The following is a 241,468-nucleotide window of genomic DNA, read 5'->3' on the forward strand; positions in this document are numbered from 1 at the left end:
TGGTACGACACATGGATGGTGAGGATACAGCTGATGTGTCCCAGCTGCCCAGTAGATCACAATCACTCAAAAGCTGTCTGAAAAAGAGCAGCCTTGCATGTGGTACCTAGGGAGGTCCTGCAAGGCATAGATACCACAATTTCATTTATATCTGATATATATTTTGACTAATTGATATCTGTAAAACTATTATCTAGGTATTACCAACTGGCTCATATGCAAGTACTTTTGTATCATTGCAATCTTGTCATAGGATCATGAATTATAATGCTAGGATCTTTTGTTGGGTCACTGTCCTTTCTTAGAATACATTACTAATGCTTTCTCAAAGTAACTGGTCACCAACCTTTCTCTGCTGGATGCTTGCAACTCTGGAATTCTTGGAGTGTGCTTTATGAGAATCTATCTAATAGTCAAGTGTTCATTGATCTGTTGATATTTAAATCCGTTGATCAGGGCCACACATACAAGTAAGGGTTTTCAACAGACATGAGGGATCCCAAGATTGGAAGGAAAATGTGAAAACCGGGGGGGGGGGTAGATTGAGTGTGTATGCAAATAATTGTTGAAGGTTTTATTCTGGTGTTTTTTTTAGGGTTGCTAGCCAGGTTTTATTGATTTTCAGACTCTCTTCTGTTGAAACTGAATCTGTGTGAATTTCAATGGCTTTCCTGTATAGTCTAACATATACATTTTGTATATGAATTTTGGTGTGGTCTGGTATTTAAATCTATTCATGTGCGGAAGGAAAGGCAGGGGGGATGTGATGTCCACTCCCTGCAAGTTCCTTTTGGGCCCCCAAGTGTATTCCTATAATTCTAACTACCTGCTGCCACAGTTGTATCCTGTCTCTAGCCTGGACAGAGTGGGCACTTTGTAAATGAGCATGCTAGCAGCCCATTATGTATGCTAGCAGCCTAGGGGGAGGGCATTGTGGGAAACCGCCCAGAGCTGCAAAGAATGGGCGGTATAATAATCCAAATAAGCAAACAAACAAACAAATAAATAAGGGTGTGCCAGCTGCCTTCCAATTCAGAAACATTTATCCCATGCGCATTTCCTTGGGAGTGTGGTCCACTGCATATCATGTATCTGGGTGGGTCTGACTTGGGTAGCCCCATATGTACACCCTGTTCTCTTTGGATGTGGGAGTCAGCAGGCTAGGGCAGCTGGATTCCTGCTCACCTGTCACTGCATGGTCAGTCTATCAGTCTGAGAATCTGAAGATGGTAGTACCTGTTAGGGTTCTTAAATGAGACATGTCAGCCACATGACATGGATTTTGATCTCCTTCTTGGGTGTTAGCACTAAGTTCTCATGCAGTGCTACTAGGCACCTTCTCTGTGCCTCTCCTGCCTCCAAAGTGCAACACTGTGCTATAAGTGTCACTGCATAGACACCCTGCCTACTTAACCATGGGGCATCCTGGCTGTGATTTATGTGGTGTAGGTGTGGGGAGGGCTGTAGTTAGTTGTAGGGGAGGAAGTTTGGCCATTGCTGGGGAAGGGGAGTAATGGATTGGAGCTGTGGTCAGCATTCTGTGTTCTACTGGGGCTTTTGGCCAGGGCTGCACCTATGGAGGGGTACGTGTGACTTGACCTTTTCCATTGTATATAGGCAGTTAGGAGCTAATTTTTTTAAAAAATGGTATAACTTTCTGCTGTTCTGGAGGGTATAGTCTTAGGCTGGGCCAGTTTCAGGAGCTAATTAACTCCTGCTACACCCCTGGGCCAGTCACAAACTCCAGTGAACCTGTCGATCACCCAGGGTGGACTGAGGCTATTTGTGGAGGTGAGTGCATACAGTCACCCATGACAGAGTCCTTCATGCACAAAAACCCATGATGGATCTTAGTTGTCACAAATCTTGTGGTTGAAGGAGAGATCCTGGGCAGCCAACCTGCTAGATCTGAGCCTCCAGGGCCTCTGAGGGTGTTCATTGGATTCCTGGCAAGGAGCAGGGTTGAATCTGCACTTACTTTGTTTACTCCATTGTCAATACTGCTGAATTCAGATCAATTTGAACTCGGGTCTTCCTCTAGCCGCCCCCCCCCCATTGAAACAGAAAACTGTTCTGCACATGCTTAGGGAGGCTCAGAAGGGGAGGGGGGAGCCAAGCACAGCAGGAGCCTCTTTCTTTTCTTGAAGGGGGGGGGGAGAAAGGAATGGAGACAGCAGAGGAGCCAAACGCAGCAGGAGCCTCTTTCTTTCTTTTCTTGAAGGGGAGGAGAGAGGATTGGAGACAGCAGAGGAGAGAGAGGAAAAAACATGAGGCAAACCTCTACCGACAAAAATTAGGGCTTCTGCAGCTTCTTTTGAGAGAAAATTAGGGTTTCCCCTTTAAGAAAGCTTACAGCCTTGGCCAATCTGGGCTTCTCTAGCATGGACCTCAGCAACAAATGCGAAGCAGGCACTGGCTCTGCATGCTTTCTCAATACGAATCTTCAAATATTGAGGGTTAAAAGCACTCTCAGATATTGCAGGATAAAGGTAGGGCCACTCCGGATCAATCATGCTTGTTGCAGAGGGAACATTTAAATCAGATAAAATCATAATGGAAATCGCATGCAGAGGAGGTGTCAGGGACTGAATCGACCTGGGATTGGAATAAAAACTCTGTGCAGACTCCACACAGGTTTTGCTGACAGATTCTTCTGTGACCTCCACGTCTGGCTTCTATTTAGATACTCTTTGGGTTTCTAGTGTCATGATGTCAGCAGGTGGCTTATTTGCATTCTGGGTACCTGAGGGTCCAAGAACTGCAGGGCTTTCAGGGATATTGATCTGTACAGGGTTAGTTACCTCTTTGTCTTCTGAAGAGGACTCATCAGGCCTAATTACACTGTCAGGCCTAATTACACTGGTTGTAGTGCCCCCAGGATGCTCTTTTGGCTCAGTCATGCTGGCATAGTGCTTAGTCTGCCCCCTGTGTACTTTTGCTCCTTTCTCAGGATTGCACTGTTAGTGTACTAACTGCTTTACAATCTGAGCCACCCAGGAAAGGCCGTATGCAAATATAAAAAAAACAAAAACAAATTATTTCTATATCCTCACAACTCAAGGAAGGTTTGGCTGGCAAGAGGTAGTGATTTCCAGTAGTCCATGTAGTGAGCTCAATGATGGGATGACCAGGATTTTAGGTGGAACACCCACAACCTACTACAACAATCAGAACACACTACCTTGTCCATGAAAAACCCAAGGCTTTGTTATTTACCTTTTAAATTGATTATCATTGTCAGTCAATGGAGCATTTTACCCTTTCATCTGTTTTTTTTTCAAATATGTCCTGAATCACTATACCATTTTTGTCCCTAAGCAGAGCAACTACTATAAGGTGAATCATCTATCTGATGTTTGGATCACTAAAAATGACTACATTAAATAATTTTAAAGTAAGCAAACACATGAATCTGCCTTATACTGAATCAGACCCTTGGTGTGTCAAGGTTGGTATTGCTCAAGACTGGCAGCAGCTTTTCAGAGACTAGGGCAGAGGCCTTTCACATTACCTACTGCCTGGCCCTTTTAACTGGAGATGACAAGGATTGAACCTGGGATGTCTTGCATGCCAAGCAGATGACTTACTCCTGAGGAGCTGAGGACACAACATAAGGGAACTGTTAACACCTCCCCCTGATCACTCACAGGCAGCTACCTTCCTCAGGGCAATCACAAATGTGAAAATTGCTCTGTTTACCAATATATGTTAGAGATTTCAGACTACACACATTCTAATCAATTTAAACTATGGTACAATATACTTTCCAGCAATTCCTAGATATGGCTGTTGTCACTTCTGGGTTTTCCCTGAACGTGATATCATACTGTGACTAGCAGCACCCATATCCTGCTGTCCCACACTCCTACCAGTTGCCAGGCCATGCCCAACAATCTTAGCCTCCTGCTTCTCTGATCTGAAACAACCCAGAGGGCTGATTAGGGAGAATTACTACAGGCTACATGTACATTTCTCCAGTGAGTACAGAGTGTCTTACTGTTTAAGACAGTGTAGTGGAAAAGGCTATTGTATCTGAGGAAGTGTGCATGTACACGAAAGCTGACTGAATAAAACTTTGTTGGTCTTAAAAGCCACTGGACTCTAAATTTGTTATTCTATACACAGTGTACCTTCAAACAGTTACTGAGGGTATAATTTAAAAACACAAACAGTAAGCCAAAGTAAGTTGGACATTTTATAAAATAATGTGGATTATTTAATATGCCACATATATGCATCTTTTAAATGATATTTCCATCCAAGTTGTTTTTTATATATAAAAATTTTATTTAAAGGAATTGTCATCAAGAAAACCTTCCGATTCCAAATGATAGAAGCATATAAATCTCACAGATTTAAGGTATAATGTGCTCGTTATATACGGTCCGCTAGACTATGGGCCATTCCGCACAACCGGCAATGTAGCTAAATCTGAGTGCTATTGAAAAGCAATAAATAGCGGCAGGTCTTGGTAACACACACAGCCGTTTTTCTTGAAAAAAAGGCTCTCCCACTAGCGCTGTTCTCGTAACGCACAAGTTTCCGGTCTTGCCGAAATTGCAACAAAGGAGGCAATATTTTTCCGTGCTTCCTTTCGCCCCTGGCTGTCAATCAAACAGAACAGCCGATTAACTATTGTGTTCGTGCTTCCCTTTAAAAACTGTTTTTTAAAAACCCGAAAACACCTGTAGCAACACATATTTGTTCATTCAATGTATCAGAAAGACCTTTTTCGCTGGCGTGGGAGCTGGCGCTTAATGGTTTACATGCTCATACAGTTAAACCCCTCCCCCATGCAATTTCTGGCCGAAATTAGGGCAGTGTCGAACAGGGGGCTGTATTGTGCTTGGAAACTTTACAGACAATTGCTTGTGGAGGGATTTCAGCCAAAGAAGCATCGCTTATTAGTTGCTTTTGCTGGTTTAAGGGGGGGATATAAATAAATAAATAAAATGGCGATCATGACGCCAGAAGCTCGGGTGCAAGAGCCTAGGCCAAGGACATTCTTGCTACCGATATATTGAGCATGCACATGTCTTTTTCGGATGTGTTGCAGATTGTTCTCAAGAGTCTAGCAGTTTTTAAGGGGGAATCCACTTTTGTGGATTACAATGAAGCGATTTTTGCGGGAGTCTTGCAGATTGTGTATGACGTTGTGCGTAATGTTAAAAAAAATAGCGTTACACAATGGTAAGACTTCAATAACATTAACACTGTGCGGAATGAACCCTAGGTAAAGGTATCCCCTGTGCAAGCACCGAGTCATGTCTGACCCTTGGGTGACGCCCTCTAGCGTTTTCATGGCAGACTCAATACGGGGTGGTTTGCCAGTGCCTTCCCCAGTCATGACCATTTACCCCCCAGCAAGCTGGGTACTCATTTTACCGACCTCGGAAGGATGGAAGGCTGAGTCAACCTTGAGCCGGCTGCTGGGATCGAACTCCCAACCTCATGAGCAAAGCTTTCAGGCGGCTGCCTTACCACTCTGCGCCACAAGAGGCTCATAGGAATGAACCCTACAACTCTCCAAATATTTCCAAGTGCTTTTCCCAAAACGTCTTCCCCCAGTAGATGGCGTGCTAGGACTACGTGTAAACAACTCTATCATAATGCTCTCCTCCCTACGAGGCCAAGGACAGATTTAGACAGGTGGCTTCAGCGCTGCACATGCGCCTAACAGAACGGCTGGTGATCCCGCTTCCCATTGGCTGCCGCCCATAGGTCTAAAAGTAGAGCTCGCGCCGGGCTCTTCTTACTCTGAGTTCCGCAAGCAGGTGGGAATAAATCCACCGACTTCCGGCAATAAGCCCTCCCTCAGACAAGTGCTCATGACGCATGCGCGGCCTCCGCCGTAAGGAGAAGCAGTTTAGTTTTTTCGTTAGCCGATTCGAGCTTGAACGGGACGCTCCCTCCCCCCTCCTTCCCCTCCCCGGCGATGTGGCCTCGCTCGTCGGCGACGGTAGTAGCGGTCGTGGCGCCGGGTCTCGCGTGCGGCTGAGCGGCTAGCACTGGCGCGCACCAAGATGGCGTGTGTGCTGGAGACTCCCCTCCGCATGAGCGTCCTTTCGGTGAGTGGAGGCCCGGGGCGGCGGCGGCGGCAGTGGCGGGTCCTGGCGGAGGAGGAAGTCGGCGGGGCTTCCGTTGGCGGCTTCCTTCTCCCTCGGAGCGGGCACGGGCGGCCTGCCCCCGCGGTGGCCCAGGAGGGACTGCCTCCTGAGGCCGCTTGCAGCGGGTCCCGCCCTCCTCCCGGTCTTTCCCTCCACCACGCTGGGGCCTTTTCTTGCGCTGGCTTCCGTTCCCTTTGGCAGTCGCCTACGACAGAAACCGTGTGGTTGCTGTGAGACTAACCCAGTTCATTCCCGGAACGCCTTCATGAGTTACAGCCCACTCCGTCAAATGCGTGTGGCATAGAAAATCTTCTCAGAGATTTTAGAACCGGAGTCACTTAAGGCGTTGGCCTGTGTGTGGGATCCTGCCTGTCAAAGTAGAGTGGATGACCGCCTAGGGTCGGACTACCTTCAAGCAGTTGAATTCAGTTCTCTTCATTTTGGTGGCTAGCCAGGTGCCACAGGAGTAAGAGGGCGCCAGGCCTTCTTTTAGACAGGGGGCTCGTGTGTTGAGCAGGAGAAACTGATATCCCCGTTTATATGTCTTTTCCTGCCCACTGTGACCATGGTTCTGTTTCTAATCAATTTTTGCCTCACTTGTGCTAAAGAAGTTCCAGCTTTGAAACTGCTGTGCAAGCTTGCATAATTGCTTAGTCTCAAACTATGTTATTCTCGTCCTAATTGGTTTGCATTTCTGATGTTACCCAGGAAGTCCTTATTGTGTGTGCATACGAGCTTGCATTTAATTTGCAATCTGTTGTCTTCTCTGTTATCTTGTTTTGCTATCCTGCCGTGCTGGTTCACAGTAACTGCTTATCTGTTTGTATGTCAGAGTTTTAGTACAAAACAAGATCCTTCAGAGTTTGAGATGAGTTCAGCATCAGGTTCTAATTCCTACCAAAAGACTTCCCTTACTGGCAAAAGGGCAGAATAACTCTTGGGTATTCCCCCCCCCCTTTGTTTTAGTTGTGAGAGATGGGGTGAAGTAAAATATTTCAGCACGGTAAATAATTGTAATTCCAGTGTCATCTGGATGAGATTGATGTGTAAATCCACGTCAGGATTAGACTGATGTGTAAATCTCAGTCCAGTAGTGTGAAACTGGGGCAATCAAGTTGAGCAATCTTTTGTAAAGCTTTTAAATAAAGTGTCTAGCTTATCTGTCTAGCAGAACTTTGGCATAAAAGCATCCTGAACATGAGTCCATGTTTCTCTCCTGCGTTAAGGGTTGAATACTGTGTAAAATGATACTGACACTTCTTGTTTCAAACTCTTACCACTTGTATGTATTCTTTAGTATTCTTACCAGTATTGGCAATCTTGCTACCTCTGTGATGGTTCCAGAAACCTTGATCAACATACAGAATTGATACTATAACATGTAGGATGTAGAAAGAAGTTGCAGATATACAGTATATGCTTTCCTTTGGATAATCTTATATGTACATTTCAGAATTGTAGAGAAGAAAACTTCATTGAGCTGTAGATAATCCAATTAAGATGCTGTCCAGTTTTAGAAGAATCTTTGAATTTAAGATGAATTTTATATTTGTGTTGAGTGTGATTTTTTTTGTTTCTTTATTTCCCATTTTATTTTTACATTTGTTTTCCACTTAATAAACTCTACCATGCAAATGGAGAAACTGCTTTCTGTCTTAAAGATTTGGAGGAAATATCCTTCTTCCTGCAAATATTATTATTAGGGTTTGTTTCTGCATTCCTAGTCTTGCTGACTGTCCAGTTATTTAAATTAGACAGTGACTTCATCTCTAGTGAAGCCGGAATATGGTCACTGTGCTAGTATGCTGTTGTCCAATGGTTTCAAATTATTCTTCAGAACTGTTCACCTGAGACTTATTCACCTGACTACAACCAATCTTCCCCTTGCAATGTATAGTTTCAAACATGTATGATTCTTGTTATACTTCTGGCTTCTGTGGAACAGCATCTTTCCCAGCAGACCTGGACCATAGCTATATGTTTTCCAGAAAAATTAAAACAGAAAAATTCTGATGCCCTAAATTGAGAATGATCTGATTTACTTGGACTTACATTTTTAATAAATAAATCTAATATCCTAATAGCAGAATTCTTGTCATTTGACAGTTAACTCCATATTGGATTGGTGGTTAATGCTTTGTGAGAAGGCATATAAATACCGTATTTGCCGGTGTATAAGACGACTGGGTGTATAAGACGACCCCCCAACATTTCCACTCAAAATATAGAGTTTGTTACATTACATTACAGTACTATGGGCCACTATGGGCAGCTATGTCTATCCCAACTGAAGTGCACCTGGTGTATAAGACGACCCCCCCACTTGGAGGCATATTTTTCAAGGGAAAAAAGTAGTCTTATATGCCAGCAAATACTGTAGATATTTTAGCTCTGGTCTTGATTTTACCTGCTAAATCATCTAGTGAATTCAGAACTAATTTTTATTTAGATCATAGTATGTATTTGTGATTGTGTCCCCTCATCCTCACTATGCAAACTAATAAAATATTAATGTATTTTCACACAAATCATTACAACTTTGAAAGTGCCTGGCTTGTCAGTTGCACCATATTGAGAGTTTGCACCACTTTGTTGTTAATTTTGTGAAACAACAAATGCTTAGAAAACATTTAATAGCCAGAGCTTCACATGAACTGAAGTCAATGTGGAAAAGGTTCCCTGAAAGTAGAAAGTTTGAAAACCAATATTCTTGCCTAAGTGAATACAGAAACTGGTTCAGCAGCAAAGCAGGGAATGATTTATTGCAGTTGTTAATATAATGTGGACGGAAATCTATTTTGGTATATTGATATAATAAGAAAGTGGTGAGCTCCCCCTTATTTGGCAGCCTTTAAGCAATGGCTGGGCAGTTACTTATCATGGATGTTTTAAGCTGATGCTGCATTGAGCAGAGATGGCGTGTATGGTCCCTTCCCAGAGAATGAGGTGGCTGGATGGAGTCACTGAAGCAGTTGGTGCAAACCTAAACTTTGAGGAATGGTAGAGGATAGGAAGGCCTGGAGGATCATTAGCCATGGGGTCATGATGGATCGGAAATGACTTTGCACCTTAACAACAACAACAACATGGTCCCTTCCAACCATGATTCTATGAATATAATCCTTGTCCTGTCCTATCCTAGTCCTAGAATAATATAATTTCAGAAGAAGGAATGAAATTAAAAGTAGAGCATTGGACTAAAACGCTATCTATAGGCAATTTTCTGCATGCTAACACTACAATATTGGAAGAACAGAACAAATATATATATTTTAAACAGGTCCAAAATTATGCTGCAGTGCCTATCTGAATTGCTTGAATAAGCTGTAAACATGAAACATGTTGTGAATATAATGTAATAGGACTAAAATTCAAGTGAAGAAAATCTAGGAACTTGATGATGGGTGGGACCTAAGATCAGTTCTTTACATCCTTACTGTGGAGTAATTACCATTAAAATCCAAGTAAGCATGGTTAGGATCTGACTGAAAGTATACATACATTGGGGGCAAGCTTTTGAAACTAAAGTACAATGAAATCAGTAAAATCAGTGTTGGTGTACAAATATAAAGTTTGGAAATGTTTGTGCTCAAATTGGTTCTTATCCATTACGACATTCAATATAAAGGAGTTTTTAACTGTCCTTTTGGACAACAATAAAATTTTGTTCTTAATTGTATTGGCCTAAGGATGCTGAAAACAGTGTAACAGGACTGCTGTTTCTTGTAGTAATTATGGCTATGTGTTGTACCTGCATATAAGAAAGCCCATTGCAAGCAGAAATGCAATGGGCGCTAGGACCCAGGGGACACCGGGAGGTGCAGATCGCTCTGTGTCTGTCTGTCTGTCTCCCTCTCATTGCCTGTCTCTGCCTCGCAGCAGAAGGCATAGCAGGTAATTAGGGCTGGTTTGTAGCAGGGAAGGAGGGCTGGTGTGCAGCTTGGGGCAGCTCTGTCTGTCTCTTCCTCCATTGCAGCAGGGGCAGCTCCCTCTGTGTCTCTGTCAGCAGCTTGGGACAGCTCTCCCTGTGTCTCTCTCTGCCTTCCTCACAGCAGGAGTGATAGAAGGGAATGAGGGCTCGTGTTCAGTCTGGCAGGGCATTGCTGGCTGCACCCTGATTGGACCTTTTCCAACTTGCACAGCCGGACATGTTCCACCTCCCAGGCTGTTTCACAATGTAGAGGAACCATGGATAAGGATTAGTTTTTCTAATATTCTAATACTATCAAATGGGCCTCCCCCATACACCCCCCCCCTCGGAGAATGTCCTTTGACAGATGGATTGGATACTTGCTGTTAGCACAGAGATGTTGAGATTTTTAAATTCTGGTTATATATTGTTTTAAGACTTGTAACCATTTTTGATGTAAATTGTTGTACATTGCCCTGAGCTGCATGAGAGGGTAGTATATAATATAAATTAAATAATAATTCCAGGAATGCTTTCGTATAGGCATTACAGCAGCCATTTGGTTTTGCTGTCAGAATAGTTTTGCAGTGTTGCAGCCATGAAGCTACATTATTTTTTGCTTCCTTGGATATTTCAAACTATTTCTGCCCAAATGACAAACCATAAGATGTCATTTTTCTACAGGAAGTCACGGCTAGCAGTCGCCATTATGTTGACAGATTATTTGATCCTGATCCCCAGAAAGTCCTACAAGGAGTCATGTAAGTAAGAAACACTTTTCTTTAGAGTTGCTCTTATTATTATTTTGTTTGTTTAGATCTTTTTTTCTAGCTTCTTCAGTGCATATGCCTAGCCTCATGTGTTTCTCACCCTCATCCAGCGAGGTATATTAGGAAATTATCATTTCATATGTATCATATACTTACCCTTAAATAGATACTTTCTGACATTTGCCTGTGTGAATATATAGTATTCACTGTTTTACTTTTGCTTTCCTTGGATATCAGTTCACTCCTGTACTTGGAAGAGAGTCCGTGGATGATAATTCAGTGACTGAGTTATTTCTTAAATTTATACAATTTGTTTACAAAAACATCAGTAACACTAAGTATCTGTTTTAAAGATAACACATTTAAATGTTTTATGGATTAATTAAAATAAATTAAAACATACACTTTAATCTAAGCAGCCCAGTAAGTATTAGCTATTGCTTCTGATCTATTCTGTGCCTTTATCTTACTTTATCTTTGTACATGTCCTGGGAGATTCTGGGTCTAAGCAGCTAAAATTTTGCAGTGCATATAGACCACATGAGTACAGGATTTGAACTACGTTCCTACTTTATACTTGGTCTCTGTCTACTTGCAAACTAGTGTCCATTGTTTGTAGCTACTAGTTACATGCTTGTTTAGACATTAGACAATATAGAAAAAGAGCTTGGAACATGAAAACTTCAGCTTTTGAGACTCCAACTCTTTTGAAGAAAACCATATCTTTCAGCTACAATTCACAATCTCAAAGAAAGAAACTATCACTAGGTTCCAGAACTTCAACACCTGGACAATCAGGATCTCATTTCTCCTCCATGAGTCCCAGAAACACCAAATCTAACTTCACACAATTAAAAAAACTGCTTAGCTTTGAAGAAAATTAAAAAAAAATGATAAAGGGGACCTCAAGAACTTCTTATCTTCTCTTTATAATTTTAATATACCATAACTGAGGCTGTAAAAGTAAAGAATATATGACTTTAACTGTAATGTGTACATAGCCTGATTGTTAGCGAGCATGTAGCCACCTTGGTTGGGATCGGCGGGATAGAAATATAAATAATTAATGCAGATCTAAAATTAAGGTAATTTAAATGATTAAATCAAAAATTCAAATCTGTCCATTTTGGACTGTTGCTGCTTACATTTATTTATAATTTAATTTCTAGACCACTCCTCCCCCCAAGTAGGCTCGGGTCAGTTTATAATAGTTTACGTATTTCAACTGGTTCAATAAAAGCATGATGAAACACTGTAAATATTTTTTCTAAGGCTGGGTGACGCCCTCTAGCGTTTTCATGGCAGACTCAATACGGGGTGGTTTGCCAGTGCCTTCCCCAGTCATTACTGTTTACCCCCCAGCAAGCTGGGTACTCATTTTACCGACCTCGGAAGGATGGAAGGCTGAGTCAACCTTGAGCTAGCTGCTGGGATCGAACTCCTAGCCGCAGTCTTGATGGTAGTTCTCTTTCCATTATGCATCTTTGGATCCAACTTTGTATCCTAAAAAAGTCTTGACTCATAATTTTTAAATTAGCAGAACTCTTCAAGCTTCTCCTGACTCCTTTTCATATCCCTCCCAAACTCTCAATATATTAAACAGCTCAAATAGTACTTATTCTCACACATTGTGTTAGTTTTTTATTGGAGGAAATAAAAACACTGCTGCTCAATAATGGTAGCTCTTTGCTTATTAAAGTTATGCAATATTGGTGACACAACTGCTACAGGAACAACCAACTTTGCATTTGTTGGAAGAACAGATTTTCAGTTCTGTTGTTACCATGACCAAGGAGAAAATAGAGGTCAGCCTTCTAAAATGAGGTAGCTTATAATTACTCCTATCATTAATCCTTTCCTTTTGAGACAAACTAGAATAGCTTGGTAGCTATTGTCATAGCTAGATTGTGTATAAATTTGTGGAACTCCACCTTCATATCATGTTCTAGAAATTAATGTTTTCCTGTAATCAACCTAAAGCTGTTGCTGTAGAGTTTTTCAGTTGTGACCTTTCAATGTTATATGCATCTCAATGAGATATGCATCTCATATTGTGTATGAATGTGAAGTATAGTTTGATAAGTCACCACATTTTGTAGGGATGCAAAATACTTTTGAGTACCGCTATATTGCCTTTACTTAAGTTTAAGCCATTATGATTACCTTGCCCTGACCTGGATGGCCCAAGGTAGCTTGATCTCCTTGAATCTTAGTATCTAAGAATGGTTGGGCCTTGGATTGGGAGACTCAGGATTAGTATGCGGAGGCAGGTTAGGGTATCTTTTGCTCTGAAAAACCATGATGGGGTCTCTGCAAATCAGCTGCAACTTGATGATACTTTCCACTCCCCTCCCCCAAGTGAACTCACTTTCCCCCAACATTTCTCTAGCTTCATGGAGCATTTGAGGGGAGGAGGACTTTCATGCCATGCTTAGGAGATAATGAGTTGTAAGGGCAGCAATAGATGTTCTTGCTGCTTCTGGATAAGTCTGAAGTGAAGCTAGCCACTCTCATCTTTTCTTTATAAACTCAGAAAATGGTGGGGTCCCTCTGTATCAAGAAAGGCTTCCCCAACTCTGAATTCTGTGTGATGCTTAGAGATCTTCATGGGAACCAATATCATACTGTATGCTGGGCAGGGCAATAGCTAAGGACTTGTGAACAGCTGTGCACCTGAATCTCTTTCTAATATAGCACCACTACCCATCTTGCACTTATTAGTTTGTGAAGTCATGTGAACTCAAGCATCTGCTTCTTCTGTGTTTAGCTCATATCTCCACAATATAGTTTCTTCCATTCGTAGATTACTTTTTTGCCAATACACTTATTAAAGATTGTGCAAGTTGTCCAGAAATTAAACATGACTGATAAGAGAGGATGATTTCTGGATTTTGGCATAAAGGTTTTAAAAGCCTGAGTGATAGCATTGTGGTTGCCATCTAAAGCTGCCCAAAATAATCTGGACTGTAAAGCAGTGTTTGTGAACTCAGAAGTTAGAACTAGATGTACTATCCATTATTTTGGGGATGCTTACTTGCAGTGTAAAATAAATACAAAATGTGCACTGAACATTCCTACCAATATTAGTGAGTATTTGCAATCTATATGATGACAGTAATTTCCTATCATATCTGTATTTAAAATTTGTAAATTTATGTTTTAATCTTGAGTGTTCACTGTTTAAAGTCAGGGTATATTTGATTCATGGGCATTTATACCATAGGGTGGAGAGTGAGGCCTTTTCTGGTCATATTTTTCATCATCTTGAATGCTATATTTTAATTAAGGATGCTTCAGGTATTACTTTGCCATAATGGGCTGATAACTCCCTGATTAAATCTTCCACAGCCATGAACTCAAAGGGTGGCCTGTAAGGAAGTATTAAGTCTAAATTTCAGTTATTGTCTGCAATAGTATGGTCTTCTTATAGCATGGTTGCAAGGATTTCCAAAGACAGGGTGAAATATAAATCCCATAATAAATATTAGTGTATATGAGGCACTGCTCTGATACCCTCATTCAAGGGTGGATTGGCCCTTAAATTTACTGGAAAAGTTCCTGGTAAGTTATTGGTTTGGATTTAGAAGCAAGCTGAGTTGAGTAGCCCATGGTGTGCTAGAGATGTGAAAGCCCTGATGGGGGGAAATGGAAATGTTCGGAAATAATACTTTCCCTGCATTTTCCCCTCAGTTTTTGTTCTTAGTTTTTCTGATAGTAAAATTAGACACTTTGTGGAGTACTGGAAAAAACCCTCCTATGAAATATTTTCTGTATTGGACGGTTTGAAAAAGACACGTTCGGCATGCTGTAGACATATACAGCTCTTAAATCCAAGGTGAATTTCTGCACCTAGAAGGATACTAATCTTTATGAGGGAAGCATGCAGAGCGTATATTGCTTTTCAATGTTGTATACCTTCTGCTGTCCTTTTGACCTGACTCTTTCCTTATGGTTGACCTGTTTTCTTCTCCCTCAAAACACATACATACCCACTGATTGGAAGCAAGTAGTTTATTACACTATCTTGCTGGAGGGGGGAAAAGATCAAAATGACATAGGGCAGAAACTGTATCCATGCCTCAGAAAAAAACTATGAACATTTCATTGAGAACTGAACTGTCTAACTGGTAGACAGAAGAAGACATCGTTTAACTTTACCAAAAATTAAGGTACTAATTGCATCAATGTAAAGTTTCCTCTCAAGTGCTGAGTGTACTGGCAATTTATATAAAAATGTCAAATAATTGTAATTTCATATACTTACGTATTTCATATACTATACTTCATATAGTTACGTTGTTTTATGTTAAAGCAGTAAAATTAGTTTAGGTAGGACAGTAAGTATTGCATATATTTTAATTCCCACCCCAAAAAATTTCCCTGGAGAAAAAAGTCCTGGAAAAGAAATTTTTGTGTCTTTAAAATTTCAGAAATTTTACATCTTTACATGTCCAAATTGTGGGGTAATCCAGTATGTTGTCATTTTAGTATGTACACACTGAACTCAAAATTTCTTGGCTTATCATATGTCCTTTTGCTCCATATTTATTGTTAGCAAGATTTTATAACTATAGTAATAAGAGAATCAGTATTTCTGCAAATGGCCAGAACAGTAAAGACCATCATTGGTTCATTTGCTGTCCCCTGATATGTGAGAGGACATATTTGTTGTTTGAATCTGAGTCATAGAGAAATATAGAATAAGTGGACAGTGTTAATGGGAGGTGTTGCTGGTGTCTTTTTCCCTACTGAGATACAGTGTGGCAAGCTATTTTATCTCATTGGAACTAAATTCTGAAGAACTGAGCCCTTAGTACCTCAGTGTAATTTACTAGGGTTTTTCTCTTTCTGGATTTTCAGAGATATGAAAAATGCTGTAATTGGAAACAACAAACAAAAAGCCAACTTGATTGTTTTGGGAGCAGTTCCAAGGTATGTCCTCTGCTACTCTCCTTTTCACTAATTCACACTAGGTCTGAAATTAAAGCTGTTGAAATTCTGGCACTTTGGTTTGATAGTTGACTCTGCCTTGTATTGACTGTATCTGAGACTTAGTATATCTAGCTCTTATAGAAATAATTGTGTAGATAGATGCTTCAAAACTTGGAATTTATTTTGATGTTAAACTCCTGTTTGTATGTCCATGTCTCAGTGCCAAAATATGTATTGTTAGCAAAGCCTCTAAAAAACTTTGTTGTTAGAAGCCACTGTGGGCATTGCTTTGCATTTTGATTGCATAGAAAAATGAGAACTAGAACGAAACAAGGCAAAACAAACAGCAGAAAACAGAAGGAGAAATCAAATTATAAGCTTAATTTTGGATTGCAAAGCTAATGTCTTTTATGGGTGATATTGGGCATCAGGGTTACTTATAACCCTGATTAAAACATTCCAAGGCCTTCTAATTTTAAAATGGATGTAACACAAAGTGAATAACTTGTTTGAAACAGAATGTTCTGTCCTCATGTTGCATATAGTGAAAGAATAAGGAACAAGTGTGCTTTCCCAACATCACTGTTGCACTAACAGTACAATAGACCATAGCATTCCAGTCTATCTGATAGTGGTATACTTATTGTAGCTTTTCTTAATTTTGAGAAACTCTAGAAGTAATGTCAGCAGGCCACACCTCACCAGAATTGACATCACCCAGATATTTTCACCGAATGTAACATTCTCACTGCATGTAACATCATGCTCCATCCCCCTCCCCCATAATGCTACAAATGGTCCATCAGCCTACTCTGCTGGGCTGGGGCAGGCATCTGCTGCTTCGTAGCCCACTGCTACCCCCAAATGCAGTTAAGTTAAACTGAGAGTACATACCTCTCTGATCCCCAGTAGCTTCCATATGTGATGAACCTCGACCAGCAAGGTTTATTATGATTGGGGCCCCTCCTCTTTCCACCCACTTCAGGTCCATCATTGACCAATGGGGGGGCAGGTCGACATAACCATATATGTTCATGTCACTTGATAACTAATTTTTCACACATTATTTTTAAATTTACTTCATAGAATCATAGAATCATAGAGTTGGAAGGGGCCATACAGGCCATCTAGTCCAACCCCCTGCTCAACGCAGGATTAGCCCTAAGCATCCTAAAGCATCCAAGAAAAGTGTGTATCCAACCTTTGCTTGAAGACTTCCAGTGAGGGGGCGCTCACCACCTCCTTAGGCAGCCTATTCCACTGCTGAACTACTCTGACTGTGAAAAACTTTTTCCTGATATCTAGCCTATATCGTTGTACATGAAGTTTACTTCCACCCAATCTGTGAAACTCTTCTGGGGTCGTCGAGAAACCTTAGGGTTTCATGAAACTCCTGTTAAGAAAGCATGACCTATTGTGTATTAGATTAAGCTTCTTTAGTATATCAGCTGTTTATTAGGCATATAAGATTGCTTCTGAAACAACATTTTCATGACAAAGGTACATATGTTTTTTGATGTGAGCATCTATGATGCATTTACAAATGAAGAACAGTATGCATCTTCTTCAGAAAAGATCCATATTTTCTGGATCATTTCCCAGAATCCTTCCAAGTACTGTTGCCAGTGTGTTTCCACCTACAAAACAGACTTCTTGTCTGGGAAAAAAAAGTTTACCATAGCTCTCCCACAACAACAAAAATCTTTGAAAGTAGCTGTTATAAATTATTACAATATTTATTACAGCATTCCTTTAATGTCTACCACTTGCAGAAGTTGTGTTTTATGGATCTACCTAATCCTCACTCAAGAAGTCAGTAAAGTTTTTCAAACAGATTTCAAGTTAATTTACTAACGCCATCTAATATGGTGAATCTACTAATTTAATCTACTAATAAGCTAAAGAATAGTACTGCTTGTGTTCTTGGTCCATAGTAGACCAAGAGAACTTGTACTGTGATGCTGATGGCTTTGTGTTAATGTAATTGTGAGGCAATACGCTGCTGATTCTTCCCAAGGGCTAACATGAATACTAATGGGCCAATTCTGTCTTACAGATGTTAGTAACTAGGCTTCTCTACCTACATTACCTGTATCATTTTCAAGGCCAGAGTCAGGAATGTGATAGCTCTTCTTGGGAACCTTTGACAATCAGGAGTGGGGCATAACCTTAGAGTGATGGCATAACCTTAGAGGATGCCAATGAGAACATATCCTGATTGGATTCTCACCATCACCAAATGCTAGTTGGCTTTTTACTATAACTGGACTAAAAGCCAGAGAGAAAAAAGGCTAATCTGGTGATTCTGGTAGACTGAAGCCTGGCTGTGATATGCTCACATTGCAGTGGGTGGCTGCATAGAGAATATTTAAGCCATGAATGCAAGGTATAAATGTGTTACATAAAAAAATTAGACTTTCTTTTTTTTTTTCTGCTGCAAGAATTTTTACAGTCTTGTGTTACCTAGAAACAAAACCATTTTTGAAAAGTATTAAATGTCATATTTTTACAAGGGATTATTTTCTCATGTATATGTATATTAGCCCTGGGAACCCTTGAACTCCTTGACAGCGTTATTCTTTTCCTGGTAGAGTTGTCAACCTAGAGGAGTGTAAGTTTTATAGCTGCAACCAGAGCTGTGATGCTGGTCATGGATTTGCAGATGCCTAGCTCATGAATATTGCTGGACAGGAATCACTTTGGTATTGTTTTTTATTTAACTTAATGAAGTGATTGTTATGGGAATTATAACCCCTGAAAACAGAATGAAAATGAAATGAAGATGGGCATTCTCAAGAATAGATAAAATGCTATTAAGATAATACAATGTTCATTTATTTTGAGAACTGCAACTCTTGGGTCAGCAATGGAATGACCTGGAAGATTAAAATTTCTTCCATTGGTTATTTAATATTGAGGATTTTTTATGTCAGGTTTATATTTATTTATTATTTATTTATTTTCTGGGATTTTTATACCACCTTCCCAGGACAGTTTACATGCAAATGTTGTGGGATACATAAAATGACATACATTAACAACAGTCACAACAACATATCAGTAATAATTCTAACAATAAATATAAGTTTTAACAGGTTACCATAATTAACTCATTGAACATTTTTAATCGAACAACTTTAACAGAACCCCTAAGGAGGTCATAATCTTTCAGATTATGGAGGGTATGGCTTGAGGGGGACCACTGGATGTTTTTAGGTCAGATTAACCTCATCTGAATGCCTGGTGGAGGAGCTCCCTTTTGCAGGCTCTGTGGAATTCTGGGAGTTTGACCAGGGTCCTGATCTCTTCAAGGAGCTCGTTCCACCAGGTGGAGGCCAGTACAGAGAAGGCTATGGCCCTTGATGAGGTCCAATGTACTTCTTTGGGGCCAGGGATTACTAGCCAGTTGGTGGTGGCAGAGCGTAGTGCTCTTTTGGGAGTATAGGCAGAGAGATGGTCTCTCAGGTACACTGGGCCCAGACCACATATGGCCTTGAAGGTAATTACCAGAACCTTAAGCCTAATCCGGAATTCAGTTGGGACCCAGTTGAGTTGTTGGAGTACAATATCCAAGTGTATACAAATATCCATTTTTATAGGGACTGACCTGTATGTCTGATACAGAGTGTGCAAGAGCATTGCTGGACATAGGTAGATATGTTTATTGATCCATATGTTTCTGATATAAAGTAATTTCATGATTCAATTTTGTACTTGTACAGTGGTGTCTTGAAAGTGTACTTTTTGTGTGGATTGATTCATGGTTGCTGTGGTGGATTGCCAAGCATGCCTGCATACCACATACCAAATGACCTATTACAGCCAGCTTCTATTCTATAGAGCTGCATCAGGAAAACCATCAACAGCTGTCAAGAAACCCCAGGGTTTCATGAAAGCCTGGTCCAGTGTATACCCGAATCCTAGTCTGTTAAAGCACTCCAGTTGAGAAGGAAAAACAAGAAAGAGGTATCTGTGTTGGTCTGCAGTAGACCAGCTAGATTTGAGTTCAGTAGCACGCTAGAGACCAAGAAAATTTTAAGCTTTTGAGAGTTAAAGCATCAGATCTAATGATGGGAGCTTTGAGTCTCAAAAGCTTATAACTTGACAGTCTTGCTAGTGTCTTAAGGTGCTACAAGAAAGATGCTGAACTATAAAAATGCATGGAAAAGTAACAACCAGATTATTTCCACACAGTAACACAATCCTAGTAATGTTGCCCTTGATAATTGGGTGTGAAGAGTAAATAAAGGGTGAAAACAAGCATATGTAGCCTTATCCTGAAGAGAAACGTCCATTGTGCTGAGGTTTGATGCAGAAGGTAGAAAACCTGGTCCAGTTTAGGGAATCCCAGTGTGAGGAGGGAAAAGAATTCGAAACCAGATGAGGATTTAAGTTAGGGCTGCAAATACAGGGCCAAAGATGGGAATTCACTGGTTCACGAAAAGGGTAAATGTCACATAAATAAGCCAGTCCTCTTCAAGCATTCCAGCAGGTAGGCTTACACCAGTATGAGTTCAGAGAACAATACTTTCCTAAGAAAAATGGTGCCTGGTGGCTGACTAAACATCTGTCTATATAGTGGTCCTCCTAGAATTGCTGTTTGATTAAGCCTTCTCAAGTCTTGTACTTCCCTTTCATCTAGATGATAAAGTATTAAGGGACTAGTTCCGTGTTCCTGGATTTTCCCATCTGTGTCACTTCAGGCATGGGTGCTGGTATGTGCAAGGATAGGACAGGACAATGACATGGGTCATGCTCTGTCTGGGCTTCTTATTGGCAGTCTCTAATCTGTCACTGTTGCAGTTGGTTGACAGTTCCTTAACTATAATTTGATCAGAAGGAAGATTATTTCTTTAGTACAAATATGACATTGGTAATTTGCTTCCAAACGATTAAATGACAGTGTTTGAAGATTTAATATAAAGCAGAGTATCTAATGGAAGGGCTGAAGGGACAAGAAGGTTAGTGTGAAAGTGGTCATTAGCTTTAGTTCCCTCAGTTTTAATGACCAGTTAATGTAATAATGGTAACCAAAATCTTACAATGCTACTAGGCCGTTGAAAACAACGGGCGCTAAATTGATGGTTGTGGTGGTGGTGGAAGAACTCTGGATGGTAAGGTTGTGTGCTTTGGCTGCTGAAGCTGCTGTTCAAGCCCAAAGCAGCCAGCAGTGTGGGGGAGGGGTGGTGCCAGCACACCAGTCAGCACCCGCAGACACAGAGTTTTTTGGGCTCGGACGGTTGCTTCGGCAGCTGAAACGCACAACCGTAGGGCATCCCCCTCCCCCCCAGGCCTCTGAGCCTTGGAGGGAAGTGGAGGGAAGAGGGGGTGGTCAGGGGTGGGGAACAGATGGAAGTTGACTGGCTGCTGGACAGATAGGGAAGTCGGTTGGAGGAGGGGGCAGTCGGGCGAGACAGCTGCCCTGAATGTGTGTTAAGCTCTGAGTGGCACTTAAGCCATGAAACACGCTCCTCCTCCAAGGCTCTACCCTATCACTGTGATAAACTCTAATCATGGTGATAAAATGATTACTTGTTTCATTAAGCCTGTCCTGTTAAGCTTGTTCTTTCTATGCTTCAAGGTGTTTAGATGTGCAGGAAGTACCTGAGTTTACTCATAAAAATATTGTCATAAGCTGCTTCCCAATGGCTGAAAAAGGCCTTGGCTTATTTCAGTCAATCACCTCTGATAGTGTGTTTCCCCCGCCCTTAATACCTATCCTGCCTGGAGAAGTTTATCCACTGAAGAACTTTTAACTACTCCCCTGTTCTTGAGAAAGAGGTAAAATCCAATCCAAAGAAACAGCTTCTTTATCTTGAGTGCTAGTGGCCTTGAGTGATACTGGCCTTCAATTAATGGTTAGAAATTGTAACATTTTGTAACCAGTAGATCACAGAAACCAGAAAGGTGTATTCCTTTACAAGAGAATAAAAAGACCCTTCCTGAGCTACAGTTAAAAAAATGTAATACTTCAGCCTTGTTTGTTGCATTGCTCTGCCAATATTGGAGATTGCCTCTTATAGCAAAAAGAGCAAACCTATGATGCAGTTTCTAATATTGCCTCTGGAGAAAATACATCTTAGAAATTCGTCTTAGAAATAGCAAATCCATATTGCTGTAGAAACTGTACAAAATGCTTTTCTGAAATTACTTTTAAAGAGTTACAAAATATTTGAGAATTGGTTGATTATGCAGGAAGTTTTTCACTTTGTTCTGCCCCTCCCCTTGATCTACAAACCTATTAATAATATTCCTGTCAACCCACATAAGGGATAACCGTTGGGAAGGCTGGTCACATGCCCAATCAAGTGACAGGTCTTCTAGAGATCATTAAAGCACTGGATACTGTATCTCTGTAAAAATTAGTTGCCAGTTTATAAACAGAAAGGAAATGTAGTAGCACTTAGCTATCATCTCTTCTGAGAATCAGGTCTGAGATTTGGTGGCACACTACTTGCTCTTACCTGTTGCATTGTATAAATCGTTGTAGTTATTGCAATAGAGATTACTTGGCCTGTTTGATATTCTTCGTTTCTCATTTTATTTTATTTCTGTGCCACCCTCCCAGCGAGCCGGCTCAGGGCGGTGTCTAGAAATTATCCAGAAATAATTCTTACTAGAGGCATATTGTTAAACTGACTAGTTTTTGAAGACATATCATTAGTATAAGTCTTTGTTATCCATTTCGGACTTATTTGATCTGCTTTTCTTATTCTCTGTGAACATGTCTGCCCCCCTGGTTTTGTTTAACCTTTCGTTTCCCTCATAACACCCAAAAAACCAATACAGGGAAATGAAATAATCAAATTAATAGAGTAATTAAATTGGAACATATGAAGTTGTATCAGATCATATTTTTATTAGATTTTTTCATTGTCTTAGTACATATAAGCTGACCTGCATATAAGCCAAGGCACCTAATTTTACCACAAAATCTGGGCAAACTTATTGATCCGCATATAAGCCGAGGGTAGGAAAAGACCCATCCAGCCTTCCCCTCAACAAAAAGCTCCATCCAGCCTTCTCCTCAACAGAAAACTCAAGAGGATGAACAGTTGCTGGTTTTGTACCCTGCTTTTCACCCACAGAAACAAAAATAATAGTTTGGAAGAAGTGATTAAGAAGAGGAAGAAGTGAAGGCAAAAGGAAAAGATCAGAGTCCTTCAGTCAAACCGTTGATGTCCTACAAGCTGCCAGAGCAACGATTGGCTGGCTGGAGCAGGCTTTCATTTCAATTACCGTATATACCCGCATATAAGTGGCGGAAGGCTTTTTCAGTGTGAAAAAGGTGCTGGAAAACTAGGCTTATACGCGAGTATAGAGGGTAACTGCTATGGGATAAATAAGCTATCAGTGAAATTCACATGAGTGGTAATCTATTCTAGTAATCTTGTTTTTAAAATATGATAGCTTTTATAAGCTTTAATATATATATATATATTAATATATATATTAATATACTAGAATGATTAGGAATGGCTAAGACTTATATATTTCTCTGTAGTAATTTCCCCAATATTCCTTTTTGGGGGGTTGGGTGTCTCATGCTTTAGCTGTCTTCTTTGTTTCCTGTTGCTGATGTTATTTAGAATAAATGTTTGTATTGCATATCATGTATTTAGGAAATTGCTCCTCAAATGTCTTCTTTCTGTGCCTTTTCAACATTTGTTTTGTTCTAGTTTTTAAGTAATTCTTTGTGACTTCTTTGACATGGCTGTTTTACCATGCAGGACCTGTTTGTAACCTTTTAGAATGATAGATTTAACTGTTTTCCTTGCTTCTGTTGTAGTACATTCGTCACAGTGATGCACATCTTGGTAAAAGTAGATCAGATGACTAAAATGTGTTCTATGTAGGGCTGCCGTTACAAAGTTAAGAAACTGGTTTGGAGTGCTGCAGCAAGGATGCTTGAATGCTTGCATTTGATCTAAATCCATGTAAGCCTTTCTGACACTGCACTCATCTTCTGATGCCCTGCTTTAGCTGCCCCTACTTTCTGAGTTTAGATATGTGGAAACCTGAGGCCTTCTCACTTACACTACCAAAACTGTGGAATTTTCTCCTCTGAGATATATAAGTGTCCCGTTCTATAACTGTCTTCATCTGGCAGGTGACGACATTTTGTTTAGTATTGGCATTTTCTTGTTGATTCCTCTTTTAAATTGCTGGGTTTTATACATGTTTTGTTTGTAGATTTAACAGATTTTATGTGTTTTGTAATATTCTTTCAATTGCTAGCTACCTGGGTTCGTGACCCTGTTCAGGCCAAAAAGTGGGATATAAATTTTACAAGTAAATAAATAATAGTTTTAAATAACAAGTAAGGATTTCACTTTCCTGACTATATGTAACTTTTAAAGAACATTTCTTTCACATTTATTGTGCTTTTATAGTTTTATCTATCACTGCTTAAGTAGTTATTTCAGTTACATTGTAATGGCTTTTAGCTATAGGCAATAAATTTCTACCTAACAATATTTTTGAGAAATTCTGTCTTCTGAAATGGATTGGTTTTAGTATACCACACCTCCCCACATGCAGGCTCTGGATGGTTCACAACACACGTCACACATACATTCTCTATAAAATTACAGTTAAAAACATTATTAAAAACTTGCAGGGCTCTGTTACATCTGCTTGATTCATCAATCCACTTCTTGGTCCATTTCATGAACAGTATGCTCCTTTAATCAGGTTCTAACTCAGTGGAGTGAAATCCAGAGATGGAGGGAGGGAGACCCATAGATTTTATTGGGTGCTAGTTTGTTTTGGCCTCAAGTCCTGATGGAAGAGCTCTCTTTTGCATGCCCTATGGAACTTAAGAAATTCTATAAGGGCCTGGATCTCAACCAGCAACTCATTCCACCAGGCTGGGATCACAGCCAAAAATGCCCTGGTCCTGGTTGAGGCCAGACACACTTCCTTTGGACTGGGGATCACCAACATGTTGGTATTAGATGATCTTGAAGTTCTTTGGGTGGCACACTGGGAGAGGCGGTCCCTTTGATATAGAGGACTCAGACCATGTAAGGCCTTGAGGGTTAAACTTGATCTGGAATTCAACTGGCAACCAGTGTAGCCATTGAAGGGTAGGTCATTTATGAGCTCTTCACAGTGTCCTAGTGAGAACCCATGCAGCTGCAGCTTGTACCAGCTTCATTTTCTGGGTCCAAGTTAAGGATAGACTCTTGTCGAGTGAGTTAAAGTGATCTAACCTGAAGATGACCATCACATGCATAACTGTGGCTAGGTTTTCTAGGGTCACATAGAGCGTTCACAGCTTCACCTGGCAAAATGCCTGCCACCGTGCCGTTATCCTGCCTCGCCGTTCCCTATGTATGCACAGGGGTGGGGCATGCAAGGCTACCCCGGCATAGTACATGTGTGTTTTGAGCTGGGGCCAGGAGGCCTGGGATGCTGCCGGCCAAGGTAAGTGGCAGCGGCCAGGGGAGAGGTGAGGAGGGGCTGGGGTCACCCCTCCAGCTCCATGGAACCTTCAGGGGCGTGTGGTGTCTCTACAGGGACTGGTCGGGGCTGGGAGGGTCAATTATGCACAGCGCCGGCCTGCCCCAGCCCCTGCTGCCACCTGGCATAACCAGGAAGCTGGTTAAGCTGCAGAAGCTCCCGCGTTTGTTTTATGTGGGCCTTCCGTAGCCCTGGGCCGAGAAACGCCTGCGCTGGCAGCGGTGAGTGTTATCGGGGATTTTCCCCGAAGCCCTGCCGCCGCCAGTGCGGGTGTTCTGGCCCATGCATGGGCCCTTGAGGAGATCAGAGCCCTGCCCGAACTTCCACAATTCTGCAGGGCCTGCAAAAGGGAGCTACTCCACCAGGCATCTGCTTGAGGACGACAGACTCAAACATCTGCTGGTCGCTGGAGAGCACCAAAGGTGAGCTGGTGGCAGGGCAGCCCCCGAGGCAGCAACCGGGGAGGAGGACGAGGAGGAGCCGCGGCCTGGTACCGACTGATCCATGGTCCGGTACCGGTCCCCGGACCGGGGGTTGTGGACCACTGCTGTAGAGCATTCAGGAATCCACCTGGATCCATAAGTCTCTGTGGTCTTATTCCACTAAGTTTCTAATATTCCAGCTTAGTTTTCTTTTAGCTATGTAAAATGGCCTATTTCAATGGTGACAAAAATGTATCATCCCTCTGTCTCCTCCTTGTTTTTCTTGCTTTAATGGTAGTTCTCTTATATCCTGTCTTCGTTTTTAGCGCATAGAACAATCAGTTTATCTAATTCTTTCTACCCCCCCCCCCAGAACTTCCTGGACCATATGTATCTCCGCTTTTGTTATCTTTGCCACATAAGTTGCCTTGTAAGTGGCCTCTATTTAAAAGTGTTGGAGTATTCACAGAAAATGCTCTAGAATGGTTGTTACTTATTTTCCTTCCTGTAAATCCTCTTGTGTCTCCTCCTTTCATGTGTCTCCCTTCTGTCATGAAATAGTCAGAATTTTTTTCCAGTTTGGGTGGTAGAATAACTTCTATGTTTAAACTGTGCTCTGAGATGAAGATATTATTCTGTGTTTCCATGTACAGGTTGTTGTACTTGCTTCAGCAAGAGGCCTCCAGCACAGAGTTGAAAACTGAATGTGCAGTGGTGCTGGGAAGCCTTGCCATGGGTACAGAAAATAATGTTAAATCTCTTCTGGACTGCCATATAATACCAGCCTTACTACAAGGTACCTTTACTTCTGTTACTGTGTTGGCTACTTGTCTGTATATTGTAAAATCTAGAAAAAGTATCTTAACTTGTTTTCACAGGACTACTGTCACCAGATCTTAAATTTATAGAAGCTTGCCTCAGGTGTCTTCGCACCATTTTTACCAGCCCTGTAACTCCTGAAGAACTGTTGTACACGGTAAGTTTGTAGACACCTGATACAACTTTTCTCTCATGCAGTAAGTACTGGTTGCTAACGTATTGTGCAAGTTAGTGTATTGCTGACACATAATTACATTTCTCATATGGCTGTTATTCCGTTTAGTATTATAATGACCATAGCTAAAGGATGGCTGGCTTTTAGAAAAGGAAAACATTCCAAGTGCTCTGAAGCACTTTTTACTTCAAGCGCCATTCATGCGTTTCTAAGATAGAATTTTGTGACCCATTAAGAAGCATGTGGCACAACTGCTGTCCGTTGAGACAGAAACAAGTAAGGCTATCTCTCACCTCCCTGTAAATTATATGAGTAACTTTAGTGTCAACATAATCTCAAAATATTGTAGCTAGAAATTATAGTGCAGGAAACATATTAGTGTAAATAATGGGTTAGAATGGTTTCAACCAAATGGTTGACAATTTTTTTGTTGGTTAAATCTTGGAAGATGTTTGCTGTTAAATAATAGTTTATGGCAGTGGTCCGCAACCTTTTTAAGGCTGTGGACTGCCTGCGGTGGGGAGGGCAATCGCCCGGCCGCGCATGTCGCATATGTGTGGCCGCGAATGCACGTTTGCGGCCGCACATGGCGCAAACGTGCATGCACAGCCCTGCTTCCCTCTCCCCCCCACACACAAAAAAAAGCTTGCCAGGCCGCAAGCTAATCGGACACTTTTGCGGCCGATTTGCTTGCAGCCTGGAAAGTTTCTTACTGCGGGGGGGGGGCGGGGAGAGGGAGCCACGGCCTGGTGCCAGGGCCACGGTCCGGTGGTTGGGGATCACCGGTTTATGGGATTAGGTATTCTTTGTCTAAGAATCAGTTTGATTAAAGGGAAGAATGAGCTTGTTTCCTGTGTCTTTGTTCTGTTTGTGCTTCTTTTTGCCTGGTACAGAGGTGGTCCTCCACTATGAAATACATTTCCTTTGGTGTTAGGCTGACCCTGAGTAGGCTAGACCTCATGTGTTTCAAGGAATCAAAAAGTGTCTAGTTAAAAGTTTTTCTGAAATTTTCGAGGTTTGGTTCTGTTTTGTTCTACTTCTTTTCTATTCCCAGAACAATTTGATGAATTAAAAATACAGTTCAAATACAGATAGTTGTATCAAAATCTATGCAAACCACTGTTCCTCACAACATATTAAAATACATTACTGTTCTGAATTCCAGTATACTATTGAAAAAAAAATCATTCTACTTTGCCACACAATTTCATCTGACTTGAGTACAACCATGTTATTTTAATAATCTGATTTAAATCTTCATCCTATCCTATTTATAATTCCACTTATACTAAGGCTATTGGTCTCTTTGAAAATTTGCTCTCTGCTCTGATTAGCATTTGGAGACCACCAAGGAAGCTTAGAGCTGTTACATATAAATAGGCAATGACAAACCACCTCTGAAAGTCTCCTGTGTTGAAACTCCAAAGCTACAACTTGACAGCATTTTCCACCAACAATCTCTTCTTGGTGGGTTTAAAACTTTAGTATCTGTAATCCTTTTTTTGTCTCATACACTTTGGATTTCTTACAAGAGCTAGGATCCTTCGTTGACTGAAATAGCTGTTTGTCATCATTCATTACTTCTGATATCTCACTGTAAGGCATTTCTATTTTAATGAAACTTCATAGAGTCAATAAACTTCCTAAAATGAACTTCCTAAAAATTTTATCGTAATATACATGTGTTCACTATAAAAAAGGGGGGGATTAATGAGGGTAATTCTGCTCCTGGATCATCTTGTTCAACTAGATGACAGCTTTAATAAAGTCCAGCATCCAATTCTGCACATCTGTATTAATGTTTTTAGGGAAGCTGGGGTTATATATTGATATCAAAATTAAGGAGAACCTTTTCCCAATAATAAATATTAATAATTAGTTAATAATTATTAGTAACCTACCTTGAGCCAGCTAGTCTGGGAATGGTGAGCAATACATTAAATTAATAATAAATATTTAATGTGGCATTAACAAGTATTGGCAATTTGTGTTGTATGACAAATGTATAAGAAAATAGCTAAGAAATTTCATTGTACCTTCTTTTGGTTTCTTAAAGACTTATTATCATCAGTCTTGATAATGGGTGCATTTTTACATCTAGTGGTAGGAATGCAAAGTTGTTGAAAGATACCTCTCATTAACATGCTCAATCACTCCTATCACACAAGGTGTATGTTGTGAGGAGAGGAAAGGAAGTTGAATGTAAACTGCTTTGAGACTCTTTAGGTTAGAGACAAGCAGGGTATAAAAATCAACTATTTTCCTCCTTATCTCAACAAGAGCAGTCCATGCAATTCCTTTATAGTAGTTTTGTCTCTAAGAAAATTTCATTAATCCGTTCACCTATTCATGCACATTTATTCTCTGCAACACACAGAGAATTTAAGCTATTCTTGAAGCATTTGCATGGTAATATTTCTTATCTTTGTGATAAAACAAAATTGTAATTGTCTTCAGTACCACGTCATTCTACCCTCTCTTCTGTGTCTTCAGAGTTAGGAACGAGAAAGGGTCGCCATGTCAAGAGTGATGGAAGACTGAACAAGAATTTTCTCTTTCTTTTAAAAGTTATGACCACCTAAGCCAGATCATTACACTAAACCTTTATTGTATCTTGTTTGGTGTTTGAAAGTCCCCTCTGACTTTGCAATCCTGGGCAGACCACAAAAGCTGTACACTTATCAAGCCTTGATGAGCTGTCATATATAGTTAGTAGGCTGCTTGTTTGGCTTGATGGGTCCTCAGGTGCGGAAGCCCAGAATATTTGTGATTTGTGTTTTTCTCTGTATATTTTGTTCTGCTTCTCAGGAATAATATTTTGCTGAACTTTAAAATTCTTTGGAGAAAGGGGGAAAGACCCAGGGAGGCAGTTTAGTTGGGCTTTGTTTTTGTTTGTTTTTGCTTGTGTTACTTAAATAGTTCTGGCCTTATTAAGACTATTAATTAAGTAGTAAATAGTAGTAATGCTGATACATGAAACTATGAAAAAGGAAGGCAATTAAAGACAATTCTGCTTGGAGACTCTGTTGATTTTTAAGCATTTAGCAAATGCTATAATTTGTTTCCAAACTATGACTTAGAAATACCAATGTCCAAAAGTCTGTAATGAGAAACGATGGTGTTCTCTGTGGTCTGATAATACTACTGTATATTGTGGTATGAGCTAAGCCTTTGTATTGAAAATATGACAGCTGAGTATACTTCTAAAATCTCTCATTAAATGCTCAGATAGAAATAGTCTAAGCCTCTAAATTTAGAGCTTTAAGTTGCTTCCTTGTGGAGAGGCTAGAAAAGGGCATTGCTAGTTTTTATATTTTAGTTTTAATGTTCAGTTTCTTCCTTGATTTTCTAGGATGCTACAGTAATTCCCCACCTTATGGCACTGCTCAGTAGGTCTCGATATACTCAAGAATACGTATGCCAGATCTTCTCACATTGCTGCAAAGTAAGAAAGCATGATTGTTCTCTACAGGGGTTTTCCCTTTTGACTTTCATAATAGTTAAGATAGTTGTTGTTTTTGAGTGGAAATAATAGGCCATTTGCAGTGCAATCTCATTTTTCAGTTGAATGCAGGGTGTCTATGATTTTGCTCATTAAAGAAAATGGGGTGAGGCTAGACATATTAAGATTAGTTTAGCCAGAAATATCACAGCATGGCTGCAGTGAGCTCAATGAAATCGTGGGTTTTAATGAGCTCACTGAAGTTCTCGAATCAGAGCAACATGAATATTGTTTTTTTTGTTAGACCTGAACAGAAAAACACTGAGAGGGGGAAAAGCTGGGGCAAACGGCTGAGATGCAACTCAGTTGGGGCTTTTTAAAGTGCTCCCTTTACATCTGACTGTCCAAAAGAGCTCTCCAAACAGCTGGTCTTGTAGAGTGAACTCTCCCCATAAGCTCTACTGGGCAGCCCATTTAAGACTGGACTACCTAACAGAGTGTGCCCAGGAGCTAATCCCTGCAGGCTCAGCTGCACAGTCCAGTTTAGATTGGAGTGCCCATCTGAGCCCTCCCAGGAGCTGATCCTGCGAGGAGTGTGAGAGGGAGGGAGCCATTTTTGGAAACGCCTGGCTTCACAATATAACTTCTGTGTGTTCTGCTGTTCCGCTTGATCAGAAATAGCTTTGGGAAGTACTTGGTTTCTCAAACACTGGTTTCCAAAGCTCTTGATATAACTATCTGCCTACTTCTTGTTAGGTCAGTGTATTGCTGGTGGTGGGTTGAAACAGAGAAGATAGTTTTGCCTGTGAAGTTCATGGCAGGAATGAGGTTTAAACTCATATTGCTTCATGACTGCCTAACTGTTTCATAATGATTATCCTATGGTATCTCTTGGTCTGACATGTTTCTGTTTAAAATGTATATAGTGCTGTGTTATAGAAAAGTGCATCTGTCTTCTGCATGCTTGCTCAATACACAGTGGCAACTGGTACTACCCATTATATTAAAATATTGGCCATAGGCTAGAGTTCAGTTTCTGAGTTACTCTCATGTTTGGGAAAGCTTATGGGGGAGGGATGGTGGAACTGCAGAGAGACTTGATCAACAAAATAGTGGGGTAAAAAAAGGCAAACTTGAAATTATATTTGACTTTATTTTTTTTAAATATCTTTTAATATCTGTCCTTCAGCTCCGACACTGGCATAGCTGCGGCTTTAAATCTTCGCCTCAGCCACTTCTATGTGCCAACGTAAGTTTTTATATATAATAACAGTATGTCACTTACATTTTAACTAGGTTCATGTATTACTAAGTTAAGCTCTTGTAGCATGACATCAGACTTTTCGCTTGAATTAGTGTATATTTGTGATTTGCTAATAAAGTAATTTTAAAATGTTGCTCTGATTTGGAGCCACTAGCTGAAAACAAGGCAGAAACAATCTTGTGAAGCAATAAATATAATATAGTCAGATGAGCTAGAAGGGTCATAAAATATAAAGGTAGGGGAATCTTGTCAACTTGCAAAATAGGACACAAGGGAGCAAAAGTGAATGGTATGCTTTCCCATCACACTGTAGATGTGTGTGGAAAATTGTTAGTTGATTAATTAAATGGTGGAATTCTCTTGCCTTAAATATGGTATTAGTTTGAAGTTTAGGTATTAGAAATCAGTAGCACCTTAGAGATGAACAAGATTTTAAGAGTATAAGCTTTTATTTCCAGCTATTATTAAATAAGATAATTCATTACTTCCTGAGCATAAAGTGAAACCTTTCTCCATGTTCTGGCATGTATTAACCTTTTGGGCAATATTACATGCTGCTGGTTAGAAACCAATGATGGAAGTAGTCTGAAGAAATTTTCCCCTTTCCTCACCAGTCCCTCCCCCATAAAGTCACTTGTGTGAGTTGGTTTCCCCTTTTGAGTAATGCTTCATTTTTTTAAATTATTATTATTTAATTTTTAGACCACCCTTCTCCAAATAGGTCTCAGGGCGGTTTACAACATAAATAGTTAAAACACAATAAAATCCCCATAAAAACTCCAATTAAAATCAACAAAAGTTACATATAACATATAGCGGCGGTGGTCACAATTCTGATCTTAGTTCAGCCTGGTGGAGAGAATAATTGCTCCCAGTGCAGCGAGCGCCGTGCTGCGGCGGGGAGGCACGGGCGCTGCAAATATGCAGGTGTGGCAGCTCCGCGCCTGTGCGTTTGTGCTTGCCAGTGCACTGGCGCCGGTGCCCGCGCCTCCCTTTCAGGCTCAGTCCACAGCAGTTTTGCAGGGTACACAGGGAAACCCCCCCCCCCCATTTCTGGGAGTTTAGATGCAGCCTATAATTTGTAACTTGCTGGATCTGCTCTTGTCTGATTCTGGCAGCTATCATAGTAAAATAAAGAAGACTTTACATACTACATTCATATGGAACTATTTAAAGGATAAGTGAATGTTCATAATAACTGGGCATTTGATAGAGTGTGTATTTTTCTTCAAGGTTTCTGAAATGAAAAATGTAGAACTTGTATGGCTATAATTTGGGCTAGCTTTAAGTCTATGGTTTGTGTTCTGTTGGTTGGAGAGAGAAGGGAATGGACAATAGAAAGTTAAATTAACTGAATAGTTGACAGTGACAAAAGACTTTTAGATCTTTTAAAAAGAGATGTTGATTGGAAATAGGGCAAACATCCAGGTATCAATTTCAGAAAGAACAACCAAAGAGAAAGAATAACGATAATAGTTTACGAGATATTAAACTCATTTAAAAGTTGTACATTAGCAACAAAAATTAAAACATGATTGGACTTGAGTCTTTCAGTTTCTGATTTTTACAAATATATTTGTTCAAGCAGATTAAATCTAATAGTCAGTGTTTGCTAGATACCACGGTATGCCCCAATAAATATGTACTTTTCCCTTTGCTGCATTAATTCAGATCATCTATTTTCCTTTTCATTGCTATAAGATTCCTAGTCTGTATTTAGGAACATGGATTTATCATTTATTTATTCTATTCATTCAATTTATATACCGCTCCTCATTGTGATGTCTTGGGATAGTGTATATAGAAACAAGGTGCATTGAAATATTTGCAACAATATGAACAAAAAATTAATAGTCATTATATTTCATGCAACATCAATCAAATTTTAGAAATATTGTACATTTGGATAGTTACAGCAGTTTAGAGAAGAAAACAGCAGCAGCTAGGGAGTTGCCTGGCAATGGGACCAGGTTGTAGGGAGTTGCCTTCTTCCTTCACCAATTATTTCTGCTTCCTTCATATCTTTACTTGAGCTTAGTATTAGATAAGTAGCACCCTAGACCTATATTAGTCTAGTAGCACCTTAGATCTGGGTGGACTAGTTGGTCCTGAACTTGTCAGATCACAGAAGCTACCTATGAATGTATCTTGCCTTGAAATCCCCATAGGGGCACCATATGTCAGCTGCAACATGATTGCACTGTCCACTGCCATCACCATAGAGGCCATCAAGATTTTCAGGGTATAAGCTTTTGAGGGTCAAAGCTCCCTTCATAAGCTAAGAATTGGAATGGAGATCTGAAAGAGAAGACAGAGAATGAGGTGGCTGGATGGAATCACTGAAGCAGTTGGTGCCAACTTTAATGGACTCCGGGGAATGGTAGAGGACAGGAAGGCCTGGAGGATCATTGTCCATGGGGTCGCGATGGGTCGGACACGACTTCGCACCTAACAACAACACACTGCATTAACCTACAAGTCTTTGCAGCTGAGTTTATCATCACTGCTTCTGATATTACGGTCCTTGAATTTTTGAAAACATATATAGGAAAGTTGCCAGAAAACAATTCTGGAAGATATTTGTATTTCAAAATGGGAATGCACACATTGCCAACTGGGCAAGATCCTTGCGTAATTTTATAGGTCAGTCAGACCTTCCGAGCATTGCCAAAACAAGTTACTGAAATGTAAGTAGGAAAATGACCAATGAGGTTCTTTCTTCAAATCCGCCTCCCAAGATGTATTCAGGCAGAGAAAATGGGCTGCTAAGAATGTGTATCTGCTACAGGGTACAGCATAACCACACTTTTATCCTCCATCACTATTGCTAGAACTGACCTCTGCCGGTAGGGCAACGCTGAGAGTCTCCTTTCATAGCAATTTCCATATTTTAGTTTTCAAGGCAACTCTGATATGGCAGGAATTGGTAATCCAATGCATGGTAGACATTTGGTTATATTTTTAAACTGAATATGAGTGGAACTTGGGTTGCAAATCATTCATATTGATACATATTTAAAATACACTGCTGAAGGGCAGGTTTAAAAAGATCATTTTGATTTAATGAAACTGAAATGTATTAGGTACCAGACTTTAACCTGAAATAACTAAAATTGCTGGTTTGAGAGGTGTAATGAAAAAAAAAACAGCTCTGGTCTAAATGATAAATAAACATTATCAAATCTTGAAAAGCAATAATACTCTAATTGTGTTTAAAGTACAGCAATATCTATGTTCTCTTTGATATGGCTTATTATTTTTATAGGGTCCTGATCATCAGACAGTCCTATTTAACCATGGAGCAGTACAAAATATTGCTCATCTGTTAACTTCTGCATCTTATAAAGTAAGGCATTAATATAATCACTTAAAGTAAGTTCTTTTGAAATCTCAGTGCAGCAACATCATTCGAGAGAAGATTTAATTATAGGCATGCATGCTCTTCCAGTGGGTGGGGGGAACTTCAGGTATTTCCATTATGTGAGACTTCCAATAAGGAATTTTTTTTGGGTGGGCAGTGAAAGAAAAATGGAAGTGGAATATCATGGAAGAGTGAAGGGAAAGGAACATCATTTCCAGGGCAGCATATTTATCATGGAGTAATATTCATCATTGGCAAACACCTTCAAAATGCGACATGAAATTTGCATCAGAGAATTCAAAATGCAGACAAATTCTTTCAAATACAGTGACAAATTCTGTCAAAGGCAATAATGGATAAAACAACTATATGCTCCAAAACTCTCATACTGAGATGCTCAGTTTCTGTCTTCATTAGGCAGCTGATCTGTACACTAGCTTGAAGTAAAAAAAAAACTGAATTTCTGACCAGCTCTGAGAGAACTGAGATATAATGTTTATGTTTTATTAATCATAATAATAATGCTTAACTTTTTGGGCTAAGCAAATACTCATGGCATATTAAAAGACTGTAGAAATCTTAACTACTTCTGTGTCCTAACATACCATGCAGGATCTCCCATCCCTTTCTAAGTCACTTTTGGTTTCACCATGTAAAAGAAAAACTTGTCATAGGTAGTACATTAGAAACTATGTAATGATTGCTCACTAGATAATTCACTGGATCAAAATGTTCTGCAAGTACAAATATTCCAGTTACATTATTCCATAATGGAGTATGTTCTAGTCGAACTATTGTGGTCCCTATATTTAAATTTTGGCAAACAGAAGCTAAGTGGATGCAACTGGGGTTTCCTGTTGTGGGCTCAGAAAAGTGCATTTTCCCCATGCACTTATTCTTTTACTAAGTGGCAGTGTGGAGCCTCAGGTGCCATTATTTTTGCTTATTAGTCTCTAAATTTAAGCATCTTAGCCCAGGTCTCAAAATTAGAGGTACTGATCCTTCCTTAGTTGTAAGGGGAAATAATTGCCCAAAGATCATCAAGGAAAGAATGTTAATGTTTATTCCTGTCTTGAAGGCAGAGGAAAAAGAGCTGATTAACAAGGCCATCAGCACTGTAGGTGGAAGGAGTTTGTCATATTTATCCCCACATCAAATAGTCAAGTACTAGTCTCTCTGAAGCTGTGCAGACCAGCTGCAAATATGTTTTTATGTTTTGGTTCTACTATACCTTCAGAGAAAATTCTATCCATGTATGTACAAACAAATCTGCCTCCCTCCTGTTAAGGATTGAGCAGCCATCTGAATAACCACAGTTCCTTAAAATGACATGTGAACACGAGTAGTAGTTGGAATTCGGAGCTGGGAGCGGTAGGTTGGTTTGAAAAGGAGAGCTGGCAGTAGATGAAGGAAAGCTGGAGCTAGTGGCAAATGAGGAGCAGGGAATGGGATTATCCTCTCTCATGTAAATCCTTGCAGGCCTCCACTTAAAAATGTTAACAGTTGGCCAAAGGGTTTTTGCTGATTGAGAGGGGAGTAAACAAATGAGCAAACATGTCTTAGAAAAATCAAATTGCACACAATCAAGATTCAGAAGCATAATAGAGAGGGTCATATATGTTCTAGCATTTATCTGTGACTTCCCCCTTCCCTCTTGAGAAGCATGAGTATAGTCTCATTGCTTCTTAAGGATGTTATACTATGGACTTTCTCATGAATGTCTAGCACATTTTAAATGAAAATTGGTATTGTAGCTTTCATGGAGTATGCATACAACACAAATATACATACGTTGTAAATATAAATGCCGTGTATCTACAGGTTCGAATGCAAGCACTGAAATGCTTCTCGGTTCTAGCCTTTGAAAACCCCCAGGTATCAATGACTCTTGTAAATGGTAAGCCGAAAGTTCCACTAATAATATGTAGATCTACAGTGTAGTTACAATTGAATTATTTCCTGAATTGTTTTTTTCTTTCTTTCTGGGTTTGCAGTGTTGGTTGATGGAGAATTATTACCACAGATTTTTGTGAAGATGTTACAAAGAGACAAGCCTATTGAAATGCAGCTCACTTCAGCCAAATGGTAATATTCTTTAGCATCTAGAATGAGAGAGAATCACAGTTGTTTGATAGATTTAATTGTTCATGTTAATATTGAATTGGAGACAGTTACAAGTATGTTACACAAATATGTAGACTCATCCCTGAATGCTAAAACCAAGTTAACTACAATATTCATTTATCAACTTGCACAGTTTTTGCGACAAACTTTTTCTTACTCCCTCCCTTAGTCTGTGGTTGTACAGACATATAATAGAGACACAAGTACAACTGTTCACCTTCACCAATTGAATACACCAATTCCATTTTGGTTCTTCACAAATTGTAGATCTTTTCCCCTTATTTATCTAGAGATCCCCAATCTTATTGAGCTTGTGGGCAGTTTTAGAATTTTGAAAACCTGGAAAGGGCATCACCTGAAATGGCTGCCATGGGGTATAGGGCTAATCCCAAATTGTTAAGAATACGTAAATTAAGCATCATTCTGCCATGAAGTCAGTTGCTTCTGGGTTCTTCTGAAGCAATGAGGTAGAAAAAAAGCCAGGGTTGGCTCTTTGCTTTGGGGAAGGAGGAAATAGGCACCAGGAGAAATACTGTTCTTAAACTCTTTAGTAATCTCATAATAGAAGTGGACACAAGCAGGGCTAATTGACGGTGGTGTGAATCCTCAGTAACACTTTTCAAGGTCACTGCATGGTACAGTTAGTCTTACCGAACCCGTGTGTTTTGTAGAAATGTGTTCAATTATTTGCAGTGAATGGTTGGAAGTGGATTTCTGCCATGCTCTTAAAACACAGTACCATTATTTAGCCAAAAAGCAGAAGACCATGAATCTAATACAGCCCCCCTAAAAAAACAGAAGACTAAAGAAAAAAGGATAACCTTGAATTTAATTACCCCAGTCTCATACATCTTCTGGCATGTGCCATAAGGTGCAGAAGCAGATAGACGAGCATATCCCCTTCCACAGCTGAACTGCTGAAGGAGCCTGGCAAACTATCTCTTGGGGAGGATGCTCTACTCTACCCAATATGTTTTGCAGCCAGCGAGAAAACACAGAAGAAGAGAGTGGCGTGCCATAACTCAGCTGGTGGGGGACATGTAACCCCCCCTTCTGAATGCTCCTTGTGGTCTTACCAGCTAGCTAGTAAAGGCTAGGCATGCTGCTTTCTTTGCCATAGTATCTCCTGGCCAGTGCATGAAGGCTCCAAATGGAAGATGGCTCCATTCTTGCAAAGCCAAAAGAGAAGGGAAGGTTTTCTTCCTTTCCTGTTTTCGTGGTCTTTGCTTCCCCCCACCTTTTGATTTCTTCCACCATTTTTCATAAAATCCTTCCACCTGCAGTGTGGCTGCCCAAAGTCAAACACACAGGGGGATCGTTCAGTAGCATGCCAAGGAGCCAGGCAAGTGAGTCTGGACTTGTACAGATTCTCTCAATTTAAACTAGACTTTATTTCTACTAGGAGCCAACGCAGGGTATTGTAGAAGTTGGGATTTAGGCACACTAAGGAAAATAAAAATTAAAAAAGGTTTTAAATTAAGTATTCACAATCTAGATTGCACTTAATCTGTGTGGATGCAGGTTACCCTCACCCTGGTGTATCAGCATCCCCGTTCTTCACCATTCCCCTCTGTCATGGCAAAGCACATACTCCTCTTGAGTTCCCAAGCAAGAAGGAACCAAGAAGGAAAAACAGAAGGAAGCCCCAAACAAAGGAACAATCCCAAGCAAGAAGGAAAAGCAGAAGGAAGCCCCAAACAAAGGAACAATCCCAAGCAAGAAGGAGCCAAGAAGGAAAAACAGAAAGGAACAATCCTTCTTTTCAGATCTCACCTCCATGTGTGTGTGGGGGGGAGGCTTCAACTAGTGTGGGTGCTATGCTGTGGGCCTCCAGCCTGCCAGACCTGCACCCACCATTCAAGAGGTGTTAATGTATAACAGGGGGTGTATTATCTTTCCCAGCTTGAAAGGTTGCCCTGTTCTTCTCCTTCCTAATCATGAAGATGCCTGGACCTCTTTCCATCGTTATAATTGTCAAGGCATCTCTCCTCCCCCGTTTGCCTCTCATCTCACTAAATGGGGTAAATGTCTGTCTTAGCTGCACCAGTCAAATCTCTGTGGGAAACTTCTAGGAAGAGAAAAAGTGTTCGGTTCAGGTGAAGAGAAGTGACAACATCTAGCAGTGGAGTTCAAAAATATTGGCACTACAGCAAGAAATAGTTTTCTTGGGAGAGGGATAAAATGCATTCTAGAACACACAAGACCCTGCTTTTCGGCCACATGAAGTCGCCTGAAACCTACGGAATTGCAGCTTAAGCATGCTGTTCTTTGTTACTGTGAGGGCTAGAGAGGCTCATATCAAATTCTACACTAAATAAAAATTGCCAGTTTATATGTAGATCTTTTTGTAATGGGAAATGTAGATTATCTGGCTGTTTGACCAATTCTTTGTATTTTATAGCAAAAATCTACTTCTACTTCTTGACTATTGCTTAAATTGTGTGAAGTATTCTCTTTCATTTAATCTATTCTCCTGAGCTTGTTATTATCTGAATACCTGAAAGTTGACAATATTGATGTTTTGTTATAGCCTTACTTACATGTGCAGAGCTGGAGCAATCCGCACTGATGATACCTGTATTGTATTAAAGGTAAGTGGATTAAAGGCAAGTTCTGTGATGGGTTTCTTTGAGGGACTGAGAAGTGACGTCACTTCTGGGGTGTGGCGGGGAAGGCGTGGCTGGCTGACATCCCTTCTGGCCTGGTTCCAGGTTCCCCGAAGCCTGAAAAAATATTTCAGGGGTTCCTCCAAGGTCGAGAGGTTAAAAAAGACTGACATATACGTTACCAAGGTGCACACTGAGTCATGCACTCTGTCACTAAAATCAGTGTTTCTACTCAGGAGTTGAAAAACAGATAATAAAACTGCGTTTCATGGCAGTAATGATTACTGGAAGTGCTGAGTCTGTGTTTATGGGAGCTGCATTCTTTTCAATGTGGATTACCCATTGGCATTTACGCAAAGTCAGCAGTCATATGGTCCATGTGAAAGCTCTTTTAAAATAGAACCTCTAGTTTGTGCACAATGAATGTTCATTGGCTGAGGAAAGTGTTCTCATTAAATGACTAGATTTAATTAACTCTCTTTTCAAATGGTTTTATGAAGTGATTGCCTTGGGTACAAGGTGATCATGGAAATGAGGTGGTCTTGGTCTTATTCCTTTGGAGGATCTGTAGATTTTCTTTTTGCTGTTCAATTAGGAGTGGTGTTCTCTTCCCTTTGGCAAATTAGTCCACTTATGGATGGGTATGCTAATCTGAACAAACTCTTTCTGCTCCTTTGCATTTCTAGGATTCTGACACTGCTTATCTCTAAAGCCATTACATTGGTTGTAAGAACTAAGTGAAGGATTTACACCTGCATTTTTAGAAAGACCATTCTCCTTTTTGTCTTCATTTGATATAACTATCCAGTTTATCTGGGTTAAATAAGAATCTGTTTGATGTGTGTGCGTTGTGTGATCAAGTCACATCTTATAGTGACCCTATGAATTAATGCTCTCCAAAAAATCCCATTGTTAAAAGCCTTGCTCTGGTTTTGCAAACAGGGCTGTGACTTCCTTTATTAAATCAAGGTATCTCAATACTTGCTTTGTATCGGACATCTCGGTCCTGAGATGGATAGCCGAGGTTAACCCGATGTTGGAAGCTAAGCAGGGCTGACCCTGGCTAGTATACGTCCAAGGAATACCTGCGTTGTGATGCAGAGGCAGTTGCAAGCCACCTCTGAACATCTCTTGCCTTGAAAGCCCTATGAGGTTGCTATAAGTCAGCTGTGACTTCACCGGAAAAAATAATAAGACAACTTAGAGCATTAGAACTTACCTAGGCTTTGACTTTGTAAATTGTTGGTTCTGTGTAGATAAGTTTACTGTTTCTTGCATCTAGTGTTTTTTTTTAAAGCCATTGAACAAGGTAGCTTTCTATTCTAGTCTGCCAAATTTTATGATGGTTATTATAAAGAAATTACAAGCCATAACTGTTTTTGTTCAGTGATAACTTTATTCTACAAAGAATGTTAAGTCAGTCTCAAATCTGTTAAGTCAGTCTCAAATCATGAAATTATGCATACTTTGGTTCAAGTAAGGGGTTATTAACATAAATCAGTTCTGTGCAGGATTGTGATTGTATGCCATTTCTTGAAGTTTATATAGACTGTCACAACATCCAAGGAACATTTGTAGCATTGGCTGTTAATAAATATTCACTTGTACAGATGCCTGTGTAGATTTTTGAAAAGCCGTTTGATTAGGAAAAGATTGAACATAATTTAAGGCTTACAGATAGGTGGAAAATAAATTGATAACTTTCATTTTGCACCCTTCAGACATTACCATGTTTGGTACGGATGTGTTGTAAAGAAAGGCTTCTGGAAGAGAGAGTAGACGGAGCAGAAACTCTTGCCTATTTGATTGAAACAGATGTCGAACTACAAAGAATTGCCAGTATTACTGACCACCTTATTGCAATGCTTGCAGACTACTTCAAATATCCCAGTTCAGTGAGTGCCATCACTGATATAAAAAGGGTAAACTTTTCTAATTAAATACAGACCCTTCCAAAAGAACAAGAAAAAATGGCTAAATTATAAAATGTATCCATGTATTTGGAGCTCGAATTATTTTTACTGAATATAAATGTAGCTTCAGATGTGTTCCCTACTGAAGGAAGAGAAATTCACAAGGCTATCTTTTTTGTTATAATTGTTTGTTTTTAGTCCCATGCTAGGTATAACACTGAAGTACTATTCTGGCCCATTGTTGATGAACAAAGCTGAATTATTGTCATGAACAAAGCTTGAATGTATTTGTGAACGGCACAAACATGGTTGGTTCTCAAGTTCATTCCTCCTCTCCCTCTTCTTTCTGCCCACCCCATCTCATGCAGGATATTGAGATTGAAGACTAAAATACTGAATCTCTCTGCTTAGTTATGATGTCCGAATGCAGACAGTTTATCAGACTGATATTAGGTTTTATCCTAGTGGTTGAAAATTCCAGTTAAAAGGGATGATAGAAGTAACCCCCCAAAACATATTGTTTGCAAGTACAGCCTTGTTTTTTCTGTTTGTTTTCACTCTGGTATGAAAAATATCTCTGCATTTGCAAGTTAAGGATAACCTAAATTGCCTTGTTTTCTCATAGCTTGACCATGACTTAAAGCATGCACATGAATTGCGCCAGGCTGCATTCAAGTTGTATGCTGCACTTGGAGCAAATGATGAAGACATACGAAAAAAGGTGAGTATTTAAATGAAATGTCCGGATAATCCTGGAAGTGATAAAGCAATTCTTGCTGTCTTGCTACATAAATAAGTTAAATACTAAAATTTCCTTTTTATCACATAGAATCATAGAATCATAGAGTTGGAAGGGGCCATACAGGCCATCTTGTCCAACCCCTTGCTCAACGCAGGATCAGCCCTAAGCATCCTAAAGCAATCATTTTATTTCCTTATTAAGGTGCAAAATTTTGATTCTTTCTATTCCTGCCCATGTTTGAGTTCATGATCTTCTGAACTTCCTTTCCTTTTTTTGATCAGAAGGAGTCCTAACAGTTAATATTCAGGAACTTGTGCAAGACAAAGCTAGTTTTTCCTAGGTTATAGAGTCTAATGTAGACCTTTCTGTTTTAAGTTTCAGTAGCTTTAGCATGTAAGGTAAAGGTAAAGGTATCCCCTGTGCAAGCACCGAGTCATGTCTGACCCTTGGGGTGACGCCCTCTAGCGTTTTCATGGCAGACTCAATACGGGGTGGTTTGCCAGTGCCTTCCCCAGTCATGACCGTTTACCCCCCAGCAAGCTGGGTACTCATTTTACCGACCTCGGAAGGATGGAAGGCTGAGTCAACCTTGAGCCGGCTGCTGGGATTGAACTCCCAGCCTTATGGGCAAAGCTTTCAGACGGCTGCCTTACCACTCTGCGCCACAAGAGGCTCCTCCCAGCTTTAGTATGTAGACATATACAATAAGGATTATTGTTGTCAACAGCTAATTGGCAGAGATGCTATCATTAAACATTCTAAAGCAATGCTGGATGCTATTGGCAGCAAGTTTGAGTTGGAGCCCCCTTACAGTTGTGATCTGTTCTCTGAAAGCTGCAGTTGCCTGTAAAAAAAATGCAAGGGAGGAAGTAGAAGCTAGACATCTGTGCCAGCCTTGTCCACAGAGAGAGGGTGTGCAGATGGCTCCGGCGGGGGGGGGGGGGGCTGGTTCTGCCCTGAGATCACCTTGAATGGGAGGGTGGGCTTGAGGGACATCCAGCTACATGCTTGCACAGCATGTGGCTCCTGGGCTTCAGCCAGGATGGGAGGGTTGGCCCTGCTCCATAATCACATTGTCTGTCTGCAGAGAGGGGTAGGCCTGGGGGTTGCAACCACCCACAACTGTCCGGGTGGCTCTCAGGTCCTAGGCAGAGTGGGAGGGTTGGCCCTCCTCTGTAATTATGTTGTGTGTCTTTGGAGGGTGGGCGGGCTCAGGGACACACAAGCACCCCCAGCGATATGGGTGGCTTCCTGTCCTTCCCTGCCCTGTACTACAGTGACCTGCTATAAGGCCCCTTCCAGACAGGGCAGAGAAGGTGGGTCCTACTTTTATCCTGTTGTTGGGAGAGGATGGGATCAGCCAGGGACAGATCACAGTAACACTACATGAGCTATCTGAAGAATGTGTGGCATTTTCCCTCTTATAAAAACATAGCACTGAATACTTGATAAAAATTAATATCTCAAATAAAAAATCTAACACAAAGGGAGATGTGTGGTTTGTGTATAACAAATAAGGTATTCTCTTTGGGTCAAAAGTACTAATTAAAATTAACTTTTAAATGTGAATATGGTTAATATAGCAAATAATATGTGCAGTAGGTGTGTTATAATTTGTGCAAACATGTAATATCACATATGGATGCATGTTAGCAGATGCTGGCACTTTTGCCATAGAGTATCTAAGCCTCCATTTAGAGTATAAAAGAAAGTATCCCTAACAGATGGATGAAGTCTTTTTAAGAATGTAAAAATGTTCTGCGTATTTCAATTTCACAGAAGTAATCACACAGATATTGGGGTGGAGAAAAACAGTTTCTATCTTGCAAAGGCATAATTGCATTGCATTCATATTGCTCTGTTATAGCTTTTAGCCAATGAGGTCAATATGGTAGACACCTTTTGAGGTGTTTGAGGGGTTTCATTATTCTTAGGACTAAACCAAAATCTCCCCACGCCCCAATTTTCCTACTGTGCCGAGTCTGAAACAGGGTGAGGGCAGTGTTGCTTGGGTGATTTTAAATGGGAAAGTGAAAGGGAGCAGACTGAACAAAATAAAGAAGTGGGAGGAGGCTTTCTGAATTTCTCCCCCACCCCTGTTTCCTTGGGTTGTGAACTTCAACTCACCTAAATATTCTAAAAAGGCAGCTCTTTCAGGAACTTAAAGCCATGATCTTTTCCCTCAGATCATTGAAACTGAAAATATGATGGATCGGATTGTGAATGGCTTGTCTGAATCTAGCATCAAGGTGCGCTTAGCTGCTGTCAGGTATGAATTGACTTAGTGAATACTATTGTATCCAGTAAGTTTAATTAGACTGTTTTGCACTTTATTTGCTAGGAAATGCAGTAATCTAATCAGAATATTCTAACAGTGACATCCTGAGCACAATTATACCCTTCTAAGACAATCGACTCTGATTGGGATGGCTCTGTAAATATCTGGGCAAAAACAGTGGCTTATAAAGAGAGATGTAATAAGTCCTTAACATTGTCACTTAACTGCATTAAAACTAGTTTTTTAGAAAATACTTAGCAATGTTTAGAGCATCTCATATATTGTTTTTCTTTGCAGATGTTTGCACAGTTTGTCACGATCTGTGCAGCAGCTTCGAACAAGCTTCCAAGATCATGCTGTATGGAAACCCTTAATGAAGGTAAATCACTGTTTCAGCAATTTTACTAGAAGTTGAATCATTATGGTATAAATTGTATTCCTTTTAAGACAAATATGCAAAATTTTAAACTTTTATGTTGCTATATAGTCACATTAGTTGTTGAACAAAGTAATAATTTCTGTCTGTCCTCTACTATCATAGTTAAGAGGTATGATTCAGTTCCTTTCCTCCTGGCTTTCTTCCACACTTGAAAAATGTCCAGAAGGTGATCAGTTGTGTGCGCATTGCTTCTGTGGGGTGTGAGAGCATTCAGATCATTGTCTTATGAAAAACAGTCATCCCTATGGTGGGGCTGGCTTGTCTGCTAAAGCTATTAATTTATGTTCACAAAATGTAATACCAACTGAATACTAGTTTATGAATCATAAACCTTGGTAGGATTACATTCAAGGTGAATTCTAAAGAATGGGTGTGTTGGGGAAGGACTACATGTGGTTTTGTTTTTTTAGTAATATAATCACCTGAATGTTCTGTCATTTGTCTCACAGATGTAAGAACATAATAATCTTCTAGAAAATTTATAAAATCTGAGTTTAGCTAGGAAATGGTAAGATTAGCATCATGCCTTATAGCTGAGATTCTTAATACCAAGTAACCTGTCATTTTTTAGGCTTGTTGTAGATCATGGGTCCCTGATTTTGCTAAGTCTGTACTTCCCTCAAAATTCCAGAAGGTAGTACCACAAGAACCTACTGTGGGTGTTGGGCTAGTGAAAAAATTTGTGATATCATTAGCCATTTTTACTCCCCATACTGAAGACATACACTACTTAAATTTGGGGAAGAGATGCTGTTTGGTTTCAGTTTCCAAAGAGATGTGAGGGCTTGTTCCTTGAGCAATCCCAGAGGGACGTTTGCAAGCTCAAAGAGATAAATAAACCAGGCTGTGCTGTTGACCAAGCTGAAAATGCAAAGCTGTAACATGCCTGACAGAATGAGCTTGGCTAAGCAGTCACTTGGTAAAGAGTGATATGAAGTATCCTAGCTCCCCCACCCGCATTTCAAAATTATTTGGATTTTATTCCCAAAACTCTAGAAGAAATACCGGTGGTTGTGGTTTTTCCAGGCTCTGTGGCTGTTATCTGGTAGTTTTAGTCCCTGACCACTACCAGACCATGGCCTCACAGCCCAGAAAACCAACAACAACCGGTTGGCTCTGGCCTTGAAAGCCTTTGACAGTTCAAGAAGAAACACTATCTTCTGTGGCTAGAGTTGAAGATCATGGATGCAGCAGTGGGATTTTTTAAAATGCCATGTGGTGATGATGGTGAAGGACTCCTTCACTACCACTGTGTATAACTAATACTTTCCTGTAGAGGTATTTTAGGCATGCGTGCCTTTTATGTGTCTTCAGGCTCTTCCTAATAGCAGCATCCCTGCATTGAGTTGTCACCAGTTAGCAGATGAAATCACTTGGAGAAAACAGAAGAAGAATTGTGCTGTCTTGAAAATCAGTCTGTCCATGACCATTAAGAGGAAATGCACTTCAGCTCAATGTCTGGATTGAGGAGTACGAGTTTCCACCTTACTTACGTCCTGACTTCCACCAACACAACAGGCATGATATGATGCTACAACATTTCGAGGGCTTATTTTGTCTTCCCCCACTCCAGCTATCCTAGTACAGCTGAAGAATCCTATTTTGGAGGTGGAAAAAATATGACACCCATGGAATCAACCACATACACAGTCTTGGGGACATTTTTGACTTTCAAGTGGGGGCAAGGTGAGCCGAAATGGAGTATTCAGGTTGTGAACAATGGTAGGCAGCATAGGAAGTTTGGTTAGGCATTTGATATAAACAGGATTGTCCCCTTGTTATATTGATAGTTTGTATTCATTTTTTTCTCCTCTTAGGTTTTACAGAATGCTCCTGATGAAATTCTAGTGGTAGCATCTTCAACTCTATGCAATCTTCTCTTAGAATTTTCTCCAAGCAAAGAGGTTTGTTTTTTATCTGAAAATATACTTGTGACTATCTGCAGGATAAGATTGGAGGCTGTGTTGACTGCTACCTAGGAGTTCTGTCTTGGGTTTGAAATTCTTTTAATGCTTCCCAGCTTTCTGATTTTCATAACTATCAGCAATTTTTTCTTTCAAAATAGTGGTGAACTCAACATAGATCAAAATGTTCTATTGACTAGAAAGTCCATCCCTTGCCTGAAACCTTCAGATCACCATTTAGCTACTGCTGTGACATAAGTTGAGTGTTACTTGTGAACTGTCTGTCTGATGTTTTTCTTCAGTTCCATATAAGTCAGTGGCTGCACTGGGGGTAGAGAATGCAAAAATGTACCAGCACAATCCTGGTATAGTGATTGGAGTCTTGGACTTGGATCTGGGAGATTGAGGAATTGTCATTCTGCCATGGAAGCTTGATGAATGACCTTATGCTAGTCACGAACTCTGTTTTACCAATCTCATAGGGTTGTTGTGAGGAGAGAGGAATGGTTGTAATCCAGGGGTAGTCAACCTGTGGTCCTCCAGAGTTTGCTGGCAGGGGCTCATGGGAATTGTAGTTCATGAACATCTGGAGAACCACAGGTTGACTCCCCCTGGTGTAAGCCACTTTGCATCCTCGCTGTTGGGAAAGGTGGAATATAAATGATATAAATAAATGAAAGAAATTCTTGCCATTTAAGAGTAGCTTGTTCCTTCTCAAGAATAACAAAAGAAGCCATGAAAACTTCCTCTGGAAGCATATTAGCACTCTAGGATGGCTATTGAGAAGACTCTTCTCCTTGTAAAGGCTAGTTATGCCTCTGGGTAGATATCTAGCTAAATTTAAGGGGATTATTTTCTGTGTCACATGTATACACCTGAGCTTTTCATATAAATGTAATGGCCTTAATCAGTTGCATCTTGTAGTCTTTTATTGCATTGTTTACAGCAGGGGTGGCCAAGCTAACTCAGTGTAAGAGACACACAGACCAAACTCCAGATGTTTGAAAGCCCCAAGACACAAGCAGCTATTACACATGTTTTTTATCATCAAATGATAACCTGCAGGATACTCAACTGGATCTGCAAATAGAATCTGCTTTGTTAGCCTTCTAACAAAGAAAGAGTGTACCCACATTTTGCATCTTGAAGGTGCCATTGGACTCAACGTTTTTCTGCTGCTTCAGACCAAAGCAGTAATACACCTGAATCTATCTTCAAAGAAAGTTCTAGGCTCTTAAGAGACATCATAAATGAGGCTTCTGTTTCTAGCTACATAAAGGCCTTAAACACTTGTATCCCAATCTCTTGCAAACTCACCCTATGCTCTTCAAAGAACACCTAGAGCAGGTGCTGAGAATTTCACCCCTTGGGATACAAAAGATTTCTCACATTTCCAGAGGCCTTCTTCCAATTGAATTTTTTAAAAGATGTAGGATATTTAGAAGAGGATGACTGTCCCCATACTCTTTCTGCTCTCTTGCTCTTTCTTGTGGCGGCCACACTATGTTCATGGTCAGGCGCTCACTCTGCAGAAGGAGATCCAAGCAACTGGACAAGGAGCACTACCAGCCTCCCCAGTCACTCACCTCCAACTTTACAGCACTTTCTTGGATCTCATTCCCTCCCCAGTGCTCCTCTCATACACCCTGTGGGCCCTTTTGTGCCTGGGCTTCTGCCGTGCTTGGCCTCATGCTCTGCCTCCCTCTGGCACTCAAGGTATCTAGCTCCAAAGGTGGTGCTTTTAAAATTACACCTCCCACTTCAGGTTGGAGAAGCTCTGCTCCAGGCGCTGGGAAGCCGCCTCACCAACTACTTATCGTAGCCACACATGCTCCCTCCCCTAGCCCAAGCTTGAATAGCCATTTGGCTATGCCCTGAGCTAAATAAAATGGTGCACTAAGGCTAGTGGGCTGGCAGGGGACTGTTTTATGATTAGGGCTATGGCTGTGTCAGGAGTTACAAAGCATGTCTGAAAACATGCAGTTCACAAGCTGTGGTTTAGCCATCCTTGGTTTACAGATTTGCTTTTTCAGTAAGAATGTAGGATACACAGCTTGTATCTGATGAAAGTCCATGAATGATTTCGCCATAATAATCTATTATTCTGTGACTACAAAGGAAAAAAAAACATTTGCACCTTAAAGACCATTGAGGCTACCTGAACTGGCCTTTGAAGTATTATATTCAATATTTCTTACATATGTATTAAATTCCTTTTGCAGGTCGCTTAAGCAAGTTCTAAACCATTATGTATTCTGTGGTCTGAGCACTTATCTAGCTACTCTTCTTGTACATGTGTAAATTTTCCAATTTTCAGTAGAAAACTTTCTTCCTAATTGAGGTTTTTCCTCCCCCAATATAGCCTATTCTAGAATCAGGAGCCATAGAACTCCTCTGTAGTTTAACCCAGAGTGATAATCTTGCCTTGCGAGTTAATGGAGTTTGGGCTTTAATGGTAAGTATGCTTATTCAGTGGATGGTGTTTACATGCATATTGTACCCTGTCTGTAAAACAGTACTACAGCAGTATTGAAAATGAAATGATAAATCTGTATTTATGGAGAGTTTCAAATGCCTTATGCACATACAAGTCCTTGACAGAAATTTCAGTGTAATAAGCTGTATTTTAATGTAGTAATATTGTTAACAGAATTACACCCTCATAAACCAATTTACCTCAATGAAGGGTGTAACTATTTAGTATTGCACTGTAAATTACATATACCATAAGTAATTTTTAAAATGAGGTTAAGTGAAGAAATTTTAAAATGGGCAATCTGTAGAGCTCTGGGAAATGTTCCAGGAGTGTATAGAAACTTGGTGCTAAGAAATGTTCATGACACACTGGAATTGGTTTACATGCTTATATACAACAGATGGTGGCAGCTTGTGTAATGAAACTTGACCTTTTGTGAAAAAATATTGGGATGACAGCAAATACAAGATTAGTTTTCTCTGTCCTTTAGAATATGGCATTTCAAGCAGAACAAAAGATCAAAGCAGATATTTTACGAGGCTTGAGTACGGAGCAGTTATTCCAATTATTGTCAGATACTGATGTAAATGTACTAATGAAGACATTGGGACTACTTAGAAACCTGTTGTCTACTCGTCCAGTAAGTAAAACCATGCTTTCTATGTATGAAACATCCTGATCCTACAATCTTTGTATAATTATTTATAGCAGTTCTCCTTTTTTAGCCTTAAAAGCTGCTGTTCATCTCTCAGAGGTATATGTAGAATACAATTATGTCTCTTTCTCAAATGCTCTTCCATGCCAGTTTGGTGGAGTGGTTAGGAGTGTGGACTTCTAATCTGGCAAGCTGGGTTCGATTCTGCACTCCCCCACATGCAGCCAGCTTGGGTGACCTTGGGCACTGATAAAGCTGTTCTGACTGAGCAGTGATATCAGGGCTCTTTCAGCCTCACCCCCACCTCACAGGGTGTCTGTTGTGGGGAAAGGAAAGAGAAGGCGAATATAAGCTGTTTTGAAAAGCAGCATAGAAGAACCAACTCCCTCTTCCTCCTCTTCTTCCTCTTCCTCCTCTTCTTCTTCTTCCTCTTCTTCTTCTTCTTCCTCTTCTACCACCTCTCAGTTCTAGATACTTCTAGAAACTCATCTGTCATTAATGTAACTTTTACATATGATCACCCATTTAAGTCAGTAGATAACGGCTCCTATTTGTATGCTTTTGGTTTTTGTTGATCAAGAACTAGATGTAAATTTAAGCTAATTTGTTTTGTTATTCTAAAGGAATTGTTCACTGGATTTTTTCTTTTAATATTTTAACCTTTTGAAATAAGTGGTTTACTGATTTTATTTTTATAACTTTTGACAGCATATAGATCAGATCATCAGTACTCATGGCAAACAAATCATGCAAGCAGTGACCCTCATTCTGGAAGGAGAGCACAATGTAGAGGTCAAAGAACAGGTATTGTGTACTGTTGTATTACATAAGTATACATATGCATTAGTAGTACAAGTAGAACTGTAGAAATTTCTATGCTAAATTAAAATACTGAATTCTGTGCCAAAGTAATCAAAATTCTATAGTTAGAAAACCTCAGTTTGGTAGTTTATGTAAAGAAAACATATCAACAAGGGGTCTAAGAGGGGACTGTTCTGTTGCTGCTATGCAGGCACTGTCCCTTCCTGGCCCCTCTTTTTCTGGTCCCTTCCACTGTTTTGTTTCCCCTGCCATTATTCCTGCTACTTCCCTTTCCAGCTTGGTGTAGTGGTTAGCAGTGCAGATTTCTAACCCGGCAAGCCGGGTTTGATTCTTTGCTCCCCCACAAGCAGTCAGCTGGGTGGCCTTGGGCTCGCCACAGCACTGATACATTAATAGAATGTGCTAATATATAACTATGCTGGTCTCTTTTTCCCTTGGGTGACCTTGGGCTCGCCACAGCACTGATAAAGCTGTTCTGACTGAGCAAGTGATATCAGGGCTCTCTCAGCCTCACGGGAAAGAGAGGAAAGAGAAGACAATTGTAAGCTGCTTTGAGACTCCTTTGGGTAGAGAAAAGCAGCATATAAGAACAAACTCTTCTTCTGGGCTTACCCAGCTATGTTGCTTCTGTTGCCCTCTTCACTGCCTGCTGGCCAATCTGCCTGTTGCTTCTTTAAGACCCATTATGCACGGGGGTTTTAGCGCACATTCGGGGTGGAATGGCGGCGACTAAAATCACCGATAACGCACGGAGCCGGCTGCAACCGGCTGCAGCTTCGGTGCATGCCACCGAAAAAGCCGCGTCAGTGAAACGCGGAAGAAAGTGCAGCTTCCGGGTGACCGGGGCGCAACCAGAAGCGGCGCCCGGATCGGCGCGTGCATAATCGGTTACTCTGGGTTTTGCCGCCGTCGCGCCCCGCCCCGTGTATAACCGGTATGCGTCGCGTCTTCCCTCTCCGCGTTTTCCATGTGACCCGAAATCGCCGTTTCGGCGGCCGTGCATAATGGGCCTAATGCCTCCTGCTTCCTCACTGGGCTGTCCAGTTGTTCATCAGCAGCTGGTCAGCCTGCCTGCAGTGCTGCTGCCTTTGCCTGCTGGGTTCACACGGTGGCTCTGATAGCAGTGGCTGCTGCTTCAGTAGTGGTAGTGGTGCTGGCTTATCCTCTACCTCCTTCCCTCCGCCCTTTCCCTCCTCCTATCTTGTAGCATCATCTTCCAGCCACTTGGTGCTCATGACATCGCTCTTGTAACATTTTGTGGTGGGATTTGCTTTATTCAAGTTGTGATGTTTACACAGGCACAAAGTTCTTTTTTTTATTTGGGGGGGCTTACAAGACCTCCAGATTTTCTACTAAATATTTGAGATTTTTACAAACCTTGGATTAATGGATTTAAGGCTCTGCATCCTGAGCTATATTCAGAATTATATATAGTAGTTACTTAAATGATACTACTCATAGATTTTGAGTAATTGGATATATTGATATATAAATGTATATTTATTTGTGACTTCCCATTGTATGGTGTAGCCATAAAAGATACAAATAGAGTAGGGGTTCTTTTCTGTCACTTCCAGAAAAATACAAATAAAAAACCTCTAGAAGCAAACTCTGTTGCAAGTTTCAGATTGTGCCAAACATACTTTCTGTAAGTTGCTAGGAAAACATCAGAGAGGCTTTCAGGTCCAGCCCTCTACTGACTGTGGTTGGAAGTTTGAGCAGGCAAAAAAAAACTAGTAAAAGCTGGAAGGTTGCTTACTCTGTTGCTGTCCTGGAACTCCTCAGGCTTATAAGGAATAGTCTTTTGTAGCCTTAAACAAGGTTGGAAGAACAGCTCAGGATTGGGGGCAGTAAGTGTACTTCCCAGCCTTTGAACGCTTATCTTTTTGAGGCTGGGCAAAGAATGGTATCCTAAAAGCATTCAGGACAGAACTCTCCAGTGTCTGGACCTTTCTCTGAAGGACATGGATTACTGTTCTTCTGTATCCCCCTTCTCTTTTTCAGACATTATGTATACTTGCCAACATAGCAGATGGAACAACAGCAAAAGAATTAATTATGACAAATGATGATACCTTGCAAAAAATTAAGTATTACATGGTAGGCAATTTTACTTTATTGGTATTTCTATTTCTTTTTTTATACATAACACTTGAGAAAGGTGCTGTAGTTCAGTGGGTAAAGCATGTCCTTTGGATGGAGATCTCTGGGTCAATCACTGGCTTCTCAGTTGTAAAAGGATTTCAGGGACCAGCAAGAATCTGCTTGAGATCTGCCAGAGCTAGTGTTTTCTGTGTACCAACCTTGCAGGATGTAACTGGTGGGTATATTGGAGAGGGGCCTGCCCCTGGTTGCCCTCAAGCTAAATTTTACCCTTTCTTGGATAACCTTGAGAGATTATTTAAGCTCTTTACAGGAGGGCTTTCAAAAGGGGCTAAATTAAGCTTTTCTGACACTATATTTTCTATTTTATCAGTGTTGTTTTTACTATGCCTTTTTGTGGCTCCTAGGTTTCAAAGACAGAATCAGAAGTTTTGTGGAAAGGATTTTAACTGTTAATGTTTTATTCATGTCGTTCTCTATTTTAGTTTAGTGGTTTTTACTTATCTACTTTTTCTCTGTTAGTTAACCTCATTGCTTTTTAAATAGAAGGATTCAGTCATTGGGATAGACATACCAGTAACTGTCCCACTCATACATGACAGATGTTGAATAAAAAGATAGATAGATAGCAAATGCTGGCAGGGGCTCCTGTGAATTGTAGTCCATGGACATCTGGAGGGCCGCAGTTTGACTACCCCTGGCCTAGACAGATGGAAGTCACAGCTGATGCGCGAAGTGGGTTTACATATATTAATCCTCCTCTTGTTATGAGAGTAGATATCCTCACTCTCACATCAGCTATAATGGGAAACCATGTTTTATTTTTGCTGTTAGTGTATGAACCAGGATACAGTTCATAGATTATCGTTCTGGTTTACCTTGACAAATGTGGGTTACTTCACCTTAATTGCTGGTTTCTTCCAACTCCCCACAGCTTATACCCTTACTAACATTGTTCAGAGAAAGATCCCAGATGTCCACAAGCCAGGAATTCCACATTTGTATGTCATGCCAAACTGTGGTTAAGTCTAACTGGCTAATCAGTTGGCAACAACTGTTAATAAATCCTGGCTTGATATACAATAGTTAGTGGAGTAGCCTTCATTTACACCATCATACCAATTGTTAATTTAATTAAATCATGGTTTCATGTGACATCTGAACCAAGCTGGAATGAAGCAAAAGCTTTATACTGTAGCATAATATGTACTGAAATTCTGGTTTTATAATGTAATGTGATTCATGTCTTAATTATTTTGGTGTCTCTTATGATGTGGAGCAATGGGCACTTTCTAGTATGCTTCAAGGATGACCCTTTGAGAGAAACAGCCAGATCATTATAATTGTTTAAAAATGTATGTATCTAAATTACTTTCTGTTCCAATTTAGAGTCACTCGAATGCTAAACTGCAACTTGCTGCCATGTTTTGCGTATCTAATCTTATATGGAATGAAGAAGAAGGTAAGATGATGTGATTCTTGGGTGTGCTGTTATGGGATGTTCAGAGGCTAATTTAAGAAAGGAACCTCTGATTGAACCTGTGAATGATGAAATAAAGAACACTGTATAGAACATACTTTCATATTAGGTGGGGAAAATGAAAGATTAAAAGAAAAGAGAGGAGGGGAAAGGGCCATATAATTCTGTTTGCCAGCTCAGGAAGGCATAACTTTGGTGAAAAAGTAGAAAAACATTGGACGAGTGTCCCATTGATACCCACCACTAAGCATTGCAGGCAAAGCGCAGTCTTCTTTTCTTGCTTCATTCAGAACATGGACAAATAGGACTAGAAAACATTTTGGCCAACCATAGAGCCTTCCTGTATCTTTTTAGGAAAGCCAACCTAAGGCTTTGAAACAATAGTTTGGCTCTCAGAGTTTCCTCCTTCTGTAGCAGCAGTCTGTTACTGTGACTAATATTAATGTAACATCTGTAAACTCTAGTCATCTAGGAGGCTCATTGAGTTAGCATTAGTTGTATGGACTTGGGATTTCTGGTGTTTTTTTTTTCTGCAGACCTAACCGATTTTTTAAAAAGTTTTCCCTGCTACTCATACTATAAAAGTTCCATTAATTGAAATATAAGCATAGGAACTTGAAAAACATAGCCTAAAACATAGTCTGTATTTGCTCCTTGAATATTATTTAAGAATTAGTATAGAAAAGTTCTGAAAGAAATACACATTGGAAACTACAGGAAGTAGTCGAGGAGCTAGGAAAACAAATTGCCATTGGCTGACTGAATTAAGTTAGAATCAAGCTGTGAGTTTATGTGGTCCCCTTTCCCCCAAATTTAATATTTGTTGTCCCTTTTCAGTTTCCTTGCCAGTACTAACTGTTAGGGATGGGCATGAACCAGAAAAATATAGTTTGTGGTGGTTCATAGTGAACCAGTTTGTGGCCCTGAAAACCCCATTGAAAAGGGACTGCAGTACCTTTAAACAGGGTTTGCAGAAAGCCTGACAACTGAGTGGTAGGGAACAGCCAACACTCCATTCAGCTGTTTCGGGCTGTCTTGCACAATCCCTTTAAACTTTAAAGGGAGTGCACAAGAAAGCTGCAAAAGCAACTGCATGATGGGAAGTTTCTCCCAGCTGCTCAGCTGTTTCACTTTCTTGTACAGTCTCTTTAAAGAAACTCAGAAAAGCAGCTGATTGGTAGAGAGATGCCTAGTCCCTTTATACCTCTTTTTTCTACTCTTCATGAACTTCAAAGGTTTGTGGAAGTTCATAACAGTAGGGCAAAATTTGTGATGAATTTTGCTTTGTGGTTCGATTCATGCTCACCCCTGCTGACTGTATGCCTATGACATTCTACTCAGTAAACTCTAGTTAGAACTTAAAGTTCAAGACCATGATTCTGTGGTAGCATAAGAATGAGATAAGAACATCTTACTATGGATCGTGAAATATTCAGTTGTAAAGATGTAGTGCTCAAAAATTATAAATGTAATTTATAGCATTATTGAAATATATATAAATAAGCCATTGGATATTCTTCATAACTTGTTTAAAGTATTAGGTAGAAGCAGATGTTATACATTGGTAATGGAAGAAAAGAAGTATTTACAGTAACAGAATGGGTAAAAATGTATATTGCCCGGGCCCCACATAACTGAGGGGCTGCTTGTCTCCTTATGCCACCTGCAGAGCTATTCGCTCTGCGGGTTTTGAATCTGTTGGTTGTCCCCGGCCCCCGGGAGGTATGCCTGGCCTTGACCGGGGCCATGGCCTTTTTGGTCCTGGCCCCAACCTAGTGGAACAAGCTCCTGGAAGAGCTGAAGGCCCTGATGGAGCTCTTACAATTCCACAGGGCGTGCAAAATAGAGCTCTTTTGCCAGGCATTTGGTTGAGAGCAGGCTAGGAAGATTTGGGTCCCTTCCAGTATAGGCCTCCATATGCCAGACATTGTCAGAAGATTTCCCCCCCCCCAGGGAGGGTGTGGTTGTTACTACAGTGCATGGACGGGCGAAAAGGGGGAGGCAAAACCTGAGCCTCCGGGGAGGGCGGTATAGAAATATAATAAATAAATAAACAAACAAACAAACAAATAAATAAGGATTATAGATTGGCTTAAACCACCAATATTGTAGTCCATTATATTGTTATGTATTTTACTAGGGGCAAAGCCCAATTGTAGTCAGGCATACAGAGGCCATTAGGCCACCCCCCACTTGCCATGGACAGGCTGGCCAAGGCCTGAAGATTTGTTGGTGGGCCTGGGGAGGGGGGGGGAAGCACTGGCAGCCACTTGGCTGCTACCTTCAAAAGTGCTGCTGAGGGTTTTAGGGGGGCAGAGTTGGGAAGGAGTTGGTCGCCCCTCCACCACGGTGGAGACCATGGCTGTTCCCCTTGACCCCCACAGGAGGCAGCCAGCGCCACAGGGACCCCCAGGCCACAGGGCCAGCTCCCTGGCAGCTCAGTCACCAGGCACGTGGAAGTTCACTTACGAGGCAGTGGACCTGTGTGCGGCTAGTGAATCGGGCAAAGTCAGATAAGTTCGAGGTGACGGTTTGAGGTTGGCCGCATAGCCTGATTGGCTGGCCACTGGGTAGCCGGCCAGTCAGGCTGCCGGAGGACACAGTCAGGAGCGCTCGTTGGCCTTTAAACGATGGGGCCCAACTCCTTCTAGGACCCCTTACCACATTTATTATAGTGGTTACAGATGTAAGCTTTGAGAGTTTATTGTAAACTGCAACAAATTAGCAGGGTCTGGTGGTTAATAAATACAAATATAAATAACTAAAATAAATAAACACTGCAGAAGAACTGAACAAGATGTTATTGATTACTGGAAATTACTATTTGTAGAAAGGTACACTTTAATCATTACTATTATCAACTGTTTGTATGGAATTTGTAAATAATATTCAAGGAGCAAAACCAGACCCTTAAGAATCTGCAGGGGAGAGGAATTTCTTTCCCCACCGGCTACTATTTTCTGGGAAAAGAGCAAATTAAGTCATCCTTTTCTTTACCAGCCAGCTTTCAGCTTCAAGCTTTCCCAATTTAGCTGACCCAGCTTGGGTTGGGGAGCTTAGAACTGAAAGCACATTACTGTTTCAGCATCCTAGTGTATCCTCGCCCCCCTTTTCTAATTGTTACATTCTTTAAAAACTTTTTGGGAGAACTTCCAAAATACAGGAACCACCACTCAGAAAACTCTTGTTATAGTACTAATTAGCTCTGTCTGAAAAGCTCCGGTCAGCCAAAGAAAGCTCACCTTCTGTTCTTAATTTAGGACTAGTAGGATACACATAAGAGATTATAGTTAAGTCTTTCAAGAACAATGGGACCCCTATTTGAACTATTTAAAAAGATAACAAAAGCTGAACCAGAAGGAGGCTACTTTAATACAATGTTATTACAGTGTGTATAAGTAATATGATGTACCAAGTATACCAACTCTATTTCTTTCTTTTACTTTTTGAAAAATAAAAATCTTAAAAAAAAAGAGATGATAGTTTTTGAGTGTTCACAGCATCTTAAGCTAAGTGACATTCTGATCCAAATGTTTCTATGTATAACTTCATACTACACATCTTGTAACTCTTTAATCTATTTCATAAAATTAACAATGTGCCATGTTATTATGTTAGGTTCCCAAGAGCGGCAGGATAAACTGAGAGATATTGGAATAGTAGACATTCTACATAAATTGAGTCAGTCATCAGATCCAAATCTTTGTGACAAGTAAGTACAAAAAGACTCCATAACCAGATTTGAAAGAGCTTGATCTGTATGAAAATATGTATGTTAATTGCAGTAGCGTACATAGATAAAGTTTGTTGCTGTTTAATTTTCCCCAACCCCCTCAATCGCTCCTCTCATTTCATGAGTGTCTAAAATAATAAGGACATCTGAAATGTGTATGTTGGTTGGTTGGTATCTTGGAATATATTTAGAAAAGGTTTCATTTAATTGTTCGTAGAGATTAGCACTCCATAGGAGTAGGGTTCCCCACTTTTGCTTAGACCAGCCTTTCTCAACTTTTTACCATTGAGAAACCCTGAAACATTCTTCAGGATTTGAGAAACCACTGAAGTGGCACAATCATCCAGAATATGGTGGAGAGGCATAGCTGTGTCCATGCCCGCCTGGGGCCCATCCCCATCCCACCCCCTCCAGGCCCATCAGTGCCCATTTTGGAAGGGAGAATCAGGTCATCATGACCATATGGTCATATACGTGATAAATGTTTAACAAATTTTAAAAATATATAAAAAATTAATTAACTCCTACCTATTTGGGAAACTCTCCCAGGGCCGTGAAGAAACCTCAGGGTTTCATGAATCCATGGTTGAGAAAGCCTGGCTTAAACCAAAGGCATGGCCATGCTAGCAGGTTTCTTGACGTATTGCTTTGGATCTTCCCAACAAACTACAAATTACCATTTACTGCCTAATTTCCTTTATTGGAAGAAGCCATTTCTGATTTGAATAGCTGTATGTCCACATGCCTTTATGTCAGACTGCTGTGTGTTTTCCATGTGTTTTCTCATAAATAAAATCTAAATATTTCTTCTTACAGGGCAAAGACAGCACTCCAGCAGTATCTTGCATGATCAAAGACAAGTTGAACTTTTGTACAACTCTCAAAGCTATATTATAAGGAATAATGGGAAGTAGCCGCACCTAATTCCTTATCTTTTGCACAAGGCACCTTGGGCTGCATTTCTCTCAGGTGCAGGGAGCTGCTTGGCAGGAGCAGTTTAAGTGATCAGGTCTCCAATGCACTTGAGGACTTTACTGAGGTAGTTCCTTTACTCAGAGGACTGTTCTGGGATTCCCCCCCCCCTCGAGCTACCTGGACTCTAATAGAACAATCAACCATCTTTTTTCCCCCTTTGGGCCTACAGTTTTCTGCTTATACTGCAGCCTTGGTACGGCTGTGTCTGGGTGGGTGTGATACCTCAGAGCTTTGTTTTCCTCTCTTTGTGTTTTTTCTACAGATTTTCAAGGATTAACCATTCTTTGCTGTATGAAATCTTTAAAGAATTATATACAATTTGAATTGAAATGTTATTTAAAAAGTTTTGTCCCATGAAGTTTATTTTGAACAGATGAATGTTTTTAAGTAAAATATATGCATTTGTTAACCTCACTTTAATGTACCTATATTTCCTCTTTCAAAGCAAAATGAGGTGAGATCTAGATAACTGGTAGCACATGTAATACGACTAAAAGTTAGCCTCTTACTGCCATGTGTTGCAAGCTCCAGCTCCCTGGACTTGGGACAACAGAATTCGGAGAGCCCAAGGTGGAGCCTTTTCAGTTAAGTACATTGGAAGGTTGAACTCTATGCCAGCAAGAAAAAACATAGTTCCCCGTGCCAGTGCCACTGCTGCCTCAGAAATTACACTTGTTATAAAACTCTGCATCGCTCTTAGATGACTGGAACCACGGGGTATGGATTGTAGTGAAACATCTGTTTGCAGTTTGTTTGGAACCGCATGGTGGTAGAAAAGAAGACTAGGAAGCCCTAGGAATCTATAAATGAGTCCCCGCTTTTGTTTGGTTTTTATAAGATTCCAGACATGCATGATGACGGTGGGTTTTTATTCCGCAAACGACTTGCTGTCTGTCTCTCACCTTCTGGTTCATCAAGTGGGGTTTTTTGTGGTGCGTGCCTACAGGTCTTTGTGTGAAAGGATGGAGAACCCCAGTCAGAGGCAGTGTGTCGCATTTCACTAATGCGCCATAATTATATAATTTTTTATAATTAGGCATTCACATACTTAGTCACTTCTCATCGATTATGTTAAGATGAAAGAATTGGACCCTTGATGAGAAATATTAATGAGCTGCAAAACAAAAAGAGCTTTATATATAAGTTTTTTTATTGTTTTACTCTGAAAGGCAAGTAATAGTGATTCAGGGATAGTAAAAAGTGACATCATTTCTCAGTGTCATTGCTACACGCTTGTTGGGGTTGGACTTCTGTAGGTCTGCACAGTGTGTGCCCACCTGCTAACCTAGTACCTCAGAAATAAAGCCTTATTTAAATCATTTAAAGTGATCGTAGCCTTAATAATACTGAGAAAAATCACTTACTTGTCAGATTTGTCCAAATCCACTCCCCAGTGCAATGGGAAGGGAGAGGGGAGGAGTCCCTCAGCCTGGCTGCTGCTTTTGCACTCTGGATTATTATTACACATGCACTTCTGATGTTGTTGTGATGCCTACATCAGCCATATGCATATCCATTTATTTTAAAATATAGATATGCCTAAAACTGTGTTGAATACAGCTGAGATGTGCAAATTTTCATCTTCACACTTGGAGGTTACTTTTTAATAGTGTGACCCTTAATGTAAAGGAGGATAGAAACTATGCTAAGACAATCTGGGTAATGCTTGGGAAACAGGTTGATGAAATATTAGGATGATAGCTGATTATTGAAGTGGCATTTTGCACTCAGTGAAGCTTTGTGAATACTTTTTGATGTTGCTATAAATATGTACAAATAGAAAACACTGTAAATAAAAAGATGAGCTTTTTCTGGAGAACATATTTAAAATGGCTTGGCCCCATTGATTATTTTTTTGCTTTCATGATGAAAAGGTTCATAATCTGAATATTCTTAACTTAAACCTATGAAAATCCATTCTCTGTACTTTGCTACGTTCTCTTAGTGCATTTGTCATTCAGAGGACACATAAGTTAATCTTCTAATTCCTTCTCCACGTTAGAGTAGATTCAGGTGGATAGCCATGTGACAGTAGTTTTTACTGGATGTATGCTTATACTGTGAGATCTAACTTTCATTTGAAATGTCATTTCCCCAGTTCTTTTTGATCATTGAGAATCTAGGACTATTGTCAGACTTTGGTAAAATAACTGCAATTTGTGTGTAAACTCCAGTTTTTCTGCTTCTTTTACCTCTTCCACCTCTTGGGATGCTGTCAATATGGGCAGTCATTTCCAACAAAGTCCAGATTGTTGGAACCTTTAGAAGTCACAAATAACTGGAGTTTGATAACGCCACAGTTCCTTCTTTGCAGATCATGAACACTTTTATGAGTATTTGTATAAGAAAGTGTTCTTGGTCTGCTTGTACAAATTCACTCCATCCAACAAGCAGTTGAAGAGAACGTTTCATGCAAAGATGGGTATGATAAGGGACCAAAATGGTAGGGACCTCACAGAAGCAGAAGAGATCAAACAAAGGTGGCAAAATTATACAGAAGAACTATACAAGAGCGAGCTTAACATCCCTGATGACCACAATGGGGTAGTTACTGACCTGGAGCCAGACATCCTGGAATGTGAAGTCAAATGGGCCTTAGGAAGTCTGAGCAACAATAAAGCTAGTGGTAGTGACAGCATTCCAGTTGAACTATTCAAAATCTTAAAGGACGATGCAGTAAAAGTGCTACACTCAATATGCCAGCAAATTTGGAAAACTCAACAATGGCCACAGGATTGGAAAAGGTCAGTTTACATTCCAATCCCAAAGAAGGGCAATGCCAAAGAATGTTCAAACTACCGCACCATCGCACTAATTTCTCATGCTAGCAAAGTTATGCTCAAAATCCTACAAGCTAGGCTCCAGCAATATGTGGACCGAGAACTTCCAGAAGTACAGGCAGGATTTCGAAGAGGCAGAGGAACTAGAGATCAAATTGCCAACATACGCTGGATCATGGAGAAAGCTAGGGAGTACCAGAAGAACGTCTACTTCTGCTTCATTGACTATGCTAAAGCCTTTGATTGTGTGGAGCACAACAAATTGTGGCAAGTTCTTAAAGAGATGGGAATACCAGAGCATCTTATTTGTCTCTTGAGAAATTTATATGCAGGTCAAGAAGCAACAGTGAGAACTGAACATGGAATCACTGACTGGTTCAAAATTGAGAAAGGAGTTCGGCAAGGCTGTATACTGTCGCCTTGCCTATTTAACTTGTATGCAGAGCACATCATGAGAAATGCGGGATTAGAGGAGTCACAAATTGGGATCAAGATTGCAGGGAGAAATATCAACAACCTCAGATATGCAGATGATACCACTCTAATGGCAGAAAGTGAAGAGGAACTAAAGAGCCTGTTGATGCGGGTGAAGGAGGAGAGTGCCAAAGTTGGCTTGAAACTCAACATCAAGAAAACAAAGATCATGGCACCTGGCCCTCTCAATTCCTGGCAAATAGATGGGGAAGAAATGGAGATAGTGACAGATTTTATTTTCCTGGGCTCCAAGATCACTGCAGATGGGGACTGCAGCAAAGAAATTAAAAGACGCTTGCTCCTGGGGAGGAAAGCTATGGCAAATCTAGACAGCATCCTAAAAAGCAGAGACATCACCCTGCCAACAAAAGTGCGTTTAGTCAAGGCTATGGTCTTCCCAGTTGCAATGTATGGCTGCGAAAGTTGGACCATAAGGAAGGCCGAGCGTCAAAGAATTGAGGCTTTTGAACTCTGGTGCTGGAGAAGACTCTTGCGAGTCCCTTGGACTGCAAGGCGAACAAACCAGTCAGTCCTAGAGGAGATCAGCCCTGACTGCTCTTTAGAAGGCCAGATCCTGAAGATGAAACTCAAATATTTTGGCCACCTCATGAGAAGGAAGGACTCCCTGGAGAAGAGCCTAATGCTGGGAGAGATCGAGGGCAAAAGAAGAAGGGGACGACAGAGAATGAGGTGGATGGATGGAGTTACTGAAGCAGTAGGTGCAAACTTAAATGGACTCCGGGGAATGGTAGAGGACAGGAAGGCCTGGAGGATCATTGTCCATGGGGTCGCGATGGGTCGGACACGACTTCGCACATAACAACAACAACAAACAAGCAGTTTTCCTTCTCTTAAACTATATTTCTTTAGAAAACAAAGCCATAAGCTTATAGAAATGAATTTTGGAATATAAAAGCTTGTCAAACATAAAACAATATGAATCAATCAGTTTTAGAGGTAAAAAGGGAACAGGATGTCCTATTTAAATAAAAATGCATTAGTTTTGTTTTGGAAAACAATCAGGTGCTGGTTATGTTCTTAAGGCCTCCTGTCAAGGATTTCAAACCTTCTTTACAGAATGAGGTTCTGGATCCATGGAATTGATAACCACTACTTGACCATCTGCTTATACTGTAACGATATTTGATCTCAGTTGTAGGGAAAGAAGGGCTTTAGAGGGGAAGATATTATACTCTTCTGAACCAAAAGTCAATGTGAGTGGCTATTTTCATTATAGTGTATACAAGAGAGAGATGTTTGCCAACATTAATCTAGTCATGAAAATCAATGCTAACAGTTTTGCCTATCAGGAAAACCAGCAGGTAAGGCTAGAAGATTGAGATTCAGCAGGAAAGTGTTTTTATGTGTGCTGTTCATAGATGATGATCTATAGATGAAGATGTGTTTATTTCACATAAAGGAAACAAACTTGGGTGGAGTTATTTAGTACAGAGTCTCTGTGTATCAGGATAGTAAGTATAATAGACTCATTGCATTTAAGTGACTCTTGAGGAAATTCCTTTCATTGCTTTTCTGTATTCAAAGAGAACCTGCAAAATCAAAAGTGAATAAATCTGGCTCAATTTGAATAGCTTAATACTCCTCACTAATCATTGAATCATGGAGTTGGAAGGGGCCATGCAGGCCATTTGGTCCAGCCCCCTGCTCAATGCAGGATCAGCCTAAAACATCCATCAAAAGTATCTGTCCAGCTGCTGCTTAAAGACAACTAGTGAGGGGGAGCTCACCACCTCCTTAGGCAGCTGATTACACTGCTGAACTGCTAATACTTAAAGGCAGCAATCATGTTCCCGCTCAGCCTCCTCTTCTCCAGGGTGAACATTCCCAAGTTCCTCAGTGATTCCTCATAGGGCTTGGTCCTCTGGCCCCAGAACATCCTTGACTTCAGCTGTCCAATTTGATTCAGAACTCTGTAATCCCAAATGCAAGTTTGCTTACTTCTCTGGGTCAGTAATACAGAATTGCTTCTTGCTTGCAAAAATGGAAAATAACTGTTGTAAGAAGAAATGTTTGGACTTCTTGAATAAGGAGGGCAGGGTGCTGAATGGTTGTGTGGAATACATAAATCTGTATGTATAAAGTGATTTGATCTCCCATAGGAATCCAAATGAATAGGTGTGGAGCAAAAACATATTTTGAAGTAATTTCCTTAATAATTGAATAGGTTCAAGACTGTTGAAATAATTTGTTCTTCTTTGGCAGTGTTTTTAGTAGGTAAGGGTCACATCTTCCTTCAGCATTTTCATAACTATTTGTTCCAGTCCTTAAAGGTATGAGTCATCATGATGTAGAACATAACCACTGTCAGCTGGGTTTTGATTTTCTTTCAATTCTCAGTGAGTAGGCTCAAGACTGACACGTCATAGGGTGAAAGTTGCTTATGATGTGCCCGTGACAGTTTTCTTATCAAAGAACAATGGTGTATACATTACACAGGAAATAATGGCTGTATTCAGTTTGTGAATATGACCTTAGTGTTCCTTTGTCAGTCTCTCTTGATAAGAATATAGATTAAGGGTTTCCAAAGTGGGAAGTATGTCTCCTGGGCAGTGAGGAATTTTGGGGCAGTAGTGGGGCAATAGTCTGAATTCCTGCTGCAGCTACGTTTTCCTAGTGAGAGATGTTCCAAGGTGGCTTACCATTGCCTGCCTCTAGGTAGTAGCAACCCTGAACTTCCTTGGTGGTTTCCCATCTGAATGATGATCAGGACCTGCTCTGCGTAGCTTCCTGAAGAAAACAACTTCAGAAGGTGGGCTGGATGGGATCATATTTCTGCTGAGTACCCCCCCCCCCCACACACACACACAAACCCTGTCCTTCTCTGACTCCACCCCAGATATCCAGGGTTGGATTTCTTAATTTCTTAATCCAGGGTTAGCAACCCCTCCCCAAAAGTCTCCATCTTTCGGAGGCTGAAAAAGCCTCTTCCTGCTTGTTCTTGGCCATGGGATTTTCCGTTGCTTGCTTCTCTCAATTTCCCCATCTGACTTTATCCCCAATGAGGACCCAAAGTGGCTTTTATGAATGACTTTCACAAAGAACTTTTATGTGGGCGTGTGTATGCATGCATGCTTTCCAGACTACAATATGGCCACTGCACAACAACCATAAAGAAGTGCAGGGACTATATAATGTTTTGAATTTACAGTAGACCTAACACCAGGAAAGAGATGTGTGTTCGTCTGCATGTGTGTGTGCGGGGGGGGGGGGGGAGATAAGGGGACGGCAGCCTGGAAAAGTTTGGGGACCAGTGATATAGATGAAAACACATTTTGCCTTTCATTGCAATTTCTCTAAAATATGTGAACGATGTGTAAGGTACTGGCCACTTGTTGCCCTACCATCATCAGAGTTCAAATACCTGCTGTATGTTCCATACCCTTTTGTAAAACTTGGTTTGGAGACATTGCTTTACTTCACTCCAGTGATCTTATTGGGTTTACAGGAGGTTATCCAAGGAGCAGGAGGTATCAGAAGCTGCAGTAGGGAAACTTGGCTGATTCTTGTATATTTGGGTATGTATATGACCAAAGGTTTTACACAGAAAGTCTATGAGCCCTGTTTCTTTCCCCATCCAGCTGCTGGTGTTGGCAGAATGATTGCTAGGATGTGGGTAGATGTGCTCAGAGCCTGATTTTACAGAAGCTTGTATTAAATTGCTAGAGTGAACAATATCTAGCTGCTACCCAAGAGCAAAAGAGGTAAAAACAAATCTCAACATCACCATCATGGCTACAGGCAAAAACCCTAATGGGAAAGATTTGAAAGTTTTTTACGAGGACACTTACTTGTGAGCTAGCACATGCTAGATATAGCCAGTGATGGGAAGAAAAAAACAGAGGGAGCAACAGAACAGCAGATGGAGACATGTCAACCTTAATTAAACTTCTGATGGTCAGTTTTGTAACAGTAATCTGCATAGCATAACTTGAATTGAAAACCTAGGTTTGTCACATCAATTGAAGCTGTGGTTATATCACATTTAATGAAAGATTAAAACAGGTCTGTGAAGTAATTTTGAATGATGATGTAGAAAGGACCTTAGATATTTTGAGGGACTTGGATCATTAGTTTTGTTGATTGTTTACTGTAGTTTTTCTATTCTACACAAAAAGCTTTAATACTTAGTGCTGTGAACTGTAATGGAATGGAATAAATGCTTGATGATACAGCAGTACATACACTTGTTGAGGAATGAGGATAGAGAAATGCGGGGGTCTCACAGTTTGCTTTTCAGACAGTGTTGAAGGGCATCTTCCAGGGCATGAAGAACTTTGTCAGCATTGAATTTAGTGCAGTTGTAGCCCATCAGTCCTATTCGAAAAACCTGACAATAAGACAGATATGCAGAAGTGGAATTGTAAATGCTCTGTAAATTATTCCCTTGAGAACCCTCTAGGGGTGTGCACATTGGATCCTTTTGGGGGGAGGGTATGCTTTTTCATTGCCTCAGATGTTAGGGTCTGTTGTTAAAGTTTCTGGATAGTCTTTCATTGTTTCTTTTTCAGTCCCCAAAAATCAAGATTGCTTTAGCAATTGCTTCCTGAGCTCCCCCTCCCAAGAGACAGTAAGAGAGAGTTGGTTTTGCCAAACAATTGTTTGGCCACATCTTCAGTCACCTTAAATTTTAAAGGGTCATTTTGTATGGGCCACCTCTGATCCACTAGGCTTTAATATGCAACAAACCAAAAAGCATGAAGGTAGGTCTCATACAATTTGTTATTTTTGTCTCCTTGATTTAATTACCTTGTCTGCTGATGGACCCAGGCCTCCTGAAACCTCAACCCCATGGTTTCTGATGATGTATTCAGTTATTTCCTTCCAGTCATACCCTTTAGGTACAGAAACTGTGGTGATTGTGGGAAGCCTTGCCTCCTGAAACATGGAAATAATGGGTTAGAACCACCTAGATGCACTTTAGATTTGAGTACTCTCTAGGACTTGTGGTAAATTCTGCTATCCATGTGAAAGGTGTTTCTAGCCATCACAGCAAATCATACAGGTATCTACACCTTCCTCTGTTCATCCTTCCTTGGGTAAAATCTCTCACTTGAGAAATAACTTTCAGCTAATTTGTGACCGAAACTGTTGACCCAAACGTCCATTTGATTGGTCAACATAATGCAATGTATAGCCGGTGACAGGTAACAGTTTTTAATATTTAAAAGTGTGTCAAGAGAGTTGTCACTTACTGTCATGAATATGCACTACCTGTGTCCCTCTGTTGAGTCAACTAGAGTTGCAATTTAAAAAAAATCTCATTACTAGAGCTGAAACTGTGTCACGTGTACAAAGTCAGAACAGTTCTTCCTCTTGCAAATTTTGTTCATGCTCTAGCCAGAATAAACAATGAGAAAGGCACATGGCTCAATGTCAAAGCAGCTGTCTTGGATGCAGAAAGTCACTAGTGCAATATCTTGCTTTTCAAGTTAACCAGTTAGTAGGATGAGATAAAAGGCCTCTGGCTGAGACCTTAGAGAACTGTTGGCGATCAGAAGAGACAATATTTCCAATAAGGCAACTTCATGTGTTGCTATGTGCTTCTGCCTGCCTCAGATACTGATCTCTCTGCCCCATTCCTTCCTCTTAAATGAGTGCGCCTAGAGCCTTAAGTCAATTGACAGGAAGACCTTTGTTATGTCATGCACCCTCCCCAGACCTTACATAAGACACTCTAGATCACTCATACCGGTTCCTTCACAAAGAGTTGGAGACCTAGTTTCTGCAGCCCTTCACACAGATACGAACTTGTCTCCTTGTGATTGTGCCAGGAGTTCTCAAGTCCCTGTGTGGGAAATAAAGGTCTGTCTCAACATATTTAAAATTAAACTGACCAGATCTTCAGAAATGTCAAGGTTTGGAATGAAGATTGTGGCTTTATCAGCTGTTTTACCAGTTAGTAGCTGATAGCTTCCTAGGAAATTAGTAAGATACTTTTCAGTTTTTGTTCACATCATAAAAAATGCTTTCAACAATGCACCTTATTTACCAGCCTTGGTCTGCCTAGAAAGTGAATCAGCCAGCAGCCTTCAAGATTCTTTATTCTGCCTCCAATTGAGGAAATAGCATTTCCCCCTCTTATGAAAACAAAGTACCCTTCAGTCTTTGAGATGTATAGCTAGATTCGGGCCTGTATTGTTTTGTTCTTGATTCAATTTGTAAGGGCTAAGGTGCTTGGTGCTTGACATAGCAAGAGTTTGGAACAGTTACACTGCTGTCAAACTCATATTTCCTGTAGCTAAATTATGAAGGGTGAATGTATATTCTTACACTCCTGAAGGACATCTGTAACTATAGCTTACTATTTATGACTGATGCATGTCCACTATACATTAAACTTGCATCTGCTGATTACACTTTGCTGTGGGCAAGCATCAATATGTTTTTGTTGCAAACATTAGAGTTACGCAATCTCAAATTATTTTTTTAAACACTTGAAGTAAGTGATACTTTTAGAACAAATTATGCCTGAACTCTCCTTGGAAGCTAAAATGACCAAACTGAGACTGTTGTTCTTTAGTCACATCTCAGTCTCTGGTTTAGGGTGTGAGATAAAAGAGGAAAATAAATGAAAAGACAAGACTCACTGGTAATGACAATAATACTTTGAGGAAAAAAGAAAAACCCAGGATGAGAGGGATTTCATCAATAGAAATGGGCACAAACTGGCTCACGAGCCAAAATTCAACATGAATTTGGAGCTCTGGAATGAATATTTGGGAAAGGTGCCTTCTCTGAACATTTACTGGACTTTTGGGCCAGTTCAGCTGCTTAGGGCCAGCCATTTAAACCTAACAGCAGAGCAACTCAGGATCTGCCACTGAACAGTTATGTTTAAATGCCCCCCTTTCGAGCAGTGGGGTGAAAAACCAAATAGTTAAATGGCTGCAAACCATTTAAACCAAACAGTTGAGTGGTGTGGGGTCTACCACTCAGCTTTTAGGTTTAAATGATTGGCAGCCATTTAACCCTTCCCTGGTGGGAGAAAGTGGGAAAGGATGTCTCCCTCCCCCCTCTCCTGGCCCCAGTGAGCTGCAGCTGGGAGAAAGGTGGAAGGGAAATCCTTCCCTGGGCAGTCCCCACCCCCTTCTCCCAGTTGCAGCAAGCCATGTCTAAAAGAAAGGGGAACCCAAACTTGTTAGTCCTGTTCAATTTGGGTGGGACCCAGTTAGGTTGGATCAGGATTTGATTTGTGGGTCACCCTGAACTGCTCTTTTTAGGTTTGTGCCCTTTCCTATTGAACAATCATGGACGTCATGGCCATTTGTGAGACCTGAGCAAGGCTGTCAACGAGGAAATTTTGGAGGTCATTAATTCATAGTGTTACCATAGGTTGGAAGCAAGTTCATGGCACTTAAGAAAGACAGTGTTATTTCAACAGTCTCTTTTGTTTTAACCCACTCCACCCCTTTTCTTTGAAAGCCTGTGGTGACTGACCTGTTCTGTGAGAATTGCCAATCCCTCTCGTAGACCAAAGAATAAGTTGATAGGTGGTGTATGATGGTACCTGTAAAAAAATGCATGCAATGTAAGGGAGAGATGCTCAGCATACATAAGCTGGGATTGTCTAAATATTTTATAACACTGAGCAGGACAACCATGTGAGAGCAGTGTGCTAAGTTTGGGTGGTCTGTTTAAAGCTAGGGCCTCATAGTGAAGTGTGGACTGTTCATTGTTCCTTCTGGATTAGAAATGGAGGAGTCTGAAAGTACAAATGATGCTAAGTTGCATGGTTCTGAAAGTCTCCACCCGCCCACCACAACACTGAATGCAAAGCAACTTTGGATATTCTGCTTGAAACAAGAGTAGTAGACAGGAAGGGCTGCTTAACACATTCTCCTGCTGCCATTTGTTTAAAGTCTGATTCCCTCCACCTGATATGCATTTTCATACATAGAGAGGATTTGTGGCTGTGGCTTTAAGGCTGAAGTGGTGAATGGCAGTATTGCCCTAAGGTTGGTAACAGCATTGCAGCCCTTCCATTTCCAGGGAACCAGGCATCTGCTTTGCAGTTTGGAAAGGAAGTGGATGCTCCAGGATAACCTCTCTTGCCTTGCTAGGTTGTCATCGCAGCCCCAGTATTTAGACAATTCTTCTATATCCATGTAGAAGGAAATGGGTTTTGTCTTCCTGCTATGAATCTTCTTCCTGGCAATGTGAAAAAAAATATTAGACATTTCAGGAAATGCCTTTGTGGCCTTTCTGACAGTACTCCAAGTATAAATTGTAGACATCACACTTTATTTTCACTGTGATGGTATCAGCTTAGTCTACATTATTCTGCATGACAAGGGTCCATTCTCCTCAAAATTGAATTGAGAAGGAAACTGAATTTACAAATTGGCTGTGAATGACCCTCGTTAGATACTGGAATTAGCACACACAGCCGTGACAGGCTCCTTGAGAAAGCTGCTAACCATGGAACCTGTGGGGTCTTGTTGGGGGGTATCTTGCCTTTATCTTAAAATGAACATTTTAATACAAAATGATGGCACATTCCAAAAACTTCTAGCACACTTTGCTTTTCTACTTCAGAACACAGTGTGGTGGAAGCAGAACCATAGACTGAACTGAAAAATCACAGCCATGCTTAACAACTAGTACTCATAACTGACAAAGTTGGGAACTGACAGGTCTAAGTGAACTGGCTATTTGCTTTGGAGAAGAATCAACTGGGCACCAGTAGTGCCACACTGGAGGTCACTGGTCTAAGCAATCCGTTAACAATGTTCTGGCAATTCCTTGGGATATTAAAAGCCATCACTGAATTATTTTTGTTAGAAACAAGCAGCAGACTCTAGATCTCTCCTATGACATGCCCAACTTTGAAATCAGCAAGCAGAGTTGAATTTAGAATTTTTGTAGATGGAGGTACTTAACTAGTACAATAGGAGAAAAATAGACTGCCTACTCAATTCCTTTTACCATTGCTATTTATTCCTCTAAGGAAATTTGAATCCATTCTGCTGAGAATGAGACATCTCATAAATCTAGTCTTACCTGGCTCTTAAGCTGAAAGAGATGGGAGAAGCACCAGGTGGCGCGCTTAAGACTTTCTGGGAACCAGAGTAGAGTATGTCAATTCCTGTGTGTTCAATAAATGAGAAAACTAGTTAGAGTTCCTGAGATTGGAAGAAGTTTACCACTTGACACTAGCCCAAAACTAGCCTGGTTATCTGTCCAGTTCTATTGTATGGTCATTGAATACTGTGCTACTACTTTAGTTGTTTTGTAAGGTAGTAAAACCAGAGACCAGTTTCAGAATTAATTTGGGGAAATTATTTCTGTATTGTCTCCACAATGAGCAGGGCTGATTTAAGACATGCGGAGGCACTAATTTATGTGAAGTTTAAGACATCTCATTAACATCAGTGGTTTGTTAAAGTTAAAAGTTTCTGAAAAAATCTAAAACTTTAAAATTAAAGTTTGGTTGGCATGTCCAAGATTGATATTCAAACTGATTTAACTTTCATTTTTACTTTCAATGAAAACCTAGGAATTGTTCTGAGACAGGGACTAGGAATTTTGAATAGTGCCTCACAAAGTTGAGTCCCAGAATTCTTTTGGGAGGGGATCTGTGTCAGCAAAAATATGTAAGGCAGTGGTCCCCAACCTTTCCGAGGGTGGGGACCGGCAGGGCATCGGGCCGCGCCCGCACGGACCGGCCGTGCCCGCGGGCCATGCCCGCGCATTGTGCCGCGCCCGCGCCCACGCATCGGGCCACGCCCGCACATCAGGCCGTGCCCGCGCATCGGGCCGCGCCCGCACGGGCCACACATGCGCAATGCGCGGCCCGGCCCTGATTCCCTTTCCCCGCCCTCCCGCAGTAAGATGCTTCCCGGGCCGCAAGCTTGCGGCCTGGGAAGTTTTTTACTGCGGGGGAGGCGGGGAGAGGGAGCCGTGGCCCGGCGCCATGGCCTTTGCAGCCCGGCACCGGGCCGCAGCCCGCAGGTTGGGGACCACTGATGTAAGGTACATGTAGGTGGTGTGTAATCACATGGACTAGACCAGTGGTCCCCAACCTTTTTATCACCGGGGACCACTCAACGCTTGACAATTTTACTGAGGCCCGGTGGGGGTGGGTAGTTTACTCCTCTACTCTCAACCACTGCCCTAACGCTCTCTGACTCTGGTCGCGATGGTAATGTTTAAACATCCCTTCAAAATAAGATACAGACACGCCACAACAATGAACATAAGGAACATTTTATTTTCATGGAAATTTTAACTCATGACAATGACAAATCAATGGGAACCCTGAGCATGTTTCTCTGCAACGAGATAGTCCCATCTGGGAGTGATAGGAGACAATGACACCCGAAGTGTGTTGTAAAGGACTGGGGGGGTGAAGTAAAGGGCCGGGGGGAGAAGGCGTCCTTTGCGGCCCACCTCCAATTAGTCAACGGACCACTGGTGGTCCGCAGCCCACAGGTTGGGGATTGCTAGCCTAGACTTTTCTGTTTTCTTAATTGTCCCTATAAGAACCATTCATTTTAAACCAGCCTTATATGATAATATCATAGGCACCAAGTATCTCTTCTAGTTACTGGTGTTACTTTAATGGTTGTTGAACCCAGTCCCAGGCAGAGCTTCAGTCTCCCAATGTGATCCTTTGCTAAGGATGCTTAGACAAGCAAGTATTCTTTGGAATATCAGAAATCAATATGCTCTTATTTTGTATGGGTTTGTACAATAAGACACATTCTTGTTACCATGGCGGATTTCTATGTATTGCCTACCTTGTTGGTCCATGAAAACTGGAGTACCCCCTAGTGATGCTACAGCATCTACCAGCAGCAAGCAGTTATACCTAAAACGAGAGAAGAAAGATCATGTGATACTCTGTGATTCTTTCCTGTATAGTTTTAAAAATAGGAAACCGAGCATGCAGCGGGTGAATAGGAAGCAGCACCTTAAACTGAGCTTGGAGGGCAACCAATGAAGATGTTGCAAAATTGCTGTTCTGTGAAAAGTGACTATTGATCACTTTTGGATTGTGTTCAGTGGCAGTTCCATGTGCAGTTCATTAGTCTGGAAGGTACAATTGGGGGGGTGGGAGGGGGGTAAACAGGTAAGGAAAGTGAAGATAAAGCAGAATAGCCAACAAAAGGCCAAATGGCCAAGGAAGAAAAAAGTAAAAAGGTATCTAGAGAGAAATGCAGTGTGGAGGTGTTTCTGCGCCAGTGTCAAAGAGTCTCTGACCCAAAATGGGAAAGGCAGAATGCTTAGTTTTACAGTGAATCTAACAAAGTTGGTGGAAGAGAAAGTGCCAGTGAGATAACAGTCATCGCTTGGTACAGACTCCATAAGACTGACAGGGAGAGGCCTACTGAAGGACATGTTGCTATATATGTCATAGAAGGCTTAATGTCTAATGAACTAGAGAGCCAGCTTGGTGTAGTGGTTAAGAGTGGTGGCTTCTAATCTGGTGAGCCAGGTTTGTTTTCCCACTCCACATGCAGTCAGTTGTGTGACCTTGGGCTAGTCACAGTCCTGTTAGAGCTGTTTTCATAGAACAGCTCTACCTATTTTACAGGGTATCTGTTGTGGGGAGAGGAAGGGAAAGGTGATTGTAATTCGCCTTGAGGCTCCTTTGGGGTGGTGAAAAGGGGTATACAAAACAACTCTTCTCGCAAACTTAAAAAGGGCCAGTTCCTCCACAGAATTGCAGTGGGTGACAATACTGGACCTCAAAAATAACCAAGTACTGGGGACATGCTATTGGCCCTCTGAGCTAAACGCTCATTGGATGAGTATTAAAGGAGGATAACACAGTTCCTGAGAAGCTAAATGACTTTGTCTCATCTTTCTTCACTGCTGAAGGTATAAGGCAAATAGCTGTTCCTGAATGGATATTTTCAGGAGGGGAGGTTGTGGAGCTTAGGGAAACAATGGCAATAAGGGAGAAAGTTCTAGAACTTATAGACAAATTTCAAACTAACAGATCACCAGAAGCAGAGGGTATCTATTCTAGGGTTCTTGAAGAGAAAAAAAACTCCATTGTGAAATTGCTGGTCTTCTGAAGATAAAGAAAATAAGTGGGCTGCACCTAGTAATGTGTCACAAAACGGAAGGAAAAAATATGCTAGGTGATGAGAAATAATTTGCTGTGGATAGTTACAGCACCAAGTGCATGCTTTGATTCCCCCTGACGAAGGTTATATGGCAAAACACAGACTTTGTATAATGCTGGCCATAATTGGAACAAGAACAGGGAATAAAACTGCCTTCATTATGCATGGCATGGAGAGAGTGGACAGGAAGAAACTTTTCTCCTTCCATAATCAAGAACCTAGTGTCACTCACTGGCCTCCAACGTAGAAGTATTCAAGAGAAGAGTGGACAAATTCATGGAGGACTGGGCTGTCAGTGGCTACTGATCATGACTGATACCCTCCAGTATCAGAAGTGGTATCTACCACAGGGATATCTATGCCCTCTAGTGCCAGAATTTTCTCTGAGTTGTAAAACCAGTTCTGTCTGGTGTAATGGAACTGTTCCCAGGCTTTGCCAGAATTTGGAGCTCCCTCTTGCGAGTCCACCTTCATAACTGTTGAGTTCTGTCTTCCCATCATTTGTTACAGCTTCTTGTGAAGGAGCAGGCTACAGCATACACAGTAAGCTAGTCAGTGTTTATAGAAAGAGTTCACTGCCTGATTCCTGAGATACAAGTTGCAGCTGAAATCTGACCTCCATCTGAAGTCCTACTGACCTGTGACAAAGTTCTCCAAGTCCATTTAAAGGCTGAACCACTCCAGTAGATGATTCACCATGAGTGATGAAAAACAAAATTGGAGTGTGCTGCACCAAACTCTGTAAGAGATAACGGAGGAGAGAAATGTACTTAAAAAAAAAAGGAGTCAAGAGGTATATATTCCTAACCTTTATCTACAGGAGCAGCTTCTGTCAGGGGTGGGGGATGAAATCCTTCTATGTCTCACTTCAGATTAATAGTAAGAAAAAATCTGCTTTAATTTCAATGTGATTTGCCAAAAACTCACCCTCTCTATTTCTTGTAGAGTAAAATACTCTCCAGGGGCTTTTACAAGCTGGTAAACATCTGCACCTACAAGGTGACAAATGACAAATAGTGTTATTTGAATATTACACTGTGAATGAGAAGAGAAAAACTGCTCATAATTGATGGGGAGAATTATTAAATAAAAAAGTCACCAAGAGCTCATTGGATCCCTATCAGGACAGCCATTGCTGGCCACCGCCATGGATGATTCCATTACAGTACCATCCTGCACCTTGGACTTAGGAGGGCACTGTTAATTTGTCTAGTGCCTTGTATTCAAGAAAACAATAGGAACCATAAATGACCCCTTTGAACGGTCTGAAGCAGGTTGAAATAGACAATGCTCATCCAGCATTCAGATACGCATGCAACATTGTGGCTAATAAGGACTTGAAACCATATGTTCCTTGGGAAAACTTACAATTTAAGTGCAGGTTGACTTGCATGCAAAATATATATATCAAAATTAAGCAAGGTAGGCAACTTGTGCTTGTTTCTTCATTTAAATGGGTTTTAACTATGGGATTTTATTGTAAATTATTTTCACTTTGTAAACTGCCATGAGCCCAAAGGAACGGCGGCATATAAGCTAAATAAATAAATATTTTTATCCCACATCCCCACAGCACTTTGCTCGAGGTGGCTTAAAAATGCAGGAATTAAAGCAAATATACAGAAACCATTTAAACATTAACAAACTAAAATTAGTTGCACACCTTTAAGGACTATAGGAATTCATTGATCTTCAGCCCATGAAACATGGTGGGAATCAACCCATAATATAAAAGAGAGAGTCCAATTTCCTGTCCTGGAGGAAGAGTACATGAACACAGATCTCATTCGGATTTTGCAGCAGACCACAACTAGTTCCATTAAGGCCGCAGTATTTTTTTTCTGTTTGAAATGAGTCATGCATTAACTTCAGTACATAGCAGTCTGTCAAAGTCCAGCCAGGTCCCATGGGAACCTGCACAGTTTGCTAAAATGGAATGGGAATGTCACTGCTAATCATTAAATGTATTCTTAAGAATACTGGGTGGGAGGCAAGAACAGGAGTGCTCATGGCTATTTTAGAGGAGAGGTTGGGTTAGCCAATTGCAGCTGAAACAGCGGTAAGTCAGCTGCGTAGAAGTATCTTCAGTTATATATACCCTTCATAAAGATGAAGGAAAATGTAAACATTAAATGCAAGAAACAGCAGTAGCTGAGTTCAAATGTAAATAAAATAAGAACAGGATAAATAAAATAGGTCAAGGGGGGAATCTGTGATAGTAATATTCTGTTCTCTCTGTACTCATATATATAATATCTGTAGGCCTGCCATCGGAAGGTAACCTCATAAATCTTGGGAAGTGATCTGCAGCCCATGGAAACGTTGTTAGGTGCGAAGTCGTGTCTGACCCATCACAACCCCATGGACAATGATCCTCCAGGCCTTCCTGTACCATTCCCCGGAGTCCATTTAAGTTTGCACCTACTGCTTCAGTGACTCCATCCAGCCACCTCATTCTCTGCCGTCCCCTTCTTCTTTTGCCCTCAATCGCTCCCAGCGTTAGGCTCTTCTCCAGGGAGTCCTTCCTTCTCATGAGGTGGCCAAAGTATTTGAGTTTAATCTTCAGGATCTGGCCTTCGAAGGAGCAGTCAGGGCTGATCTCCTCTAGGACTGACCAGTTTGTTCGCCTTGCGGTCCAAGGGATTCGCAAGAGTCTTCCCCAGCACCAGAGTTTAAAAGCCTCAATTCTTTGACGCTCACCCTTCCTTATGGTCCAACTTTCACAGCCATACATTGAAACTGGGAAGACCATAGCCTTGACTAAACGTACTTTTGTTTGCAGGGTGATGTCTCTGCTTTTTAGGATGCTGTCTAGATTTGCCATAGCTTTCCTCCCCAGGAGCAAGCGTCTTTTAATTTCTTTGCTGCAGTCCCCATCTGCAGTGATCTTGGAGCCCAGGAAAATAAAATCTGTCACTATCTCCATTTCTTCCCCATCTATTTGCCAGGAATTGAGAGGGCCGGATGCCATGATCTTTGTTTTCTTGATGTTGAGTTTCAAGCCAACTTTTGCAGTCTCCTCCTTCACCCGCATCAACAGGCTCTTTAGTTCCTCTTTGCTTTCTGACATTAGAGTGGTATCATCTGCATATCTGAGGTTGTTGATATTTCTTCCTGCAATCTTTTATTTCACTCAGAGTCTTTTCTTTTCTTTTTCTTATTGTAGTGTTAAGTCGCAAGAGTATGCCTCTCATGTATGCTTTACTGGCATCCCACACCGTGGCCAATGAAGAGTCTGGGGTGACATTTAATTTGAAGAACTCTTGTAGACTTGCTTCGCAGGTCTGCTGGACCTTTGGGTCCTCCAGAAGATAATTATTCATTTTCCACCTTATTCCGACTCTTTTCACACAAAGCTCTATTTGTAATGGGTTGTGGTCTGCGAAAGTGTTTGGTAGTATCTCTGAAGTTCTCAGTTTGTGTAACATTTGTTTTGACGCCCAGCATTGATCCAGTCTTGAGTAAGCATCATGTCTGTTTGAATAGAAAGTATATTGGCGCGATTTTGGATGGTGTTCTCTCCATACGTCCACTAGAGCCAGGTGCTTAAAATTAGATCTTGCAGAAGGTGGAAATGTTGAACCTGATTTCCTTGAAGATTTATCCCAGTATGAATCTTGGACTGCATTAAAGTCTCCGATTATCATTGCCTCATTTTCCAATGAGTCCGAGTTGGATAGGAAAAAATCCCTATAAAACGTCTCTTTGGCGTTGTTTGGCGCGTAAAGGTTCACCAAGACAAAGTTTTGCCCGTCGGGAAGCTTAATCCTAAGGATAGAAAAGCGTCCATCTGGGTCCTCGAATATAGTCTTCGCATTTATATTGGGGTTTACAATATATGTCACCACCCCTCTTTTCTTTTCCTTTGCTGATGCAATCCATTCTTTTCCTAGGCTTTTGTTTTTTAATAAGTTTTGATGTCTTTTTGCAATATGGGTTTCTTGTAGACATATTATATCACATTTTAGTTTTCGTAGTTGATTGAAAACTTTCGATCTTTTGTTCGGTGAATTTAATCCATTAATATTAACAGAAACTATCTTCAAAAGCTCCATTTTTACTTTCTGGTCCCAGCACCTTTTCTTGCTACTCCCTTGTGTTCTTGCTGGCTTGTCTGTTTTCTCTGTTCTTCTGCCAGGGCGGAGCCTTCGGCTAGGGTATCCGCTAATTCTTGTGCTTGTTGTAGTGTTTTTATGATCCTTCTTCCTGTTGGTAAGATAACTTCCAATGCGAATGGAATTTTCCAGAAGTATCTAATGTTTTGTCCAATCAGAATTTGCCGTAGGAAGTGAAATTGTGCCCTTTTTTGTAATATCTCTGGTGGCAAGTCTTGAAAGATCTTAACTTCTTGCAATCCTGCAATCTTGATCCCAATTTGTGACTCCTCTAGTCCCGCCTTTCTCATGATGTGCTCCGCATACAAGTTAAATAGGCAAGGGGACAGTATACAGCCTTGCCGAACTCCTTTCTCAATTTTGACACAATCAGTGATTCCATGTTTGGTTCTCACTGTTGCTTCTTGACCTCCATATAGGTTTCTCAAGAGACAAATAAGATGCTCTGGTATCCCCATCTCTTTAAGAACTTGCCACAATTTGTTGTGCTCCACACAATTAAAGGCTTTAGCATAGTCAATGAAGCAGAAGTAGATGTTCTTCTGGAACTCCCTATCTTTCTCCATGATCCAGCGTATGTTGGCAATTTGATCTCTAGTTCCTCTGCCTCTTCGAAATCCGGCCTGTACTTCTGGAAGTTCTCAGTCCACATATTGCTGGAGCCTAGCTTGTAGGATTTTGAGCATAACTTTGCTAGCATGAGACATAACTTTGCTAGCATGAGACATAACATGGAAACTTACATGGCAATAAATCTGCTAGTCTTTATGGTGGCTTTAATAGCATGCAGCACAAATTAGGAAAAGTTACACTGGACATTTGTTGTTTTTAATATAATAGACTAATCTAATTACCTCTCTCTATGTTGTTCATGCCACATATACATTTGGGTTCTGCAGATCTACTGCTCCTTAGGTTTCATGGTCTGTTGGCCCTATTGATCAATCTTTTCTCTGTTCCCATATATATATGTATAATTTCACATGCAAATCCATTAATCTGAGCAAGTAGGCTTTTGCTAATGATACAGTAAACTTGTGAGCTCATAAGGTGTCATGAGGCTCCTTGCTGTTTCTAGATATTGCATTTGGAGGTGATCCTCCCTTACAAGGTTTGAATTCTAACCTTGCCCACCCCCTCAATGATCTTTATGTTAAAATCGTCTACAAGTGTTTAAATGGACACTTAGGCCACGGTGGTGAGGAGTTGACCTTTCTCAGTTTTTTCCTTTGGGGTCTGCAGAAACTGGAAAGTGGAATATCTTTCTAAAAGTCCCATGAGTGTTCACTTCTGCAATCCTGAGATTCAAGGGTAACTGGAAAAGCACTCCCATGAATTGCAACATAGAAAGTAGCAAACAGAAAAAGGCTTTCAAAACTAGCTGGTTATACATCAAAATACTTTTAAAATGTTTTTAGACACAAATGGCTAGATTTGGTTTCTTTCTATGTTGTTCTTATTTTTGTTTCTATGTGAGTACAATATCCCTGAGAAACGGTCACCTGATGCTTGCAATCTTTATGGACTTGGAATATTTATTCTACTCTAGGATTTTGCTCCATGTTTTGTGATACCAGACAGAAGAGAATCAACTCCTCTCTAATTGCTATGATTTCTACTCAAGTAAGAGTTTAATCATGCACTAATTTCTGACCTACCATGGCATAGCATGGTTATGACAAAATATGTGTGTTTCACAACTTCCACTCAGAGCAATCTTGGTGCCAACTGTGGGTTAGAGGGAAGCATCCATACGCACCAAGCCTCTTGGCTATTTCAGTTGCTCGTTGGCCCCAAAATCCATTCTCGGCGATCAGCACTTTGTCTCCGGGCTCCACCATGTTCAGGAAGGCAACTTCCATGGCGCAGTGACCACTACCACTGACAGCCAGTGTGAGGGGGTTCTGTGTCTGGAATGCATATTGGATGCCCAGCTTGATTTCATCCCTTATCTGAGGGCAAGAAGCAAAGACACCCAGAGATTAAAAAGCCTTCTCAACGCTAGCAGCTGGACTGTATTTTCATTCATGATTCCTGAAAGTTATATACATTGGAGAAAAAGATAATGGTGTTGCATAACTGCAAATGGTTATGTATTCATTATCATAGACACTAGCCTGAAGAGGCTGACTGAGGGTCAAAGACAGTTTTGAAAGTGCTGCAACTATGTAGTGCCAGCTATATCTGAGGTCCTGCTCTTGAATTTTAAATTTCCTTACAACACAAGACATAGTGGTAGTCTATTTGTACGTAGCTCCCAGCTGGCCAGATGAAAGTCTCTCCTCAAAGCCTGCTTTCTGTGCCTCCACCTGCATGCCATGCCTAAAGTGGGCACCTCACCTGTGGAATGCCCTTCCTCTTGAGGTTGCCTGGCGTCTGCTTTTCTTTCCTTCAGACACCATCCAAAACATTCCTTTCCCTAATTTTTTAAAACCAAGGAGTTCCATCTCTTTCAGCTCTTTTATGTTTACTTCCTAGCTCAAGGATTGTTTTTCTGTTCTGACTTTCTTTTGTTGCCATTTTATATTGACTTATTTTATTTTTACTTAAACTTATATCAACTTATATACTACTACTCTCGGCCCAGCTGGCTCATGGTGGTTCACATTGAAAGATAAAAACTTATAAAACCCATTAGAATCATAGAATCATAGAGTTGGAAGGGGCCATACAGGCCATCTAGTCCAACCCCCTGCTCAACGTAGGATCAGTCCAAAGCATTCTAAAGCATCCAAGAAAAGTTACTATCAATACAAATTATCAAGCAAACAATGGCAGCATAATCAATAACCTGAATTGTTTTATTGATATGTTTTAATGGTATGTTTTGTTTTTATTATCTGTTTAGTTTTATTGTATTGTGAAGCCACATTGAGCACATTTGGATAGGCAGCATACAAAATCTCTAAATGCATTTTCTATTTTACATTCTTTCTAATGCCATTACTTATATTTTTGAACCACTCTTCCTCAAAAGAATTCAGGGAAGTGTATGTGGTTCTCCTTCCTTAATGGGATAACATAGAAACATGTACCATGCTCTTGTCTGAGGGAAAAAGTTCAGTTACCAAGACTCCAGCTTCACATTAAAGTCCTCATTGTTGGTGAAGAACATGAGGACTTTGTGTAACCCATGCAAAGGGAGTTTTGTGCCTCCCAAATGTGCACTGTCCCTTTTTTGTTTATAGTGACAGTATGCAGAGAGGTGGCTTCAGCCTCCCGCTCCCAGTGTTTTCATGTCCCCAAAAAACATTCAATGGAGGGTCTATTGGCTCTATTGTAAGCATCAGATTTCTTGCATGGCTACATAAAAGTTTCATAGTGGAGCCATTAGTGGCTTCATGGGGGAGCTTGCAGAATTGTAAACAGCATGGGAGTGGGGATCTGAAGCTGCTTGTCTTTCTGTGCTATGGTCATAAGCAGAAAAGAGGCCAAGTGTGTCTAGGGGCTATTATGTATGTGCAAGTTTTCACCGACATCAGCATGCTGACCCTTTTAAATTGTCATTGTTTAAAAGGGTTGTGTTTATGCCTGTGCTCTGATACTGTGTTGCTTTTTTCTGCATACAATTATGCATTTGAAAGATTTATGATGGCAAATCCTTAAGTGGGGGGGCTTCCTCTGTTGTGCTAGATGCTGATTTAGCAGGCCATGGTCACCTGACCACCACTTTGGCACATGCTGCTGACAGTGCTTCATGGAAATTGTAGTTCATGGACATGGAAAACCTCAACAAGAAATTTCTGTGGGGGCACTGCGACCTTTCCCCCTCAGAGCTATGCTGGTCTTCATACAGAGTGGATTGAAATGCCTCTGAGGGAATGAATAAATTAATTTCTGCTGTTGTAGTCACATCAGAGGTGGGAGGGTCTGCACTGAGCAAGTTTCCATTGGTAGATAAGGGACTGGGGCTTTTCCTTCACCCATTGGTGTACAATAGCATGGGGAGGAGACAAAAAACATGCTAACGTTTATGCAAGCAAAAACAGGCATCTTTGACACCATCATAAAATAAAAGTCGTTGTAAAGCTAGTTTCAAATACTGTGCAGAAACCCGCAGAAAAGGCCCACTTGCTGCTATGAGGGAGGAGGACAATACATAACCAAAAATACTATAGTGGGTTCTGTGAGATGAAAACGGCTCCACGTGCAGAATTATAAAACACATTTTTTCAAGACTTTTTGTGATGTTTCCTGCCATGCATAACAGTCCCAGGAGGAAGAAAACGGCAATTGTACATGCAATATAAAGACTTTGTGGGATTCCCCAGCAAACATGAAGGCATCATAATATTTAGGTGGAATATCACACAAGTCAGTATGGAGTAAAAGTACCACACTCAAACCCCCACTCTGTCCTCAAGTTTGGTCGGTCACTCAGTCTCTCCTATTTCATATGGGTTTTGTGACAATAAAATTAAGGGAGCATGGTGTATATTGTGCTGAGCTCCCTGGAGAAAAGGTGGATTAACAATGTACTAAATAAATGAACAAAGCCCAAGGAATGTGATAACCATGTTGCTTGATACAATTAGAATTTAACTGATGTGCCCTTTTTTGTTTATTTTTGATTTGATATATTGCTGTGGTCAATATTTTTGTTTTTTTCCAATTTGGCTGCTGTTGTTGATTATTCCTGACCTATTACTTTGTGCCATTTATATGAAATAGATGCAAAATAATGTTGAAAATGTTTTAATTTTAACAGGAAAAATGATTTGATAAATAAGAAACTGATACAATAATACTCACAGGTTCATTTCTCACAAGACAGAAACAAAAGTGATATGGGGATGTTCATGCTGAACACAATTTTTGACAATGTTCAAAAATTTGATCTCCCTAAAAGCAAGCATTTTAAAATATGGGAGAGATCCAAATTCTGTGAGCCTGTACGTATGTTTGTGCTCCCAGCATACAAATTTAAGATGGCGTTCCTACATTCATCTAGATTTGGGGCAAATTAGGTATAAAGGAGAACAGTTCTCACATGCTATTTATATATATGCTGGGATCAGTCTAACCAGCAAATAATGATTATTTTACTGGACTGAAACTGAGCTGAGAATACAATCTTGACTGATGCACAATGAAACAAAAATCACCAGAAATATACAGTAATCAGTTGTAAGATTTTTAAAGAGTTACATATCCGTACAGGATCACGTTCAAATGAACTCATGTTGGTTCCCTTAAATCCATGGTGAAACATCAAGAAAATAGACCTGTGCATAGGGAATATCCAGATACAGATTCCACAATGAACTTTCTGTTATCGATCAATAAATATGAATAGAGAATTGTTGCCATTGAATCTACATTGCATTTCTTAGTCAACTGGATGAATAGAAAATTCATAAAGAAAAAGAACTACAGGCTAAAGTGTAACTAAGCTCTCTTTCTGAGTGATGCCTGAAGGCATGAGAGGGAACAGCTGGAAGAGCAGTACAGAAAAGCTGACACAGGAATATTTCATCAGGAGACTCTGAGAAGTTAAGATTGTAACCTTACCTGGATCATCTCTTTGCTGACATGTCCTATGAGCTGTCGACCACATGCAGACAAGATCCGTGGGGAGCAACTGGTGGGCCCAGGGCCTAACAATAGCCTGTCTGGGACAGACATTGGCTTTAAAAGAGCTGCAGGGGGTGGTATCAGATGTCTTAGAGAAGACATAGTGCGACAAAACTGAGGCAAAAGTAGAGGCAGTCGGACAACACGAGCCAAACTTGCTGCCTGCTGTATTAGGAATGAACTGCTCATCCCTGACCTTAAACAGATAACTCGTAGGGGAAAAAAAACAAACAGATAGTTGATACGATCAAAGGTGAGTCACTTTCCTCTAGTTTCCCTCCTCTTCTAAAAAACAATCTTTCAGTGGATCTTCTAGTGGCTGTTGAACTGGTTCTTGCTCTATCACACACATTCAGGGGCCAGTCAATCACACAACTTCCAGTCTGCTAGGTAGTTTTCACCTGAGAATCCTGCAGCTGTTAGGCGCTGAGATGATCAACATTACACAGTCTTTCTACTAAGGACATTCTTCTTTGTTCCTTGGACAAGACAGACAGAAATCTCATGTTTGTCTAGGCTCTTCAAAAGTCACTTCCTTCACAGACTGGGGAGAAAGAGTAGCATAAAACCATTATGCAGGAGTCCAGTTACATCCTAAACCAGTGAACCCGATTTAGATTCAATAAAATCAACACAAGTTTTATTCTTCATGGCCATCTGTTAAAAAAATTCTTGTTAATAGCTAGCCTGGCAAATCCTATATTAATAGAATGTGCTAATGTATAACCATGCTGGTCTCTTTTTCTCTGCCTGATTATTCCAGAGCCTGAAAAAATTCACTCTTGTCCCCAAAAAAATATTTGAATTTTTTAATACTTCCATTTCCCCTCTTCATTCACATATGTGTGTATGTAAGAAAGAGAGAGAGAGCTTGGTGTAGTGGTTAGGAGTGCTGACTTCTAATCTGGCAAGCTGGGTTCAATTCTACGTTCCCCCACATGCAGCCAGCTGGTGACCTTGGGCTTGCCACAGCACTGGTGAAGCTGTTCTGACCGAGCAGTAATATCAGGGCTCTCTCAGCCTCACCTACCTCACAGGGTGTCTGTTGTGGGGAGATGAAGGGAAGGCGAATATAAGCTGCTTTGAGACTCCTTCAGGTAGAGAAAGGTGGCATATAAGAACCAACTTTGTCTTTATATAGGCTTTGTTGCAAGGTTTTGAGCACCATGTGATTGACATGAGAAATCAATGCTATGATCCAATGTGTCCCACCTGCTCCAGGCATGTTGTTTTTTTTCCCTTTCAAGCCACCATGTGGACATATTTCTGCACCTTCCCCAGTGATCCCTGTGTGGCAGAGTGCCCATTTCCAGAAGGGCAGGAATACCCAATACCTGTCCTCCGCCATTCTCCAGAGCTGTTTCTAAAAGGTGTACCCCAATGTGTTGGCACCGGAGGAAGGAGTGGAGGCCAGGGGGCAGCCCACTCCCCCTCAGCAGGGAGTAGCAGAGGCATATAAGAACCAATTCTTATTGTTGTTGGCAAGATTATTGCTATGAATGGATATCCCTTCTCCCTCATGGAGAATTTTGGCTTTCACCAGCTGCTGCACTACCTGCATTCCTGGTACTCAGTTCTCTTGAGGAGGGACAGTTCACAGCCAACCTCTGGAGTGGCCCGCAGCACAGCTACCATTCCCTCTCTGCCCACTGGTGGCAACTGAAGGGCTTCTCTTTCTGGACTGTTGGGCACAGGCCCCAGGAGGGGATAATCCGGCCACCTGGCTACAAGATGGTTCTGATCCGTGATAGGATGAAGGCCACAGAGTGGCAACTGTCACTGCCATAATATAGGATAGCCTGAGGGAGTGATTGGGCAACAGAAACATCACCTGTATGTGCTAGACAGATGATGCTCTTGAGGTGCACAGCCATCACCACTATCTGCATGTGGGTGCTGGCACCTGTGACTATATGGCCTGGGAGTTACACAGCCTTTCTCAGAAGTTCAAATGGCTTCTGCCATCACTAGACATTGCTGGAACCCACTTCCCCTGTTGCTGTACAGGCCTATTCTCTTTCCCAGTGGTAAATGATTGATTGATTGGCTGACTTCCACATCTTACTTCCACATCCACTCATCTGGTTGGGAATCCCTGCACTAAGCAATCTAGCATAGGCACAAATTAACTAGTTCTCAACTAGGAGCAATGGGTCAAACAGGGCAACGCTAAGGAGAGTTGTAGCCTTCTAAGACCATTTAACTCAATAGGTTTAGGAGGGTGTAATTCTGTTTAGGATTGCACTGTAAATTAGCTTAAGTGCAGGTACTTTGACTTAAGTGGCTGGATCATTTCCCATCCAATTTCCTTTTGAGTTTTGACATTTTTAAAAAGATCTTTGGAAGTCATTTAGTTCCGAGCATCTTTCCTTTTACTGGCAGAATATCTCACTGTGTTCCTCATTTTGCATTTAGTGCTTCTCTGCATGATCCCATGCCAGCTACCAAGCACCACTGTCTAAGACTCTAGATGGTCTGGCATCCTTTCATTTGACAGCATGTCTCTGCAACCAGGGATTTTCAAGTGAAAAGAAACATTCATACAAGAGAATGAAAAATGATTCAGGGTTGCTTGGCTGTCATATAAGGAACTGTTTTATTTATTACAATATTTATTATATTAAAATATGTATAGGCCACATTTATTACTGACCACTACTGACCAGAACCTATTTGCTGCATCTAAGTCTAATTTTGTCTGCAATGTAGTTTACACTTACACTGTCTGAGAAAAGGCTTAACATAAAGACCCCTCACAATACATTAAAAATACCAAAACCTGAGGGTGTATGATTCAAATATATTACTTGAATCCCATTTTGATCAAACACTGATTAAGAGATTAACAGCATATTCCTTGGACGAATGTGTTCTTGTAAGCTTCTGTAACCTGTAGTTTCAGACAACAATAATTAGTGAATATCTTTTATTGACAAGTGATGATTGCACCCTCATGGCTGATTTTTATTCTGCTCACTGGAAGTGCAGGGATTTGCTGGAGATGAAGCAGTAGCAACAACAGGTAAATATTCCACATTTTTTATGGCAGGGTTTTCTGTTGGTCTTGATCACCTTTACTGGAAAGCAAGAAAGGATGAGGTTTGACCAGGTATTGATCCAAGAATGACTCTTTTTCTGTTCCATTATCATATATACCTGGTGTAGATTCATTTATTTGGCAATATCTGAATCCTCTTCAAGTGTCCTCATTGTGGGTTATGAGTGTATTTAAAAAACGTTCTTTGTCATTCTTTGCCACTCCAGTTCCTCCTGGAGCCTGCATTTTAATTTTGTCCTGGGTGCTTCGGTTTGGCCAGTACATTTGTTGCTCTCACTTTTACACCTACTAGTAATAAGGCGAAGCGACTCTTGTTGGCATTTTTCTTTGAGTTACAAGCAGGTCTCCTTGTGGTTTGGGTGCAAATTTCCCATTCAGGTAAGCCAGCTTGCCACGGACAAGTGTTGCAAAGACTTCACCATGAAGCTGGAAACCCAAGTAAGGCATCAACTAGGGATGATAAAGAAGTAAAGGTAATGAGAATGTAAGAGCTGGACTAGGTGTTCATCTGTTTATGATTCCTAACCAAAGATATCAGGTATTATTCTGTACCTTATGCTTGTGATGAATTATTTCTTTATTCACCTAAGGGAGAAAAAGATTTTAAAAATTCTTTGTCAGTTTTTAGATGGAACATTTCCTTAATCTTGATATTCACGGTTTTGTATTGTGTCAAACAGAATTGTAGTCTCTTAATTAGTTTTTACCTTTAATGCCCTAAGCCAGTGATCCCCAACCTTTTTATTACTGGGGACCGGTCAATGCTTGACAATTTTACTGAGGCCCGTGGGAGGGGTAGTCTTTTGCCGAGGAACGTTGCCACCTGAACCCCTGCTCCATTTGCTTTCCCGCCGGCGCCCCTGACTTCCTGCCGCCTGCTGGGGGGCGCTGCCAGCAGCAGCTGGACAGTGTCACGCCAAGGAGGAGCCCCAACCATGGCAGCCGCTAGAGAGCACCAAAGGTGAGCCGGAGGCAGTAGCTGGGGAAGAGGGCAAGGAGGAGCCGTGGCCCGGTACCGACTGATCAACAGACTGGTCCCGGTCTCCAGACCGGGGGTTGGGGACCACTGCCCTAAGCAGTTTGGTTACACGGATCTTGAAGGATCACTTTCTCCCATCTCAACCTGTCCCACATGAGATCAGTGAATGGGACCTGTTTTGTCTGAGGTAAGATTGGCAGCCAGTGATCATGGGAGAACATTTTCTCTGCCCAGATGGTGAACTTTGTACTGTCTTTATAGGTCCTCTGAAGAAACTGAAAATGTTTTATATTCTGCAATGCCTTTCAGTTGACTGACTGACTGTTTTATAATGTTGCCAACTTGCAGGTAGAGCTTGGAACTCTCCTGCAATTATAACTGATGTACGAACTACAAAGATTTTTTTCCTTGAACAAAACAAATAGTTTTTGAGGGTGGACTCTATGGCATTATACCATGCTGAGGGCAATCCCCTCACCCTATCCTCCCCTGGCTTTATATCCAAAATCTCCAGATATTTCCTAGGCTGGAACTGGCAATTCTGTTGCCTTTGCCTTGTTCACTTTCATTTTTGTCTTCTGTAGTTTTACTGTGATGTTTTAAAGTCTAATGCTTTTGCATGTTTTAAATCTGAAATATTTTTATTGCTGATGTAAGCCTCCTTGGGGACCCTAAAATATAGAAAGGTAACAAAGAAATCAAGTAACTAAACAAACAGGTATTTTTTGTGGATCTACCTGGTATTTATTATACCTCACCTTTGTTCTATAATGAAACTCAAAACTGCATACTTAAGTTCCCCACCAAGCATGGACCAGATCCAGATCTGCTTAGCTGTACCTTTCAGTTATACTCTGGGATATGAAATACAGGTTCATGGATCACAACCCTACCCCCCACCCCCAACAAACCCTGACACCTCAATTCAGGTTCTTACAAAGTTTACTTCTACAACCTGCACATAAAGTCCATCAAAATAAGAAGCAAGAATTAGACTCAACAGTATTAAATATACTCCCCAAAGTAACTGACTCTTGGGACTTCTATTCTCTGTCTAGCATCATGAAACTGTTTTGTTTCCCATACAGACAACATACTATGTCTTTTAAAAGCTAACATTACTGATTAATTTTATATCCCACCTTGCATTCTGAACCAGGTCCCCAAAACAACTCTCAAAATAACCATTTGACCCATGTGCATATCTGTTGTTACCTCAAACTCCTTGTCTGGATTCCAGATTACTAAATCTGCATCCATCCCTGGGCCCAGCGACCCTTTGCGGTCTTCCAGTCTGCTCAGAACGGCAGGGTTTTTGCATAGCAGTCGCACTAGATCATGTAAGGAAAACCCTCTGGATTTGGCAGAAGTCCAGAAGAGAGGGAGACCTGTGAGATTTCCAGTAAACATTTGTAGAAGAAAATATTGGTCTGCTTCATTCTCAGAGAAGAAACGCTGCCACTCATAATTCTTCAGTCAGAAGATTTACTAAAACTCTATAAGAATGGGACCAATTGCTATGAGGTGTGTATAGATGTAAGAAAATGAATGAAAACAACTGTTTTGCATTATTTTGATGCATTAGTCATACTGCATTAATCTCACAATTTACTTTAATGATAATCCTACTACCTGACTCTGCATGGGCAAGACACAAAGGATGAGCTGAAGCTCTGCTAAAAATGTATACTATGGAAACCAGGTATCCTGTCAGGGTACATTTGATTCCCAAAGAGCCACACTGATCTGCAGTTTTTAGCTATGTTTAAGACCTCTAAGAACTTCAGAAATTATAAGAAAGGAAATACCTCCCCTAATGTGATACGTGTGTACTTTATCAATAAACAAGTACATTTGGTAAGTTCTTTCACAAAAATATACACACCTAATTGATTAATGTGCTAAGAGTTCTACAATTGGTCAGTAGCCTTAATTTACATAGAAATACATTGAATTTGATGTGACTTATTTCATAGTAACCCTGTTTAAATTTCTGCCTCTGTATTATTGAATCTTCCTTTTAAAAGAATTAGTTCAGTGAGTTTACACAGTTAAAGAACTTGTATATATGTATGTATACGTATATTAAGGAGTAGGAAGCTTTGAACGGGGGCACTGACTAGCAATGGTACAGAAATGAGGGGCAACTGAGCCAGATTTTTTGGGGCTATGAGGACCTTCATATTTTGGCCGCATTTCTTCAACATGGTAGCAGATGCCTATGAATGATGGTGCTCATAAATATCTTACCAAATTGTAGTGAGGCAATCCCTCCTTGGGCCTTGAGGAAATCTCCATTGCTCAAATCTTTCAACTCCGGGGAACACGGAGTGTGGGCTGAGACAACCATGTCTATTTGCCCTTCTTTCAAAGCTGACCATAACTTCTCCTGAAGACATGAGAGAACCAGAGGAGAAAATTAATTCAAAGAAACTTTTTCACCTTTGGATGCAAAATGATGACACAGAGCTATGAGAGAGCCACCAACACAGGGCAAACTGTTATTCCAGCCAACAGAGAGTTAACACAGTAGGTTTGCCTCATGCTAATGAAAAAAGTCAGGGTAGCATTTAAAGAATCTAATAATGACAACAGCAAAGTAGCATTTGATTGCCTTCTCACTTTGGCTTGCCACGGCAAAATTGAACAGGTGTGGAAAGGAAGCTGTTTTATTTGATGCTCTGCATCTACAGGTAGAAAGGAAGAATGTAAACATGTTGATTCTTCTTGTCTACTCACATTTGATGAGCCATCAAATTATTTTGATCTGTTCTAAGAATATGAGTTGCTACTTTGTAGTGATTCCATTCTAACCTGATAAAATGGTCCTGTAAGATAGTACTGGATGGTTTGACTCATCTTCTGGGATCTATCCTGTGAGTGCTGCAACTTTTCATTTTGTCTCCCCAATGCTATTTAATATTATTCATCACTTTAGAGTGCAGTGTCATCAGCATGCAGATTATATCCAGTTCTGTTTTCATTTCTTGTTGACCACAACAAATTCATCTTCAGACACACATCCTCTCACCTTTTAGTTTACATTTTAAGAATGTGTCCTTTGGGCTGATATTCTCTTTTCTACTTCCTGTTCCTCTCATTTCCCATTTATTTAATGGGCATTCCTCACCTGGTTACTCTTCTTCCTGATAGGAGGGCAGCATTTGTAGTATGTGCCTCCTGGAGGAATGCATTCAGATGACAGGCTGAGGTAGTGGTGGGTGGTTTCTACAGTGATTGGTGCTCCATTTTGACGGGCTTTCTTGATAATGGGCAAAGCTTCAGCAGAGGACAGGTGAGTGATGTGGCATGGCACCCTATACGATTGAAAACAGAAGATGATTAAGGTTTCATCAGTACATCTCAGCCTGGCTGATCACTTTAGTCTGTGGTATCTGGGGACAATTTAGAGAGATTCTATAGCAAATATTTTTTCTATATCATTTGTTTTAAAATTTTGAAATTTTCAAATATTTTGTCGGTGTTTTAAAACTAAGTTTGTATGATATTTTTTTGATGGGTAGCCTTGTCGATCTGCACTAGAACACCAAGATTTGAGTCAAGTATCACCTTAAAGACCAAGAAGGTTTCCAGGGTATGAGCTTTCTTTAGATTCATGAGTCATACACAAGTGTGATACCTCCACCCTTCCTTGCAACACTAGTAATACGCATTAGATTCCTTTCATGTTTCTGCATCCCAAATACAGCTGACCATCAGGCACAGTTTTGCCATGGTCCCTACAGCTTGCCACTAGCTTCCTCTGTGGACATTTCACACCATGCTCCAAACCATGCTCCAGGGGAAAAAAGCCAAAAAGTCAAATTGGCAAGAAGGCCATTTTCTCACTTGTATTGGAGACAGAGTTCAGCAATGGTGAGTGTGGCTTCCACTTCCATAGCATCAGGGTGTGAGTCCAAGAATGGGCTGTACTCTGTGGTGTCTGTGTGGGCAGGGGAGGAAAAAAATTAAAGAAACACACTCAAATCACTTTGATGTTATCCCCTATTGTTTTATTTATCTGTTTATTTAAAATAATAATTGTATCCCGCCTTATCTCTGCAAACTTAAGGCAGCTTACAAAATAGCTACAGGATAAGACATCACAAGTGTCCAACAAGCTAAAACCAGGGCAGAATTTAAAACACAGAGCTACAAATCAGTGCAGATTTAACAGAGCTAAAATAGTTTACCCTCCAACAAATGCCCCCTGGAACACTGCACGTTTTTCATATTATCCATCCTATATCGTGAATCTCCTTAGTGGATAAAGATTCCATTTAGAATACTGGGGTGCCAAGGGGCAATCTGGTACATATGCTGAAGAGATAAAAATAGGATCCAAATCTTTTTGTAGATCTCTGATTACCAGCTGACTGGCCACAGTCATGCATTTAGACATTAACATCCAATCTTGACTACTGTAACACACTACGTTGGGTTGCTCCTGAAGGAGGTTCAGCATATTCAGCTAATCCAAAATGTTGCAGCTAGCTAGAGTACATAGGGTGTATTGGAATAATCATATTAAGCCAGTGTTATATCATCCATACTGGCCTCTGATCTGTTTTGAAGATCAACACAAGGTACTGTTTTTGATGTTTAAAATCTAGAATACCTGAAGGACCGCCTCTGGCATATCAACCAATCTGAGATCTGAGGTTGGTTCTGGAAGCCTCCCACTTGGAAGCAGCAGAGGTTTCACTGGTGGGAATCCAGGGAGCATATTTTTGGTTATTGCTCTCCAACTTTGGACTGCATCCCACAAGAGCTCTGCACCTGAATGTTTGTGCTGACTGGCGCACAGGAGCCACCCTTCTCCCCGCAGTGCTGGATGCTTTGGCCTGGAGCGGCAGCTTTGGACTCCGAAGTGCACTACCCTAGTGAGAATGGTAAAGTGGCGCTATGGAATTTTGTGCTTTATTGATTTATCAATCTTTTGAATTGACTTAAAAATATTATATTTCTAGCCTGTCATTGTGCCTTATTTGCTTTAAATTGGTCTTTATTGTATTTAATCTGTTGCAAACTGCTTTGTGAGCTTTGTGTTGAAAGGAGATATATAAAGTAAGAAACTAATTATCTGCTGGTATAAAAAGAAATATGCTTGCCAAGATTATCATCATACATACCATCTAGTACAGGTGTCCACTGGGTCGGCTCCTGTTCAGCATGAAACTGGGAAGAAGAAAATTGATTCCCAATATAATTAATACTAAGCTTTCTGAAGGTGCCTTAGGACAGGTAACAATACAGCAACTCTCCCTGTTGACCATCACCAAATCTAAAGCCAGGTATAAAGTCACTTGAGAGTTAAATAAAACAGGGGAAAGAAGTAGTAAGGAAAAATCTCAAACTGCCCATACCATCAGGTTTCTTTTCTAGGACTTAGACATATTCTAGGAATATAACAGAGAAGCTATTTCCTAGCATCTAAACACTATGGAGGGTAATGCACTTCATAGCAATGTCCTAAGGCTTAGCTGAATTGTGGGTATCAGTTCTTTTTCTCTTCTCTATTGTGGCCTCTCACATCCAAGAGAATACGAATCTTACCATCCAAATTAGAAAATTGTTGGAGCTCTGACTTAGTAGATCCCCTCAAGCAAGGGGGATGGAACAGAAGCCCCGGTTCCTTACCAGGAGCACACACTCTGTGTCTTGCAGTTCATTCATTGCCACATGCAAGTCCTGCAGACATACACGGGAAAAATCCTCCACACCAGTGGCCATCAGGAAGCACTGGAAACCAGGGACACCAGCTTTCAGCATTGGCAGAAGCTCTGCCTAAAACAGAATAGGTACGTACAGTCTCAGGGAGCATGAGGCGAAGATAACAAAATGGAAATGGGGACAGCAAAGGAATGGCCATGGGTTATATCTAAATATTGTTGTAGGCCATCCAGCTACAATTAGAGCAAACTGTTTATAAGTACACAAGTAGCAGAATAGGCTGTGGAATAGGCTTCCTAAGGAGGTGGTGAGCTCCCCCTCACTGGCAGTCTTCAAGCAAAGGTTGGATACACATTTTTCTTGGATGCTTTAGGATGCTTAGGGCTGATCCTGCCTTGAGCAGGGGGTTGGACTAGATGGCCTGTGTGGCCCCTTCCAACTCTATTATTCTGTGATTCTATGAATAATTATCCTTTCACACATTCCTGGAAACACAGCTAAATGGTGGTACTAAAGATGGGCATGAACCTAACCACAAAGAAAAATTTGTGATGAGTTTTGCCCTGTTTGTGGTTTGGAACCGAAGCCCACAATGGGTCTACCATCACAGATTTCCACAACTTTTAAGGCAGTTTGTGGAGTTTGTTCTGGTTCTTCACCAGAGCAGAGAGCTGAAAAAACAACTGAGCAGCTGTTGTCCCTGCCTCTCAGTTGTTTTGGACTTTCTAGGACAGTCCTAGTTTAAACTGCTGCATGCAGCTTAGATTTTTAAAGTTCTTTCTTGCTCAAGAACACCCCTTTAAACAGCTAAAAGTCATGGAGCAAATTGTTCCACGTGGAACAGTTTGTTTTGTGTCTCTTGGCTGCTTAAAGGGTCTTTCTTTGACAGCCAGTCCCTGAGCTCTCTGTCCAAAAAATCCACTTTAAACATCTGAGAGGCAGGGAGAAAACTGCTCCATATGGAACAATTTGCTCTGTGCTGTTTAAAGGGGCTTTTTTGGCAGCTAGTCCCTGGGGCTTGCTGTCCAAGGAAGCCCCTTTAACCAGCCGAACCATAAAAATGTGGTTGGTGCCCATCCTAAGATGTTACCAAATGTAAACCACTTTAAAATAAATGAAATTTATGTTGGAAGTGCAACAGACACCATAAACCCAGATCCTTGGTTGGAATATAATAAATCTTCTTTAGCATAATCCTAAGAACATTTTCCTTTGGGTAAGCTACTGGATTGACTTGAGAAGAATTCTGAGACTTACTTAGGATGGCATTGTGAATCTTGTAATACATTACTGAATTTCCCAGCAATATGCATTCTAGCAGCTTTATAATGGTTTTGTAGCATTAGTGAGTCAGCAAGACACACAATACTTTGTGCTGGAGCCAGTTCACTCTTCTCATCTAAACAATACAGAATTACATATTAAGGTTGACAGCCCAAGGCTGACAACCAGCAGGATACTCACCAAGGCAGTAGATTATATAAATGACATCATCAACAATATGTTGATATCACTTCCCATGTAACTGGAAGTGATTTGTTTTGCTGGGGAAAGTCTAACATTCAGGCAAAACACTATGGTTTATTTTTGCCTGATTGATAGGTGATGCACTGATGTCAATTCTAGTCTCATGTTGGGACTCTGGCTGTCAAATATGTAAACACAGGGGAACTGATACAGTTGTGTTACTAACTAGATACAAACCTGATTTCCAGGAATGATGCCACCCCAAAAGGCAACATCTATATGGCACTGCCCTTTGGCGGACAGCAGCTTGCTATCCAACCCAGTCAAAGTTGTAGTTGGAGGACAGCTATACCTGAATGATGGAGAGAGATAAAAGAGAAGGAGGAGTTACCCAGAAGGCTACTCAGAAGTGTGTCCCATTTTATTTCTGGTCCAGTGTTGTGGCCATAGTCAAATGCAGCTTTTGGTGTTTCTGAACCAACAAATTATTAACTGATATTTCCCAATAAACCAAATCTGACATACGCAGGATGTAGGTTTGCACATAGTATGAAGTAAAGAAAATGTACCCCTCCCATTTTGGCTGAATCCTATCATGACCCCTACTTTCTGACATTTTGTTTATGATGTCAAGGAGTCCACTAATTACAACAAAACTTTCTTATCAACTTTGCAGTAGAGTCAAGGTGTCCTTACCTTTAATTCCTGCTTCAGTTTCCCCAGCAATGTCATTCAATCAGTTCAGCAACATTAAGAGAATTACCTGAACTCTAACTGCTCCACCAAAATCCAAACACATTTTAATACAAACAACACCAAAGGGATCCCCTTTTCATTATCAGTTATCAAAACATGTGACACAAAATGAGACAATGCTTTGCATGTGATTGTGACCGGTAAATGGGAACAACCATATGTTCAAGTTTCCATGTTTCTTTGTACTTCCCCCCTGATTTTCATAATGGTTGTTTACATGTTTAAAAAAGTCATAAAAATGTCTAAAAATCTTTAAATTCTAGACCACAGTTCCTTTTGCATCATAAGGCTTCAAATAACAAAGACCAATTGAGACTAATAGTCATCATTAGTATAAGGACAGCTCCCAAGATAGCTCTATTTCAGAGGGCATTTTGGGGGACATGAACTCTCTGAGCAGATCAGGCTGTATGCCAATAAAGGTATTCTGAATTATGTATTCTATTCTGAGCAGAGCAGGCTGTGTGTTTTTAATCTGTGTATTATTCTTTTTGTTTGTTAATGGACTCAAGTTTTGCTTACTTGAAACTCTTTGTTGCTATGTAAGCCACTTTAAGTCTAAAGAATGACAGCATTCGTAAATAAATAAACAAACAAACCCATCTTTATTTTCTTCTTCCCCTTAGAACACAGTCTTTCAGTTTAATTCCAGCAGAAATCTTCCCTTAATTGTAATTTACAGTTTAATGTGATGACTCCAGAATACAATATTTTCCTTTCCCCAGAATCACTTATTTAAATTGTTTTGCTGATCAGTGTTTTTCACTAGACTATCAGATGCCAAATGTTCATTGACCAATTAAGAGACCATGAATTCCCCTACACATGTGGCCATTTTGTTCCAGAGGATCTATGATGGTATTATTTCGTGATCTACTGGTTTAAAATATTACTATTTTGTTTATTTATTCATTTAATTATATTTATATACCACCCTCCCCGGAGGGCATACCCTTATTTGTTTTTATCTTTTTTGAGCTACCTAACACATTTTTTAAATAACAGAAAAAACAGGACAGAAATTTTCTAAACTAACACTGATGCAATCCACCTGCCATGCAAAAAGCTTAATGGGAAGGGAGTTATTGATGATGTGGGAAAATCATATGCATATTTATGAAGAAGACTCAAAGGGGGGAGGGCGAGTGTATCTTTAAATTAGGGTTCCCAATCTGAAGGTGGTTCCTGGAGCTCTTCCATAATTACAAGTGATTTCCAGATTCCATCTCCAGAAATTTCTCAGTTTGGAATTGGCAGCCTTAATTTTAATATGGAAAATAAATGTGCAACTTCATGGCTACTAGAAGGCGTCAGAAGTTACCTCCCAGTGCTTAAATGTGACCAGCAGAGGGCAGTGCATGACAACACATGGAATTTAGCAGAGCTGTTTTTTTCCCAATGATAAGAGTAGAAGTCTCATTTGGAATTTTCTGAAGCAACTATTGCAGCAATCTGTTAAATGGGCATAGAAAGACAGGCTTCATATGATGAATACACAAAGCAATAGTAATTGGCCAAAATAAAGGGGCTGTGATATTTGGCTTTATCAGCTTCATGAGCTGGGGGGGGGGAGGGGATTTTTCAAGTATGTCGCTATAGCAGGATTTCTCAACAAGAGTTATGTGAAACTCTGGGGGTTTGCAACAGTTTTGGAACGGTTTCACTGATTGGGTGGGAGTTAATTGTGTTTTATTTATTTATTACAAATACAAAATTTATCGGGTGATATGATTATATATGCTCATGTCAACCCCCCTCCCGAAATGGCAAATGGTGGGCAAAGGGGAGGGGCCCTAGCCTTGCTGGCTGAGGCAAGTGGCAGCAACTGGAGTCCAGACAGGTAAGGACTCTCATTTTAACTTAATTGGGGGGAGGGGGCAGAGTCACATAGGCCTGCTCTGGCCTTGCTTTTGCAGGTTCCCACTGGTGAAGAAGAGCAAACTGGTAGTCAAACCATAGTGCAGGGATAGTTCTGTTCCCAAATAATCTCAAAATATTTCTGTGCTGTCACTTTCTATGTGGTGGCAGTGGCCTGGTAATGTTACATCCAGTGGGTGTGTCTGGGTGATGTCACTTCTGGTAACATGTGACTTCTGGGGGCATGGCTGGAAGGTGTGTCCTTCTGATAGCACTTCCAGTGTTTCATGCAGCCTGAAGAATATTTTAGGGGTTTCTCAAAGGTAAAAAGGTTGAGAAAGGCAGCAATACAGGGAGGCATCTTGACAGAAAATAACTGGGTTTCTGTGCTGGCTCTTATGAGGAAAAAAGGAGGGACAATATGGCGAATAAGAATCCCATGCCAACAATCATTGTGTGGACTGCACTGGGCTCACACTTGCCCCTGTCTGCAGCACACCTGAGTCTGGCATTCCCATATTCCTCCCCACCCCCAACCTTCCGATACCATACAATGGCATGTGAACAATGGTGGTAATGCCTCCTGCAGCTGCAGCCTTCGTCACTGATGTGAATCCTTCACAAGCCAAGTGTCCAGGTTCACATATGTGCACATGAGGGTCTATAATCCCTGGCATGACCACAAGGTCGCCAACATCCAGCACCTGAAAGAGAAGGCGTCATCATGAGACCAGGAATTCATATGGCTGTACCATCCTGCATAAGTCAGTGCTGGCTTCTCTGCTGCAGATAGGATGTGCTATTCTACTAATCCAATGCAGATTTTTTGTCGTCCCCCCATGCTTAGGGCAAACTTTTGGCTTAAGGGTGCCTGGCATGTTTATCTGGTCAAATGCTTCTGTTGCCTTGACAAAGCCACTTAAAAAAAAAAAAACTTCACATTTTGCTCTTGGCAGGGAAGGTGGGAAGTCCTTTCATCAATACCACAGGGGGCAGCCAATTGTCATTCTGCACAGCCAACTGCTGTGGGAAACAAGAAGCCCAATTCCTTAGGGAAGTTGCATGCCTGCACCAAAAGGGGACACACGGATGCACTGTGGACTCACCATTCAAATGATTTATTTGCAGCTTTAAAGACCATTACAGAACACGGTAATCTTCCACACTGGAACCATGATTGATTGTATACTGGAAAATACTTGTGTTCTGTACAAGGTCATTAAAATTCTGGATTTTAATTCAAAGCACAGTTTAAGAATGTGACTTTTGAGAGTTGCCATGGAAAGCTTGCAGGAATGATGACACAACATTTTAGAGGACCAGAAACGTGGAAGCCTGTATCAAAATCCAAATGCAATTATCCAGTACACAATAAAGGGAGTCTATCCATGCTATGGCAGATGGTGGCTCACAATGTTATAATTTCTAAACACATTTCATAATTTATTTGATGAGAGTTGCAAGGCTAGATATCTTGATGACAGCAGATGATCAGAAGTCTCAAAAGAAATTGCTTGTATTTCCCAGAACAGCAGGAATGGCTTCCTAGATCTTACACATTTTGTGGAATGGACATCTGGAGGGTCGCAGTTTGACTACCCCTGGGATATAGGCTCTCCAAGATGTTCCATAGAGAACCCTAACAGCTGCATTCTGTACCAGCTAAAGTTTCTGGGTCTGTACCCAGCTAAAGTTTCTGGGTCCATTTACCAGCAAACTATTGTACTGTTAGCCCTAGGAAGTATACACAGAGCTCCAGCAACCCCCCAATAGCTTAAGAGTTATTATTCTTTACTGGTTAGGGTAAGCAATATTTTAAGAGGATTAACATCAAAAACATTTTCCCTTAAAGTTTTGTTTAGAAATGTCTGCATTCCCTGCCCTGTGTACAGTGTCATTAAACCACTTTAAGGCTGGAGTGTAGATATACCCAAAGAGTCCTATGGCAAGTTAACGGCCAACAACATTTATTCTTTTATGACAACTGTAGCTCTGCTCCCTTGGGTGCACTGGGATCATCCATTCATGCACACTCACTGACCAACAGTTAAAACCAAAAGAAAAGAAACAGATGCATTGGAATCAGTATTTGCAGTGTGGTGGGATTTCATTCTAATGCTCTCTGGGCAGACATAAAATCATCACACCTTTTTCAGTGGATGAAGAAGAGAACCACTAGTGGGCGTTCCTATCAATGGAGGCCCAAGTCCCCAGAGTAGTCCCTCTGGCGTTTTCCCACCTATGTCAGGCCCGGCTACTAGTGCCCTGTCTGTCTCAGGACCACCTGGCCAGGTTAGATTGCTGTAACTTGCTCTATGCGGGCCTTCCCTTATCATTCACCCAGAAACTTTAGCTGGTACAGAATGCAGCTGTTAGGGTTTTCTATGGAACATCTTGGAGAGCCTATATCCCAGGGGTAGTCAAACTGCGGCCCTCCAGATGTCCATGGACTACAATTCCCATGAGCCCCAGCCAGCATTTGCTGGCTGGGGCTCATGGGAATTGTAGTCCATGGATATCTGGAGGGCCGCAGTTTGACTACTCCTGCTATATCCAGCCAGTTCTGACACAGCTGCATCAACTGCCAGTTGTTTACTGGATCAAGTTTAAGGTTCTGGTACTAACCTTTAAGGCCATCCACAGTCTGGACCCATGTATCTGCAAGACCACTTGCTCCCTCTGTCACCCACAGGGCTTTGTGCTCTGTGAGTTCACACCACTTGGAAGTCTCTGGCTTGTGCGCAATTCATCTGGCCTCGACCAGGTCCAGGGCCTTTTCAGCCTTGGCCCCTGCCTAGTGGGATGAGCTCTTGGATGAGCTGAGAGCCCTACAGGATCTGGGTCAGTTCCTCAGGGCCTGTAAGATGGAGCTCTTCTAGGCCAAGTAGGGGAGGGGGCTCTCCCTTATTTATTTATCTTTTGGGCTTTCCCCCCTTCCTCTTCCTAGTGGTGTGTCATCATTGGGCACCTGTAATTACTTGTTGGATAAAAGGCTTGGATGGGGGTTTGGGTAGCAGGGGGTGGGCTGTTTAATTGCTGTTTTTTAAACTGATGTACACCGCTGCAATCCATCTGGCCCATGACTGATAATGATGATGATGATGACGATGATGATGATGATAGTGCAAAAAGTCTCTAATAAAATGTTTCATGTTCATTCCTGTCTGGGCCAGGCAGGCTGAGTTTGGGCCTTTAGCTTTTGGAAGAAGGGGAAACTGTGTCTGAGCAAAGTCAGAGAGGGATATTCCGGACACCATTCCATCAGGACTTGCCCAGGCCAGGGCTATTTATGGAGTTGGGTCTGGGAGAAACTGGTATTCCAGAAAGAAGCCGGTGGAGTGGCAGCTTCTTTTCCCTCATGTCTCTGCCATGCCTGCCTGACAGATTCACCAACACCTCTGGCCTGGGCAACACAAGAAGACAGAAGTAGGCTGATCCATTCATCAGCTTTGACTGGCTCTCCATGACACAGTCAGAAGATGGTATAAACATAATGATGAAGAAACGGATACCGTCATGGTGACAATGCACTGACCCTGCAGTGCACAGCTACACAAACAGGACCTTTAGAAACTCTTTGGGAGGTATATAATATCTAATGAACACAGCAGGCAGAAGTACCTTTGTGTATGATGAAAGCTCACTAGATTAATTGTTCCTTCATGCACATCAAGATGATGTAATTTCAGGAACTAGCAGATGTGAATATGAGGGGGGGGGGGAACTATAAGCAGAAATTTCTGGAACATTTCTGGAACCAAAGTAGTATGCCTAAGTAGCAAACAAACAATAATGGAATTAAATTGGTGATAAGGATAATTATCATATAAATAGAAAATTATTTCAGGCTCTGAGCTGTCAGCAGGGGAGAAGATTGAGCCAGAATAAACACTTGCTGGGTGAAAGATCTTAGCTACTAGATTTGTTCATTTTATGGACCCAGTATATGATCTCAGGTACCTCGTAGTTTTCTAGTTTATATCTGATTAATAATTTTGATCTATGCTGACATTTCAATAATTCAATGTCTATGCAGACCTGCATGCTCATATTTTAATATCTCTTCAGTGACTTGTATGGTTGTGTTTTGTACTGATGACTCACATAGATGGGCTGCATTTTGTAGGGAAGAGTACCAGCAGCTTTCCTATTCAAATCTATCCTATGACCTCAGCAGTGAGATAAACTCATGGGCAGCTCATGGACAGCTTGCAAACAGAACAAATCAATCATTACCCAAGCAGGGTGGATGACGCTGTGATCAGCAGAATCCTGTAATAAAGGGTCACTGGCCAGGCAAATAGAAGTTCACCCCACAGCAGAAAATGGGTAAAAATAGAGCACCCCACCCTGGCCTATACAGAGTGCACGAGCTATAAACTGGTTTACTGCCCCTCAACGACATTATGCCCATGGGGCCTCATTCGCCACTCAATCCTGAGAAAAGTCTATGGAGTCATAGCAGCATAAAAACTGTGTAACTGAGTGGATAATCAGCTCCCAGCGAAGTTCGGTGCTGGGCTTAGTTTCCCATCTATAAGCTGCCTATCCAGATACTATGTGCTGGAGTTGCTTTAGCTTTCTCGTTGGCAAATACTTTTCATGCCCAGTTGTAACTTCTTGTGCAAGTGGAATTTACATAGTGTAGGTATAATGTTGTTTTGTAGTAAATGTGGGGTTGGATCCAGCGTTCCATCAGTGGAATTTAGATGCTGGTTTTGGGGGTTTTGTTTTTGTTTTTTGTTTTGTTTTGCATATTCTTCATCCTCCAGCAGCATCCTCCTAGACTTCAAGAAAGTAAATTCCCACGGTCATAGAACTCACATGGAACCTACATGCAGGTTGAGTTGGATACACTGAGAAAGAAAAAAGTGATTTAATTGCTTCTATAGAGCTGCACTTACCAAAGAGGAAGAAAGGGGTAATTCTGTGTCATTGCAAAACATCCTCCATCCCAGATGGCTATTAGTTCACGTTGGTCCTGTCAACCCTCTCCCCAGAATCTACTTGGATCACAGGAACGTATGAAGCTATTTTATACTAGACCAGATCACTGATGTCTTCTGGTTAGAATTGCCTAGTCTACTCTGACTGGTGACAGCTCTCCAGGATCACTGGCAGACATTTTCCATATCATTTACTACAGTGGTCCCCAACCTTTTTTTGGCTGGGGACTGGCAGGGCGACGGCCATGCCCGCACAGGGCGCATGCGTGGCCGGGCCGCGCATGCGCACATGCGCATCATGCAGCCAAAATCGCACATGCGTGGCACTTTCGCGCATGTGCGAAAGTGCTGCGCATGCACAATTTCGGCCGCACAGCGTGCATGTGCGGCATGCGTGGTGCGCGGCGCGGCCCTTATTCCCTCTCCCCCCCTCCCGCAATAAGAAGCTTCCTGGGCTGCAAGCTTGTGGCCTGGGAAGTTTTTTACTGCGGGTGGGCAGGGAGAGGGAACCGCGGCCTGTCGCCCTGGCCTTTGCAGCCCGGTACTGGGCTGCGGACCGCAGGTTGGGGACCACTAATTTACTACATGGTCCTTTTAGGTGGAGGTGCTAGGAATTCAACTCTCTGTAGTCATACCAGATGCTTTTCCAGTGAACCATGGCTCTAATACTAAAGGGAATGATGGAACATGGCAAAGATATATGATCCTTTAAATAATGGATCTCCTTGGGAGATAGCCGAATTTATGCTATTTGGGTCATTAGTTATTTGTTAGGAACTCTATTCTGGAAAGGAATATAAAATGGCACGGGATATTTTCATCAGAATAGGGGGAAAAAAGGATAGCTCTGTTTGTATGAAATTCTGTAAAACATTTTGGAATGTTGCTACTATCTAATGCTGGATTTATGGCATTTTAACAACTCAAAATACCTTGGAAATGCTATATCATTGTACATAGCCCACAAGTTGCATCATCCTAGGGATTTTATTCCCTCTGTCTGTGCACAGAGGGGGATTTCTGCACCCGTTAAAAATAGTGAAATGCTTAACTTTTGTTGTCATTATATTTTGGCCCCTCCATATGACATCGCCAACATGCAGCGTCTGGGCAGTAAATGGCTGGCTACATCCTCCATTTTAGTTGGTGAATCCCAAACAGTGGGAGTATGTAGTGCTATATAATGGAGAGCAACCAGCAGCCCACCAGCCAAAGAAAAGTATGAAGGTGAAGAAGTGCTATCTTCACCCCCAATGTCCTGCCCTCACACCCGCCTCCCTCTCCCTTCTCCCGGGAACTTTTTAAAGTGAACTGCCTGGAGCAATGAATAGGCAGAAAAGTGTGCAGGCAAAGCCAAAAATTATTTTTCCTAAAAGTTATCACACAAAGCATGCCTCTCTAAAGCCCCTTCAAATCAAGAACAAGATTTTTTTTAAATATCAAGACTCGTTGATTCTATAAGGGGTAGCAATAAAGGCACTATGTATCTATGATTAAATGCATAGGCATTTCAATGGAGAAGAATTTAATTTAAAAAATTAGTGGTCATTGCTGTTGAGAAAGGGGATTAGTTGCCTGGCTTGATTGACAGGTGGAAGAGAGTTGCATGTAAACCACGTTGCTCTCTTCCGCCATTTCAAGCAGGCATGTGGAGGGTGAGAAGTGTGAAAAGATGCAGAGAAGAGTGAGACAAGAAAAAGGTGAAGAGGGTCCGGGATGTGTGATTATATTTAGCGTTACGCCATTCAGCTGGCCTAACACTATTTTTATAGATGTGCGAAAATGCCCAGGGAATTGAGAGTTTTGTTTTGTGGCAAACTGTGTAGGATTCCCACATGTCTTAATCTGTTTTCAAATATATAAACTGATACTTGCCTTCTCTCCACTGGGTCGGACCCAACTTCTCTTTGGTAGAATATCAACTATCTTGCCATTATAGATGACAATCTCTGCTGGACCAATGGTATCATTCAGCACCACTTTGTCACTCCTCACAGCCACAACCTCTGACCCCATATCCACTTTGGCTGGCCCTTAATTGAAATTAGTTAAGAGGCATAATTCATTAAAAAATGTTTACATCTCTTCCAAGTTTCACTCTATTGCATGCACATTACACAGCCAATCACACTGCCTGTATAGTATACTTTGTTATTGACATTCCCTTTTATAGAAGAATTTCAGGAAGACTTATTAAACCAGCAGTTTTTCCTTATCACTAACTTACTAAAGGTCCACCTTTGCCAAATATCCTATCATTCCTTTTTAAGTTTTGGACAAAATAAAATCTCCTTTCATTGCTAGAATCCAAATTACAGAAAATAATATATCAAAAATATGTTGTGACTTCCAAAAATAATTACACAAAATAATTACACTCAAATTGTCCCTCCTGATGACAACAAACTCATGACATTTTATGGCGATCTAGAATTTAGCCAGAAGAGTGAAGGGAAATCACAGGGAATACTGTTATATACTAACATAGCTACCTGTCTGGAAACATCTTTCTCCCTCATTATTTCCTATCTTTTTCTTTTTTTCTCCCTACCTATAAATTATTTCCACTGAATTTTAGATTGTGGCAAAATTATCTCAATTTGCTGCTCTATGCATGCTGGTGTCACTATAATAGTAACAATCTGACCACAACACAGAACTCCAATTCTGTAGGCATGTGCTAGGACAGTTCATGCCACTTTTCCCAGGTTAGACTTTTCCTTGCAGTCTTGATTTCTTTGATTATTCTAATAGAACTTTCAGTCCAGAGTCTCTTAACTGGATTATGCTACGTTCTGTCTGCTGAGTAGCCCTTCACTTACCTGTTGGTGTAGCGTTGCTTTTCGTAGACATGTTAGGCTATAGATGAGGATCAAATTTCCCAGGTATTGCAGCTTGCTGCTCACTGATTCAGTTCTCCCTCCATTTCTGGTTTGGTGTGGTCTAGGTTGTAAGGTAGGGCACAAAACGAGTGGACAAAATAAATTAATTTCCTGGATTCAACTCAGAGACCTTGGAGGTTAGTGATTGCGCTGGCAGAGTTAATCGTTAATTGATTGGCCTTTTGTAAATAGAAAGTTACCTTTCTTTAGTAAACAAACAAAAAAAATCAGTGGCAAAGTGTTTTATGATCCCCCCTTCTATTATTATTAGGTCTAAGGTTTCTGCTAAAATTTCATAAGATGGCTGTGCAAAAGAAACCCATTATTTTCTCCCAGGGATAGGCTACAAGATGCTACTTTTACAGGAAGTCGTATTTATTTTTCAAACTTATTCCCATGGGGTCTATTTTGTATGCAGTTGCACAGAGACTTGCTCTAATGTAACTAAAGATGGGTATTTTGAGCATGTCCAGCAAAGCAAAGAACCAGGCTGTGGTTCCCCAGCTGGAAACTGATAACTGGCTTGCCTCATTAGGAGGGGCTGCTGCACTGCCAGCTGCTACCAAGAGCCCCCTCAGTCAGCAACTCTTGAAGCAGTTCAACCAAAAGATCCAGTACCTTTCTCCAGCACAATTCCACAAGATAGGCTGAAGCCAATATCCTCTTCTGTGATGTATTCTCCTAGGTTTCAGTGAGGAACTTTTACGCAAGCATTCCATTGCAATAAACTCTTTAACACAAACATTCTATTTTTTCCTAGTTTAAATTAGTTAAATTTAATCCCCTTCCCATTTTTAATTATTTAAAACCAAACTACATGTGATGTTGGTGCTCCATGACTGGAAACTCTGTAACTTTCAAAACATGATCCCTGATCATGACCTTTATGTTGCTTTCAACATCTGGTAGCTCCAGAATGTGGAAATAAGCTTATTTTCTTGCTGGTACTAATGATTATTTCCATCTGGCAGGAATGTCAACAATCTGACTAGCCAATTCCAGACTAAAGAAATTTGAGGTAAAGCTATACAGAAAAAGGCCCAACCTTATATCCCCTGGAACTAAATCAGGGTATTCCTGATGTGATCAGTGGACCTGACCTGAAACAGTTAATACAAGAGGATGGATCTTTAGAGGTGTTGCCATTAAACAAGTTAAAAGTCCAAGGTGATAAAATACTGCCCCCCATAGGAATATCAGAGAATTTCTGATAAATATTCAAAGTTTTTTTTCTAGCAGAGTAAAAGGAGTGAAGAGTTGGAGGGGAAAAATTGAAATTGTTACTAGATTTGTGAAAGAGTTGCTAGGATGGACACAGGCTTATATTCTTTTATGAGGCGGGAAGAGAAAGATATGTCTGTCATTTTTTTCTTCTGTCAGATAAATTTTTAATGTAGAAAGTGTTATTTGATATTATCCTCTTAATTATCATCACAAGCATGTGTCTGTGCAATGACGGGAAGACATGGATGGCTGGAAGAGAAGAGAAGAGAATCCATGAAGGAGGAAAAGGGGGCAGCTTGGTGGAGACACATCAAAAAAGGCACATTCAGAAAACAGAGACAGCTTGGCAGGAAAGAAATATGAAACGAGAAGGGAAAATTCTCTGCTTGATCATGACTACATGTCCTAGGAATTTGCACTGCATATTTTCATCTAAAAATTTCTATCTATTGCCTCATCCAAAAACCTTCATCCATTGCCTCTGCTGCCTTCCGAAGGAGATCTGATGCCTGTCTGTGCTACACCAACAGATATCAGACTGCCTGCGTTTCCATGTTTGCCTTTTGAGTATTGTAAAAATAACATGCTAACCTTTCAAGAGTTGATTACGGTGTTATTTTTGGGATAGCAATTAACCTCTTCACTCCATTGTCTATTTTATCTCGTGGAAATTTACATAACAGATTGTTTAAACAATCTCAATTTTCATCCTAAATGTGTGTTTTAATATACTACAACTTTATCATGGTGTCTAAACCCTGGGCTCTGAATAGACATCAGAAAAGTCTCCTAGAATGCAAGCAACACTTGCAATATCCAGTCCAGGTCACCTTCAAAACTGCAGGCAGTGGAGTTATTGCCATGTGCGTATCTTTGCAACCCTGACCCCCCACTCACAGCAATTGCATGGTTTGTATCTACAGTGCAGTCATCCAGTGGAAATTGTTGGGCTGTGGTGATAACTGCTGCCAAAATCTACATAGCCAATCAACTCTCTGATGGCCAATCAGAAGTCTTGGGTGACCTACCTCACAGGCCTGTTGTGAGGATATCCCTATGATGAAGAATGGGATAAAGATGTACTAATATAATAAAGAATAATTTTAAAATGCTGGGGTAATGAGTGCTACGTGCTGTGGGTGGGGCAGGGCAACCACCAGCTCCATACCAGCCACAATACCGGTAATAATAGATCAAGGTGGGTGGCCAACCCTGTTAGTCTGTCTGGGGCAGTAGAAAAGAGCAAGGTTCTAATAGGACTTTAAAGACGACCGAAATTGACAGCAAGGTAAGAGCTTTTCAGAGTTACCGCTCACTTCTTCAGATGCAAAACCTGCTTAGGGAAGGAGGAATGCTATTTAGCTTCCCCACTTCAGGCAGGTATCAAAATGTCTCGGCTGGCACCGGATCAATGTGGGGCAGGTGCCGAACTGGGGCTGGGAGGCACTTCTCCGCCCTCCTGCTCGATTCTTTGGGGAGCCACGGCTGGGGCCGGGCGGAGAGGGGTACAGGAGGGTCTTTCCCCCCGACTCTCCCCTGGGGCCAACGCAACGCAGTTCCGCAGTGAGGAGCCGCGGCCGCTGAGCCGGGAGATCACGTGCCCAGCCCTCCTCTTCACTCGCGGCATCAACAGCGGCAGGAGCCTCCGCGCAACGCAAGCCCCGCCTCGTGGGGGCTGCGGTCAACAGGCTGGTGTGGCCCGCCAGCCAATCAGCTGACGGCCAGGGCCGGGGGGCGGGGCGCTCGGTGAACCTGCAGGAATCGAGCATCCCCGGAGGGCGCAGCATCAGCACCACGACGCCAGAGAGGCAGCCAGACGCGTCTCACTTCGTCAGGCTGGCAGGAGCCGCGGCCGCCGGAGCCCCTCCGATGCCCGCGCCAGCCGCTCCCAAGCCAGGCCCGGTGGCAGAGAGCCTTTAAGGCCCACGGAGGTAAGTCGCATCCTCCCATTGTCTTTTGGCGTCTCCCCCCGCATCCCTCGCCCTTGGAGATCAGCATCCTCCGCTGCAGTGCTGGCCCCCTAGTGGCCCGTGTGCCCGCGGGAGAGGCCTCCAGAGTCCCCGAATCCTCGTCGTTCTGCATGGAGTTGCAGCTGGTTGCGCATCCCCCCTCCCCGAGGCTGGCTGGCTGGCTGGCTTTCAAGAGAGGACAATGGACCAGGTTCCAGGCGCGGCTGCTTGGAATTCACTGGGGAAATGGTCCTGGGTGTGGGTGTGTGCCTCTGTCCGATCGTCTGGGCCCCCTTCCTCAGCAGCCCTTCTTCCCACCCCTTCTGCCCAAAGGGCCCTGTGGCAGGGTAGTAAGGAAACAGCAGGGAGGTTTCCCCATTGTGTATTTTTCTCTGGAAGACAGAGCACAGGGTGTGTATGTGAGTGATGTCATGGCCAGTAATGGCAGCGTGAAAAAAAAACAGCATCATGTCAGAACATGGTGAGGAGAGAAGAAATGGAAGCATTTCTTGGGAAAGGACATTATCCGATGGCAGTCGTGTACTATTCAGATTTCAAGGCTGAGCTCCCTTTCTGCTTCCCATCGGAGACACAAAATACCTGCCAGTGTGGCCTTCTGGTGTGTGGCTAATTTCTTGTGGCTTTGTGACTTGCTTATATTTCCCCGATCCATCATAAAGAGGGGAGACACCCTTTCTCTTTCAGTGTAACTGTAGGATCTCTGTTGTTCTGTGGAAAGGAAAAGAGACCCTCCTAGTAGGGTCTGAGAAAGATCAGTTGCACCATGAGCTTTCTGAAAGACGTCCAGCCAGAATATTGCCATGCATTGCTAATCAACATCACCCCACCCCATATATCCCTGCGCCAATGGCTGTTACAGACAGCCCTGGACAGAATGCAGAGTCATGAGGAGTGGGTAAGGGCTGGCCACGCAATCGGTTGAAACCATATTGTCAGGTTGTTTCAGCATCTTGTGATTCATTTTCTTTTTCTTGAACTTAGCCCCAGCTCCTTTTATTGAAAGAGCATTTGAAAGGCAGAAGGTGTGTGTGTGTGTGGGGGGGGGCAGGGAGAATGAATTCAAAATGTCTTCTTCAGCAGATCTATTTCACTCTCTGTTTGCGTGTGCTAGAGGCTCTAGGCATGGCCTTGTTTTCTCTCTGGATGAGCTGGGGGACCTCACAAAATCTTCACAGGAACTTTCAGAGAAACCTGTAGCACAGTATGCAGCCTCAAAAATGCCACCATAAAATGTAGCAGAAAAAGGCTTCAATACCTGAACAAAGTGTGTCCCTTGCCATCTAATGCATTTGAGGTGGAAGAAGAAACCTAATAGGGGAACACGTTCAGCTCCTTTTAAAATGGTCTGGAGGACTTGGCTAGGTATCAGCCATTTTATAAGGTTTGGAACCTGCACTGCTATAATAGCAGTGTTGCTAGCTTATATATACTAGCACAGTAGCATTCCAATGTCCTGGTTGGGAGTTTGTGAATTTGTGGAGCATAAAGTAGAAAGTTTAAATTATGATCACTAGGGCCACGATTCAAGGCCACAACCCATTTGAGCCTAAAAGGACTTTTACCTGATCTCTGATCTCTGTGGGTCTTTGGCATTTTCAGGCAAAGAGAAGCTGTACATATCATTATATGACAGTATCTCTTGGTTAGCTAGAACTTAGAGGTTACAGTGGATGAGCGATAGGGTTGTGAGTGTTCTGCATAGTGCAGGGGGTTGGACCCAGGAGATCCCTTCCAACTCTATGATTCTATGATTCTAATTCTGTGATTCTATGATCTTTCTAAATGATCTTGCAAAGACAGAAGTGCCTGCTGGCGATACGTTGCAGAAGGGATGCTTCTGGGTACATTTTGCATGGCCTGCTTTGAAGTCATTTGAGGCCATTTTAGGAACAGCAGCTTGACTGCTGGCAATCTGACTGAATTCAGTTACTATCTAATAAGGGCCAGAGCAAGAGATAGTCCTTCCAAAGTATGTCCTTGCTATACTATGCTGTGAAAAGAAAACTTGTATTTTACAAGTTGAAATTTTTAGTTGGAAAGGAGATCATTATTCTCCTGTGCTAATCCATGCATTTAATAATGCAAGGCCTTGAGGCAGAAGGAGTCACTATATTCCTTGCAATGCATTTGCTGCATAGGCAGACCTTTTATGATGAAAAATAATCCAGTGCTGCAATAAAAGATAAAATGCAGAATTAGAGCGCAGACAGGTATCTGAATTTTACCCCAGATCCTACCAGATTTGGATATTTATCATTTTGATCACTATTTTTGCTTCAGCCTTTTAAACTTCCTCTGAAATAAAATAGACAAAATCACATGCTTCTGAGCTGTGTTCAGAGACTTTGAATGATGCAAATATATACTTATCCACAGGAGCATGAATTTGAAAAGAGCCGACTATATCTTTACAGGTTTGAGAAATCAGGAACTGCAGCCCTTATATCCTCCCTATTCAATTGAAAAACAGTATATCTCTCCGTTTAGTTCTTGTTTATACCACTGATTCTTGTGACCTACCATTATCACTTCTTTTTGGTCTTAGATTTGTTTACCTGTTTCCTCACGTTCAGATCTCCTGTTATCTGTATATTTGACTATTTAATGTAATCAATAATATTTTTTTGGGGGGGTGAGCTGTAGATAATATATGCTATACTCAGTCAATTGTACTTTGACAAGGACTTTTATAGATCATAGAATTTCCAAACATCATTTCCTTAAATGTTATCATATATTTTCCTATTGTCCTGACTCCACCAGCTATAAATTGTCTTCCCACAGTGTTGTACAGATAATGCTTTTATCAATGCAAACTAAAATGCAAGTATGTCATGTTGTTGACTCATCCCGATGGTGATTCATTTTAACCCACCATACATAATTTGTATTTAACACTCTTAGAGGACTGACATCACAATCCTAAAGAAAGTTACACCTTTCTAACCTTGCTGTTTTCAATGGCCTTAGGGGGATATAATGCTGCCTAGGATAGCCCTGTGACAGGACCAGCTTCTTATGCAGTAGGGTTGGATAAAATATGTCTGCCTGGAGAATAGCTCCTAGTCAGATCATACCAGTTTGGATGGATCAGTCATCTATCACAGTATAAGGCAGCTCCTTATATATTTATGAATACATTTATATCCAACTTTACTTTTTTTAGAATATTTTTTTATTTTATTTTTTAACAATAGTTCAGAAAAGTTACGAAGAGTTACAGAAATAAGGAGTTATAAAAAGATGAGAAAAAAGAACCAGAAAAAGAGAGATCACGGGTAGGCATTGCCTTGGCCTGAACACTCAGGGGACCTTGAAAAACCCAGAGATGCTGTCCTGCCTCCCCAGAGTGGCATTTGGAGCTGTCAGAGCAGGTATGATGGTCCTCTCCTGCCCTTCACTGATGATGGTCAGCCCATACCTGGCATCAGAGGAAGCCTTTCAGCTGCCCTAATGTTCTTCTGTCTTGTCCTGCCTCCCTATATCCAGCTTTACTTTACAATTCAAGGCAGCTTACAATAATAGTTTTAAAATGGTAACACACCTTGTTCAAATTGATGGGCTTCACCTCTTCAGGGAGTCATTTCACAGTGTTGGAGCTGTGATCGAAAAGGCTTTGGTTGATGCCAGATGGGCCAACATGGTGGAATAGCCAACATATCTAGTGTGCCTTATCTCCAACTGTTTCTTCCCCCATGTCCTGTTTTTAGCTCTTAAGTGGCAACTTGATTATACTCTTTGTTTATCATGCTTCAGTGAATATCCATAAAGTGGCAATTTTCATTTGGAGGAAGAAAGCTAGGATATAAAGCTTTTTAGTTGATTGATCGATACATTCTGAAGTTAAACATGAAGCATCAGCAAGTTATTGGAATAATGGAACAATGTATTGGTACCTGTCAGAAATGTATATGATGCTTCAGTCTGAAGCACACTTACTTGGAAGTAGGCCCCACAGAATTCAGTTCAATTTAACTCAGGGTAAATATAGTTAGGATTGCCAGAGCAGCCACCAGAAGGGGATGGGTGGGCGGGGCTGCCAGATACAGGTTGTAAAACTCCTGGAGATTTGGGGGTGGAGCCTGGGGAGGACGGAGATCTCAGAGAGATACAATGCATACAGTATGACCTCCAAAGCATCCATTTTCTCCAGAGGAATTGTATAGAGATGAGCTATAATTTTGGAGGATCCCCAGGTCCCACCTGGAGCCTAGCATCCATATTAGCAGTGTACTATTAATTGCTGATTACTACTGATCTGTTTAAGCCCAACAATAGAACATGCCTCTCAGACTCAGCCACCAGTTTCTGTTGTCCAAATCATTCAAACAGTTAAGGGATGGAGACAGATCCCTATCTGTTGTAAATTATGTTTGTTCTCATGAAGCAAGTATAAAGTCACTGACATCTCTGTCTCAAATGTCACTGGGTCAATGGGAAAACCTCCCACCATATCCAGATAATGCCACTATTTTGCAGTGTATTGTTCAATGACACAGGCATCCCAGTCCTAAAACCTTGACATCCCTTGGGTAGTGAGGGCACTGCTAGTCAATGTTGTGTGTGCTCTCTGCAACCTCAATCTACAACCACCCTACCAACAGCCAGTGATCGTGGAGCAGAATGCCCCCATGTCAGGCAGATGGGGGCAGCCAACCAGTGCACATTGTTGTGCTCACATCATGCATTTTCTTTTCATCAGAGCACCTGCCCCCCATTTGCAGGTTACACCAAGGGAGGGGACAAAGCACCCGCTGTGGAAGGAGCTCTGCATGACTGGTGAAGCCCTGCTGCAGACATACTCAAGGAAGTCCCACAGGGGGCTCATTTCTTGAGGGTTCTGTGTAGTGTTATTGTTATTATTGATTAATTTACTTAATTTCTACTCTGCCTCTTCCTGTGTGGGTTCAGGGCTGTTAGACATATGCAACAACAATATTTGTTTTGAGTTCCAACCTGCAGCCAAACTTTCTAGGCCAGGGGAGCACGAGAATCTACGGCAGCACATTCATCACAGGCATTCCTGTCAACCCTCTGATACCTCAAAGGGAAAGGGAATCATGGGCCTGTTCCCCACTGAGGGGAAGATGCTGGACAGAAAGCAAAACTCACCTTTTGCCCAACAACAGGGAGCGGTTGGACCCATGCCTTGCACCATTGAGAGCAGTTCTCTAGCCATTTTCCCATTCAGGCTTTCAGGAACAAGACACAGCATAGGGTGGCACTAGGTGTCTCCCAGCAGCCATGTTGTGGGCACTAGCCACGTAAAGCAGGGCAGGGCAGTCTGCAGAGGGAAAAGCAAAGGTATGGAATTATGAAGCTCGACTCCTGCTTTAGATTCAAGGAGGAGAGTATGCTGAGGCAGTCTGCATAGAGACCTAAGCATAGCTGAGAGTTTATCCTGTAAAACAGAACAACATGGGAAGGGCCACTCACAAACCCCCACAAACCTATCATCTTACCTGACAACTCCCTGGCTGAAACAGGGGGGACATTCCTGTAAGGACTCTGAGCAGAGCAGTGTTAGAAATGCAAGAACAGGATCAACAACATTTGTTTTCTGGCTCATGTGTTTGTATTTACTATTTCTTTTTGGTCCTGAGTCTCCCCATGTGTGCTATAAGTGTGCACAACATAAGGCCATATAGCCCAACATAAGGCCCAAGCCATATAGCCTCATGTGGTGTGCCTTGTTATCTAATGCATTACTACCTTGCCTTGGATTCATATATAGCATATATATGAATACAGGAGTGAGGTCTGTGTGTTTCCTTGTAATGTGTACTGCCGCTTAACTGTATATGTTTTCCTTAACAAAATCAAGCTCACCTTCCAATGCTTTAACTTGCCCCTTGCTTGCACTGGGGAGAATTTACCGGCACTCCGTCCTGCCTGTCCCCCAATCCAGTAGCTCGAGTGTATGTAAAAGGTGCTTTGGAGTGTGGAGATGGGAATTTGCCACAGGAAAATGGTTCAAGCAGAAATTATCCTCATTTGCCATGGATTCCCCCTTTAAATTGCAACTACCATTGCAGCTGCATTCTGTTAAAAATTGCCCTTAGTCATGCTTGTTTCCAAAATTCCTTCTGAGCTGAAGGAAGCAGTAGAGAAACGTACTGGCAGTGCTGTATTAAATCTTTCATATCTATCTGGGGACATAGGCCTGTGGAACTAATTTCCTTGCAATTGTGATGGATTTTATCTTCTTTTCTAATATTGTGTGATAAGATGTTTAGATGGCTCAGTGCTGAGGTTATTGTTGAAATTCAGTGAATAAGACTCCCATTATAATGTCATCTTCTAATGCTCATTCTCCATCTGTAGGGGAAGAAAACTCAGAATAAAGTGAATAAATGAACTCTATGCGATGCAATGCAAGTCTTGAAAAATGTCCCATCCTTTATGTTAGGGGTATTCTAGATTGTAAAAGGAGAGCCAGCCTTGCAAGATCCTGCTTTCTCAAAAGAATCAACATTTTTAAAAGCTGATTTACTGGTCACTTGATTTAGTGATTTCTTTATGAGAGAAGCTTCTTATCACATGCGATCCTCTCCTTTAAAATAGGTTGTTGGTGTCCTCAGCATGAAAACAGTGCATATTCTTAGGGCATGAACAGGTCAAGTACAATTCATCAGAGTTGATGTAGTGTTAGAGTATATAAGATCAAGGAGACATAGTGAGGTGCAGCATCAGATTAGTATCTGAGATACCCAGGTTTGAATCCCCACTTGTGCCAAGGAAGCTCTCTGGGTGACCTTGAGCCAGACACACTTTCTCAGCCTCATCTATGTCAAAAAGGTTGTTGATAGGATAAAATGGGACCAGGAGAATCATGTATGCAATCCTGAGCTCTTGGAAGGAGAGTTGAGATATTTATTTATATATCATATGGCATGTGTGTAATACCTGCGTATCTGAGTGACTGTGTCTCCCAATATGTTTCTTGGAGAGCATTTTGTTCATCTGGTGCAAATCTGTAGGTTGTCCCTGGCTCCAAAGACACCCGCTTGGCCTTGCCCAGAGCGAGGGCCTTTTCAGCCCTGGCTCCAGCCTGATGGAATGAGTTGCCAGTCAAGATCATGCCCTTGATGGGGTTATCACAGTTCTGCAGGGCCTGTAAGATGGTGCTCTTCCAGGTCTATGGTTGAGGCCAAAGCGATTAATAAAAATGGGCCTCCTTCTGTTCTCCTTTCAAGTTCCTTCCCCCCTTGGTTTCCCATGTCAGTGATAGATGCTGCCTGCCAAAGACGTTGAGCAAGTAAACTTTAATTGCTGGGATGCTGGGGCGGTGGAGTTAGTTAGAACTTTAATTGTTAGTGTGTTGATGCTATTTTGAAATAATATTTAATATTAATTTAATTTATAAACTAATTGTTATTATGTATTTTAATCCATGTTGCAAACTGCTCCAAGCCCTTATGGGAGTAGGGTGACATAAAAAGCCAGTAAACAAACAAGCAAACAAGCCAGGAGATCCTAAAACTGTCTGGTTGCCAGGCAAGCGATGTCAAAATTAAAAAATGTATTATATATTCTTATTCTAGAGAGACTCAGTGTGACTAAACAGCAAGAGCCATGTTATAAGAATTCTCCAAAGATTGTTGTATAGAAAATGTAAGCGGAAGAATTATTGTAGGACACAGAGCCTCCTGTCAATCTGCCTTGTATTTGTGCTAGGGTTACCAACCTCAAGGTGATGCTTGGAGTTCTCCGGGAATTACAGAAAGGTTGGGGACCACTGCTCTAGACGATCAGTTCCACAAGAGGACATGACAGTTTTGAAGAACAACTCTATGCTATTAGTATATCCCAACTGAGTCCCATCCTCCCCAACTCTATTCTCTCCACACATTCCCCCACTTCTCTATGAATTTCTTAGCTGGATTTGACAACACTGTTATAAACAAAACCTAAATGTTGGGCTGGATCAAGTTATGGAGCTTCAGGCCCTCTTGGTTCCACCTGAGTTTAGGATGGTGTGGTGTATAGCAGTGTGGAATTGAGTGGTGCCTGTTCAGTCTTCAGCATAACACAGGGACTATTGGATCACACTGAGAAGTTTAGAACATTTGCTTTCATTGGACATCCACTTTCTCTCCCTCTGTTGCTACTCTGGCACTTACTGTCTTCCAGCAGTGAGCAGAGTGTCCTGAATATAGCTGAGCTGATCAGTGCAATTAGCTCACTGAATTATTTAATGCTGAAAACAAACCTAAAGGTGGTGCCTGGAGGCCCTACTTACTTACTCAGATGTACAAAGATGCCAGCTCAAACTGATTTTATATTGAAAAGATTGCTTGCAGATTGAGAACCCAAGTAAATAGAGAAATGTCCCACTCCCAGTTTGAGTTTGAATGTTTCAAAATTCCTTCCTTTCTTCTGAACTATCTCAGTAAGGAATACAGTAGTATTGTATGATGTAGCAGGAAGGAGGGAATTGGATCTAAGGATATTTTGTGCATCTTTAATAAGAGTATTGCCCAGTGGGAACTGTTTGCTCTGATTTCTTGAGACATGACGGTTATTCCCTCACAGTTGAAAGACCAAAAACAAATGAAAGGCAGAAGGACTGTTGGACTCCTTACATAGCCTGTGTGGAGACAGAATGATGGCTGCTACTCTCTAATGACCTCTTTGTCAGTCATTCTTGTGAATGATGAGTAGTTGAGAAAACCTCTGGTGGAGGCTTGTAAGAGCCAAAATTCTGGGTTGGAATTTTTTAATGTGTTGGAAACTGGCCAAAAAAGCAGGTGGAGAGCCAGATGTTTTCCCCTCTCCCTCTCTGATGCTCTTAATGGCACTCAGTCTGTTTAATAATTTTTAGAAGCATCATCCAACCAGCTGATGTTGCAGTTCATGGGGGCAATATGCTTGACAAATTAATCAGTTTGAGAAGCAGATGCAAAGCTCACATGGGCTAGATTTTGGACCTCTGGCTGTAATTTGCCCAGGTCTTTTCTAAGGTGCCTGGGGATTCTATGTATACCAGATTCCATGATAGATAAAAAGTATGTTGTTAAATGGAATAAATAAATAAATAAATGAACCAGACATGATGTTTTAAATCTATTATCAGATCTCCCATTATTTTTTTGGAGGGGGAGACTGAAAAGCAACCATGGGGGTTCTGATTTTGGTTTGGAGCAGTGCTGCTAGGAGGGGAGGTGCTTAACTGTTTTGCTCTACCATTTAACTAATGCTAATCAGGTGATCACTCCAGAGCAATTAGCTCAGTAGCAGAAAAAATATAGGCATGGTACGCATACAGAACCTTACGGTGGAGTGGGAATTACCGTAGATTATGAAATCAGTAGAGAGAACCATCTTGTACCACGGCATTGATGTTTTGGTAAGGAAAAAAACAGAACTCCCACATGCTCTTGCATTAAAAGAAAAGGGGGGAAGGAATGCAGTCACAGATCTCCCACACTACACCTATTTTGGCCCTAGAAATTATTCAGCTTGTAACTTTTTAAGGCTGATGGTCAGCCATCAAGTGCTCAGTTCTTCCCTTTGCAAAGGAGATAGTACTACAGATTAGGGAAAATCTTGTTAAGTAATCCTTGCTAAATTAACTTTATCTATGGGATTAATTGGAGGTTTTTCTCATGGGCCTTTTGCTTCTCTGAGTGGCAAAAGCTACTTTCCTACATGAGAATGATTTATTCCTAGTTTGTGCAGAAATATTACTAGTTGTGATCTGATGGCTGAAGGAGAAAAGACCCAGTAAAGTTACCTGTTGAGCAATCCCACCATAAATGAGCTACATCTGATGTATTGGTGATTTTGCAGGTATGATTACACTTGGTGAGAGAAGGTGGTATGGTATACTTTTTTAAATACTTTTTTTAAAGAAGAAAAAAAATACTACATATTTGTAATTTTTGAACTTGTAATTTTTAAAAAGATAAACATAAAGCTGGCATTTGACAATACGTATTTTCTTCTTTTGCATCACATTACTATCACACACCACATACTGTATTTCCCCCCAGAATTTGCATTTCCTCCAGTCACAGTTTAAAAAGCGATTATTTCTTTTCATCTCAATTTTTACTGTTCAATACAATCTAATATTGACTCCATTTTCTTATGAATTCTGATGTTGATCTATTGTGCATATGTGAGTTTTGCCATTGTCCCATATTCCATCAGTTTATTTAACCAGTCAATATCGGTAAATTTCAACTCATTAACCCACAGTCTCTCCAATAGAATCATACTTATGTTCTCTCAAATGTTTGAGTCCATTTTATCATACAGTCTTTAACTTGTTCTATTTCAGATGCCTTATCTCTTTGTGGTGTAGAGAAATATTGTTTTTGTATATTAGAATTTATGTTTCATTCAACAAAATTATAACCCTTTATGTTTGTCAACGTGGGACATACGTCAGCCTTTCTCCCAGACTTTCAGCATGTTTATCTGATACTTTAAAAAAATATTTTCTTAAATTTCTGGGATTGGGGAATATGGCTTCTGATTGACCCAGGGGAGAACCAACAAGCACCGTGGCAATGTAGAAAGATGGTTGCTTTGCTTTGTCACAAGAATTCGTCAGTCCACACTCTGAAGAACCAATGAATTCTCAGCTCAATAAACTTGGGAAATTACTACATCTGTTTAGAAAGCTGTAACTGCAGATCCACAGCAGATTCAACACACAAGTTATGTATGTCAGTAGATAGCCCAGGAGCTGCCACTGATCTGTCTCTCTTATTTTCTCTTTCTTGAACAAATTGTGTGTGACATGATGTCATTATTCTGGGCAATGATTCCAAGTGATGTGTTGTTTGTATTTAACCAGAAAAAACTTTAGTTGAGAGGGCAGCCACATGTATTTTACAACACATAGCTTGATCCTTAATTATATCTACTAGAAAGCACAGCCTTCTTTCCTCACAAAACCCTGTTCCAATTTGAAAGGTAACAAAAATGCTTGTTTTTGATTGGCATGGAAGTCACCAACACAGATGCATCTGAAATTAGATTTCTTTTTCTCCTATGAAAGATTATGGATCTTTCTCCTTTCAGAACAGTAACTTGGGTGATAATTGTCTGGAACTGAAGGCCAGATGCTATGTGGGAGAATGCCTTGCTTTTCTCTCAGACTGAATCATATTATCCATTTTACCAGTTATAGCAGCTTTCTTCAGAAATATTGCTCTGCCTTGACATCATCTCTTGCTTTTATGTTCTCTTATGTTTTCTGTATAAACTATTTCTGTCTATTCTGGATAGCCAATTTTGCCGTGGGTAAGGTGACCAGATTTTAAGTTTGGTAAAGAGGGATGCCATTGACCAGGCAGTTGCCAATCTCCAGGCACGCCCTGGAGGTCTGGAACAGTTTGGAGATACCAGGGGGTTGCCAACCTCCAGGTAGGGACTGGAGATTTCAAGGGGTGAATTGGGTTCATGAGCGACACTGACAGTATTTTGAAACAAGGGTAATTTACCAAGATTTGTTGGAAATTGACGCTCTCTGTGAAACCTGGTTTTTCAAGGGGAATACAACTATATCCAAGATAAGGCAGATCTGAAGTCCCTGGTCTGGTTTTCTATTAATCTCAGTCTTGTCAGGATTAAGTTTCAGTTTGTTCATCCTGATCAAGCCTATTATTGACTCCAAGCATTGATTTAAAACATCAACAGCATCCTCAGAATTAGAAAAGAATGGTAGAGTTGGATATAATCCACATATTGGTGACATTACCTCCTTGCATCTCTCAGTGGCTGCAAATAGATATTAGCATGGGGGGATAAAATGGAACTGCTAATTAATTGCAGCCATGAGCCATGCTATATAGTAAACAGTATGTAACTTAATATTAGACATGCTAGTCATATCATTAATCCCCCGAGGAAAGAGCAGGTAACATGGAACTCTTGCTGAAATTGGTAGATATTGTGTAATTAATTAGGTAAATTCAGGTAGGTAGCCATGTTGGTCTAAAGCAGTAGCAAAAAGTGTCTAGTGGCACCTTTAAGACCAACAAAATTTTATTCAAATAATTAGGTAAAGTTTTGTTGACATTTACTTCCCCATTTTCCCATTTGTGTTCATAGCACCCTGAATCTTTAATGTTGAACAATGCTGAAACCTTCTAGCTTCTTACCAAAGTCTAAGCTGAAAATTAAGAAATACTATACTAATTATTGACAATCAGTGGTTCTGCTTTGTATAATGCAGTTCCTTCCTAAGTCTGCATGCATATAGTGGCTAATTAATTGCAGCTCTGAGCTGCAGAAATTGATGGATATTGTCCCTCCCCTCTCCAAACTCCATCCTGTTCAGGCTTGATCCTGCAAATCTTCTGGTAATTTCCCCACCCACAGCTGGCAACCCTAGATATAATCCCAGAAATGATTTCATGTTGTCGGGCAGATGGTCGGGGGAGGAGGGGATTTTTTCTCTCCAGAGTGCTCTGAGCAGTGGTGGGAAATGGGAGTTGTCCCCCTGGAGACCTGGCAGCTGTATTCCAACCCCAGCCTGAGATATCTTGGGGTTTGAAAGGCGCTAATAAAGTGAATCATGAATGCCTTGCCTTAAAAGAAATGTGGTACATAATTTAGTATGTGCAGTAAATTTGGGGCTGATATTGGAAAGAGGTTGTTAGGATACACAAAGGCAGTGTGCCCAGCAGTAGCAGACAAAGTAGTTTGGGCCCTGCCATTTATTTTGGCATATTATAAAAAGAAATTGTCACACTCTCAACACATATACAAAGCAGGTTACAATATTCTGTCCCTGTCTCTCATGTCCTCAGTTGAGGCTTTCAGTTACAGAGCTGATATTGATGATGAAGGACGGAGCTTTTTCTGTGGTGGTACCTTCTAGGGAGGCTACCTGAAGTACTCAAAACAGTTGTATTTTTTTTTTTTGCTTTGACATTTATTATACAGCCTGGTGGTCAGTAGAGCAAATATAGCACCCTTCTTGTTATTATTCATTGTATTGCTACTAGGAAAAAAGATATTCTAGATCAAGCTTTCTCAACCAGAGTTTCATGAAACCCTGGGGGGTTTTGATGGCCCTGGAAAGGCTGAATGGGTGGGACTTAATTAATTTTAAATATATTTTTTAAAGTTGTGAAACATTTATTGGGTGATATGACCATATACAGTCACACCAACCCACTGCCCCCCTCCCAAAATGGCCAGTGATGAGTCAGGAAGGGGTGGGGCCCTAGGTGGGCATGTACACAGTTACACATCCCAACCAAATTCTGCATGATCACATCACTTCTGGGGTTTCTCAAATTCTGAAGAATGTTTGGGGGTTTTTCAATGATAAAAAAGTTAAGAAAGGCTGCAATATAGGGATGCATCTTGAGAGACGAATAATTCTAGATTATGAGTTCCCAAAGTGGGCAGAATGCCCCCCCCCCGGAGGGCATGGGAAAGATCTGGGGAGTGCAGTGAGGAATTTTGGGCAGTAGTGGGGCAGCAGTCTGACTCTTCCTACTGCAGCTGAGATGTTCCAAGGGGTTTGCCATTGCCTGCCTCTGAAGAGTAGTGACTCTGTACTTCCTTGGTGGTCTCCCATCCGAGTGCTGACCAGGGCCAACCCTGCTTAGCTCCCTGAAGGAAATGACAGCTTCAGAAGGTAGGCTGAATGGGATCACATGCTTGTTGAGCTCCTTCCGCTCCTCAGACTCTGTCCTCCCCAGGCTCCACCCCAGATCGCAAGGAATTTCTTAACCCAGGGTTGGCATCCCTTTCCCAAACGTTTTCTCCAACTTGCCCCCTGCCATGGGATTTTCCATGCTTCTATCTATCTCTCTTTTCCTCCCCCCCCCCCCCACATTAGGGCTCAAAGTGGCTTTTACAAAGAACTGCTCCATAACAACCAAAAAAGAAGTGCTGGCAATACAGTGTGATTTGAATCTGGAGTAGACCTAGCACCACAAAAGAGGTGTGTGTGTGTGTGTGAGGGGGGGGGGTACTAGGGACGTGGCCTGGGAGACAAGGTGGCAGCAGCTCCCAAAAGGGTGGGAATCAATGTTCTAGGTTGTGTGACCCAGTACTGAGTTCTATTTAATAGCGTAAACAGAAATTCATTCCTTTATTTATGGCTTGTCTATCTGTCAGATTGGATCCCCAATGAAAGATAAATAAATAAAACCATAATATAAAATCCAATCATAACCAGCACACAGTTTACAATCTAAAAACACCAGCATATTAAACTATTACACAGTATCATAAGTCAATAATGAGAAACTAAATGTTCTCTCAAAGAGGATTGTCTTAAGCTACCAACAACACACAGTCAAGAAGAGGCCAGACAAGCTTCCCATGGGAAAACATTTGAGAATCTTTAGTCTCTCTATGATAAATCTGTCAGGAAAAGCCCCTGATGATTTTCGGGGAAACTGGTGTCCAGTTGCCTTGGCTTAACTACCTCAGAAATGCAAATGGTTTAGAGTTGAAGAAAATGAAATGTATTTTAAATGTAAGGACATCAACTGGGCTATTGCATATTCAAATACAGAGGCTGATTGCTTAAAGACTTACTCATCTGCTTTGTTCTTTAATCATATTTAAATTCTCTCCTCTGTTTAAGAAGTGCACAGTGACCCACATGAGGTCATCAGGACAGCCTTGTGAGGTAACTTACAATGCCACGTTTTGTAGAATTACATGGCTTTTTCGGGAGTTATTCTTTATTTTATGTATTTATTTAGATTTCTATACCGCCCATTTCTTTGCACTGAACTGCCCTGTAAGGCTGAGAAATAATGACTGACCCAGAGATAACCATTGAGAGATGTGGTAGAGCGGGAATTTGACTGTAGGTCTCCCCAGTCCAAGCCATTTCTTCAGTTTAGCATCAGACCCGCAAAACATCAGTACCCCACAGGCTGCTTGGGGAGAGGGCAAGAATTCCCCCCCCCCCAAACTTGTGATGTTGGCTTTGTATGTTTTAATGCCACATGTGCAAATGTTTTATTTTCTGTAACCTGAAGCTCCCATATACTTCATCAACTGGAATTGTGGCACCTAGAAAGGAGAGGATAACCGAATATGAAGAAAGTACTAAGGCATCAGAGATCACAGACAGCCAAATGACCCACCCACCATTTATCTGCAGAAATTGCTTCCAGAGGGGCATGAGCCTGGACACCAGCTTTTTGCTTACGCATCGTTGATGTTATAGTCATCCTTTTAAAGGAAGCACAAAAACGTGTGCTCCATATTGCTTCAATAGTTAATCCATACAAATGATCATAACTGCATCCTTTGAAAAAATGTAAAGAATGCAAAGACTGATCTTGCTTTTTGAAATTTGTAGTGGTGCTTTTCTCTGGATGACAATAATGGTTTTGCAAAATGAGCAAAACAAATGTTCAGGAGGGCACTTGTATAAGGAGGTTAGAACTGTAATTCAAGGGAACCGCTCAGGAATAGTCTATTGTGGTGTTTGCTATATCACCTCACTTATACTTCACTGTCTTCTTTCTTTGTAACCCACTCTGCATTCTAATATGTCCCACCTCAGATTTTTTTGCATTGTTTTTAAACATGTAATCCCAATCCTATTCCCCTGTTTCTTGGATAGCTTATACTGTCTGATGTAAATATATTTTGTAATCCACTTTGAGATTTAGCAAGAAAGTGAGCTATGTGGTCGCAGAATGTGCTGTCGAATTGCACCCAATTTATGGCAGCCCTGAAGGTTTTTCAAAGCAAGAGATGAACCATTGACTGCCATTGACTTCCTCTAGAAACCCTTAACTTCCTTGGTGGTCACTCCTTCAAGTACTACCCAGGGCCGACCTTGCTTACCTTCCAAGATCTGATGAGACTGGGCTAGCCTAGGCTATTGAGGTCAGGCTAAGGTGGGCACAGAAAAAGGAGCTGTTCCACCAGGCATTTGGTGAGGCTGAATGACCCATAACATAGAATCATCTTAACACAGCCCACGGCGCCGCGGGCGCCGTGGACTAAATAAAGCCATAAGGGCTTAGTGGGAGGAGATAGGGCGGGCTCTGTCCGGGTTGAGGAAGGGTGCCGATTGGCCCCTTCCTCCGGACAGACGATTGGCCCGGCCGATTCCCGCCCTGCCGACAAGGGAGCAACAGTTGCTCCCTTGCCGACGGCCTGACGCGGCGAGAGGCACCTCTCGCCACGTCAGGCCGCCGGCCAAGGGAGCCCCCGCCAGCCGCGCTGCACGCGACTGCTGGGGGCTCCCTTACCTAGCGCCCGCTGTATTTATCTTACAGCGGGCTTGATTACTAGTAGAATCATAGATTTGGAAGGGGCCATACAGGCCATCTAGTCCAACCCCCTGCTCTATGCAGGATCATCCTAAGCATCCTAAAGCATCCAAGAAAAGTGTGTATCCAACCTTTGCTTGAAGACTGCCAGTAAGAGGGAGCTCACCACCTCCTTAGGCAGCCTATTGCACTGCCGAACTACTCTGACTGTGAAATTTTTTTTCCTGATATCTAGCCTATATTGTTGAACTTGTAGTTTAAACCCACTACTGCGTGTCCTACAGGTGCCTCTCCCCCCTCCCAGACTGAGAGATCAAACCTACTGAGGGAGTGTCAAAGTTATTGTTGAAATACTGTTCTAGTTGGTATGTTATTGTTATTGTTATATTGTTATATTGATTTTGATAATGTTCTATGTGAATGTTCCGAAATTGTTTATGTAAACCACCCAGAGCCGTAGGGAACGGTGGTATAAAAATATAAATAGATAAATAAATAAATAAATAAATAAGGACATAAAAAAGGAGCCCTTCACCAATACAGAAGGCAAAACATTCCTTGCATGAGGAGAAAGCACCAGCTAAATGAAGCTGTTGAGTCCAATTCCTGTTTCCCAAACGTTTTCAATACATAGGTAAAGGTAAAGGTATCCCCTGTGCAAGCACCGGGTCATGTCTGATCCTTGGGGTCAGCATTTTCATGGCAGACTCAATACAGGGTGGTTTGCCAGTGCCTTCCCCAGTCATCACCATTTACCCCCCAGCAGCAAGCTGGGTACTCATTTTACCGACCTCAGAAGGATGGAAGGCTGAGTCAACCTTGAGCCGGCTTCTGGGATCAAACTCCCAACCTCATGGGCAGACAGCTTCAGACAGCATGTCGCTTCCTTGCCACTCTGCACCACAAGAGGCTCTTTTTCAATACATACTTTATGCATATAACAGAAAGGGACCGTGTAGTCTATCCTCCTGTTGTTCAGTGGGCTTTCCATGCTTCACCTGCTGAGTATGTTGATCTTATCAAGAGTATTTTCTTTTCAGGGGTTCCAGTGAAAGCTTTTCTGAAAAATTAATACATTCATTTCCAGTACAAGCTTTCATTTCCAGTGAAAGCTTTTCTGAATATTAATATTACATATCTGTGAATTCTTGTTTTTCAAAACTGTGACAGTGCCAGAAGCTACTATACCAAAATCTGTTCAAATTCATATGCTGTATATAAAGACCATACAATAGTAATTGTATTTCTGTTGCAGAAAAGTTGTCAATTAGTTTCAGTTCTTCAAAAACAACAGTGGAATAGCTCACTTGTAATGCACCTTTCTGATTCATGAATTGTAGTTCCATATGTTAGTTTACTGTGATTTTTGAACTGTATGAGCCTCTCTTAGTTTTTATTGGAAGTGTACATTGATTTTTTTCCTTTGACAATAATGATAGTTCCTGTTAGTTGTGGTTATAGTCATTGGTAACTCACATGTATTAAGATGCAAATACATTGTCAAGCTTAGATTACAACCTCAAGTTGACTTCTGCTGTACCGGGCAAGCCCCAGGGGGATCTGTGATTAGAAACAAACAAAAGGAAAGAGAACATGTTATATACTTTCTCTTTATCCAAGTGTAACATAGTTAGCAAGGACAGAACCTTGTTGTTGTCAAAAAGCATCATTCTGTTCTTGCTAATTCTTATGATTCATCATTAATTTCATTAGTATGGAAAGGAAACAGATATTATAGGTTGAGCTGACATGCTGGGTGGCATAGGTGAAACAAGCAATAAGGCACTGGGACCCCAATATGGTACAACAGATTATTCCAATGTAATAAAAAGACTTCCTAGGAGTTTTCAATATTGAGTTAAGTTTTTAGTAAAGCTGTGTAGCTTTATCAAGGGACATCACATTCCAAATTGTTTTCAACTGGAAATATCAATATAGAAGAACAATCTCTGAACAGAGAATAAGACTTGTAGAAAATTCTATAAACAGTTACTCCTAGGTTAAGGTGTTCCATATGCGCCTTAAAGTGCCTTAAGCGAGGAGTAGTGGCTTATAGAACTTTCTGCAATAGTCTTATTCGCTGTTAAGAGCTGATCCTAATATTTTTTTCCTGTTTTATTCAGGGCGTTTCCAGGAGTGACATCCCACCAAGAGGAGAAAGCCTCCAGACCAGCAGGATGGCAGGAGCTTCTGTCAAGGTGGCAGTGCGAGTGCGTCCTTTCAACTCCCGAGAAATGGGCAAGGATTCCAAGTGTATAATACAGATGACAGGAAACACCACAAGTGAGTGCATCTTTTTACACACAACACTTAAAAGTGCATCTGAACCTCTTTTCACAGTACTTGTGGCAGTCAATGATACGGGAGGAAATGTGGAAGGTGATGCAATTTGAATAAATACATACTTTCTAGCTAATGTAAGTTTGATAATTGCCTTCCAGGAATGAGCCACACTTATCTTCTTATATGGAAGCATCCTGAATTCAAACTGCCAGGAGGTGCTAAATTTCAACTGTGGAAGGGAACATAACTATACTGGGATCGGTTCATTTTCACTGCATTATTTCCTACAAATTGCATAAAGGTTGACAGTAGCCTGTGATGAGAGTCCCTTTGGAATAGTTTTGTTGCCCAACTGTCTTTAAATTAAAAGTATGTAGATAGCTTGTTTTAATGTAAATAGGTTGTGATTTAAGCATGAGTGTCATATTATTGTGCTGTATCTACAACACAATATGTCTTGTTGCAGAGGCTGCTTGCTGCTGATACATCTTGGGAGCTGTGGGGAATAACTTTCTGGGCCAGATTCTCTAGTGGTCATTAAGGAGAAGGTTGTTTTTCTGCTTCTGCTGTGTCTAAAATGGATTAATTGGGTCACACAGAGTAGTTAAATATAGGTCAGGCATTATTTGGGGATAGCATGTTCAGAACAAAACCAAATTGTGGTGTGTGACTAAAACAGTCTGCTTCTTTTCTGTGCCTGTTTTACCCAAACCTATTAGCCTTCAACAGTTTAGTTTTTATGTCAGTCAGTCAGTAACCTTTTATTGGCATAAATAATTTTTATTTTATTGTTGTTAGTTGTGAAGTCATGTCTGACCCATCGCAACCCCATGGACAATGATCCTCCAGGCCTTCCTGTCCTAGTTTTTATAGGCAAGGCCAAAAGACAGTGAAAGCAGAATGGAAGTTGGCTCAGATTCTGGTTTAGTATTATTAATTAAAATATTTTGTTCCAGGTTCTCGAGCATTGTCCCTTGAAAGTGACTGAAATCAGCTTACCACATTGGTGATGTCATGTAAACACTGTTGAAAATACTGGAACTTGCTGTGTGGCTCTCCAGTACACTCCTGGTTTTCCTGATTTACTGTCACTAAATAGCTTTGCCCAACTATTCACATCATTAGGAATCATTTCTGAAGGTGTGCATGCTGCTTCTACTGGGAAAGCATGCAGTTCCCTCATGTACCTTCTGGGAGACTGGAAATTTTCCAGTATGTGCTCATGATGTTCCATGTGGATCCTGCAATAGCACCATCTTTATGAAGGCTCAAAATATACCTTTCCCTCTGTACACAATGGCTGATTCAGAGCTAGATCGACCTTATTCAAGGAGCCTATGAGCCAGTCAGCTCTACAAACTTGGCCATGCCTATTGTTCCTATCTATGGAGATTGCAAGTGCACAGTAAATAAGGAACTTTGGGGGGGGGGAGGACACATCCTTTCATCTCCAGCCATCCCAGCCTATTCCAAGTACCTCACTGTTCCTCATTACTGTAGAGCATTCATGCTTGCATGTTTGAAACCTGCCCCTTCAGCAGTCCTGTATGGGAGATATTGTAATTTACCTTATTTGGATATGCTTTGCCAGTGTGATTTGGAAAAGGTTGACTCCCTGGCCATCATTGTATTGGAATGCCCTGATTACAACTTTTATCATGCATTATGGATTGCCCCCTTTTAAACTAAATCACCCCCTACTGTATTAAGAGACAATTAAGTCCCCTATATGTTGGTGAAAAGAGATCCAAGGACTATGTTAGCAGCAGCCAATTATCTTTCAACCATAATTTCCTTAAAGAAATAAAGACTCATTATCTGCTGCTCAAGATCACTGAATCAAAGGAGCTTAAAATGTAAAAGGAAAGAAAAAAGTTTGTGAGAGAATGTACCACCTGTCAAGCTATGAGCCATAACCCTACAAGGAACTAGTATTTTCCTTTCCAGAGTAAGGACTTTTTAATGGTTGTGGATTCTTACTCAAAATGGATTGAAGTAGCCATTGTTTGTGTCTCACTTCAGCTGCTGCTCTCTGTCTATTGTTTGCAACCCAGGGAATGCCAGAAACCATCACTTTGAACAACAGAGACTTAAACCTCCAGAGATCCCCAAGCTTTAGCCAGCTGCAGCTTCACTCACACTGTCACCATTGTTAACTGGAGTCCTATTTGCTCCACTGACCCATGCTGAGCCAGTCAAGAAACACACAGTTTCAATAGCTTCCTCAAATGAAACCAAACGTTTATTGAAGCACGGTGTTCAGCATCCATGGAATAAACTAAAACACAGAGAAGAAAAAGAATGGGATACAGTGCCCAAGACTTACATTGAAACTAGACGAATTCAAGGCAGTACATAGAAAATTGACAGATTAACTGTATACAAGTGCTAACAAAGTAATTGGCAATGTCTGAAAAGAAAAGTCAATGATAAATTGGCCACACGCTATTGGTAGCTAAGCATGAAGACCGTGAGAGTAGTAAAAGCTTCAAAAAAGGTTTCCTTATTTTCTTACTTATCAAAAGCTCCCTTATGACTAGCTTGTCTAGAATTAAACAGCTTCCAGTAGCACTGCTTTCAAATCATACATCTTCATCAGAATTCCAATTGTATCTCGTCGCTGACAGTTCTAGTCCTTCCAACATTCTCTCCTATTTATTGTTGGTAAGCGCTTAGCCCACTAAGTTACTCTGTGTGAAACAGCTTTCATAATTACCTCCCAGAGGATCCAGAAAACTACTCATCTTCATCGACAGAACATCTATTTTCTCCTAAGCATGTGGACTTGGCCTTAATCTGTGTCACTTGGTTCCTTGACATTGTTATGGCTGTGCCATCTCTCACCTTGTTACTTCTGTGTCAGCCTGCTCAAGACACAACAGTGATTTCTGTTTATTCAGATACCTTCCTCCATTTAAGAGCTTTAGGGAAAGTAATCCTCTTACTGGTCCTCAATGCATGTGATTCTTCAGGCTTAATGTCTTACCTGGTCTTCAAACTTTGCCTTAGCTGTGATTTTTGAAACACCATGATCTCTTTGCTTAGGTGATATTTCTGAAGTGCTGGTATATTTTGTGTGCTTTAATTCTATTGGGGTAGTTATCAGAAAGGAAGGTGCTAGCTCAGTAGTACCCAATTATTGTTGTAATGACATCTGGCTGTTCTCTTTGATTTGATTCTCCACTCCTCCACATAAAACCAGCTGGGTGACCTTGGGTCAGTCACAGTTCCCTCAGAGCTGTCTCAGCCCCACCTACCTCACAGGGTGTCAGTTGTGGGAGATGAAGGGAAGGTGACTGTAAGCTGCTTTGTGACTCCTTTGGATAGTGAAAAGTGGGATATAAAAACCAGCTCTTCTTCTCTTTAGCCAACTTTGGTCATGTCTTGGAGTCATAGTTCTTGCTTCCTGAAACCACTCACAGAAGCACTTAGAATGGAGTTAAAATTCAAATCTTTATCACACCACTATGCTTAGTGGAAATTCTTAGGGTCCTTTAAAAGCTTTAAACCAGAGGTGTCAAACTCATTTGCTACGTATTTATTACTTTGTTGTGCTGAACCACATGTGCCATAAAATGTAGTGCCAGGTATTGGAGAAATAAACTTCACAAATGACTCAGCCCAATTAATGGGACAGCCCAGTTGCCTCCCAGTCCACAGGCGGAGCCCCCCTACCTCTTTCTCCCTGTCATCTTGTCCTTTCATTGGCAAACCATTGCTGTGAGCACCTACTCTTGCCTACCCTGCTCATGATCCCTACTCATTTGGAGTGGTGGCAGCAGCACTAGCTGCTTGGCTCTGCCCCCCATCTCATGTAGTAGATTCACCAATTCTCACTGAGCTGCAGTCAGAAGAGGCAGAAGGGGGAAAAACCACCCCCTCCTTCGCCTTCGTGTCCATTCCCCCTTCCACGCCCCTTAGCAATTTCCATTTCTTGACAGCTACAAATACACCTCACCACAGGCACATGCTCCCCTGCTCCCCTGAGCAGCCTCCTGCCTTCCTTCCCTCACATCAGTTGCCTGCAGTCCAGTTAAGAGCCCTTTCTTTCTTCCCAGATTGTTTGGGCTGTCTAATGCAGGGGTAGTCAAACTGCGGCCCTCCAGATGTCCGTGGACTACAATTCCCAGGAGCCCCTGCCAGCAGTCGCTGGCAGGGGCTCCTGGGAATTGTAGTCCACGGACATCTGGAGGGCCGCAGTTTGACTACCCCTGGTAATGGATATTGATCTCATCTGTTTTCAGTCAGCACTTTTAATAAGTTTCATGAGCCCAGGATTTTCCACTGAACAAATGAAATCCATTTCATTTGATAAAGCTACAAGATACTTTAAGCTGTAAAATCTGTACTCCTCAGGTTGCACAGAATCACATTAGCAATCATTGTGCCTTATTGCTCTTTGCCTTATGTTGTGTTGCAGCCCAGCAGAATTTTTAGTGGGCTGCTGTTTCAAGACACACCTAGACTATGTCATCCTTGACCTTCCAAGAGGTGTGCAGCTCAAGGAGGAGGAAGAGTTGGACTGCTTTGGCATCGACCACTCTACACTCAAAAGTTTTGTACGTTACACATATGACTGAAATTATCAAACTGGGAACCTCCAGAATTGTTTCCAAAATTATAGACATTGTTTTTATATAGTCTAACAGGCATGGAGACACCATGTCAATCATTTTCAGAGACCCTTCACTTAGGCCCATTAAGCACGGCCGCCGAAACGGCGATCTCGGGTCACATGGAAAACGCTCAGGGGGAAGACGCAACGCACACCGGTTATGCACGGGGTGGGGTGCGACAGCGGCAAAACCCAGAGTAACCGATTATGCACGCGGTGATCTTGGCGCCGCTTCTGGTTGCGCCCCGGTCACCCGGAATCTGTGCTTTCTTCCGCGTTTCGCTAATGTGGCTTTTTCGGCGGCATGCACCGAAGCTATGGTCAAGGCTATGGTATTCCCAGTTGCAATGTATGGCTGCGAAAGTTGGACCATAAGGAAGGCCGAGCGTCAAAGAATTGAGGCTTTTGAACTCTGGTGCTGGAGAAGACTCTTGCGAGTCCCTTGGACTGCAAGGCGAACAAACCGGTCAGTCCTAGAGGAGATCAGCCCTGACTGCTCTTTAGAAGGCCAGATCCTGAAGATGAAACTCAAATACTTTGGCCACCTCATGAGAAGGAAGGACCCCCTTGAGAAGAGCCTAATGCTGGGAGCAATCGAGGGCAAAAGAAGAAGGGGACGACAGAGAATGAGGTGGCTGGATGGAGTCACTGAAGCAGTAGGTGCAAACTTAAATGGACTCCGGGGAATGGTAGAGGACAGGAAGGCCTGGAGGATCATTGTCCATGGGGTCGCGATGGGTCGGACACGACTTCGCACATAACAACAACAAAGCACCGAAGCTGCGGCCGGTTGCAGCTGGCACCGTGTGTTATAGGTGATTTTAGTCGCCGCCATTCCACCCCGAATGTGCACTTAAACACCCGTGCATAATGGGTCTTACAGAGTTTTTGAACATAATTCCTCCAACATTGGGTGTGGATTTGACCAAGGATTGCAAACCTGTTCCTGATAGCTTGAACTTACCTCCTGCGTCGACAGAGTGTGAGGGCATCAATGACTTTCTAGAGATGGACAGCCAGAATAGTAACTCATGTTGGAAAGCCTGTGTTTCCCTCAGTGTCTATCCCTGGCTTGCATTCAGATGTATAACAGCAAGGAGGAGCTGAACAAGTGTGAGGCCTCCCAGTGTGTCTCCTAGGAGCAGGTCTTCTTTTTCTGGACTGTGCTGTTGCTGGTGGTGTTTTAATACCGAAGGTAGCAGGCGAAAGGACTGCTAACATCCCCAGAGACCTGCTGACAGTGAGGTTTTTATTGCCTGTAGGACAAAGGCAGCAATTGAAGCACAAAGCAGCAAATGAGTCGCTAATCCCTTCAGATAGACATGAAAGCTATTTCTTTTTAGGTTTGCACTGGATTGCATATGGTATAACAGCTCAGCATTTCTGTCTGTTCAAGCCTTAGGTTGGAGAGAACCAGCAAAGAGACATAGCTTGGGCTATTATACATGGACTGAAAACGTATTTAAAGATATGGGCTTGGGGAAAGTATTATGGCCATTGGGCTCTGTGAAGAAGAAGAGTTGGTTTTTATATCCTGCTTTTCACTACCTAAAGGAGTCTCAAAGAGTCTTATAATCACCTTCCCTTCCTCTCCCCACAACAGACTGTGAAGTAGATGGGACTGAGAGAGCTCTGATATAGCTGTTCTATGAGAACAGCTCTGACAGGACTGTGACTAGCCAAAGGTCATCCAACTGGTTATATGTGGAGGAGCAGAGAAGCAAATCCAGCCTGCCAGATTGCTCTTAACCACTACACTAAGCTGGCATGTGCATGAGCAAAAAATGGCAATTGCTCTATTTTGTACTCTTTGGATACTTGAAAAGTAATCTGATGAACAAACTTACCCTGCTTGTGAACGGCAAACTGGTTGAGGGCTACCGGTTTGAACCTGGTGGAGAATGGTAAGCCAAACTGGTTGATATTTGAGCATCCCCAGTCTTGGATATCTAGTTATTGAGCTTTGGTTTGTATCCCTCTGTGTCCCTCCCCATGAGCCATACCGGGCCTGTGTAGCTTTTACCTTTACCCCTTCACTGCTCCCTTGTTAGTGCTTCCTGATATGCCTGACCTGTCTGTCATTATAATTCTACCCATAGATACTTGGTATAAAAAGATTTTTCCTGTATTATAAAGGAATATGATGGTGATCATAAGGTTTGCTGATTCACAGGCCAGTATTCTTCATACTATTCAGAGATTTGCTTTGTCCTTATAAAACATCTGATCAAATGTCTGATTACACGGCAACTGTAGCTTCTCTTGCAACTTTCCCCCCAATCCTACTGTCTGTCTGCTTTAGTGAGTATAATTCCAGGGGTGTTATGTATGGAGACATGTCCTACCCCCCAGGATTTATACAGTTGCAATAATTACGTCTGTACTCAAAGGGCCCTTCTACTGGTAAGTAGTAGACAGTAGGAAAGCTGTGGGCCAATGACTCAGTTTTCCAGGAACAAGGCAGTTCAGTACAATGAGTATGCAGATCATGGCTCTGGCAGGAGGGAGACAACCATTCTGCATGCATTGGATAATGCAGTTTCAGTGTGCTTTTGCAGCTGGATTTTCCAGTGCAGAACAGGATAATCTACTTCTAAAGTGCATTGAAAGTGACACCTCAGCCAGGGAGTCACATCTTGGAGAGAGAGATTTGGGAACCCACTAGCTAGATTGTGTCAATTTCTCTTGGAGAGGGAGGAATGGAATGACCCACAATGAAAGGGTAGGATGAGAGCTTATATGGAAATGCAGCTGTCTTTAGATCTGATCTGTTCTGTTCTTAAACTCTGTTCAGTTAACATAGTGAGCATGTGTGGCTTAACAAAGACAAGGAACTCCCCCCTAGGAACACTACAACTTCAAGAATAAGTAGCCTATCCTTAGGGCCATTCCGCACTGGGATCCATGTTGCAAATTGTTTGCGGAACGAAAAATCGCCATTTTAAATAGTGGAATTCGTTGTTATGCATACCTGCCTTTGTAGTGGAATCCAGTTGCGTTTATATCGTTTCCCACAGGGTTCCGGTCTCGGCAAAAATCGCTAGCCAGGAAGCGTATTGCTGAGCTGTGTCCCACCCCTTGCCGTCAAGCAGCCAATGGGCGGCCGTTATCATGCTCCCAAACAGCCCCTTTCCCTTTAAGGAAGGTTTAAAAAAACACACATACACACACATACAAACGTTGCAACGAATATGCGTTGATTTGTTGCAACGGAGAGACCCATCCAGCTAGCAGGTGGTGTTTGAGCTGCCGTTTCATCGTTGCCACGCTCCCCCCGAGTGAAAAAAAAATCCCCCCCCCTCACGGGCGCGATTTTCAGCCGAAAACAGTGTGAAAAATAAAGGGAAAATAAACCAGCAAACGGGCCTCTGTGTTGCTTGTGCTTGGTGACTTTAAACAGAGGGACTGCAGCCGGGGAAGCCTCACTGGGTAAATGAAGGCTTGCCGGTGCGTTGATCTCCGCTCGCTCGGAGAAAAAAAAATGGCGATCGCTTCGCCGGAAGATCAGAAGAGAGAGCCAGGTGGAGGGACTTTGCAGAAACCGCAACAATGGTAACGCACAGAACTTTCCCGCTAGTGTTGCAGATTGGTTGCAGGAGTGTAGCGCTTTCCGGAGGGTGAATCCACTTTTTGGGATTTCCCTGAAAATGCTACAATGAAACGCTTTTTGAGGATCGGTTTCAGGAGTGTTGCAGATTGTCAACGACGTTGTGCATAATGGCAAAACTGTAGCGATTTCAATTAGTAACCATTGTGCTATTTTGGATGAATGCGGAACGGCCCTTAGTCTAACCTTCTCAGATGGTATATGCATAAACAGCAAAAAGGCATTGTGATCCTTGTTCAACTTGCTATGTAAACAGGCTATATATACATATTTGGCTTTGATTAGTTCATTACCGAGCGTCAAAGAGAAGTGCAGTTGCAGGGATGCAGTGGGGGGAGGGAAGAGGCCGTGCGTCAAAGAATTGAGGCTTTTGAACTCTGGTGCTGGAGAAGACTCTTGTGAGTCCCTTGGACTGCAAGGCGAACAAACCAATCAGTCCTAGAGGAGATCAGCCCTGACTGCTCCTTAGAAGGCCAGATCCTGAAGATGAAACTCAAATACTTTGGCCACCTCATGAGAAGGAAGGACTCCCTGGAGAAGAGCCTAATGCTGGCAGCGATCGAGGGCAAAAGAAGAAGGGGACGACAGAGAATGAGGTGGCTGGATGGAGTCACTGAAGCAGTAGGTGCAAGCTTAAATGGACTCCGGGGAATGGTAGAGGACAGGAAGGCCTGGAGGATCCATGGGGTCGCGATGGGTCGGACACGACTTCGCAACTAGCAACAACAACAAGAAGTTCATTACAATTTGAGTGCTGGTACCTGAGCTCTGGACCCATGCCACACACACTTAAAAGGTAGGGTGAAGCTGTACATCCCTTCATCCCTGGAGTGCACAAGCGTGTGTGCAGTAGCTGGAAAGTGCGAAACAGGAGATAAGGTTTTTAAGCAAGCACTGTGGTAAACAGCACTGAAGTGCTAGTCTTTCAGCAGAAGATATTATGTAAGACTAGATGGTGGCAGCAAAAATACTTAGAGAGAAGTAAGTTATCCAGAAGCAAGGGAATGCAGATCTTTCCAAACTCCCATGTGGACAGGAACATGGCTTGAGACCAGCATTTTCCCCCAGTGTAAAATTGGGGAAGGCAATCAGATACAGAGAGTAGAGGAGGAAAAGTTGGAAGAAGCTGCTTAGTTTCACTTATTCAGTGGTTTTAAAGGGACAGAGAAATCTTTGGGTTATGACCTGGCAGCCCTATGCACGGAATCATGATGAAACCTATTAGTCTGTGCAGATAAGGGGAAAGAATGTGGGGTAATACAAGACTGCTCCAGGAACCCTCTGCCTCTGTTAGGAGAGCTGGAGGGATTGGTAAGTCTTTTCTTTGCTTTTGCTATGTTTTGTGACCATTACCTGGCCCTGTGAAATCTAAGTTAATCTAATCTTTCATAAACACCATCTGGAGCACACATGATTTGTCATTGCTTAGGTAGCCTCAGTTTGGCTGGGCCAGCCTTTGAAAATGTGACACTTGTCCATTTTGAACCAGTTTCCTTTCATCAAAAGCCACAGGATGAAAAGTATTCTGGTTTTGTTCATTTTTCTCACACTGTTTCTCCTAAATTTATTTGCACAGAAATCCTTTCCCCGCCCTCTTTATGGGTTGCTTTGTGTGCAGGTATGGTTGGGCCTGAGTAATTTCCTACTACAGAGGTGTAGGGTTGCTAAATCTCCTGGAATTACAATTGATCCTCAGACTACAGAGATCAGTTCCTCCGGAGCAATTGGCTACATTGGAAGGTGGATTCTATGGACCTGGAGGGACTTGGACATCTCCCACCATAACAGTATCTCCAGATGACTGAGATCAGTTCCTAGGGAGAAAATGTCTCCCTTGGAGGATGGATTCTATGGTATTATGCCCTGCTGAGGTTCCTTCCCAAACCCTGCCATCTCCAAGCTCCATCCCCCAAATCTCTAGATATTTTCCAACTTAGACCTGGCAACCCCACACATGAGGTCCACAAACCCTGCTCTCTACCTCCATATCTCTGGGAATTTCCCAGATGGAGTCAGCAGCCCTAATCGCTGTACCAGCTGATTTCTTAATATCCAATCATTAAATTCCTATGGAGACTTTTAAAACCTGTGCTGAGAGGCAAAGATAAGGTGTCACCTTTCTTGAATTATTCACAGTTAATTCAAATCATTTTTTAGCATTAAACACTCTTTGTACAACTAGGGAAGAAAAAATTAGATGGAAAGGAAAGGGTAAATACTTTTGCATTCATTTCTTCCCAATTTGTTTCTCTGCCCAGTTGGCTTCTGCTGCAGCATGTTGATTCCCAGCATCACGCCTTTGTTTCCACTGAATGATCACTCTTCCTAAGACTCATCCCCCCCCCCCCCGCATCCCCACAACTGCACCAGTGTCTGTTATTTTGGGGACAAACACTGTAATTAAGCCTTTCCAATCAGCTTCTGGAAGAAACCTGCATATCCTTCATCATCCGGGCTCATTTTTTCCTTGTAAATGCCACCCATGAAGCAATTGCTGTGCATTACATTCTTTTCTTTCTCTGACGGAAAAGGCCTCTCTTATTTCCAGAGGAGCATTAGCATTCTCTCCCCGGGATGAGGTCTTCACTAGGGCAAGTATGCAGCTGAACAGAATCTTATGAGGGTCCCATAGAAACCTTCCCTTTTCACTCAGGGTTCCTCTGTTGGAACTCTACAACTTTGAAACCCCCTCTGGTTAAACTGTTTTTCTCATAATAAATACACACTTTGTTGTTCACTGGATGTGCCAGATCCATGTTTTTCCATTGAGGGTAGCTCTTTTATTGAAGAAATAAGGTTTCAAAGCATCCAGCACCTGGGAAAATACATTGCCTTCCCTTCCCCATCACTCTTTGGTGGTCATTAAGTAGGGTTTAGCGGACTCCTGCTGGCTGCTCTAGTTACCTGCCACTGATCAACACAGCAGGCGTTTCTGCCACTATGTCACTTTTAGAGAAAGTAAGGTTAGGTGCCTCTAGGAATCACTGGGAACTCTGTGGTAAAACTGGCTATAGCTAGAGTGTCTCTCCATCACTTCCAGGAGAAACCTGTAAGTGACATAGTGGCACAGGTGTTGTATCCCCCCCCCCCCCAATTGTCATTGCCTCCAAACCTTCACATGCTACTGGACTCTGATTTCATTTTTCTAGTTAATGTTAAGCTACCACACAGTTCACTCCAAACTGAACTAATATCTGTTTTCAGTTGTCCCTCTCATCAAAATCTCATTAGCTCTCATTGGTCACTCCTAGGAAGAGGCAGAATCTAACCTGTCTATCAGAGCTCCATTATGGACTCCAAAGCTATGGCTTAGATTCCTTCTGTGCCAAGATAAACAAACTTGTAGTTTTCTTGTTTGCATATTTATTTATTGAAATATTTCTATCCTGCTTTTCTTCTTGGTTCAAGGTAAGAAGAGCATCCAAAGAGCTGAATCTTAAATATGATCAGATATAATACCTATTATTCGAGCAGTACTTTATTCTTGGGCTTGATCCATTAAAATTGTTTCCCATGGTGATCAGTAGCTAACTGTGCGGGGGACATGGCTGTTTTAATAGGCAGGATGTAAAACATGACACCAACAAAGGGAGCCCAAACGCAGCTAACCTTATCATGAATTTCTCAAGGGATCCATAGTTTAATTGCTCATTGCTGTATCTCTACCCTCCTGTACTTTTTTGGAATGTGTAGAGTTGCTATGGTGATGATACCAAAGACTCCTTTCTGCTGCAAGAACAGGTTCTCTCCTGCCACCTTACCTTTTCAAGAACCTCTGGTCTGAAATGATGAGTGGGGCTCTACAGTAAGCAAGGGCATAACTGAGCACACAAGTGAGTGGAAAGCCTGCAGCTAAGACCACATGATGATCCCTTATTCTTTTTTGCCACTTGAAAAAGGCTGCTTTTCAAGACTTTCAAGAGAATCTTAAATTAATGCAGGCTCTGATTGAACAAGGTTCTTTGCTAGGCATCATGCTAAACATGCTGATCATGCTTCCCCTGGTTTAATGACAACTTTAAGGAGCTGCTAACAGCCTCTCTAGTGCAAGGAGGATCAACGGCCATCTAAAGTAATAATCAGATAAAGAAGTAGCCTATAACTGCTGGCTTGCTTCAGTACAGAGATCTTAGCAGACTTAAGTAGTAGCATACCTCCAAACACAGTGGGTAGTCATCCCCTCAGGCAGGGTGAGCAGGTGCAAACAAAGATGGGGTGTCCGTACCTTTAAAACATCATACATCTTGTGTGGTAGGTGGGGCTGAGAGAACTCTGACAAGACTGCTCTGTGAGGACAGCACTATCAGGACTGAGACTAGCTCAGGGTCACCCAGCTGGCTGCATATGGGGGAGTTTGGAATCAAACCGGTCCCACCACCTCAGCTCCCTTGACCCCCCCCCCTCCAATTAGAAGTCATGACTGTTTGAGCTGGGCAAGGGAGGCTTGGCGATTGCTGTCTGGAATTGGCTATGCTTTAGATGCAAGGGGGTTTTATAGTTTGTATGGTGGGTTTTAATGTGGGGTTTATACACTGTTAGATGCCACAAGCCGGTTTTGCGGGAGTGGTGGGATACAAGTTGAATAATAATAATAATAATAATAATAATAATAATAATAATAATAATAATAATAATAATAATAATAATAGTAATAGTAATAGTAATAATAATAATTTTAAAGGCCATTGCTCTTAACCACTACACCAAGCTGGCTTTCTAATAAGGAATAAACACAACCATCTATGTGTCTTGGTCCCATGCTATTCAGTTTCTATTTAGATTGCATGGCTTTTGCTTTGAAAAGTATGCACACTAATTCAATTCCCTTAGGCATTTTTGCAACCAACTGTCATTCTTTACAGGAAGTCTCATCATTAATTTAGATATTGGGGGTGATGAACAAAGATATTAGGAAAGAGTTTGTTTGTTTGATTCCTTCCTTCTGGCCTTTACAGAACTTTTTGTCATAGGCAGAGTTCTTTCTCTGTGAATTTGCTGTGAGTTTGAGGGAAATTGCTTTGTCCAAGACAGATGAAATTACAAAAGCATTGTGTAGGGCAAATGCATAAGCATCTCATTGTTATTGTTCCTTTACTGGAAAAAAATGGCTTAACTTGACCCAGGTTTTAAAATAAACACCCACAAATCAACACTGAGCAAACAGCTCAGTGACCCCAAATTGAAAGTGCATTATTGATCCAGGTTGCTAGATATCCAGCCTGTTTATTTACATTTATTTTTACTCCACTGTTTCTTTATTGCACTCCTACAATGAATTTTGTACCACAAACACCACAGCTCTGTGGTGAACTTTTAAATAAAGAATTATGCAACCCTATAGGCTTGACCTTCTAAAGGATTATGACAGGGAAAGAGCTTTGTCTCTGTGGAGAGCCGCAGGAGGTTGCTGAGAAGAAGAAAAGGAGAGCAGTTCCTGAGGATAAGGAGAGGAATTCCAAAGAGAAAGAGAGACGAAAGATATCTAAAGAGAAGGAGGTGTTTTCAGTGCGAGGGTTGCCAAGAATGGCTTGGCAACTTGTGGGAGACAGGAGGAAGTGGGAACTTACTGGGTATACTGCTAGAATGTCATTCCAGTGTGAGAACTTCATTTCCAGGGTGTGTCAGAAACTGCATCATCATGCAGGGGGCATCCATCATGCCCCCCTCCCCCTCCTCCCGGACTGGCCAGGCTCTTCCTGTTTCCCAGCTGAGCAGCAGGAGGCAGTGGAGGTGGGAGGTAGGAGATATCCTGCCAGAAGCCACCACACAGAATCCTATTCCGTGCAGGGAACGGTGTAGGAATATGAATGGTGTGAAAGAGTGCCTCAGGGCTTAGCCAGATAGGCGTTTCTGCAGTGCCCAGCTTTTTTCAACTTAATTATCCAGAGCTGGAGGGGGCTTATATGGATTGAGACCACAATTTGAAGGAAGTTGACTTTAAGTTCATCCCCATACCATTTTTCAAGCCTGAAATGGCTCCCAGAAACTGCTATTTGCCCTGTGGGGGAAAGGGGGCAGCTTAACCCTTCACCATGGTACTGATTCAAATCAGGTCTCTGTACACCTGACAATTAAATCTGAAAAATGTCTTGGAGCTGTAAAAACATGCATATTGGGTTAGACATGTAGCCTCTGGAGACCTACAATAGCCCCACCACTACAGTTGCCAATTGCAGTTGAATAAATTCCTGGAGATGTAGGGATGATGCCTGAAGAGGGCAGAGTTTGTGGAGAAGAGGCATCTTGCTAGGGATGTGGTGCCTTTGAGTCCACCCAGTGAAGCTGCCATGTCCTCCACTGAAACTGGCCTGGGGGTTGGCAACCCTATGCAGAAAATCAGCCAGTATAAAGGAAAGACCGACAAGGAAGGCCTAAATTAAACAAAAGATAATCACCAGTTTAGTTTCAAGTATCAGTTTTTCTCCATATTTTCCCTAATTTAATTTCTCATTGCTCTACAGTGAATATACCATGATTGTATTTCAAGTATTACTTGGGAATGGTAAATTAGTAATTTACATTGGGTGTGCTTTAATGTGTTAATGCAGAAATACAGTGCTTGTGATTTTTAAAAATTGAGCTTCAATTATCAGGGTACTATAGATATCAGTAGTGTAATATGGTGAGAACACCTGAAGAAAGAAGCATTGAGAGCTATTTATTTATTTATTAGATTTTTATACTGCCCTCCCATATGGGTCAGGGCAGTTCACAGAAAACATTGCAGGAGTAATACATAGAACAGTCTGAACTCATAACACAGTCATAAATAACACATCAACAATAAACTAACAGAGGCTTCAAGAAGAACGACAACTCAAATAGAACGACAATCCCCAGGGAGTTTAGGTTGCTTCAGGACACAGAGGGGGCGTCTGGGGGGGGGATGGACCAGCAGATGTTATTGGGTCGGTTGGGCTCAAGCAAATGCCTGGTGGAGGAGCTCCCTTTTGCAGGCCCTGCAAAATTGTGGGAGTCCAGGCAGGGCCCGGATCTATTCAGGGAACTCATTCCACCAGGTGGGGGCCAGGACAGAGAAAACTCTGGCCATTGTTGAAGACCAATGTACTTTTTGGGGGCCAGGGATCACAAGCCGGTTGGTGTTGGTGGAACATGGTGTTCTTTTGGGGGTGTAGGCAGAGAGACGGTCTCTCAGGTAAACTGGTCCCAGACTGCATATAGCCGTGAAGGTGAGAACCAAAACTTTAAGCCTGATCCGGAATTCAATTGGGAGCCAGCTGAGTTGTTGGAGTACCAGCCAGATATGAGATCTCGAAGGTGTATTAGTGAGAATCCTGGCCGCAGCATTTTGCACCAGTTGTAGTTTCCGGATCAAGAATAAGGGTAGGCCTGCATAGAGCGAGTTGCAGAAGTCCAGTCTAGGCCCTAGACTGGCCCAGGGGTGACCGTTACATGGATCACTGTGGCTATGTGTTCTGGTGCTAAGTAGGGCACTAGTAGCTTGGCTTGGCGTAGGTGGTAGAAGGCCTGTCACGCTACTCTCATGATCTGTGCCTCCATGGAGAGGGAGGCGTAAAGGATCATACCCAGATTTCTAGCCAGCATGTACAGACGCATCCTGAGGCATATGGCAGCCATTTTGTGTTGTAGTATTCTTCTTTTGTGGCAAATTGTTACTGATACAGTACGATAAACTGGACTGTTTTCCTGCCACCACAAACGTCTTTAGGTCTCAAGTTTTGAAATGTTTTGCAAGCCTTTCTTTATTTTGTACTTTTTTTTTCTGTATAACCTAAAGAACTATTAACTGTTAGCCTGGTGGAGCCTGCATGATTAAATTGCTGTAATTTTCATCGCACATCAGTTACCTGTTAAGAATTTCATTTCCCACTCAACACTGACTTCTTATTCTGAAAGGTAACTTGAATGACGCCTAAAATTATATAACTGTTATTCTTAGGTTTACCATTATTCTGTTTTTGAACTTCTGTCTTCCGTGATGCTCATATTTTAAAATATAATAAACAATTAAAGGAGAATGACAGAGCAAGCCTACCTCTGTACTCCGATTACTATGGTAACATTCTCGACCTCAGAGAAGAAATATGATGCAGAATCGCAGATTTGTTCCCAAGTACAATATTTGCATAGATTATATGAGGAGATAGTGACTGATCCAGAATAATCTAATGAGTTTTACTTATTCATTTTATTTTCTTATATTTATATATCACCCTTCCTTGTGGCTCAGGGCAGTTTACATAGAAAATGGGGAAACATAGTGACAAATCTGGATATTTTACAGTCCTAGGGCTGAATGTTCTAACCACCACACCTTAGTGGTTCTCAGATTGCTCCACTGTATTCCTACCTTGCTTACCCAGTTATGCTTTTCAAGTTCCTTTAAATTGAGATGGTGAAGATTGGACCTGGATCTGTATGCTTGAAAACTATAATGCTCTACCATTGAGTCATGAAGTATCTGACTGTTTTAATCCATTGCTTGTTGTCTTACTCATTTTGAAGCGAGGAAAATACATGTACTGGTCTCTAGATGCCTGATATGTACCGTATAAGACGACTGGGCGTATAAGATGACCCCTCAACATTTCCACTCAAAATACAGTACTATGGGCCACTATGGGCAGCTATGTCTATCCCAACTGAAGTGCACCCGGCGTATAAGACGGCCCCCCCACTTGGAGGCATGTTTTTCAGGGGGGGAAAGTAGTCTTATACGCCAGCAAATGCTGTAGTTAAGATGTAGCCTGCCTTGACCATGTGCTTCTTCCACTCAACTTGACTCAGAGAGGGTTATCTCTTACCTAAGAAAAAATAGCTGGTGTAAATTTGAGGCATTGCCAAAATCAGCTGGAGGATTTTTCTGCCCCAACCTACTGCACAACTTCTTCAGATGATTGCACTACCATGACATCTTTTGTGACATTACAAAGTATTCTGAAGTACACAACTGAAATTCTGCACTTTTTCATTGAACTCCCTACAATATTGCTGGCTTACAAGACAGTTTAGATTTATTTGGGCGTTTGAACTAGCTATAAGGCATTGGCTAGAATGCTTTTGTCATTACCATATTGTGAGCTAGTGAATATATGTGTTTTAGGTTGTCTGGCCTAGCTAATGTTTTAGTATAAACTCAAATGAGTAGCCATGTTGGTCTGAAGTAGCACAATAAAATCAGAGTCCAGTATCACCTTTAAGACCAACAAAGATTTATTCAAGACGTCTTGATTAAATCTTTGTTGATCTTAAAGGTGCTACTGGACTCTGATTTTAGTATAAACTGTATATAGTCTGTGTACTGTCCAAAATCATCACCGATGGGACCAGATCATAGGATAAAATTTGTATATTAAGAAAATGAGGTGAATTAATCCAGAGAGAGAGACATATGGTAAAACCTTTCTCTCATTACTTAACCACGTGGCCTCTCTGTGCTCACATGTCAGAGAGAGTGGAGTAATATTTTGCAGAGTTACAGGCCTTCTTGGAGAGTTGGGCTGTTAGCTAGTTGTTGAGAACTTCTATGAGTCATTATAGTTTTCCATCAAGAGATTAAGGGTGAGTGCTCAAATTAAGGACACTTAGCCATTTGCTGTTTCTGACGTGTGTGAGAGATGCATCATAGTTGTGTCTGTTGCTAACCTAAGTAATTGATGCACACGTCCTTTGACCTTCTAGTGTTTGCCATCTTTGCTCAATAATTACATCTGAGTCCTTCACAGTAAGGTTTAGTGGCAGTGTTAAGAGCAGGGAGGGACCCTAATTTAACATTAGTTAGGCTATCCTGCTAGAAAGGCAAAGTTCTCTTTTCCTTGTTCTATTCCCTTCTACGAAGGCTGGCTTTGCATAAGAGCTTTGGGCCATTATTGTTTCTGTGTACTACTCCCCAAGTACTAAAAGAGGGGAATATACGAGGTTATTTGCTTCTATGGATTGTATTATAATATTCAGAAACCCACTGTTTTGGCATATTTTCCAGACAACTAAAATTTGGAGCAGTTCCAGACAAACGGGTCTACTGTTTGGGAATATTTTCAGGAGTTTCCCTGATGTCACAATGGCATCCAATTGAGCACAATGTCAACAGGGCTTCCACGTGGACAGGTTTCCCCACAATTTTCCTGCCCAGCTCATGGGAGACTGCGCTGAGCCATTGGCAGTGTGTAGCTAAAAAGCTGCATGCTCCGCAGCTTTCTGTGTCCCCATGGGGGACACATTTCAGCAGGGCACTTGGTCCCCCACTAAAATGTCTCCCTCTGGGAGATGCAGCTGTGTCAAATAGATTCTGCCATGTGGGAGGGGGGCATTTTTTAAAAAAATTGCAGGAAGGTGGAATTGCTTGGGAATACAATCCCACTTTCTTGCAAAATAAAAAATGTAAAAGCCCCGGTCTGCCCCGCAGTGCCATGAAACACTGCAAAACAGACCAGGGCAGATTTTGCTCCTCCCATCCATACAAGCCTGCTATGGGACAGACCCCATTGGCCCCCTCAGTGAGCAAAGGGAACACAGATTCTCCTGTGTTCCGTTAGTCCAGGGTAGGCCCTGGAGGGGGCCAAAATGGCAGTGATGTCATATGGGCATGGCAATTAGCCCTGTCTCGATACTGATGCTGCCCTGGCTTTTTCTGCCAGTGCGGAATCGGCAAGGGTGTCTGTTGTGGAGAGAGGAAAGAGAAGCGATTCTAAGCTGCTTTGAGACTCCTTCTGTTAGAGAAATGCAGCATATAAGAACTACCTCTTCTTCAAGTATATGTACACACACATACACACACACATACACACACACATATATATTCAGCCTGTTAATATGTCAAATATGATTTCCTTTAAAAGTTCCATCCTCCAGTGGACTGTTATTACAACTATAGACCTGTCACAACCTCTCTACCTAACTTACTTTACAAGATTGCAATTGTGCAGATAAGATGGAAGAGAGGTGAATGATATGATAAGCTACTTCATATCCCTGTGAGAAAAATAGGATATACAATAAACACAGGGCATAGGGGAAGGAAAATGGGAACCAGTGTGAGTGTAGCTAAGAATGATCTGCATTTTTCCAGTCAGCTGTCAGACACTCCTGTTTTGTCATGATGGGCCCCCTCCCCATCATTCTGGCCCCATACTGCTTCAGTTTCTCCTCTAGTTTCCACACTGATGGGTTTTTATTTTGAAAACAAAATATGGGATATAAATAATGTAACTAGTTTTCTCTCTAGCGGGGGAGAAACCCCTCTGATATGCTTTGACTTTTTACTTTTGACTAATACATAAGAACACGCACTGAGAATGTAACTTTGGCCTAGAATAGAATGATGGTTCTCAGCCACTTTGATTTCTGACTAGGAGATCCATATTCTATAAGAATTGATATACCTTGTGACTCATATACTACCTGCTGGGCCTAAATAAGATATTGTATGTTGGACTAGTTAACGTGTGTATAATATTAATTTCACCACTGATGAAGGCTCTCTGGGTTGGAACATATTTGGTCATAGCATGTATAACTATTAATGTTATTTCTTGTGAATTGCATGTACAACATTTTATAAGTTACTGTACACATGGATTTATGTTTTAAATGATATTTCTGTTTGTATTTAATCCTATTTATGTGCACTGTACAATAGATAACTATATTTTATTCTAATTTTCAATTTACTCAACTTTCGGGTTTCTAGCTACAAAGAAACTATGTGACCAAAATCTTCTAAATATGACAACTATTTAACAACAATGGGAACTATTAGTAGTTGCAGAGGACATTTTTGAATTAGTGGTCCAATACTCAGCTTGTATCTGTGCCTATGGTCAAAAGAAACGGGGAAATGATAGTTTGTGAACATCATGACTGAATCTGTATGTTGGAATAGATTTGCTTCATCTTCCACCCCCAATTCCATAAATATGTTTTGCAACCATGTTCTAAAGTCCCTGTACAGCTGAACTCTGTTTTCATAAAGAATATGAGACTTCAAATATTAGAACTGGAAGAGTAGAAGAAGCCCCTTGTTCTGCGTTATAGTATTTTACTCAGATATCACCATTTTGAAGTTGGCCTCCGATTCTGCTATGCTAACCCAGAGATGCATTGGTCAGTTACGCTATAGAAATGCTTTATGTGATGCACCCTGGTCATACCTGGAGAGCTATTAATATGGAGATCTTTGGACTGCTACAAATTGTATGAACACTGAATATACTAAACTGATGTGGGTTTGGGTATTTGGGTGCTTCAAGGAAACAATTTATAGCAACTTAGCCTTTGTGACAGCCAGGTGTAAATTAGTTTCTAAACCGAAAGCAAAGACCTCTCTCTACAAGTCTAAGCCAAGCTGTATTTTGAAGATTCTTTGTATTTGTTTTCATTCATTATGTGTGACCATGCATACTTGACAAACCAAGTTGTCACCTGCAGTCCTTTCAAGGCACACAACTGATTTTCTTTCTGAAAGGGTCAGCATGCGTACCAGACCCAAGAATGTTTTATCACTACTTCTAAATTTTTTTTCTGTTTCCTTATAGCTATCATTAACCCAAAGCAGCCCAAGGAGACACCCAAAAGTTTCAGCTTTGACTATTCCTATTGGTCTCATACAACTGTAAGTGGACATCAGTTCATAAAAATATGGTGTATTTTCGGGTGGGGGGAATCATTGAACAGAGTAGACCTGAATTTTAATTTTTAATCTACAGTGAGATACCACTGAATGAATGTCCAGTGAAAATAATTCAAGGAAATTGTTCACTGAATTATTTTAAACAGGAAATATTTTTGAGCCATTCATAGGCCATTAGCAGGGAGCAAGTGACTCAGCTCATTGACTGAATTTTTCTAGCTGTATTTGTGAGTCCTTTGTATTACCCATCATGTAAGAGCTGGCAAGGGTCATTGAATCCAGTGTAAGAGCTATTAGGATGCTGCTTCTGAGAGCTATATCAGATGGATTTCATCCCTTGATTGTTTCAATTACTATAGTAATTCATCATGAAAGAAAGTGAAAGCTCTGAGGCTCTTTGGGGCTAGGACAGAACATCCTGTGTCAGTCGCAGCCCTTTTCAACATATTTGTATAAGCTTTTCTCTTCAGCATCTAGCAAATCCAAGTCCCCTCCGATAGTTGAGCTCGGTGCTGATAAGGAAGACTTGTCACTGTTTCAAAATAGAGGAAGGAAACTTGGGACCAGGGGATAGCTGTCCCTGATGGTGCTCTGAGGAGAGCTCTTCTCTTACTGCTTTAATTGCAGTTCCTGTCCTTGGGTTGCTGCCTCCCGACCATTTCCCTGTTGCTGTTCTCTGACTCACAAGCTGGATGGGAACTGATTAAATACTTCCTGCCTGGTGAAAATTGGCCCTAATCAGAACACTTGCTCATGCATTGCTTTATGAGCTTCACACATGCAAACAAGGGCTACCTTATCATGCAGCTGTATGGAAGCTGTTCCGTGCAACACTCCTGTGTGGACCATGTGCTCACACCAATGTTAATTTTGTGTGTGTGTGTGTGTGTGTGTGGAGCCGGAGCCAGCCACTTCAGGGCAGCTTTTGCTGAAAACAGTTACACTGTGTGGTGATTTTTTTCATACCAGTGTCTTGCCTCATTAGGGCCCATTATGCACGGCCGCCGAAACGGCGATTTCGGGTCACATGGAAAACGCGGAGGGGGAAGACGCGACGCATACCGGTTATACACGGGGCGGGGCGCGACGGTGGCAAAACCCAGAGTAACCGATTATGCACGCGCCGATCCGGGCGCCGCTTCTGGTTGCGCCCCGCTCACCCGGAAGCTGCGCTTTCTTCCGCGTTTCACTGACGCGGCTTTTTCGGCGGCATGCACCGAAGCTGCAGCCGGTTGCAGCCGGCTCCGTGCGTTATCCGTGATTTTAGTCGCCGCCATTCCACCCCGAATGTGCGCTAAAACCCCCGTGCATAATGGGTCTAGAAGACGGTCCACCTGGTTGCAGTATAAAGAAAGCAGACATGCGTACCTAAAACCTTTCTACAGGGTCTTAATAATCTCTCCCTCTAAAACTTGCCCTGAACCAGTCTGAGTGCTTTGCTGTCCTCCATGCTTTCAGCTCCTCCCAAGGAAGCTTCCTTGGCCTTAGAATAGGCTTTGGAGATCCTCATGGACTGCTCCGTCAACCTCACTGGCCGATTCCAGCAATAAGGAAGCCTCCAGCCTTTTCCTCCTTGGCCTTCTGGGAATTCCTTTCATTTAGATGAAGGTTGCTTCTCTCCTTCCCTTTCTGTACACACAATAAAGACTCTCTGTCCTCCAGTTTGGTCCTTTCCATACCTCCCCCCTTCTGCTATGCCACCAGGTGATTTAGGTATTCTCCCCTTCATCTTCCCTGCCTCAACTGAGTCCACCCCACCCCAACACTGTCTCCAAGGGGATGTTCTTGCCTTCCCACCTTGGGTTGGGCAGTGTGTGCTCTTCCTTCAGCCATTCTTCCCCTTACCAAGTTTCCTCCACTGGGTGACTGGATATTTCCCTTCCTCTGAAGATGTGAAGTATAATACTTTAAAGTATGGAACCAGTTGGGAACTGGTATTCCTAACTGCCCTGCATGGTTATGCAGTAAGAGAGTTTGATCTTGGACATAAACTCCACCAAGGATATTTTAAACATTCTTCCCATAACTATGCATGTGATGCCCTGAAAAGAACATAGGACTCATAATCAGTAGTGAAATGGACTTCTCCCTAGTCTTGGGGAAATAATTCAGGGATTGGAAATTTTATTTTTCATCAAGATGTACCTAAGAACATAAGAACTTTTCATATCAGATGAGTGGCCCATCTTATCCAACTCATTTTCCAGATAGGCCAGTTGGATGCCCTAGATAAGGGGTAGTCAACCTGTGGTCCTCCAGATGTTCATGGACTACAATTCCCATGAGCCCCTGCCAGCAAATTCCCATGAGCCCCTGCCAGCAAACAGGTTGACTACCCCTGCCCTAGATAGCCCACAAGCAGCTACATAGCCCAAATCTTTCCCTGTTGTTGCCCCTCTCTAGCAACTGCTATACATTCCATTTATCCATAAGGGTTAATAGCCATTGATGGACTTACTTGTTTCCATGCATTTATATCCCGCCTCTCTTGACAGTTGTCTCAAGACAGCTTACAAGAATAAATGATCTCCACAAATGGGTCTCAGATCTCGAAGCAGTGCATTCCATGTTAATTATGTGTTGTATGGGGAAAGTATTTTATTTTATTTGTTTTCCTGACTCTACTGTCTATCAATTTTATTGTGCATTGCCAAGTTCTCTAGTGTTCTAGAGGAGGGGAACAAACTATACATCTTCACCATTTTTAATACATACATAAATGTAATTTTATAAAATTTTACAGTTTTCCTATAGTTGTAATTTAAATACCACATCTCTGGTATTTTCCCACAGATGTGCTCTAACCACATTATAACTTTTGTTGCTTTAATAGTAAAGACAATTCTGATGGGATGTAAAATAGCAGTAAGGGGATGGGAGTCTATGGTTGAACACCTGCTTTGGATGCAAACGATCCCAAATTCAATCCACAGCATGTGTAGCTAAAAGGACCAGGAGGTAGGTGATGTGAAAGATCTCCATTTGAGACCCTGGAGTGCAGCTATCAGTCAGAACAGACTGCACTGAACTTAGTAGTCCAATGGTTGAACTCACTGTACAGTAGCTTCATGCATGCATTCATAGTGCTTTTAGAATAGTCTCTAGTTGAAGATAGTACTATGGCAAGGGGAGAAGATGTATTGTTTTCTTTCATTTTCTGTTCGTCACCTTCTTTCTTTACTGTCTTCTTCATTTTCTTTACAGCCTGAAGATATCAACTATGCGTCTCAAAAGCAGGTTTACCGGGATATTGGAGAGGAGATGCTGCAGCATGCTTTTGAAGGTTATAATGTCTGCATCTTTGCTTATGGCCAGACTGGGGCTGGCAAGTCCTACACGATGATGGGCAGGCAGGAGAAAGACCAACAAGGCATCATTCCCCAGGTAATTGTGACAGGAAACTGGCAGTATACATGCAGGGCCAAGACAAGAGAGGTTAAGTATGGGGAACAGAAGCATGACTGTAATCAAAGACAGGGGGTGACTGAAATACTTAGATTGGTGGGTGAAATTGGGCATGAAAATCAGTAACTCATTGGTGGGAGGGAATGATATGGTGCCATCTAGTGTGTGGTGAGTTAGAGTCAGTATCACCACATAGAAAGTCAGGAACAATTTATGAAATGTGACCAAAATATACAGATGGAGAACAGGGAATGAAGAGGAAGGTGGGACTCAACCAACAGGAAGTGCTGAATTGGCAGAGATGGCGGAAGAGCTGATGTAATTGGCTGAATAAAACAGCTAGTCACTAGCTCTGTGAATTGTCAATTTGTCTGCTTATACAAGAGAAGCTCAAAAAGCTAAAGTGATTTCTGATTTCTGCTTGGAAATCCCAGGGAAGGATCTGCCTGATTATCAGACTTTTTAAAATGGGCAACTTAGTCACCTGATTGCAGGAGTTTGTGTTGGGCTTTACATAAATACTTGTTATTCTTAGTGATACATGCAATTCTTCTTGTCCTTTCTTTTTACTCTGCAGCTGTGTGAGGACCTCTTTTCCCGAATCAATGACACAACAAATGACAACATGTCCTATTCAGTGGAGGTATAAATGAATAATTTGGGGTCAGGAGATGAATTTCCTCCATGCCAGACTGGCCAGGGATTCTGGTTTTCTTAGGGGGGGGGCATCATCTGGGCCCAAATTGGGGTCACTGTGGGTGGGTAGGTAGGTACTTGTGCATTTCCTGCATTGTGCAGGGGTTTTGACTATATGTCCCAGGAGATCCCTTCCAACTCCATGATACTATTATTCTTGTCTACAATCTATAGGATTCTGGGGGCAAGAAGGAACATAAGATAAAGTTATTGAGCATGCATGGAAATAAGATCTACTTATGGAAACATAAAGCTACTTAAAATGTGTTAACCATGCTCTGGGTTAGCGTGAAAATAATTTCTTGCCTAGACTAGCCCCAGGGACAACTGTACTTGTCTTAAAGGACTGCTTCTTTGCCCTTACGTGTATGTATTGATCCGGAAGGTACTGGGAAGGAAAAATTGCTCTGGAGCTAGTCTAGTTGAGTAGCTGCCATGGCACTACAAGCTAGCATTTCAGGGACTGCTCACCTCGGCAGCAACAATAGTGAGCATGAGCTCACCCACTGCTACCTCCCACAAACTGGCAACAGTCCAGGAAAAGATGCTTGGTGAGATGGTAGCTCCCAGAACCACTGCTGTTGAAAGGTCTGAGCCATACAGCCTCTGAGATGTTGGAAGAGGTGCTAGATTCTGGTTATTCTTGCTCCTGGCCACCAATGGTCCACCAGGAAATTCCCCTGGAAGTTAAATGGCCAGTACATTCCTAGTGTTGCTTTAAGGAGTTGCTGTTACTCTAGTCCATGTTACTTTTGTAAGGAGCTTCTGGATACCTATTTCTGAATGTTCAGAAATGATGTGCATCTGATATTCACCCAAAAGTCAGTCTTTTTCAGTGTCATTTATTTGAAGATTTTTGCCCTTTAACTCACTGCTACAATCAGTGATAGATCTTTTTGTCTTAAAACTGTAGTTTGCAGAGTGTGTAAGCAGAAGATGTCCTCAAGATGCTAGGCTGTCTTCTGTGCTGCTGTTAGTTTCAGATTTCTTGTTGTATCGTTCTCAAACTCTGTACACTGTATCCCATAGGTAAGCTACATGGAAATCTACTGTGAACGTGTGCGTGACCTCCTGAATCCCAAGAATAAAGGAAACCTGAGAGTGAGAGAGCACCCACTCCTTGGGCCATATGTTGAGGATCTATCAAAACTAGCTGTCACATCCTATAATGACATCCAGGACCTGATGGACTCAGGAAACAAAGCCAGGTAAAAAGGAAATGTGTATTTCACATTGCAGTGCAGTCGTGGATTTGGTTATCTTTCAGAGGTCTTCTTATCAGTCTTATTTCTCTTTGTGACAGGGAGCAGGTGTAATACAAAGGGTAAAGTGATGGTGCTGAGATTTCTAGGGGATCTAGAAAACCTTTGGGAAAAGTCGAGCCCAGCAGAATTGAGACAAGGAATGGTCATTATTCATGCAGCTATAATAGGATTCAGAATGGTGCTTCCTGATGGAGTTATGACTTAAATGTTTTGCTGGAATAAGAAGCATGTTGGCCTCAGACCCTGCTGGTTGTGGAACAAAGTGTGAAAGACCTGAGAAGGATGGAATTAGGGAGTCATTCCTTCCTAAGAACCCAAAAGTGGATGAGAGGACATTTCTAGGTTCAAAGCCCAGAACTTTTAAAAGGGGGGTATTATATATTGAGGCTTTACGGATAGAATCCTAATATTGGTCACTTCTACCCCTGTTTGCTGTACAGTGTATTTTTCATCTAGACTTCCATTTGAAGATGCTTTAAGCTGATCCTGCATTGAGCAGAGGGTTAGACTAGATGACCTGTGTGTGACTCCTTCCAACTCTATGCTTCTATTATATAGTTTGCAGGGCTTGTATATGGTGCCTGCCTAATACTGCCTGCTATCTGTGAAGCTGGGGGCATAGCACAGATAGCCTGTTTCTGCTACTGGCAAAAATTACTGTAGTACCTTCTGTTTTGTACCCTGCCAGTGTTTTTGTGCTTCCCAGGGTGATTTTAAAGGATTTTTTTCTTCAGCTAGCTCTAGAGTATGGGTTGTCTGCTTGTACTTTTGTTAACCAGGCTTTCCAACTGAGTGGGAGTATTGAGTTCCTGGAGACAAGCCTTCCAATAGCACTGAATTTTTCTGCCAAGTCGGATGGGAAATAGAAATGAGCTTTTGCCTGCTGTTCTTGCTCAACAGGACGGTGGCTGCCACCAACATGAATGAAACCAGCAGCCGCTCTCATGCTGTCTTCAATATTATCTTCACTCAGAAACGGCATGATGCTGAAACCGACATCACGACGGAGAAAGTGAGTCAGGGCAGCCTAAGAGAGAGGGATTGGGATGGGGCTCAGCTTGGTCCCTTCTGAACAGTGATGTGGCCTCTGAACAGATTAACTTGATGGGATGATAACAGTACTGTTTCCACCAAAAGTGATGGATTGTTATTGATAATACTGGAAATGTCCTCTGAAGGTATATCTTTTAGATTAGTGTCAGAGCTGAAATCAGCTATTACATTTTGTTATCAGGACCATCCCAACTGCACAAGAAACCCAAATATCACTATTGTTTATTATTGGATGTTTCATGATACATTCCCTTGAGATCCCTTCTGGACATGGAAAGTGATTAATTGATTTCACAAATAAGAACATAAGAAGAGCCTTGCTGGTTAGACCAATAGGCCATCTAATCCAACATCTGTCTCATACAGTGGCCATCCAGAGGAACTGGACCCAACGGGGCATAGAGGCTGAGGCCTACCCCTGATGTTGCCACTTTGCAATGGGATTCAGAAGTTTAGTGAATTTTGAGGGCCATTTCGCACGGCTTCAAAGTAGCAGAATGGTTGCTATTTGGAAACGCTACTAATTTGCCATAACCCACGATGTCGTAGACAATCTGCAACAATCCTGAAACCAATCAGCAAAAAGCGCTTCGTTGTGGCGCTTTCAGGGGAATCCAGAAAAGTGGATTCACCCTCTGGATAGCGATACACTCCTGCAACCAATCTGCAACAGTAGCGCTAAAGACCTGTGCGTTACCATTGTTGCTGGTTCTTCAAAGTCCCTCCCCCTGGCTCTCTCCTCCAAACTTCCGGCGAAGCGATCGCCATTTTTTTTTCTCCGAGCGAGCGGGGATAAACGCACCGGCGAGCCTCTTTCTGTTTAGAGGCTTCCCTGGCTTCAGTCCTTCACCTTTAGTCACTAAGCACAAACCACTGAAAAGCCCGTTTGCTGAAATAAAGTCCCTTTATTTTTTACAAATAAATTCAGCCGAAAATCGGGCCCGTGAGAGGGGGGGGGTTTATCACTCGAGGCAGCGTGCAAACGATCATACAATCAAACGACAGCTCACATTAGGCAGCTGGATGGGTCTCTCCGTAGCAACGAATCTACCTAGATTCGTTGCTATGGGTCGTTTTTTTTTTTTTAAACCTTTCTTAAAGGGAAAGGGGCTGTTTGGGAGCATGCTAACGGCTGCCCATTGGCTGCTTGACGGCCAGGGGCGGGACGAGCTTGGCAATAGCGCTTCCTTTCTAGCGATTTCTGCTGAGACCGGAAGCCTGTGGGAAACGCTAAAAAACGCAACTGATTCCACTACAAAGGCAGGTATGCATAACGACGAATTCCACTATTTTAAATGGCGATTTTTCATTCCGCAAACAATTTGCAACAAAGATCCCTGTGCGAAAAGGTCCTGAGATTCCCCTCAGTTGCCATGATAGACTTATCCTCTATGAATCTATCTAATTTCCCTTTAAAGCTGTTTATTCCTGTGGCCATCATTGCATTCTTTGGCAGTCCATTCCACATTTTAATCACACTCTCTATAAAGTAGTATTTCCTTTTGTCCAATCTGAACCTACTTTTGTCCACTCTGAACCATTAACTTCATTGGATGCCCTCAAGTTCCAGTATTTTGGGAGAGGAAGAAAAAATTATCTTTGTCAACTCTCTCCATCCCATGAATAATTTTATAAACCTCTGTCATGTATCCCCTTTAGATGTCTCTTTTCTAATCTGAAAATCCCAGACTCCTATTCAACCTTTCCTCATAGGGAAGGTGATCCACCCTCCTAATAATCTTGTTTTCCTTTTTCTGTACTTTTTCCAACTCAACAATGTCTGTGACCAGAACTGTGCTCAGTATTCCAAATGAGGCCTCCCCATAAATCTTCACAGGAGCATTACAATATTGGCTGTTCTATTCTCAGTGCCATTCCTAATACTCTCTAGCAAAGTTTGCCTTTTCCATTGCTGCAGCACACTGGGTTGACACTTTCATTGAGCTATCCACTATGACTCCAAGATCTTTCCCCCTCTCACTCAGCAATTTCAGGCCCCAGTACCTTATACTTGAAGTTGGTAGTTTTGTCCCAATGTGCATCACCTAATAAATAAACTTTTGGGGAAAAACTGAATGATTCTTATTTTAGCCTATCTAATTAATACTGTTCATCCTAGTACAATGAGAAAACTTACCCTAAGGATTTCCTTCTAACTAAGAAATTCTGATCTATTAGCATTTGACAATCTTCAGCTCATTCAGAGGTTATGCTAAGCAGGAGCTGGGCTGGTTAGCTGAGCTGACATATATGCCTCATCCCAAAGATAAGTGAAGATGTGGCTGAGACAGTCATCATCTTATTTTTTCATAACAGAGATTCTATCATGTCTGAATGGCAGAGAAGGTATCTTTTTTCCCTTTTATTCCAAAGAGACCTGGTGGCAGGTATCATGGGTGACAATTTTTATTCTGATTTTAGGTCAGTAAAATCAGTTTGGTGGATCTTGCAGGCAGTGAGCGGGCTGACTCCACAGGAGCCAAAGGCACAAGGCTGAAGGTAAGAGAAGGGGCCAAATTAAGGCAGACTTTGACACGTGTACTTTCTTGTATGCAGGGTTGGACACCCTGAGCCATGACCTTATAGCTTAAGGTTTTTAACATTATAGATGCCAGAGTACTGGAGTAAGTATCCTTGTAACCATTTGTTCCTCTTCTGATATCTAGCCTTGCTTATACTGGCTTGCTATGTTTTTCCAGACCATTTTGCCAGTACTCATTCATTCTGGGAAGAGAAAGCAGTGGGCAAAACTGTCCATATGGGATGAGTGTCATAGATGTTAACTCAAGAGTAATACTGAGTCTTGGCAGTTGTGTCAAGTGGAATGCAGTGAGCAGTTAAAATGATTTCTTTTAAAGAATACTTTATTGATGGAACTGCAATTGTCTCATTCACACAGGAGGGAGCAAACATCAACAAATCACTAACCACGCTGGGGAAGGTGATTTCTGCACTGGCTGAGATGGTAAGTTCCACTGATGTGAGAGAGTAGAAACATTAGCCCAGGGCTTGGTGAAAACGTTTGAGAATTATGTGGACCCTGGCAATACATTTGTTTCTCTCAAATTAGACAACTTAAAAAAATGTGTTATAGAAAAAAAAACAATCCACAATGTTTTAGTAAATCATTTAAAAAGTTTAATGCTACAGTTTTGGATTTATATATATAATAATCTGTACACCGCCCGTGGCGCCGCGGGCGCCACGGACTAAATAAAACAGTAAGGGGTTCTGGGGCGGGATGTGTCCGGGATGAGGAAGGGTCCGGATTGGACCCTTCCTCATGACAGACAACCGGAGGGACCAAACGGCAGGCGCGAAGCGCCTGCCGATTGGTCCCTCCGATTCCCAGCCCCAGCAACTGCGAGCCGCGCTCAGCGCGGCTCGCAGTTGCTCCCGGCCTGACGTGGTGAGAGGCGCGAAGCGTCTCTCACCGCGTCAGGCCGGCCCCAAGGAAGCCCCCGCCGCAAACACAACACAAGACTCCAGCCGCCGAGAAGCTGCAGAAAAAAAAGAAACACCCCCGGAGGAGCCTTTCGCCGCTAGCGCGACGAGAGGCAGCAGAAAAAAAAAACCCTGTAGGAGCTCCAAGCCGCTGCGCCGACGAGAGGCAGCAGAAAAAAAAAAACCCTGTAGGAGCCTTTCGCAGCTCCACGCAGCAGAAAAAAAAACCCTGTAGGAGCCTTTCGCAGATCCAAGCAGCAGAAAACAAAACCCTGAAGGAGCCTTTCCCAGCTCCAAGCAGCAGAAAAAAAAACCCCTGTAGGAGCTCCAAGCCGGCACGCCCACAAGAGCTAGCAGAAAAAAAAAACCCTGCAGGAGCCTTTCACAGCTCCAAGCAGCAGAAAAAAAAACCCTGTAGGAGCCTTTCGCAGATCTAAGCAGCAGAAAACAAAACCCTGAAGGAGCCTTTCCCAGCTCCAAGCAGCAGGAAAAAAAACCCCTGTAGGAGCTCCAAGCCGGCACGCCACGAGAGCTAGCAGAAAAAAAAAACCCTGCAGGAGCCTTTCACAGCTCCAAGCAGCAGAAAAAAAAACCCTGTAGGAGCCTTTCGCAGATCCAAGCAGCAGAAAAAAAAAACCCTGTAGGAGCCTTTCGCAGATCCAAGCAGCAGAAAACAAAACCCTGAAGGAGCCTTTCCCAGCTCCAAGCAGCAGGAAAAAAAACCCCTGTAGGAGCTCCAAGCCGGCACGCCCACGAGAGCTAGCAGAAAAAAAAAACCCTGCAGGAGCCTTTCACAGCTCCAAGCAGCAGAAAAAAAAACCCTGTAGGAGCCTTTCGCAGATCCAAGCAGCAGAAAAAAAAACCCTGTAGGAGCCTTTCGCAGATCCAAGCAGCAGAAAACAAAACCCTGAAGGAGCCTTTCCCAGCTCCAAGCAGCAGGAAAAAAAACCCCTGTAGGAGCTCCAAGCCGGCACGCCCACGAGAGCTAGCAGAAAAAAAAAACCCTGCAGGAGCCTTTCACAGCTCCAAGCAGCAGAAAAAAAAACCCTGTAGGAGCCTTTCGCAGATCCAAGCAGCAGAAAACAAAACCCTGTAGGAGCCTTTCCCAGCTCCAAGCAGCAGAAAAAAAAAAACCCTGTAGGAGCCTTTCACAGCTCCACGCAGCAGAAAAAAAAAAGCACCTCCTGGTGTCCCCTGGGTCCTAGCGCCCATTGCATTCCTGGTTGCAATGGGCTTTCTTGCTAGTTTATCTATATTCTAAATATTCTGAAAACTCCAATTAGAATTAAATATGAATGGCTTGAAACACTTCCAGACTGATTCTTTGGATAAATTATTGGTATGGCTATCAAACACAGCCACAGCCCCTAGGAGTTTAAGGTAGAAATTGATTTTAAAGGTAAAGGTAAAGGTATCCCCTGTGCAAGCACCAGGTCATGTCTGACCCGTGGGGTGACGCCCTCTAGCATTTTCATGGCAGACTCAATACGGGGTGGTTTGCCAGTGCCTTCCCCAGTCATTACCGTTTACCCCCAGCAAGCTGGGTACTCATTTTACCGACCTCGGAAGGATGGAAGGCTAAGTCAACCTTGAGCCGGCTGCTGGGATTGAACTCCCAGCCTCATGAGCAGAGCTTTCAGACTGCATGACTGCTGCCTTACCACTCTGCGCCACAAGAGGCTCTAAATGGATTTTAGGACAAAGTAAATTCTTGTATTGTGGTATAGAAGGACCCTATAAAAAACAGTTACTTCCTCATCACTGAATGCTATGGAATGTAGTGGTCCATATTACATTGGTTGTAAAATGGAGGGGGGTTCTGTTTGTTTCTTTTAGTCTTTTGCTCAGTCAAGAAATTGAGCTTCTTCTCAGAGCCAAACCAGAGAAAGTGCTGAAATGCCCATGACTGAATTTCCCATATGTTTCTTCTTTATTGAGAACAATCACAAGAGGCTAAGCTTTAGAATGGACCTGCAGTATGGGAGTTGAGGGGGTTAACTCTTTTCCCTCACTATTTTATTTATCTTCTATGATCACCTTTCCTTGAGGTGAAATGTTGGTGTTGTGAGGAATCAAGAAATTGTCCCATGTTCTTATTCAATCTCTTAATTTCCTGTTTAAACTCTTCTGTTCATACTAATAAAATTCTCATCACTACCTCTGTTTTCTCTTCAGGATTCTGGACCAAATAAGGTAATTACCTTTGACTGGGCAGAATAAAGATGTTAATGGTTTATGTTTTGGAACTCAGTTTTATCATTAGGAAGAAAGGACCTTTGAAGTAGCTGAAACCACATGGTATGATTTAGATAGCAGACAGGGAAGGGCTCTGGGATAATAGCCAGGTTTTGAGATTCTGCTGAAATAAATATGTAGGTGAGATGAACAAAGTACCAAAGCAGGACAGCTTGGGACTCCTGTTGAAACCAACACTGGTGATGTAGTGTGGTCAAGTCACAGCTGACTTATGGCTGCCCCTTAGGATGTTCAAGGCAAGAGATTAATAGAGATGGTTTACCATTGCCAGACTCTACCTAGCAACTCTGGACTTCCATGGCGGTCTCCTACCTGAGTACTAATTGGGGCTATCCCTGTTTAGGTTCTGAGATCTTATGGGATCAGACTAGCTTGGATTAACCAGGTCAGGCCCACAAAAGTCCGCACCTGTATAAAAACTGGAGTAGGGCACAAAGAGTGCTAGATCATAGGATGAGATTTTGGATTCTGCCAGCTCCTATGAGATTTCAATGCTATCCTAAATAAAATTGCATCCTAGGTCAATTAATTCAGTGAGCTTAGAATGACATTACTCTGTTACAGATGACACTGTTTTGGTACTAGAGTACACAGAAATTGCCAATTTTGACATCTCTAAACCTTAGCTCCACTAACTTCTTTGCATATACAGTAGCTGCATAATTGTCATCTGCCCACTGCTGAATGTAAATTTGGTCAATGTTTGTTTTTGAGAGCCTGCTTCACATTCTGGATAATGGAGTCACGTTATGGACAGAACTCACATATGAATTAGCTATCTGTAGAACTGTGCTTAAAGGATAATAATATTTTATTCTAACTGGAACAATTCTGATTATAAAATTAAGCCTTTCCTGAGGCCTGAAAGTATTTTTTTATTTCATGATAGTTCTAGTTTTATCCTTTCTCACTCTGCACATCCTTTCTCTAGAAAATGACATAGTGACTGTTCTTGTTACGGGAAGCTCTGGCCATCTTCATAAGCAGCTAGATTTTTATTTTAAGATCCCCAACATTGATCAATATTTGTTATGTGGAAAGTCTGTTACAGTATTATAAGATTTCTGTGTCTTTGCAAAGTGCTTATTGTTGAGACTCAGTGAGCTGCATGCTGTTGGCTAAGTATAACAGTATTTATGTAATATAATATATATACTGCACTGAGCCGCAAGGGAGGGCAGTATATATATAAATAAATAATAGTCCTCTGTGAATCAGAATATACTTTCACAATCTGAGGTCCACTGTTGTGTTTTGTCTTCCTGCAGAATAAAAAGAAGAAAAAGACAGACTTTATTCCATACCGAGACTCTGTACTTACATGGCTTCTCCGAGAAAACCTAGGTACTTTGTTCCTTTCAGCCCTACATTTAATTCAGCTGGACATCTAGGCAGTGGTCCACCAGATACTTGATCTTCCCTATTATTTAACAATGCAATATATATGTAGAGTTTGGAAACTATTTAAAGATATAGATGAAAATTGTTAAGGAATAGGGGCGTACAATTCCTCCACTGGTATATTTTGGTTCAGGTCTATTGGACCTGGAAAAATTTCAAGTTTTCTATAAGAAAAGTCTTCTATAAGTCTATAAGTCTTCTATAAGATCAGAAAGAAAAGTCTTTCTATAAGTTCAGAAAACTGATCCTAATACTGGTGGAGTATTGAGAGCTGGGATTTTTGAAAAATCCCAGTAGACCCAAAGCAAAAAATACAGAAAAATAAGCTGCAGCAAACCTGCTTAAAAAACAGCTGAGCCATAACTCAGCTGCAAGGGATGTTCTCCTCACAGGCTTGGCTTGGGTTCTCCTGGGCAGCCCAGTTTGAACCAGTCAGAGAATATAGTTTGGCTGCTGGTATATCTGGTCCAAATAAAAGCCAAACTTCCTAATTGGTGGACATGCCAAGCTGTTAGGCTAAAATGGCTACAAGCCATTTGGATTTTGTTCTCCATGATCTGTTTGTGGCAAGGAAAGTCTCTCTTGCTTCTGCACACAGACTTGAGAGGATCAGCTGGAGGCTCAGGAGCTGTCAGCTCCCACAACCCCAGATAATTGGTATAGGGGAATATCCCTGAATAAAATATTAGAAAGTTCAGTTTTTTATTTAGGCCAGCTAAGCTATACCAGTAGCCAAAACAGATTCTCTCATCTATTCAGTTTAGAAAATATCAAATATACTGATACGGTATTTTTCAGTATTTTTTCAGCTAAACCAAGCTGAATGCGCATCCCTATTAAGGAAGAAGATGAAGAGAGACTGGGAGTGTGGCATATACATTTATCATGGTTTCAACCAATGTTTTTGTGTGTTCTTTGGGCAGGTGGTAACTCTCGAACTGCTATGGTAGCTGCTCTCAGCCCTGCTGACATCAACTATGATGAGACCCTCAGCACCTTAAGGTAGAAGCTGTGCAAAACTGATCACACTCTAAATGAGGACAGGGGAAATAGACTGCACCCTTTGTTTGCTAAATTTTCTGGGAAGCATAAAAATGCTTGGATACTGAACCAATTGGAGATATGTTACAGCAAACCCACTTGCAATGTGTTTTACTCTGTGTTATTTTAATATGACGCCAAGATGGCTGGGCCAAGAGGGGTAGACCTACAGTTTTAATTATAAATAAATGTGAAAAGTGAGCTAAACTGAAAAAATAAAAATAAAATCTGCAACATTTAAGCTTGAAAATTTTTGTTCCATTAAATATCCATGTGAGACAATTCTATAATAAATATTAGGCTTGTATTAACTAGTAGCCAGCTTGGCCATTCTGTTATTCAATAGTTTTACACTAACTCATGTGGTGAATTATCTTAGACAACTTGGGGAAAGAATGTGTATATTCTAAACAGAGCTATTAAACTGGAAGAGCTCTTTGATGGTGAGTTACCCTTGAGTTGATTGAACTCCATGAAAACTGAGCTAATTGAACATATATTTATGGACTCCTTTCCTAGCCACCTAGCTTCCGTTACATGTTGGGCCTTCTCTGTAGCTCTTTATTGATGATATAATACAGCTCCTACTTACAAAAGGCTCTTAATAGGCTTTGCAGTTGAGTAATGTTGATGTCACTGGAACATCTTGTGGTGCCACAACAAATTCTTTGTATGTAGTCTTGTTTCTTCATGTTCCTGGCTGTAGGTAGGAGTGTTGAAAAATGTTTTGATCATCTGCTTTTGAACACTCCTGCTCCATTGCTGTATTTACTGGCCTTATAGTGGAGGCTAAGCCCAGCCCAAAAGCAAGTGAACAAAAAAGATGCTTGTGTTTTCCTTTAATAAAAACATGCTGCACATTTCTATTGAAGTGCTACCAGGAACTCTCTGTTTAGTGGAGTCTCAGCATGTTTCCCTTTCTAAAAGCCTGTAGAGGTCTTCTGTATGTGCCACAGTTCATGGTATTTTAGCAAGCCAGAATATGCCTTGCTCTCTTAGGTATGCTGACCGTGCTAAGCAAATCAGGTGCAATGCTGTCATTAATGAAGATCCTAACAACAAGTTGATTAGAGAACTGAAGGATGAAGTGGCTCGTCTAAGAGACCTCCTGTATGCCCAGGGCTTGGGAGACATCATTGACAGTAAGTTGTCCTTGTGCTTCGGACTGAGGTTGACATTTACCAATGCCTTGTTATTCTCCTCTCCCTTAATAGAACAATATCTACATTCTGCACCATTTCACTGTCTGTTTTCCTGCCCTCTAGTCCACTGAGAAGTGACAGTAAGGAAGATGCTAAAGCCCTCCTTGGCATGTTATCCTTGCCATGCAGAAGCTGTTTTAAGCTTTCTGCATGATGGCTCTTCTAGGTGTGCACTGGCTCATGTCGGGATATTTTCATCACACCTCTTAAAAAAAATATTTTGCACTGCCAAGGTATAAATTGTCTACTCCATGCATTGAATCACTGAACATGAATGGCTCTTTGTGGTGCAATAATCACCACATAGAACATCTTAAGGTCATGTGCAAGTGCCTCTGTAATGTGGGAGCTGTAAGTTAGCTCTGTCCAGGGAGCTCTCATTGCTCCACCCTTTACCCATTGTGCCCTTGTTGTGAATGTTCCTTACCACATCTCCTTCGTTGAGTTGTTTACTGGCCTAGTAGAACAATCACAGGAGTATTTTGATTCTCCTGACAAATGTGGAGAATTTCCTTGCCACCTTGTTCTTCCTGTGAGTGTTTCCTCTGTTGCTACTGGGGGAGAAGAATTTGATCTGAAGGACATGTATCTTGGGGCCTTTCAAGTCAAAGATTTCACTGCAAAGCAAATGAGAAATAAGGCTCAATTGCTGCAGGGGACTCAAAGATCCTTTTGCCCAGGTAGCATACCTGAGGTGGGCTGTCTCTTGTCCCAGCCCCCAAAATGCAATATTTTTTTCCTAGAAAGATATAATCTACTCTCCACTCCCAGCTAGAGCAATGATTCTGAATGCGGGTGCTGTGGAGAATGTGGCTGGCATGCATTTCATGAGCACACTGGGTTGTGCATGTATAATTACTGCACACCAGTAAGTCTGCTTCTTACCCTTTTTAGATCTCCCCTTCCCCTGATTTATTTAGAAGCTGTCTGATAACCTTCTGCCGTGCTGGCATAGTGCTAAGAATGAAATCCAGATTTTCTGGAAACACAGAAAGGCCCTTGGATGCTGTTTCCTTATTCCTACAAGATGAACCTACTCTTGTTTTCTTTGTCTTTCCTCCTCACCCTTCTCCTATTTCTCTTAGCCAATCCTGTTCCAGGAGGACCTAAATGTGTGTATTTCCCATTGCTGGTATTTTGTGTGCTTCACTGCTTTTCACAGACTCAGTCATAGCAAAGAAACATAAGTACAGCATGAGAAATGGACCCAATAGCCCATGTACCGATTCAGTAAAAGCTGTTTGGAATAATTTTGGCTTCCTGGCTGCCCAGGGCAGGGATTGAGCTAGTCACAAATATCTCCATAAAAATGCAGAAGCATTAGACATAATCCAATCCACAGTGATGCTAACTATTTACATCAGGAACCTCAGGACTATGATAAGAGATGTTTGTAGTTTTGCACCAGAATTAGGATTGCCAGCATCCAGGAGGGGCCTGGAGAGCGCCTGTAATTACAGCCATCTCCTGAATACAGAAATCAGTTCCCCTGAAGAAAACGGCTGCTTTGGAGAGTGGATTCCATAGCATTATACTTCACTGAGGTCTCAGATGCCACCTCCAAATCTCCAGGGATTTCCTGGTCCACAACTGTCAACCTTAGCTGAGGCCCCTTGCATAAAATGGCCATTTTCGCCATGAAATGGACGAGATGTGAAACTGCTATATCTGTCCTCCTTCTCATCATGAAAGGAGATCTTCCCAACTTCATCTGACCTGTATGCAGCTACTGTCAATGGGATCTTCACTGGGTCTTGATTGACATAGTTTGTGTACCCACATCATCTCCACAGAACAAACCTGCTCCAGGCCATTGGACTCGTGTCTTCAGTTGGAGGTCCTGGAAGGGAAGACAAATTTCCCCTCCACAATCTCTTTACCTCTTTATTTTAACTTATATTTACTTTTCAGTAATCAGGTGAATCTTGCCATGTTGCCTGCTTTTCTAAAATCTTTCTGGTGGGGACTGCTCTCGAGGTTTCCTTTCTCTATGCTGTAACTTTGTTTCCTGCTATTTGTGCTGCTGCTGCTACTGCTGCTGCTTCTTCTGCTGGGACTGGTTCTAATTAACATTAATATTTGCTGGGTGGATGAAAAAGCCTTCCTAGAAGCACTGAAGTATCTGCTTGAGGCCCAAAGTGGCATCAATGCTACTGGTGCTCCCATCTGGCTCTCCTGTGGGTTGTATAGGGACCTGGTAGGAGTGCTGCTGGAGGAACCATCTGTCGTTGAGCTCGCCAAAATGATCTAGCTTTTGCTGGCATGTTAGAAGGCCCTGCAGCCTCTGCCTTGTTTGTGATTGATTCAGCCTATGCTCTTTAAATCAGCAACACTTCAGCCTATGCTCTTTAAATCAGCAATACTTTAAATCAGTACCCATTTCCAAACACAGAGAAACAGCATTTACCAGAGTGTGAATATTATGCTTTACTGTATCCAGCTCTCAGACAGAAGTCACTCAGCACTCAAATGGTACAGTTGGTCCTCTGTTGCCTGTTGGGGTCTGTATAGGCTGTGCCTCTCAATTTGCAGAGCATAGCCTGACATAATGAAAGCTTTTAGATGTATGATATATTGAATTTAAGGTGGTTTGCCATCATGTTTCACCTCATGTTTGCTTTTATTTCTGAATATTAAATGATATGATTTAACTGCTGTTGCACTGGCTTTCCATTTGGTTAGGCCAGTATCCTTTTACAAACCTTGAACACCAAGAAACTGTATATTCAGTGGTCAACGTTCTTCCTCTTCATTCTCCAGGAGATTTTGTCAGGGTTAGTAATGGAGGAAGCAGGGACAAAGCTCTCCTTGGTCCTCAAGAGACTATTGAAAGGCTTCCTTGAAACAGAAGGTTTTGTTATGGTGAGGGAAATGTCTGGTTGCCAGGCTGAATTGGACGGCAGCCAAGCTTCAGAACTGACTCTGAATAATTAAGCAGCAGAAAGAAAGACAACATTCAAGTCCTGTATGCAGGCTTACAACTCTCTTGCGATCCTGGGATTTATAAATTGTTGCAAAGAAGATTTACCAGGAGAGCCTGAGGGCTATTTTGGCTGCCCCTTACAAAAATATATTCAGGGAAGCAACCAGAAAATAAAAATTTCATCCTAAAGTTCTCAGAGCTTTCGCCTAGATTTTACACACCATATACAAAGGTCTGATGTTCCTAAAATGAAAAAGAAGCTTGTCTTTGACTTGTTTTCTTACCCATTTCTTGAAGGTCATGTTAGAAAGAACCTTCATCAAGCAAGAAAGCCACCCATTCAGAGTTTGGGTTTCAGATAATCTGATATCACACAAGTTTTGCTATCATTTTGGAGTTGCAGGTTTTCATACTATTTTCTAAAGAGACATTGAGCAGGGCTGTGGGTCAATAGCAGAACATCTGTTCATCATGTAGCTTCATCTCCAGCTACAAATATCAGGTAGTAGGTGATTCAGAAGCTCTCTACCAGAGATTCGGGAGAGCTGCTGCCAGTCAGAGTAGACAATACATCTTGATGGACCAAGAGTTTTACTCAGTATAAGGCAGCTTCATGTGTCTACTGGTCTACAGAAACCTGTACACACTTATGCTAGTGAATGCACACACACACACACACATGGACACACACGGACACTGTTTAAGTGGTTCCCCATAGCCAGCCTGACACTTTACTTTATCTTCTATATGGGTTTCAACCCAATCAATGACTGACATCTCTTGGCTGTGTTTTTACGTACTGAGAAAACTGTGTCCACAGCTCTGCTTTTTGTTTTTGTTTTTAATTTTTTTTTGAAGACTTGTTCTCATAAAACTGAGAAATAATAAAAGAAGTTCACAGATGGTGAAAAGATCTTATCTAGCACTCACAATAAAATATTATCTATAAATGCATTGGAAATGATTTAATTACTTAATTTAGAAAGTTTGGATTCTTAAGCACCTCCAAATAGGTTTTTGCCAGCAACTGGAGGTTGGGTATAGTCTGCTAAATATTTCATATAGAGAGCCCATTTATATTTGAAACAGATTTTAATACTACTTCTATTTCATTACCATACATTTATGATATTTTTTCACTTTAAGTTTGTCTCCTGATAGCATAATACACATAACACTTGTGCCATCGTTCTTCAAATTTTGTAATAGACCTGTTTCTCAAACAGGTTGTTAACTTTGTCATTGCTGCATATTCAGCAGGTTTATTTTCCCATTCTTCTAAACATGGACAGATGCCTAGTTTCTATTTTGCTGTTTAAATAGTTCTAGTCACTGTCACAATGTGTTGCTCTTCTAAATTTTTTGGTAATTTGTTAGGAAGAACATTTTGGCTTCCATTGAGAATTTAAACTTATATAAAACAAATATGAAAGAAAGTTCCATCTGTTTTTGGCATTTCCAGAATTTTCTTTGTACTTTTTATGTGCTTTCTCAATTTCTTTTGGAGATATATACCATCTGAAAAACATTTTGTACCAATTTTCTCCTAGTATCTGGACGACTGAATTTGATATTTTCCCCCCATAGTTGTGCCCCTTGTTGCATAGATATCTGCTCTTTAAGGTTTTGCACCGTTACATACATTTTTTCACTCGTTCATCTTCCATTTCTAGCTGAAATAAAAGCCATTTTGAGATTCCTCTAGGCAGTGAAAAGCGGTTATAAAAACCAACTCTTCTTCTTCTAATATCTTGCCAAGACTTGATTTCCCTCTGTTTATCAGTATCCATAAGTTAAAAATAATTTCTCATATTCTTATCATAATGACTTTCTATTGGGAAAGAGTTTGAGGAACTAAATAAATTCCAGTGTGAAAACCATATTCTTAAAAGTCCATGTCTGATTACATGACTTCTTTATTAGGTTACAATCTTCTGAGTGAGTTTCTTAATACATAAGTAATTGTGTAAGATTTCTGAATTAAATTGGCTTGGAAAAAAGTAAATTAACAGTTGGAGTTGGCTGACCTTATTGGCAAAAAGTCCTCCTTATATCAACTGCCCTTGCTTTTTCCAGAATCACAATTTATTTGGTTTCTAATCAAATCCCTTTCTTCTAGCTTACATTTCTTTGTTTCTTTAGTTCTTTAAAACCTTTATATCTCACTGTATCTCTTTAAACTCAAATCAGCTAACAAAGCAACAAGTTGCAGACACATAAAACATTATAACAATCCATCAACAAAAATAAAAACAATATACAAAACAAAGACAATACACCAAAGCACACACCCCGAAGTACCACAAGCGAATCAGATAATGCTTTTTCAATCGTACCAAAATCCTTTACTCGTTCAAAACAATTTTTGAGATATGTAAGTGGATCATAACTGTAGCTGTGTATACAAAATGTCACAATGATATTCACCTGTAGCACCCCCTAAGCCCTCTTCAACTTCTGAAAGCCCAGCGCCCAGCTTCTGAAATCCTCTTCTTTCTGTCTTTATGGCCTTGATTTCCCCTTCCCCTGCCTGAGGTGCTAGTGGAAACCAGTGACTGTAACCCAGATTTTTAATATGTTGTCTGTTTGCCTGAAAGCACTAGGATGCTATTATAGCATTACTTAGAAAAATTCTGCAGGATGTAGTATGACTGATTCTGCTGATATGAGGATACTGTCCTAGCACATATTGCTACTTAATTATCTGCGTATCTCTTTGTTGAATTTCTACCTTTCTCCTCATTACACCATGTTGCTGTTCCCAACTGCATTTCTTTTCTCTATCTTTTCCTTCCTTCTTCTTGTCTTGTGTCTTTCCCCCCTCTTCTTTGTCCCCTCCTGGACCTCATAGACATATCCGACTTTGAGAACAATAATGATAATCGTAGAGTGGCAGATATGAGTCAACGCCATGACAATCTCTCCACAGTGACCAATGCCTTGGTAGGAATGAGCCCATCCTCCTCCCTCTCAGCCTTGTCCAGCCGAGCTGCTTCAGTCTCCAGTCTTCATGAACGGATCATGTTTGCTCCGGGCAGTGAAGAGGCCATTGAGAGGCTAAAGGTAAGAACCAAGATCACGCAGGCCACATTTGTAATGTAGAGGCATGAGAAGCATGGAGAGGCATCGAGAGCATGGAGACTATCAGGTTGGTCTCTCATGGATATTTTGCTCGACCTTGGAAGGATCATATTCAGAATAGGTTTGGCCACCACATGGATGGGAAGGTGCAGATTTTCAAGCCTCTCTGCCCATATTGGTTCCATTCTCCCTCAGTTATCCCCCTCATGGTTTTCTAAAAATCAAGTAGAAATCTCTCCATCTTGGGTGGAGTTTGTATGTTGGACTCAAGGGACACCAAGAACACACCCATGTGGACATTCCATTTCCACTGTCAATACTTGTATATTCCATTGGCAGTGACTGCACAACAGAGGACTGGCAGGGTATGACTGCAACCAATTTAGTGTGGTTTATTTTTAACATGTGGTCTTTAAATACTGTGATTCTGGCAAAAAATATGGTAAAGAATCTGGATTAATTGAGCTGCTTGACTTGTATCCTACAAAGCAAAGCTTTACTTTGTGTATAGATGTCATACAAATGTCAGGAGCTGACAGCATAGTTGTTCTGATTGTGACCTTGTAGACAAAGAATAGTGGATTGAGTCTGATGTATTATAGGTGAAATATTTTTGGTCCAGTCAGGTGACAGTTGTGAAATGCTAATGTTTACCTCATACTCTGTAGGAAACTGAAAAGATCATTGCTGAGCTGAATGAAACATGGGAAGAAAAACTGCGTAGGACAGAAGCAATACGTATGGAGAGGTAGGAACCCAGCTGTTATTTATAACACAAATTCACTTCAGAGTGCCACTTGGTTCAGCCTTTTATATACCAGGTTGCCAAGAGCTACAGGCCCCCAGACAAAATCCCCCCTGCTGCCCTTACAACACTAAGACCATTTACGCACTGGTAATTTCACTACCCCAGCTCCCGTGCAGGAGCACAAACTGGGGGGTGGATGAAGTACACCAGGCCAAATGCTCCCCCATGTGGGTGCAGGAAGAGGTGGGGCAACCTGCCACGACTAAAACTCCAGCATAAACGGTCTAAGACACAAACATCACTCAAACATAAAAACAAATCACATGATTTGCCCAGGATCCCCAGGATGAGTAGGCCTCCAGAATTTTGTTCCATTAGACCCCCTACCCCACCCCTGGAATCCCTAGCATCAGCAAGGGATTCTTCATTCTTACCATAATAGGAAGCGGATCTCAGCTGAAATTTCAGGGTTTTAGTTCTTTCTCTTGATGTTTTTCAGGGAAGCTTTGCTTGCAGAAATGGGAGTAGCCATGAGAGAAGATGGTGGTACTCTGGGGGTATTCTCTCCTAAGAAGGTAGGATTCTGTTTCTGTGTCTTTTATACTATTCATATGCATCTCAAAATAGATCAGCTGTGCAGCACAGACCAGTTGAAAAATTCTCCCCACTTTCTAATTATTTATTTGTGTAGGATATTTATAACCCAATTGTTGGCTATTAAAAACTTCACACAAAGCAGTTTACAGCATGAAATGAAGACAAAAATAGATTCGTATAATATAACAGTGGTCCCCAACCTTTATTAGGCTGGGGACCGGCAGGGCATTGGGCCGCGCCCGCAGGGACCGCGCGGGCCACGCCCACGAGCCGCTCCCGGCGGCGCCCGCGGGCCGCACCCGTGGATCGGGCCGCACCCGCGGCCCGGCCCTGATTCCCTCTCCCCGCCCTCCCCGCAGTAAGAAGCTTCCTGGGCCGCAAGCTTGCGGCCTGGGAAGTTTTTTACTGCGGGGGGGGGCGGGGAGAGGGAGCCGCGGCCCGGCGCCATGGCCTTTGCGGCCCGGCGCCGGGCCGCGGGCCGCAGGTTGGGGACCACTGCAATATAACAAATGAAGAAATTTGAAACCTAGCAACTGCAAAAACACCTTAACAAGAGTAGCAATAAAACAATGGTTTTAAACAATGTGAACATTCATCAGTCATAAATAGAACCATCAGTACATATTAAAGCAACATCAAATCAAGAAAGCCCTCTTCCTGGGTGCTTGATCTCAAAAGGCAGGGGCATCTGAAGCAGGACCTCTCAAGATTATTGTAATCATCATAGACCTACATTGTTTGCTCCCCGCTGTTAAAATAAATTGCTGCGCATGGAAAATGAGCATAGCTAGAAATGGTCTAGTCTGGGTTTCCATATTGCAGGAAGTTTTATCTGTAGGGGAGAATTCTAAAATGGCACAAGGCTATCCCAGTTGCATCAGCTCTTAGAAGCTAAGCAGGTCAACCCTGGCTAGTATTGGGTGGGAGACCTTCAAGGAATAACAGGGTTGTGACATGGAGGCAGGCAATGGCAAACCACCTCTGAACATCTCTTGCTTTGAAAACCCCGCAGGGTTGCCATAAACCAGCTATGGCTTCACAGCACTTCCCACTACCCCCACATCTTTCTTCTACAATGGAGTCACCTGTGGTTTGGATAATGATTTATTGGGGGGGGGCACATTGTGCATTCATGTCATCTTTCTTTCCACTTTTGCCATGTAGCCACGACCTGTTAAACCCCAGGATGTTTTTCTAGAAAATATAGGGGTGTATTCTCCTAAGAAGGTTTGTCCAGATGGTTGTCTTGGAGTGACCTGTGCATGACTCGTTTTCAAATAATGGTTGTACTGCCTTATATCAAGACACTTCCTGAATTGTACACAGAAGCTAAAAGAACGTCTTACAAGAGAAGGGAGGAAAAAAACCTAGTAACAATCGGCATGTTTTCTTTGAATTACATAACTAGAATGATTCCCAAGGCATCTTGCTTATTCAGAAAATAAAATACACCCAAGGAATCCAAAGACACTGCCCTGTTGAGACAGACCTGCAGTGCTGGTGTGTAGCAGCCACCACACACCTTGGAAGAATGCTTGCAGGCCATCTTGAAGAGTGGTCCTCTCTTTGGTGTTGCCCTTTGAGGCATGACCCTGTGTCTTGCTTATTCAACCATATGACTCTGTGTATTCTGCCTGATGTCACAAGCCATATGGATTTCAAGGTCTCTTTTGTCTCTTGTTCACTTGTAGAGAGAGTTTTGCGTCATAACTGTCACCCCTTGGCCTGGAGGCCTCACATGCTGCCAGCTAGGAAGCATAACAACAGAGCTCACTCATGGGTGTGGCTGCGATTCTGCTCCTTTGAGGATTCATTATTATAGTGGTGCTGTCCATCAGCTAGGGTTGTATGACATTATACCCCATTGAAGTCCCTCCCCTCCCCAAACCCTGCCCTCTGCAGGCTCCACCCCCAGGTTTTTTCCAACCCAGAGCTGGAAACCAAACGATCAACATATCTCCAAGTGATTGCTTGGTTTTTAAAGAATATACTTACATTTTGACCATGAAAGGGATTATTTTGAGACAAATACTATTGATTAAATACTCAAGAAAAGGGACAGCATATTTAGACCTAAAGCAATATTCTGTTTGTATTTATCACCTAATTTAGAGACCCACTTCCCTTAAATTCTGGATACATCTAACCAGCATACATGATATCAGATACTGAGGCCACTGGTTCAATTATTAGCCTATACATATCTTGTGAGACCAAGACAGAGATTCTGCCATCCCTATTACAAAACTGCAAGCACTTATGGCCATTTAAGTGTTTGCTGCGTTAATTTGCATGAGACGATTTCCACTCCTTTTTGCATGGTGTTCAGATTGATGTGGCAGCTGCAGTGCTATTAACTTTTTTGAAATGGGATTAAAATGTTTCTTGGGTAGCTATTTGGTCTAGAAGAATTTTAGTATATTGAACCCAAATAATGAAAATCATATAGAGGGTAATATGGTTTTTAAAAATGTCATCCAATAATACTTTTTCAATAAAGAGAAACTCTAGGCTTGTGTGCAGCTTACATGTGTCATCAAGGCCACTGTGTTTGGAAAGATGCAACATTTTGCCTATTCATCTTTTGTATTTTGAATTTGTGTTAAGTATGCAAAACGCTCAAACTGCGGCTGCAGTTTGACTACCCTTGAAATAGGCCATTGTTATTCTCAAATACCTTGAATGTTACACATTTGAGAACTATGAATGAAAAGGCAATTTCCTGGGATGTAAAAGTGCCATTATTAAGGGGAGGGACTTCGGTTTACAATATTGCAGGAGAGAAAGGATTTATTGGTTCTACTTTAGTACTATGGCTCCAATCATAGTCCTTTGCCCAGTGATTTCTTGAAAATGAAATTAAGGACTTCTAGGGATCTAGATTGCTCCAGAGGCATTGTAAAGTGATACAATCATTCCAAACCAAGCCATCTAGGTGTAGAGGTTAAGAGTGAAGGACTCTAATCTGGAGAACCAGGTTTGATTCCCTGCTCCTCCAAATGCAGCCTATTGGGTGACCTAGCCCAGTCATAGTTCTGGGCTATTCTGACAGAGCAGTCCTGTTAAAGCTCTCTCAGTCCCACCTACCTCACAGGGGGTCTGTTGTAGAGAGGAAGGTGGTTGTAAGTTACTTTGGTACTCATTTGAGTATTGAAAAATGGGGTATAAAAAACCAGCTGTTCTTCTCTAATTTGTTTTACTTATTTATTTATAAAACGAATAAGCTATTTTTCCAATGGGTATACTTAAGGCAAAGTTTAAAAAATACAAAAAGCATTAGAATAACAAAAACCCTTGTATTTTAGAGCAAAGAACAATAAAAGTACTTATATATGGAATTTAAGGAGTGGATGCTGTAGCGTCTATAAGCATCAAGTTCTGCCTTTTCAAGTTAACTAATCTTTTAATTGATTATCAAAATTGCAGAGATATTTCTTCTGGTGTTTTCAAAAGAGCAGTGAGCAGTGAGGGATCCTAATTTTGCAAGGAACAAATATCTTTTCTTGGTCCAGCCAGGTCTGTAAGCATATGCTTAGCTTTACCAGCTCTAGGAAGCCCACATTTACTTTCAGAATTAAGTATTCACTTTAAACATTTTCATGAATTAGATTGGAGGTAGTAGGATCAATGCTGTGGCACAGCTGGGTTACTTTCACAGTGTGGAAGGTGTGAGTAGATGTGTTGGAAGGGCACATCTGGACCTGGACCTCTGATTTGGAAGATAAGACTGTTGGCAGAGTAGTTAACACAGCAATAGTGCACAACCTGATGAAAGAGCACATAAAGGTTTATTTAAGAACTAATATACTTGATAAAAGAGGAGAGGCAAAGATGGGTTCCTAACAACATCTCTAGCTGAGAGCAAGGCTGACTGACTGACTGAGTAAAGCACTTCTGAGAAGAAAGAGGAAACTGCCCTAAGAGTAGCAATCTGGAGGCAAAGAATGACACTTAACAGGAGATAGAAGGTGCGATCCTCACTATCCTATTTAATTGTCTTCTTGCTGCCCATTCAGGGTCTTTTTTCCTCTTCTTTGTACACCAGATTTTGTCTTTCACTTTTCTTTGTCTCTTAGACACCACATCTGGTCAACCTAAATGAGGACCCACTGATGTCTGAGTGCCTTCTATACTACATTAAAGATGGAATAACCAGGTAATGATGCCCAATTTTGCCAGTTTGAGGTGTGAGAATTGGTGATTATGTGGTTTACTCCAATACTTGTGGATTCAGGCATCCTTCACTGAAATCATCTTGAAATGCTTTTATGGCTATCTAGCCCATCTAGGGTGTTTGGCTCATACAAAGCCCAACTGCAGAACATCTAAAACTTCACCTACCTGCACCAATGCACAGTGCCATTCAATAACAGTAGAGATTTCCCAACACCTGTGAGTTCGGCTCCCTTCCCATAGTGATTAGGCTGCCAATTAATCAATAGGTCTACAATAGATGGCAGAATCTCTTCCCAAGCTAAAGCTTTTTCCAGATTTACTGATTTTTAAGATCCTTTAATGTGCATATTCTGTTTATTTCATTAAAAAAATTCTGTGTTATTTTGTCTAAAAATAGCTTGCAGAATGTTTTAGGGTATGAGACATTGAAACATACTGAAAGCACTATTACCATTTATCTCAACCCTTCTGGGTATTTAAAAAACACACAGCAAAGGACAAAAACTGGCAGCAAAAATGTAAGATCAGTGGTCTTCTTTTCTATATCCATAACTACTTAAGAGGCAGAATGTTACCCAGTTTAAAATCTGGCACGCATACATTTTTATTTTATTTATTTGATTTGATTTTTATACCATCCGCCTGGTGAACCGGCTCAAATTAGACAGATGCTAAGGAGATCCATATGGGAGCTTGCTGGGAGTGGAGATATAGAAATCTAATAAATAAATATGTGAAAACAGACTTCTGCAGCATACTAACTGTGGGATCTAGAGCCACAGGGGTACATTGGAATATGCATCCCAATGAGGACACTGTCTATCTTAAATTGTGTTGCTTTCAATCAAATATGCCTAAATATGTATCTCTATCAATTTTCTGGGACATTTAGTTATAAATAAATACATTTTTATGGGAATGAGGCTTGAGTGAATGTCCAGTAGAATTTCTTGGGGAGGGAGTTCCAAAGTCATGGTGCCACCAGAAAAAGGTTGTGCTTCTAAACTTATAGCTTTAACCCTGCAGAAGTGAGATCTAGAGCAGGGGTAGTCAAACTGCGGCCCTCCAGATGTCCATGGACTACAATTCCCAGGAGCCCCCTGCCAGCATTCGCTGGCAGGGGGCTCCTGGGAATTGTAGTCCATGGACATCTGGAGGGCCGCAGTTTGACTACCCCTGATCTAGAGGATGGCCTTTTGTAATAATCTTCTTGGATCCAAAGCCCATATGGGAGAAGGCTCTTCCTAAAATAGATTTGGTGTAGGATTTTGTGAGGACAGGCTGGTATTTGTCTCCCTCACTAACACAGCATGGGGTCAGGAAAGGTGGCAACACCCTGCCATATATGCTCCCTGTCTTATATCTTCAAGCCATCCCCTGAGATTCCCAGCTATTTGTGATAACATCAAGGTTGCCTGGCTTCTTCACACCGGAGTGCTATTGGAGCCAGTTGGTCAGAGTTGCCTCATTAGGTCTTCTCAGTTGCCCCAGCTCTGGCACATCAAAACATTTTGCTAATTATAAATGTGGATGGTTTCTTGGGTGAGCAGCAACTCTGGACTTCCATCCGTGAGGACTCTGCCGTTAAGTAAATGCTGGAAAGGCATTTTCTAAGAGAAATTAGACTGGCCTGGACCTCGCTCATCTCCCAGCCGTAGGGGGAGATGAGACCAGTTAGGGTTAGTTGTTCCTTTAATTTCTGTCACACAATGCACTTGTATCGTTACTCCAGCTAGCTGTAGCTTTTAAATACCCTTGAATACACCTTTTCCCCAAACATTTGGCTCTGGTGTGTTTTATTGGTTCTCTGTGTATGGTGGGACCCAAGGTAGGGCAGCCTAATTCTGGCTTATCCCAAGAGAGGGGAGAAAGGGAGATCCCTAAATCTCCCTCACAGATCTTCAGGTCTTTTTGAGTCATAACCTTGAACTGGAGTTGGAAGCAAACTGTTAGTTGATACAGTTGAGCTGGAATGTATTTTAATTATAAAAGTACGTAAATCTCACTTTTTAATTTTTGCTATCCACAAGGCTGTTAAATGACTTATGGCAAATAAAACCAGTGAAGATGCATATAACAACTATAAAATAAAGGAAAGGAATAAAGGGATTGCAACAAATGTTATCAACCAAATAAAACAGCATAAAAACTTGGTGTATTATGCTTCCTATAGCAATATAGGAGGGGATCACACAGTTGAAAAGACTCGAAACAGAAATACACTATGCTTTGGGGAAAATTAGTAAAAATACTTACAATTCTATAAAAATTATTTACAGACAATAGATGTCTTGCATTTATTACTTGTAGGGGAATTGTAGAATTCTCAAAGGAATCAGAGGTAAGGATTTAGTGGAAGGTTATTTGAGGAGACACAGATTCAACAGAACTCAACAAGTGATCACACCTTCAATTTGGGTGTGTTTAATATCACCACGACTCAGTCTATTATGTCCAAAAGTTGATTGAGTCACGGTGATATTAAACACACCCAAACTGAAGGTGGGATTACTTGTTGAGCTTTTGTTGAACCATAATAAATCAATTACACCAAATTTGAGGGTGTGAGTATCTGTGAGGTTCCATTGAACTATAAACTATTGTGAATGGATTTCATGGCATAATGTCTTCCTTTGTGAACTCGACAATTACTTTTTGATTCCTTTGAGAATTCTACAGTTTCTCTACAAGTAATATATGCACAACATCTATTGTCTGTAAATACTTTTTATAAAATTGTAAGTACATTTTCTAATTGTGCCCATTGCACAATATGCTTCCTGTAGTAGGATCCCACCAGTCTTCCTGCTCATGAAGAGCCTAATGGATTGGGGAGTTTGGGGAACTCCATTATTCATTGGCTTTCTGTCACTGAATTAGTGTGTTTTGTCTCCAACAGGGTTGGCCGAGAGGATGCTGAGAGGAGGCAGGATATTGTCCTCAGTGGGCACTTCATCAAAGAAGAGCACTGCATTTTCCGAAGTGACACCAAGGCCGGCAGTGAAGGTATCCCCATATAGAAAGCCTCACAGTTTGGGGGCTTCTGTCTCTTTTTCTCTTGGATCAGGCTTCTGGAAATACCAAGATCATATGTACATTGTAAAGCAGTGGTCCCCAACCCGCGGCCCGTGGCCCGGTGCCGGGCCACGAAGGCCTTGGCGCCGGGCTGCAGCTCCCTCTTCCCCCCCCGAAGCGAGAAGCTCGCCAGGCCGCGAACAAATCAGCCGCCAAAGCAGCCGATTAGCTTGCGGCCCGGCAAGCTTCTTGTTTCGGGAGGGGGAGGAAGAGAAGCTTGCCGAGCCGCGTGCGTGGGGCCCTGGGCCGCCGTCTCCCGCCACTCCGGAGCAGCGGTCCGCAGCAACCGGAAGGTTGCGGACCACTGTTGTAAAGGACAGGAAAACTGAAAGTGATCATAGATCAATTCTCTGCTTGTTCAGGAGACTAATAGGAGGAGGAGGACTGAGAAGTGCTTTCAGGGGCATTTGTGAAATCAGCCCAAGTCAAAGTCCTCCATTCCTACCAGTCTGTATGAAGAGTACCATTTTCTTTCCATATGGGACGCATAGCAATGTTGCCAGACAGGGTGGTGCAGACCTTAAATACAGTCACAGCTGTCTCTGTGCTCTGCAGTACTGGATTTCTCTGTTACAGTCTAGCTTTTTGTTAACAATGCTGCATACAGCAAGCACATTCCTGTTTATCTTATGCAGTGGCATTGGAAATATGAAGAAAACCCCAGTTGCTAGAAAGTTTTGTGGGATGTGCGAATTGGTATGCTAGAAAGTTTTGTGGGATGTGCAAATTGATATGAAAAATTTCACAAGGCAAAGTAGGAAGCTAAGAAGTTGGCTTCACGGTTAATCATGACATACTGCTGCTTCTCTTACCAGACTTCTTGCTAGAGATGTTTTGGACTGTGGGATGGGGTGTGAATGAAGCAGGGAATGTAGTGGGAGGATAGGGTGTGAATAGAGCGGGGGATACATTGGGGTGGAGGACATGCCTCTGCTCTGGATAGGCAGGAAAGCTAAATATTTTCAAATAGGTGTTGGTGAAATCATATTGCAGATTGATGGGTTTAATTTTTTTAGAGGGGGGCATTCTAGTCTCTTCCATAAAATGTGTACATGCATGCAGTCCTCAAGGAAACTGCAAGCTGCTTCCCATATTATTTATTGAATATCCAAGTGCTTATTCTTTTAGTTGAAGATATATATACAGACCCCTGACCCAAATTATTATTATTATTATTATTATTATTATTATTATTATTATTATTATTATTATTATTATTATTAGATTTATTTCCCGCCTCTCCCGATAGGCTCGAGGCGGGTCACAACAACTAATCCCATTAAAATTCCCATTAAAATATCAATCTACTAACTAAAATGGCAGCTAAAAATCCCATCCCTCCCCCAATTATTAAGAGGTGAAGAGGAAAGGATAGGGGAGTAGCGTACACTCCAACTCCTAGGGGGGGAGCGATGTCCCTGATTTGCTGACCCCAGCCTCAACCATAGACCTGGTGGAAGAGCTCCGTTTTACAGGCCCTGCGGAAAGCTGACAAATCCCGCAGGGCCCGCAGATCACCCGGGAGCTCATTCCACCAGGTAGGGGCCAGGACTGAAAAAGCCCTGGCCCTGGTCGAGGCTAGGCGCGCTTCCTTCGGGCCGGGAATGATCAACAGGTTCTCACCCGCAGTTGGGCGGCCCAGGCTAGCCTAATCTTGTCAGATCTTGGAATCTAAGCAGGATTGGCCCTGACTACTACTTAGATGGGAGACCACCAGGGTTGCTATGCAGTGGAAAACCACCTCTGAATAGCCGTTCCCTTGGGGGGGGGAAGAGGAAAGATGATTTTCCATTGAATTTGTGTATCTAGGAAAATCCAGAATCAGGTTTACAGCACATGGTGTCTGCAGATATGTAGGCAAATATTGAAGCGCTATTTCAGAATCTGATGATTAGATTAAATAATTGCTGCATTTTGCTTGAGACAGAACATTTTGTGGAAAACATAAAATACCCATAATGATCAAACTTTAAAAAAATTAAGTGGACCGATATTTAGGATGAAAGCCTAACCTTGTCCATCAATATTCATTCAGTACGTAGTAGGTTTTATGTTCTTATAACATTGATCAGTGAGTATTTTCAATGAATGGGAGATGGCTGTTCCTTGTGCATCCTTACTACCTCTCACTTGCTGTTTTGTCCCCCAATTCTACTTGTGCTCTTTTGGCAGCAGTAGTGACACTGGAACCATGTGAGGGAGCAGACACCTATGTCAATGGCAAGAAAGTAACAGAACCTAGCATCTTGAGATCAGGTAAGTTCACACAATTTTCCAGGGGAAAGGACTGGTGATTTAGGAATAAGGAAAGTTGCTATTGGAAGGAGTTCTACTAGTAACTGTGCAGGGAAGGATCCATGGGAATTTCTAAAGATGTGTTGTCCTGAACAGGCTGGCAGTCAAGCTTAGTTTGGACTGAAGTCATCAGGGTTGGATGCCTTTTATGTTTCCATTTATCTAGGGCATCTTTAGTAGAACCACTTCTGTGGGTCATCTTTGTAGCAGCTGAGGGATCTTATATATAGCAAAATGTCACATTTTCTCTGCTGTGTGTTCTTCTCTGCCAGGAAATCGTATAATCATGGGGAAGAGCCATGTGTTCCGATTTAACCACCCTGAGCAAGCACGACAAGAGCGAGAGCGAACCCCTTGTGCGGAGACTCCTGCTGAACCAGTGGACTGGGCTTTTGCCCAGAGAGAATTGTTGGAGAAACAAGGCATTGACATGAAGCAGGAGATGGAACAAAGGTATTTAGAATAAAGAGTATGGAAGAGTTTTTAGGGCAAGGACAGAGAATTCAGAGGAAGTTTGAGATAAAGTGTCGCCAGACAGAGAATGTGGAAGTCTTTTGTAATTTATCCATACCGGTTTATTGTTTTCTCATTTCTGTTTCCATCTAGGCTTCAGGAATTGGAAGACCAATATCGAAAGGAAAGAGAAGAGGCTAATTATCTTCTGGAGCAGCAAAGGCTTGTATGTAGCACAAAGTGCTTCTTAACGTAGTTTGTCAGAGCAGCTATATGCAGATAACAGTGCTTGTAAACAATAGAAGTGATGATTAGTTCCAAAATGGGCAAACTTTCCAAACACCCCGAAACCCTTAATTTCCAAGAGGGATAAAAAGCATATCCTTGCACAGTTTCATAAATCTCATGAACCATGGCAAAGGGCAGGACTTTACATAATCCCCATTTAATATCCCTCACACAATTTAAGACTAGAAGTGCTGTCACGGGCTGTATGGAGGAGGATTTCATGAATCCCTGTAGTCTAGTAAACTGAACTGATTGTGACCAAGAAAATAGAAGGATTAGATTATTTCAGGGTATAGATTCTTGCTAACAAAAGGATGTAGCATAAAAACACAGCAGGCACAAAGAAGGTGATAAAAAATGCTTAACTTCTTGTTCCTTTAGGATTATGAGAGTAAATTGGAGGCTTTACAGAAACAGATGGACTCACGCTATTACCCTGAAGCTAATGAGGAAGAGGAAGAGCCTGAAGATGAAGGTATGAATTCTGTGAAAGGAAACCTGGCAGGTTATGATTTGTATTCGGGTACAAAGTTCACACATCCAAATACAAGGTACAAAATAGTATGTTATAACCATGAAGAGTTCATTCATGTATTTTTGGGGATAAAGACTGAACTATATACATGTACACCCTATAGTGTTATAGGGTGCTATAGTGCTATAGTGTTTCTGTATCTTGTGTTGAGTTGTCTCCAGTGAGAAGCTGCTCCATGTGTTTATGCAGTATTGTAAGAGTTCAGTTTGGAGCCTCTCACCCCCATTTTCAAGTTCTCAGAAACCAGGAGAACTTACCAGGCATGAGGAGATATAACTAAACAAGGCCATTTTCTTGATACAAGGTCTTGTGAGAAAGCTGCAGCTTTGCAGTGATATCTTCTGCTTTCTTCCTAAGCTGGTCATTGGACAAATAGCTAATTAGACAAGATGGTTTATTGAGAGATTTCTCTCGATTATTTTGAGATTTCCTGTTCAGACCATGATTTTCCTGCCTCTCCAACCTCGATCACTGTGGAATGTCCTCTGAAATCTTGATTGGGAGAAGGCCCTCTTCTCCAAGAAAGGAGTTCAGGGGGTATTTCAGGCTGTGGGAGGAGGCAAGAGAATTGTGCTCCATGAGCAGAAATCCTTGTGCCTGTGGAAGCATCCAGCCTGTGTCTAAGCCTGTCATTTGAGCTACACTTTTTTCAAAATAGGGGGAGAAGCCAGGGCATTTAGTAGTTTGTAATGTCCGTTCTAAAGCCAAGGGCCAATTGAAGCTCTGCTCTCTTCAAATGCACCTGTTTTATTTGAGCAGAAGATGTTGTGAGCTGTGTAGTGTGTCTTGCTTTTTGAAGAGAGTGACCTTGTGAATTCTCTGTCTGTCACAGTGCAATGGACTGAGCGGGAGTTTGAACTGGCACTCTGGGCTTTCAGGAAGTGGAAATGGTACCAATTTACATCTCTGCGAGATCTGCTGTGGGGCAATGCCATTTTCTTGAAGGAAGCCAATGCCATCAGTGTTGAGCTGAAGAAGAAGGTGGGTTTTTTCTTTCTCTGCAAGTGTTGATTAGAATCTCTTTCCGTTTACATTATCTAGCTATTTATTGGTGTAACACAGAATGAAATTGGGGTCAGACTATTGCATTCCATCCATCCATTTTTATCCTGTCTTTTCTCCAATGTGCTCAGGCTACTTTACCTGTTTCTCTGCTTCCCCATTTTTATCTCTACATCTACATCCCTACAACAGCCCTAATAACAGGTGAAGCTAAGATTGAGTGATGGCCCATAACAATAAGGCCAGTTATGCACCGCTACGGTCTTTTATGCACGGCAGCAGCTAATGTGTGCTGCCGCCGTGCCATTGCGGCAGGGCAAGATGCCCCGCCGTTTCCCGTGTATGCACGGGAGTGGGCCATGCTGGGTTGCCCCGGCGTAGCATGCGCACGTGCACACTGAACGCTGGGGCCAGGAGGTAAGCCAGAGCGGCATGAGGGGGTGGAGGTTTGGACGGTGCAGGGGGGAGGTGGGGGGACCCAGGCCCCCTCTGCATGCCTAGGTGGGGTCACGGGGTCACCCCTGCTGGCTCTGGAGCTCCTAGGGGCGTGCGGTGTCCCTACAGGGACACCAGAGGGTTGGGGCTGGGCGGGCCGGCAGGCCTGGCGCTGGCGATTATGCACAGCGCCGGCCCGCCGCAGCCCCAGCTTACCCAGGAAGCTATGGAAGATCCTGCATTTGCTTAATGCGGGCCTTCCGTAGCCCTGGGCCAGGAGGTGCCTGCGCTGCCGGTGGTAGCAAGCGTTTGGTGTAGTGGTTAGGAGAGCCAGTTTGGTGTAGTGGTTAGGAGTGCGGACTTCTAATCTGGCATGCCGGGTTCGATTCTGCGCTCCCCCACATGCAACCAGCTGTGTGACCTTGGGCTCGCCACGGCACTGATAAAGCTGTTCTGACCAAGCAGTAATATCAGGGCTCTCTCAGCCTCACCTACCCCACAGGGTGTCTGTTGTGGGGAGAGGAATGGGAAGGCGACTGTAAGCCGCTTTGAGCCTCCTTCGGGTAGGGAAAAGCAGCATATAAGAACCAACTCTTCTTCTTCTTCTTCTTCTTCTTCTTCTTCTTCTTCTCGGTGATTTTCCCCGAAGCGCTGCTGCCGCCAACGCGGGCATTATGGCCTGTGCATAATGGGCCTATGAGGGGATTTGATGCTGAATTTGCTGAACTGGGAATTTGATGCTGGTTCTTACATTCCATGGTTATCAATTATACTTATATTACACATTCAGTGTTAGAATATGCATTTAGAAGGGGAAAAGAGGAAGACAGCACTATGTAATGGGGAGGGGGAACGCGGATATGTTTATGGTCCAAGTCAGTTCAGACATAACAATTAAACCATGATTTATTTTAATTATTGTTACTGAAACTAGAATTCAGCTAGCAAAAGTTGAGTTGAGCTGCATTGCTGTTTCTCTGTTTTCTGCCAAATACCCTGTTGCTAACCTACTGTGTTTAGAATCAGGTGAAAAAGGCGTAGGGTTGGTTAACTCAGCTTATCTCCAAGGGCAAGGCAGCAGGGAGCCTGAAATGGGGGTGCATGCAAAGTAACAGCACTGTTGCTTCCTTTCCATTCATCCAGCCCTCTCCTGAGCCTGTTATTTCTATGCAATAAAAGGAAACAGGGTGTTGTTGTGTATGTGTGTAATCAATTTGTTGTTGGAACACAGGGAATCAGGATAGCATGGACAACACACTTGTGTTGCTTCCTTTTCCTTTAGGGATGCACAGAAGTAGCTAGCTGTGCTGCTGTGTTGATAAGAGACTGGTGGGAGTGGAGGGAGGAGTCTGTTGCCAGGCAGAGCTGGGAGCAGGGAGATGATTGGTGATGGCAGGAGCTGGCAGAAGACAAGAGTGGTGGTTTAATTTTTGAGCTGCACTTGCTAGGCAATTCTGTAAGTGAGTGGCTGCAGAGAAGAAGAATTGGTCTTTATACCCCACTGTCCTCTACTCCAAAGAGTCTCAAAGCAGCTTCAATTGCAGCCTATCTTCAACAAGATCAAAAAAATCTCTCTGGTTCTGGATGACCATCCCATTCCACATTACTGTTTGATCTGATGAAGATATCTCATATTACCAAACCGGCATAGCATTATTGGAATTAAAACAGCTAGAGTTATTTAAATGGCCTAGTATTTACCTCCTTTACAATTTGATGCGGAGAAGAGCGAAGAAGCACAACACTATCATTCAAACCACGCATTTGCATTGGTAAAAGGTCCTTTTGCAAATACTGAGAGTCTTTTAAAAATACTCTGCATAAGAAATGCTATGACTGAAGATCAGCCAAATGCAGTTGTTACTAACCTGGCTCAAAAAGTGAATTTTCATGACTGTTATTTGCTTTATGATGTCCCTATGATCATAGCTGCAGTGGAAGACCTTTGCCATGAATCAGTCTTAATCATGGTTGTTCACTTCCAGGTTCAATTTCAGTTCGTGCTTCTCACAGACACTCTGTACTCCCCTCTGCCTCCGGACTTGCTGCCTCCCGATGCTGCCAAAGACCGTGAGAAACGTCCTTTCCCAAGGACCATTGTGGCTGTAGAGGTGCAGGATCAGAAGAATGGAGCCACCCATTACTGGACACTGGAGAAGCTCAGGTAAACAGTGATATTTTAAGAGTACTGCAGCACCTGGCTAAAAGCATTTTTAACTTTACCTTGACCGAAGTCATGACTGTTCTGATATAGACTTATTGCCAAAGAGGGATGGAACCTGCAGTGTTATTTGAGAGGCTGTTTAATGGCTGCTTAAGTGTTTGGTGACTTGAAAAAGCAGGTATGGATTTATATTTTATAGACTTGGTTAGCAGGATTGCAAAAACAGTTATGTGCATAGCATTCGGAATATGCTAATGCCCTCCCCAATAGCTGGTGTTGTCTACAGCAAAATCAAAACAGAGTTTTTACACTATGTTTCCATGGGCCAGGATGGCCTCCCTAGTTATCCACATTGGTGTTTAATCCCAGGCAGATATCTCACATGATCATGTGGGCCTATGCTAAAGCTAGGCTGAGCCTTGGCATGCCACTGATGTTTCCATGTTTCGCTGAGCAGAAGAACAGGCTGGAATCTAGCTCCTGCACATGTCAGAGCAATCGAATGAATACTTTCTGTGTGCTTGCTGAACGAAAGGCACCTGTGCTTGTGAGAATAGCTGCAAATCTGTAAAACAAGTTCAGTGCTGTAACTAGGCATGTGCGCACACACAAAAATTGTACTGTTTCAGATTTGACCCGAAACAATTTAGGTTGAATCCAGATCACACAAATATCCCTTTGCATGAATACCTGCATCAATTAGGCCAAATCCAAAAAAGCGAAGGGGTATTCACATAATTTGGATTCAATCCAAATCATTTTGGGCTGAATCCAAAATGGTATGAATTGATTTGGCCGAATCTGAGAAGTTTTGGGGCTTTGTATGCATTCTGCTCCCCCTTCCCAGGCAGCAGAGAATGTCTGCGCGGCCTGAGAAGGGGGGTGGGAAAGAGAGCACCTGTCAAGCAGCTGAAAATGACAGGCACCTTTGGGCAGGGATTTAAAGTGAGCGGGCAGCGCACCAGTTACAATTAGCTGTCCTGTATGCCACTTTCCCTTTAAATCCTCCCCTAACTTTTGCAGGCAGCTTTGTAGAAAGCTGTGTTAACATGGTGACAGGCAAAGCTGCCTGCAAAGGTCGGGGGAGCATTTAAAGTAAAAGTATTGTGTCAAACAGCCGATAATGTCAGGTGTGCTCCCACGCCCTTTAAATCCCTCTGCAAAGGAAGTGGCATGCCTGTCATCATCAGCTGCTTGGTGGGTGCTCTCTCCTCACCACCTTCTAAGGCACTTTCTGAGAAAGTGTTTGTGTGGGGCAATGCATTTAAATAGGCCGAATCTTGGTCGAATTGCGAATTTCAGGGAATCAGTGTTTCGGCTCAGATCTGAAAAGTTCCTGAATCAGCATTGATTTGGGTACTTTTTGGATTATCCAAACCAAATTTTGGATTATCCAAACCATGCCTAACTGTAAGTTCTGAACAAATAGCCTTCATTATTTGGGGGGTTCTTCTTTAACCAAGGGATGGAGGAGATTTCTCCTTTAATTAGTATATCCTTAGAGAGCAGACCATCAGCCTCTGATGGCATGCATGTAAGACAGTGATGTGGATGCAAGTACGTTGAAAATAATTATTCAAAGCCACTGTTTTGTGTATTGACTTTTCCTCCTCTCCGCAACTGCAGACAGAGGTTGGACCTGATGCGAGAGATGTATGACCGGGCGGCTGAAGTGCCTTCTAGTGTTATAGAAGACTGTGATAATGTGGTGACAGGCGGAGACCCCTTTTATGACCGCTTCCCTTGGTTCAGGCTGGTTGGCAGGTGAGAGCTTTGATCTGCCTTCATCTAAATATCATTCTAAGCCAGACCAACACAAAAGGAAGGAAATCCTGCAGGGAAGGAAAATCAAAGCAACTGGTTCCATGCAGGGAACTGCTGCTTCCTCACTGGAGCAGAGATTTCTGTGAACTGGAGGAATGGATCATATATCAAGGCAATTATTTGTAAGGAGCATTTTTTGAACTCCACATTTATATATTTGAGCAGACAGACTTCTATTTACATCACTGCAAAGGCCTTCTTACCTGCAGACTGACATATGCATGGGCCTTTTTTGCCTTGTGTCCAGTTACATGGTAGTCAAAGTCTCTTGTAAACACTGCCTTCAATGGCTGGAATTTCCTACAGCAAAGTCAAAAGAGACTTAGCCTATAATTAGCCTATAATTTCTCTGACCCAGGAGGCCTATCATAGTCCACATTGATTGGCTTCTACAAACCTGTAAGCCTATAAGCTGGACTACCTCTTGTAGCCTTGACATCTTGTATCACTAGGACCCGTTTACCAACAGATGCTATGGGATTCTGACCAGTAGTCCTTACCAGCATGTTAATATCTTAGTTGGTTTGGAGTCAGAAAAACCAATTTTTTTCCAGAATAGGTTATGATTAAAAAACTCTGATGAAGGATTTGTACATTTTGTGTGTGTATGTGTGTGTGACTTGAAGTGTAAATATCTGCCTATATACTGCCTAGTGTATAATGTGTGTTCTCATGTGCTTCCCATGCATCTATTGGAAAAATGTGATGTCATCAGCTGGGAACTGTTGGAGGGCAGGGTGATGGATAAGCCATGAATTTTAACATGTTTGGATGTAGCTGAAATAGGACTCATTGTCAAGATTTACATTGGGGTGATGCTAGTGGACCAGAAGAACCTTACTTTACCTGATTATTCCCATGATAACCTTTGGGAGATCCCCATTGAGTGTACTGGATCTTCTCTGTTCACAACTGATGGCATTGGTGCCTCCTCTGTTAGACGTGTCTAGTTCGGAAGGTTTTGTCCCTTCCTCTCCTTATTAACATTGCTGCTTGGTATAACAGGAAAGGCAAAGCAAGCCTAGTCTCTCTGTGTGTGTTTGGAATAGCTGGTGTTAACCTGTCTCCTATCTTGTTGTACTAACCTTAGTTCAGATATCTCTGGCTGCAACAGCTCTCCTATTTTCAACACATGCATGAGCGAGCGCATGGCTGATCTCACCCCCTCCCCCACCTTCTCGAACCCTGACTCCGACATCACCGAGCCTGCTGACGAGCAGCACATGGGGAAGGAGGAGGAGGAGGAGGACCTGGAGGAAGACATCTTTCCGGAGTACCCACTGTATGATGGCCGGGATCCATTTTACGACCGCTCCCCCCTGTTCAGTTTAGTAGGAAGGTTGGTGAGGTCTTAGGAGAGCATGCTGGGAAGGAACTAGCTCTTTCGCATAAGAGACCTGCTTTCTGACACTTTTCCCACGTAAAGGAAGGCATGGAGGGACAGATGAATCCTAGGAGCACAAAAAATGGGTGTGTGACCACATCCAAGGAGGGATGAGCTAATAGTGAAACAGCTGGCAGTAAGGAAAACATGAAATATTATTTCTAGAGAGACAACCACTTATAAATGGATGTCAGCAGAACCAAAGTTTCTGCAGTTACAAGGTTTCTGTACTAAGCACAGACTCCTTTAAATAAATACAGCTTATAGTGTCTCAGAACCAAGAGGGTTTATAGTTCCAGCATTCTGTCATGTTTGTTGAGATTTCCACTAAAGCTAGTGGTTGCTTTTTGAGGCCACATAGTTCATGAAGATAGAGCACATTACAGTTGCTTCTTAAAAAGGAGACGAGGAAGCAAAATATCACAGGCAAGACTGATGGTGTGTTCTACAAGTAGGAAGTAAATCCAATCAGGGAGAAATAGAGCAAACATGTCTTGCTTACGTAACAAACAGTGCAAGACTGGCATTTTGGGTATTCCATGTAGCATTGGTGGAGAATTAGTTAGTTTTGCAAATATGAACTCCAGGATTGAGAAGCCACTTACAATATTCTTTCAGCATCAGTTCTGCTTATTGTCCTGCCTGATAAAGGAAGGGGGATATTTCTGCCACACTGTAGTTCAACGGAGACCCTCACTAGAGATAAATTATTCCAGGGATGTAAATCTGGCCAGTCCCCATTTCCATATATGGCAGTTAAAGGCTTTCTCCTTGCTTTTCTGAGACTGAAAATTGGTTTAGCAAGTGATAAATTGGGAACATACTCCCCAGTCATTACCCTTATGTACAAAAGCAGTTCCTGGCAATGCCTATATACTCTAATGAGGCACTGTCCTGCTGGCTGCTCTTTGCTAGAGGCTTGACTTCATTCTGCTTAAAGGTAAAGGTAAAGGTATCCCCTGTGCAAGCACCGAGTCATGTCTGACCCTTGGGGTGACGCCCTCTAGCGTTTTCTTGGCAGACTCAATACGGGGTGGTTTGCCAGTGCCTTCCCCAGTCATTACCGTTTACCCCCCAGCAAGCTGGGTACTCGTTTTACCGACCTCGGAGGGATGGAAAGCTGAGTCAACCTTGAGCCGGCTGCTGGGATTGAACTCCCAGCCTCATGGATAAAGCTTTCAGATGGCTGCCTTACCACTCTGCGCCACAAGAGGCTCTTCATTCTGCTTAGGCAGGACCAAATATTTATTGCCTTATAACCCTCTGTCCTTCACAGGACCAAATACAAGAACTTGTAGCTCAGAAGCTGCTAATACCAGGTTTAATTTTATTCTCAGTGAATTTCTCCCCCTGCTGTTCAGGGAAGGTTATGTTATCCATGTTACGACTGCTCCCCCCTGTTTCGTTTAGTGGGGAGGTTGGTGAGGTCTTAGGAGGCAGGATTCAGGAAAATGGGAGCAGGAGAGGGAGGAAAAGGGCTTAGAGAGGCCAGTGAGGGAGATGGGGGAAGAGTCCTGCAGTCTCAGACCGAAAGAGCTGGCTTCTTCCTTTTTTTTTCTCCTTTTGGGGGATTTGAGACTTCAAAACAGGCCAAACTACCAAATAGCTCAATGAGGAAACACCCTCTCCCCCAGTCCTATGAACTGTTCTTGGGGGTCTTTTGAGTCACACAAAATTGACTCCCCCATGCAGCAGCTGTGCCGTTCACATTTCTCGTGAAGTGTGCTTTGATTGGATCCTTGTCTTTAATTTTTTTCTTTTTCCTTTTTTATTTTTTTAGCTGCTGGCTCTATCTCCAAAGCTTTAGCAAAATTGGGGGTTATTTCACTTTTGTCTTCCTTTTGAAAGGCTTTTCTTTGGTCTGAGCATGCCGTCTTTGCACCTCACCAATCTTGTGGTTAGTGCCTCTTTCCTACTCTGTTCTTTTAATGATACATGGCCTCTTTCTGCAATCCCTTCTCCAGTCCTTAATTTCATTGTCCTCCATTCCCTAAATTTTCCCCTCTCCCTTCTTACTACTTCTGTCTCTCAGTCTCTCCAGCTCTCAAACAATTCTTTCTTCAGTCTTTTGGATTTCAGCCTGTTTCATAATGTGTTGAGTGTCATTGGAATGGAACACTAACCATTTATATCCTTCTCCCAGGCCTCCTGTTAGGTCTCCAATACATGATATGTCCAACGTGTGGCAGGTAACCAGTGCCTGACCAGACTCTCAGTCAGCTGTATATCACCTTCAATAGCTGTTGTACACTCAGCGATGTGAGATGGGGGGGGGGAGGAGCTTCCCGTTTCCCTTCTGCCCTGTTTTGGCTCCAATGACCTAGACTATGGGTGAGAAGGAGCGAGAGTGGAAAATAAAAGGGGAGACAAATAGAATTACAATGCAAGGGAGGGGAGAGAGAAGCGAAGGCATACCTTGGAGGTAGAGACTCACAATGAGGGTGGGACACAATTGGAATCCCTGGCATGATAATGCAACTTTAACATGCCAGCAGGAATGCTCAAACGTTCACCCAAGATTCTGTAGTTTAGTCATAGAGTTTCAGTCAACTGATAGAGCTTCCCCAATGTGATGATGTCACTTCTGGGTTCTTTAATCACATTGGGGACACTGATCATGCTCCCCATTTTTGTCTGCCAGTTTCCTCCCACTGCCCAGCTGAGTGTCAGCAAGCTATACTGGTGGGAGTAGATTGTTGGGAGACTTCCAACAGGAATTTGACTTGTACCTGTACCCCCAGTGAACTTGTTTGGCATAAGATTCTAAAAGCGGATTGGATAGATGAATGGAGATGGACAGGCTCATGCCTGATCTCCTCCTTTAGGGTATGATGGCCAAATAGAACCACTATGTTCAGAGGCACTGTACTCCTGAATGTAAGTTCTGGGAGGCAACTGTGTGGGTAGTTATTTTCTTTATTTCCTCCTCATGGGTTTCCCTGGCTGGCTATCTTAGAAACAGGACAGTGGATTAGAGAGACCTCTAGTAATTCATGAAGCCTCTTGTATTGGTATGAAAAGTACAGAGCATGTTTTTAGAGGGTACCTTCATATTTTTAGAGGGATTTAAAATATATTTCAGTGATCCCATTTCTTTCTCTGCACTTTTATGTATACTACTGAGTTGTTAAAGTGTGTGATAAGAAAGGACACTGTCATTTTCAAAACTGAGGAAAAAGCAGAAATATTTTTCTTCCAGAATTCAGCTCTTGGGCTGAGCTCCGGTGAAATCTTGGCACAAACTGAATAATTAGAACAAACAAATTCTAGCTACATAGCTATGCTGGTCTGTGGTGGCAAAACCATAAGGGAATCTTGTGCCACCATAAGAAATGACAGACATATTGTAGTTTTTGCTTTCATTATTAGACTCTGTTTCATGAGATGCAGTGAATTCTCCATCTGCAGATATAGCCACACACATGGGGAAGAGTTTGCAAGAACAGAAAGCAGGTATAACGCTCATTAAAATGCATGCTATGGAGCTATGATACCACATTATGAATATATGCTACATTTAAAAGACATATATGCAAGGAAAATGGGGGACTTGTACTAATTCTATTACTCCATGTATACCGCCATGAGATGTCACAGTGAGGAGCGGTATATAAATCGAATGAATGAATGAATGCATGAATGAATGAATGAATGAATGAATGAATGAATGAATGAATGAATGAATGAATGAATGAATGAAAGAAAGGGAATAAGCCCCATTGGATAAAATAGAGCTTCTAAGAAGATCTGCTTAGGATTCTTCTTTTTATCTATAAGAAGGCAGGAGAAGAGGGGAAGAGAAAGCTGTAGCAACTTGGATTTCTACAGTAACAAGAGGCCAAATGTTTGGTTTCATTATGATACTTTCTTTGAATCGATCTTAGATTATTTGGTTGAATGGAGGTGTCTGCAGTATATCTTTACGGACGTTTGTTTTCTTCCTTGCATTATGTTTTAATGAGAAAAGATCTCATTTGAAGCAGGCTTGAAATTCAGCTTTCAAACCTTGGAAAGGTATTCTTGAGGAATAATACAACTCTCCCTGTTACTTTCCTCTGCTACCCTCTGGCTTCCCCACCCCATTCTTTCTGTCTCCCTCCTTTGACCCCTGCTCTTTGCTCTCTCTTCTGTCCCGTTTGCCCCACTCAGCAGCAGCAGGCTCTTGGACAAATGACAGCACCCAGGGTACTAGTTGCCTAGTCTCTCATGCTAGAGGTCCTTCTTCTAGTTTCCTTGTTGCAACAGCACAACACCCCCTCCCCTCCCTTCAGCCATGGGAGATGACAGAATGAGAGGTATGCTCGGCTAGCGCTCACTAACCCGCTATGCTTTCGCTTCACTGCTCAGTACAGGAACTCTGCTCTAAGCACGCTGAGTCCCCCTCTCTGTCCGGCTGGCCGTGGCTGCCTTTCTTTAGTTTTGCTTTGCAGCGCCATGTTGTGATGTGAGCGGTGAACTGTGGTCCCAGCTGCTGTCGGCTATGGAGTATGTTTGGAGAAGCACATTCATGAGGCGCAGTGACCACTCTCCTATGTTACTTTTCCTTCCAGAGCCTTTGTGTATCTCAGCAACTTGTTGTATCCTGTGCCTCTGGTCCATCGTGTTGCCATTGTCAGTGAGAAGGGAGAAGTGAAAGGATTCCTGCGTGTGGCTGTTCAGGCTATATCAGGTAAGAGATGAAGTGGAGGAAGGTGATGTGCTGGTCATTCCTCTACAGCAGGCTTTCTCAGTCAGGATTTCATGAAACTCTGAGAAGCTCTTGGAAGGCAGTTTGACCTCCTGGGATGCCTGATGCCTTCCTCTACTTACATTATCACTCCACTTATCACATCAGGACACATAAGATACACCACTACTAAATGACCATGTTTAGGCTATCAGTTTCCGCTTTAGCAACACTCTAGTGAATGATCTCTCTTGCACTCATGTTCTTACTCTGCATTAGTTGCTATCACAGGGGTTGCTCCAAGTGGCATGTAGTGTAGGTATCACAATTGCTATCCAGAATTGCTGTCTAATGTTGGGGCTTCATGCCAGGCATGGGGTAGATTGGAGTGGGGTGTAGCACAACATTTATAAGCACTACCTCATAGGCCATGCCATTGCCCTCCAAGAACTGTAAGCGCTTTAATTGATGTTTTCATTCAATTGGACCAATCCAGAGTGTAAGTTACTTACAAACATGGCCCCTGTATTGATTCTCAATAATATGGGTTTGGTACAGCAGCTGAGCCAGTGCAACAAATGATCCTAGTACAGTTGCATAATGTAACTGGTATGTATGGAGTTTTATTCTCTCAGTGTACAAATCACTGATCTGAATCTTTTTCCTCTACAACCTTGCATCAGCTGGATCCACTCTGATCTAGAGGAACAAATGTATATAATATATATTCTCTGCAATTTTGGATTGTTACAGTTCCAGATTTTATTTCCCATGCTGCTCCAGTTAATACTTCTTGAAAGTGCTTCAAGCAAGCATCATGCTGTCTCACAGCACCTCTCCTCCATCAAACAGCCATAATTTCTCCATAGTAAAAGCTAATTTCAGTCTTTATTTTCTATACCAAGCATGACAAGTGTTGCAATGAAACCTGCCATTGGTATGGGTATCTGAATGGATGTAAGCAGTCTGTGCAAAATGCAGTCTTTTGGCAAAATGCATACTTTCACATTTCCATTGTACTAGAAAAGTACAATAGTACAATTGTATAAGCAGATGCTACAGAATTTCTCTGTCAAACCATAAAGCCATCTGGATTGAATGTGCAATTGCCTTCTGTGCCAAGTTAAATGGCAGGGTAGGGAGTTGGGAGAAAAACCAAGATAGTCTTGGCCAACAGGATGGCAGAGATCTGGGTCCATTCTGCACACATTGGATAATGCACTTTCAATGCACTTCAGAAGTAGATTATCCTGTTCCACACAGGAAAATCCAGCTGCAAAAGCACTTTGAAAGTACATTATCCTATGTGTGCCAAATGGGCCATGGATTAGCAGAATTTCTGTTTCACCTTGGGTCATTTTTTTTTAAGTCCTAATTTTTGATATGCCAAAATTTTGGGAAGTTTTTGTAATTTAAGGGGGCACAGCTTTGGGGTTCTGTAATGTTGAAACCCCCAAACCATGCATTTAAAAAGCAGTTTTCAGGAATATTCATCTCTCTCTCCCTCTATAGTTGTCTTCCACCAGGATAAAGACTTTTTCATTTTGTTTAGCATTTCCTCACTATTATTGGTCCTGCTCATTTTGTTATGTATGTTTGCATATTTAAATGTATTGTTGAATTGTTTGAATATTTTATATACACTCATATTTTCAACTGCTGTTTTCATGTTTTGATGTTTTAATGTTGAAGTGCATTAATGTTTCAGTGTTTGAAACCTTGGGGAATCCTATTTTAGCGGAATAGAAATGTTTTAAATGAAACAAATATCTACATTCAAGGGTGACAGCAAGTCTAAGTAATCTGACAAACTGGTACAACTGGAAAATATCAGACCCTATGAGGCTGTAGATTTGTTTCTCAGCTATTGGGTATGGTGACCTTTTCTTTCCCAGCTATAATTTATCACTGCATTCCTGTTTCCAGCGGATGAAGAAGCACCAGATTATGGTTCAGGTGTCCGACAGTCTGGAACAGCCAAGATTTCCTTTGATGATCAGCATTTTGAGAAGGTATGGAATAAAAGTCAAAGCTGACTGTATCTTATCCCCTGGGCTTGCATTGACCATTCCCAGCTGTTTATAAATTAACCTCTTTGTTATGCAAACTCAGAACTAGAAGAGTGATGCAATGGTGAGGAGGGATTGTTTTCAGTAACACTAAGTGTTCTTTCTACAGTTCTAAGCTTTCCTGAACATTTATTTGGCATCCATGTAGGCCATCTCCAATGCTAAGCAATATATAGCTTTAAATTTGCTGCTGGTTACATGTAACATAGAAATCAGAGTTGGCTGGTTTGTTTTATTTGTATGAAGGGCCAACCAATTATTGAAACATCTGCATCACAAATAGTTGTGTTGGAGAAGAAAGGAGGAAGTGGTGTATTTTTAATTAAAATACAGAATGGGACTACACTGATGCTACAAATCTATATCATTCTTATTCAAAGCTCTGTAGAAGTTCCCCTCTCCATGAATCGTCTGGTGTCATTTTGCAGTTGGATCTTGCCATTGCATTAATATTTACTGATTAAAAAGGAGAAGTGGAAAATATACCACTGAAAGAAGAAACTAATAACGGCATTCATTAAGTGTGTTATTTGTATTCTAACCCTTTTCTTGGATTCCTTATAGTTCCAGTCTGAGTCCTGTCCTGTGGTGGGAATGTCCCGTTCTGGAACCTCTCAGGAGGAGTTGCGCATTGTAGAGGGACAGGGCCAAGTAACAGACATGGGTCCATCAGCAGATGAAGTCAACAACAACACCTGTGCAGGTGAAGTCTCACTGGGGGGGCATAAAGGGGATGGGGAAAAGCTTTGAGCCACTAATGATCTTCCCATGTGGAAAATTGGAAAAATGACTTCATTGGCTGGTTTCTATCTACGTGGTGAGACAGTGGAGCAAATGACTAATGAAACAGTTTTTACTGTGTTTTGGCTCCCCAGTGTATGTAATAGGAAAGGGGCAGCATATCTATGAATAGTCACGAATGACGTTCTATATGATTTTTCTTAGCAGGGCATTGATTTCTATATTAATAAAAGTAATATGAGACTCTGGCCTCAGCACTAAGAAATCTACTACCCCGTTTCTTTTTATCCTTATAACTTTTTTCAGTAAGAATGGTATGATGTGGTAACTCAACTGTGCTTCTCAAAATCCAGTATGAGATTGAGACCTTGGTCTATTCATGGTGTTAGAATGTGCAGTGTTTTCTTCCTCAGTGTGCAGGCCACTGTGCTGTGTAGTACCACCCAGGATATAAAAGATAGTACTTGTACACATTGCTTACACATTTGTGATTATGCTTCTTCAGCCACTCCAGAGGACCTTCTTCTGGACAGTCCAGAAAAATCTGCTATGGATGGGCCTTTAGAGACGGTCTTGGATCACCTGAAGCTGGGTAGCATCTTTACTTTCAGAGTGACTGTCCTGCAGGCATCTAGCATCTCAGCAGAATATGCAGACATCTTCTGCCAGTTTAAGTAAGACAGAATCCTTCATTCTCCTTTACATTTATTCAAGGGCAGAGAATTTCAAGGTGGAAGCATAGGTTGCTTGAGGGACTGTGCTCACTCCTCCTTTTATGGTTCATTGGTCTATCTCATCCTTTCCTGGCTTAACAAAGTTGCAATCTATTAAAATTGTTCTTATATTTAAAGGTATGAAAGCTGTAGTCTGGAATTTAAATTACTTAAATTTTGTATAGGAAGAAAAGTAATCAGGAGCCTTGGTACGCGCTAGAGGAAACTGAATTGGCTCTGTCCTTAGAGAGCATGTGCCTGAACATACATGGTTGTAAGGATCCCTTGCACTGAATCTTCTCATCTTCTATTACCATTTCACTCCTTTTTGTCAGAGTAGCATTTGATTAGCTGCTAATGCAATTTCACATTGTTTTCCAAGTGATAACTGCAGAATGTGCTAGATAAATTTAATGGCTAAGGTGGGACACAGACACAACAAGAAGCACAGATCTCTGTTTATCCATTAAAAGTTTATGTGCTGCCATGATTTTGCTTAGCTGTGCTAAAGGGAATTGGTCTCCCTGCACTGTTAGCCTTTTAAAGGCAAAAAGACATTAAACCCCCATCTTATTTTCTTTTTGAATGACAATAAAAATGATGGAAATGCACTCTCAAAAACAGCACAGGATAAGTAGGGTTAAATCCCCTTCCTGGGCAGAATTTGCACAGAGCTTTTATTTCAATCTCAGGTCGATTCAGTCCCTTCCATCTACACTGAATGCAATTTCCAGTTTGATTTTGGGCAATTTAAATTTTCCATCTGTAACAATCATGATTGATCTGGAGTGACCCTACCTTTCCCCTGCGAAATCCTGGAGTGGATATAACCCTCGATAGTTGAAAAATCGGCATGAGTAAGTGTGCAGCTGTCCGCTTTCCCTGAAATAACTTGTTGCTGCCTCGTGGCTCCCACACTGTAGCAAGGCATTCTGTCCCTGGTTGGCTGGGTGCCAGTTCAAAGAATTCCTAGTTACTGGTTGCAAGGTTTATATTTTCAAGGTTTAAGGTGCTCCAGAATCCACACTAGGGTTGTGCAATGCAGCCGCCAAAGCAGCCGTTCCCACCCGTAGCAGCCAGCACCGCACCATGCCGCGGGGGGGCGGGGGCGTGGGGGCGCCGGTCAATGCACGCACACAGGCGTCAACCGGCGCACTGGTGCCCGTGCCTCCCCCCCTCAGCGCAGTGCTGGCTGCTACGGGTGGGAATGGCTGCTTGGCAGCTGAATCACACAACCCTATCCACACTTCTCGCAGCAGAGATTTGCCTCATTCTGTGAGAGGCTGCTGCTGTCTCTGCTCTTCTTGGCTCCCCCACCCAAACAGCTGCCTCCCCTCAGTCACTCGCTCGCCTGCCCACCCGCCTGCTTGCAGCATCATGCAGATCAGTTTCTGTTTCAAGTGGGGGGGGGGGGAGAACAAAGACTCAGGTTCAAATCCATCTGAATTCAGCAGGATCGAAAGCAGAAAAATAAAAAGCTCCATGTAGATTCAGCCCTGGTCTCAATTATCTTTTACAGACTGCTGGGATTTAATAATCTTTGTTGCATCTCTTTATGCACCAACAGGAGATGGCAAGCAAAAAGCGATTGTTACTTAAAATGAAACTATAAACAGATTGGGACAGGGGGGAGGGGATGGACTTCATAAATTTGTATACATATATTTATTTCAAAAAAATTAAAAGGCCTCCTTTCTCCCAGAAAACTGGGTACTGAGCCTAATTAAGTTTTCTTGTTCTTCCTGATGTTTTAATGTTCATAAATAGTTTTATCATACATTTTGTCTTTTGTGCTGCTTCTGTTTAGTATTTTTTTTATTTGATTAGTTGGAAAGGTGAATTAATTAAGTTTTGTGAATTAATAAATAAAATTAAAAATTCTCCAATGGAAAAATAGTTCCTGCTATATTAGAAACTTATTATGAGCAATATTTTAAACAAATCTTTATACATAATTAAGTTATATAATACACCATAAGACTAGGAATAATAGCTTTAAAAACCATAAGAGAATCTGTATCTTCTTACAGTTTCATCCACCGCCATGATGAGGCCTTCTCTACAGAGCCCTTGAAGAACACGGGACGAGGGCCACCTCTTGGGTTCTACCATGTTCAAAATGTTAGTACAGTTTATGAAGCTGATGCTTTTTGATAACGTCTATGCAGAGCCTGCACCCAGGACAGAAATACCGCCTTGGGAGCTGAGCTTTGTGATAGCAATGGAGGCTGTTAATGATGGTGCCCAATATCAAGAACAATGTTTGCCACTGCTTGATGATTGATTCTATGGCAGGTTTGAGATTTGGACTCTTGTAAGACCACATTGCCTTCTACTAGATGCAGTTGACTGTGCACACTTCGACCCAGACATGTTTAAGGCTTCTTCTAGGACTTTAGAAAGAGAAAGAGGCTTGTTTTAAGACCTGTGATAATAAAGGCATGTTGCCTTGGTTTCTGGTGAACTGGGATGGAATGTGTGAAGAACTCCAGGGAAAGAGGGGAAAATGAGTCTGTTTGGTATAAGACTATTATTAATCAATTAATAGAAGTTGCTAATAAATGTGCTTATTTATTAACAGTTCAGCAATAATTCTTTCTAAATTTAACATCCTAATAAAGGTCACATATTCAAAGTTAAGCATTTGGTTTTCCTAGTGCAGAACTTAAGTGGACAGTAAGTTGTGTATGACTTGTTCTAGCAAACTTTGATTAATGAGTCAATGTTTCAACTTACATTTCATTAAGTGTTCCCATCCCCTTCTGTCTTCTCATTCAGATTGCAGTGGAGGTGACTAAATCTTTTATTGAGTACATTAAGAGCCAGCCAATTGTCTTTGAAGTATTTGGACACTACCAACAGCATCCTTTCCCCCCTCTCTGCAAGGATGTCCTCAGGTGTGTATCATCTGCATATGACAAGTGATACTCAAACAGAATTGCTTTTCTCACTGGTTCTAGTTTAGCTAAATGTAACTTAGGTAATGGACATATAATGCTTTTACGTTGGTAAAGTTATACAGGTCTTGGCCTAGGCAAACCTGTGAGCCTGATGTAAACCAGTCAGGTGGCCGGTCAGGACTATATGAGTGAGCCACCAAAGTCATTATTCTTGGATGGTGAAGACATGTGCCTGGGTTCACAGTCAAATGATCCAGTCTTGGCACTTATGAATGTAGCTTAGGGAAAGCTATCTTTCTCTCTTTATCCTGTCCTTTCTCCAAGGTCCTTTGGAAGGAATGTTCTTCCATCCTGACTTTATCCTCTCAACAACCTTGTTTGGTAGGCTAGACCGAGAGAAGTGACTGGCCTAAGTGACTTTCATAAATAAGCAGGGACTACTACACTTGCTACCACTGAGATGTACAATGGGCCCACCTTTTCTTGTGTCACCTTTACTTAATTGGTGTTCCTTTTTTACAGCCCCCTAAGACCATCCCGACGTCATTTTCCACGGGTCATGCCATTGTCCAAACCAGGTAGGAAAGAGGTTGCTTTTCATTTGGCATGGTCATTATTGAAACTCTAAGAGCTGGAAGAACAGGAGATGTTGGACAGACCCTGCAAAACTGCTGTCTCCTTGTAACCCCATATAGATGAGACACTCTCAATTGGAGCAAGCTCATTTCAGTTCTGGAATTTGTATACTTCCAGATCTAGGAGTTAAGACTGCTGTATGTGGGTGTTGAGACAGTGAGAGTCATAGGGAAGATCATTCATCAGCTGCAAATTCTGCTCTTTATACTGTGATATCCCTGCTAACAATGCTTTTATTGATTTTCCAGCACTGAGATCATGATTTGAGGGTGTTTGATATTAGCAACAGCATCTATTCATCTACATTTTGGCATAGGGAGAATCTGCAGTATCCTGGGCACCTTTTAATTTCTTCCTGCAAAACCTATGCCAAGCAAATTCATCCCCTGCCTAGCCAAGCAATGTTGAGTTCTTTCCATATGAGAAATGTAGATCCCTTTTTTCTTAATTCCTTTCCGTTTGTTTTCCTCAGATTTTTTTTTCCATGTTGGATCCTCTTGAACCAGTTCCCCCTTGATTAATTTACTTTTACTCCTTTGCTGTCTGCCTCTGCAAAAAAAGAGAGACCACTCATTTTTCAGTCAGGTGATTTAAGCCTGCCCAAAGTTTTCTTTCAGCAGTCCAATAATCACCCAATTGCCTGCTCCACTGCCATTCCCACAGCCTGCTTCCACAACAACACCCCTCCAGAATTAGCAGTGAGGCAGGTGCCAGTGTAGTGCTTTAGATGTAGGAATGGGCAGAGATTGAACCATGGAAACACTTTTTGGACTCATGTCTCAGCCTTTTAAAACACACACAATTATTTCTATGGGGAGAGAAAATGACCAAATTGCTCACCCAAGTTCATGAAAAGAACCTCCAAGCAACCACTCCCCCCCCCCATCCCGCCCCAGAATCTCCAGCTATTGTATTAATAGTTTGGATGACCTCACTATTCTCTATGTCTGCCATGTTGTTGAATGGTACATAACATTTAATGCTAAAGTAAAATTAAAGCTTGCAGGCACTGGATAGGCTGCTAATGTTTCTCATGACCCTGCTTATACCATATGTATCAGCGCATAATTCTTTCATTTTTGTCTTGTGCTTTCTGTTTGTCTCTCTGCCTCCCCTGTGAAGAACATATGAAATCCCTCCAGTTGGTTAAGGGTCTGGTATCCAACATGTTTGCTGACCAGCTCCTGGAAGCATTCTCTGAGCACATGTTGTCTGCTGCCAGCATGGCTGCCTCCTCTTTAATTATTGAGGAGGAGGACCCTGGACCTGCATCATCCTTGTCAGTGGTGAACTGTGCTGTGAGAAAGGCTCAGAAGCCTGGTTGGTCCCTGGACAAAGTGGTGGAAGATCCAGCTGCTGCTCAGGTTTCTTGCCTTAGAGGACTCCTGGGAAAGGCACTCATAAATGGGACATCATCTTGGAACAACATTGCTGCTCTCAAATTTAGTCTGTACAGAAATTGGAATTTATCTGTGGCATACTAGAGTCCCTCTCAGGATGCTCAGGAGGATCCCTGAGTCCATGGGATATTCCACTCTGTTGTGTGCTGTGTGCCTCTCCTCAGTTTGGCAGCCTGTGTGTTTTATTTTTCAAATACCCTAGCAGTGATGCCAGTAATATGCTTGGCCAATCAAGGAGGCCTTAAAGGAGCTAGTTGGCAGCTAAATTTACAATCTCCTCCACATACTTGGCAAAGGGCAAATGGGCTTGATCCATAACTGCAGGCTTCAGTGGGCATTAATAGTCTCCCCCTTCCTTCTTTGCATGTGCATGCTGTCTTTCCTCATTCTTTCATATTTGTTATTCAGAGTTCATTGCTGTTGATTTTAGTTGCTGTTGGCTTTAATATAAAATACCTTTCACTACAAGAGGAGGTGTTTTCAGAATGCTGTCTATGTGTTGGAGAAGGTTGTAGCACAGCCCCATGTATCCATCTTGCCATACATTTGAAACCAAAGGCCTCACCTCTGGATCTTAACCCTGGCTCTTCTGATCTTAGAAAGTCATTACTGATGGATCTGGCCTCCCATCTGAGATAGCAGGGTTTGTTTGCCTTTCTTTCTTTCTTTCTTTCTTTCTTTCTTTCTTTCTTTCTTTCTTTCTTTCTTTCTTTCTTTCTTTCTTTCTTTCTTTCTTTCTTTCTTTCCTTGCTTTCTTTCCTTGCTTTCTTTCCTTGCTTTCTTTCTTTCTTTCTTTCTTTCTTTCTTTCTTTCTTTCTTTCTTTCTTTCTTTCTTTCTTTCTTTCTTTCTTTCTTTCTTTCTTTCTTTCTTTCTTTCTTTCTTTCTTTCTTTCTTTTTGTCTTGTAATTCCATTGTCTTTCCATTGCAGTGCCTGCGACAAAGCTGAGTGCCATGACAAGGCCCAGCGTTGGCCCCTGCCAGTGCAAGTATGACCTGATGGTCTTCTTTGAGATCTGTGAGCTGGAGGCCAATGGCGAGTAAGTGACTCCCTTTGCCTGTAGAGGGGAGGAAGAGGTGGGTGATTGACTTTTGGTTCCAGAAACAATCACTAGAACAATCACCCACGAGAAAGCTTTAACCGATGCTTTAGTGAAGTTGCTGAGGGTATCTCTGCCAATGGTCACAGTGGAGGTTCAAATAACAAGCTCTTGTGCAGCTAGCTGGATGACACTATGAAGCCTGGGCAGTGGTGGGCTGTTCCCAATGGCTCAGCTGTAAGTAAACACAGCTGGGCTGGAAGTGACAGACTACTGCCAGTAGAGAGGTGGGGCCCCATCAAAAGGAGGTTGGGGGCAAGCAGATAGTGGTGAGCCAAAGCTATCAGCCCAAATACCCCCTCATACACATTCTACTGTTACAGATGTGAGCATGTTGCTGCTATAACATGACAAGAGCCCTAACTGAAGGAGCTCCAGCCAAGTACTATAGCAGAACTGCCATTACAAGAGCCTTGATACCTTGCGAGAACTAGTAGCAAAATCAAGTGCAAAGAGGTAGTAGTGCTGTTTCCTCACTGCGAGGGCCTGTTTAAGCCAGGCCCTTGAGATGCTTAAGAAGGGATGTCACAGGCGACCTGGGGTGAGCTTCAAAGGACCCCTGGGAGATGTAATTGTTTCTCTCTTGAAGCTCAGCAGACACTGGCTTCAGGCCCTTGGTAATCCATGACTGAAGTGACTAAGCCTGTAGAAAACCACACATGGGATGCTGCCCATCTTGGAGTCTCCACAAATTGTCCATTTGCTCCCTAAAGCACAGAAAGTTTCCTAATGCACACACACAATTTGCAAGTCTTCCCTTTCATCCAATCCAATCCAATAATGAATGTTTGTAAATGCAAGTTGAAATCAAGCCACACATTCAAAATGATTCATAAAGATTGGGAGAAGGTATGTTAATACTGGGTTTTAATAGTTTAAAGGTAAAGGTAAAGGTATCCCCTGTGCAAGCACCGGGTCATGTCTGACCCTTGGGGTGACGCCCTCTAGCGTTTTCATGGCAGACTCAATACGGGGTGGTTTGCCAGTGCCTTCCCCAGTCATTACCGTTTACCCCCCAGCAAGCTGGGTACTCATTTTACCGACCTCGGAAGGATGGAAGGCTGAGTCAACCTTGAGCCGGCTGCTGGGATTGAACTCCCAGCCTCATGGTTAGAGCTTTCAGACTGCATGTCTGCTGCCTTACCACTCTGCACCACAAGAGGCTCTTTTTTTTAAATAGTTTACTAATATTGAATTAATTGTGTGCTTTTTAAAAAGCATGCCTTACTGTGCAAGTCCCCTAGAGAAGACTCTCTGGAGAGGTGACCTAGACATTTTCTAAATAAATAAATGCTATGTAAAAGTCAAATGAGGGGATGGGACTATTACCTACAGAAAAAAGGACATGCATAAATTTCTTAGCAGGTAATCATGCATAATTCAGTGTACTAGCCTTGTACTACACAATATGATCATACTAATTTATTTTGGGATACGTTTCTGTAGAACCAGCAACTGTCGCCCCCTAATTCTTAACTCTGAATGCTTTTCAGCTGGGAAGGTATTTTACTGTTCACCTTTCAGAAAGGCTGAATGCTCTTGTTCTCTACATGATTATGTGTTTCTTCACCTTCATTTCTGCCTTGTAAATCAAGGGTTGTAATGAGAAACATTGAACCTTTTTGGGACCAAATTATCCAGAATGCTCACTGGCACTGCCAAGAGGTCAAGCATGGGAGGAAGAGAAAGGGTCCCATCAGACATGGGGGCTGTTACCATGGCATTCTCCGTGGAGGGGGGTTTGCATGTTGGGTGAGAGGGTGAGGCAGAACAATATATTTGAGTATCCAGTGCATTTGATTAACCCACAACACCCTCCTTCCCCATAACTGCCAGATGACAAAAATTTTTGCTGTACTTTGAAACCAAAGGATGGATGATGCAGACCATCCCAACTCCAGCAGTCTGGCTGAAAGGCATACAGACCACAGTGATGTGATGCAGCAGTAATTGTCCCTTTTTGTTGTTGAGATGCCTTGATGCGATTGTGGCTTGGAATCGCAGTGGTGTGGTTGCCTGTGGTGATAGCACTTCAGTGCAAACCTGGCACGTAACTGTCCTGTGCAAAACAAACAAACATGCAGACCTACCTTTAGCATGATAATATTGAGAATCCAGATGAGGCTTGCTAGCCTTGTTTCTGGGGCAGGGAATATGGGCTGACATTCCATATTTAGTCTTACTGAAGTTCTCTTTTTCCAGCTACATCCCTGCTGTTGTGGATCACCGTGGAGGAATGCCATGCCATGGAACATTCCTATTACACCAGGTATTTTCTGTCTCGTCCCTTGAGCCTATTGACCCATCACTAGTGCTGCTCTAAATTTTCATAGGATTTTTTCCTGCACGAAAATAGGTGATTTAAGAGGGAAAGCCAAAGACAAGCCATCCCTCATGAAAAACAAACTTGTTTCCCCCCAAACAACTGGTCCTTTGGAGCTGATTGGCAGCACAAGCTACAGTCCTTCCCTTCTTTTAGCAAAGTGGACCTAAAAGAAAACAATCTGCAGAAGGATCTGAGAGAGGAGGGACTATGCTGCAGATTGTTTCCTTGAAAGGCTGCTTTAAAGGACATGATTGGCAGTGGGGAGTGCATCTTTCCCCCTTTCTTGCAGTCTTTTTAAAAGAGAGATTCAGATGAGTAGCCGTGTTGGTCTGAAGTAGCACAATAAAATCAGAGTCCAGTAGCACCTTTAAGACCAACAAAGATTTATTCAAGGCATGAGCTTTCGAGTGCAAGCACTGTCAGACTAAGAACTGACCATCATAACAGTGAGAATATATAAGCAAAAGCTACTGGACTCTGGTTTTTTTAAAAAGAGGCAAATGTTTAGCTCCTCAGAATCACCAAAAAGCAGGTCTGTGCTTTTTGTAGAGATTGAAAGGTTTCAACTCCACCAACAGTCACAAGTCTTGTAACAACTGTCCCATTTCTTTCTGGGCATGATGGATGGCAGGGTATCCAAAGGAGAATCACAGTCACCTTGGTGCACGAGACTGGCAGCCACATCCGCTGGAAGGAAGTACGAGAGCTGGTTGTGGGTAAGCAAAGCTGTGCCTGACTCCCTCTGCCCTCTCCTGAATCTCATCCATGGCTGAAGTCAAATAGTTGCCTGAACAGACAGAGCAGAGCAGCCATACTCCTGAACTCTACCAGAACCTGAGAGGCTGCCATATGAACACAGAGGCTAACCATTGGTTGTCAAAAGCAGCATTACTGATCCCTAAGTGATGTAAGGCAGGGGTCCCCAACCTTTTGATGGCCAGGAACCACCTCTGGGGATGGGGAAGAGCTGGTGACCTGGGCGCCGCGCATGCGCGTTTTCACCACCAGGGAGTGCTAACACGCATACGCGGCAGCTACACGCATGCGCGTTTGTGTCCACCGCCGTGCAGGCAGCCACGCCTGCCTCTTCCTTCCCCGTAGCAGCAAGAAGCTAGCCAGGCCGCGAGTGAAGCTTCTCACTGCGGTGAGCTTCTCGCTGTGTGTGTGTGTGGGGGGGGGGGGAGAGGCAGGCATGGCTGCCGGCGGCCCGGTACCAGGCTAAAGACCGGGGGTTGACGACCCCCGATGTAAGGCTTTAAGTATTGTTGCTGGCTTCAATGCAAGAACATTCCTACAGGGTGTCAATTCAGGTAGACAGAACTTAAGACTTGTTGCTGGAATTTAGTATAATGAAAGCCATCTGCACTGCATATTGTGAAGAGCTAATCTAGCTCTAAAACCTCAGGGCTGGGAGGCTTGGTTGAAGTAGTTACCTTTGCTTATGCAGGTGAATTCCGAGAAGCTGCCAAATTATATGATAAATAGTCATGGTACCTGCTGGGTCTGGCACTTCTCTTTGTTCCCAAAGCAGCATGGATCTATATGGTGAGAAGTGCTGGAATTCATTGGCAATGTGGCTATTTCTGGACATCAAAACTGACAAGAAAAGACAGGTGCAAGGGTGTATCCCAGTGAAGGAGCATCACTTCACTTTAGACGCTCAGAGACATACCCTCTTTGACGCTCCTTCAGGCAGTGCAAAAAAACTGAGCATTATTTTCTGTTTGAAGGTCGAATCAGAAACACCCCAGAAGGAGATGAATCCCTCATTGATCCCAACATCCTCTCTCTGAACATACTGTCATCAGGATACATCCCCCCCTCCCAGGATGATCGGTGAGTTTGACAATTCATTCTCCTGGCATGCTATGTTCATATAACCTGGGCCATAATGGGCCTCCACGAAGGTCATCAGGAAATGTAAGCCAATCTACATGTCACCTATGACACGAGTGAACCCTAGAAACACCAATCTGATTTTGCAGACAGACATGATGCTGTGAAACTAGCTTTTCCAAGCAGGCCAGAGGTCAGGAGAGGGGCACAAAAGGAGGAGGGGCTTCAGCCTTCTCTCCTCCACTGTATTTCCCATGGTAGGACCTATGTACCCAGCTTCCCAAAACATCACAGGTAATGTGTTGTTTGGCCTCAAGTAAATGGGAGGAGACTTTAATACCAAAGCTTTCACTAGGACAGCAAATAGGCTGAAACCATGCTAACATTAGCTGAATGGCCAGTCTAGTAAGGAGAAAGATCACTGGTCCTAAATGCTTTCTCTAGGCATCTCCCTGACATCTCCCGAACTTTTACCAAGCTGGTATCTGATATTCCAGGCAGACAAGCTAATTTTCCTTATATCATTTAATCTGGGTCATGAATATCTGCTGCCTTGTCTGAAAATCATTAGGAGGTGACACCATTTGAACAGGATTCTTGGATTGCTCCTCCACTTGCCCTGTAGCAACAGCTGCAACAATTAAAATGGCTCTGGCAGAATTTAGAAAGCCTTTTGACAGTATAAGCAAAGTCGTTTCCCCTGCTGTGATGGCCTACTCTCTCATATAGCTTTCTGAGCAAGTCCAAAGCCAGGCTTCAGTCCAGCCTTGTGAAATGAATGTCTGGCAAACTATTCTGCTATGATCCCTAAGATTAAAAAAAAAAAAAACCTCATACCTCTCAGGTCCACCATTGTAATGTGACTGAACAGTGGTTCTACAGCTTTGTGGTGTTTGTGCATATGTCTGAGAGGCGTGACTGCTTCCATGTCTTGTCTAGTAGGGACTGATATTCTGGAGAAAGTTAAAATGAGAGAATTAGAATTTGTCAGCAGTTTTTTTTTTTTGGATTTGTCTAGGCTCCTTGGGGCTTCAGTAGTAGTGCGCTCATCAAATCCCAGAAAATGGTATTGTGTTATGGCCTGGGTGAGTTTAGTAGTATGAATGGCATAACGAAGCTGTTACACATTTTATACTAGAAGAATGGCAGGTAGGGGGCAGCGTGCATTCCATTTTGAGGTTTTTCTCACCTTTGGGGGAGTTGAAGGAAAGGATTCCCCCCTCTTTCTGTTACAGATCTCTGACTGTTCTCTCATGCTTTTTGTGGGAGTCCACTCCTCAAGAACCAGTGTTTTAGGAGACATTTCACATGGGACAAGAGGGGGTAGGTGAAAAACTCCTGCTCTGCTGACGGAAATCCCTGGAAATTTCCTCAGTGTGATCCAAGCTGAGATCTAATAATTTCTAGCAGTATAGGTCTACTTTATCATTAATAAAATAGCCAAGTATCTCTTATCAGGCTTGTTCCTTCAGCATTCCTTTCTAATCATACATCTGATGTACATCCAAACCTCAAGCTTGTAGAGGTGCGTGAAATATCAGGACACATGCCATGTGGATAAACTTGTGGATGAGGGAAAGTGTCAGTGTATGAGATGAACAGCAGAAGCTGATGAAGAGCTAAAAAGAAAGATGGATTGTCTGAAAAGAGTTGGGCTGCAGCAAGGATTATGCATGGCAGGGTGACAATATTAAAAGGGAACAAGAATTGTCCCCCACTGGGCTGCTATTGGTATTAATTTCTATAGGATTTTCCTCTTTCAAACCAACGATCAACAGCCTAATAAAGAAATACGAATCTAAAAACAAATTACCTAGTAAAACAAGGCCAGATATGTCACTCTGGGCTTTTCTACATTCTCATTTTATTTGCTGCTGCTCCTGTTTCGTCGGGATGTGGTCCTGTCCTGCATTAAATATCAAATAGCTTTGTTTCCAGCTTCTTTCTCTGCAAAGCTGACAATTAAAAAGTTTGGTATCGAATTGCAGAACATGAAAAAACCCTCCAAAGAAATGGGAACTTGACAGTGAGTAAAAGGAGAATGCAGAAAAACTTTCCATTCAGATCTATACAGCTGTTGCATTGATTAATATGGAGGGAAACATAATGTACGTAAAAGTGCTACCAGATGGTAGTTTAACCAGCAGCAGTGACTACAAGCCTGGAAGTAAAACATAAAATCTTGTAGGAAGAGCACCTCTTGTCACAACACAAATATTTGGCACTGCTATTGCTGATGCTGCTCAGCAGTTGCTTTTCACGTGTCTTGATCTTGCTAGTGTGTTGGCTAATAGGGATAAGAACAACTGACTTGCAGGTATCCAGAATAGCCTTACATTCATCTTACATTTGTTGAAGGAAGGAAGCTGTTGGGGTAGATTTCACTGAAAATTTCTGCTGACAGAAAGGGGGGGATGATTTTTGCAAAACATTCTTTCAGCTACCTCCTGGGACTAAACACATTTTCAGGGTGTTTTGGACTGCTGTGGGATGGAGGAGGCAACCAAGTCCTGCTTTGCCAGTTGAATTGTGCAGTTCAGCTATGAAGTGCTCAGACTCTCTCTAGTGACTGGATTAAAACTCAGTTGCATATTCTAGGTATAGTTTTTCTGCTGCTTTCTCAAATTCTCCAGCTGTGGACAGGAGACTTAAACTTAACTCTCATTGGAATTAGTGGGTTTATCACAGGTTTGTTTGTTGACATTTTATTATTTAATTGATCTGTAACATTTACTAGCTAACACTTTCTGCTAAACATGGCACCCAAACCAAAATATATGATTAAAATAAATGTCAAGCTATACAACATTGCAAGCAAGGGGGGGGGAAAAGCACTGTAATAAGCCATCGGTTAGGGGAAGGGAAAATAGGGAACTTTTGTGTGTAAGAAGATTTGTGTTTTATTTTTGCCTGTCTGTATCTCTACCTGGTCTATGAGCATTATTCCTAGCTGCCTTCCTGGATGAAAACTATACTACTGGCTTCCTTCTTGGCTGGTACCTCAGTGGTATCAAAAATGGCCAATAATTGTCAGGAAGAGGCAGAAGGGGAAAGCTACTGCAGCAGCTGAAAAAGACATGGAAAAATTCCCTGTCTTCCGGATGCCCCATTCTTCAATTTTGCATGGGCTTTTGAGGCTTGCTTTGGGTCTAAATGTTGCTGGAGTGAGCAGAGCTTCCGGGTGGGACTATTTGCAATCTGCCTTTTGAACCTACTGCTTTAGCTCCCTGCTTTGCTTTTGTGTGTAATCCCATGGCTTTCCCAGAAACCAGCCCCAAGCTATCATCCTTACTTTATATTTCCATAGGGACAATTGTCCATAGGGACAGTGAGAAAAACTTCCACTAGTTTCATTCTTATAAATGAAGAGAAGAGACCTCTGAACTTCCTTACTGTCATGGCAGCACACAGCTGTAATTTGGGCACTAGGGATTCTTCAGATTTGGTGGCATGGACTCTGCATTGTAGGCAGACCTTTAGAAGCCTGGACAGCTGTTGCCATAAGGATCTGAGACAGAACTTAGTCCAGGAATTCAAGTTGTCATTGCAGTGCTTTGATCTCAGGATATGAGGACTGTTCTGTTACTTTTCACATTTGTGATCAAGGTGATATATGTTGGATTCAGTCATTTTATCCTCACAAGACCCTTTTGATATAGGTTAGGCCTGATCAAAACTTGATTCCTCCCCTCCTCGAGAGCTTCATCACTGTACAGGCATTTGGAACTACCGTGCATGTCCAGTACCCCACCTACTACACCATGGTGATTCTCACTCATAGTTGAGCCTGTGGGCCAGACAGGACACTACCTTTGCTGATTCCTACTTCACATGGTGGAGGGAGCCAAGGCTCACCTACCTGCCCAACATACACGATACACTTATTGTATGACAGATGCCTGGATCTGACCACATGATCTGTATGCCTAATTCAGAAGTTAAGCCCATAAATCACGTGTTCAAACACAGAGAGGGTGAAGTGAGAGGAGGAGACGAGCCCTCCCTTGCTTTTCATCACATGCAGGAGATTGATCAGCAAACATAACATCCGACCCAGCCAGCCCTTGCCTCGATGATGGTGAAGCTTTGCTGTTTTCTGCTGCAGCCTGAAGTGCCAGGAGAGGCTGTGGGTGGTAGGCCTTGGGATCCGCCCTAGAGAACTGCTGCTGCTGCCGCCGCCGCTGTTGCCACCCATTTGGACCCACACTAACCATGTGATTGTTTGTGTTTTTGCAGGCAGTTTCTTGATTCGGATATGCCTAGGTATTATTTGTTACCCTCCCTGTTTTCTTTGACCTCCTCCTGTTCCTGATGCATCCTCACACATGTCAGCATTGCAGTTACCAACGCTATAGACCGCCCTTCCCTCACCTGCTCCAGCACACTGGCTTTCTCTTTCTCTTCTGCATCACAGGGCTTCTTTTTTGTTCCATTTTGGGTCCTTTATTTTCTTACCCCCCCCCCAAAAAAAAAGAAAAACAAAAAAACCAAACCGCTTTCTCTCTCCCACCCCTACCTTTAGAAACCTTTGTTGCTTTGCCTGGGTTTCTTTTTGTTTTGCTGCTGTTGTAATTCTTCTGACAACATCTGTCAAAAACATGCTGACCCTTGCCCGTACTGGAGCCCCTTCCACCCACCTCCGTTTTTTGGCACCAAAGCCCTTTGTGAGCTGACGAGGGCTGCATGAGAAGCTGCATTGGCTGAGCTGGGAAGTGCGGTGGAAAATGCTACTGTGTGAAAGACAAGAAGGGAAAAGATCTAATTTAATATACACTGTGGGAAGGAAGTACTGGATGCCCACGGCATTTTAACGTTGAGAACGTTATACGTTGAGAACGGCTCCCAGAGAAATATGGTATACAATCAGTAAACTTGTGAGCCATCCATGACTAAGACCACTTAGTGCAATGCTGACTTGAACCACTGACAAGAAATCATTGCTTTACCCCATTCAGGAGGTCAGACTATTTCAAGAAGATATAACCATAGCAGTAGCCAAAGAGTTAGTGCTTTGTTCAGAATATATATCAAATATATGAAATTTAGACCTCCTCTTTTTAAGTTAATGTAGTTAGTTAATGAGACATTCTGCCCTGGCTGCCCTTCTGGTGGCACAACCCCTCCATTTCTCCTTCTGTTCTTTTAAAATTTGACCCTCTTTGACTCTCTGTTCCTTTTTACCACCCAGACATAATTCCTGCTTGCCTTTAGATACTTCTCAAGTTTTCCCTGCATATTTAGATCCAAGTGACAGAATGCCCAAGGAAGTAGTATTGTGGATTCCTAGCATTAAAGGGTTGTAATGTACTTGAACAAATTTTCTGAAGTTTTATTCTTTGTGGTAAGCATGCAGGAGACAATTTAGGGAGCGTGGGAGCAAAATAGGAATAGGAAGAGTTGTGGCTTATTTACTGTGATTGCAAGCCACTGTGCAATAGTGAATGTTTGATCAAACTGTGGCTATGTAGAGACTGTGGCTATGTCACAGTGCATGATAGTGATTACCATTGAGCTTCTGCATCTCCAGGTTGGGTTCAAAAACTGCTATTCAAAGAAAGTATACATAGTTTTGGAATAAATTGCTTTGGACTTTTCTTAATGCCCTCACTCTTCTAGGATGAGATGAACAATATTTTCAGCAATAACTGGGTTTTCACCTGGTTTTAAGGACTCCAAGTTGAATACCAGCCATTCCTCTTTTCAGTGAACCAGGAAGAGGCAGCATCCAAACTGGAATGCTCAAAAGTAGGTGGAGAACCAGGTCTGGAGCTCTTTTCTATTCTGCTGCAGTTAATGGCTTTTAGTGGCAGTTTGCCCTCAAGGTGTTTCACAAATTTTTAATGGGTCCTTAGCCAGGGGCATATTCCAGTGGACCACCATTCTGATCAAATTGTAAGCAATCCATAATTTGCCCACCTCTGCTCCAGAACAGCCACTAAGGTTTCTGTTGAGGATAGCCTGTTGATCCAACTTCATAACAGAGTTGCCAGTTTTGACAACAGTTGAAATTATAGGAAAAGAATTGCTTTCCTGTGGTGCATACACACATGTGTTATTTCCCATTGTCAGCAATGGTCAAATAGGTTTATAAGTTTTTGATAGACTATAGAAAACTGTATCTTAGAAGCAGAAGTGAGAGGTGTAGCTATTTCTCTTCCCAATTGTTTTGCCTTTTTAAAGGAGGGAAACCACAAAAACCACTCCTGTGGCTATGAGAGAACTGTTCGGAGGCCACACCAAATTTGAGAGCAGTAAACTAGACAGACAGGAGTTTCTCTCCCAAAGGGACTGTATACCAGAAATACTGTATAATGGAACTGCAGTACAGTTAATATTGATAAAAGCGAATAATCTTTCTCTGCCCACAGATTCCCTTCCCATAATCTTCTGATATCATTTCCACTCAGCTGGGTTTAAATACCGGGAATGAACCTAATTAGGAGAAAAATTACTGGGGTGGCGAGTGGAGCTGCACAGTGGTAATTGGAAGTAAAAATATTTAGCATCCCATTTCCTGTTCACTCTTTTAATCAGACTCCACCCCTTGCTTTCTATGTGATTGGATGAAATCCAGGTTTAAACTCATGGATCTGTGATATATTATCATATATAGTTTAGCCTTTCAATACAAATATCCTTCTAATTTGGGCATCTCGTTGCTGCTTTTGTGTGTGTGCGATGTTCTGTCAAGACACTTCTGACATGGCAACCCTACAAACTAATGACCATCACAACATCCTATTGTAGTCTTGCAACTTGAAGGCTGTGGCTTCCTTTATTGAGTCCATCCCTCTCATGTTGGCTCTTTCTTTTTTCCCTACTGCCTTCAACTTTTCTTAGCATTAGCATTCTCTCCAGTGAGTGTTGTCTTCTCACGATATGACCAAAGTATGATAACTTCAATCTAGTTATTTTAGCTTCTAGGGAGAATTCAGGCTCAGTGTGATCTAGAACCCACTTATTTGTCTTTGTGGTGGTCCATGATATCCATTAAACTCTCCTCCAAATGCTGGTACTTATGACATCATTCATTTTCCATTGTGCTAAGCTCTATAAAATTATCTGCTTTACTTTTACCTTTTTGTCTGTTCTCCTTTCATGTATTCATTTACTACATCAGGCTAAAACATGCTACAAAATGTAGGGCCTTTTCGCACAGGGATCTTTGTTGCAAATTGTTTGCGGAATGAAAAATCGCCATTTAAAATAGTGGAATTCGTCGTTATGCATACCTGCCTTTGTAGTGGAATCAGTTGCGTTTTTTAGCGTTTCCCACAGGCTTCCGGTCCCTTTAAGAAAGGTTTTTTAAAAAAAAAACAGACCCATAGCAACGAATCTAGGTAGATTCGTTGCTACGGAGAGACCCATCCAGCTGCCTAATGTGAGCTGTCGTTTGATTGTATGATCGTTGGCACGCTGCCTCGAGTGATAAAAAAAAAATCCCCCCCCCCTCTCATGGGCCCGATTTTCGGCTGAATTTATGTGTAAAAAATAAAGGGACTTTATTTCAGCAAACGGGCTTTTATGTGGTTTGTGCTTAGTGACTAAAGGTGAAGGACTGAAGCCAGGGAAGCCTCTAAACAGAAAGAGGCTCGCTGGTGCGTTTATCCCCGCTCGCTCGGAGAAAAAAAATGGCGATCGCTTCGCCGGAAGTTTGGAGGAGAGAGCCAGGGGGAGGGACTTTGAAGAACCAGCAACAATGGTAACGCACAGGTCTTTAGCGCTACTGTTGCAGATTGGTTGCAGGAGTGTATTGCTATCCGGAGGGTGAATCCACTTTTCTGGATTCCCCTGAAAGCGCTACAACGAAGCGCTTTTTGCGGGTCGGTTGCAAGATTGTTGCAGATTGTCTACGACGTCGTGGGTTATGGCAAATTAGTAGCGTTTCCAATTAGCAACCATTGTGCTATTTTGAAGCCGTGCGAAATGGCCCTTAGAGTTCACAAGCTGATGTGACTTCCCCCACATTCACATACATCATAGTAGCAAGCTCTGGTTTCATTTTTGCTTGTTTGTGCTTACAAGTGCACATCCCAAACCCTTCCATGTTTTGAATGGTATTTGGGAGAAGGACCTGCAGGAAAGGAACTGGGGCCTGTAGCTTTCACCATTTCCTTTATTAATACTACCACAATAGCAGATACCGTGAAGGCACTGGGCAGCTAAGACATATTTTTGTAGAATGTTTAGTAGCAGTATAGCAAACCAGAAAATTCCTTATGTTCTTCATACTACAGCAACCAGGAAATGCATATGCAGTCTTCCTGTTGGATACAAAAAAGCATGGTAATTTCAGTACTTGGAGAACTGACAACTTGGATGCAATTATTCTTCACGTTCACTCATGAAACCTAATTATATTCTGGATTTGCTTCTTGGGGTGTAAATATCACAGCTGTATTTCTGCTGGGCAGAAATTCCAGTTAGGATCACATGCTTAAGAGACACAATGACATCACCAGTAGATATAATCTTCTGATTCTGCTTTTCTGCCATGATGCCAAGATTACAGAGCTCCACTCTTCTGCCAACAGTTCTCTGTTCTGTTCAGCATTCTTTCTGTTGCCTTACAGTACAGTATGAGGTTGGGCAGTTTTCTCAGTGGAACCATCATGCATATTTGAGATTAGGAAATAGTTCCCCCTAGATCAGATTTAGTTAAGGTGACTATATTTCAACATTGATAAAGCAGGACACCATTGACCGGGGGGGGGGGTCTTGATTAAAAATTTGGTCTATATGGAGCAACAAAAAGTTTCATAGAATGCATAGAAAATAGTATTGTAATATATATATTTTTAATTTCAACATAAGTACAATTTGCCAGGTGCCCCCAGATGTCCCTCCAAAAGTGGGACAATCTGGTCACCTTAGATTTAGTTCAACATTTCCATGTAATCTGTGGCACCAGCTCATTTTCTTGAGGCTCTTTTTCAAAACACACATCAAGTGAGCTGACTGTTTTCAAATGAGCATGTTTGCTTAGTTAGCCCAACTCAGTTTATTAACTAAAGGCTGAGTTTTGCATTACCTGGGCTGCAAGGCCATTGATTCCCCATGGCTGATACTCACAGTGAAGTTTGGAATAGGAAGCCGTGTGGAATGGACAAATGATCTGACTACAGTCTGTGACTGCTGCATTGGAATTCCCTGGGAACCACTGAGGAATCTCCCATTTCAAACATTATTGATGCAGCACAGGGTTAATTGCATGGAAACAGCAGCCATGAACTACAGGTACCATACGAACCACCCAAAGGCTACAATCCTAGGCATATTTGCTAGGGAGTAAGGGCCAGTTTACGTGGTACAAGTACACTCTGTATGCACTGCACTTCTTATGCATGCTGCCCTGTTGTGCTTACAACTTTGGTATGTGAGGAGAAGCACCTTCCCCCTTTCCCCCTTGCACTGTTTTTGTGTCCTGAAATTGCCCTGGGGAGCTGCTAGAGTGGATCCAGCCATTCTTCTCAGTCAAATCAGAAGCCTTCCCCCACCAGAGGAAGAGTTACTTAAGTTGGAGGAAAGCTCCTTAGACTGGAAGAAGGCTTCAGACTTACTTTGCCAAGTAAAGTAGCTGGATCTAACTTGCTGTTTGTTCTGTTGCAAAAAGTATTCAACTTACCTGGCTATACTGGAACAAATAGCAGCTCACTGGGATGCTAAAACAGCATGTGGGGGGGGGGGGATGCTGAGTCCGTCTTCAAGTACACTGAGGTGACAATCATGGTGCTCATGAATTGGCTGTAACTCCCATTGTACTCATTTAACTCCTAATAAACATGCTAATGCTCATGTTTCGTGTCTTATCTTTGTTTTCTTATATTTCTGATGTTATGAGGCCTCTCTGATGACGTATTTGTTAGCAGTATGAAAAAGTTCTTCATAAATTTGCAGCCCAGCAGAACAAGAAAGTTTATTACAAGGGAGAAAGTGAGATGTGCTAGTTAGCACAATAAATTAATACGTAGATCCAATTGCAAGGTTTTCTGTACAGTGTATGTAGCTAACTACTCCTTAACAGTTCCATATGAGTAGCCCACACCAGCTTTGTTTGAAGAGCTTCTTGTTACATGCAAATTGCCAGCTTCAAAAGTAAAGTGAATATTCATTTGCTTTACTTATCTGAATGCAAATTCTGGACTTGATCCCAGAACTTAAAAGACTTATGGCGACCCACTAAGCAATATGATGCATGAGCCAACTTGTCTGTTGAAATATAAGCTGCTACTTTCTATATTTCCCCCAATATTAATAATGCCAGGTGGTTTGAAAAATGAGTGTATTGTTAATGGCCAGAATTTCCAGAAAGGTGAAGAGCTAGGTTTCAATAGCTGAATAGGTTTGCTTGGCTGATAAAGCTAGAAGGGAATATGCATCTGTGTGGAGAAGCCAGCGTTTATGAAGTGGCCTGTGATTCTGTGCTGGCTGACTCAGGGCCATTTCGCACGGCTTCAAAATAGCACAATGGTTGCTAATTGGAAACGCTACTAATTTGCCATAACCCACGACGTCGTAGACAATCTGCAACAATCCTGAAACCAATCAGCAAAAAGCGCTTCGTTGTGGCGCTTTCAGGGGAATCCAGAAAAGTGGATTCACCCTCCGGATAGCGATACACTCCTGCAACCAATCTGCAACAATAGCGATAAAGACCTGTGCGTTACCATTGTTGTGGGTTCTTCAAAGTCCCTCCTCCTGAGCCTGTCCTCCAAACTTCCGGCGAAGCGATCGCCATTTTTTTTCCCCCGAGCGAGCGGGGATAAATGCACCGGCGAGCCTCGGTTTAGCCAGTGAGGCTTCCCAGGCTGCAGTCCCTCCTCAGAGCAGTTTAGTCACTAAGCACAAAAAGCCCGCAGAAGCCCGTTTGCTGATGTATTTTCCCTTTATTTTTCACACTGTTTCGGCTGAAAATCGCACCCGTGGGGGGGGGGGGAGGGGGGATTTTTTTTTTCCACTCGGAGGCAGCATGGCCACGATCAAATGACAGCTCAAACAGAGGCTTCCCCGGCTTCAGTCCCTCCCCTTCAGTCACTAAGTGACCTTCAGTTTCACACATTCCATTCAGCCGAAAATCGGGCCGTGAGAGGGGGGGGATTTTTTTTTTCTCACTCGGAGCCAGCGTGTTAACGATCAAACAATCAAACGGAGCCAGCGTGTTAACGATCAAACAATCAAACTACAGCTCAAACACCCCAGGCAGCTGGATGGGTCTCTCCATTGCAACGAATCTACTCAGATTCGTTACAATGGGTGTGTTTTTTTTTTTTAAAAAAAACCTTTCTTAAAGGGAAAGGGGCTGTTTGGGAGCATGCTAACGGCTGCCCATTGGCTGCTTGACGGCCAGGGGCGGGACGAGCTTGGCAATAGCGCTTCCTTTCTAGCGATTTCTGCCGAGACCGGAAGCCTGTGGGAAACGCTAAAAAACGCAACTGATTCCACTACAAAGCCAGGTATGCAAAACGACGAATTCCACTATTTTAAATGGCGATTTTTCATTCAGTGACCAATTTGCAACAAAGATCCCCGTGCGAAATGGCCCTCAGTGTTAGCAGATGCTGGAAGAATGAATGAATGCCAAAGGAGTTCAGCATGAGTGCCCAGTTCAGGCATGCATGGGGTTCCAGGAATATAACTCTGTGAGCTCCCCAAAGCAGCACTGCCTACTTCTCACTTCCAAATATGTAAGCCATACTCAGAAGCATTTCCTCTTAATCTCATGGCTATGCAGAATCCTGCATCTCCTAAACTAAAAAAACACACCCAAACATTATCTACTTAACAATATATTTTAGGTTATACATTTCTATTTGGCACCTTTGGCTGTATACATTGCAGCTAGAAACCATCACCACTTTGGGCCATGCAGTGGGTTTTTGATTCTGAATATCATATCCTGATAAGACTACATGCTCCCCTGTCTGCAAATTCTTGATGATCTTCTGCCCACTGATAATACAGGAGCAGGAAGTCCAAGTGGAAGGACTTTTTTCTGTTGCAAAGAGGGGAATGTTCAATATGTGATAGTTTATATTGGATTTCATGATGTGACCCTACCTTTCTACCATGTGGATGAAGCGAGATTTGTATCTGTTGATGCTCATTGGCTTATTCACCTGCATCAAATTCACAATAACTGTGGCGGGACTTCATTAATTTCCTTATGTACCCCAATGTAGCTGCCTCCATAGGTAGCTGTCCAGAGGATACCATATAAACCGTGATTGCTGACATTTTAATTTTTTTGTGTATGTGTACATGTGTTTGTCTCGGGTTGCCTTCACTTGTAGCATTTCACTTGGAAATGACACTAGGTATTTCTATCTCACTTTTCTGTCACATTCCTGCTTGTTCTGTTCCCCTTCTGCCTTTCTCTCTTTCTCCTTTGACTTGTTTCTTCTGCTTTCCCTACCCTTTACAATCCTCCTTTCCTAATCTTGCCTCCTCCCTGTTGGAGTTACTTGTCTTCCAGTGGCTTGTGTCTTGGGTGATCCTACTCACAACTCTTTTAGTTTTGATTTTTGCAAGATGCTCCAAATCAGTTTTCTATTAATGTGAACATGCAATGTTTAGAATGGGATGGTAACTGTGCATCAACACCTAGTCAAATCCTCTTCAACAAGAGTGAACATTTATGTCTCAGAAGTAGACCTAGAGTAATGCATAATCTCCAAGAGGGGACTTGGCATCTTTTTAAAGAGGCTTCTGATTGTGTTGATGCTGAGTGTCAGTGAGCTGTGATCGTGGAATGTCCATGTGGAAATGTTGGGGTTTTTTGAAACATGAGGATGCTCAGACAGAAATGAGAGAAAATCCTGATATTTTGATCAGCTTATTCATGTGGTTTCTGAAACAGTTTTTAATTTGGTGGATTCAAAACACTGAATCTGAGCCTATGAGCTCCTCGAGGGGTAAGAAATGTTATTGCAAATATCAAGTAGGAAATATGCATTCCATCAGAACATACATCTGCTTTAGAAGCTTTAGTCCTAAAAGAATGATTCCCATTCCCTGACCACGTGATTGTGCCATGGTTGATGTTCTTTATGCTAACTCTAACTTCAGGAATGGCATAGGATGTCATGGCATCATAAATTGTATTGGGTTTTGCTGCCTGAAGACAGGTTGGGAAATTTTCATTGTACTGACTTGAATCTGAAAACTGCTTTAATCCCATACCAAAAAAGATTAATTGCTGGATGTTTTGTTTCCCAAGTCTACTTGGTGCACCTAACAAGAGGTTCTGGGATATCAGTGACCAAAGGCAAAAGCATTAGGAGAAAAGGCTGGGAAGAACTAGATTCCTGTGTAACTATAGATCATGAAAGTGTCCTTAAAATCAGAAATTGGAGAAAAATATGATCAAATTTTTTTGATCAAATTCAAGCAGATCTATTGACTCTGGCAACTGTGGCTGCAGGTAGAAGATGAACTATAAAAGAATTAGGTGAAACAGCAACTTATAAGAGCAAACATCTGGAGAAGTAATATTAGAAATGTGAAATGCCACGTGCTTTTAGAGAGAGAGGTGTTTTTGGAGCACTGAGCATCCTCACTTTTCTTAACATGCTTGCCAGAAATTAGCAGTTCCTTCCAAGAGAAGGAAAATAGATTGTCTGTTGCACTGTATTTGACTGAAAAGATACGGCCCTGGAGTGCTTGAAGCAAAAATTGCAGACGACCAGCTGCATTTCCTTTTGAATCAATAGAAGATCTGTTCTTTCTCATTGCCCCCCCACATGCACGCCTTACTCCATTTCCTGTCTTTTTTCTGGGCATGTTTAAATTATAGCCGAAGATGTGGCAATGGATCTATGACTTTACCATTACTGGGACTATTTACAGAAATGAGTTTGTCTTTTTTTACCAAGATTCAACAAACCAGAAGTCTTGATTGATTGCTTATTGCAGAACTGATGTTGCTGAAAGTCAAGATTAACTTCCTTCTCTATTGCTACATTTCTCTTTCTGGCCCTTCTTATTCCATACTCTTTGGTAGCTAAAAGCATATCACAAATCATTTCAGTCCATGTGACATCTGACAAGAAGTTCATAGCAAAAGCATTTGCTGGGAGAACTCTCACTGCTGGCTTCACTATACTCTCAAACCACCCAACAGGCAAACAAGGGAGTATATCTGAGCCAAGCACTCCAGGAGGGCTGCATCCATTCAGCACAAAGATGTTTGTGTGTGTGCATGTTTGCATATTGCTGTGGATATAATTCTCTCCATGTTTTCTGGTTGATAGTGTGTTTTTTATAACAAGTCTCTTGCTGTTTCTTTGCAGGACATTCTACCAGTTTGAAGCAGCATGGGACAGCTCCATGCACAACTCTCTGCTACTGAATCGGGTCACTCCATACAGAGAGAAAATCTACATGACGCTCTCAGCATACATTGAGGCAAGAACCATCAGAGCCTTCATAGCACCACCCATAAATAAGCTACACAGAGTTGGGCTTTCATCTCCACCTCCAGCCCTTACTTGTCTTAAAGGGTCTTGTCCCTTGTTATTTATATACATTCAGCTAATGTTAACTCCCTTATAGAACACTTGGATAGTACTGGAGGACAAACACAGCTCTGAAGAGGAAGAGAAGGCAATTGTAAGCTGCTTTGGGTAGTGAAAAGTGGGATATGAAAACCAACTCTTCTTCTTCCCGTCTTCTTTTTGACATAATTTCTACTAAGAGCAAATACAATGGCTGATAGATTCATAGATAGATATCCCCAATGCTATTTAAAGGGCAATAGCAGTTATGAGAGGCTATCTGGACTGGATCCACAGGGAAAGAAAGAACAAGGGTTTAACACCTGTTGTACACAGGTAGGTTTTGCCAACAGAACTCGCTCTACGCAGGCCTACCCTTGTCCCTGACCCGGAAACTTCAGCTAGTGCAAAATGCAGCTGCTAGGGTCCTCACCGACACATCTTGGAGGGCCCACATTCAGCCATTGCTGAGGCAGCTGCACTGGTTGCCAATTGCTGCCCGGATCCGGTTCAAGGTTTTGATTTTAACTTTTAAGGCTATACGCAGGCTGGGACCCACATACCTGAGGGACCGCCTGTCGCCCTATGCCCCACCACAGGGCCTTATGCTCTGTGGGTGAGAATCTCTTGGTTGTTCCCGGCCCCAAGGAAGCATGCCTAGACTTGACCAGGGCCAGGGCCTTTTCGGTCCTGGCCCCTACCTGGTGGAATGAGTTTCTGGGTGAGCTGCAGGCCCTGCAGGATTTATCAGCTTTCCACAGGGCCTGTAAAATGGAGCTCTCCCACCAGGTCTATGGTTGAGGATGGGGTCAGCAAATCAGGGACATTGCCTCCCCCCCCCCCTGGGAGTCGGGAGTTGGAAGTTACATCGCTCCCCTCCATCTTCTTTGTATTGATAGTGGGGGAGGGAGAGGGATGGGATTCTTTCTTTTTGCCATCATGTTGGTATTTTTAATGTCTTTTAATGGGGATTTTAATGGGATTGAGACTATTGTGACCCGTCTCGAGCCTACAGGGAGAGGTGGGAAATAGATATAACCACAACAACAACAACAACAACATGCAGTTGAAACCAACATCTGTGCTTTGGAAAGGAAAAAGACAGGCTCCTTCTCTTTGCCTGTCTATTCCCCTGCTTTGCGAACTCAGGACAAGAGCTCAGTTTAGGCCTGTTAGTAGCAATCAAGGATGATCATGGTGTCATCTAATTAAATGTTTAATTGGTTCAGTCAGTGTGCCCCCTGAAGCATACTGGACCTGAATTAACAAAAGGATCATACACAAAGATGGCTTGTCTTATTGTCAGTTGGTGACAACTTCATAACTCAAAAAGAGACCAGAAGTTATGTCTCTTCCATACAACTTTCCTTCTTTTGTTCTACATAAGATTTCTTATGTTTGATTTTTGTGAAGATTGGGCATATTCAGCATCTTTCCATATTTATAACTTTTGATTCTCCCCCCCCCAAAAAAAAATGAAAAGCTGGTTGAAGTACTTATGTTTATTGTGCCTCAAGGGACAGTAGAAAAACCTTCTTGTAAACAGCAGTAATGAGAAGAAACAAATTCTGAAACTGAAGCTTACTGGATATTAAGGGAGGAGGAAATGCTAGAGTCATTGCTTGTCACAGGAGAAGATTGTGCTGCCTTTGACTGACAGTAGCAGGAGCCTTGGGAGTCTTACTGTTCAGAGAGTCTTTCTGAGGGGCAGGGCTTGTTGCTTTAGAAGCTAGTCTTATTTTAATGACCACTCTGGAAAAAAGCAGCTCTTCAGGGTCTGCTCTGTTCCTTGTATAGAAGTTTATAATTTCCATCTGAAACCTTTTTAGCAAATGGATGCCCATCTTAAAATGTAGTTTGGTTCTAAGTATTACAGTAAAATTATGTATGATCTCATAATTGGCTGTGAATGGGTGAAATGACTTTTGTTCAGATCCTAACTGCATATGAGAAATGGCTACTTTCCTCCAGAGATTTTCTTTACTTTGTCTACCAAAGCAGAGTATTGTTTTTGTTTTGTTTTTTGACTTTTGTAACATTCACGTGACATTGTAGTTGAGTTGTGCTCCACTTATCTTGTCCCTGTCCACAGTAGGTTCTTTCCCAAATCTGTTTTTCTCCAGCCTTTCTGGGAAAACACAGCCCACGTATGTTATCCCACAGCCTTGAGAAAAAGAGGTCCCATCCACATCTTCAGAGGTCCCATTCACATTGCCACCATTTTTATTCTGTCAGTCTCTTGTTGCCTGCATTTCCTCTGCTGTACAATCAGAGGCTTCAGGGTGGTGGCAGCTTTTTAAAAACATTGGCAATTACTAGAGTGGTCTCATAGTTACTGATTTTTGAGCCCTAAAAAGCTCTGTGGTCCCTAAAAGCAGGGGTAGTCAACCTGTGGTCCTCCAGATGTCCATGGACTACAATTCCCATGAGCCCCTGCCAGCATCTGCTGGCAGGGGCTCATGGGAATTGTAGTCCATGGACATCTGGAGGACCACAGATTGACTACCCCTGCCTAAAAGTGTAGCATGTCCACATGAATTGTAAGGATTAGTCATGGTGGTTAATTCCCCGCTCCTCCACATGAAGCCTGCTGGGTGACATTGGGCCAGTCACAGGTGGCTCGGAACTCTCTCAGCCCCACCTGTCTCACAAGGTGCCTGCAAGAGGAGAGGAAGGGAATGAGATTGTAAGCCCTTTTAAGAATCTTTGAGGTAAAGAAAAGTGGGGCATGAAAACCTTCTCTTCTTCCTTCTTCTTATATGGTGCATCTCTGTAAGTTGCCATTATATTAAGCCAATAACTCTTGAAGAATAGTGGAGACAGACAGTAATTCCTACGGTGTGCTGCTACCTGTAGAATAACTAATGGGCATGTACAAAGCCAGTCCTCTCTTGGTTTGCTAGTCCTTTGTGGCAGGGGTCCTGTACCACAGCATGACTGGAGTATGCTTCCCCTTTCCATATTTTATTAACAGGGACACTCAAATGAAAGTCAGAGCAAACAATTATTCCTTCTATATAAGATCTTTTGAGGTTTGGGAAATCTCACAGAGCAGAAACAAAACTGTCCAAAGAGCAACTATGGCTGGTTTTTACCTCCCTTTATGGGGCAGCAGGGAGTGAATACTGAGGTTAGGCAATAACCAAGTACACAGAGATGGTTTCTTCATACCCACAGATGTTCCTTATGTTGTGTCCCAGGTGAAGATTACTGCTCCACATAGCAGCTTTAAGGCATTCTGAGAGCCTTGCAACTGAGAACTCATCACACGCTAACAACCATGACTATCCCAAGCTTATGTAACTAGCAAGTGCCCTTCTGTTTCAGATGGAGAACGGCACTCAGCCAGCAGTGATCACCAAAGACTTCTGCATGGTTTTCTACTCCAGAGATGCCAAACTGCCTGCATCTCGATCCATCCGCAACCTCTTTGGGAGTGGAAGCTTACGTGCCTCAGAAAGGTGAAAAAGTCTTTGCTCATTTTTTCATTGACAGAAGACAAAAACAGTTTTTTTCAAAAAAAATCTTGAAAAACATTTATACGTATTTATCTTTATTCATTTGCTCCATTTGTACCCTGCCTTGCCTCTCCCCAATGGCTCACGTTGTTCTTCTCTCCTCCATTTTATTCTCACATCAGCCCTGTGAGTTTGGCTGGACTGAGAAAGAATAGCTGGCCTAAGGTCACCCAGCAAACTTGCCTGACACAGGGGGGATTTGAACCTGGGTCTTTCAGCTGCTAGTGCAGCCCTTTAACTGCTATACTATACTGGCATATGGTAGTTCTTAACACTCATATGTATAAAATTCACATTCCTAATTTAAGGTTGATGGATGGGGTATCAAACTTTGGGATTAGCATTAAAGGAGCCATGTTCAGCTCACCAATTAGAAAAAACGTCATTGGAGAGTGAATTTCGTCTAAGTAATTATAAACTCCTGATTGTGTTGTGTGTGTTGAACTGCATTTCTTCTCTCGCTTTGTGCTAGCTTTTCTTTTTTCTTTCCTCGCAGTAACCGTGTGACTGGGGTCTATGAGCTCAGCCTGTGCCGGGTGGCTGATGCTGGCAGCCCAGGTAGGAAGCTCTCCTATGTCTTCTGCTTCACTTGAAGGCTTTTGATTAGACTTGTCAGCATGACAGAGCTGGGTTTGTACTTAAGGAAGAAGGATATAGCATTCAAAGGGTATAGCATTAGGACCTCTGAGTCTAACATTCCGATAATAAACATCTGCAATATCATATTTACATGCAACATCAGTGTCACATCAGCCGTAACCTGATGATTTATGTTGCACTACACAGCTGCTGGCTCACTAAATCTGCAAAATAGTGAGGATTTCCTCGGTGGTTGCTTTATAGCTGCAAAAGTCAATAACTTATTATTTCTAGGAATGAGAGTGGTACAGTGTGCACAGTCTACATAAGAATGTTATTTTCTAAAAACCAAAAGCACACAGCCAACAAAACCATTATAAGAACATGTCTAAAACCAAGCTATTGAACAAGTTGGATAGACTGGGAATGAGATATGCTTTATGAAGGTGGAACTATTTCCCTCTGCAGGAATGCAAAGAAGGCGAAGGCGTGTACTTGACACATCTGTGGCATATGTGCGAGGCGAGGAGAACCTGGCTGGCTGGCGACCTCGCAGTGATAGTCTTATCTTGGATCACCAGTGGGAGCTGGAGAAGCTCAGCCTTCTGCAAGAAGTAAGACTCAGACCCCAAGACCCAGAGTGGGGCAGGGTGTAAAGACCTGAGGGTGGATAGATTTAGAGAGCACATAATGTTTCCAGTGGTGTGATATATACCTTTTTCCTTAGACAAAAATTAATCTCTGTGTGAGATGAGCTGACACATTTTCACTCTCTGCATGTTTTACCTATGACCTAATCCTGTCCATGGTTTCTTTCTCAAGGTTGAGAAAACAAGACACTATCTGCTCCTGCGTGAGAAGCTAGAGACAACTCAACGCTCGGGATTGGATTCCCTGTCCCCAAGCTCCAGCGAAGACTCCGATTCCCGTAGTACATCTTATGTCTCATCTCCCATCTCAGCAGATGGGACCCCAGAGGGAAGGGCTTTACCCCTGGACACTCCCAGTGAGAGGCAGAAAGAACTTGCAGTCAAGGTATGGAATCTAGGACAGCACTGTATCATTTATTCTCTGGAAAGGTTGTGTCTGGCTTCATTTTTAGCATAAGTATGTGATGCGATAGGCATTACTATGCCTGTAGACTTGCCGTGCCTGTCCTGGAGATACTGTCCTACTGGCAGCATGTCCCAGGGTTGTCTGTTGCTCTGAAGTCAATGGTCATCCCTGAATGACCACAAAAGCTGCTCAAGGTTTTAAGCTCGCTGTTGGTTTCGGTTTGTCAGTTAGAATTTTTAGCATCAGAATCAGTAACGAAGCACCCTGCTACAGGTGCTTGAGTCAGGTCAAATATTTGTTCTACAAGCTAGATGTTCTCTTTTCTTCCCTTCTCTTTCTACAGTGCTTGCGCCTTCTTACTCATACATTCAACAGAGAGTACAGCCACAGCCATGTTTGTGTAAGCGCCAGTGAGAGCAAGGTATGAGAAACTCCACACTTCCCTTCTGTCCCCTGTTAATAGAGAAACAGGTAAGAAAGGGAGGAAAGGATGCTGCGTGACTGTGCCAAAGTGGCCAGCTGGGGGTCAGGCACGTAGCTCCCTTCCTTCAGGAAGAGACAGGTGCAAAGTGTTGAATTTCTCCATGCCCATGTCTATTGTGGATGGATTTAAGAGACATTGTCTCTTTTGGGAAGGGGGAGACAGTTTTTCTGGGCTACATCTTACCCTAGTTAGATCCTTTTCATTTGCATATGAAATTTTGTCTCATTTGGGGAAAAGAAGCTGAAATGGAGATAGTTTGGGGATGGAGAGTAGAGAATAACCTGGCCTAGAAGTTTCTTATTGTTTGGAGCCTGGATCCAAAGGACACCCTCTGACTGTCTTTTTCCTGAAGACTGGTTGCTTCAGGTACATATGAGTTGTGATTCTTTATCAGGGCCCATTCTGCACACATAGGATAATGCATTTTCAATGTGCTTTGGCAGCTGGATTTTCCTGTGCAGAACTGGAAAATCTACTTCTAAAGTGCATTGAAAGTGCATTATCTACTGTGTGCAGAATAGGCCCAGGTTAGCACCCAGGGAAAACCAATGGATTTAATTGCACATTCATTCCAAGGACTGCATTTTCTATTGCCTCTACAATGTTCCTTAGATACAGATTATGAGAATCTCAATTGAAGGCCTCTGGGATGAGGGGTCTGTAATCTTTTGGTACAAAAGAGGTATTTTTGTGCAACACAGATGAACAATCCATGCCCACTATATGATCAAGGCAGGATCACATAGCCAAGTACCAAACTCCACCATTCCATGACATGAACAAAGTCCCACCAAATCTGAATACCAGCTTCATCCAGCCAGTTAGCTTGCATTGTATACTTTAGAGCAGGGGTAGTCAACCTGTGTTCCTCCAGATGTTCATGGACTACAATTCCCATGAGCCCCTGCCTGCAAATGCTGGCAGAGGCTCATGGGAATTGTAGTCCATGGACATCTGGAGGACCACAGGTTGACTACCCCTGCTTAGAGAGTGTGTTGTAAAGCAAAGTTTCAGTTAAGATTTTTCTTTTTGTGTATATAGCTGTCTGAAATGTCTGTGACTCTGTTGAGAGACCCCTCCATGCCAACCCTTGGAGGTACTACACTCACCCCCTCTTCCACCTGCCCATCATTGGTTGAAGGACGGTATAATGCCACAGATGCTAGGTAAGTGAAGTGGCAAAGCTAAGAAGTTCAAATTGGCTTACGTCCTTATATATATACTTAGTTTAACAGCCTGTCCCAACATCAAGACAATGTTTCATTGAAGTTACACACCTGCTTCTCCCCTTGCAGAACTCTCCAGCTTTCTCCCAGGGTGGAAAGTCCTGACCTTGAGCCTACAATTGAAGGAGAACCGAAGAAATCTCCTACCTGCGGATCGGAGGATGAAAAAGAGGCTCAGCGCTTATTGGTTCCTGATATTCAAGAGATCCGGGTCAGGTACAAGCTGTGGGGTTTTGGATAGGATTCTGTGCTTGACTTGGAGCTCAGCATTTGGATAATGTCCAGTGTCAACCTGGAGACTAGAGATACTACTAGTTTTCTTTTCCTTAATATTCTTTCCTTGGGAAAAAAGGTTATTTCAGTGCTGAAGTATGTGGCAATTTAGAAATTAGCATAGTTTCTTCTGAGAAATTGAAAGGTTGATAAAATGATGGGAAAGAATATAAACACTTGGACGGTTATACTCACGTGTATTACAAGCAATCTGGAAATGCTTCAATGTAGGGGAGTGCATTCAGATCTACCCACGCTGAAAATACACTCGAAAAATACCATATCTGGATTTTTCATGTATACTTTGGCTTCCTGAAAAGAAATCCTAAATACATTTTGCAATTATCAGTAAAGCTGAAAACAGCAGAGAGGGGGAGCTGATCGCTCCCACCTCTCAGCTGTTTGTTGGGTTTCTACTGCAGTCCCCTTAAGGTCTGGTTTAACACAACATCATTCACCTGGAAATGGAGGACATAAAAGATTTCCGCAGAAGCCCAGTTACCCAAGAGCTAGTTTCAGCAGGCATTCTCTGCCCATGTAGCTGCTTTAATCTGCCTGTCATGCATATGCGGAGCTCCATTTTCTGAGCTCCATTTTATGTATTAACCAGCAAAGAACCTGGATTGTGGCTGCATAAGAGAGTTCCCCATTCCTAGGGCAGAAAGGTAGGTCTAATGTTCTCACTGCCACACTTGTACAACCTTCTGCTGAAAGTGAAAGATGCAAAGAGAGGATGGGGAGCTTTGGAGGAATAAATAGCCACAGGACAATCTCCAGTCTATTTATCCTAGAGCTCTAGGCTGTGAAGTCCCTCAAACTAAGAATGGAAACTGTTCCCCCCCCTGCCACCACACAAAAGATTTTGTGGTTAAGTCATCCAAATTACAGCAGGTTGTCCTTTCAAATTTCTTCCCGCTCCAGTGGGACTTCCTCAATGAAACAAAGGCAAATCTAACTCTAGCCCTCTTCAAATATTTGTTCTTTATTTTCCCTAAATGTACACAGAGGAGGGTTGGATCATTCCTACTGGTCCTACCATCCAGTGTTTATACATCCAGCTAGGTATTGATAGTGGAGCCTTGTGCATGTACATCAGCCTTTCTTAACTATTTACCGTTGAGAAACCCCTGAAACATTCTTCAGACTTTGCGAAACCCCAGAAGTGGCACAATTGTGGAGAATGTGGTTGAGAAGCATAGCTGTGAACATGCCCACCTGGGGGGCCTCCCCTTCTCTCATCCTCTGGGCCCATCATTGGCCATTTTGGGAGGAGGAACAGATTTTTATAATATATTAAATTTAATTAACTCCTATCCATTCAAGAAATCCTTCCTGTGCGATCAAGAAACGCCAGGGTTTCACAAAACCCTGGATGAGAAAGCCTGATGTACACTAATATACATACATGCCGCCATACATTTAGGACCAACTTTCTGCAACATTTCTTATCACATAGAGGAGTTTGTGCATGTATACTTGTATGTACGTATAGGCTTAGAACAAATGTTCGGTTGAATGTGCTAACATAAGGAGGCAATCCCAGCAACCATAATCTTATTAATCTCTACATGCATTGAGTGAACATCTGAAGAAGGGCCCAAATAATCCTAGTTTGACATCACAGTGGCAGCTCTTTCATATCACAGCAGAAGCACTAGGTGTCACCTCAGTTCTACATGCCAAGGGAAGTGAATTGCCCAAGGATCAGCAGAAGAGTAGAAGGGGCCTTAAAAAGGAAATTTGAATCCTCTGCCATGAACATATGAAAGCATGTTTCTAAAAGTAGGATGAATCTTACTTCCTATGAGCACCTCTCTGTGCATGGCAGGGTTTCTCATGCAAAGTAAGTCAAAAAATGTATGCAAAATCACCATTTAGGAATTCTAATTTTGTGTTGGAAGTTTGAAAAGTTGGTGCATCTGGACCTGAGGTATCATAGCATTTCAAATCTTTATACTGTTACAAATTATAATGCCTGTGTTGTGTCCTTTACAGCCCCATTGTCTCCAGAAAAGGCTACCTACATTTCCTGGAGCCCCACACAAATGGCTGGGTGAAACGCTATGTGGTTGTGAGGCGCCCTTATGTCTACATCTACAACAGTGACAAGGACTCCGTGGAAAGGGCTGTCCTGAATCTCTCATCAGCTCAGGTGGAATACAGTGAGGATCAGCAAGCAATGCTGAAAGTAAGAACAACATTTTGGCTCAGAGAGAGAAACAGCTAGAGCCCAAGGTTGATCTAAAGGGACCACAGCAGTGGCTAAAGGCCAGTGAGAATGAGAAATACAGGGAAAGGAATGACAATAGGCAGAATAATCTAAGGACCAAAGGTATCTTTTAGTTTGGCCCTTAGAAACATGATCAGACCTATTGCTAAACAGGGTTTTTCCAGGCCATCTTTGGTTCCCCACTACTTTGCTCAAGGACTGGTTTGCTTCATGCTTTCAGTGCTCCTTTCCCTTAACACAGAATGGAGCAACTAATCAGAAGCCATACTCTATATACATAGGAATAGAAGAAGAGTTGGTTTTTATTCCCTGTTTTTCATTACCCGAAGGAGTCCCAGAACAGCTTACTACCACCTTCCCTTCCTCTCCCCACAACACACACCCTGTGAGGTAGGTGGGTCTGAGAGAGTTCTGAAAGAACTGTGACTGATCCAAGGTCACCCAGCTGACTGCATGTGGAGGAGTGGGAAATCAAACCCAGTTCTCCAGATTAGAGTCCTCCATTCTTAACCACTACATCACAATGGCTCTCCAGAAACATTCTGCAGAAATTGCAGTTTATGCCAAAGCTTACAGCAAACAATCCTGTGAGCCTGGAAGAGGTTTAACTTGTCCTTCATATACTTAAATGTGGTTCATTTTACTACTTGACACTCATCCACAGCTTATCTTTGCCTTGCTGTTGAGAGATAGAAGACCCTACTCTCTCTTCCCAAGGCATTACTGTCACTGTTTTCCTGAGGAGGGATCACAGGAAGAAATGATTTAAGACTGCTAAGATCCTCATCTCTTATACAGATATTTTAAGTGGGGTCTTTGGCTGAATTCACAAAATACAAAGTTTTTGTGTCCTCCATGTAGCTGCCATGAAGTCTTTCAATCAGCCATGCATTGGCAGTTCCATTCTAGGAATCTAATTCCCAGGCATATGCAGGTCTAATTCAGGTCAGGACTATAGAGAGTGGGGGCTTAAGCTTTCCACCAGGTCAATAGCATGGTGACCTGAAATAGCCCCAGGAAGCTACTGTTTGCCCCCTTGTGGGACCTTCAGTGTACTTATGGCTAAGTCAAATAGCATCTCTTAGCGCCATTTCCAGTTGGGAAGGGGGGGGGGAGGCTTAAATCTCCTCTCCTCATGCATCACAGTCCTAATCGGACCCATTCCGATGTGAGCCTGATCTGTGAACATGGAACCCCCCAAACACACCTGATCAAAAATCCTTGTGGTAGCCAAAAAGGAGGGCAGTATATAAATATAATTAATAAATAAAACATGGGGGACATGAGGATGTTGTAACACATGAATTGATTCCAAGGCAAAAATGGACTGGATAATTTTGTAGGCAGCCCACACATATATGCTGCAGCTGTGATTACAACAATGAGCAAAATATTTGCAAAATATTGTGTGGTAGATATGGACATATCTGGAGGCAGTGTTAAATCATGAATAATCTCAACAGTCTCAGAGTATAGCTTTAAACACAACTAAGCATAAATCCTGGGAATAATTGGTTTGGAAAGTAATATCTACATTCCTAATTTTTGTAGTATGCCGCACTATACTTTTTTGTATATTGCTATATTTTTTGTCCCACATTTCTATACAGCTATATTATATGCTTCACTGTATCCTATTTCTATATTGTGATTAATTGCAATGTTCTCCCCGCCCACATTCCAGACACCCAACACATTTGCAGTGTGCACGGAGCATCGTGGAATCCTGTTGCAGGCAAGCAGCGACAAGGATATGCATGATTGGCTGTATGCATTTAACCCTCTCCTGGCTGGATCAATAAGGTACATTAATATTTTAACAGCTACCCTTCTGTAGTAAGAGAAAATTCAAGGCAGATAGACATCTTAGGACTGCCCTGCCCAAAAGGCTGAACCTTCCTTCATTTGACCTCAGAGGCCTGTTCTGGGTCTCTGAAGATGGGTTGGAGGTTTGGAGGATAGTTCTGCCTCTACCTTATTCTCCCCCCCCCCCCAAAAAAAAAACATTATTTTTTCTTCTACTCTCATTTTCTTCTACAGATCCAAACTGTCTAGACGGAGAACAGCCCAGACAAGAATTTAGCCTCAAAATGCCTCCACCCCAACTTTCAAACAGGATCGAGATAATGAGTGCTCTCTGAAGGTCCCCATCTTAAATTTGGATCTCTCCTGTCCTCCATTCTCCCAGATGCCTGCTCCACAGAGTTATGGATCCATCTCAAGTTACAGCTTCATTGGCAAAACTCATTTCTATGGTACCTTTAGAAGCCTGGCTATGATGAATTCTTGTGCACATGTGATCTTTCACCCATCTCTGTACTGGGTGACCTAGGTGGCATATGGCCAGTAGCAAAGCAAGAGCTGTTTAATTATTATTATTATTTATTTTTGAAGCAACATTTTCAAGAGGCAGAAATATGCCTAAACTTGAAGGGTGTAAATCATGTGGAATTATTATTGGAAGAAGACGGAAGCTATAGGGTTATATACTGATCATTCATAACTTATTGCCATTTTCAAAACTACTTACTAGAGCAAGGAAGAGTAGTATGGGGTTATATTTATAAAGTATTTATTTCTATTATGTCACTGAAAATGTACATTATGTTTATTTCTCATATGTACATGCATACATTGTGCTGTATTCCCCCACCCCTTTTTTTTTTTTGATAAAGAAAAAGGTATAGAAAGCTAGCCAGTGGAGCAGTGGCCTGGTCTGCCATTTTGAGCCGTCACTTTTATGATGTTTACATTTGACTGTTTGTTAGCTTTTTAGAGCGTAATCCTATGCAGAGTGACTTCAGTCTGCTTATACCCGAGAAACTCAACATAATATTGCTGAGTCAAGCAGCCATCACGTGACTTGGACGTAAACCCCACGCTAGTCAATGGGTCGTTTGCCAAGGAAAGCGTTCATAGGATTGCAGCCTTAGTCACCTAGTTACTTGTTGTTTTAGTTCAGCCTGGGGGCAACTGTAGATGTAACATTCCTGCATCTTTTATTAAAAAGAAAAAAACAGATTCAGGAGGCTGTCATCTGGAGCGAGGTTGCTCATTTCTTAGCCAGGAAGGGGGACAAACTTTTCCCCATGGGAGCTAAAGCTGCTGGAGGGAGGGGGTTGATTATGCAAACAGCCAGTGGTGAAATGATTAAATACCCCCTCTCACATCATTCTTTCTCTGATGATCATAGCCTCCTCAAGCTGCTTTTCATTTTTTTCTAAAAGTCAGGGGACTGTTGCACACTTATGTGAGTTAAGTATAGTTGGCCTTCACATTAAGTCAGTGTTTTGTTAGAGAAAATCACATACTCTTCCCAGTACTTGAACTGAATTAACAGCAGATTGTCTAAACCAGGGGTAGCCAACCTGTGGTCCTCCAGTTGTTCATGGACTACAATTCCCGTGAGCCCCTGCCAGCGTTTGCTGGCAGGGGCTCATGGGAATTGTAGTCCATGAACATCTGGAGGACCACAGCTTGACTACCCCTGGTCTAAACTATTCTGATTAATGAGGAAACTTTAATTATATTTTATTAAAAGATTCTGTTAAGGTTTGGAAAGGGAATGCATATTCTAGATGGGCTGCAAAGGAGATAGAAAAAGTAAGGGCCAACCATGATATTTAAAGGGAATTCATTCCTGTGTCTGATTTTAACAGAAAATGTAGTATGTGGATGGCAGCTGCGTTAAAACTGCCCACTTCCCCTTCCTGTCTTGCTGTATTTATTTCCAGACTGGTTCCAATGCAAAGTGAGCCAAGCTGGAAGAAAAAACACACATAACAAATAACCTAAATTTAGAGAAAAATGCTTTTCCTGTTTTTTAAAAACAACAAACCTACAACTTCCCATTTGAACTGGCAGACATATGAACAAACCCAGAAAGATCCCTCCCTCCCTTCCCATATCTCCTTTAGCCTTGAGAGACTCTATCTTTATATTCCTGTTCACCAGAAACAGACAGGGCACTAACCTGTCTCTTCTGCTGTGTACTCTTTTGTCCTCTCCTGTAGGGCTGACAAATTCACAGAGAGTTCATAAGGTATCACATAGGCCCATTATGCACGGAGTGGAAGGTCCACATTCAGGGTGGAATGGTGGGGACTAAAATCACCAATTATGCACGCTGCAGGCGGCAACTGGGCGCAGAGTCAACGTATGCCACCAAAAAAGCCGTGTTAGCGAGATGCGGAAGAAATTGGAGCTTCCCGGAACCAGGGCGCAGCCATAAGTGGCTCTGGAGTAGCCGCGTGCATAATCAGATACTCTGGGTTTTGCCACCCTTGCGTTCCGTCCCGTGTGTGAGCGGTTTGCTTTGCTTCTTCCTCCTCCGCGTTCTCCATGCTGCCGTTTCAGTAGCCATGCATAATAGGCCATATAGACTAAAATTCTTTCTTGTAGAGCCCCAAGATACTAAATATGTGTTCTCTCTAGCTAATGAGTAGTATTTGAGATCATGACCTATTTTTCTTTAGATAAATACTTACATAGAAGGATTGTGTACACAGATGATGTAGTTTCTTTTGAGTTGGCCAGTTGCTGTAGAAATCCTAAATGAAACTATTTGGGTGGAGACACTGATCTCTCAGACTATGTTGAATATGGATGGTTTAGCGAAGACCTGTCTAGGACCAGATGACTCAGAGTTTTCCCACCCAATCAATCCACCCTACTTACATTTTATTTTTTGCCAAAAAGTCTCTGAGAGCATAGGAACAATATTCAATCCCTTGCAAGATACAGAATAGGTGAGATATGGGAGAAAGGGGAATATTTGTCAGTTTCAGATGTCTGTGTTCAATCCTAATTAGTTTCAGTCACACTGCCTGTTGCTGGGAAGGGAGAGCTTTCTTCTCAGTTTAAAATTTGCTTAATGAGTGTGCACCCCATCAATGGATTTCATATTTTCCAACAATGAACAAGACATAAAACATTCAAAACACTGCATATAATTTTTCAAATATGGAATAAGAATGATATTTATTTTCAAAAGATTGCAGTATGACACAGGTATGGGCATTATGAGTTTTGATGCACATTATCATTCAAGTAACCAGAAGTATCAATTGGATTCCTAAACATATAGCTCCATCCACAATGTGATTGAAATTGTAATGATTACACTATCAGAGAAAAGAACTGTATTTTCTAAATACTAAATATAAATCTATCATGAGAAAAATACAATACCACTGCAACTGGATACAACCTTGAAGAAAGGTTTGAATTTTCCTAAACAAATGACAGTACTTGCTGTTTGTTACACTTAAATCTGAATGCTTGAAAGGACCCTTTGTCATTTTCTTTTATTGGGAAGGGTAGATTTGAAGTTGATATCAGGCATGTAGGTAGGATTCTAATGCAGAGCTGGAAGAGTACGATGTAAATGGACACTATTCTTTTCTCTATTGTATTTGGTAATGTTATTTTAGCTCTCATTCCAAATATTAACACTGGCACTTCACACTTATTTTTGTAGAATAGTAGTATTCTAAGTGGAATGGCAGTCAGAAGGTGAAAGTTACCAAAGCAGAAACATGGTAAAATTAAAAATAGCTAATGTCCATAGTAGCAAATCACTAATGATAATATTTACATCAAAAAAATAACCTCAGCTGCAAAAGTCTGTATTTATCTGTTTTATTCCCCAAGGGATTTTTATCTGTTAAATTTCAGAGCTCTCTCTTATATACTTTAAACTTGGTTGTGTGTCTAAATCCAAACTTAGGCAGACCATGAGGATTTTGAATCCTCTCTCTGTATGTGCCTGGCTCTTATATTAATTTGCACCGATAATGACCCTTATTTTGCACAGCATGGATGAAGTCTGGTTCAGTTGTATCTCATTTTTCCATCTGTTGTATTTGTTTGGACCTCTATGTGGTGCCCAGATGAGATGGCCTATGTAGTGTTATTTCTTTTGGATCACATATCGCTTCTGGTATAGAAAATATGGGCAAAAAGAAGATGAGCGCCCCAGCCTGCAAAGATTCAGTAGGCTGACCCAAGCATCATATTCATATGTAATCTTCAGATAATCCTGCAAGAACCACGGATAGAAGAAAGGAGTCACTTACAAACTCTATAGAAAAGTTCCCAAGATCATTTATCTCACTCTCTGGCCAGGAGTGTTTACTTCATTTTTTGGTTGCCAGTTTCTTTTTTTCTCATTCATGACATTCCTCCTGTCCTATTTTGTCTCATAGATCAAAAAGTGGAATAAGTATTTTCTTCTCTTGCAAGGAACTGCTATGAACTTACCCATACCCTCATCTTGTATCTCCTTATCAGTTAACAATTTTGTATACATTCTGAGGCAACTGCTTGTGTATCCAGAGAGGGTTTTCTTTTTACATGTGTTGTGCAACTTCAAGATGAACATACAAGAGTTTATCAAGCAAAATTCCTTTTTGTATCCTTTTGAATCTACCCTTTCTAGCTGCAAAACAGGGGAAAGGCCTTGGTACACAAGCCTAAATCACTTCAACTTTTCACCAAAAATTTAGATGTCATCTAATACAGGGGTAGTCAACTTGTGGTCCTCCAGATGTCCATGGACTACAATTCCCATGAGCCCCTGAATATCTGGAGGACCAGAGGTTGACTACATTCATTGTTGATCGTTGCTTTCTACTTTGATCTGGCACGCCTTGAAACAATTGGAAACAATCCTTGAGCACTAGATCAGAGTGGATGACCACAGCATGTTTATTAACATAATTCACAGATAGGCAGCAATTAACAGTCAAAATCCATATTTTAAAAAATGCCCTGAATTGTTATCTATAGTAAAATAGATTTTAGATATAATCAGAAGAATCTAATTGGTACTTTCCTCTGGATACTGGAAGGCTTTCAAAAGTTGATAAAAATAGGTATCAGGCACTTTTGAAAATCTATCCCTGTAGGCGGCTATTCTTATTTTATTGCCTCTGTTTTCAGTTGAGCCTCCAGAAATAGCAGGCATATATAAAATATATAAAATCCTAATTTCAGCTAGAATTAGGACTTTTAAAATGTTTTATTTCTTTATATTTATTCTTAAGTCTCTTAGCTGTTATATCATATCACTGATAATGAATGAAGAAGTCATGTCAGCATCTTTCCTTGGCTGCTTTTCTTGATTTGACTTAGAACAAAAAAAAAAACCAAAATGTAATTTCTACACTGGAAATAAGAGAGAAGGTTTGGAAGGAATGTGTTGTTGCATAGGGGCATGGCTTAGGTCAACCAGCCTGAAGACCATGTTCCTGTTGTAGTGCATTGTGGGACTGAATCCGATTTTAGTGGTCCATGTTGCTGGGGTCAGCAAACCTGCAGACAACATGACTAGAGTAGGGATCAATGGCTTGATCCAAAGATCCTAAAGCAAAATCAATAGGAATTCCTAAATCTGGTCTTAAGGTGACTTAAATTTGTGACCTTTGAATTCATGGACAGTACCTTATTTATCACCTGTCTACAAATTGCGAACTCTTGCTACTATGGAGATCTTTAAAGGATTTCTTCTCTTAAAACTTTTTGAAGAATTGTTGCAAAAGTTAGCAAATTGCAATGTTATTTTTATAATCTTGCATTTCATTTTACTTTGCTTCTTTATTGCTGATATTACTAATTCATTCATTGGTAGAATCTTAAAGCACCAATATATCTGTATGACAGATGGCAATACCTAAGAAAAGACTCCATAAATTTGATAGTTCCTCTCTACTCCATTTGACACAGAAAGATTTTTTTTATACATGAATAATTTGTTTCAGTTAGAGCTGAGGTCTTTGTCAGGAGGAAAAAAGCACAGAGTGTCACCATAACATATATTTGGGGACAGCCAGCAAGTAAAGAAGCCTGTGGTATCACAAAAGAGGAGCATGATTGACATCATCATCATATAGATCCATCAAATAAATGTACTGGTTAGAGTCTGGTCTTCCATAACTGCATAAGGGGCAACATTCATTTGTTTGCACCCAACTCTCTTTGTTCTATTTAATGAATGAGTGTTAACAAGGAATTCACTCAAATGAGTGAATCTCTAAATGGTCCTCTCTGGTCATCGCTAAATGGCCCACTACAAAACAGATGAGAGATCTTTGTTTGCATGATGAGTATTCTTGTAAATCACTGAAAGCTCCATGTACACAGATGAATCGGAGTAGAACATCAGTTTGATGGAGACTGGGGTACTTGCTTAACCCTCCTGTGCAACACAAAGCATTGAAATGTCTGATATGCTCTTACAGTCTCTCTGTTGTGTATTTAATGATCGATATGAAGGAACTCTGTCATTCATGAGTTATGACTCATTATCAAGGTCTTAACTGCATAATAAAGGAGGTTGTGGTTTTTATTTTTTTTAATTAAATCTTATTTTGCCTGTGCTTCCATTGTCTAGGTTGTTCACATGAGTTCTTCCTGTGACATCATTTCCAAATGCTGGGAGACCATTTCTCTTGCTTTGTATATATGTGATTGCTGTGGGCACACCCTGTACCACTGTATAAATAACAATACTGAAGTAACAAGTCTAGTTTTCTTGATGTCTTCAAATAATGAGTGTTGGAAATTAGGGTCTTAAACTGTTTGTGTACACTTAAGGCATTGTTCAGTTAAAGAAATAAATGTGGCATTTATGCAAATACTGGACAGTGCACCCTTGACCTCTTTATTGTTCTTTTAAACAAATTGCCTGGCTAATGAAAATAAACAAAGCATTCTTTCAAAAATTCTCTGGTCTAGAAACAATACAAAATAGGGGTATTTTAATGGATAGTTTTAGATCTTTATACCCTTCTTTTCTTCCCAAAATGGATCCAAAGTGACTTATACCATCATTCTCCCATTTATATGTCGCATGTGGGTTGTGGATGGGCCTTTTCTCATATCAAACTGGAGAGGATGACAGTGTTACTTCACTGCATATATGATAAGATGCTTTGAGAGGAAAAAATGGCCAGTGGCAAAAGGTTGACTGTTTCCTAAATGTTGCTTCTCTGCTAAGAAATACAATTTCTTGTGTCTTATTTTTAAAAAATCAAGTAGTTTCACCTAATTTGCATCTTCCCCATGAAAGAATAAACTTTCTACCCTGCCTTCCATGTCTGAGGGCAAACAAACTAAATAGGTTCATGAAATGAGACTCAGAATTATAGAGCCAGTTCCATTGGGAGAGATCCTGATGAATCCATCTCTCTCCAATTGGCTCAGCCAGACTGGATGTTTTGTGAATGACTGAACTTTGTGTTAGAGATATCTAGACTGGACTAATGTGACTAGCTATTTATTAAGTGTACAGAAATTATAACTGACCCAGCATGAGTTGCTTTAGCTGTTAACAGGGGCAGGATGGAAATATCATGGTATGGTTACCCTCCGACATTTTTTGTGGACTACTGGTCTGTTTCTGGTCCCAGTTTAAAGTGCTGGATTTTATCTTTAGAGCCTTAAATGACTGTTTGATTCCCTACTGAACCTAACTGGAAATCAGTCTGTTTAGAAGAGGGCTGAAGGCACCCAAAATGATCATGGGGTTGGAGAACCTTTCCTGTGAGGAGAGGCTAAAGAGTCTGGGACTTTTCAGTCTACAAAAAAGATGGATGAGGGGAATTATATAGTGGTTTACAAAATGAGGCATGGTGTGCAATAGTAGATAAAGGTTTTCTTTCAGGATGGATTTAATAAGTTATTAAATTGCAGAATTCACTGCCAATGCAATGTTTTAAAAAATCTGCACAGCTAATCTCCACTTGACAGGCACCAGGAAAAGTGACGACAGATACTATGGAACCACATTGGGGGCTCCTGCTTATTAGATGTCTCATCCTACTGATTGCATGAACTTACACTGCAATCTGCCTTGAGTCTCCACAAGAAAGGTGGACTATAAACAAACAAACCTATATGGACATTATATCTGATCTGATGGTAGATGCAGGATATCCCAGATAAGAGGATCAATGGACTGCCATTATTTTTGCACCATTGTGGCCCCATGAAGCAATGAGTGCATGATTTCTGTAGTGCTGCCTATAGGCTAAGACATAGTTTACATAGTGGTGGTTTTATTTTGTTTCAATGTAAAAAAAATCATATGAATTCATGAGCATCCATGATTCAGATTCATGTTTTTGTGCTGATGTAGCACCATAAAGTATTGAACCCATGTTGTTTATGGTAAAGTCCACAGTCCTGGCTTCCACATGTGATTTGATGCTGGATTTGGCATTCTCTTAAAATTTAGTAGTTCCAACATTTACTTTTCTCCCTATTAAACAAAACTTGAAGCACTCCAAGTTTCAGTGTGCAAAAAACAAATCACGCAAGGAGCCATAACGCCAGTACATAATAGGTATTTGCAGTAGCAGTTATCAAATGACTGTAAGT

The 241,468-nt window shown here is 41.9% G+C and overlaps 4 protein-coding genes across 26 annotated transcripts; 2 read left to right on the top strand and 2 right to left on the bottom strand.

The window, feature by feature from the left end:
* Positions 1-5,829: 5,829 nt before the first annotated feature.
* On the top strand, positions 5,830-60,749 carry ARMC8 (armadillo repeat containing 8). 3 transcript variants are annotated; one of them, XM_077349219.1, is made up of 23 exons: positions 5,830-5,851; positions 10,702-10,778; positions 15,648-15,719; positions 26,260-26,402; positions 26,485-26,582; positions 29,953-30,045; positions 31,232-31,291; positions 34,572-34,652; positions 36,489-36,564; positions 36,662-36,752; positions 39,322-39,382; positions 41,119-41,319; positions 41,936-42,031; positions 44,239-44,321; positions 44,628-44,709; positions 46,587-46,673; positions 49,036-49,128; positions 49,640-49,789; positions 50,513-50,608; positions 52,631-52,726; positions 54,119-54,191; positions 57,828-57,921; positions 58,759-60,749. In XM_077349219.1, the coding sequence occupies exons 3-23, from the start codon at positions 15,652-15,654 to the stop codon at positions 58,790-58,792; spliced, it is 1,956 nt and encodes a 651-aa protein (XP_077205334.1). In that variant the 5' UTR covers positions 5,830-5,851; positions 10,702-10,778; positions 15,648-15,651; the 3' UTR covers positions 58,793-60,749. The 3 variants fall into 3 exon arrangements, with proteins under 3 accessions (XP_077205334.1, XP_077205331.1, XP_077205332.1); XM_077349216.1 differs by lacking the exon at positions 5,830-5,851 and adding an exon at positions 5,858-6,068; XM_077349217.1 differs by lacking the exons at positions 5,830-5,851; positions 31,232-31,291 and adding an exon at positions 5,858-6,068.
* Positions 60,750-66,151: 5,402 nt separating this feature from the next.
* Positions 66,152-84,573, bottom strand: AGXT (alanine--glyoxylate aminotransferase). Of its 2 annotated transcripts, XM_077349221.1 has the most exons (11): positions 83,893-84,571; positions 80,141-80,333; positions 75,194-75,258; positions 74,905-75,005; positions 72,932-73,002; positions 71,193-71,277; positions 70,245-70,340; positions 69,630-69,699; positions 67,882-67,977; positions 66,939-67,067; positions 66,152-66,519 (listed from the first exon to the last, which is right to left on the bottom strand). In XM_077349221.1, the coding sequence occupies exons 1-11, from the start codon at positions 84,142-84,144 to the stop codon at positions 66,412-66,414; spliced, it is 1,266 nt and encodes a 421-aa protein (XP_077205336.1). In that variant the 5' UTR covers positions 84,145-84,571; the 3' UTR covers positions 66,152-66,411. The 2 variants fall into 2 exon arrangements, with proteins under 2 accessions (XP_077205336.1, XP_077205337.1); XM_077349222.1 differs by lacking the exon at positions 67,882-67,977 and having other exon boundaries at positions 83,893-84,573.
* Positions 84,574-86,532: 1,959 nt separating this feature from the next.
* LOC143843339 (allantoinase, mitochondrial-like) lies at positions 86,533-105,679 on the bottom strand. Its single transcript, XM_077349220.1, has 12 exons — positions 105,514-105,679; positions 104,567-104,724; positions 98,298-98,449; positions 95,370-95,484; positions 93,633-93,779; positions 93,125-93,170; positions 91,842-91,935; positions 91,123-91,309; positions 90,243-90,381; positions 89,208-89,380; positions 87,566-87,598; positions 86,533-87,463 (listed from the first exon to the last, which is right to left on the bottom strand). Exons 1-12 carry the CDS (start codon positions 105,542-105,544, stop codon positions 87,302-87,304), a joined length of 1,437 nt encoding a protein of 478 aa, XP_077205335.1. The 5' UTR covers positions 105,545-105,679; the 3' UTR covers positions 86,533-87,301.
* A 2,866-nt stretch (positions 105,680-108,545) lies between these two features.
* Positions 108,546-239,727, top strand: KIF1A (kinesin family member 1A). Of its 20 annotated transcripts, none has more exons than XM_077349223.1 (50): positions 108,546-108,728; positions 127,111-127,270; positions 148,008-148,084; positions 151,307-151,486; positions 152,085-152,150; positions 153,233-153,411; positions 154,369-154,480; positions 156,943-157,020; positions 157,421-157,486; positions 160,141-160,158; positions 161,490-161,565; positions 162,546-162,624; positions 163,663-163,805; positions 164,951-164,977; positions 169,640-169,851; positions 170,538-170,617; positions 171,117-171,192; positions 175,291-175,370; positions 178,290-178,396; positions 180,638-180,721; positions 181,033-181,213; positions 181,367-181,439; positions 181,883-181,976; positions 182,869-183,017; positions 185,459-185,637; positions 187,264-187,401; positions 188,552-188,800; positions 193,396-193,514; positions 195,438-195,523; positions 196,145-196,283; positions 196,827-196,995; positions 199,065-199,155; positions 199,813-199,931; positions 200,457-200,512; positions 202,900-203,008; positions 205,271-205,337; positions 206,026-206,110; positions 207,125-207,230; positions 211,467-211,493; positions 221,519-221,633; positions 225,050-225,183; positions 225,737-225,798; positions 226,288-226,433; positions 226,642-226,854; positions 227,219-227,296; positions 228,401-228,525; positions 228,655-228,801; positions 230,854-231,046; positions 232,773-232,891; positions 233,129-239,727. In XM_077349223.1, the coding sequence occupies exons 2-50, from the start codon at positions 127,165-127,167 to the stop codon at positions 233,169-233,171; spliced, it is 5,457 nt and encodes a 1,818-aa protein (XP_077205338.1). In that variant the 5' UTR covers positions 108,546-108,728; positions 127,111-127,164; the 3' UTR covers positions 233,172-239,727. The 20 variants fall into 20 exon arrangements, with proteins under 20 accessions (XP_077205338.1, XP_077205340.1, XP_077205343.1 ...); XM_077349225.1 differs by lacking the exon at positions 211,467-211,493 and adding an exon at positions 219,521-219,544; XM_077349224.1 differs by having other exon boundaries at positions 108,547-108,728; positions 180,641-180,721.
* Positions 239,728-241,468: the final 1,741 nt, after the last annotated feature.

This window comes from Paroedura picta, chromosome 8 (genome assembly GCF_049243985.1).
Source record: "Paroedura picta isolate Pp20150507F chromosome 8, Ppicta_v3.0, whole genome shotgun sequence".
Taxonomy (NCBI): domain Eukaryota; kingdom Metazoa; phylum Chordata; class Lepidosauria; order Squamata; family Gekkonidae; genus Paroedura; species Paroedura picta.

Excerpts from the sequence above, each read along its gene's own strand:
- ARMC8 (XM_077349216.1), top strand. The coding sequence starts at position 6,024 with ATGGCGTGTGTGCTGGAGACTCCCCTCCGCATGAGCGTCCTTTCG. Across the intron at positions 15,720-26,259 it reads GTTTTGGGAGCAGTTCCAAG|GTTGTTGTACTTGCTTCAGC; the intron begins GTATGTCCTCTG and ends TTCCATGTACAG. Across the intron at positions 31,292-34,571 it reads AGCCACTTCTATGTGCCAAC|GGTCCTGATCATCAGACAGT; the intron begins GTAAGTTTTTAT and ends TTATTTTTATAG.
- AGXT (XM_077349221.1), bottom strand. The coding sequence starts at position 84,144 with ATGAGCAGTTCATTCCTAATACAGCAGGCAGCAAGTTTGGCTCGTGTT. Across the intron at positions 80,334-83,892 it reads TCAGCAAAGAGATGATCCAG|ATAAGGGATGAAATCAAGCT; the intron begins GTAAGGTTACAA and ends TCTTGCCCTCAG. Across the intron at positions 71,278-72,931 it reads AGTTTTCATGGACCAACAAG|GAATTGACATACTCTACTCT; the intron begins GTAGGCAATACA and ends TTGAACACACAG.
- LOC143843339 (XM_077349220.1), bottom strand. The coding sequence starts at position 105,544 with ATGTCTACGAAAAGCAACGCTACACCAACAG. Across the intron at positions 90,382-91,122 it reads TCAGGAAGAAGAGTAACCAG|GAGAAGTTATGGTCAGCTTT; the intron begins GTGAGGAATGCC and ends TCATGTCTTCAG. Across the intron at positions 87,599-89,207 it reads ATCCAGACAAGGAGTTTGAG|GTGAATAAAGAAATAATTCA; the intron begins GTAACAACAGAT and ends TTTCTCCCTTAG.
- KIF1A (XM_077349223.1), top strand. The coding sequence starts at position 127,165 with ATGGCAGGAGCTTCTGTCAAGGTGGCAGTGCGAGTGCGTCCTTTCAAC. Across the intron at positions 153,412-154,368 it reads GACTCAGGAAACAAAGCCAG|GACGGTGGCTGCCACCAACA; the intron begins GTAAAAAGGAAA and ends CTTGCTCAACAG. Across the intron at positions 178,397-180,637 it reads CACCAAGGCCGGCAGTGAAG|CAGTAGTGACACTGGAACCA; the intron begins GTATCCCCATAT and ends CTCTTTTGGCAG.